Source organism: Indicator indicator, chromosome 25, assembly GCF_027791375.1.
Source record: "Indicator indicator isolate 239-I01 chromosome 25, UM_Iind_1.1, whole genome shotgun sequence".
In the NCBI taxonomy this organism is placed as follows: domain Eukaryota; kingdom Metazoa; phylum Chordata; class Aves; order Piciformes; family Indicatoridae; genus Indicator; species Indicator indicator.
The window spans coordinates 15,536,507-15,812,646 of record NC_072034.1 but is presented as its reverse complement, the minus strand read 5'-3'; the positions used below and the strand labels follow the sequence as shown (position 1 = coordinate 15,812,646).

General features: G+C 53.0%; 8 protein-coding genes across 30 annotated transcripts; 5 read left to right on the top strand and 3 right to left on the bottom strand.

Annotated features, from left to right (window-relative positions):
• Window positions 1–34,706: 34,706 nt before the first annotated feature.
• On the bottom strand, window positions 34,707–47,818 carry COPS4 (COP9 signalosome subunit 4). Its single transcript, XM_054392264.1, has 10 exons — window positions 47,745–47,818; window positions 45,968–46,047; window positions 44,559–44,710; window positions 42,665–42,768; window positions 41,746–41,899; window positions 40,781–40,931; window positions 39,095–39,265; window positions 37,170–37,285; window positions 36,663–36,747; window positions 34,707–35,270 (listed from the first exon to the last, which is right to left on the bottom strand). The coding sequence occupies exons 1-10, from the start codon at window positions 47,816–47,818 to the stop codon at window positions 35,137–35,139; spliced, it is 1,221 nt and encodes a 406-aa protein (XP_054248239.1). The 3' UTR covers window positions 34,707–35,136.
• A 542-nt stretch (window positions 47,819–48,360) lies between these two features.
• On the top strand, window positions 48,361–108,466 carry LIN54 (lin-54 DREAM MuvB core complex component). Its single transcript, XM_054392160.1, has 13 exons — window positions 48,361–48,408; window positions 72,962–73,659; window positions 83,547–83,667; window positions 87,237–87,382; window positions 92,808–93,024; window positions 94,403–94,476; window positions 97,178–97,375; window positions 99,431–99,522; window positions 100,946–101,017; window positions 101,913–102,015; window positions 102,765–102,902; window positions 103,903–104,105; window positions 107,487–108,466. The coding sequence occupies exons 2-13, from the start codon at window positions 72,988–72,990 to the stop codon at window positions 107,686–107,688; spliced, it is 2,238 nt and encodes a 745-aa protein (XP_054248135.1). The 5' UTR covers window positions 48,361–48,408; window positions 72,962–72,987; the 3' UTR covers window positions 107,689–108,466.
• Window positions 108,467–110,392: 1,926 nt separating this feature from the next.
• Window positions 110,393–117,985, bottom strand: THAP9 (THAP domain containing 9). Its single transcript, XM_054392246.1, has 6 exons — window positions 117,906–117,985; window positions 117,626–117,824; window positions 117,240–117,537; window positions 115,661–115,811; window positions 112,154–114,057; window positions 110,393–110,487 (listed from the first exon to the last, which is right to left on the bottom strand). The coding sequence occupies exons 1-6, from the start codon at window positions 117,983–117,985 to the stop codon at window positions 110,393–110,395; spliced, it is 2,727 nt and encodes a 908-aa protein (XP_054248221.1).
• Window positions 117,986–121,037: 3,052 nt separating this feature from the next.
• Window positions 121,038–179,552, top strand: SEC31A (SEC31 homolog A, COPII coat complex component). Of its 21 annotated transcripts, XM_054392171.1 has the most exons (27): window positions 121,038–121,116; window positions 121,620–121,743; window positions 125,725–125,923; window positions 130,304–130,399; window positions 131,469–131,609; window positions 133,153–133,295; window positions 134,473–134,572; window positions 136,392–136,553; window positions 137,649–137,801; window positions 144,506–144,742; window positions 145,268–145,348; window positions 146,101–146,151; window positions 147,131–147,208; window positions 147,975–148,050; window positions 148,822–149,000; window positions 151,853–151,979; window positions 153,925–154,070; window positions 155,954–156,127; window positions 157,200–157,373; window positions 160,225–160,317; window positions 160,978–161,107; window positions 162,557–162,913; window positions 170,700–170,755; window positions 173,830–174,099; window positions 174,704–174,823; window positions 176,018–176,089; window positions 178,867–179,552. In XM_054392171.1, the coding sequence occupies exons 1-27, from the start codon at window positions 121,038–121,040 to the stop codon at window positions 179,044–179,046; spliced, it is 3,798 nt and encodes a 1,265-aa protein (XP_054248146.1). In that variant the 3' UTR covers window positions 179,047–179,552. The 21 variants fall into 21 exon arrangements, with proteins under 21 accessions (XP_054248146.1, XP_054248151.1, XP_054248150.1 ...); XM_054392176.1 differs by lacking the exons at window positions 146,101–146,151; window positions 147,131–147,208 and adding an exon at window positions 169,014–169,052 and having other exon boundaries at window positions 145,268–145,342; XM_054392175.1 differs by lacking the exons at window positions 146,101–146,151; window positions 160,225–160,317 and adding an exon at window positions 169,014–169,052 and having other exon boundaries at window positions 145,268–145,342.
• Window positions 179,553–186,550: 6,998 nt separating this feature from the next.
• On the top strand, window positions 186,551–225,668 carry SCD5 (stearoyl-CoA desaturase 5). Its single transcript, XM_054392244.1, has 5 exons — window positions 186,551–186,689; window positions 213,940–214,070; window positions 220,579–220,784; window positions 223,365–223,597; window positions 225,478–225,668. The coding sequence occupies exons 1-5, from the start codon at window positions 186,551–186,553 to the stop codon at window positions 225,666–225,668; spliced, it is 900 nt and encodes a 299-aa protein (XP_054248219.1).
• Window positions 225,669–237,809: 12,141 nt separating this feature from the next.
• Window positions 237,810–254,893, top strand: TMEM150C (transmembrane protein 150C). Its single transcript, XM_054392313.1, has 8 exons — window positions 237,810–237,833; window positions 246,163–246,244; window positions 247,216–247,269; window positions 248,477–248,509; window positions 248,613–248,680; window positions 251,308–251,435; window positions 253,021–253,198; window positions 254,654–254,893. The coding sequence occupies exons 2-8, from the start codon at window positions 246,165–246,167 to the stop codon at window positions 254,860–254,862; spliced, it is 750 nt and encodes a 249-aa protein (XP_054248288.1). The 5' UTR covers window positions 237,810–237,833; window positions 246,163–246,164; the 3' UTR covers window positions 254,863–254,893.
• Window positions 254,894–260,546: 5,653 nt separating this feature from the next.
• On the bottom strand, window positions 260,547–270,397 carry ENOPH1 (enolase-phosphatase 1). Its single transcript, XM_054392294.1, has 6 exons — window positions 270,314–270,397; window positions 265,811–265,912; window positions 264,026–264,228; window positions 263,408–263,540; window positions 263,083–263,206; window positions 260,547–260,894 (listed from the first exon to the last, which is right to left on the bottom strand). Exons 1-6 carry the CDS (start codon window positions 270,395–270,397, stop codon window positions 260,755–260,757), a joined length of 786 nt encoding a protein of 261 aa, XP_054248269.1. The 3' UTR covers window positions 260,547–260,754.
• A 621-nt stretch (window positions 270,398–271,018) lies between these two features.
• Window positions 271,019–275,757, top strand: HNRNPDL (heterogeneous nuclear ribonucleoprotein D like). Of its 3 annotated transcripts, XR_008489356.1 has the most exons (9): window positions 271,019–271,174; window positions 271,725–271,893; window positions 271,980–272,141; window positions 272,395–272,526; window positions 272,656–272,770; window positions 273,570–273,737; window positions 274,124–274,221; window positions 274,672–274,775; window positions 275,538–275,757. XR_008489356.1 is itself a non-coding variant. In XM_054392164.1 (8 exons), the coding sequence occupies exons 1-7, from the start codon at window positions 271,086–271,088 to the stop codon at window positions 274,192–274,194; spliced, it is 906 nt and encodes a 301-aa protein (XP_054248139.1). In that variant the 5' UTR covers window positions 271,019–271,085; the 3' UTR covers window positions 274,195–274,221; window positions 275,538–275,757. The 3 variants fall into 3 exon arrangements, 2 of the variants coding, with proteins under 2 accessions (XP_054248139.1, XP_054248138.1); XM_054392164.1 differs by lacking the exon at window positions 274,672–274,775; XM_054392163.1 differs by lacking the exon at window positions 275,538–275,757 and having other exon boundaries at window positions 274,124–275,386.
• Window positions 275,758–276,140: the final 383 nt, after the last annotated feature.

The window sequence follows — 276,140 nt, the reverse complement described above, 5'->3', positions numbered from 1 at the left end:
CTAGAAATGGGGAGATTGAGACTGGATGTTAGGAAGAAACTCTTCTCTATGAAGGTGGTGAGAGCCTGGCAGAGGTTGCCCAGGGAGGTGGTGGAAGCCTCATCCCTGGAGGTTTTTGCAGCCAGGCTGGATCTGGCTGTGAGCAACCTGCTGTGGTGTGAGGTGTCCCTGCCCATGGCAGAGGGGTTGGAACTGCCTGATCCTTGAGGTCCCTTCCAACCCTAACAGTTCTATGATTCTATGATACTGCCTGCATCCTATGTTCTGGGCATTGTTTGATGTTAGGAGTCTCCATTTTTTTTCCTCTTCCACTTCAGGCTTCGTTTAATTAAAAAATTACAGCTAATTTTCCCACCAGCCTCAAGTCCCTTATGAAAAAAGTAAAGATCCTTCTCCCGTGCCCTTTCTCACTGGCAAGCATCACACAAAAGTTTTGTCTCTGTTTTCACAGGTATTAGCAAAACAACAACTCAGGTTGTGACCTCACCTTCCAGATAGTGAGAAACTGAGGCTTTGCTTTCTTGGACATGCAATGTAGCCTGGTACACCATTTATCTGCTAATTGAATTAAACTCATGGATACATTCCCTTCAGCACAGCAGTTGTGGGTCATTTGTTGGAGAGCTCTCCTAGCTGTGTTTGCAGCTACTCCTGGTGATAAATGACTTTTCATCTCAGAAAGCATACACAGACAAATATCTGCAAGATCAGCTTCCAGGCCTTTTGTTTTCAGCAGCAGCAGTATCTCAACAAAATTATTTAGCACTACTCAGCCTCACACAGGGCCTTTGTAGGAGCTAAATTTCCCTACTGTAGGTTTTATGATCTACTACTACAAGGAGAAAGCCTCCCTCCATCACCACGACCACCCAGAGCACCTCCAGAACTCAATTTTTAAGAGCTGCTGCTGATGCCTGGTGCCTCAGCTGAGTATGAAGGTGATGCTGCTACTCATCTGCTTCACAGTCATAACAGAATCAATCAGCAGCTTCAGCCCAGAAGGCAGATGTGTCCTGGGCTGCACCAAAAGAAATGTGACCAGCAGAACCAGGGAGGGGATTCTGTCCCTCTCCTCTGCTGAGACCCCACCTGCAGTGTTTTGTCCAGTTCTGGTGCCCCCAGCACAAGACAGACTGAGAACTGCTGGAGAGAATCCAGAGGAGGCCACAAAGATGATGAGAGAGCTGGAAAACCTCCCTTGTGGGGACAGGCTGAGAGAGTTGGGGCTGTTCAGCCTGGAGAAGGCTTCAGGGAGACCCTAGAGAACTGCACTCTGCTACTTCTGCTTCTGTTCAGAGGCAATTATTGAGTCAAACACTCAGCTAGAAACCAGAATAATTTAGGGTAAGCCATATAACCCTGCTGCTCTGATCACTTCCAAAGATGTATGGCAGGGGGCAGTGGAACCAGATGATCCTTGTGGTCCCTTCCAACCCTGACTGATTCTATGATAAGAAAGGTGGTGAAGGGTCCTTAGAAGAGGGCTGGGGAGGAGCAGCTGAGGGAGCTGGGGTTGTTTAGCCTGGAGAAGAGGAGGCTGGGAGGAGACATCATTGCTCTCTGCAGCTCTCTCAGAGGAGGCTGGAGTGAGGTGGAGGGGTTGGTCTCTTCTCCCGAGTATCAGGTAATAGGAGAGGAGGAAATGGCCTGAAATTGTGCCAGGGGAGGGTTAGGCTGGAGACAAAGAAAAATTTCTTTGCTGCAAGAGTGGACAGGGATTGGAAAAGGCTGCCCAGCAAGGTAGTGGAGTCCCCATCCCTGGAGGTGTTCAAGAAAGATGTGGCCATGGCAGCTGGGGAGATGGTTTAGTGGCCATGGTGGTGTTAGGATAATGGTTGGACTGGATGATCTGAGAGGGCTTTTCCAACCCAAACAATTCTATGATTCTGCATCTACAGCAGTGACAACTACACCCACTTTGGCATGTTGGTGTTGTTTCAGTTCCACAGATGGGGCTCTACGCTACATGCACAAAGTGTACCAAAGATACTCTTTCCCACTTCACTGTTGGAAAAACTGCTGTTTGGTTCCTCTTCCTTCTAATGTCTGTCAGCAAGTCCAAACCCAGAAACTGGGAAGCCCACACCTTGGTTCAGGTTTGTCACCAAATTTCTTGAAACATTTTGACAGGAACAACCTCATGTTGATTGCCTTCTGAGTTAGCACAGAGTAGTTACAGCAACATAGCACCACATGCCTTGAGAACCTGATCTGTGAGAATTTCGGTTCGTGCAGAACCATAAACAGGTACATCTTTGGCACAGAGAAAACAGAGGCTTCACCAGTGAGGTCCTGCTCATGCCCTACCCTGCTGCTCAGCCAGGTTCTCACAAGAGACTAATCTTGGCCTTCTGCATTTACTTGCCTGTCCTGATGCGACCATCACAGAATCACAGAACAGTTAAGGTTGGAAGGGAGCTCAAGGCTCAGCCAGTCCCAACCCCCTGCCATGGGCAGGGACACCTCACACCACAGCAGGTTGCTCACAGCCACATCCAGCCTGGCTGAAAAACCTCCAGGGATGAGGCTTCCACCACCTCCCTGGGAAACCTCTGCCAGTGTCTTACCACCCTCATGGGGAAGAACTTCTTCCTCACATCCAATCTCAAGCTCCCCATTTCTAGTTTTGTTCCATACCCCCCAGTCCTATCACTCCCTCACACCCTCCAAAGTCCCTTCCCAGCTTTCTTGGAGCCCCCTTCAGATGCTGCAAGGCCACCAGAAGGTCTCCTGGCAGCCTTCTCCTCTCCAGCCTGCACAACCCCAACTCTCTCAGGCTGTCCTCAGAGCAGAGCAGCTCCAGCCCTCTGCTCATCCTCAGGGCCCTTCTCTGGACACCTTCCAGCCCCTCCAGAGCCTTCCTGCAACAGAGGCTCCAGACCTGGCCCCAGAGCTGCAGGTGGGGTCTGAGCAGAGTGGAGCAGAGGGGGAGAATCCCCTCCCTGGCCCTGCTGGCCACACTTCTCTTGCTGCAGCCCAGGCTCTGCTTGGCTCTCTGGGCTGCAAGTGCTCCCTGCTGGCTCCTGCTCAGCTTCTCATCCAACACCACCCCCAAGGCCTTTTCTCCAGGGCTGCTCTCAAGCCACTCCCTGCCCAGCCTGTATCAGTGTGCTTGGGATTGCCCCAACCCAGATGCATGTCTGGTTGAACCTCATGCAGCTGGCTTGGGCACAGGTCTTGAACAGAAGATTGCCCTCCCACATGTCCACCCACAGGAACTGCAAGCACATTATAAATGAGCATAGCTGAACCAGTGTGGTCACTTCACTGGAGTGTTTGAGCAGACATGAGACTGCTCTCTAGCAGGATGATTACAAAACCTCCAGGGCAACAGTAACTCAACTACGATAGCCAGAACACCACTGGAATTACAGTAGTATTTCATCTCTGAAAAGAGCTGTTCATTATTTTGTACAATGATCTCATCTCAGGATCCATCATTTGCTTGTTCAGTTGTTTTTCTTTTTTCCTGCAGTATCTGGAGCTCAGATCAGGAGCTGTCATAGAAAGGGCAGTCTTGGCTTAGCCAAACTGATGAGGTGGATGAGTAAGATGCAAAAGTTAACTGCAGTTCAATGAGAGCTGCTTCAGTTTATCAGGGTGAGAAGGCAGCACAAAAAGACTGCAGAGCAGGCTCTTCCTGGCTTCTTGTACTCACAAATGTGTGGCAGATGACCTAACTCTGGCACAAACTGAAGCAGCCTCTCTTTAACCCCTTTCTCAGCTAAACTCTTGTACATACCTGCCTTTCAGACATGAAACATCTGCACCAAGCAAGACATCCAAGTAAGCACAGACAGAGCCCTCTCCAGGTGCAAGAACAGAAAGAGCAGTCACAAGGCAGGTTGGCAACAGCCACCTAGCTGGCATTTCTACTTCTAAATAACTTCTCCTGCACCTCCTCAACTTGATCTCAGAGGTCCTTTCCTCATCAATCCACCCTCAGGTGCTGAAGCATCCAGCTTAGGAATGTTCTCTGGGTATGCCAAGCTGGAACAATATTCACGCTCTACTTAATCCTTCAACCAGATTATGCTTGGATACTGATTTATAACCTTCTCAGTCTCTGAAACAATTCAGAAGGGTATCAAGTGCTCTAAACTCCATTATTTCGAACAGATATAGATTTATAGAATGGTTTGGATTGGAAGGGACCTTGAAGATAATCTAGTTCCAACCTCCTTGTCATGGCCAGGGACACATTCCACTAGACCAGCTTGCTCAAGGACACATCCAACCCTCATCCAACTCCCCAACACCTCCAGGGAGGAGGCATCCACAAGCTCCCTGGGCAACCTGGTTTAGTGTCTCACTACCCTCACTGTAAAGAATTTCTTCCTAATCTCCAGTCTCAATCTGCCCTCCTCAGGCTTAAAGCTGTTCCCTCTCATCCTATCAGTACAAGCTCTTTTCAAAATGCAGACTTCACAAGTATACATCACTGGCATTAAACAGTGCTGAGTTTTAAATATTTAAATTGTACATTTAGACTCATCACAAACAAGGTAGAATATTTATTTGCTGTTCTCCAGTTACTTGAGTCCCTTTGTCTTTACCAAGGAATTTTATCAAGTTGTTGTTTTGGTTTGGTCTGTTGTTTTTGGTTTTTTCCTTAGCCTTTTAATCTAGTAATTTCACCTGTGCAAATAGAACTGAAGAAAATGTAGGCAAGGCCTGGCATAACACCTCAGATGTGAAAGTCCTTTTAAAAATGCAAAGTAGCAATTTGCATCTTAACTACCATTTTTTAGATTTTAAAATTGCACATTATAGAATCCGAGAAAGGTTTGGGTTGGAAAGGACCTCCAAAGCTCATCCAGTCCAAGCTCCCTGCACTCAGCAGGGACATCCTCCACTAGATCAGGTTGCCCACAGCCCTCTCTAGCATGACCTTGAACAGCTCCAGGGATGTGGCTTCCACTACCTCCCTGGGCAACCTGCTGCAGTGTTCCACCACCCTCATGGTGCAGAACTTGTTCCTCACATCCAATCTAAATCTGCTCTTCTCTAATGTCAAACCATTGCTCCTATCCTGCCCCTGCAAGCCTTTGGAAAGAGTCCCTCTGCAGCCTTCTTGTAGCCCCTTCAGCTACTGGAGGGCTACTCTAGGGTCTCCCTGGAGCCTTCTCTTCTCCAGGCTGAACAAAATTATACTTTCCAGTGTAAGCACAATGCTGGTGAGGTTATGCAACCTATCTGGAATCCCACTTAAACCTCAACAGGCTAAATTCCAGCAATGTTCAACACAGGAGAATTAATTCTGCCGCAGCAGTGTAATCTCTGTGTCAGGGGAACTGAATAGGTTTGTTTATAAACTGCAGGCAACCACTTTGTCCTTTACTGAAGAAAATATTTAACCCTACTTCAATTGCATGGATGCTTGGATGCCAGGGAAACTATCACATCAAATACCTTTAAATTTAATTCTAAATACTGACCAATCTTTTATTAAACATTGCATATGTTACTACTTAAAATTACCTGAAACCTAAGCATCAGATGATGCTGTGTAGAGTTAAAAGTACCCATGGGCAGCTACAAATGTTGGAACATTTTGTTAGAACTCCTGTTAAAGGCTAATGTTAGACATTTTCAATAGAATCATAGAACGGTCTGAGTTGGAAGGGACCTCCAAAGCTCATGCAGTCCAACCCTCTCTACAGTCAGCAGGGGCATTCTCAGCTAGATCAGGTTGCACAGAGCTCTTTTGAGCCTCACCTTGAATGTCTCCAGGGATGGGGCCCCAACCACCTCGATGGACAACCTGTCCCAGTGCTCCACTACCCTCATGGTAAAGAACTTGTTCCTAACATCCGATAGAACAGAATCACAGAACTGTTGATTTAGGAAAAGACCTTTGAGACCATGAAGTCTAACCTAAGCCTAAGGCTCACAATCCCACCACTAGCATCAAACAATGTCCCCAGGTACCACATCCACCCATGTTTTAAATATCTCCAGGGATGGTGACTCCACCACCTCCCTGGGCACCCTGTTACAGAGCTTGAGAACTCTTTCTGGAAAGAAATTTTTCTTAGTATCCATGAAGATACTAAGTATACTGAACCTTCCCTGGCACAATTTGAGGCTATTTCCTCTTACACCACTGAACAAAGCCTGGTGCCATCCTACTGACACCCACCCTTGAAGTACTGATCAGCATCAATGAGATGTCCCCTCAGGCTGCTCTTTTCCAGACCAAAAATCCCAAATTCTCCCAGCCTTTCCTCATAAGAAGAGAGATGTTTTGGTCCCCTCAGCATCTTTGTAGCCCTAATATTAAGATTGTTGCTATGGGGAACACTTTGTTGATCTCCTGGTGATGTGGCCCATGCTAGCCCTTTAGCTGAGGGCAGGTCACAGTTTTTGATACACAAGATTAAAGGAAATGATCAAAAGAGAGTAAGTAGTTTAGGTGTTACTAAACAGGCTTTATTCCAATAATACTTCAGAGATGAAGCACTGTGCTAGGTGCAAACAGACTATTGAAAAGGAACTAGCAAAGAATTTGCAATAAACTGAGCAGAAAAAGTGACCTGACTGCCTTCTGAGACACTTCTAGACACAGTACTTGAGCTGTTTACTGAGCAGTCCACAAGCCACCTACTCAGATATTTGATCTTATCAGAGCAGGCCACCCACATCTGACTCCATGAAAGTGCCTATGTGCAAGAAAAGTCCTCACACAACAGTGTAAACTTGTCATCTAATCTGGCCTTTAGCCCCCCCCCTCAGGTTGCTCTTTTCCAGGCTGACAAGCCCCAATTCTCTCAGTCTTTCCTCACAAGACAGATGTTGAGTCCCCTCAGCATCTTAGTAGCCCTTAGCTGTCCTACTCTTACCTACCCTAAAAAGTTGTCAGTACCTGAAGGACACTGTCCATCTCTTCATTTTCTTAGTTTCAGAGTTGGTATCAGTACCTGAAGGACAATGTACATCATATAATTTTTCAAAGTTTCACAGTTTGTGTCACTTCCAAGTAACCAAATCTGGAACTCCAGGCAAAAAACCAGGTCCCAGGACCTGTGCACAGCAGCTATCAATACACAATGTACGGCGGGCAAACAATTTTCCATCAGCAGAGCCAAATAAAGCTCTGAGCTTTCAAGCCCTCCCTTGATGTTTGATGTGTTGGTCTTGAAAGGGGAAGGTGAAGGCTGGAAGATGCGAGGTGAGCAGCAAACAGCAGCTGGCAGCCACCTCCAGTCCACCAGCTCTTCACCTGTCTGAAGTCCTATAAAGCATCTCCCGTGGGGTTTGCAGAGGTAACTTCTGACTTGTGACTCATTTTTTGTGTCCAGACAGAGGTCATCTCTACAGTGGCTGTCTCATGCAGCCTTCCAGAAAGTTGGAAAAACTGAGACTACACCATTCAGTACTCAGCCTCCTGACACATCCTTGACCATTTCCATTCACTGGCCTGACAGCTCATGTAAGGCCAGTGTCCTTTTGCCTCCTCTGTTCTCCTCTTCTGTTCTCTCCTAGCAAGTGTCATTAATAATCTCTCTCTGGATTTGACCTGGCCTGACCTCTGTGTAGAGGGGGAGACTACAGTAAATCACCCTGAAGCAGCAGGAGAAAGCCTAGGTGTTACTCCAACACCAGCTATGCCTGCATGGGAAGGGCACATGAGAAGGTCTGTGGGAACATTTACAACAGTGGGCTCTTTGAAAGCAGTTTCTTAGCAGCCAGCTGCTACACTGAAGGGAATAATCCTTGCAAACCCAGTTTAGCAGAGGGCAGAATTGGATTTCAGCAGGCTCATCACCAGGGTGTCAGCTGAAACCAGTACAAAATGTTCTGCCCCACAAAAATCTCCAGTCTTAACGAACCCCTGCCAGTTGCCAGGGAGCCAGCTTCCCTGTGCTCTGGGAAAGCAAACACAGAGTGGATCTGCCAGCAGTCTCATATTGCACTGGAAAACAAACAGCTGAAAGGGTTAAAGGCAGTGGAAGACAGATGTGCTGCCCTTTCCCCTCAGCCCTCCAGATCCTGTGTCAAGCCTGCTTGAGATGATGTTGAAAGCTGACTGAGAGCCAAGGCTGCCCACGAGGTTCCTGCACAGCACAGCATTGAAAACATTTGTCCTTCCCATCACAGCTGCCACTTCAGGGAGTTTTCCAGAGATGTTTGGGATAGAAACAGTTTGGAATACAGAAGCAACTGAACAATGAAAACCTAACACCCGTAAAGACTTTCTTTCCCCACTGCTATTTTAATTAAGGATGGATGATGCCAGCCTTGCACACACTATGCACTCAGGAATAAGGGGTAGTAATGAATAACTTTTCAATGGCCCTGTAGCCCCTAATTCCTCTGGCTGTCAGAGGAAGAGAGAATTTCCCTTCTCAGAGGTAATGACTCAACAAACAAGTTTCCCCAACAGGAAGGCCTCTGAAGAACAGATGCTAGAGAGGACAGCTTGGCTACTCTTGAGAGAAATGAAAAATAAAACCTGCTGACACACACAAAAAAGGACCTTCCAGCTGAAACACTGCAACTGTGCTTTAGTTTCATACCTCAGTCCTTTGATGCCCTCTTCTTCATAATTTATCATTAGCTTCCTCCTTGGTTCAAACTAACAGTCCTAAACCACAAGTAAAGTGGTCTAAGGGCAACCCAGCAGCAAGTGACTCATGTCCCCTGTCCGGGAAAATCTGTCTAAATCCCAAGTCCTGTTGGTCAGATGAATCACTTCAAACATGTCACAAGTGCTGCAATGAAAAAAAAGTGTCCCTAATCCTCCTTTAGGATGAAAGGAAAAAGACTGTAATCTGTGCAACAATACCAAGCAGGCATTTCTCTCTTGCTCCTAACGTTAACAGTCCTCTCCACTCCCTCCAGATCCACCACCCCCTTCAGATCCGCCGCCCCCTTCAGATCCGCCGCCCCCTTCAGATCCGCCGCCCCCTTCAGATCCGCCGCCCCCTTCAGATCCATCGCCCCCTTCAGATCCACCGCCCCCTTCAGATGCACCGCCCCCTTCAGATCCATCGCCCCCTTCAGATCCATCGCCCCCTTCAGATGCATCACCCCCTTCAGATCTACCGCCCCCTTCAGATGCATCGCCCCCTTCAGATGCATCGCCCCCTTCAGATCCATCGCCCCCTTCAGATCCATCGCCCCCTTCAGATCCGCCGCCCCCTTCAGATCCACCGCCCCCTTCAGATGCATCGCCCCCTTCAGATGCATCGCCCCCTTCAGATGCATCACCCCCTTCAGATCCACCGCCCCCTTCAGATGCATCGCCCCCTTCAGATCCACCGCCCCCTTCAGATGCATCGCCCCCTTCAGATCCATCGCCCCCTTCAGATCCATCGCCCCCTTCAGATCCGCCGCCCCCTTCAGATCCGCCGCCCCCTTCAGATCCGCCGCCCCCTTCAGATGCATCACCCCCTTCAGATCCGCCGCCCCCTTCAGATGCATCACCCCCTTCAGATCCATCGCCCCCTTCAGATCCATCGCCCCCTTCAGATCCATCGCCCCCTTCAGATCCATCACCCCCTTCAGATCCATCACCCCCTTCAGATGCATCGCCCCCTTCAGATCCATCGCCCCCTTCAGATCCATCGCCCCCTTCAGATCCATCGCCCCCTTCAGATGCATCACCCCCTTCAGATGCATCACCCCCTTCAGATCCATCGCCCCCTTCAGATCCATCGCCCCCTTCAGATCCGCCGCCCCCTTCAGATCCGCCGCCCCCTTCAGATCCGCCGCCCCCTTCAGATCCATCACCCCCTTCAGATCCATCACCCCCTTCAGATCCATCGCCCCCTTCAGATCCGCCGCCCCCTTCAGATCCGCCGCCCCCTTCAGATCCGCCGCCCCCTTCAGATCCATCACCCCCTTCAGATCCACCACCCCCTTCAGATGCATCACCCCCTTCAGATGCATCACCCCCTTCAGATGCATCACCCCCTTCAGATGCATCGCCCCCTTCAGATCCATCGCCCCCTTCAGATCCACCGCCCCCTTCAGATCCGCCGCCCCCTTCAGATGCATCGCCCCCTTCAGATCCATCGCCCCCTTCAGATCCATCACCCCCTTCAGATCCGCCGCCCCCTTCAGATGCATCGCCCCCTTCAGATCCATCACCCCCTTCAGATCCACCGCCCCCTTCAGATCCATCGCCCCCTTCAGATCCATCGCCCCCTTCAGATCCATCACCCCCTTCAGATTCACCGCCCCCTTCAGATCCATCGCCCCCTTCAGATCCATCGCCCCCTTCAGATCCATCACCCCCTTCAGATTCACCACCCCCTTCAGATGCTTCACCCCCTTCAGATGCATCACCCCCTTCAGATCCATCGCCCCCTTCAGATCCATCGCCCCCTTCAGATCCACCGCCCCCTTCAGATGCATCACCCCCTTCAGATGCATCACCCCCTTCAGATCCACCGCCCCCTTCAGATGCATCACCCCCTTCAGATCCATCGCCCCCTTCAGATCCATCGCCCCCTTCAGATCCACCGCCCCCTTCAGATCCATCACCCCCTTCAGATCCATCGCCCCCTTCAGATCCATCGCCCCCTTCAGATCCATCGCCCCCTTCAGATCCATCACCCCCTTCAGATCCATCGCCCCCTTCAGATCCATCACCCCCTTCAGATCCATCGCCCCCTTCAGATCCATCGCCCCCTTCAGATGCATCACCCCCTTCAGATCCATCGCCCCCTTCAGATCCACCGCCCCCTTCAGATCCATCACCCCCTTCAGATCCATCCCCCCTTCAGATCCATCGCCCCCTTCAGATCCATCGCCCCCTTCAGATCCATCGCCCCCTTCAGATCTCACCCCCTTCAGATCCATCACCCCCTTCAGATCCATCGCCCCCTTCAGATCCATCGCCCCCTTCAGATGCATCACCCCCTTCAGATCCACCGCCCCCTTCAGATCCACCGCCCCCTTCAGATCCACCGCCCCCTTCAGATGCTTCACCCCCTTCAGATCCATCGCCCCCTTCAGATCCATCGCCCCCTTCAGATCCACCGCCCCCTTCAGATCACCACCCCCTTCAGATCCACCACCCCCTTCAGATCCATCGCCCCCTTCAGATGCATCGCCCCCTTCAGATCCATCGCCCCCTTCAGATCCATCACCCCCTTCAGATCCACCGCCCCCTTCAGATCCACCGCCCCCTTCAGATGCATCACCCCCTTCAGATCCGCCACCCCCTTCAGATCCCTCACCCCTTACACCATGATTTCTAGAGCACCTGCATGTGTTTGGTTTGTAAACACAAGCCCTGTTTTATCTTCTCTCACTCAAAGCAGGCAGCTGCCCACATGCTCTACACCAGTGAACCCTAGCTCACTGTTTTCTTAATTGTCTCACTTTAACTCCAAAAGAGGGCTGATGTGCATGATACCAACCCTGTCTTCTAAAGGAAGGCATTCAAAATCCAGATGAGTTCCCTATCAGCAGTTTGGAAAGAATCCCTTGACAGAAGGAGCAAAGGACCTTCTTTCTTTGTTACCTGCTCCATCAGACAAGCTCTGGTTATATTACCCAGAAGAGGCTGAAAGACCTCTTCAACATCCTCACCTGTGTCTGGCACAAGCTGAGATCAAACAAATCATCAGAAGAGATTATGAAAATGTCTCTCAGGTGTTACTGACCTAAAGAGGACCTGAATAATACCAGATCTAAAAAGGTCTGCCAAGTTTTCTTTCCATCTTTGCATCATTCTGTGTTTTACCTGGTGAGGAGATGTCATGGTATGTATCACCTATGTGATTATATGGACTAAGAAAACCAGGTGGCCAGGAAGGCCACCAGCATCCTGGCCTGGATCAGCAATGGTGTGGGAAGCAGGACAAGAGCAGTGACCATGCCCCTAAACTCAGCACTAGTGATACCACACCTTGAGTGCTGGGGTCAGTTTTGGGCCCCTCACTCCAAGAAGGACATTGAGGGGCTGGAACAGGTCCAGAGAAAGGAAACAAAGATGGGGAAGGGGCTGGAGAACAGGGCTGGAGAGAAGCAGCTGAACACCTGGGCGTGTTTAGTGTGGAGAAGAGGAGGCTGAGGGGAGACCTCATTGCTCTATACAGTACCTGAAAGGAGGTTGCAGTGAGGCAGGGGTTGGGCTCTTCTCCTTAGTCTCTGGTGATAGAATGAGAGGCAGTGTCCTGAAATTGTGCCAGGGGAGGTTTGGGCTGGAGATGAGGAAAAATGTCTTTGCTGCAAAAGTGGTCAGTAATCAGAACGAGCTGCCCAGTGAGGCAGTGGGGTCACCATTCCTGAAGATGTCCCAGGATGGCCCCCAACCATCACATCTCCCCCACCAGCTGTCCTCTGCTCACAAACAGCAAGTCCAACAAAGCCTTCCCTAATAGGCTCCATGACCAACTGTGTCAGGAAGTTCTCCTCCAGGACTGCTCCTTCTCCACTGTGTTGTATTTCCAATGGACATCAGGGAAGCTGAAGTCCCCCATGAGAACAAGGCCCAGAGATCACAAGACTTCTGCCAGGTGCCTAAAGAGTATTTCATCTGTCTCTTCATCCTGGTTGGGTGGTCTAGAACAGACTCCCACCAGGCTATCTGCCTTGTTGGCCTTCCCCCTGATTCTTACCCATAAGCACTCAACTCTACCATCACTATCTCTAACTACTCCATACAACTGAAACACTCCCTGACACACAGGGCCACACCACCAGCTCTGCTTCCTTGCTTGTCCCTTCTGAAGAATTTGTAGCACTCCAGTAATGTGAGACATCCCACCACATTTCTGTGATGGCCACTCTGTCATAGTTTTTCCGATAGGCAAAGGCTTTCAGCTCCTCCTGTTTGCTTCCCATGCTGCATGCATTAGTGTAGATGCACTTCAGCTGGTCTGAAGGTTTTACCACCTTTTTGTGGGGACAAGTCCTAATTCCTGCCTGGCTGCTGTCAGGTGCTCCTGTGATTGCTAGGTGTCTGCTGTTTGGAGGAAAGCCAAGTCTCAGACTTCAGTGCCTCTCAAATGCAGGATATGAAATCCCAGACCGAGTCACCTTTTAGCCTTCCAGCCCATACCAAACCAGCACGCCAGAGATCCAAGGTGAAACAATCACCTACCCTTGGCTGTCTACAACTACCTGCAGGGAGGTTGTAGCCAGGAGGGGTTTGGTCTCTTCTCCCAGGCAACCAGCAGCAGAACAAGAGGACACAGTCTCAAGCTGTGTCAGGGGAGGTTTAGGCTGGAGGTGAGGAGAAAGTTCTTCACAGAGAGAGTGGTTGGCCATTGGAATGGGCTGCCCAGGGAGGTGGTGGAGTCACCATCCCTGGAGGTGTTCAAGAGGGGATTGGACGTGGCACTTGGTGCCATGGTTTAGATAGTCATGAGGTGTAGGGTGACAGGTTGGACTCGATGATCCTTGAGGTCTCTTCCAGCCTTCTTGATTCTTGATTCTTGAAATGCAGTTTGCCCTTAACAGCTCTGTTACAAATGGTAAGATGTTATTCAAAGGTTTATAGAAAGCCACCTTCCTACAGCCAGGACTCCCACTTAGAGTGCATTTTCTTTTCCTTCTGCCTAATACATTCAATAGGTCTGACAACCATGTGATCACACATGGCATTAAACTGACAAACTCTGTCAGACTAAAATCAGAGCTGGAGAACTGCAGACAGATGACATCTGCAATTCATCTGTCAGTGCCCTGCACTCCAGCATGAGCAGCAGTGCTCTGCACTCCAACAATCACCACACTGCTGAGCACCTTGCAAGCCACTTTCCTCCCATCAGCCACTACCATTAGGAGACCTGTATTCAAATTTTAGGTGCATAAAATCATTTTAAACCGCTCCTTTGCCAGAGCCTTAACTGTACAGTTGACTTCCGCAGCTTCACAACCAAGTTCTTGTACTCTGGTCTAGCTGAGAGCTCAGTTCTCTATGAGTTTCATTCATTGCACAGGATGAGCTAGAGAGCATCTGAAGTGGTCTGTCACTTTGCCCTGGGGGCAACCACTCACTACAGGAGTCCAAGCAGCCATGTTCTGTGTCTAAGGACCACATAAACAAGCTCAGCTAGGTTAGTAGAAAATTTAGCATCATCACACTTGCTTATGAATCATAGAATTGTTTGGGTTGGAAAAGGCCTCTGAGATCACCCAGTCCAACCATCAACCCAACACCACAATGGCCATCAAACCATGGCCCCAACTGCCATGGCCACATCTTTCTTGAACACCTCCAGGGATGGGGACTCCACCATCGCCCTGGGCAGCTTGTTCCAATCCCTGACTACTCTTGCAGGAAAAAAATTTTTCCTCATCTCCAGCCTAAACTTCTCCTAGCACAATTCCAGGCATTTCCTCTCATTCCCTGATATTAGGGAGAAGAGACTGACTTCCACCTCACTCCAACCTTCTGTTAAGTAGTTGTCTCCCCTCAGCCTCCTCCAGACTCTTTCTCCTGTTCCTCTTCTTGAAGGTGTCTATCCCCTTGGTGCAAGATGGTGACATAAATCCCACATAAATGGGACAACAAGACTGCATTCCTCAAGCTCTGTCAGACAGTGTCATGCAATTGCAGAGCTCTACTATTGTCCTAAATGCATGTGATGGTGCCATCATTCAGCCAGCTCACCACAAAGAAATGGCAAGCATTCAATCACACTGCCACCAGGATCTTGGTGAAAAGATAACCCCCCAGCAGCATCTCTTCCTTCCTCTAGTTTTCCAAACCTCTGCCATCCTTCTCAACCCTCTTTCTCTCTTGAGGAATTTTTCAATCAAGACTCTTATTCCACTCTCCCCATTTTTTCTACCTGATAGGACGAGAGAAGGAAGGTTTGGGTTGAAGATTAGAAGAAACTTCTTCATTGACAGGGTTCTCAAAGACTGGAGCATGCTGCTCAGGGAGGTGGTTAAATGCCCATCCCTGGAGCTGTTGCAAAGAGGCAGAGATGTGGTGCTGAGGGCCATGGTTTAGCCCCAGCAGAGGTAGAGAATGGTTGGACTGGATGACCTTAAAGGGCTTTTCCAACCAAAATGATTCTATTACTGCAAGCAAAATCAACCAAAGCACTCTTTCCAAGGTGACACAGTGCTCACTCACCTACACTGAGAAATTACTGTGTAAGTTTCAAACCCCATGGATGGCAGGGAGCCTAAAAAGCAGCCACTTGAAAAGCAGGGATGTACTCATTTAGTCCAGGACCCTCTTCAACCTCATCCTGTCCCACCCACTCCCTCAGAAACCTGTTTGGTCAGGTTGCAGTGAGGAGGTCGCTCCACTCTGGCCAGCAACACAGAGGTTGTGCTGTAGCACAGTAGGGGCACAGGTACCAGTTCAGATTTGGGATCTATCAGGCTCTGAATATTTCCTGTGAAGTCTGTTTTCCTTCTAGCAAGAAATGAAACAACTGCAAGGCTGGGATCCACCACTGGAGGTCACATCTTTTTAAATCCTGAGTAAGTTAAACAGCTTTCTCTTAGTTGTAAAGCTAGAGTAATCTCTCAAAGACTCAACAAGAGGCAGCAGATGAGAGGAAACTTGTCTGTATTCTTTAGCAAGTCAAAAAAAAAAAAAATGCTTGAACTGGTTTGAGCTTCGTATTGGCACTGAGAGGCAAGAAGCATTTCTGCAGATTCCAAAACTCGCACGTCCTGAGGAGCTTGGCACAAGTCCTTTTCAAACAAGCCCTGCTCACCAGTTGCCACCTTCAAGAGGGGACAGGCTCACTGCACCCTCACTTTGCTGGAGGTGCAGCAGCGAGCTGAGACTGGGCAAAACCTGGCTACAGCAAGTTTGCAGAGGAAACAGATTAAAGCAAATGCTGATCTATAGACCGTGAACTGTGAGGAGCATCTGATGAGCAGGCCTCATCACAGGCTTGTTCCAAAACAAGTAAACTCCACCACCACCAGTTAGCCCTGAGTGGATCCCAGCCAATTCATACAGGAAAAGAAATCTAAATCCTTCCCAAGAGCTGAACAAGCCACCCAAGACAAAGAGGCAGAGGCTACAGCCAGTGAGTGCAGCCAGAGGTAACGTGAAAGGCTGCATTCAAGACAGAAGTCTACTGAAGCATCTCAAAGTGCCATTGCTCCAGAGATTGTAGAAACCATTCCTTTTATTCCTTCATTATTTCTTGAGTCAAAGCCAGGTGCTCCTTGAACAGATCTCCAGTTTATGAACTGCTTCCCTTAGATGAATTAACAGATACAAGGGCCACGAGGATGAGCAGCAGGCTGGAGCACTTCTCCTATGAGGACAGACTGAGAGAGTTGGGGCTGTTCAGTCTGGAGAAGAGAAGGCTCCAAGGGGACCTTATTGTGGCCTTCCAGTATCTGAAGGGGGCTACAAGAAAGCTGGGGAGGGACTTTTTAGGCTATCAGGGAGTGACATAATTCGGGGGAATGGACCACAGCTGGAAGTGGGGAGATTCAAACTGGATGTGAGGAAGAAGTTCTTTCCCATGAGAGTGGTGAGAGCCTGGAATGGGTTGCCCAGGGAGGTGGTTGAGGCTCCATCCCTGGAGGTGTTTGCAGCCAGGCTGGATGAGGCTCTGGCCAGCCTGATCTAGTGTGAGGTGTCCCTGCCCATGGCAGGGGGGTTGGAACTGGATGATCCTTGTGGTGCCTTCCAACCCCTACCATTGTGTGACTGTGACACACACAGAGGTTCCCTGGGAACATACACACAAGGCACGCTCTCCTGCCACTCTTCCTGTTGGCTAGAAGCATGCCTCTCAGATGACCTGTTCCAGACTGAATGAAATCCCTTATGAACAATGAAGCCCTTGAAGAGTATTCCAGGAAACAACAAGTCCCTCCAAGCAGAAGAATAGCCAAACAGCTGAATAGCCAACTTTCTAAAATACTAAGCCTTCCAGCAGAGATCTGAGTGAGTAACAAAAGTCAAAGTTCATTTCACTCCTAGGTCATTTCCTGCTTGGAAAGATTCACAAAGATTTTCCTTTATCAGAATCAGTTTTAGAAGACAGAACATCTGAGGAAAAACACCTTGGGCAAATACCCTTAGGTGTCAACATCTTTACCTGCCTGCTTTCCCTGCCCTCTTAAGAAATTACTTCTATTCACAATAGAAACTTGTCCTAGCAGGAACGTGTACTGTGTGATTGTTCCCTTCTCAAACATATTACTTTCCTCCTCTGTTCTCTTTGCAAATACCTGGAATTAGCAAAATCATCTGACCCACCTTCCAGCAGGGAGCAAGGCACAAGCCCTTGCCATACAATTCCTCATTTTGCAAGCTGCTCTGACTGTGGATCTGCTCAGGCACCAGCACAGGATCCACGGATTCTGCAGGAGAAATCATGCTTGTCACAGTTTCACAGATTGCACTGGGTTGCAAGGGACCCTCAAAAGTCATCTTGCCCAGCCCCTCTGCAGTCAGCAGGGACACCTCCAACTAGAGCAGGCTGCCCAGGGCCACATCAAACCTGACCTTGAATGTCTCTGGGGGTGGAAACTATTCCAGTATTTCACCAGCCTCATTGTGTAGAGCTTCCTCCTGATGCCCAATCTAAATCTCCCCTGCTCCGGTTTCAAACCATTGCCCCTCATCCTATCACCACAAGTCCTTCTAAATAATCCCTCCCCAGCCTTCCTGCATGTCCTGTTGTCCCTGGACAGTGCTCATTCCAGGAACAGCTTTAGCACTCATTTCTTTCACCACCCTCTCAAACTCAGTGCTTGCATTCAGCACAACCAATACCACTTCCAAGCAAAGGCAAAGGTGAGCACACAAATCTGACTTTCACAGCCTTGCGATTTGGTCAGGGACTGAGACAAATGCCTTGGTTTTGCAAATCTGCTTTGGGGTCAGGGTCTCAGATCACTGCTCCACACATGGACAGACTGGTGTAAGGTTTTTCTTCACTGTATCTCACATTTACAACAGCTTCAAACTCTGGCTTTAAAAGCAGCACAGATATTATCTGAACCATTCTGAAAGCAAGACTTAACAGAAAATGTGCCAATGAGCCACGTGGCACTTCCCACAATCCAGCTCCTGCAAGTTACCTGCACACAGGCAGGGCTGACCAGAAGGATACCTCACAGCTGTGTTTTCACAACCAGTTTAGGACTGCACTGAAGTAAAAGAGATGGTCCCACCTTCAAATTTTAGCTGCTCCCCACCCCAGCTCATCTGCACAGGGGCAACTGTTCATTGAAGTGGTGGATCCAACCTAAGAACTCTTGTACTTTTCCATTTTTTTTCCATTTCTTCACCATCCACCACCACCAGCTTCTCCCTGTGAAGTTCACTGGTGCAGTTTCCTTTTTGGCTGGGACACCTCACTGCTGCCAGATGTGAGGAAAGGAAAGCTAAGCATCTATCTGCCACACCTGAAGGCAAACAGTGGTTTCCCTTGGGAAAATTCCTGGAAGGTGGATTGAGGGCATTTTACAGAAAACTCAAGTTTCATCTTCATTTGTGAAGCAGTTGCTACTGTCCAGAAACCAACAGCTTTTTCTAATTGGCATTTCAGATCAGGAAGGTTGAAAAGCAGCAATGGCAGGATCTTGCCCTTCATCCTGGAGGACGCTTGCCCTCTCCCTCTCTTCATTTTGCACTCATTCTTGGGGCTAGGGCACTAAACTTTGCTCTAATAGTAGAACCTTGTGCTGTCTCTCTGTACCATTGCCACACTGCCCAGTCAGCCTCAGTCCAGTTCCACCAATGCACTACCCAGGTCACTCTACTGCTACCTTGTCTGGGGCACCAACAAGTCAACAGAAGGCACTGTTTAGGAGCACTACTTTGGTTCTTTTATGCTACCTTGGGAGCCATTAACTTTTTTCAGGCCTCTGATTCTTGACTGTGTCCAGAGAAGGGCAACAAAGCTGGGGAAGGGGCTGGAGAAGAGGGCTGGGGAAGAGCAGCTGAGGGACCTGGGGGTGTTTAGTTTGGAGAAGGCTGAGAGGAGACCTTGTGATCTCTACAGCTCTCTGAAAGGAGGTTGCAGTGAGATGGGGGTTGGTCTCTTCTCTCACTCCTTTCAGGTGACAGAACAAGAGGAAGTGTCCTGAAAGTGTGCCAGAGGTTTAGATTGGAGATTAGGAACAATTTTTTTCCTGCAAGAGTGGTCAGGCATTGGAAAAGGCTGTCCAGGGAGGTGGTAGAGTCCCCATGACTGGAGGTATTCAAGAAAGCTGTGGCCAGGGCACTTGGGGCCATGGTAGTGTTGGGTTGAAGGCTGGACTCAATGATCTTAAAGGTCTCTTCCAAACAAAACAATTCAATGACTCTGTGATTCTGTGATTGAGGTCAAGCACTTGTTTCAGCTCACTAGTCCTGGAGAACACATGGAAAGCATTTAAAGGTGAGAGTACTTGGACACCAAACAGATAAAGCAGCAGTAAACAAAATCCTAGCTCCCTCCCAGATTTAGCACGGAACAGTTTCAATTCACTCTCCTCTGTGCATATACACCCCTCATTAAAAATCTCCCAAGTCCTGTGAAGGATCCAAAGCACAATTGGGATCAAAGTGGTTGAAGAGGGGTGAAGCAGTTAACTGCTGACAACACTGACAGAGTTTAAAGTTCATTCACCACAGCAGTCAGCCAGACTTTTTCATCTGGCACAAGCACTGGCCCATGATCATACTACAAAATGAAGTCTGAGCTGAGTTTTGTACAAATGACTGAGCAATTTCCATGGCTGAGGACTTGAACAGTCCAGTCACTGAAGAGGCACTGATGGAATTACAGTCTGCTGTGTCCTTGGTGACATCCCATAATCCTTGCTTTCCTGCACTAGGACTGCACATTGGCGGCAATGACCTAGCAGGCAAGTTTTTCCTCCCTAGATGGAATCTGACAGGAGAGAGGGAGGACCCCAGTTACCACCACACCACAGACCTCCTCCGTTGCCAAGCCCAGCTGTGGCACCTCCAGTGCCTGAAGTCACAGAGACCACCCCTGAGGGGCTGGAAGTGAAAACCCCAATTCTGAGAGGAGGAGTGCAGGTGAGGAGCTCATCCTGCAAGGCAATTAGCAGAATGCAAAATGTTGGATGGATTGCAGTGAAGGAGGAGATGAAATGCCTGTGTTTTAAGAGTGCAACCATGCAGAAGGGTCACCTGAGTGCAACAGGTGCCAGCATTCAAACCTCTCTGTGCTTAACACACCCAGGGCACCCCACCAGCACGTAGGGCAATGGCTGTCACATGCCAGCAGCAGATCAAAGTGCTGAGCCCCTCTCTACACTTACATTGGCTGCACTAAGCCTGCATGAATCAAGTGGAGCTCAAAGATATGCACTGATGAAATCTTGCTAACAGGATGAAACTTGGCACAGATTTAACCCTCTGCCTGCACTCCAGCTGCTTGCCCTCGAGTGACAAGGTTTTGGTGCAATCACATTTGTTCAAGCATCATTTCTACTTATTCAATCATTAGGTTAAAGACATGAGCCTGGAATTGGTTAAGTTTCCCAGCTTTCTCCTGGGATTGGGAAAATAAAGATAACCTTGCTTCAGCCTGCATTATCTGCCATTAACAGCCAAGGTTGAGCTTTGGGCACAGATCACAGCATGGTTTGGGTTGGGAAGGAGAGAATCACAGAATGCCAGGTTGGAAGGGACCCCAAGGATTATCTGATGCAATCTTTCGAGGTCACAGTAGAACTGAAATGAGCTGGCCCAGCACCCTGTCAACCTGAGTCTTAAAACTGTCCAGAGTAGGGGACTCCACTGCTTCCCTTGGGAGACAATTCCAATGCCTGACTGTTCTCATGGAGAAGCATTTTCTTCTGGAGTCCTTAAAGACCATCTCCTTCCAAGCTCCTGCCATAGGCAGGGACACCTCCTACTAGTCCAGCTTGCTTAAGGCCCCATCAACCTGGCTTTCAACATTTCCAGACTTGGAGCCTCCACAGCTTCTCTGGGCAACCTGTGCCAGTGCCTTACCACTTTCACGGGGAGGAATTTCTTCTTCATGTCTTATCTAAATCCAGCTTCTTCTAGTTTGAAGCCTCTGGCATTCCTGTAGTGGCTGGCCCAGCCCTGACCCTTGGCAGGAACCTATAGCTACTGCTCCATATCTCATAGCCAAAGCTGCATTAGCACTGCAGATGCCATGAGATCTGTTTGCTACACTACAGCATGCCACAGGAAACCACCACTAGAAAGGCTGTTCACAGCTTCTTCTCATGTGGGAAGACCATGACTGTGCTTTGGACATCTTGGAGGTCTCTTCCAACCAGATGTACTCTGCGATACTAATCCACATAAGAGTTAATCTTGTAAGCAAAAGATGAAAGAAAGCCCTAGCAAAAAAAGCTATGTAGTAGCTTGTTAAAAGTGAAATACTTGGTCTACTGTTTGCCCTCTAAGTCATTCAGGAGTGACAAGGGGAAATGTGCCAGTGTTTGGGCCTCCAGATAACCTGCCTAGTAAATCAAAGCAGAACAGCAGGTAATTAAAGACTGCTCTGGTGCAGATTACAGAACAGACCATTTATTTTCACAACTAAGAGGACAAACCCCATAACTCACTTGACATTTCACCACTGCTTTGAAATATAGTCTTTCCACTGGTGAAAATAAATTGCCTAGCAGCTGTGTTATATATTTTCCCTAAATATATATTTAGATCCATCATGTGCACAGGCTGGCAGATTCGTGGCAGTTTTAAGGGGCAAAGACAGCCCCTACACAGCTTCACAGAATCACTGAATTATTGAGGCTGGAAAAGACCTCTGAGATCATCAAGTCAGCCTATGACCTAACACAGGCAAATTGAGAAGATATGACAGTCACCAGCATATGGGTAGAAAGAATGATAGAATGGCTTAGATAGGAAGGGACCTCACAGATCCTGCCATAGGCAGGGATGCATCTCAGCGAGACTTGGTTGCCCAAGAACTCATCCAGCCTGGCACAAAACATCTCCAGGAAGGAGGCATCCACAACCACTCTGGGCAACCTGCTCCAGAGTCTCACCATCTTTGTGCTGAAGAACTTCTTCCTCAGCTCCACTCCAAACCTACTCTCCCTCAGCTTCAAACCATTCCCCCTTGTCCTTTCACCAGACACCCTCATGAAAAGTCCCTCTGCAGCCTTCCTGTAGGCCTTCAGGTATTGGAAGGCAGCTCTAAGGTTCCCCCAGAGTCTTCTCCAGGCTGCACACCCCCAGCTCCCTCAGCCTGTCCCCATAGCAGAGCTGCTCCAGCCCTTGGACCATCTTTGTGGCCTCCTCTGGCCTCACCCTACAGCTCTGTGTCCTTCTGTTTGGGACACCAGAACTGGAGGCAGGATTGGTGGTGGGGTCTCGACAGAGCAGAGTCAAGGGGCAGAGTCCCCTCTCTTGCTCTGCTGCCCAGACTGCTCTGGATGCAGCCCAGCACACAGCTGAAGAAGAGCAGTAGAGACCAGCAGGACCCTTCATTAGTACCAATTCATTAAGAAACAGCCTTCATCTTGTTACAATTCCTCCATTACACCTGTGGCTGCAAGACCTCTGTACTCAGGATCGTATGGGATTAGCAGAGCAAGTTCCATGGTTAGCATCCAAATCAGAATCACAGAATGGTCTGGGCCAGAAGGGACCTCCAAAGGTCATCCAGTCCACCCCCCTGCACCCAGAAGGGACATCCCCAACTAGATCAGGCTGCCCAGGGCCTCATCAAGCCTCATCTTGAGTATCTCCAGGGAAGGCACCTCAACCACCTCGCTGGGCAACCTGTTCCAGTGTTCCACCACCCTCATAGTAAAGAAATTGTTCCTAACATCCAATCTAAATCTGCTCTGCTCTAGTTTGAAGCCATTGCCCCTGGTCCTGTCCCTGTAGGCCTTTGCAAACAATCTCTCTTCATCATTCTTGTACTCCTTCAGGTACTGGCAGGCTGCTATCAGGTCTCCCTAGAGCCTCCTCTTCTCCAGGCTGAACACCCCCAACTCCCTCAGCCTGTCCCCATAGCAGAGCTGCTCCAATCCCCTGAGCATTTTCATGGCCTCCTCTGGACCTGCTCCATCAGGTCCAGGTCCTTCCTATATTGAGTACTCCACACCTGTACACAGTACTCCAGGTGAGGTCTCACCAGAGTCAAGTGGCAGAATCACCTCTCTGGATCTCTGGCAACACTTCTTTGGATGCAGCCCAGGCTGCCATTGGCCTTGTGTGCTGCAAGCTCACACTGCCTGCTCCTGGCCAGCTTCTCTCCCATCAGCACCCCCAAATCCTTCTCCTCAGGGCTGCTTTCTATCACCTCCTCCCCCAGCCTGTACTGACAGTGAGGATTGCTCCAGGCCAGGTGCAGGACCCTGGACTCACTCTTGTTAAGCTTCATGAGATTCACCTGAGCACACCTCTCCAGCTCAACATCCCTGACCCATGGAAGCACAGTGTTTGTACAGGCTGGGATTATCAAACACATCAGTGAAGCTGCTGATCTGTGTCTCAAGCACATCCATGTGCCCCACCAACACAAATTCTTCCCTCCATCTCACAGCACTTCAGACATGTCACTCATTTTATCTGGTGTGCTTTCCACTCCCCTATGAGTTTGTTTTGCTGCTCCACCCATCCCATGCAGACAGAGTAAGGGCTGAAAGCACAATGACTCATTCCTACAGCCCCACCACAAGCAGTGCCAATTCCATCCATTGGCCTACAGCCACACAACTGAGCCTTTGCACTTGACGGAAGGAGCAACAGAAGAGGGAATAGCCTCTGAAAGCCTTCATCTCTTTCTTCTTTTGGGTTGCCACACCAACAGAACAACTCTGTTCTGCCTTCCTCACTCATAATTATAGACCACAGAATTGTTTCAGTTGGAAAAACCCTTTAAGATCATTGAGTCCAACCATCAACCCAAAACCACCATGGCCACTAAACCATGGTCCCAAGTGCCATGGCCACACACCTCTTGAACACCTCCAGGGATAGGGACTCCACCACCTCCCTGGGAAGCCTCTGCCAATGCCTGACCACGCTTGCACCAAAGAAATTGTTCCTCATCTCCAACCTAAACCTCCCTGGCACAATTTCAAGCCATTTCCTCTCCTTCTGTCACCTGATATAGGGAGAAGAGACCAACCCCCACCTCACTCCAATCTCCTCTCAGGGAGCTGTAGAGAGCAATGAGGTCTCCCCTCAGCCTTCTCTTCTCCACACTGAACAACCCCAGTTCACTCAGCTGCTCCTCCCCAGCCTTGTTCTCCAGACCCCTACCAGGGAAACTCAGACTCAGCAGATTAAAATCCTTTTCTCAAGCCCCCACAGTGGAGCTGAAACCCCCCTTTATGGGGGATGCAAACCAAAGCTGCCAAACGCCTTCCTTGGGGGATGGAAGCCAAAACTGCTGAACCCCAGTCCGTGGGCCTTCAAATAAGAGTCTCCTTCAAGGAGACTCTCTTCCCTCTCCTCAGGTATCACTTTTCCCAGAAAAAAACTCAGAGGCCCATTCTGAACAGAGGCTTTTGCTCTATCAAGTCCTGTCCATGATGCCATTCCTGGACCTGGTTATCCTGTACCAGCCCTGGGCAGCAGGGGAGGTCGTGCTAAGAGTCAAATAATTCCCTTGGAGGAAATAAAGGCAAACAGACACCAAACAGCTGATGAACTGGGTGTATCAGTCAGGACCAGAGCAAAGGGAAAATGGGAAGGAAAAGGAAAGGGAAAAGTAGAGAGAAGAAGAGAGAGAAGGAGAGCTGGAGAGCAAAGGAGATCTCCCCTTTCGCTGACTTCAACTGGCAGAATTATCACAGGAACAGTCCCGAGCTCTTGGTGGCTGGCACACGCTTCGAAAAGGGGGCCCTCCATGGTGGAAACGGAACGGCATGGGCAGACGGGCCCATCAGGGCCGCGTAGGCAGTGCAGAGCGGAGCAGGAGCCACGGGCGCACAGAGTGGAGCGCGACAGAGCGCACAGAGCGGCGCAGCCATCGAGCGTACGGCTCACACCTTCCCGCCCGAGAGCCGCCGTCCCTCCATTACTGCCTGCGCGGCAGGGGCCGTGTCGAGCGTACGGCTCACACCTTCCCGCCCGAGAGCCGCCGTCCCTCCATTACTGCCTGCGCGGCAGGGGCCGTGTCGAGCGTACGGCTCACACCTTCCCGCCCCAAGAGCCGCCGTCCCTCCATCACTGCCTGCGCGGCAGGGGCCGTGTCGAGCGTACGGTTCACACCTTCCCGCCCGAGAGCCGCCGTCCCTCCATCACTCCCTGCGCGGCAGGGGCCGTGTCGAGCGTACGGCTCACACCTTCCCGCCCCAAGAGCCGCCGTCCCTCCATCACTGCCTGCGCGGCAGGGGCCGTGTCGAGCGTACGACTCACACCTTCCCGCCGAGAGCCGCCGTCCTTCCATCACTCCCTGCGCGGCAGGGCTGTGCCTGCGGAGCTGCGCAGGGTGCGGTGCGCGCACTGGCCATGCGGTGGCGCTGTCGCCAGGCCATATCAGCCTCTGTGTGAGACAAGCAGCTGGGGCCTTACAACCTCTCAGCAGTGTGGTTGGAACAGGCTGCCGAGGGAGGTGCTGGAGTCACCGTCCCTGGAGGCATTCAAAACAAGATTGAATGTGGCACTTCAAGACATAGAGTCAAAGAATGGTCCAGGTCTGCAGGGGCATCCAAAGCTCATCCAGTCCAACCTCCCCACAGTCAGCAGGGACATCCTCAACTAGATCAGGCTGCGCAGGGCCTCATGGAGCCTCACCCAGGATATTCCAGGGAAAGGGAACTCAACCACCTTCCTGGGCACTGTTCCAGTGTTCCACGCGGTCTGGTGGTCATGGAGACATTGGGTAGAAGGTGGAAACTGATGATCTTAGAGGGCTTTTACAGCCTTAATGATTCTGTGATTCAATCCCAGATTGAAAACCAGCATTTTCAAGGTGGTTGTTTGCATGTCTGTAGGGTTAGGATGGCATATACAGAGAAGGTTCCACTGCTGTACTCTTAGGAGACTGATAGCACCCAACAATATCAGTAATGACCAGCTACTCACTGGACGCTGGAGGGAAGGGATCCATCCAGAGGGACCTGCACAGGCTGCAGAGCTGGGCCCAGGACAACCTCAGGAGGTTCAACAAGACCAAGGGCAAGGTCCTGCAGCTGGGGCAGGGCAATGCCAAGCACAAATCCAGGCTGGGCAGGGACTGGCTGGAGAGCAGCCCTGAAGAAAAGGCCTTGGGGGTGCTGGGGAATGAAAAGCTCAGCAGGAGCCAGCAGGGAGCACTTGCAGCCCAGAGAGCCAAGCAGAGCCTGGGCTGCAGCAAGAGAAGTGTGGGCAGCAGGGCCAGGGAGGGGATTCTCCCCCTCTGCTCCACTCTGCTCAGACCCCAGCTGCAGGTCTGGGGCCAGGTCTGGAGCCTCTGTTCCAGGAAGGCTCTGGAGGGGCTGGAAGGTGTCCAGAGAAGGGCCCTGAGGATGAGCAGAGGGCTGGAGCTGCTCTGCTCTGAGGACAGCCTGAGAGAGTTGGGGTTGTGCAGGCTGGAGAGGAGAAGGCTGCCAGGAGACCTTCTGGTGGCCTTGCAGCATCTGAAGAGGGCTCCAAGAAAGCTGGGGAGGGACTTTGGAGGGGGTGAGGGAGTGATAGGAGTGGGGGGATGGAGCAAAACTAGAAATGGGGAGATTCGGATTGAATGTTAGGAAGAAATTCTTGATCAGGAGCATGGTGAGACACCGAAAGAGGTTGCCCAGGGAGGTGGTGGAAGCCTCATCCCTGGAGGTTTTTGCAGCCAGGCTGGATGTGGCTGTGAGCAACCTGCTGTGGTGTGAGGTGTCCCTGCCCATGGCAGGGGGTTGGGACTGGCTGAGCCTTGAGCTCCCTTCCAACCCTGACAATTCTGTGATTCTATGCTTCTTTACTGATCTCATTGCAGTCTAGGAAGGAGGGTTGCTCCCAAAGCTGGACATCTGAAGTCAGAAGATAAAAAAACCCCAGTGACTAATTGGCTGGAGTGCATTTATTCCAGTAGGTCAGCTGGGCTGTGGCAGATGAAGTGGCAGCTTTCCATCCATCCAAAGGCAAGCCTGGGTAACAAGGGAAGCATTGTGGAGGGAGCTGTTATTGCTCAGGAGTTACAGGAATGGCCAGGACAGCCCCAGGGAACCCCACACAGAAAGGCACAGCTCTGTGCCCTGTGGTGACATGTACAAGTAGCTGTCTGAAGTGACAATGCTAATGCACTATCACACAGAATGGGTTGGGTTGGACTTCCAAAGGTCATTCAGTCCAACCCCCCTGCAGTCAGCATGGACATCCTCCACTAGATCAGGGTGCTCAGAGCCTTCACTAACTAACATGTTAGTTAGCAGCCTTCCAGCATTGGAAGGGGGCCACAGAAGAACTGGAGAGGGACTTGTTACCAAGGCATGGAGTGACAACAGGAGGGGTAACAGCTTCAAGCTGGAAGAAGCTGGATTGAAATGAGACATGAGGAAGCAATTCTTCCCCATGAGGGTGATGAGACACTGGAACAGATTGCCCAGAGAAGTTGTGGAGGCTCCAAGCCTTGAAGTGCTCAAGGTCAGGTTGGATGAAGCCTTGAGCAAGCTGGGCTAGTGGAAGGTGTTCTTGCCCATGGTAAGCAGATTGGAACTGGGTGATCTTTAAGGTCTCTTCCAACCCAAGCCAGTCTGTGATTCTCTCATCATCACCAGAAGCATGTTCTCCCTTCCTGTGAGCACACCAATCCCTACAGAAAAGGTTAACCAGTTGGGGTGATCTGAATACAATTCTCAGAGCAATGCCTGACCCCTGGCATCATGCAGCTGAACAGCGACGGCAACAGGGAGGCTGCTTTGAACCCACTGGTCCCACCCCAGGAATGCTGCCTAAGGCTGGTGTCAGCACTTTAACATCCAACAAGGCATGTTGGCTCCCTCCAAAGGAAAGCAGAAAAAACTGCATTGTTGGGCATGAGATGTCCCCCATGTCCTAAAAGGTGAACCACTCTCCTCTGGTGCCTCTCAACCACAGGGGACTAGAGGATTAGTCACAGTGCCACAGGTAGTGCTGCGTGAGGAGTGTCCGTAACTCGCAGGCACAGATTGCATTGGGTTGGAAGGGACCCTCCAAGGTCATCTTGTCCAACCCCCAATCAGTCAGCAGGGACATCTCCAACTAGATCATGCTGTCTGGGGCCATATCAAATCTGCCTTTCAATGTCTGCAGGGATGAGGCCTCCATCCCATCCCTGAACAACCTGTTCTGATTTTCCCCACTCTCACTGTGCAGAACTGCCTCCTGATGTCCAGCCTAAATCTGCCCTGCTCCAGTTTCAAACCACTGCTCCCTGTCCTGTCACCACAGGCCCCTGTAAACAGCCCTCCCCAGCCTTCCTGTAGGTCCCCTTCAGCTATTGAAATGTAGTTCTAAGGTCTCCCCAGAGCCTTCTCTTCTTAGGCTGAACACCTCACAGGCCACACTGAGATGGTTTGGGACAACATGCTTGGGTACTCTGGTACTTGGAAACCCCAGTTCAGATGGGTATCAGCTCATTCCTAAAGTAAAGGCACAGGACAGGCATCCATGTCCTCCTTTCTATGACTCACTGCCATTAAGGGGGTTTGGGATGGGGTTTGCATTTTCCCTCACAGAAAATGGACACACAAAAGGCTTTGTGTGACCTCCCATCACAAATTCAGGCTACTCCCATCCAGGATTCCTCTTCAAACCTAGTGAGCCTGAAAAGATTCGAGTGCCCCAGGGATCCTAATCCTTGATGTAACTCTTGGCTGGTTTTGTAATTTGCCTTGTCAAAAGAGATCTTACAAAACGCACTGCTGCTGCTTCCTTCCTAAAGGGGGACCAGTGAAGAGCAAAGATGCATTCCTGCCTCCAAATCCACTCACACCTTGCCTTCTCTCAAGCTTTCCTCTGAGGAATTTTAAACCCAGAGGGTGACACCAGAGACCAGCACAATTCAACAGTTCACCCTCCCATGCTGAAGAAATCCCTGGAGGCAGTGCTGCAGGTGGGGTCTGAGCAGAGCAGAGCAGAGGGCAGAATCCCCTCCCTGTGCTGCTGCTCTCCCTGCTCTGGATGCAGCTCAGCACACAGCTGCCTGCTGGGCTGCCAGGGACCATTGCTGGCTCCTGGGGAGTCTGTCACCAACTGACACCCCCAAGGCCTTCTCCTCCAGACTGCTCTCAAGATGGAAATCCACATTCAGCCACCTGACTCTCACAAAGCAAAACCTAAATAAAGTGCCTTACAATGAGGGCTGGCACCAGTTCCTCTCTTGTTCTGCTCACAGGTCCCACGGGAGCCACTGTCTAACAAGCAGAATAAGGTGCAAGAGCAGCTTGCTATGTCCTGCTGACAGAGCCTTTCTCCTCACAGTGGAAACTTCCACTGTGGGGCTTCAGCTGCTCATTAAGGAAAACCACCCAGGTATTTCACCCTCCAAGGTGTGGAGGTGCTGTGCAGACCTGAACTGGCTGTGGGGTCACCATTCAGAGCTGCCACTTCCCGGGAAGAGAAAGGCAGCAGCATGGAAAACATGAATAAAACATGTGCTGTGCACAGCATGGGAGAGCAGTCTTTATCACCAGCTCAAACAATACCTCCCAGGATTTGCTGCTTGAAGACATGCCCCAAAACAACTGGTTTAAAGAGTAACTTCTTTATGGGGTGCTGATAAGAGAATATTTTGAGTACTAAAACTAAGGCCACTCCACAGCAGCCATTTGTCTGCACCACTGACAGGGTACTCCTGCTTGTTGTCTTGACCAGCTTCTGCTGCACACACCACACAGAATGTTAGGGGCTGGAAGGAACCTCAAAACCTTATCCAGTCCAACCCCCCTGCCTGAACAGACCACACAGGAACACATCCAGCTGGGTTTTAAATATCTCCAGAGAGGGAGACTCCACAACCCCCCTGGGCAGCCTGTTTCAGTGTTGTCACCCTTGTGATCTGTTTCCTTCAGAGATGAGTGCTCACAAGGCAGCTGTGTGCTGGGCTGCATCCAGAGCAGTCTGGGCAGCAGAGCAAGAGAGGGGACTCTGCCCCTTGACTCTGCTCTGTCGAGACCCCACCACCAATCCTGCCTCCAGTTCTGGTGTCCCAAACAGAAGGACACAGAGCTGTAGGGTGAGGCCAGAGGAGGCCACAAAGATGATCCAAGGGCTGGAGCAGCTCTGCTATGGGGACAGGCTGAGGGAGCTGGGGGTGTGCAGCCTGGAGAAGACTCTGGGGGGAACCTTAGAGCTGCCTTCCAATACCTGAAGGCCTACAGGAAGGCTGCAGAGGGACTTTTCATGAGGGTGTCTGGTGACAGGACAAGGGGGAATGGTTTGAAGCTGAGGGAGAGCAAGGTCAGACTGGAGCTGAGAAAGAAGTTCTTCACCACAAAGGTGGGGAGACTCTGGAATAGGCTGCCCAGGGAAGTCATGGATGCCTCCTCTCTGGGGGTGTTCAAGGCCAGGCTGGATGAGTACTTGGGCAACCAAGTCTCATTGAGAGGTATCCCTGCCAATGGCTGGGGGTTGGCGTAAATAATCTCTGAGGTCCCTTCCACCTTGAGCCATCCTAGGATTCTATGATTCAGCAACTCCTCATTTTCAAACACCCTTTTACTGCCTTTTCCACTCTGTACCCCACAAACCCTCTGAACCAGGTGACTCTTATTTATCAGCATGCAGCCTGTTCCCATGTCCTAGGTAAATATTCAACTTTGCTTCTCAGTTGATGTATTCTGGGCTTTACAATAGCTTCCTGGAGATTGTTAAGATCTGAAATAACAAAAAAGCAGTCCCAGCTGGCAATGGAATTCTAGGCTATTTGAGTCATGGTAGGGTTTTTATCAGCCCAACACTACACTTACAAACAGATTATTCATAGAATGGTTTGGGTTGGAGGGGACTGTAATGGGTTAACACAGAAATGAAGGAAAGTAACACAAAAAGCCTCTGGGTTGACATCAAGAGTTGAGATCAGGAGTTTTAATTGAGAAAAATGAGATAAGCCAAAGCACACTGACCTCAGCCTACCTGCAGAAAAAGCAGCAGCAAGCAGAAGCAAACAAGCTAGAAAAGTCCAGCACCCCAAACCCAAAACCTGAAAGCAAAAACTGGCACAGGAAGCCTCTCATCTTACCACCTGAATTTCAAGCCCCAGGATCCTCTGCTCCAGCCAGCACTTTCATTTTGAAGCTGACATGACACCACCATGGCATTGAGTATCAGCAGCAGATTCAACACAACCCCTAACAGGGACCTCAAAACCCATCCAGTTCCAACCCCTGCCATGGGCAGGGACACCTCCCACCAGCACAGCTTGCTCAGGGCCTCATCCAGCCTGGCCTTGAACATCTCCAGGGAAGGGGCATTCACAACCTCCCTGGGCAACCTGTGCCAGTCTCTCCCCACCCTCACTCTCAACAATTTCTTCCTCATCTCCACTCTCACTCTCCCCTCTCCCAGCCCAAAGCCATTGCCCCTTGTCCTGGCACTCTCAGCCCTTGTCCAAAGTCCCTCCCCTGCTCTCCTGTAGAGCCTTCAGATACTGCAAAGCTGCTCTAAGGTCTCCCCAGAGCTTTCTCTCCTCCAGGCTGAACAGCCCCAACTCTCCTAGCGTGTCCCCACAGGGGAGGTTCTCCATCCCTCTGATCATGTTGTAACTTCCCCTGGACACACTCCACCAGCTCCATGTCCCTCTTCCACTGGGGCCCTAGAATTGGAGGCAGTGCTACAGGAGGGGTCTTGTTTTCAACCAGTCTGCAAGCCCAATGGTCACGTTTGCTGCCTTAGTCTGAGTTCAGTCCTGTTCTTGCCATTTTCTCCTCGGGCTGAGAAACCTTTCTGGTACCAAGTGGCCCATTAATTGAAGTATAGAAGCATAACCCCTGTCCTTGTGGGAAGCAAGCTTTAAGGCTCAGAACTCCAAAAAGCCCAGAGGCTGATTAATTTGTTTTGCTGTGCTTGCTACGCATGAACAGTTTAATCACAAAGTAAAGCTGGGAATGTGCTGGCAGCCTGCCCCAGGAGCTGAAGCCTCTGCACCAGTTGTGTGTGTGTGCAGCTCTCCACCTAGTGGGGAGCTGCTGGTTTTGGCCTCAGCAGCAGGGCAAGCCCCAGCTGAAGCAGAAAGGATAAACCTGGACCAGCAGCAGCGTGTGGGCACTGTCCTGTCCACATCATCTGGTGGCTCATCATGAAAAATCATCTTGGTTTGGAAGCTAGAGCAAGCCACTTGGGTTCCTCCTCTCAGATCTGCTTCTTGCTTTCCAGAAGTCACTCCTGGCTCACAGGGAGAAGAGCTACTCCACAAAGCAGCTGTGAACATACTGTGAGGACTTTTTAGCACTGTCTTCTCCCTTAAGTATCAGAGTGAAGCAGCAAATGATGGGAGGCATGACTGGGATAGGCACAGGATGGAATAGCTAAATCTACAACCAGCATGCTCCCAAGAGAAGGGCTGTGCACAGAAGCCAGTGACCTGCTTTTCAGCACCAAAAAAATCTGTCAGGCAAGTAAGAAAACCACCACGTTCCAGACTGATGGTGACTATGTCCACAGCTCTCTTGAAGGTAGAGAAAATTCTCAGCCACTACCTCTTGGAACAAGTTGCAAGTAATTGCACTTGGAAAATACAAGGTCAAATACCCTGCAGCCTGCAAAAGGAACAGCATTTGTGTCACCACTTTCTTTGTTGATGCTGTTAAGACCAACATGCCAGAAGAGTGAAGGGTAACATGATAACTAGGGCTAAACTCACCCACTCACTACTCAGAGCAGTAGTGGCAAAGTGTCTTGAAACCACTGTCATTGAGTTACCAGAGTGTGTCCACAGAAGGGCAACAAAGCTGGGGAAGGGTCTGGAGAAGAGGGCTGGGGAGGAGCAGCTGAGGGAGCTGGGGGTGTTTGGTGTTGAGAAGAGGAGGCTGAGCTCAGGGAGACCTCATTGCTCTCTGCAGCTCCCTGAGAGGAGGTTGGAGCCAGGTGGGCGTTGGTCTCTTCTCCCCAGTAACAAGTGAAAGGATGACAGGAAATGGCCTCAAGTTGCCCCAGGGGAGGCTTAGGCTGGACATGTTACAATGGCTCCCAGTTGGTAGCATCCTTTGGTTTCTCTGGGTGGGGGAGTGGTGACAGAGCAGCTGTGGGAGGGAGCTGCTCACCTCTGGACAACTTTAATGCAAAATTGGAGAGATTAAATATTTCCAAATCCTTGTTACAAGCAGAGAGGTTGGGTAGCTGCTGTCCTTTACTGCAGGCTGACATATTCCAGTGTGAGGGTCTCTGGCACTCTGGATGCCCACCTCTAATAACCCCCAGAGCATCTGTATTACCAAGGAGCTGCCTGCATCACCCCCTGACAGCAGAGAGAAATAATTGATTGGCTACAGGAAAGGTCATTGACCCATGGAATTGGGTTGGAAAAGCCCTGCAAGCTCATCCAGTCCAACCATTCCCTAACTCTCCCAAGGCTGGGGCTAAACCATGGACCTCAGCACCACATCTCTGCCTCTTTGAAACAGCTCCAGGGATGGGCATTCAACCACCTCCCTGGGCAGCCTGTGTCAGTTCGTCCCCACCCTCACTCTCAACAATTTCTTCCTCATCTCCACTCTCACTCTCCCCTCTCCCAGCTCAAAGCCATTGTCCCTCAACCTCTCACTCCCAGACCTTGTCCAAAGTCCCTCCCCAGCTCTCCTGGAGCCCCCTTCAGGTACTGGAAGGCTACTTCAAGGTCTCCCCAGAGCCTTCTCTTCCCCAGGCTGAACAGCCCCAACTCTCTCAGCCTGCCCAAGTCCCTCTGGATACCATCTCCTCCCTCCAGCATATCAACCACACCACAGTTCAGTGTCATCTGCAAACTTGCTGAGGGTGCCTCTATTCCACTGTCCAATGTCACTAACAAAGATGTTTAACAAGTTCTGGATTTAGAGAATCCACAAGTTGTGGATTAGGCCAAAACCTTTGATTGGAAAAGACTTTAGCATTCCCCAGATGTTGAGACAAAAAGAGACCAGGATGAACACAGAGTGAGGAGGCATCAGCAGCCTGACATGACTCAAATTATAAAAGGAGCTAAGGTCATTCACTTCATAGCTGGAATTTCAACCTGAATGAGATCACCTCAAACTAAAACACAAGCACTGGACAGGAACAGCTCTTGCTGAAAACCTGCCTTGGCTCTCCATCACCAGAAGAGCTCCTTGTGAAAACCTCCCCTACACAAATCACACCCCCAGACTCTTCTGTCTGGCAGGCCACAAGGATGGGTGAAGAGTGCCCACCTCCAGACTGAGGAACACCCCAAGGGCCACTCTGACACTCTGCTGCTGTGCATAAGCATTTCAAGGCAGCCCTGCCTATCTCAGGACACCTTCACCTGGTCACTCATCTGATTAAAGTCTGTCCTCCAGCCACTCCAGTTTCACAAGGTGCAGAATCCCTACAGGTGCTCTCCTGTTACACCTCCAGTTCCAAAACCTCACTAAGGATACCTTTGTAAATTAGCAATTCATGGTGACCTAAAAATACAACAAAGAGCATGCTTGGCTTACCTCACTTGGCACCTGCTGTGTTCTCATCACTGCCACAAGCTCTCCTGGGACACTGCTCTTTCCCTTACCTCTCAGCACTGTACCTTGCTGCACCAACACAGCAGAAGGGTCAGCATTTCCTTCAGCTAATATTCCAGACTTGTGTTTTACAAAGAGAGAAGGAAAAAAAGCTGAGTTTTATTTAACATTTTCAGGGCCTGAAGCTGACAATTCCAAAACTTTAACTTATTTTAAGCTACTACTTAAGAAAGAAAAAAAAAAAGAAAACAAGCAAGTCCCTTAAACACTTGAACTAAGTGGCTCATTCCAGCCTTTATTAGAATAATTACAACTAAAAGAAAGATGGCACTGACATTTTCACAGCAGGCCAAGCCTCACAGGAAGTGATGGGCTAGCAAAGCTATAGCAATGCAGGGGGGGGAAATTAAATAATCCAAACCCAAAGCTTGCTGCAGACTTTACAGCTTCTGTGTGGAAAGCACAGCCCTCAGGACAGCAGAGCACAATGCAGAGGCAGCAACAGCACCATCCTATGCTGGGAGAACTGGAGGACTGCCATGGCCAACGGGGGATCACCCAACTGTGCCCTAAGCCAGGGTGAAAGCAGAAGGTGGGGAAATGGAAGTGGGTGATTTGTTTGCTTCACAGTCCTGCTCAGTTCCCCTCTTCCAGCTCAGCAGGCAGTTGGTTGCCTCCATTCAGACAGTGGCTGCAGAGTCACTGAGCCATCTGGGCCTCCATTGCCTGTGCTGTCCATTCTGGGACTGTCTGACTGATCTTCTCCAGCAGGTTGTTGACCTGGAAACACAGGGACTGAATCTGCTTGTCCCAGGTTGGCAAAGCTTCACGAGCTGCAAAAAAGGCAAAACCACAAATGTCCCAATACACACAAAACAAAGCAAGTCTCAGCAATCCCCTTGCCTTTTCAACTGCCATCTTCTCCTCTGCCAATGCCCTTACCCATCTCACACAGACTTCCTTGCCACTACATCACAGAATGGCTTGGGTTGGAAGGGATCTTAAAGATCATCTAGTTCCAATCCCTCTATCACAGCAGGAACACCTCCTGCTAGATTAGTTTGCTCAAGGGCCAACCTGGCATTCAACACTTCCAGGCTTAGGACCTCCACAACTTGTTCCAGTGCCTCACCACTCTCATGGGGAAGAATTTCTTCCTCATGTCCAATTTAAATCCACCTTCTTCCAGTTTGAAGCCATTACCCCTCACCTTGTCACTACATGCTCATTTCTGTAATTCAAAAGCTGCAATGATTTTTCTGTTACAAGCCTAACTCCTGCATCACAAAATAAAAGGGAAACTTCCTGAAGAACCTGTCCCTCTAAGGAAATTCACACTTTTCTGTGGGTAAGAGAATGCACAGTAGGGAGGGTGGGTGAAATGTAGTCCTTTAAGCACAGATATAGGCTGGGAGAGGAATGGCTGGAGAGCAATCTGCAGGACAAGGCCTTGGGGGTATCAGGTGGTGACAAACTGCCCAGGAGGCAGCAGTGGTCCCTGGCAGCCCAGAGCCAGCTGTGTGCTGAGCTGCATCCAGAGCAGGGAGAGCAGCAGCACAGGGAGGGGATTCTGCCCTCTGCTCTGCTCTGACCCCACCTGCAGCACTGCCTCCAGCTCTGGTGCCCCCCAGGCACCTGAGAGGAGGCCACAAAGATGATCAGAGGGCTGCAGAACCTCCCCTGTGGGGACAGGCTGAGAGAGTTGTGGCTGTTCAGCCTGGAGAAAAGAAGGCTCCGGGGACAGCTTAGAGCAGCCTTCCAGTACCTGAAGGGGCTCCAGGAGAGCTGGGGAGGGACATTTGACAAGGGCTGGGAGTGCCAGGATGAGGGACAATGGCTTTGAGCTGGGAGAGGGGAGATTGAGAGTGGAGATGAAGAAGAAATTCTTGAAAGTGAGGGTGGGGAGAGACTGGCACAGGTTGCCCAGGGAGGCTGTGGCTGCCTCCTGCCTGGAGGTGTTCAAGGCCAGGCTGGATGAGGCCTTGAGCAACTTGGTCCAGTGGAAAGTGTCCCTGCCCAGGGCAGAGGGTTGGAACTGGATATCTTGAAGATCCCTTCCAACCCAAACCATTCCACAATCCTTTTAGTCAAACTCTGCCACCTCCTGGCAACAGCAAGGCACAGCAAGCTCACTTCAGGTGGAGGAGCCCAAGCTCCTGAGTGGCACCAACTCCCCAAGCTCCCTGGCTGATGCTGAAGCAGTGCCTCAGTGTGGCCAGACTCACTCTCAAAATGCACAATGCCATCGATCTGGTCGATGAAGCCGTTCATGCGCCCCTCAGTGATCATCTGAGAAGCTATCTTCTCTGCCTGAGAGAACAAAGAGAAAGCTGTCAGACATCTCTTCTGCAAGAGGTTCAAAATCATTAAGCCTTAACAGTCCTTATGGGGTTGTCAGCATCTCCACACGCTGGGGCCAAGGCTCATTCTAAAACGCTCACCCATACCATCAATTCCACTCCACACCTCGTACCTTTATCCCTCCCCTGCCGTGCTGGATATTGAACATCCCTCATAATATGGCAGCTTTCATTATTTCTTAATAATTAACTAATGTCTCCTTCTCTGGAGGCATTCAGAAACCTGCCTGGCTGTGTTTCTGGCAGGAGGGTTGGACTCGATGATCTTTCAAGGTCCCTCCCATCCTCCACCACTCTGTGTGATTTTGGAATTTTCCTCAGATTCCCCACAGCTCCCTATTTGTACAAAGGAAGGCAGGCAAAGACTGATACCTTGGCTGCAGGGATCTCCAGTAATGCTCCAAGCTCTTCAAAAGTGATGTTGTTGTAAAGCTTGCTTGCTGACAGCAAGTTGTGTTCAATAACAGCTCTGTCCAGGATACTGGAACCTTAGGGGTTAGATGACAAAACAATCCATCACTCCAAGGTGGAACTGCTTGGTTGACACTGTAAACAGATGGCAAAAGCTGCTCTTCCCCAGGGCTGGTGTGCAGAAGGTCCTGATGCATCTGCCTTCTATCAAGGTTATGCTACACAGACCAAAGTGAACAGAGGGCTGCACCGTGGCTGGTTTGGGGACAGGCAACTTAAAGCTTTTCATTTAATTCCTACAATAATCCCCTGGACCCGTTGGGTTTGCTACAAGACCCAAGACTGGATAGATCCTAGATTGCCAAATGGAAAGACCATTGCCTTCTTTTGATCCATTACAGCTTTTAAGGGTATGATTAACCTCTCCCTTACTGTGTTTGTTCAGTATTCAGACCTCATCTGATTTCTCTCTTCTCAGTTGAACAATTTAACTCATTTGCCCCTTAACCTCTAGCTGAAGATGAGCAGACTATTAAACACCAACTAAGCTGCACTCTTTGACTGGCAAGGAGTACAGTTTATAAAACAATAAACTGACCAAAGGAAAGCACTGCAGCTATTCCTTCCCCTCTACTCTGCCCTGCTGAGGCCACATCTGGAATATTGTGCCCAGTTCTGGGCCCCTCAGTTCAAGAAGGACCTCAGGGAACTGTTTGAGAGAGTCCAGCACAGAGCCACAGAGCTCCTGCAGGCAGTGGAACATCTCCCTATGAGGACAGGCTGAGGGAGCTGGGGCTTGGAGCCTGGAGGAGACTAAGGGGTGACCTCATTCATGCTGATAAAGATGTGCAGGGCAGTGTGGGGAGGACAAAGCCAGGCTCTGCTCAGGGATGTCCAAGGACAGCACAAGGGGCACTGGGGGCAAGCTGGAACAGAGGAGGTACCACAGGAACAGAAGGGAAAAGTTTGTCACTGTGAGGATGACAGAGCTGCAGGCTGCCCAGAGAGGTTGTGGAGTCTCCTGCTCTGGAGACTTTCAAAACCCACCTGGATGTGTTCCCGTTTGAGACCTGCCCTGGGTGACCCTGCTCTGGCAGGGGGGTTGGACTCCATCTCCACAGATTCCTTACAGCCCCTAGCATTCTGTGATTCTTGGCAACAGTTACTTATTTGTCCTTTATCAACTAGCACTGCTCACTAGGAAAGTTTTCCTAGTGAGGTGTTTCATGCTCATGTACTTTCTGCTTCTATCTCCTTCCAATTCAGGAAGCTGAGACCAGTGTGTTTAGGATTCCAGTCAAGTCATTACTTGACATTATTTCTCCTGGCTTAGAGCCTCCAGCAAGCACAGAACTAGTAAGATTTCAGTGAGATGGATCAAAAAACAATGTGAAGTTCAATTCATTCCCTCATTATCTCTCTTCTTCTGTCAAGTCAGGAAGCAGCTCAAATAAATTTATTATCCACAAAGACCATTTGAGGCCTACACACATCACATGTTTCTAGGTATCCTACCTGTAACAGTGTCTTAGAACTGGAGAAGCTGAAAAGGATGAAGACTCCAAGTAAGGTTAGAAATAGTTAGAAAGCAAGCAAGTTAGAAAGCAAGCAAGCAAGGTTAGAAATAGTGAGAGGCTGTCAGTGAAGAGGGCTGTACATGGATTTTTACAAGTTATCCTCTAGAAGAATATTTCAAAACCTTAAGAGCCCATCAGAAAGATGAACTCTGGCTAAGAAGCTTTACTGCTAAACTCTACTCAGGAGAGTAACATGCTAGGAGGCCATTTAAAGATAATCCTTTTCCACCATCCTTCTTGTCTGCACTGGGCAAGTCTAACTCCCGTGGCTGAACACCTAGTACTAGGAGGCTGTAGAGAAACACCCACCGTCAGCTGTGGTTGCTTTCTGGTGAGGCATCAGCATAGCTGCAAACTCCTGCAGTTGATTTCCACGGATAATTCTGTCAAGGTACATCTTCTCCAAGATCCCATAGGCTGCAAGCTGCTGGCATCTCTCGTCCTTGAAGAGTGTAGCAAGCATACGAGACCGCTGCTGGCCTAGGAGAGTGGAGAAGAACCCCCATCAACAGCCAGCAGAGCACTGAGCATTTAGAGGTGAACCACAGAAAGTCAGCATCTTCTTTCTGCAATATATGCAGCTAACCAACCAAGGAAACTACTCACAGAATCACAGAATCACCCAGGTTGGAAAAGATCTCAGACATCGTCAAGCCCAACCTCTTACCTAATCCTTAACCCCTCCTGACAGCTACCCCATGGCTCCAAGTGCCACATCCAAGCTTGTTTGGAACACCTCCAGGGATGGGGACTCCACCACCTCCCTGGGCAGCACATCCCAAGGGCAAATTACTCTTGCTGGGAAGAACTTTCTCCTCACCTCCAGCCTAAACCTCCCCTGGCACAGCTTGAGACTGTGTCCTCTTGTTCTGGTGCTGCTTGCCTGGGAGCAGAGCCCAACCCCCACCTGGCTACAACCTCCCTGCAGGTAGTTGTAGAGAGCAATGAGGTCTGCCCTGAGCCTCCTCTTCTCCAGGCTGAACAACACCCCCAGCTCCCTCAGCCTCTCCTCACAGGGCTGTGCTCCAGACCCCTCCCCAGCCTCGTTGCCCTTCTCTGGACATGTTCAAGCATCAAAATGTCCTTCTTAAACTGAGGAGCCCAGAACTGGACACAGTACTCAAGGTGTGGCCTAACCAGTGCTGAGCACAGGGCAGAATGACTTCCCAGCTCCTGCTGGCCTCAATTCAGTTAAAAATAGGACAGTGCATGAAGGTCAATGGCATCCTTGGCTGCATCAAAAGAAGTGTGGCCAGTAGGACAGGGAGGGGATTCTTCCCCTCTGCTCTGCTCTCACGAGACCCCACCTGCAGCACTGCCTCTAGATCTGGGACCCCCAGCACAAGATCATGAAACTGTTAGAGCTGGTCCAGAGAAGGACATGAAGATGGATCAGAGGGCTGAAGAGCCTCCCCTATGGGAACAGACTGGGAGAGCTGGGCCTGGAGAAAAAATGTTCTAGGGAGACCTTAGAGCAACCTTCCAGCATCTGAAGGGGGCTACAAGAAAGCTGGAGAAGGACTGTTTTCAGGGGCATATAGCAACAGGACAAGGGACAATGGTTTTAAACTACAGCAGGGAAGATTTAGATTAGAAATTAGGAAGAAGTTCTTTACTATGAGGGTAGAGGAACACTTGAACAGTTTGCCCAGGGAGGTGGTGAAGGCTCCATCCCTGGAGATATTCAAGGTCAGGCTTGATGGGGCTCTGAGCAACCTGATCTAGTTGGGGTTGTCCCTGGTCACTGCAGGATGCTTGGACTGGATGATCTTTGGAGATCCTTTCCAACCCAGTGCATTCTATGATTCTATGATCTTATGTATCTTTAACCAAGACACAACCTCATCAGTTGCAAGGACACCAGCTCTGCCTTAGCCAGATGCCAACAAGTAATTCTGACACTGTGCTCTCCGTTCTGCATCCCTCCTGAGCTGACCTGCTCCGGGAGATATGAAATACCTGTGCTGGGTCTTCTTATACCAAGGTGTATTTTACCTGCTGATGCCAAAATGGTGCAGTGCAAAGCATGCTTGAGTGCCTCCAGCCGCTCGGTTTCATGGACGATGCTCTTGTAGGAGAGCTCATTGTACCTTTGGGCAGCCTCAATGAACTTCCTTCTGTAATCCAGGACTCGAGCATAGCAAACCTGGAAGGAAAATCTGCTGTTGAATTATCACGGTGGGGGTTAGCTTCTGTTTTCACTCATCTCAGAGGTGATTTTTTTTTTTCCCCTCTTAGATTTACAGCCCATGGTGCAGGCAGTATTCTCAGTAACACTGCAGATGGTTTGAAGCCTACGTTTTATTTTCAGTAAGTAAAGCTGAACCTTTAGAGACTTATCTCCAAATCATAAGGAGATACTTTGATTATTGAGTCTAGAAGGGCCTTACAAGGAGCTGCTGAGGGAACTGGGGTTGTTTAGTGTGGAGAAGAGGAGGCTGAGGGAAGACTCCATTTTTCTCTATAGCTCCCTGAAAGGAGTTCACAGTGAGGTGGAGGTTGGTCTCTTCTCCATAGTCTCAGGTAATAGCAGGAGAGGAAATGGCCTGAAATTGTGCCAGGGGAGGGTTAGGTTGGAAATGAGAAAAACTTTCTTTGCTGCAAGAGTGGTCAGGGATTGGCAGAGGCTGCCCAGGGAGGTGGTAGAGTCCCCATGCCTGGAGGTGTTCCAGAAAGGTGTGGCCATGGCACTTGGGGACATGGTTTAGTGACCTGGTGGTGTTTGTACTCAATGATATTACAGTTCTCTTGCAACTGAAACAATTCTCTGATTGTTTAATTAAACAGTTATAGTTTAGTTATTGCCAAGATGTGGCTCTCAAGTTCCCAAAACCATTAAGAAGTTTCCCCCTTTGTCTCTTTTCTCATTATGAAAATTTTAGTGGCACTGCATAAAAATCTTCCCTATGTGGAATCACCTCCCCTTCAGAAAGAGAAAGCAATAAAGCAAGTTGGACAACCTTGTAATGGATTTGCAGCTGTTCATTAGTTGATTCATTCTGCAGCAGGGAAGCTCTATTAATGTAAGCTTCAGCCTGAACTGGGTCATCATCCTCCAGATACAGCCTGGCAATCTTCAGGTAGGTCTCCAGCTTATAATCTACGTTGTACTGTCTGCAGAGAAACAGAAGAGCAAGTGCTGAGAACTGCTCCACAACTACCCTTGCTCTTAGCTGTTCTAAACATATAGCACCTGACAAGGCTTGCTCTACCAACACCAAAATTAGTGCTCTCTGCTAAGGAAGTTTGAGATGCTTGCCAACAGAGAACTGGCTCCTACAAACACCAAGAGAAGTAACACTGTCCACCAAGACACAAAAGTATGTTTAAAATCATCTTATTTTAGTGGACTGAAGTTTGCCTGCAGTAGTGAGCCCCTGCAAATTTGCAGTGGAACAAATGGGTGTTGAATAGGCAAAACCCACAACAATTCCTTCCACAGGCATACAGAGAAAAGGGACAAGGTCAGGCAGAGAAAAGTAGCAGCAAGGGTTCTAAATCTAAACAAACCAAACCAAACAAGACCCCACCAAAACCTCAACTGTATTTGTTAATTTCCAACTCCAAACCACACCTTCATTTTGAAGTCTAAAGGCAAACCCATGGAAGAACCTTTCATGAACATTTCATGAACCATAAAAGAACTTTTGTAAAATACTATCCAAAAGGCTGTTCATCAGCAAGTGCAGAACTTCTGGTGCCCTATTTTTGAGTCCCTGAATTATTTACTGCAATATACTTTTGCCATGTGGCAGTAGTTCTGGAATCAACTCTTGAAACCCTGGGAAAACACACAACCCCCAAATCCTCCCTTCTTGGCTTGCACATACAATGCCCAAGGACACAACCATGCAGAGCTGTGCCCTGCACAGTACCTACTTTTGCCCTGTTTCCAGAGGGATGCCCACCAACACTTGTGCTGCATTTCTCCAGTCTTCTTCTTTCTCATAGATTGATGCAAGATGTTGCCTTATTGAAGCAACCTAACAACAGCAAAACAATAGCAAACACCACAAGAGGCAAAAGGTTAGGTATCAACTCCCACACTTCTTGTCCCTCAATCCCCTCCACTGACAGCCCAGAGCTGCACACATGCAGCTCCTTCCACACACACAAAAAAAACAAAGTCCTGTGTGGGTCTCCTGGATCAAGCTTTAATCCCAAGCCTTTTAAACACAAGTGCTGATTTGAAGCACTCCCACTTCAGCTTGTGGCAAGATAAAAGGAGCCTATCTTCAGGAAGCCATAAGCAGTAACCTTTCCTAAAGCTTTTAAAAAGATGAAACAAGGCTTTCAAGAACTGGAGCACCAAGATTCACAGGGTTCCTGCAGTTCTATTTCCCATCATGCCTGTGTGAGATATGAATGAGCTATGGAAGCAGATTTTATCTTTTTCCTATGGGAGAACTCATTTACCATGAAAAAAAAAGGCATCTTAGGCTTGTTCTAAATATGTCACAAATTATTGTCAGCCCACTGAACTGTGTCCGGTTCTGGGACCCTTAACACAAGGGCATGGACCTGCTGGAGTGGAGCCAGAGAAGGGACACAAAAATGATCAGAGGGCTGGAACACCTTCCTATGAAGACAGGCTGAAGGAGTTGGGGCTGTTCAGCCTGCAGACCTCATAGTGGCCTTCCAGTATCTGAAGGGAGCCTACAAGACAGCTATGGAGGGACCTTTTACAAGGGCTTGTAGCAACAGGACAAGGGACAAAGGTTTTAAACTAGAGCAGGGTAGACTTAGGTTGGACATCAGATCCATTGAATCTTTACTGTGAGGGTGGTGGAACAGTGGAACAGGTTGCCCAGGAAGGTGGTGAAGGCTCCATTCCTGGAGACATTCAAGGTCAAGGCTCTGAGCAACCTGCTCTAGTTGGGGATGTCCCTGCTTACTGCAGGGGGGGTGGTCTAGATGACCTTTAAAGGTCCCTTCCCAGCCAATTCTATGACTCTATGCTGTATGATTACATCTTAACACAGAAACTTCTGCTTTGTAGAGCAGCTGTCAGCAGGTAAAACAGCAGTGCTTAGACAGTGGTGTTGATATAGAACTGGGTGCAGAAGTGTGGTTAAAAAAAAAAACCAAGGGATGTTCTGATGCCTTGGATTTGATTTATGCATAACCATGATGACATATAGGCAAGCATGTCTAGTTAAGACTTCAAGCTGCTTAAAAAGACAAAAAGAAGCAAATACACATCATGCCCAACTGCCTTGCTTTTCCTTCTCAGATACAAGATCCTGAAGGTCTTTATGTAAAGATCTGTAAGGTGAGGAACACCCACCCAACAAACCCAAGAACTGCATGGAAAAAGAACTGCAGAACAATCAGGAGTCAGCTAGAACTGGGATTCCAAGGGCACAGCTTTTCCTGGTGAAATGATTATGGCTAAAATGCACACACAGAGAGACAAAAGCTGCTTGTCAAGGTGCTTGTCTCTTTGCATCACCTGTTCCATGGGTTGGGTAAAATGCAATACCATGAGCACCAGTCTGTTTCTCAATACCACCTCCAGCAGCTGAAGTATTTTTTCATTTTAAGAAGCCAGTTTCTGGTAGGGGGGGAATTACATGCCCAGCACCTCGATAAGGAGCCAAAGTTTGCAATCCTTTCACAGTCTTAAATACTCTCTGCAGGTTTGCACATACAGGAGCACAAACCTAGACTCTAAGCAGAGATAGCTGTTTTGAACAGCTTTGGTAGACTTAATATAGATAGCAGAGAAGGAGAAATAAAACAAAGCCAAGCCCACAGACCACTGATCTCTCACCTGCTCTTCAAATGAAATCACTCTGGGCTGTATCTTTTCCAAAGTGAAGTGGTAAATTTCTTTAGCTGTGCTGTCAGGAAGACTTGGCAGATGGGTGCAGAAATCTGTCAGGAGCTGACGTGAGATCACCAGACTGACATTTTCATTCACCACTGGTTCAGAGGGGCATGGAAGAAACACAGAAGATGGATGCAATGCTCATCAGTGCCTTCACTGAAAGTGATCATTTGCATTCTATCAAATTTGAGTATTTCATTTTTTTTTCAATGTGTATCCAAATGAAGATGAAGCTGGCTTGGTTTTTTATTTGGTTTGTTTTTAAAAGGAGATTTATTTTTTCTCTGAGAAAGCTTATTTGCACTAAAGGACAGCAGAGTTCTAACCCCTGACAGATAACAAAGAACTGTAACTTTGGTTTATAGTTTAGAGAGATGACTCACTCTGCATCACTATTCTCAACTGCTGAAACAGCTTGGCCAAAGAAAAACTTTAAGCTAAATTTTACTAAGTTTATTTTTTCACTAAGTTTTCTTAAGGGCCATAAAGATGATCCTTGGAACACCTCTTCTATGCAGACAGGCTGAGAGAGTTGGGGGTGTTCAGCCTGGAGAAGGCTTCAGGGAAACCTTAGAGCAGCCTTCCAGTATCTGAAGGGGGCTACAGGAAAGCTGGAGAGGTACTTGTTACCAAGGCATGGAGTGACAGAACAAGGGGTAATGGCTTCAAACTGGAAGAAGGTGGGTTTAGATCAGACATGAGGAAGAAATTCTTCCCCATAACTGGTGAGGCACTGGAACAGGTTGCCCAAAGAAGCTGTGGAGGCTGCAAGCCTGAAGTGTTGAAAGCCAGGTTGGATGGGGCCCTGAGCAAGCTGAGCTAGCAGGAGGTGTCCCTGCCCATGGCAGAGGAGTAGGAAGCAGATGACCTTTAAGGTCCCTTCCAACCCAAACCATTCTGTGATTCTATCCATTGTATTGCCAACTTTAGAAAATTCTACCAGGTATAATTTATAGAGGTATTCAATCAGACAAACACACAATACAACGGAAAAAAAAATCCCAAACCATTTCTGCTTGGTTTTCAAACTAAGCTGAGGTAGGGAAAGAAAGGATTTGTTAGTTTAAATGATGCTTGGCATCTAGGGTCCACTTTAGCACTCAGCAATGACTACTGTTGCACCTTCTGACAGTGATAACCAGACAGGTTGGAAAGTCATAACTTCCAAATCTCAGAAGTCATTCTGCCTTAACTTCTGAAAGTGACAATGATGGTTCCTCTTCTAATTGTGTTTTAGTTCCCACAGGAACTCAAAGTGTTCAGGTAGCCTCACGCAGAGCTAACAAATATGCAAGCCCACAGACCTCTGGCCTTTGCTCACATGTACAATCCATGATGCCAGCTGCACTTACTTGCTTCCACAAAAGCTTTCAAAGCTTCCAGCTGCTCTGCACCTGACAGCTGAATGGCCTTCTCCAGGATTTGACGATACCTGTCCACAGAGCAGAAAAAAAGTAATGACAAAGTTGCTCCCAGGGCACATTTATTTATCACTAAGTTCCATTCCTTTGCCTATTTTCCATCAGAGCCTTACTACTGCTTGAATTTTCTGTTCCTTTGAGGGGGCAATTATCCAAAATGCTCAAATGTCAAGAACATTAACCTGGAAATTGGTACCTGGCTCTTGTTACATCCCAGGAGTAGATTCACAGTCTCACACTACATTAGAGGTTGGAAGGGACCTCCAGAGATCAGCCAGTCCAATCCCCCTGCCAGAGCAGGATCACCCAGGGGAGTCTGCACAGGAATGCATCCAGGTGGGTTTTGAATGTGTCCAGAGAAGGAGATGCTACAACCTCTCTGAGCAGCCTGCTCCAGGGCTCTGTCACCCTCACTGGAAGGAAGTTTCTCCTCATCTTGAGGTGAAACCTTCTATGTTCAAGCTTGTACCTCACGTTCCTTATTACTGTGCACCACCCAAAAGAGATTGGCCTCTTCCACTCTCCCCCCACCCCTCAGCTATTGATAGACATTGATCAGATCCCTCTCAGTCTTCTCCTCTCCACACTAAACAGCCTCAGGGCTCTCAGATTCTCTTCACAGGGGAGATGCTCAAGTCATCCTCCGGCTCTCCCTTGGACTCTCTCCAGCAGGTCTCTGTCTCTCTTCAACTGGGGAGCCTCAGACTGGACATAGTCTCATCAGGGCAGACCAGAGGGAAAGAGGAACCTCCCTAAACTTGTCAGACTGTCAGATAACACAGCTGACCAGTTTGTTGTCTGCAAATACCTGTGCAATTTTGAAGGTCAACAAATAAACAGGTCCACAGGACAGTGCACAGGTAAAGTAATGAAAACTCATGGCTAAAGATTAATAGTAAAATTTTCAAAAAGCCCTATTCAAGGAGAAACAGTGTTGTTGAGTGGGGGATAAATGGTATATTCTGGCCACTTGCCTTGAGCACAGGCACAGAAGATGCATTCTTATGCGTAGAATGCTGCAAAAATCGCAGCTCCAGTTTTCATGCTTCATAAAGCTCATTAAAGTGTGCCTGGGCTCAGTGTGTGCCATGCTGATGAAGCATTGAGGCCACACTTTGAAGGGAATCTTTCCAAGTTTTCACATGAAACACTTAAAAGGGAAGCAAATCTTCCAGTAAATAAGCAATTGGACTGGAACTGGAAGAATTTCTGTTGACTGATCGACATCTGATTAAACCCTTGCGGGAGAAGACGGCATCTCTGTGACATATTGCACCCCAAGGTTTGCCATCCAAAATACCCACCTAATCAAAGCAACAACACAAATAATAATGATAATAAGGGAGTTTCATATCTAGAGCCCGTTCCCAGACTGAACAATTTCGCGCAGCCGACCTGAGGGGAGGCAGCGGACACGAGGGAGCTACGGCGAAGGGCTACAGGCCCTGACTGGAGCCTGCCCTGGGACAGCAGCAGCACAGAGCCAGCAGTCGTTAGAACAGACAAACAAACGCATGGCAGAGGCTTGAGGTGAAACCGTTCAGTCCTTCTTTTTAATTTAAAAAGCGCGAGCGCTGGGCTAGAGTCGCCTCGCCCGCCCAGGCCCCAGCCTCACCGCCAGCTTCCCCCGGCCTCCTTCAACGGCCGAATCCCTTGCGACCGCTCACCCGCCCGGACCCGCCACGGGGAGGCCAGCGCCGGCACTCACTTGCCCGCCAAGTCCTTGTGAGAGCCGCTGGAGTTCATCAGCTGTACCAGGTCCTGCCTCACCACGGCCGCCATCTTCCCCGGCTCGCCGCTGCCCTCCCCTCTACCATAGAGCAGCGCCACCGGCGGGACAGAGCGGCGGCCGCGCGCCGGCGTCACGTGGCGGAGAGCGCCCGCGCGGGCAGAGCCGGGCCGCGCCGGGGAATAACGCCGGGGAGCACCCCACCTGCACCGGGGGCCGCGGGCCGGCACGGGCACGGTACAGAGGCACGGACACGGAGAAAGACAGACAGAGAGAGACTGTGCGAGAAGCTCCCGCAGCCCGGCCGGCACCGGAAGCGAGCGGCCTGGCGCGGGCGGGGCGGGCCCGGAAGCGCGGGGCGGGGCGGGCGCGCGCCGGCGGTTGCCAGGGCGGCGCGGCGCAGTATTATGGGATGCGGCGGGGGAATGGCGCGGGGCGCGTGATTTTGAACAAACACGGCGGCTTCGTCGCTGCTGCTGCCGCCGCCGCGGCCGCCGGGACACGGAGCGCAGCGGAGGGAAGCGGCGGCGGGGCGAGGCGCGGAGGACGTGAAGGGGTAGACGACAGCAAAGAGAGGTAGTGGTGGCGGAGAAGAAGAAGAAGAAGGAGGAGGAGGAGGAGGAGGAAGAAGAGTGCACGCCCGGTGAGTGCGAGGGGCGGGAAAGCGGCGGCGGGAGGATGAAGAAGGGGGATGCGGGCACGGCCCCGCTGGTGGGGAGGGAGCGGCGGAGTGCTGACAGCTGCCCCCCGCCGGGAAGGCGCAGGCCCGGCCCCACTGAGCGCGCTCCCCGCGGCGGGGTGGGCTACCGCGCGGCCCTGCCGACCTCTTCGGGCAGCCGTCCCGGTTGCCCCTGCGCCGTGGGAGATGCCTGCTCGGCGTCTCTCATCGCTGTTCGCTGACATCAGCGGTGCCCGAAGGCGGCAGCGGAGCGGTGGGGCTAGAACGGACCAAAGGAGCCGTAGGAGGCCGGCGGCGAGGCTTCCTCCCTGGATCGGGGGTCCGTGTGGGACCCGCCGCCGCCCAGTTCCCTGCCGGTCCGGAAGCAGTTTGGGTTTGGCGGCAGGGCGGCTCGGGGAAGCGGGGGGAGCCCAGCGGGCGGCGGCGGGGCGGGGCGCCCGGGCGGCGCAGCGGGGGCAGGTGCGGCGGGGGCGGGCCGCGGGGGACGGTGGTGACGGGGTGAAAATGGCGGATCTTTCGAAATACGGCGGCGGCTGTTGCTGGCGGAGCCCGGCCGTTCCCGGCCGCCCCCGCGCCGCCCACCGCTGAGGTGAGGCCCCGAGGGGTGCGTGAGGCCGGCGGAGGGCGGCCGTTGCCGGTGTCGCGCAAGTGCCAACGGCGGCGGCCGCGGCTCGCGTCGCTGGGCCCGGGACCGGCGGGGCCCGGCCGCCTTGGCCTCACGGGACACCACGTCAGGCGATGCGGAGCCCTCGGGGGCGGGCGGTCCCGGGCCGCTGGCCGTGGCGGCGGCGGGACGCGGCGGCAGCTGAGCTGATTTAGGCCCGGGAACGCGCTCCTGGCCAAACTTGCCGGCTTGGGGACCGGGCCGCCCCTTAAGGATCTGCCGGGCCGCGCCGGGCTCGGCCGCGGGGGCAGGCGTCCCCGCCTTTGTCTGCGGGGATGCTGGCTCGGGCCCTGTCCTGCGGGGAGGCCCGGTGCGAACGGCGTGCGGTGCTTTCCCCGGCTCAGCCCGCTGCGAGGCCGCACTCCTGCCTGCAGCCTGCGCGGCCCAGCGCGGCCCCGAGGCCCGGGGGGGGACGGATTTCGTCTTTTGGGATAGTCCCGGCTTCTCTTTTCGTTGCTTCTACTGGGGATGAGATGTATTCGTGGTCCGAATGTGTTGTTAATTATTTGTGGCCTTGAGTTTGAAGCACGTCGTGTACTAATTATGTAACAGCGTTTGGTGTGGAGGTTTTTCGGTTCTGGAAAGCACGGAGAGCAGCACTGGGAGCCTGTGAAACAGTCTGCTGGAATGGACTCTGAGCCAGGAGGAAAGCCCTCAGCCTTCAAGGGAAGAGAGAGCAGATATTTGAGCAGCCTTTTGTTAGGATCAGCCTTCTGAACAATTGCTTGAAATCTGTTAGCTGTTGTAGAAAATGTTGAATATGGACAAATAATTCCATATATTCTTTGCAATCCTTATATAAAGCTGACACTGACAGGTAATGCCTTGTGTGTGTGGTTAGCTTATTTCCAGTAGCCTCAGATTTCACCAAGGGAGGTTTAGCTTGGACATTAGAAGAAACCCGTTCACTGGAGGGGTTCATGAAGGTTGGAACAGGCTCTCCAGGCAGGTGGTTGAATACCCATCCCAAAGAGGCAGGGATGTGGTGCTGAGGGATATGGGTTAGCACCAGCCTTGGTACACTTAGATAATGGCTGGATTCAATGACCTTAAAGGCTTTTTCCAAGCACAACAATTCTATGCTTCTATGTCTTTAGGCTTGTTGGAGGCACTAAGGATAGGAGATTATCAGCTGAATATTTCATATGTCAGGGCATTCCTTTTGTGATATAAAATGGACTGCATTTGTCTTTTTTTACTCCCTGAGACATGCAGTTTACATGTCAGCAAGTGATAGATGTTGGTTCCATGCCTTCTACATACTCATGTCAGCCTACAGAGATGCTTGGCTCAACTGCTCTGTAGGGCAGGCACTCAAAGGCTGGCTTGGAGAGGGTTAGAAAGCACAGCCCAGCTTCTCTAAGGAGCTGAAAAGGTGCTTCATGCCTTTGGTAGTGCTGTCAGTTTCAAAAGCTTGTTGTACATTGTTGATAGCAGTTGATACACAATCTGAGCAATCTGCTGTTGCTCGGCTTGCTTACACATTACTGTGCTGTCTGAGCTCACACAGTTGGTTACTAAATGCTCTGAAGGGGTTCAGCCAGAAGTCTAAAAAAGCTTTAACAAGTTTCAGGTTGAGTATCTGCTAAGCATAGGTATATTTGAAGCATGGAGAGATGAAGAGATCTCCTACATTGGGATTCTTTTCATCTCAGTTTTTCAGAAGCAGTCAAAGCTCCTCAGATTCTTTTCCCTTACTGTTGTTTGAAAAACATTTTGTGGGGCAAAAGAGGTTGAGGGAGATTGGGGATGGATATTTTGATTTCTGCTTCAGCAGCAATCTGTGCTTTCTTACTTGTCAGACTTGCTTGTGCTTCTGTTTCCTTTCTGTGCTGCAGAGGTTGTGCTTTCTTACTTCACATGCTGGTGTTAAAAGCACATCTTACTGTCCTACAGAGTTCCTATACTGCAGTGGTGGATTTCATAGTACTTGGGAGACAAACTCATGGTTCTTTGATTATTTTTTTTTCCTACTTTTTTATTTATTCTAAGCTGCAGGAGTACGCAATAAGTTTCACACTTCATAGAATGGTTTGGGTTGGAAGGGATCTTAAAGATCATCTAGTTTCAACCCCTCTACCATGGGTAGAGACATCTTTCACTGGAGAGGGTGCTTCAAAGCCCCATCCAACCTGACCTTGAACACCTCCAGGCAGGAGGCAGCCACAGCCTCCCTGGGCAACCTGTGCCAGTCTCTCCCCACCCTCACTTGAAACAATTCCTTCCTCATCTCCACTCTCAATCTCCCCTCTTCCAGCTCAAAGCCATTGCTCCTCATCCTGTCACTACAAGCCCATGTCAAAAGTCCCTCCCTGGTTTTCTTATAGGCCCCTTCAGCTACTGGAAGGCTGCTCTAAGGTCTGCCTGGAGCCTTCTCTTCTGCAGGCTGAACAGCCCCAACTCTCAGCCTGTCCCCAGAACTGAGCTCTTGACTCAAAGGTCTGTATTTTGACAGCCCTTACTCTGAGGAGCTTGGTTTCCTCAGTTGCTTATCACACCAGTGAGCAGCACATGGCTTTCAGAACAGCCTGTGATTAACTTGTTCACCTGACAACATTAGAAACTAGAGTGAGACTGCTGGAATAATCCCTTGATCCATGATGGGGGCACAGAGCTGTGTCACGTGAGAGACTCAGGTTTCTGGAGTGCCAGATCTGGGTGTAGGTTAGTGGCTCCTTAACTCTTCCAGCTTGTGTGTTGATCCCCTTCCCAAGCCATATTTCTGCAACTGAGTGTGTTGCTACTCATGTGAGAGTTCTGTCCTTGTTTGGAGCTCTTCATCCTCCTACCTACTCCTCATCAATATGCTTGGGCTGTTATTTTTCCTTCCTTTGCAGTAGCAACAATTTCTGCTATGGACTCAAACTTATCTGAAGAATATTGTAGAAACTTCTTTAGGGGAATCTGTTGCTCCTGTGAAAAGTGTTTTTGGGTCTTCTGGGGTTTTAATATCACTTTTATCAGGAAGCTCCCAGTGATGTCAGGCCTGCCTGCATAACTTCATCTGCCTTCCTCTGCCAAATATTGGAATGAAATAGGAGGTATAATCTGCAAACAAGGCTTTCTGGTTTCAAATGTAATTAATATTGTAGTGTCTGGGCAGAGCTTTCCTGATAACCTTTTGTAGTTTTGTACTTTCTTTCAGTGTTTTTTTTCAAGTGTTGCTCTGCCATGGCATTGGGAGAAGATGTGACTATGCACTGCTACAGTCCCAGGAGTTTTCTTGGTGTTTGCCTGGTGAGGAAGATCATAGAATCATAGAATTGTCAGGGTTGGAAGGGACCTCAAGGATCAGCCAGTTCCAACCCCCCTGCCATGGCCAAGGACACCTCACACTAGATCAGGTTGCTCAGAGCCACATCCAGCCTGACCTTAAAAACCTCCAGGGATGAGGCTTCTACCACCTCCCTGGATTCTTCCCTGACAGTTTCTTCCTCTTCCTGCTTTCCCCTTCTCTTGTGCTTTGTAAGCTCTCAAGCAGCTACATGTAGACCACAATTAAAGGCTTCTTGTGGAGTAGTTTTCTCCCTGGGTTGACCACCAACATCAGCAGTGTTGGCAAAAGCAGGACTGTGATACTCCCCACTTTGGTTTGGGTGGCTTACTGCAGCCCACCAGGGTTCCCTCCTCTGGGCTGCCCTTGCAGTAGGAGGAGGAATGTTTGGAGAAGACCAGGGAGATTCCAGAGGAGGACAAGAGAGCTTTAGCAGTAGTGCTGGCTTAACACACGTGGGGAGTGGAGTGTGAGGGAAGCAATGTTGCTGATGGTGTGGTCAGAGCAGCTAAGGATGCTGTTTGAGATGAGTGCAATAAAGATAGTGCTGGTACAGTGCTCACAGTAAATCCTAAAATATGGGTCAGGGTGCTTGTGCCAACAGTGTGTAAGCAGCACTTTGACAGATAAGGCTTTCCAGCTGTTAGTCTTCCTTGGAAAATGATAATGGAAGCTTAAATTACCCAGAACTTTCCAAGGGAAGAAGGATCTCCCCCTAACTGCTATGTGGGCAAGTGGTTGGTTTGTGTTTCTTGTTTGTTTGTTTCTTTAACTCCAGCCATTCTTAAAATGGCTTAGCACCTCTAGTAAAACATGGAAATGGTGGCATGAGCTTCAACTTTCTTCCAATGGGGAAAAAAACCCCAAAACACAGCAACCCAGACCCTTACCTGTGCAGTATAAAACTCCCACCTCCATTGCTAACCATTACTTTTGACACAGGCTCACAGGATGTTAGGGGTTGGAAGGGACCTCCAGAGATCATCAAGTCCAACCCCCCTGAAGAGCAGGACCAGAGAATCCAGCATAGGAACACATCCAGATGGGTCTTGACAGTCTGCAGAGAAGGAGCTGCTGCTTTGTGCATCTTGCCAGTTGCTCTGTTGTGCTGCACACAGCTGGGTGGTGTCACAGGGGGACCCTTGAGAGCAGAGCATGGGAAGGGTGTGGGATGTGTTGGTTGAGTGAACCATGGCTGCCTTAGGAACTATTATTATGAATTTTGTGCCTATAGGCAGTTAAACTTGTGGTGAAGACCACCTGATACTTTCTCAGTAGTGCTTGCAACCAATGAGAAAAGGCTGGATGCTTAAACTAGTGATGGATTCAGCCCTTGATAAGGAGTAAGGTTGGAGTTCTTTCCTTGCTATAGTTTGGCCTTGGTGTTGTATTTGGTAAATCTAGAGCCGTGCTCTCTGGGAAGTACATAAGCTGCCTCCATATATTGTCTTCTGTATGGGAAAGAGATGGAAATTATTTTGTCTGTGTTCCACAGGCACATTTTGTTACTGTGTTGAAGTGATTTGCTTTCTCTCTGCTGTTATATATGCCAGCATGGTCAGTTTGCAGTCCTAGGTTTGATTAATTGATTAATTTTTCCACTTACCTTTGTTAATTGTAGCTTTCTTAGGGATTAATCTTTTTTGGTTTTGTGTCATGTCTTCTTTTTTTTTTAAGGCAAGCTCTAGCTCAGTAAGCTTAAACAAAAGACTCTCTGTTGAAAAACTGCAGTGCTGAGTGGTTTTGTAATTCTTTGCTCCACAACAAAACAAACCTTTCCATTTTAGAGACGAAAAGCAGAGTGTCAGAAGGAAAATGGGGAATGCAGACAATGCATGGCCCTGTATTCCCCATCACTGAACTGGTAGCAAAAGGGCAGTGACAGAACAGGTGTAGCACAGCAAGAGCACCTGTGTGCAGTTGTGGGCTTTGATTTGATAACATGCCAGCAGCATGGAATGAAATCTTGGGTATCCACTTATCACAGAGCTGTCAGGGTTGGAAGGGAGCTCAAGGCTCAGCCAGTCCCAACCCCCTGCCATGGCAGGGACACCTCACACCACAGCAGGTTGCTCACAGCCACATCCAGCCTGGCTGCAAAAACCTCCAGGGATGAGGCTTCCACCACCTCCCTGGGCAACCTCTGCCAGGCTCTCACCACCCTCCTGGGGAAGAACTTCTTCCTAACATCCAATCTGAATCTCCCTACTTCCAGTTTTGCTCCATTCCCCCCACTCCTATCACTCCCTCACACCCTCAGAAGTGCCTCCCCAGCTTTCTTGGAGCTTCCTTCAGATCCTGGAAGGCCACCAGAAGGTCTTCTGGGAGCCTTCTCCTCTCCAGCCTGCACAACCCCAACTCTGTGTCTGTCTCCACAGGAGATGTGCTTCTGTGAAGGGGTTCCTAGCAAACCAGAGCACTCACACTCAGTGTTGAGACTCTCTAACTAACTGCATTTGTTATCTTCTTGTGCCTTTGATCTTTGTGAATTGCAGCTGCCTGGGATAGTTGATGTGTGCTTGGCACAAAGGGATGGGAGAACACAGCAGACAAGGAAACCTGAATCCTAGTCTGGGACATCTGCAACTAGAGCAGGTTGCTCTGACCCCCAGCCAACCTGACCTGCAATGGTTCCAGGGATGGGGCATCTCCCACCTCTCTGGACTACCTGAGTCAGGGTCTCACCACCCCCAGTGTCAAGTTCCTTCTCTCCAGTCTGAATCTCCCTCTTTGTTTCAAACCACCATCCCTTGTCCTGTCACAATAGGCCCTGCTCAAAAATCTGTCCCCAGCTTTCTCTGAGTTTTGAAAGGCCCCCAGAAAGTCTCTCTGGAGTCCTCTCCAGGCTTAACAACCCCAACATCCCTAGCTTGTCCCCCCAACAGGTGTGCTTCAGCCCTAGGATCAGGTTTTGTGACTAATCCAGGCTATTTTGCCCATCACCCTGGTGGGACCCTAACCAGTTGCAACATTTCTCACACATCTCAAACAGGAGCTGCAGGTAGGCAAGAAGAAAACCACCAACAAAAATCTGGGAAGAAATGTGGTGGAAGAAAAAAAGAAACCAACTCAGCTAGCATGTTCACAGAATGAACCAGGTTGGAAGAGACCTTTGAGATCATCCAGTCCAACCTATCACCCAACACCATCTAATCAACTAAGCCATGGACTGAGTGCCTCATCCAGGCTGGTTTTGAACACCTCCAGGGATGATGACTCCACCACCTCCCTGGGCAGCACATCCCAAGGGCAATCTCTGTCTGTGAAGAATTTCTTCCTCACCTCCAGCCCAAACCTCCCCTGGCACAACTTGAGACTATGTCCCCTCCTTCTGTCACTGCTTGCCTGGGAGCAGAGCCCAACCCCCACCTGACTACAACCTCCTTTCAGGCAGTTGTAGAGGGCAGTGAAGCCTCCCCTGAGCCTGCTCTTCTCCAGGCTAAACACCCCCAGGTCTTTGGTCATAGAATGACCCCCTAGAAGTATTTCTTTCTCTGAGATGTACTTTGTTTCCTTTGAAATGAAGGTAGGCAAACAAGTAACTTCTGCTTTAACAGTACCTTGTGTCTGCTCCCTACAGGTCTTGTGTTCTGTGCCACCTGCTCTAGCAAGCTGCCAGGAATCTGTGGGAACTGAGCCTTGTGTCTTTATGTAATCAGTGCTTTTATTGAAGTGGGTTTCTGCTGTTTGTTCATGTCTGGGATGTTAACTGAAGACTTTTTTTTCCCCCCCTTACTAAGAACTGTTACGGTGCCAGAGCTGTGAGCTGGCCACAGCACAGGGACCAATGAGGCTGTAGTCAACTTAGCATCTGCAATGATAGCAACCAAGGTTGTTGCTTCTGTTTCCTGTGAAGAAAAACAAAATTATCAGTTGGATATGAGCTGTGGATTCTCACCCAGAAGAGAAGTAGAAGAGATGGAAGAAGGAGGCTACTTGTGAACTTTTACCATTGCTACTGGAGCAACTGGCAAAAGTAATGCATCCAAAGCAGCACTGCCAGCAGATCCAGAGAGGTGATTCTGCCACTTCTCTCTTCTCCAGGCTGCACACCCCCAGCTCCCTCAGCCTGTTCCCATAGCAGAGCTGCACCAACCCCCTGAGCATTTTCATAGCCTCCTCTGGACCATCTCCATCAGGTCCAGGTCCTTCCTATATTGAGGGCTCCAGACCTGCACACAGTACTCCAGGTGAGGTCTGAGCAGAACCAAGTGGCAGAATCACCTCTCTGGATCTGCTGGCAATGCTGCTTTCGATGCAGTCCAGGATGTGATTTGCCTTCTGGGCTGCAAGCTCACACTTGTCTGCTCCTGTCCAGCTTCTCATCCATCAGCACCCCCAAGTCCTTTTCCTCAGGGCTGCTTTCTATCACCTCCTCCCCAGTCTGTATTGGTAGTGAGGATTGTTCCAGCCCAGGTGCAGAACCCTGCACTTGCTCCTGTTGAACCTCATGAGGTTCCCTTGTTCCCACCTCTCGAGCTTGTCCAGGTCCCCCTGGATGCCATCCTGTCCCTCTGGTGTATCAACAGCACCACTCAGCTTGGTGTCATCTCCACACTTGCTGATGGTGCCTGGATCCCACTGTCTATAGCACTGATAAAAATATTGAACAGCACAGGTCCCAGTATGGACCCCTGAGGGACACCACTGTCACTGCTCTCCACCTGGACTGTAAGTCCTTGAGCACATTGAGCTTTTTTTCTGACCAATCACCACAGTAGAACTGTTTGAGCTCTATTTGGCTCAAAAGTGAAGCCAACATATTTCTAGGGTGTTTCAAAAACATTAACACCTTTCACTGCTGCCCAACTCTTGACAGCACTGCAGTGTGTGGTCTTTGATTTCTATCTGCTTTCCACCTTTGTGTTCTTCTGACTTTGAAAAGAATCATGAATGCATCACATGCTGAAGGACTTCAGCTTTCAGGACAGAATGCTGTTCTGTGCCATCTGAGTGTGTCTTGGGAAATTAAACCCTCCCCACTGATTTCAGTGTTGCAAGGGGTGAGTGATGTGGTTAGAGGGAACTTCATGTGCTGCACCTTCTGCCTGGGCAGCACTGCTGGGCTGTAGGTGTAAGGCACCACATAACCTTTGTGCTGCTCAACTTGCAAAGCCTCAACAGAACTCCCAGGTGCCAGTTCTGTCCTGCTGAACCTTTGCTCATAGATGCAGTGCTGAAATGCACTCTTGTTGCATGGCTGGCAGCAAGCCCACTCTTGCAAGGTGCCCAATATGATAACAGCAGTTACAAGTCTGTGAGGGGCTCAGTATCAAGCCTCTGATGGTGGTGTTTGTGCTGCTTGTTTTTAAGAGCATTCCTGGGGTGGCATCTCCTCTGCTCTGAATTCATTCAACAGGTGTCTGCAATTTGGATAGCCAAATATTTCTTTCAGGCTGTATTTCAAAGACCAAAACCTGTGTTTCTTGGGCCTGGTGTTAGGTACCTTTCACATTTGTTAAGTTTGGGGTTTTTTTCAGTTAATCCTATAATGGTTTAGGTTGGAAGGGACCTCCAAAGCTCATCCAGTCCAAACCCCCCTGCAGTCAGCAGGGACATCCTCCATTAGAGCAGGTTGCTCTGAGCTTTGTCCAGCCTGACCATGAATATCTCCAGGGATGGGGCCTCAAACACCTCCCTGGGCAACCTGTTGCAGTGTTTCAGCACCCTCATGGTGCAGAATTTGTTCCTAACATCCAATCTAAGTCTGCTCTAACCCCAATTTCAAACCATTGCCCCTCATCCTATCACTGCAGGATAGGAACAGTCCCTCTCCCCTATATTCTCTCCAAGCTCTCATTTTAACTTCAGATTCTTAGTGCTTTAATTTTGGCTTCCTGAACACAGCAGAGAACAAAACAGTTTGAAGTTATTTTAGGAGTTTTGTTTGGTCTCACCACAAACCTTGCACAGAACATAAGGTTAGAAATGCTTCCTTAAATGTGTAAAGGCATCTACAATCCCAAATATTGGGCTGTTCATGGCAGTGAACACTACCAGGATGTTTCATGCTCATAAGCACACCTGTGCAGTTTTGCTTGGCAGCTTTTGTGCTATTTGCTGTTGTAAAAATGACTAAAGGGTGAAAGGAAATATTCCAATTTTTTTTTTTGTTTGTTTGTTTCTATTTCATTTTTAGTCTGCATGAAACTCTGCTTGGCAGTAGAACATTGTGCAGGAATAATAAACTGCAGCAGTACAGGTTAGGAGGCAATCTGCTAGAGAACAGCCCTGTGGAGAAGGACCTGGAGAAGGACCACAAGTTCTGTATGGGACAGTAATGTGCCCCTGTGGCCAAGAGAGCCCATGGGATCCTGGGGTGCATTAAGAGGTGTGTCCAGCAGATCCAGGGAGGTTCTCCTCCTCCTCCTCTACTCTGTCCTGGTGAGACCTCACCTGGAATATTGCATCCAGTGCTGGGCTCCCCAGTTCGGGAGGGACAGGGATCTGCTGGAGAGAGGCCAAGTGAGGGCTGTGAGGATGTGGAGCACTGCCCTGTGAGGAGAAACTGAGAGCCCTGGGGCTGGTTAGTCTGGAGAGGAGAAGGCTGAGAGGGGATTTAATAAATGTTTATAAATATCTGAGGGCTGGGGGTCAAGAGGGAGGGAACAGGCTCTGCTCAGGTGCACCTTGTGGTAGGACAAGGGGTAATGGATGGAAACTGCAGCACAGGAGGTTCCAGCTCAGCAGGAGGAGGAACTTCTTCACTGGGAGGCTCACAGAGCCCTGGAGCAGGCTGCCCAGGGAGGTTGTGGAGTCTCCTTCTTTGGAGACTTTCAATACCCATCTGGATGCATTCCTGTGTGACCTGTGCTGGATTCTATGGCCCTGCTCTGGCAGGGGGGTTGGACTCAAAGACTTCTCTAGAGGTCCCTCCCAACCCCTAACATCCTGTGAGCCTGTGTTTCCAGTTACAGAAAGCAAACCAAACTGCTTTGAAGTGCCCTGCTGCAGTGAATGTTGTTTCCAGCTCTTTCCTGGAAAGCTGCTGTGACTTAAGGTGTGTGCTGAACGAGACTTGAACCTTACCCTGACAAAGTGACCTGAAACACCCTTTGTGAAAGGGGAAGGAGGATACACAGATGTGGGTGGAATCTTTCTGAGGTCATCAGAATGCATTTGTTGGTAATCAGAATGTAAACAGCTATCCTAATCACTTCTGTTTCTGCCCTTCTTTAGCCTGGACATGCTAGTCATTGGGAAAACAACAAAAATCCATCCTGGGCTAGTGGAAGGTGTCCCTGCCACTTGGAAGTTTCCTTCCAACCCAAACCCTTCTGTGCTTCTATGAATCTTCTTTCACTTGTGCAGAACACTGCGCTGTTGGGGCTGCAGGCAGCATCTGCTTAGTGATAATGCCTCAGCTCTTCAGTGCACTCTGGAGTTTGCTTAGCACCAGTGAGGATTAGACCCTGAAAGGGGTACTAAGTAATTGTTGAGAAGCAGATTTATCCCGGATCCTTGTCCATCTTCACAGCAATGTGGAAGTTTTAGGTTTTTGTCTTGCTGTGAGGCACAAATAGCAAGCACTGAGGGTGTTGCCTGATGACTAGGACATAGATATGCAAATCTGAAGTGTAGACATGGCTTGAAATGCAGGCTAGTGCTGGTAAAATTGTATGGGTTTGCTCCCTGGACATTTAACTAGCATGTGAGAGCTGGGTAACAGCTGTGAGCCATGCTTGGAAAGTAATTTGACCTTTAAGTGGTTTAGTTTTCTAGATACTAATGGTTCTGGGTGAGTGCTTGGAGCTCTGCTGGATGTGTTTTCAGTAATACTGCTCAATACCTCCCAATAGCTAGAATGTTCTGCCTTCCTGAGCTTCTCTTGTAATTAATGGTACATTTGGGCAATGTAATACTTTTCTTGTGGTGAAGAAGGAGTTGTCCAGTCTGGAGTTAGATATCTGAGTGGCTTCAAGCTCTGATTTTCTAGCAAGCAATGCCCTTGTGTGCTGTAATTCTACCATTTGCAATCTGTATGACCTGCTGCTTCCAACAAAAAGCTTTGGTGTGGTGCTTTTCTTGGTTGTATGACATCCTGAGACCATCAAAAACTTCTTTTGGCACTTTTCCTATTTTTCTGTAGCTTCTGTTTTGCCTGGGTGGCTGTCTCTGATGAGGATTCTTAGTTATGCTCTGTCTGTGGTCTTCACAGAATCACAGGCATCTTGCAAGGTCATCCAGTCCACCCCCCCTGCCAGAGCAGGGTCACCCAGGCACCCAGGGCAGGTCACACAAACACATCCAGCTGGGTTTTGAAGGTCTCTGAAGAAGGAGACTCCACAACCTCTCTGGCAGCCTGCTCCAGGGCTCTGTCACCCTCACAGGGACAAACTTTTCCCTTCTGTTCCCCTGGCACCTCCCCTGCTCCAGCTTGCCCCCAGTGCCCCTTGTGCTGTCCTTGGCCATCCCTGAGCAGAGCCTGGCTCCAGCCCTGCACAGCTTTATCCCCAGCAATGAGGGCAGCCCTCAGGCTGCTCTGCTCCCAGCTCCAAGCCCTCAGCCTGGCCTCACAGGAGATGTTCCACTGCCTGCAGCAGCTCTGTGCCTCTGGGATGGACTCTCTCAAGCAGTTCCCTAAGGTCCTTTTGGAACTGGTGGGCCCAGAGCTGGACATAATATTCCAGATGTGGCCTCAGCAGGGCAGAGTAGAAGGGCAGGAGGACCTGTCATTGGTCGCAAAAATGCTTTTGTCCTTGGTGTGTGCAAATCTAAATCCTGTGGTGGCACGCTGGGACTCCTTGTATGTGAGAATGAATTCTGCTGTGAAGCAAACAGCTACAGGTCACAGGATAGCTGAGTCCTAAAGTATCTGTAACACCTGATGTGGTTGTGTGTGTGCAAGGCTTCTGTAAGCCTGGGGTAGGAAGATTTTGTGGTGAAGGCAGTGTATTCCTTGTCAATATGTTGCTAAAAGGTCTCTGCTTTGAAGACAACAGGACAGGAATTTTGAAATCCTAGGGAAATAATAATGTTTTTATTTTAAGACATGTTTGCAAAGAGCATCCTGTGTTTGTTCCTCTGTGGTTTGGGGCTTGTGCTTTAACTGTCCTTGTCAGTCTCTTGTGCTGGCATGTCAGGGATAGCAGCATGGAGAGTGCAGTAACTGCTCCACACTTGAGTAACTGCAAGATGCTGCTTGCTCTTTTTTTAACTCCATCCCAAGAGCTGGAAGATTAGGAAAGAGAATGGGAGCACTGCAGTGTTCCCCTGAATCATGCTTGGATCTCTATTTTGTGACTCCTTCCAGCTACTCAAGACCTGGTAACCTTGAACTGCTTCATCTTTCAAGTACTAAGACCAAAAAATTGGGGAGTTCTTTTTTTTTATTCCTAGCTCAGCAGCCTTCTGGAGTCCCCCCCCCCCCAGGGCCCTTGGAGTGTGTGTGTGTGTGTGTGTGTGTGTGTGTGTGTGTGTGTGTGTGTGTGTGTGTGTGTCCCAGGGCCCTTGGAGTGTGTGTGTGTGTCCCCCCCCCAGGGCCCTTGGAGTGTGTGTGTGTGTGTGTGTGTGTGTGTGTGTGTGTGTGTGTGTGTGTGTGTGTCCCCAGGGCCCTTGGAGTGTGTGTGTGTGTGTGTGTCCCCCCTCCCAGGGCCCTTGGAGTGTGTGTGTGTGTGTGTCCCCTCCCAGGGCCCTTGGAGTGTGTGTGTGTGTGTGTGTGTCCCCCCTCCCAGGGCCCTTGGAGTGTGTGTGTGTGTGTGTGTGTGTGTGTGTGTGTGTGTGTGTGTCCCCAGGGCCCTTGGAGTGTGTGTGTGTGTGTGTGTGTCCCCCCTCCCCCCAGGGCCCTTGGAGTGTGTGTGTGTGTGTCCCCCCTCCCCCCAGGGCCCTTGGAGTGTGTGTGTGTGTGTCCCCCCCCTCCCAGGGCCCTTGGAGTGTGTGTGTGTGTGTGTCCCCCCCTCCCAGGGCCCTTGGAGTGTGTGTGTGTCCCCCCTCCCCCGAGCCTTGGTGTGTGTGTGTGTCCCCCCCCTCCCCAGAGCCCTTGGAGTGTGTGTGTGTGTGTGTGTGTGTGTGTCCCCCCCCCAGGGCCCTTGGAGTGTGTGTGTGTGTGTGTGTCCCCCCCCTCCCCCCAGGGCCCTTGGAGTGTGTGTGTGTGTCCCCCCCCTCCCCCCAGAGCCCTTGGAGTGTGTGTGTGTGTCCCCCCCTCCCCCCAGGGCCCTTGGAGTGTGTGTGTGTGTGTGTCCCCCCCAGGCCCTTGGAGTGTGTGTGTGTGTCCCCCCCCCCCCCAGAGCCCTTGGAGTGTGTGTGTGTGTGTCGTGTCCCCCCCCCCAGAGCCCTTGGAGTGTGTGTGTGTGTGTGTCCCCCCCCCCCCCACAGCCCTTGGAGTGTGTGTGTGTGTCCCCCCCCCTCCCCCCAGAGCCCTTGGAGTGTGTGTGTGTGTCCCCCCCTCCCCCCAGGGCCCTTGGAGTGTGTGTGTGTGTGTGTGTGTGTCCCCCCCCCAGAGCCCTTGGAGTGTGTGGTGTGTGTGTGTGTGTGTGTGTGTCCCCCCCCCAGAGCCCTTGGAGTGTGTGTGTGTGTGTGTGTGTGTCCCCCTCCCAGGGCCCTTGGAGTGTGTGTGTGTGTGTGTGTCCCCCCCCCTCCCCCCAGAGCCCTTGGAGTGTGTGTGTGTGTCCCCCCCCCTCCCCCCAGAGCCCTTGGAGTGTGTGTGTGTGTCCCCCCCTCCCCCCAGGGCCCTTGGAGTGTGTGTGTGTGTGTGTGTCCCCCCCAGAGCCCTTGGAGTGTGTGTGTGTCCCCCCCCCCCCAGAGCCCTTGGAGTGTGTGTGTGTGTGTCGTGTCCCCCCCCAGAGCCCTTGGAGTGTGTGTGTGTGTGTGTGTCCCCCCCCCCCCAGAGCCCTTGGAGTGTGTGTGTGTGTCCCCCCCCCTCCCCCAGAGCCCTTGGAGTGTGTGTGTGTGTGTCCCCCCTCCCCCAGGGCCCTTGGAGTGTGTGTGTGTGTGTGTGTGTGTCCCCCCCCCAGAGCCCTTGGAGTGTGTGTGTGTGTGTCCCCCCCCCCCCCCAGAGCCCTTGGAGTGTGTGTGTGTGTGTGTGTCCCCCCAGGGCCCTTGGAGTGTGTGTGTGTGTGTCCCCCCCCCCCCAGAGCCCTTGGAGTGTGTGTGTCGTGTCCCCCCCCCAGAGCCCTTGGAGTGTGTGTGTGTGTGTCCCCCCCCCCCCCAGAGCCCTTGGAGTGTGTGTGTGTGTGTGTGTCCCCCTCCAGGGCCCTTGGAGTGTGTGTGTGTGTGTGTCCCCCCCCCCCCAGAGCCCTTGGAGAGTGTGTGTGTGTGTGTGTGTGTGTGTGTGTGTGTGTGTGTGTCCCCCAGGGCCCTTGGAGTGTGTGTGTGTGTGTGCCCCCCCCCCCAGAGCCCTTGGAGAGTGTGTGTGTGTGTGTGTCCCCCAGGGCCCTTGGAGTGTGTGTGTGTGTGTGTCCCCCCCCCCAGAGCCCTTGGAGAGTGTGTGTGTGTGTGTGTGTGTGTCCCAGGGCCCTTGGAGTGTGTGTGTGTGTGTGTGTGTGTCCCCCCCCCCCAGAGCCCTTGGAGAGTGTGTGTGTGTGTGTGTGTGTGTGTGTGTGTGTCCCCAGAGCCCTTGGAGTGTGTGTGTGTGTGTGTGTGTGTCCCCCAGGGCCCTTGGAGTGTGTGTGTGTGTGTCCCCCCCCCCCAGAGCCCTTGGAGAGTGTGTGTGTGTGTGTGTGTGTGTGTGTGTGTCCCCAGGGCCCTTGGAGTGTGTGTGTGTGTGTCCCCCCCCCCCCAGAGCCCTTGGAGAGTGTGTGTGTGTGTGTGTGTGTGTGTGTGTCCCCCAGAGCCCTTGGAGTGTGTGTGTGTGTGTGTGTGTGTCCCCAGAGCCCTTGGAGTGTGTGTGTGTGTGTGTGTGTGTGTGTGTCCCCCAGGGCCCTTGGAGTGTGTGTGTGTGTGTGTCCCCCCCCCAGAGCCCTTGGAGTGTGTGTGTGTGTGTGTGTGTGTGTTACCCCCCCAGGGCCCTTGGAGTGTGTGTGTGTGTCCCCGTGTGTGTGTGTGTGTGTGTGTGTGTCCCCCCCAGGGCCCTTGGAGTTCCCCCCCATGCCAGATGCATGTGGCTGGCAGCATCTCCTGCTTCTCAGCTCAAGGATCCATTCCTTACTTCCCCTGTTCTCTCCTGCTGATGCCTTTGTGCTGAAGAATGGATTTAGGAATGGGATGAATGTTTTCAAACCTTCACTACTTAGAGGAACTTGCTGGGTTTCTTAATGTAACTTCATAGGAACGTTGTGGGAGTTTGGAGTTCAAATCCTCAGACCTGAGCCACAGCCTGCTGGCAGCCCCCTGCCCTGCTTTTGGTCGGGAGGATGGATGAGGGGGGTTCACGTGTTTGTCTCAGCCTACACAGATCACACCAGTGGGAAGCAGCTCCAAAGACAAAGGCCTAGTGGACAATAAGTTCTCCATGGGACAGCAATGTGCCCTTGTGGCCAGGAAGGCAGATGGGATCCTGGGGTGCATGAAGAAGAGTGTGGCCAGCAGGTCCAGGGAGGTTCTCCTTCCCCTCTAGTCTGCCCTGGTGAGACTGTATCTGGAGTGTTGTGTCCAGTGCTGGGCTTCCCAGTTCAAGGGGGCAGGGATATACTGGAGTGAGTAGAACTGGTAAGGGGACTGCTGATGGTCCCAAAGGGTGATGAATGCCTTGGTCCACTGCTTTGTTGTGACCACCTCACTCATGTGCAGCACCATGCCAGGCCATCCTTGAAGCTGCTCTCAGCAGATGTGTTTCTGAGCAATCTGAACTTCTGGGCAGTATTCCTATAGTTTGTAGCCTTGCTGAGGATTCTGTGACATCCTCCTGCAAGTGCTGTGGTTTCAGACTGGATGATGGCTGTGCTTGGTGAGATGAGGACATTTCTGGAGATGTCCTAAGATGCAGCTGCTCACTGTAAAGTGCAGGCACTGTCACCTCTTGCATCCTGTTTGCTAATTTGCAGCTCAGTGTGCTTGGTTCTCTTGTTTCTTTTGATTTGCCTGGGCAGTGTGTCTGCTTTGCATGTTCCACCAGCACAGGCATTGATACACTTGACCTCAGCTTGATAACAGTGTTGGTTTCTTCAGGGTTCTACACTCCCATGTCTTACTAGTGACAGAGAAGGGAAAGCCAGATCACACTTCACAAGTACCTGCCAGGCACTGGTTTGTGGTTTTGCCAATGGAGATGACATTCCTTAGCAGAGGTGACAGAAAGCATTGGTTTGGAAAGGACCCTCAAAGGTCATCTTGTCCAACCCCCCTGCAGGCAGCAGGGACATCCCCAACTAGGTCAGGCTGCCCAGGGCCACATCAAGTCTGATCTTGAATGTCTCCAGTGATGGGGCACCCACCACTTCCCTGGCCAACCTGTTCCAGTATTTTGCCACTCTTGTGGCCTGTCCCCATAGCAGAGGTGCTCCAGCACTCTGATCATCTTTGCAGCCCTTTTCTGGACCCTCTCCAGCAGGTTCATGTATCTCTTGTACTGCAGGTGAGGTCTCCCCAGAGCAGAGCAGAGGGGCAGGATCCTCTCTCTCCAGCTCTGGCCACACTGCTTTGGATGCAGCCCAGGCTGCCCTTGGCCTTCTGTGCTGCCAGTGCCCATTGCTGGCTCCTGTCCAGCTTCTCCCCCACCCAGCACCCCCAAGTCCTTCTCTGCAGGGATGCTCTCAATCTCAGCACACCCCAGTCTGGATTGATATCAACGATTTGCATGATCTAGGTGCAGGACCTTGTCTGCTTGCTTATAACTCCCCTCAGGGACATTCTTTGTCTGTAGATACCCTTTGAGAGTGCCAAGCACAGAGATTTGTGCTGGGGGTGAGATGATCCCAGGTGCTTCACTCAGGCTGAGCTTTTTTCCCCTGTGCTTCTGCCAACAACACTCAGCGTGTTCCAGGGTTGTTCCAAGACAGCAGACAAGGTTTTGTCCCTCTTTTGGTATGCATTAGGCTGCCTGGGGGTCCTGAGCCCTGCTGGGGCAGGCTGCCTGGGGGTCCTGAGCTCTGCTGGCGCAGGCTTTTTTCTAAACAAAAGCTTCTTGATGTGAATTTCATCCTTGGAACTTTTAATTTGCTTTTAGGGTCATAGGTTAAAATGATCTATTTTATAATCTGTCTGAGGGGGTTTTGTGGAGTTTCTTGGTCTCATAGTTTGCTTGTTGACTTCCTTGCTTCAGATTGGTGGGTTTTTTTTCCTTCAACCTTTGAGCTAAATCAGTGTAAACACTTAGTGGTGCAAATTCTGGGGGGTTGTAGGTACAGCTTTTGCATTACCAAATGATTCAAAGCATTGTTGTTGAAGTAAAGGGGAGATTGACACTGGAGATGAGGAAGGAGTTCTTTACAGTGAGGATGAGGAGACCCTGGAACAGGTTGCCCAGGGATGTTATGGATGCCCCCTCCCTGGAGGTGTTCAAGGCCAGGCTGGATGAGGCCTTGGCAATCCTGGTCTAGTGGAAGGTGTCCCTGACCATCTAATTGGAACTAAATAATCTTCAAGGGACTTCCAACCCCAACCATTCTGTGATTCTATGACTGTATGCAAAGTGAATGAAACCTTCAAGTCTTTTTAGCTATTATTTAACTATTTAAGTGGGGGTGTGTGTGTGTTTAAGTTAATATTCTAATAATATAATGTATCTACCCTGTCTTGAAGAACTCAAAGCTGTTAGAATCATAAAAGAGTTTGGCACTCTCTTACTGTTGGAAATCATTTCAGTAGAGGAGCTGGCAGAATGGAAACTGTTGGGTATGAAAGCATTAGGGAAAAAAACAAACTGCTGAACTGTTGAATGGTTTCACAGCAAGAAGGACCTTGAGGAGCTGGAGCAGGTCCAGAGAAGGGCAAGAAAGGTGGGGAAGGGTGTGGAGAAGAGGGCTGGGGAGGAGCAGCTGAGGGAGCTGGGGGTGTTTGGTGTGGAGAAGAGGAGGCTGAGCTCAGGGAGACCTCATTGCTCTCTGCAGCTCCCTGAGAGGAGGTTGGAGCCAAATGGGGATTCTCTTCACCTTAGTAATAACTGACAGGACAAAAAGAAACAGCCTCAAGTTGAACCAGGGGAGGCTTAGGTTGGACATCAGGAAAAACTTCTTCACTTTTCAAACCCTGGCAGAGGCTGCCCAGGGAAATGGTGGAGTCACCATCCCTAGAGGCATTTAAAAGATGCAGAGATGTGGTGCTGAGGGGCACAGTTCAGCACCAGCCTTGGTAGTCTTGGGTTAATGTTTTGACTCCATCTTAAAGGTCTTTCCCAGCTTGAACAATTCTGTGTTTCTATGATTTTGTTAAATTCTATGAATTTGTTAAATCTGCTGGGGTGTGGAAGCCACCTTTGAGGATAGCAGCTGGGATGAGACTTTGATTGTTGCCTTCCTTGTGTCTATTTCAGTCACATCCAACAAGCCAGGAAGGAACAGAGTGGTTTGTGTTGTGGTTCTGTTCTTGCAGTTGTTGATGGGACTGGCCTGAGTTGTTAGTGACAGCTGCCTGTAGAACGGTGAGACCTAATGTCTGCAGAGTCTGGCAGTGTGATGGCCAGAGGATGCTCAGCCCCTAACCATGCCTCATGTTTCTTATGTCTTGTCACTTGCTGGGCTCAAGGCTTGATGTGATCATGGAGTCACAGAACTGTTTTGGTTGGAGAAGACCTTTAAGATCACTGAATCCAACCATTAGTGTGTTTCTTTTCCTTCTGCATTCTGACCTGCAGGTGATATGTTTAAAGGCAGAACAATATTTAATCCCTGACTCTGCATTTAAATAGAAACCAACCAGCTATAGGTATTTAATAACCATTTACTGCTGTGACAAGGCCAGATGGTAAGAATGAAGAAGATAAGGAACTGTTGAGCTATGGAACTATTTCAATATCTGGACATACTTTGCATAGAATCATAGAATTGTCAGGGCTGGAAGGGAGCTCAAGGCTCAGCCAGTCCCAACCCCCTGCCATGGCAGGGACACCTCACACCACAGCAGGTTGCTCACAGCCACATCCAGCCTGGCTGCAAAAACCTCCAGGGATGAGGCTTCCACCACCTCCCTGGGCAACCTCTGCCAGGCTCTCACCACCCTCCTGGGGAAGAATTTCTTCTTAAGATCCAATCTGAATCTTCCCATTTTTAGTTTTGTTCCATTCCCCCCAGTCCTATCGTTACCTGACACCCTCAAAAGTCCCTCCCCAGCATGATTTGGGGACTTGAGCATGTCCCCTATGAAGAGACACTGAGAGCCCTGGGGGCTGTTCAGTCTTGAGAAGAGAGAAGGCTGAGAGGGGATCTGATCAATGTCTATCAATATCTGAGGGGTTGGTGTCAAGTGGAGGAGGCCAATCTCTTTTGGGTGGTTCCCAGTGATAAGCCAAGGAACGATGGATACAAACTTGACCATAGCAGATTTCAGCTCAAGATGAGGAGAAACTTCTTTACAGTGAGGGTGACAGAGCACTGGAGCAGGCTGCCCAGGGGGGTTGTGGAGTCTCCTTCTCTGGAGCCTTTCCAACCCCACCTGGATGCATTCCTGTGCAGACTCCCCTGGGTGATCCTGCTCTGGCAGGGGGATTGGACTGGCTGATCTCTTGAGGTCCCTTCCAACCTCTAATGTAGTGTGAGACTGTGAATCTACTCCTGGGATGTAACAAGAGCCAGGTACCAATTTCCAGGTTAATGTTCTTGACATTTGAGCATTTTGGATAATTGCCCCCTCAAAGAAACAGAAAATTCAAGCAGTAGTAAGGCTCTGATGGAAAATAGGCAAAGGAATGGAACTTAGTGATAAATAAATGTGCCCTGGGAGCAACTTTGTCATAATTTTTTTTCTGCTCTGTGGACAGGTATCGTCAAATCCTGGAGAAGGCCATTCAGCTGTCAGGTGCAGAGCAGCTGGAAGCTTTGAAAGCTTTTGTGGTTGGACTGGATGATCTCTAGAGGTCCCTTCCAACCTCTAACATTCTATGATTCTGTCTTATCCCCCAAAGCTTGACTATACCAATGCAAACCAAAAGCTGAATCCTGCCAAATGCTTGGGCATTGCTGAATCTGGTCCCTTTCCCACTGTCTAATGCAGATGATTCCCCCCTTTTCCAACAGGGAGGCGGTTGTGTGGACTGCAGTTGCCCCTAGGAGTCATAACTTCTGGATCCAAGCCCCTTGTGCTTGTCACAATAGACCAGGAGGGTAAAGCAGCACCCTCAGGAGAGCCTGTGGCCTTCAGACAGGCTGCAGCAGTCTGCTTTTACTAGGCCTGCTTTGGTTTCATCTCCCCTGCAGGTAACCAGTCTGACTTCAAGACAGCAGTGCAGGGCTGCACTCGTGGCCTTGGGCACAGTCTGTGTTGTGCAGCAGCAGTTAGCAGGCCTGGCAGCCCTGCAGGCTGCAGTGGCATTACTTTGGGGGACAAGCTTTCCAAAGGAGGTATTATTGCTGGCAGTGGCATGGGATAACTTTGTGTCTTCAAATGCCTGCCAAGAAGTGAGCTCTGTGTGAGTCTGACCATAGGTCATCTCCACGACCTCTTTTACAGCTTGGGCTTCTTGAGTGTGGTGGCAGTTTGCTATGGCTTGTGCTCTGGAGGTGAGGGCAGTCACCCTGGCACCCTTCACACTCAGGAAAGCTGTGGACTGCTCCAGCATAGACTCCTGAGCTCAGCATGGAAGCCAGGGAGATGGTAACAGAGCTCTTTGCCCAGACTTCCACCTTGTGGGTGAAATGCAGCTGTGCTGGAGTTAGCTGCTATGCAACACAGGACCACCTTGACCCCAGAGGAGCCAGTGGCACCTTGGCGTGTGGTCAGTTGTTTTAGTGGCACAGTTCCTTAACTGCAGATGTCACTTTGGCTCTGCTTTTCTGAGCTAGCAGGAAACGGCATTTGCAAGGGTCCTGCCATCTCTAGCTTGTGATGAGTGCTGGGGTGGGTGGGCATACCCAGCCAGTGCCCAGGCATGCTGATGGGGTCAGCAACATGGCAAAAGGCCTCATTAAGCTCATCTGTTTTCAGCCTTCTCTGATGATAAAGTGGGAATGGTAGATTTGAGCATTTCCAGCATCGTCTTTAAGAGAAGTGTGGCCAGCAGGTCAAGGGAGGTGATTCTCCCCTTCTACTCTGCTCTGGTGAGACCCCACCTGCAGTACTGCATCCAGTTCTGGAGCCCCTATTACAAGAGGGATCTGGACATGCTGGAAGGTGTCCAGAGAAGGGCCACAAGGATGAGCAGAGGGCTGGAGCTGCTCTGCTATGAGGAGAGACTGAAAGAGTTGGAGCTGTTCAGTCTGGAGAAGAGAAGGCTCCGAGGTGACCTTCTGTGGCCTTCCAGGATCTGAAGAGGGCTCCAAGAAAGCTGGGGAGGGACTTTTTAGGCTATCAGGGAGTGACAGGACTAGGGGGAATGGAATGAAGCTGGAAGTGGGGAGATTCAGGCTGGACATAAGGAAGAAGTTCTTCCCCATGAGAGTGGTGAGAGCCTGGAATGGGTTGTCCAGGGAGGTGGTTGAAGCTCCATCCCTGGAGGTGTTTGCAGCCAGGCTGGATGAGGCTCTGGCCAGCCTGATCCAGTGTGAGGTGTCCCTGCCCATGGCAGGGGGGTTGGAACTAGATCCTTGTGGTCCCTTCCAACCCTGACTGACTCTAGGATTAGGGAGACCTAAAAACATCCTTCCAGTACTTGAAGGGTACCTATGAGAAGGCTGCAGAGGGACTGTTCCCAAAGGCCTGCAGTGATAGGACAAGGGGCAATGGTTTGAAATTAGAGCAGAGCAGATTTAGGTTGGATGTTAGGAACAAGTTCTGCATAATGAGAGTAGTGGAACACTGCAACAGGTTGCCCAGGAAAGTAGTTGAACTCCCAACCCTGGAGATACCCAAGGTTGACAAGGCTCTGAGCAACCTGGCTTAATGAAGGCTGTCCCTACTGACTGCAGGGGGGGTTGGACTAGATGGCTTTTGGAGGTCCTTTCCAACCCAAACCCTTCTATCATTCTGTTTCTCAAGTGGGAGGTGACCCTGGCTTTGAATCTCACTGTAGTTTATCAGCTGGTCACTCTCACTGGGCAGCTTCAATTCTGTTCTGTTCTTTTTTTTTTTTCCTTCAGATGGGGAGTTCTTTAGTTTGTGTTTGGAACATATTCCCAATTCATTGTGATTTGGGGGGGGCATTAGATTTTTTTCCTCTGAGTATTTAAGAGAAAAGTATTGAGCTGCTCTTCATGTCCAGTATGGAGGAATCATTGCTGCTTCTTGAAAGGGCAGGACTGGGGCTTGGTCCTGGGGTGGGTGATGAAGCTTGTGAGGTGTTTTGAAGCCTGTCACAAGGCAGCTGCTTGTTTTGCTGAGGTTTCCAGAATGAAGATTTGGCCAAGTGAACCTGTGTTACATCTGGCACAGATAACAATTCTCTGGAGGCAAGAGCTTGGCATGTCTGAGAGAAGCCATTATCAGCTGTTGGCTGCTTCTTGCATTCTACTTCAGTAAGCTTAAATGTCTGTGAGCAAGGTGCCCATGTCTGGGGGAGGAAAGAGCACCTCTCTGAGTGCTGTGTTGTCAAGAGTGGACTGGCAGTGCCTTGATTTGCCAGCAGTGGATGATGCTGAGGAGATTTGATACCAGTTCCTCCTGGGAGTCAGTTTCTCCCCATGTGTTCTGTTTTGATGACAATTTTTCATTGTATCTCTCCTGTGCATCCCCAATGCCTTCAGTCTGAAAAAGTCCTACTGCTGTATTTTCTTCTCAGGTAACAGGGCTTAGAGCTGGAGGAGGGGAGACTTAGACTGGAGATTAGGAAGAAATTCTTGAGGGTGGGGAGACACTGGAACAGGTTGCTCAGGGAGGTTGTTGATGCTCTCTCTCCCTGGAGGTGTTCAAGGCCAGGTTGGACAAGGCATCAAGAAAAGTGTGGCCAGCAGGTCTAGGGAGGTTCTTCTCCCTCTCTACTCTACCTTGCTGAGACCACACCTGGAATACTGTGTGCACTTTAGGGCTCCCCAGTTCAAGAGGGACAGAGACCTGCTGGAGGAAGGCCAAGGGAGAGCCTCAAGGACAATTTGGAGACTTGAGCATCTCCCCTATGAAGAGAGGCTGAGAGCCCTGAGGCTGTTTAGTGTGGAGAGGAGAAGGCTGAGAGGGATCTGATCAATGTCTATCAATAGCTGAGGGGTGGGGGGCAAGTGGAGGGGGCCAGGCTCTGCTGGGTAGTTCCCAGTGATAAGCCAAGGAACAATGGCTTCAAACTTGAACATAGAAGATTTCAGCTCAACATGAGGAGAAACTTCTCCTCATGAGGAGTGAGGGTGACAGCCCTGGAGCAGGCTGCCCAGGGGGGTTGTGGAGTCTCCTTCTCTGGAGCCTTTCCAACCCCACCTGGATGCATTCCTGTGCAGACTCCCCTGGGTGATCCTGCTCTGCAGGGGAGTCGGACTCAACCTCTGGAGGTCCCTTCCAACCTCTAGTGTTCCATGATTCTAACTTGGTCTGGTGGGAGGTGACCCTTGCCCATGGCAGGGGGGCTGGAACCAGATGATCTTCAAGGTGCCTTCCAACCCAAAGCATTCTATGAATCCCTGGATCTCATTGCTAGAGCTTTGCCAATGTCTATTTTCTGGAAGCCAATCATTTCTTTCATGTTCTTGCAGTACCTGCTCCAGCCGTCACTGCTGCCATGGAGGTGGTGTCAGCAGAAGTCAACAGCTTGCTCCCTGAGGAAATCATGGACACAGGCATAGCTCTGGTGGGGGATGACAGCATTGAGGCGGTCATCGTGTCCTCCCCCATGCCAGACTCCATTCCCATGGAAACAGAACTGGAAGAAATGGTGACCATGAGCTCCACCAGCGACTCCGCCACCGCAGCCACCGTCACCATCAAGACTGAGGACCCGGACGTGCCGGTGAGCACCGCAGCCCCCAAAGCCGACGTGGCCGCCGTGGTGAAGTCTGCTTTCCCCGGCGGCCTCCACAAGCTCGGTGCTCAGACCCCTGTCACCATCTCAGCCAACCAAATCATCCTCAACAAGGGTGGCGCCGACATCAAGATCGGCAACCAGAGCATTAAGCCGGACGGGCAGAAGCTGATCGTAACGACCCTGGGCAAGACCGGGCAGCCGATCGTGCTGGCACTGCCACACAGCCAGCTCCCCCCGGCCCAGAAGGCCACGGCCCAGGCCCAGGGTGGGGACTCCAAGGTCCAAGGGCAGCCGATCAAAGTGGTGCTGGGAGGGCGGTCGGAGGCCAAGCCGGTGGTTGGCGTCTCGGCTCTGTCGCAGGGAAGCCAGCTGATCAACGCCGTCACCCAGCCCCCCGTTCTGCAGAGCCAGCAGCTGAAAACAGTGCAGGTAACCTGAGTTCTGCTGCTGAGGCAGCTTGGGAACAGCGGGGGTGGTGGTGGTGTTGCAGCTGGAGTCCAGTTCCTTCACTGCCTGACACCTGGTTGCTCTCAGGCTCTGCAGGAGTTCCTCGTGCTAAGAAGCGTGTTGCTGCTCTTAGCCCACGCTGTCAGCTCTGCATGCATTTGCCATTCGATGCCCTTTTCCCTCTAGCTGCTGTCTAGAAGCTTAGGCTTTGCCTCAGAGAAAGTGGCCTCTTAAAATTCAGTAATTGGAAGACAATTCTCCCAGTCCTTTCATTTCAGAAAAATAAATTGTGTGCTCTCTGGAAAACTGAAGTGAACTCTCTCTGCCTGTTGTTCTCTGTTGCTGCTTTATTCCCCTAGCTTCTGTCTGGTTCATGTAATCTGTTGAAATAAACTCTCTGGAAAAAAAGCTTCCAGCATCTGAAAAAGAACAGAAAGGTAGAGCTGGTCTGCCTCAGGTCTGGTTGAGCTTGTTAATGGATATTGATAAACTGGAGGCTACCAATAAGCTGGACACTTAGAGGTCTTGTTCCCTGTCTCTGGCATGGATCTGGAGATCCTTGAAACCACAGAGGGGTCTGAAATAGTGTTCAAAAGCCTTGGGTTATGACCCAAAGGGTCTGATTTTCATCTGGTGTATGGCAGAAGTAAATGTGAGTGAGGGTTTTTTGTAGCTGAAAGTGTGGGCAGAAATAAGAGCTCATGAAAGGGAAGGAAAAGTAGGACTCGGTGCAAGGTTGTGATGGGAGGAAATTGTTTTACAGCCTAAATGAAATGAGAAATTCAGGTCTCTACTAAAAACTTTATTTGCTGCACATAAAAAATTGGTGAACTTTTAAGCAGTGTCATTACTTGAATGGCAAGTCCTTGACTCGTGGTTCATAGCAAGCAAGTGTGAGCAACTCTCAAGATGGTTTTAAAGGTGCAGGTGATCCCTGCACCAATTTCTGTGCTCTCCCTTTTACATTCCTACATCCTACCTGTGGAAAAGCTGTTGAGTAGTGGCTGTGTGAAGCACAGCCAACTTTCCTGAGTGACTTTTATTGTTGGACTTTGCTCATTGCTGTAAAGGTTGTCATTAGAGTTGTCAGAAAAGCCTCTGCTCTTGACTCAGCATAGGAATGTTTAAGAGTGGATCAGTGTCTCTTAACTTGGCTTCAGTTAGTCACTGCCAAGTGACAAGTGAGGAGAATGACTTAGCTGGGATGTGGTTTTGCTTGCATGAGCTTGCCTGTGCCATCAGGGACTGAAATGCAGTGACTTGGTGATTGTCCTCTGCTCTTTGACATCAGGAATCCTACAGGTTCCTTAGGAGAAGCTGTTACAAATAGACTTTGCATCCATTTCTAAATCCACTTAACTGCAGTTGGAGGAAACTGTCCTGTTGTGATCTCTTTGTCAAACCTTTGCTTCCATTTGCAAAGCAGATGGAATTGTGAACATCTGGTATGGTCACAGAATCATAGCATGCAGTGGTTTGGGATGGAAGGCATCCAGTTCCAACCCTCCTGCATGGGCAGGGGCACTTTCCACTAGCCAAGGTTGCTCAAGGCCTTATCTAGCCTGGCTTTGGAACAGTTCCACTCCATGACTCTCCTGGGCAGCCTAGGCCAGTGCCTCGCCACCCTCATGGGGAAGAATTTCTGCCTCATGAATCATGTGAATCCAGCTTCTTCCAGTTTGAAGCCATTCCCCCTTGTTCTGTCACTCCAGACCTTTGTAAAATGTCCCTTCCCAGCTTTCCTGTAGCTCCCTTCAGGTACTGGAAGGCTGCTATAAGGTCTCTATGGAGTCTTCTCCAGGCTGAACAGCCCCAGCTCTCTCAGCCTGTCCCATAGGGAGGTGCTTGTGCCCCTTGATAATCTCCATGGCCTCCTCTGGCTTTGAACTTCATGAGATTGGCATGGGCCCACTTCTTGATCCTGTCCAGGTCCCTCTGGATGGATCCCTTCCCTCCAGCATGTCAGCCACACACACAGCTTGGTGTCGCTGGCAGACTTGCCCAGGGTGCCTCAATCCCACTGTCAATGTTGCTGATGAAGACGTTAAACAGCACTGGTCCCAGTTCTGACCCCTGAGGAACACCACTCATCATTGGTCTCCATTTGCTCACCACAACTCTGAGCACAATCAAGCCAATTCACTGAGGTGTCCACCTTTGAAATCTGTGTCTTTCCCATACGGAGACAAGGATGTCATGGATGGTGTCAAACACTTTGCACAAGTCCAGATGCATTACATCAGTTGCTCCTTCCTTATTCACCAACACTAACCACATCCTAGAATTGGTTGGGTTGGAGAAGTCCTCCAAGGTCATCCAGCCCTCAACCCAACACCACCATGGCCACTAAACCATGGCCCCAAGTGCCATGGCCACAGGTTTTGTGAACACTTCCAGCCATGGGGACTCCACCACCTCCCTGGGCAGCCTCTTCCACCCCCTGACCACTCTTGCAGCAAAGAAGTTTTTCCTCATCTCCAACCTACACCCTCCCCTGGCACAGTTTCAGGCTTTTGCATCTCCTGTCATCTGAGACTAGGGAGCAGAGCCCAATCCCCACCTGGCTCCAGCCTCCTTTCAGGGAACTGTAGAGAGCTCCCTTCTCTTCTCAGCCTCCTCCTCTCCACACTGCACACCCCCAGCTCCCTCAGCTGCTTCTCCCAAGCCCTCTTCTCCAAAGCCTTCCTCAGCTTCATTGTCTTTCTCTGGACCTGCTCCAGCTCCTCAATGTCTTTCTTACAGTGAGGGGCCCAAAACTGGACCCAGTATTTGAGATGTGGCCTCCTCAGTGCTGCGTACAGGAGGATAATCACTTCCCTACTTCTGCTTTCTTGGCTACCTGGTACCCCCTGGCTCATCTCCAGCCAGCTCTCACCCAGCACCCCCAGGTCCTTTTCTGATGGGCAGCTTTCCAGGCACTCTGCCCCCAGCCTGGAGCCTTCCTGGGGTTGTTGTGACCCAAGCACTTGGCTCTGTTCAATCTCATACAAATGACCTCAGCTTATCCAGCCAGCCTGGCCAGATGCCTCTGCAGAGCCTTCCTGCCCTCAAGCAGATCAACACTTCCACCCAGTTTCGTGTCATCTGCAAACTTACTGAGGCCACCAAACTTGTCAGCCACCATCTGCCCTTAGTGAAGCTCTGCTGGCTTCCATTCTGTGTGCCCTAGCATGGTGTCCAGGAGGATCTGCTCCATCATCTTGCCAGGCACAGAGGTGACACTGCCTGGCCTGCACCTGCCTGTGTTTTTTCACTTTCTAAAAATGGGGGTCATGTTTCCCTTTTCTCCTCTGAGGACAGAAGAGCACAGGAGGGCAAAGTTCCATGGGTTCCAAGCACCTGGTACTGCAGGGAAGAGGATGGCATTGGCATTTCCCAGACACTGCCTTTCCCTGTGAGAAATTGCCAAAGTATTGGAGATATGAGAGTATTGAGGGAGTCATGGTCTGCCTTGTCATGGCTGAGGGGAGGTAGCCCTTGCTTTTAGTCCCTGGCTCATTTACCCCTTCATCCTCCACAAGCCTCTTAACCTTGCAGTGAGTGGCAAAGGAGGCTGTGAAGCCTCCCAGGAGCCTTGGGTGATGTAGCTGGCAATGGTCCCTGGCAGCCCAGCAGGCAGCTCTGTGCTGAGCTGCATCCAGAGCAGGGAGAGCAGCAGCACAGGGAGGGGATTCTGCCCTCTGCTCTGCTCAGACCCCACCTGCAGCACTGCCTCCAGCTCTGGGGCCCCCAAAACAAGGAGGACCTGGAGCTGCTGGAGAGGGTCCAGAGGGCTGGAGCACCTGCCCTATGGGAACAGGCTGGGAGAGTTGTGGCTGTTCAGCCTGGAGAAGAGAAGGCTCCAGGCAGACCTTAGAGCAGCCTTCCAGTACCTGAAGGGAGCTGCAGGAGAGCTGGGGAGGGACTTTGGAGTGCCAGGCTGAGGGACAATGGCTTTGAGCTGGGAGAGGGGAGAGTGAGAGTGGAGATGAGGAAGAAATTGTTTCAAGTGAGGGTGGGGAGAGACTGGCACAGGTTGCCCAGGGAGGCTGTGGCTGCCTCCTGCCTAGAGGTGTTGAGGGCCAGGCTGGATGAGGCCCTGAGCAAGCTGTGCTGGTGGGAGGTGTCCCTGCCCACGGCAGGGGGTTGGAACTGGATGATCTTTGAGTTCCCTTCCAACCTAAACCAATCTATGAATCTCTTGCAGCTTTGTCAATCAGCTGTTGCAGATGCAAGGCAGCACAGCAGCTCCACTGGCTGCTGAAAAGTTAATTGGTAGAAGAGTAGATGACAAAGAGCCCTCTTCAGTTCTCCTTCCATCCTCCCTGTTGTGCAGGCTTCACAGGTGATTAGAGAAACTCCTTTGGCCTTGCTGAGATCTCATTGTGACAGCTGAAATCTCAGCACTTGAGAAGAGGCACAACTGACAGGAGTTGAGCACAATGGTCCTTGGAGTCTCTTCCCTCTCTGATTCCAAGTACAGAGCTGTGAGGCCAGGAGGTGTCAAACATGGCAGGACCTTGGGCTTCATATACATCCAGAGGTTTTTTACTGTCCCTTGGCAGCTTGACCTGACTTAATTGAAACTCCTACCCTGGATGTGTAGACAAAAGTGGATGTGTAGAAAAAAGCTCTTCCCAGAAAGAGAGCCTGGCCCCGGGGATGTGCTGCCCAGGGAGGAGGTGGGGTCAGCATCCCTGGAGGTGTTTAAGAAAAGCCTGGATGAGGAACTTACTGCCATGGTCTGGTTGATTAGTTAGGATTGGCTGATAGGTTGGACTTGATGGTCTTGAAGGTCTCTTCCAAGCTGGTTGATGCTGTGTGACAAAACTAGAGAGCAAGTGGATTTACTTCCAGGCTGTGGCTGCTGGCTGAGTGCAGGCTCCCAAACAAGTCTGCTGCTGTGCTGCTTCAGCCCCAGTGTGTTCAGCAGGAGTCTGACCTTGCAGATGACTCTCAAGCCAGATGTCCAGACCCATCACTGTTGCTGTCACTGAGCTAGTCTAACTTGGACCTGCCTTGATGTGGTGAGTGGCTGTTGCAGGGGCACAGCAACTGCTCTGCCATCCTTATGGATTCACCTCCTCACAGACAAGCACCCTGGTGTGCTCCCTACCCTCAGAGCAAGCTCCCCTTCCTAGCTCAGCTTTTTCACCTTCTCAGGAGCAGACTCTCCTCTTCCTGCAGGCCCTGGCTGTACATGTCAATTCCCTAGGCTCTGGCTGCAGGGGCTGGCTCCCATGAGGTCATCTGGGGAGTGGATTTACAGTGTGGTAGCAGACTGTGGGTGGCAGTGTGAGCTCCAGGTGCCTTGGGACAGCTGGAAGCAAAGGCCACCCCTAGGCACTTGCTGCTTTGTCTTCTTTGGGGGGGGGGGCGGTGTTTGGCAGCTCCCACACTGACCCTCTCAATAAAGCTGCTTGCAGGTCAATCTCTTGCCTTCTGCAGGCAGAAGGCTGCTGTGTGCTTCTGAAGATCATTTTTTTAGATCCCACCTTGTTGCCCCAGGAAATACTTTGGCAGACTGATTCAGAGTAACTTGCAGAGAGTGTGCTTGGCTTGCATGGGCAGAGGGGTGACCTTCAGCTGCTTGTGGTTCCTGAGGGCAATGGCTGAGGTGACCTTCAGCTGCTTGTGGTTCCTGAGGGCAATGGCTGAGGTGACCTTCAGCTGCTTGTGGTTCCTGCAGGCAATGGCTGATGGCTCCAGGGAGCTTGCTCTTGCTGAAGCATCACAGGGAGCACTCTGTCACCTCAATTATCTCCTCTGGCCTCTCCTACAGTAGCAAGCTTCCCACCAATGCCTGGAAGGCTTTCACAGGTGGCTGGAGTTATCAGCTCCTCAGCAAGGCCCACTTGGCAGCAAGTAAGGGCAGAAGTATGCCAGAGGAGCAAGAGCTGTTCCTCACCTACAGCCAATGTTTGCCATGTTTCCTAAGCCAGGAGGGGGATTCACTCATTACAGAATCACAGAGATGTCAGGGTTGGAAGAGACCTCAGCCAGTCCCAACCCCCCTGCCATGGGCAGGGACACCTCACACCACAGCAGGTTGCTCACAGCCACATCCAGCCTGGCTGCAAAAACCTCCAGGGATGAGGCTTCCACCACCTCCCTGGGCAACCTTTGCCAGGCTCTCACCACCCTCATGGGGAAGAATTTCTTCCTCACATCCAATCTGAATCTCCCCACTTCTAGTTTTGCTCCATCCTCCCCAGTCCTATCACTCTCTGACACCCACAAAAGTCCCTCCCCACCTTTCTTGGAGCCCCCTTCAGGTCCTAGAAGGCCACAAGAAGGTCCCCTTGGAGCCTTCTCCTCTCCAGACTGAACAGCCCCAACTCTCCCAGTCTGTCTCCACAGGAGAGGTGCTCCAAGCCCATTTGTTCAACTCCCTTCATAAGCAAGCAGTTGACCCAAAAAGCAAGGGGAGGGTTTGTCTGAGAAGGACAGTGCAAGTCAAAGGGAAGCAGGGGGGGACTTGTGGTCAGCAGCTTTTGTCTGAGGATTTTGACTTTTTATTTCCTGCAGTACTTCATGTTAGCAGGCAGCTAGTGATGTACACATGGTCATGGAAGTCATGCAAGCACATTTATTGTGTTACTGGGAAACAACTGTACCTGCCCAGAGCTGGCTGGGCCTGGGGGGTGCTAATTGCCTTCTGAGCCAGACTTTGCCCTCACTTCAGACAGGGAAAGCTGCAGCAGCTGAGTTCCACTAACACCTTATGGCAGGGTAAGGTTGCCTGCAGCAGCAGAAATCACAAATCAAGCAGATGAAAGGTGGGGGATTCATCAGGAATTAAAATTTATCAGGAATTAACATTTACCCCAAAATGTCCTGATAAAATGTTTGCTCATCTGTCCCCTGTGTGTGTGCTGAGAGAGCTGAATCCTTCGGATGCTCAAGTGGCTGTGAGTTGGATTTGTCAGGCTGGGAACGAAGCTTCCTTCTTCAAACTCTTTGTTTCCAACTCTCAGGGAATGTGCCTTCAGAAAGATGAGAATTTTGGCTTCTCTGTTTCCTTTTAAGCCTTTCCCATGGTGTGCCACATAGAAAGCAGCTCACCTGGCCTGAACACAGCATCTTTGGGCAAGTGGTGTTCACCTCTCAGTGCTCTGAGGTGGGGGTTTCAGAGATGCATAGAATAGGTTGGATTCAAGGGACCTTAAAGGTCATCCAGTTCCAACCCCCTACCATGGGCAGGGACACCTCCCACCAGCACAGCTCAGGTCTCATCCAGCCTGGCCTTGAGCACCTCCAGGGAGGGAGCATCTACAACCAGTGTCTCCCTACCCTCACTCTCAACAATTTCTTCCTCATCTCCACTCTCACTCTCCCCTCTCCCAGCTCAAAGCCATTGTCCCTCATCCTGGCACTCCCAGCCCTTGTCCAAAGTCCCTCCCCAGCTCTCCTGGAGCCCCTTCAGGTACTGCAAGGCTGCTCTAAGGTCTCCCTGGAGCCTTCTCTTCTCCAGGCTCAACAGCCCCAACTCTCCCAGTCTTTCCCCACAGCAGAGGGGCAGAATCCCCTCCTTGTTCTGCTGGTCCTTTCTGGCACTGCCTGGTGTCAGAGCTGCTTATCATTGCCTCCCTTGGCTGGGCACAGCTCAGACACACAGAGCAGGCATCTGCTTTCTATGGGAGGCTGGAGGATGTCCAGCGGGATCAGGTGGGATCTCCATCCTCCCTGGCCCTGCTGTGGCTGCACTGCTGGCAGCTCCACAGCTTCACATGTGTCCTTTGCAGGGCAGCTGGGAAATTCATTTTGTGCTACTGAATGCTTGGAATGTTTTGGTGTAACTCTGCTGTAAAGGAGATGTTTTCAGTCAGCAAATTCTATAAGTAGGGCTTTGTGTAGGACAGCCCAAAGTCCAGCCCCTTCAGTGGCTTCCTCTAAGCACTGACAGCTTGCTCAGGTTCTTCAAAGTAGCTGTCAGCTCTGGAGCTTTGCACCCCAGTGAGGGTTCTCCAGCTACTTGAGTCACAAAGGTAGTTCTGCACCTTTGAGAGGTGTTTACCCACATGGATGCCTCTCTGATACTGCTGGAGTGGAAGCTGATACCTGTGGGATGCAGCTGGTGTGTGTGGTGGAGAGGCCTGAGCTGTAGGGTGTGGAGGTGTCAGGGCTTCAGCAGTGCCTTCCAGTGTGCTCACCTGGACTCAGGGGAGACCCCAGTGATCTGCAGGCAGCACATTAAAGCAGCCTTTGAAAGTCTCCCTCTCAGTTGAACTCTTCACCAGGTGGATATAGAAAATCTTAGGTTGTAGAATTGTTTGGGTTGGAAAAGCCCTCTTAAGATCATCCAGTCCAAACATCCACCCAACCCCACCATGGCCATCAAACCATGACCCCCAGGTGCCATGGCCACGCTTTCCTGGAACACCTCCAGGGATGGGGACTCCACCACCTCCCTGGGCAGCCTCTTCCAATCCTTGACCACTCTTGCAGTAAAGAAATTCTTCCTCATCTCCAACCTCTCCCTCCCCTGGCACAAATTCAGGCCTCTTCTTTTATCGCTTGTTACTTGGTTTAAGAGTCCAACCACCAGCTCACTGCAGCCTCCCTTCAGGGAGCTGCAGAGAGCAATGAGGTCTCCTTGAGCTCAGCCTCCTCTTCTCCACACCAAACACCCCCAGCTCCCTCAGCTGCTCCTCCCCAGCCCTCTTCTCCAGACCCTTCCCCAGCTTCATTGCCCTTTTCTGGACCTGTTCCAGCTCCTCAAGGTCCTTCTTGGTGTGAGAGCTATAGACACTGTCAGGATAAAGGCCTTGGGCAGCTTCTGTCAGTGTGGAAAAGGGGAGCAACTCTTGTTTCAGCCTTTTGAGGCTGTATCTCCTGCTTAGAAAAGTTTCAAGGGCTCTCTCTCAATGAACTGCACATTCATGTCATTCCTGCTCCAGTTGTGCTTCAGGAGACTGCATCCAGGCAGGAAGAAAAAGACCCCCTTCTACCTGGATGTAGCCAACTGATTCATTCTTGCCTGCTCGGTACCCAAAACTCTCCAGGTCCCTGCTTTTGAGAAGGGTTGCAGAGGGTGTTTCCCACATGCAGGATCCAGGCATGCTGCTGTGTCAGAGTAGATCAGAGTCATCATATTTCAATCAGTCAAAGGGGAAGTTTTGTCCTGGCTAGCAAAAAAAAAAAAAAAAAGGAGTAACATTTTTTAAAGCTTCAGATATTGAGAGTTGTGCACTTAAATTTAACTTCTTTTGTGTGGATCACACAAAAGAGAAGGGCCACCAGGATGAGCAGAGGGCTGGAGCACCTCTCCTACGAGGACAGGCTGAGAGAGTTGGGGCTGTTCAGTTTGGAGAAGAGAAGGCTCCAAAGGTGACCTTCTTGTGGCCTTCCAGGATCTGAAGGGGGCTCCAAGAAAGCTGGGGAGGGACGTTTTAGGCTATCAGGGAGAGACAGGACTGGGGGGAATGGAATAAAGCTGGAAGTGGGGAGATTCAGGCTGGACATGAGGAAGAAGTTCTTCCCCATGAGAGTGGTGAGAGCCTGGAATGGGTTGTCCAGGGAGGTGGTTGAGGCTCCATCCCTGGAGGTGTTTGCAGCCAGGCTGGATGAGGCTCTGGCCAGCCTGATCTAGTGTGAGGTGTCCCTGCCCATGGCAGGGGGGTTGGAACTGGCTGAGCCTTGTGGTCCCTTCCAGCCCTGACTGATTCTGTGGTTCTATGATCCCGCTTTGGTGGCTGGTTCTTGAAAGTGCAGTGGGTCATATCCTGACCTCTCCAGGATGAGCAAGAGGGGTGCAGTGTGAGATGAACAAGGATTGCCCATGGCAAGTGTTGCCCTTTTTACTTCCTGATGTTCTGAACAATACAGTAATAACTCAGCTCCAGAATGCTCCAAGTTACTTTAGAATCTTTTTTTCCTCCATCTTTCAGATCGCAAAGAAGACTCGAACCCCAACTTCTGGCCCAGTGATCACCAAGCTGATCTTTGCAAAACCAATCAATAGCAAAGCTGTGACAGGGCAGACCACTCAAGTGTCACCAGTCATTGCAGGTTGTACTACTTTGACTTGGTTTGCTTTACCATTTTTTTTTAAAGGCTGTTCAAAGAGATGCTGGTTGTAGACATGTTCCTGTGTCTGTGATTTGATGGTAGTTTTTCTTGGAAGTGCCTCAAGCAACTGGAAAAAAGAACCCAGAAAACAGCAGAGTTTTGTTGGTAGAAGCAGGTGAATGCTGTTGTTGGTACCTTTACACATAGCTCATTTGGAGTTACCTTTGGGATTGCAGAATTTGATCTTTTTTTGCTTTTACTCCAGGATGATTTTACTATCTGGAGCTTGGGGAGGAGGGAAAAAACCCCACCTCACAAACAGAGAAAAAGCTGCTTGAGAAGCAGAAAGCATTTGCCAGTCCATTGCATGAACACTCAGGGGGGAACAAGGAGACACCTGCTCTTGTATTACTTGTACCTCTTTATAGCTGGACTTCAATGCAAATGACAGCAGAAATGTTGGAGTGAAGAGAGTAAAGCTCTGCTCTTTCTGTTAAGCTGCTCACCTACTTCAAATAGAATCTCAGAATGCTAAGGGTTGGAAGGGATCTCCAAAGAATGAGTTCAAGCCCTCTGCCACAGCAGGGTCACCTAGAGCAGGTCACACAGGAGCACATCCAGGTGGGGTTTGAAAGTCTCCCCAGCAGGAGACTCCACAACCTCTCTGGGCAGCCTGCTCCAGGGCTCTATCATACTCACCACAAAGTTGTTTCTCTTCATGTTGAGCTGGAACCTCCTGGGTTCCAATTTTTTCCTCATGCTCCTTGTCCTGTCACTGGGCACCACTGAAAATAGCCTGGCACCTTCATCCTGACACCCACCCCTCAGATAGACATCAGTAAGATCCCCTCTCAGCCTTCTCCAGACTAACCACCTCCAAGTCTCTCAGTCTTTCTTCATAGGAGAGATGTTCAAGTCCCCCAGTCACTCTTGTAGCTTTCTATTAGACTCTATCCAGTAGATTCCCTGTCTCTTGAACTGGAGGAGCCCAAAACTGGACACAGTATTCCTGGTGTGGTCTCACCAGGGCAGAGAAGCAGCACCCACAGAAGTGTCTAAGGAGGTAGTTCAAGCAAATAATGAAAGGTTTATCTCTTTGGGGAAACAAATCTGTGTTTGTGTCCTTTCAAAAGAAGCAAAAATAGATTAACCACCACCCCAGTAGTTGGTTATAGCAGTAGGCCTGCTGTGTCCCTTGGTAAATGCATCATTATCTCAAAAGGACAAATGTAGGAAGCCAGAGTCCTCTTCAGACCTTTGAAAGATGTCTTTAACTGCTTCTAGAGTGACCAACCCAAGTAAGCCTAAAATCTTTTGCAGAGAATTAACAATTTGTTAAGACTTTACAGAACTGGGAGTCAAGGTGGTTTTAAACTTCTGTCTCCTGCATTCAGAATTTTGCTAGGCACAAGTGAGTGGCACAGAACTGAAGGAATTATTTCATTGAGCTGTCAGGTTGCCTGCACCCTGAAGCCCAATTTGTGTTTCAGGTGCAAGAGGGATTCTTCATTCTACTCCCTAGTTTTTACCCTTTCTCAAATAACAAAACCAAAACCCAACCCAAAACCATTAAAAAGCCCCAAATGAGTCACCTGGAGCTGGGTCACGTTTTCACAACTTGGGTTGGAAGGGACCCTCCAAGGGCATCTTGTCCAACCCCCCTGCAGGTAGCAGGGACACCTCCAACTAGATCAGGCTGCCCAGGTCACATCCAGTCTGATCTTGAATGTCTGCAGGGATGGGGCCCCAACCACATCCCTGGGCAACCTGTTCCAGTGTTTCCCCACTCTGACTGCAGAACTTCTTCCTGATGTCCAACCTAAATCTGTCCTGCTCTGATTTCAAACCCTTGCCCCTCGTCCTCTCCCCACAGGCCCTTCTGAACAGTCCCTCCCCAGCCTGCCTGGAGGTTCCCTTCAGCAATTTGAAATGCAGCTCTAAGCTCTCCCCAGAGCCTTCTCTTCTCCAGGCTGTGCATCCCCAACTCTTTCATCTGGCAGTACCTGAATAGTGGTAAACAATAAGGAAACACACCAGAAATAGCATGGTTGGAAGTTTGCTGCCTCCAGAAGGAAGGGTCCAAATCCACTCTTACCTACATCACATTTCCAAGCAGCTATGTTACCAAGTACAGAAATGCCCAGCTTTTAACTCATTGTGTTGGAAACTCCTCAGTGCCTGTCCCTGAGCCTGTGGGAGAAGCATCACTGGGAGGTGTTGATGCTCCTCTGCTGAAGAAGGAACTCTTTTCAAACATCTGCCTTTCCTCTTGCCAGCTTGGAGAGGCTGGCATCATTCTGGGCAGGGTGGAAGGCTTGTGTTGTGTTTTGGGTTGCTGCACATGTTTCTGTGAATCTCACCAATGTTTCTAACTGCCTGAGAATTTCTGCAAGCTGCACATTTGAAAGGTTTGGCAGTGTGAGCAAGGAGATTCTCCTTGGGAAGCTGATGCCAAGGGGTGCAGAGGGGATGTAGTGAGAAAGGGAGAGGTGCCACCAGGAGAAAACAGTCTCAGAGCATTCACTAGAGTGGGTGGTGCAATTCCCCCAGACTGACATTATTCAGGTTGCAGGTGGCTTTAGCAGCTGCTGGTGACACTCTGCACTGTTCTTAGGTTATTTTAGAGCAACACAGCCCTCAACTGAAGGCAGCTTTCCACATGGATGATGCTTTTTCTGGTCAGTTCTAGTTGACTTAATTGTCACACCACTAGTCTGGGATGGAAGAGTTGTGCTACTGTGTGTTTGTTTCTTGTTTTGATAAGTGCAGTCCAAGAGAGTGGATAACAGAGAAGCTGTGACAGAAGTGAGTCTGAGCCAGTGCACAGCAGAGGAAAGCTCAGTGGTCAAGCACTCTTTGGAAAGAAAGTTAGAAACATTGGGGTGGAGGGGGAACAAAACACAAAACTGATTTCCAGTCTGGGACGTTTGTGGTATTCCCAAGACTGATGTCAGCATCTGGAGCTGCTGGGTTTTTTGCAGGTAAAAGCAGATAGTTTGAAGATGAGGTTTGTTTGCAGAGAGAGGGATCCTAAGTACCCCACCATCCCTATTTTCATGAGGATCATCATATTGTTAGGCAGTGAAAAGAAAACTCACCAAACACCACAACACAGAGAAGAAACAAAAACCTTAGAGTGTAGACAGAGCAAACAGCTTCATCTTGGTCACTGCCACATTGGTTCAGTTCTGATGGGCTGAGGATTTAGGAGATGTTCAGGTTCTTTGTCCATTGGCAGCAGCCCAGGGAGTTCCTAGGAGACCCCAGCTGGGTGTTGGTGCACACGGCAGGTGTTGCACACCTCAGGATGTTGTCCTGGCTGTAAGGAGTTTTCAGCTGAATGGCTCAGAAAGCCAAACGTGCATTGGGTGGGTTTTGAGCACAAGTAAACTGTTTGTTTATTTGCAAGAATGCCAATGATGAAGAAAGGTAAAGGATGCCCATGTCCTTCCTAGCTGGGCACACTCTCAGCAGCAGGGATCAGGTGTTCTATGTGCAGAGAAAACTTTGCTTGAGAAGTGGATGTGACCAGGGCTGACTTGAGCTGATGGTGTCTTCATTGTTTATAGGTAGGGTTCTTTCACAGTCTGCTCCAGGAACACCACCAAAGACAATAACCATCTCTGAGAGCGGAGTCATTGGATCATCCCTGAGCACACCACCACAACAGACACCAAATAAAATAGCTATCTCACCACTCAAATCCCCTAATAAGGTAAGGACCTGATTCTGGCTGCAGCCTCCCATCCTTCCTGCACAGTGGGCTGCCTGGAGCTCCCTGTGTCTTCACTCCAAGCTCTTTAGGATCTCCCTGCTCCAGAGCTTCCACCACACTTTGTGATGCTCTGCAGCAATGGCCTAAGATAGATTTCTCTGCAACTGGTTCCCTTTTTGTGGTTTCAACAAACATGCATTCCTGCATTAGCTTCCCATCCCTGCCATTCCTTCAGCACCCATTCCCAGAGCAGCTGTTCCCTCTCAGCCAGGTGCTCAAACCTTTGAATGCCCTCCTGAAACATCACCAGGCTGTTTAAGAGGAGACCTCAATAACATGAATAGGTCAGCACCCATCACCTGCAGCTGCAGAAATAACTTGGTCTTCTCTAAGCACATCTGAAGTCAATTTGCAATGGTCCTTGACAAGTGGTGAGCTGGAGACTGGCACAGATGGACAGGAGACCATCAGCCATCCTGAGCTGTGTTACAGATGAGTGTCATGGTGACACTTGTACTTGAGACTTGATACAGTTGTCTTGGGAAGAGGAATATTGCTGGAGAAAGGAAGGGTCTGGAGGGGAGCATGGTACTATTTTGCAGAATTACAGAATCACAGAATGGGTTGGGGTGGAAGGGACCTCCAAAGGTCAATCCAGTTCAACCCTCCTGCAGTCAGCAGGGGCATCCTCCACTAGATCAGGCTCCCCTGAGCTCTGTCCAGCCTCAGCTTGAGTGTCTCCAGGGATGGGGCCTCAACTGGGCCTGGGCAACCTGTTGCAGTGTTCCACCACCCTCATGGTAAAGAGCATAAACATCACCAGCCTAAGATGAAATCATTCCTGAGTTTGCCTGTGCTGTATCTATGGAATGTTACAGAAATGGAGTGCAGGGCTTATGCTGGAGAACTGTTAGTGAGGGGAGCAAACTGAAGGAGTGAAAAACAACATCTGGAATCAAAATTAACAACGAGCTGGGGTGAACAGACTTCTTGGGGTTACATCCTGAATTTAGAATCATAGAATTGTCAGGGTTGGAAGGGACCTCAAGGCTCAGCCAGTCCCAACCCCCTGCCATGGGCAGGGACACCTCACACCACAGCAGGTTGCTCACAGCCACATCCAGCCTGGCTGCAAAAACCTCCAGGGATGAGGCTTCCACCACCTCCCTGGGCAACCTCTGCCAGGCTCTCACCACCCTCATGGGGAAGAATTTCTTCCTCACATCCAATCTCAATCTCCCCACTTCTACTTTTACTCCATCTCCCCCAGTCCTATCACTCCCTGACACCTTAAAAAGTCCCTCCCCAGCTTTCTTGGAGCCCCCTTCAGATCCTGGAAGGCCACTTGAAGGTCTCCTGGGAGCCTTCTCTTCTCCAGACTGAACAGCCCCAACTCTCTCAGTCTGTCCTCATAGGAGAAGAGCTCCAGCTGTAGAGAAGGCCTAAGTATTTTCTGAAAGCAAATGGTTTCAAAAATTGGGAGTTTCCTTTAAGTATAAAGCAAAAATTGTGGAACTCAGAGTATAAAACCAACCTTGAAAGGGTTGTGGCTACACAGCCTAGTACTCAGACACTGTGCTCTGCAGCAGGGCTGTCAGAAGGTTCTGTAGGAATCTGGGAAGTAGATTGGAAAATACAGATGTACATTTCCTTCAGCTGAAATCAGTAGTGTGAGGGGAGAATTTTATTACTGTCCCACAGCTCTTCTTTTAAATTGTCCTTTTGTGGTGAAATAGTTGTGATGCCACCTGTGAGGCTGGGGTTAGAAAATCCATCCTGACAGTGGTCAGGCTTCAGTGGGCTGCTTTCCTTGCAACAAAAAAACCCAACCAAAGAAACCAACTGAAACCCAAGCAAGCAAGCAAGAGAAGCTGTGCTAGCTTTCTGCAGCACTTTTGCTGCTGGGAGCCAGCAGTGCCTTGAAGCTTCTCCCATGCCTATGAGCTGTTGTCGCACGGTCAGGCCTGTGTGAGCTGTCATCTTCTTCACAGAAAGGACTCCTTTGTCCTGGTGGGGAGCTGTGCTTCCACGAGGAGGGGGAAGTGTATGTACAGAGTCTGGTATCCTGTGCAGAGATTTAAACTGCTTCTTTGTTTTGCCAAGCAGCTAACAGTGGTGTCAGTGGCCTCCCAGCCTCCCAGCTCCCCCCAGAAGACGGTGGGCGTCCCATTGAATGTAGCGTTAGGACAGCAGATCCTGACAGTGCAGCAGTCAGCACCCTCCTCCCCTGGGAAGGCTGTAGTCAACCACACAACCACCCAGGTACAGACTGATTTCTCCTCTGTCTTTTAGCTTGCCTCTGTCTCATCATTTGTGCAAAGCTGGAGCGCTGGACCCTGCCTGGGTCAGGCCCAAGGGGTTCCTGTAACGGGGAGCTGGCAGAAGCACTGCCCTGAGGAGCTCAGGCTGCTTCAGCCAGGGCTGCAAAGCACTGCAGCAAGCAGCTTTCCAACCTGGAAAGCTCCACTTGCTGCAACTTCCCATTTCCCACGTCATCTGGAAGGCTTCCTATGACACAAGGAAGAGTTCTTGAGATGGTTCTGTCTCTTGTACCAGTGTTTCTATGCCACTGACCAGAGCTGCTTTGCAGGTGTTTCTGAGGTTTCACAGAATCACAAAATGCATCAGGTTGGAAGAGACCCTCAGAGATCATCTTGCCCAACCCCTTTGCAGTTAGCAGAGACTCCTCCAACTAGAGCACGTTGCTCAGGGCCTTATCAAGTTTGACCTTGAATGTCTTCAGGGATGAGGCCTCAACCACATCCCTGGGCAACCTGTTCCAGTATTTCACCCTTTTTGTTGTGCAGATCTTCTTCTTGATGTCCAACCTAAATCTGCCCTGCAGCTGCAATGGTGGAGTTCAGATCCTTGTGGCAGAGGTCTGCACAAGCATGACACTGTGGTCTGCAAATTAGAAAGGATTTTTTTTCCTGTGCCTCCTTCCTAGGACAATAGCAAGAGTTTCCATAAGGGCTTTGATAAATGAACCACAAGACAAAAGTGACCTTTCTTACAAACTACTCTTCTTGCATTTTACCTCTTCGGTAATCTTAGACGAGATTTTTATTTTGTCTTAATGCCTGCAGTCTTGTTTTGGTACCCATGAAGGCATGTGTCTGACTGTGACCAACCAGGGTGGCTGTAGCAGGGAGTGGACACAGCTGTATGGACAGCACAAGACCAGAGACTCAGATTTTGCCTGGCTTGCCTTAGTGATACAGGTGACAACTGGAATGCTGGAGGTGGACACCAGCATGATTTGAAATTGTGAGGGTTTTTTCAGAGTAAAACTAGCACAACTGGCATTTTGAAACAGTTATTCAAAGGTGAGGTCACTCTGGCTCAAGCCAGATAGAGATGATTGAGCAGCAGACACACTGAGTCCTGATCCAAAGCTGTCTGCCACAACACAAGGGTTTCAGCTGTGTCTTCACTGCCCTCAAGAGCTTGTCCTTAGAGGGAAGTGCCACTTGAATCATACAATTTACCTGGGTGACCTTGGATGGCAGCTACCAATTTGTGTGCTAGAGGGAACTTTGGCCTTGCTGCTCTCACTGAGGCTGGCACCCTGCTTGTTTTGAATTGCTTTCAGTAGATCAAAAATCCTCTTCTTTTAGAAGACCTGGCTTGTACTGTCAGTGAAAGATGTGCAAACTGAGATTTCCTTTGTGTTGCTGAAAGCTGGGGAGCTGGGGAAATCATAAAATCATAGAATTGTTAGAGCTGGAAGGGACCTCAAGGCTCAGCCAGTCCCAACCCACCTGCCATGGGCAGGGACACCTCACACCACAGCAGGTTGCTCACAGCCACATCCAGCCTGGCTGCAAAAACCTCCAGGGATGAGGCTTCCACCACCTCCCTGGCCAACCTCTGCCAGGCTCTCACCACCCTCAATCATGAAGAATTTCTTCCTAACATCCAATCTGAATCTCCCCACTTCTACTTTTGCTCCATTCCTCCCACTCCTATTATTCCATGAGACCTTAAAAAGTCCTTCCCCAGCTTTCTTGGAGCCCCCTTCAGATGCTGCAAGGCCACCAGAAGGTCTCCTGGGAGCCTTCTCCTCTCCAGACTGCACAACCCCAACTCTCTGTCTGTCCTCAGAGCAGCTCCAGCCCTCTGCTTATCCTCAGGGCCCTTCCCTGGACACCTTCCAGCCCCTCCAGATCCTTCCTGCAATCCCTCTGTTTGAATTGAAGTCACATCATACTAATCCACCCAATTTTAGTATTAAATCTTAATGCCAAGGACAGTGATAGGTTTTATATCTGTATTAAAAGATACTGGGACTAAAAAGCTAAGTTCCAAAGGAAGCTAGATGGAAGGAGAAAAGGGAAGAATAAGCCAAGGTCTGAGGTTGTCAGCAGTGCTGTTATCAAGCTGGCAGGTTTATGAGTGTGTGTGAATTGAATCAATAACTGCTTGTTGGCAGTTTGAGAGCAGTTGGAAAGATGAAGGCTTGCAAAGTCCAGGTGTGTTTATTATTCCAGCTGTGGGGTAGCACAACTGCCCAACAGACTTCCTTTCCCCTTTTTGCTTTTTGATTTGCTCCTCTTCATTGTTCTTGCTTCTTCTGTTTCTCAGGTTGTGCTTTTCTTGGTGTCCCAGCTCTCAGTTATGGGCTCTGTTGCACTTCCCTCTCAGGCACTGCACAGCCTTTTCTCTGTGTTAATCTATGCTGTCTGAACAGGACAGATCTACACTTAGAGATGAATCATGCCAGAGTCCAGCACCAACAGTTCTGTAAGCTCTCCCCAGGTGTTTTCTTAGGAGGGATACTTCTAGCTTTGGTCACTGCTTGGTTTCCAGTACACACTGAGCAGTGCTCTCTGTAGTCACCTGGAGTGGGTTTGGCAGGCAGTGCAGCTGTGAAAGTGGAGAGTGTCTGTGGTGGAGAGCAGTGAAAATGGAGCTGAGTTTGCTCTGAGGCAGTTAATCTCTTTACATCTGTTTTTACTTTGGAAAGCAGAAATGGGGATAACTGACTGACTTCTCAGAGATACTAATGGATTGAAGAGTTGTTCACCAGCAGATTGGGGAATGAACCTACTGATCACAGAGTCATAGCATGGTTTAGGTTGGAAGGGTCCTTAAAGATACCTGGCTGCAACCCCCCTGCCATGGACAGGGACACCTTCCCTTAGATCACCTTGCTCAAGGCCTCATCCAACCTGACCTTGGCCTCATCCAACCTGACCTTGAACACCTCCAGGGAGGGGAGCATCCACAGCCTCCCTGGACAACCTGTTCCAGTCTCTCCCCACCCTCACTCTCAAGAATTCCTTCCTCATCTCCACTCTCAGTCTCCCCTCTCCCAGCTCCAAGTCACTGCCCCTTGTCCTGGCACTCCCAGCCCTCGTAGCAAAGCTGATGTTATTTCTGCTTTAGTGCAAGTAACTCTGTGCTCTCTGTGTTGGGTTAACAGGCTGTGAAATCAGCAGTGCAGACCCTTACTGTAGGAGGAGTGAGTACATCTCAGTTTAAGACAATTATTCCCTTGGCAACTGCACCCAATGTTCAGCAGATCCAGGTCCCTGGAAGCAAGTTCCACTACGTCAGACTGGTTACTGCCACCACAGCCAACAGTTCAACCCAGTCAGCCAGCCAGAATCCCAGCACCAACACGCAGCCTCTGCAGCAGGGTAAGTCCTGGTGCCAATGTTTTGTCTGAAGGAAGTTTTTATTGGGTTTTTTTTTCCTCCCTGTCTGTTTTGTAAGGATTACAATAGGTACCTCAGAGAGATCTCTCAGGACTGCCAGATGCACTTGGGTTTGTGGGGGACTCCTATGAATTTCACCTGCTGCTCTTCCCTTTGGTTTGTGTGTGGGAATACTCCTCTGGGTCAGGTTGTTCTCTAGTTGGGCCTGGATGCTTAGAGCATTTTAGGTTGTTTTTCCCTGCTTTAGCAGCTTTGTGGGTGAGTCATGGCAAGTCCCAGATCCTCTGTATGAATAGTGTGAAGCCAGGACAGCTCACAAACATGCTCCCAAAACTCCTGCAACAGGAGGATCATTCCATTTAACATGCTTTAGAAGGGCCAGATATTTGTGCTGCTTCCTGGCCAGCCTTTCCAGAGCTGTGATGGAATAAGATGGCAGAGGTTGGAAGGGACCTCTGGAGATCAGCAAGTCCAAGCTCCCTGACAAGGGAGGTTCACTTAGGGCAGGTCACACAGGAACACATCCAGGCAGGTTTTGAAAGTCTCCAGGGAAGGAGACTTCACAACCTCTCTGGGAAGCTTCTTCCAGGGCTCCAGCACCCTCACAGCAAAGAAGTTTCTCCTAATGTTGAAGTGGAACTTCCTGGGTTCCAGTTTGTGTCCATTTCCCTTGTCCTGTCACACAGACCACTGAAAATAGCCTGGCCCCTGCTTCTTGCCCCTCACTCTTCAGATATCTATAACATCCATAAGCTCTCCTCTCAGGCTGCCCTTCTCCAGGCTAACCAGCCCCAGGGCTCTCAGGCTTTCCTCATCAGACATGTTCCAGGCCTCCATTGGACTCTCTCCAGTATTTCCCTATCCCTCTTGAACTGAGGAGCCCAGAACTGGACACAGGACTCCAGAGGTGGTCTCACCAGGGCAGAGCAGAGGGAGACAAGAACCTCCCTTGACCTGCTCGCCATGCTGCTCTTAATGCACCTCAGGAGACCATTTGGCCTTCCTGGCCACAGGGGCACACTGATGTCCCATGGATAACTTATTGTCTACCAGCACTCCAAGGTCTTTCTCCATGGAGCTGCTTTCCAGCAGGTCAACCTCTAATCTGATCAAGCTGTGATGTTTGTATTCCCTCTTGCCAAGGGAAGTGCAGTGTCCAGAGGAGCTCTGCAGCCAGGCTGGTGTCTAAGGCATTGCTGGACACACAATCCTGTCCCCAGAGCTGCTTCCAGGAGTGTTCCTTAGCTCAGTGGGTGGCTCTCAGCACAGGGCTGCAGGGTGAGATACCTTTGTGCCACATTCTGCTGGGATCTCTTGAGTCAAGGCTGTCTGGTAACCTGCTGTTGTTTTTTGATCCTAGCAAAGCCAGTAGTGGTGAATGCCACCCCAGTGAGGATGTCTGTACCCATCGTGCCAGCACAGGCTGTGAAGCAGGTGAGCACACAGGGACAGGGCTGGCTCTGTCTGACAGCACAGACTGAAGCAGGTGAGCACACAGGGACAGGCCTGGCTCTGTCTGACAGCACAGACTGAAGCAGGTGAGCACACAGGGACAGGGCTGGCTCTGTCTGACAGCACAGACTGAAGCAGGTGAGCACACAGGGACAGGCCTGGCTCTGTCTGACAGCACAGACTGAAGCAGGTGAGCACACAGGGACAGGGCTGGCTCTGTCTGACAGCACAGACTGAAGCAGGTGAGCACACAGGGACAGGCCTGGCTCTGTCTGACAGCACAGACTGAAGCAGGTGAGCACACAGGGACAGGCCTGGCTCTGTCTGACAGCACAGACTGAAGCAGGTGAGCACACAGGGACAGGCCTGGCTCTGTCTGACAGCACAGACTGAAGCAGGTGAGCACACAGGGACAGGGCTGGCTCTGTCTGACAGCACAGACTGAAGCAGGTGAGCACACAGGGACAGGCCTGGCTCTGTCTGACAGCACAGACTGAAGCAGGTGAGCACACAGGGACAGGCCTGGCTCTGTCTGACAGCACAGACTGAAGCAGGTGAGCACACAGGGACAGGCCTGGCTCTGTCTGACAGCACAGACTGAAGCAGGTGAGCACACAGGGACAGGCCTGGCTCTGTCTGACAGCACAGACTGAAGCAGGTGAGCACACAGGGACAGGGCTGGCTCTGTCTGACAGCACAGACTGAAGCAGGTGAGCACACAGGGACAGGCCTGGCTCTGTCTGACAGCACAGACTGAAGCAGGTGAGCACACAGGGACAGGCCTGGCTCTGTCTGACAGCACAGACTGAAGCAGGTGAGCACACAGGGACAGGCCTGGCTCTGTCTGACAGCACAGACTGAAGCAGGTGAGCACACAGGCACAGGCCTGGCTCTGTCTGACCAGGTGAGCACACAGGGACAGGCCTGGCTCTGTCTGACCAGGTGAGCACACAGGGACAGGCCTGGCTCTGTCTGACCAGGTGAGCACACAGGGACAGGCCTGGCTCTGTCTGAGCAGGTGAGCACACAGGCACAGGCCTGGCTCTGTCTGAGCAGGTGAGCACACAGGCACAGGCCTGGCTCTATCTGACCAGGTGAGCACACAGGCACAGGCCTGGCTCTGTCTGACCAGGTGAGCACACAGGCACAGGCCTGGCTCTGTCTGACCAGGTGAGCACACAGGCACAGGCCTGGCTCTGTCTGACCAGGTGAGCACACAGGCACAGGCCTGGCTCTGTCTGACCAGGTGAGCACACAGGCACAGGCCTGGCTCTGTCTGACCAGGTGAGCACACAGGCACAGGCCTGGCTCTGTCTGACCAGGTGAGCACACAGGCACAGGCCTGGCTCTGTCTGACCAGGTGAGCACACAGGCACAGGCCTGGCTCTCTCTGACCAGGTGAGCACACAGGCACAGGCCTGGCTCTGTCTGACCAGGTGAGCACACAGGCACAGGCCTGGCTCTGTCTGACCAGGTGAGCACACAGGCACAGGCCTGGCTCTGTCTGAGCAGGTGAGCACACAGGCACAGGCCTGGCTCTGTCTGACCAGGTGAGCACACAGGCACAGGCCTGGCTCTGTCTGACCAGGTGAGCACACAGGCACAGGCCTGGCTCTGTCTGACCAGGTGAGCACACAGGCACAGGCCTGGCTCTGTCTGACCAGGTGAGCACACAGGCACAGGCCTGGCTCTGTCTGACCAGGTGAGCACACAGGCACAGGCCTGGCTCTGTCTGACCAGGTGAGCACACAGGCACAGGCCTGGCTCTGTCTGACCAGGTGAGCACACAGGCACAGGCCTGGCTCTGTCTGACCAGGTGAGCACACAGGGACAGGCCTGGCTCTGTCTGACCAGGTGAGCACACAGGGACAGGCCTGGCTCTGTCTGACCAGGTGAGCACACAGGGACAGGCCTGGCTCTGTCTGACCAGGTGAGCACACAGGGACAGGCCTGGCTCTGTCTGACCAGGTGAGCACACAGGGACAGGCCTGGCTCTGTCTGAGCAGGTGAGCACACAGGGACAGGCCTGGCTCTGTCTGAGCAGGTGAGCACACAGGCACAGGCCTGGCTCTGTCTGACCAGGTGAGCACACAGGCACAGGCCTGGCTCTGTCTGAGCAGGTGAGCACACAGGCACAGGCCTGGCTCTGTCTGACCAGGTGAGCACACAGGCACAGGCCTGGCTCTGTCTGACCAGGTGAGCACACAGGGACAGGCCTGGCTCTGTCTGAGCAGGTGAGCACACAGGGACAGGCCTGGCTCTGTCTGAGCAGGTGAGCACACAGGCACAGGCCTGGCTCTGTCTGACCAGGTGAGCACACAGGCACAGGCCTGGCTCTGTCTGACCAGGTGAGCACACAGGCACAGGCCTGGCTCTGTCTGACCAGGTGAGCACACAGGCACAGGCCTGGCTCTGTCTGACCAGGTGAGCACACAGGCACAGGCCTGGCTCTGTCTGACCAGGTGAGCACACAGGCACAGGCCTGGTTATGTCTGACCAGGTGAGCACACAGGCACAGGCCTGGCTCTGTCTGACCAGGTGAGCACACAGGCACAGGCCTGGCTGGCTCTCCCTGGCAAGCAGACTCATCTAGCTGCAGCCCTGCAGTGAAATGTTCTGTTCCTGAGAGCTGCTTTCTGAAGCCATCCAACAGTGATCTCATCAAGACCTCTCTCCTCTCCAGGTGGTGCCCAAGCCAATGAACCCAACTTCCCAGATAGTCACTACTAGCCAGCCCCAGCAGAGACTCATCATGCCAGCCACTCCACTGCCTCAGATCCAGCCCAACCTCACCAACCTCCCACCAGGCACTGTGCTGGCACCAGCCCCTGGCACGGGGAACGTTGGCTATGCAGTGCTTCCAGCTCAGTATGTCACACAGGTATGGTGTCACCCTAGAGAGAGGGAAGGAAGCAGTGCAGCTGTGGAGCACACTGCCCTCCTCTGAGAGGTTCTTCCTGCCCAGTTGTCACCTGGCACTGAGGGACAGTTCCTTCCAGGGGTCTTTGGCAGAATGCTGACAGCACTGAATCAGAAGTTACAGTTCAAAGCTTTACTTCCTTAACAGGGTTGGGTTTTTTTTATTTAGTACAGCATAACATTGATCATCAGAACACCACAAGATTTTTGTCAGCAGGAGCAGTGTGCTACAGTTTTATAAGCAGCATGGTACAGAATTTATAATAGAACTTAAGATTTCCTGGTCACCCAGGCTCACTGCAGGGCAGGCTCTCCCTGTCCCTAGACACCCAGAATCTTGCCCTCCCCAGATCAGGTCAGACCTTAATACATGGTTTGGTTTATCAGTGTAACAACCCTAATGCAGACCTGAAAACCATGTAAGATACAAAGAGAGAAAAAAATATAGACGAGCCTGAGCCACTCAGTCCTTGGCAGCAGCAGATTATAGAATCACAGAATGGTTTAGGTTGGAAAGGGCCTTAAAGATCATCCAGTTCCAAGCCCCCTGCTGTGGGCAGGGACACTCTTCCACTATAGACCTGCTCAAGGTCCTGTCCAGCCTGGCTTTGAACACCTCCAAGCTTGGAGCCTCCACTATTTCTCAGGGCATCCTGTGCCAGTGCCTCACTACCCTCATGGAGGAGAACTGAGAGTGGAGATGATGGTGGAGGTGTCCCAGCCCATGGCAGGCTCACATGTCTCATTGCCCAGCAGCAGTTCTGGTCCCAGTTCCTGGCTTAGGCCTGGTAACCAAATGATTTTACTGACAGCACTCTGAATGCTGCTGTGCTTCCCTGTTCTGTGACAGGGTCACCACCTCCTGCTTGTCTGAGTGACTGACACCTTCATGGCCCCTAAGGAAGGGACCAGTCAGCCTGGTGCCTAGGAGCCTTGAGGCCAGTACGGAATGAAGGCCATGAAGGGAAGAAGAAATGTGTTTGTGTTGTGTTGTTGGTTCACAGGACCTTCAGGGCCTGGTCGTGAAGGGACCAAGCCTGAGAAGGGTTGGGTCACAGAATGGTTCTGTGTGTTCTAAAGTGGGGGTAGTGATGTAACCACATGGCCAGGGCTCAGGAGCAGGCAGTACTGGGGTCACACCAACCCAGATCTAGGGATTAGCTCTTTGCCAAGGTCTGCCCAACACTCAGAATGCAAAGGAGAATCCCTGAAACGTTCTGCTGAGGGCCAAGGAGCCAATCTGTACAGACAAGGGCTCTGCCAGCTCCTGGCTTGACTGCCACCAGCCTCATTGCTGCTTCCCTTCTGGTTTGACCCTGAAGAGTTTTACTTTCCTTTCAGCCCACTTCCACCAATCTACACCAAATAACACTGTTGGACCTCTCCTCAGAGGTTCTGGACACAATCTGTGTCCTCTTTGGGCTGTTCCTAGTAGCTCCCAAACCTTGTAAGGTGCCAGTCTGTCTGTAGAACCTGTCCCAGCAGCAGGAAATGGCTGCACTTTAGCAACACAAAAGAAGGCAGTTTGGTTCTTAGGGGGGGGTTGAGGTTTTTCAATGTGCAAACCAAACTGTGGCTGCAGGTGTGCAGAGCAGTTGGGATGTAAAAGATTTCACTTGTTGGCATTGAATTCTGCAGTAAGTGGCTCGTATAGTAAGGAGGCTACTAGAGTAATCAGTGCAGAGTTATCATGCTCTGTTAGGGACAGGGATGCTTAGCAAAAGAAGAGGGAAAAGGAGCATGATTTTAGGAGCTGGAACTGTTTGTGGTCTGAAGATTGCTATGTGTGATCTGTATGGCTGTGAACACTGTGACAGAGAACAAAACCAGCATCTAAAATCAGGTTTTCGTGCCAGGTGTAGAGGCAGCAGGTTGCTGCCTGGGGTACAGAGGTCTAAACCTGTGCTTGCAAGATGTCACTTGCACAGCAGTATGTGGGGAGCTAATCAGAAGATGAGCCACATGTCCTCTTGTGCACCACTCAACCTGTTAAGCATTAATGGCTTTGTTTTGTTAGCTCCAGCAATCCTCCTACGTGTCCATAGCGAGCAGCACAGGCCTCACAGGCAGCTCCAGCATCCAGTCCCAGGCACGGCTGCCCTTCAACGGGTGAGTGCTGACAGCCTGCAAGGGGCCTCCCAGGTCAGCCCCTCCCAACCCCCTGCCCTGCCCTGCCCAGGGACACCTCCCACCAGCACACGGTGCTCCAGGCCTCATCCAGCCTGGCCTTCAACACCTCCGGGGAGGGGGCAGCCACAGCCTCCCTGGGCAACCTGTGCCAGTCTCTCCCCACCCTCACTTGAAACAATTTCTTCTCATTTCCAGTCTGTCTTCCCTCTCTCAGCTCAAAGCCTCTTGCTTCAATTGGAAAGCAGTTCCAAGGGCTCTCCCTGTCCCTAAGCACCCAGATTCTTGCTGTTCCCAGCAGCTCCCAGGGCTCTCCTGTCCCTAAGCATCCAGAATCCAGCCTTCCCCAGCAGCTCCCAAGGCTCTCCCTCTCCCTAGACACCCAGAATCTTGCTGTCCCCAGCAGCTCCCAGGGTTCTCCTGTCCCTAAGCATCCAAAATCCAGCCTTCCCCAATAGCTCCCAGAGCTTTCCCTGTCCCTAGGCACCCAGAATTCTGCCCTCCCCAGCAGCTCCCAAGACTCTCCCTGTCCCTAGGCACCCAGAATCCTGCCTTCCCCAGCAGCTCCCAGAGCTCTCCCTGTCCCTAGACACCCAAAATCCTGTCCTCCCCAGCAGCTCCCAAGGCTCTCCCTTTCCCTAGCAGCTCTGTGTCATTTTTCCTTTCAGGATGACAAGAACAGCTCCTGTGTGGTAACTTCCCTTTGCCAACCCAGCAGGCTTTGTTGTGTTATTGTTTGCTGGAAACTGTCAGTGCCAAGGTGCTGCTTGTTGTTTTTGCAAGCTCAGATGATGCAAACTAATCCCAAATCCAGATGCAGCTCTTCAGCTGAATGGGTTTGATTTAATCTCCCTGCTGTTGTGTGCAGAAATTGCTGGACAGGGATGGAACCAATCTCATCACAAGCAATTAGTGACACAAAATCCCAGTTTTAAGAGCAGTTAAAGGCTCTGGCTGCTGCAAAATCAACTCCCTAGCACGTTTGGGTTTGCCTTCCCATTATCCCCCAGCTGCTTTTGGGGTTTCTTTTCATCCCAACCAGAACAAAAGGATAGCTACAATCATGCAGTGTGAACCTTGGCTGCATGTAGAGGGATTCTGGGTGGGTTGTTTTGGTTTTTTTTCCCCCATTCCAGTTTTCAGTTGCAGTGCCTCTTTAGCTCTTAGCCTCATCCCTGCTTCAGGCACACAGCCAGATTTGCAGCAAATAACTCAGCTCCTTCTGGGTTGGAAAGGCTCTGTTAGCTAATGGTTACTTAAACAGGCAGAAATTGAATGCAAGAGGAATGGAAAGGAGGTTTTTTTTTTTTAGACTTCTTGTGATGAGCTCCCTGCTGGAATTTAGCCTGGGTGGGTAGAAATGCATTTTTGGTTTGTTTTTTTTTTTCCCCTCTTCCCTCCACAGAATAATTCCTTCAGAATCTGCAAACCGCCCCAGGAAGCCTTGCAACTGTACTAAGTCTCTGTGCTTGAAATTGTAAGTACAGCTTGGGGTTGGCTTCTTGAAGCCTCCTTTTTCACATCCCACATGTATGCCAAGGGACTCAGAAATGTTGTGTCTAGGTGCTGAGTTAGGGCTGCTGCTGGTGGTGGTGTTCCAGTGCCTGTGTAAACTTTGCAGCCCCTGGGAGCTGTCTGGATCCCAGCTGTGTATGGATTTCACATATTCACAGACTGCATCAGGTTGGAAGGGACCCTCAAAGGTCATCCTGTCCACCCCCCTGCAGGCAGCAGGGACACCTCCAACTAAAGCAGGCTGCCCAAGGCCACATTGAGTCTGACCTTGAATGTCTCCAGGGATGGGACCTCCACCTCCTCTCTGGGCAACCTGTTCCAGTGTCTCACTGCTCTCACTGTGCAGAACTTCCCCCTGATGTCCAACCTAACTCTGCCCTGCTCCAGTCCCAAACCATTGCCCCTTGTCCTGTCCCCACAGCCCTTCTGAACACTCCCTCCCCAGCCTGCCTGGAGGTCCCTTTCAGCTATTGAAATGCAGCTCCAAGGTCTCCCTGGAGCCAGTTGCTAGCCTCTTATTCTGGCTGTCTGGGAGCTCCTGGAGCCTGACCTGCACTGGCTGTGAGGTGGCTGCAGTAGGACAGGCCTCAACCTGTGGGTTAGCCACCTTGGAGATGCCCTAGAGAGAGAAAAGCCTCATTAGCTTCTCTTGGGAGGGGCCCTTGAGCTGGGTGAGCATCATCTCAGACAGCCACACTGGAGCTGCCCTTCAGACAGCAGCCAGGTTTGTGGAGTGGAGCTCAGGGTGACCCTGACCAGCACTGGAGCACACGTTTGTGCCAGACCCCAAGCTGCCATCAGTCCTCACAGCAGTGTCACAGCTGCCACACAAATGCCTCCTGCACCTTCTCATCCAGGTACTGTGACTGCTTTGCCAATGGTGAGTTCTGCAATAACTGCAACTGCACAAATTGTTACAACAACCTGGACCACGAAAACGACCGACAAAAAGCAATAAAGGTGAGGGGCTGGGAGCTGCTTCATGTGGAATCCCAGCATGAAAGATCATCCCGTGCCAACCCCCTGCCATGGCCAGGGACACCTCCCACTAGCTCAGGCTGCTCAAGGCCTCATCCAGCCTGGCCTTGGACACCTCCAGGGAGGGGGCAGCCACAGCCTTCCTGGGCAACCTGTGCCAGTCTCTCCCCACCCTCTCTGCCAACAATTTCCTCCTCATCTCCACTCTCACTCTCCCCTCTCCCAGCTCAAAGCCATTGTCCCTCATCCTGTCCCTCCCAGCCCTTCTCCAAAGTCCCTCCCCAGGTCTCCTGGAGCCCCTTCAGGTACTGCAAGGCTGCTCTAACATCTGCCTGCAGCCTTCTCTTCTCCAGGCTGAACAGCCCCAACTTTCTCAGCCTGTCCCCACAGGGGAGGTTCTGCAGCCCTCTGATCATCTTGGTGGCCTCCTCTGGAGCCTCTCCAGCAGCTCCAGGTCCTTCTTGTGCTGGGGGCCCCAGAGCTGGAGGCAGTGCTGCAGGTGGGGTCAGAGCAGAGCAGAGGGCAGAATCCCCTCCCTGTGCTGCTGCTCTCCCTGCTCTGGATGCAGCTCAGCACACATCAGCTTGTCCCTTAGAAGCTATGGTGTGGGGCATGAGGAGTCCACACTGCCCTGATCTCCTCCCACATATGCCAGGCTTAATTGCTGCTCTTGCACCTCTAAATTCTGCTCCCCACATGCAGTGACTGACCCTTTGGGTCTGCATTGACAGGCCTGCCTGGACAGAAACCCTGAAGCCTTCAAGCCCAAAATAGGGAAGGGGAAGGAAGGAGAGTCAGACCGGAGGCACAGCAAGGGCTGCAACTGCAAACGCTCAGGCTGCCTGAAAAACTACTGCGAGTGTTACGAGGTAGGGAGCACCACCTCACCCCCCACACAGCCTCCTTCCCTTCACTGCTGGGCCCTCTCATCTGCTTTGTCTCCCCTCTCTCCTGCTGTGATGTTTTCCACTGCTGTAACATTATCCTCCAGCATTTTGCATGTAGAAAGCCAAACGGCTGGCAGAGCTGATCGCTTCCCTTGGGTGAGTGGGATTGTTGGTTTTTGAATCATGTAGCAGTGTTGGACTCAGGCTTGGATTTGGCCTTGGAAGAGCCAAGTTTGAAGAGCAGTGTGCCCTAAAGAAAGCTCCATCAAGGAGGTGTTGGAGCAGCATCCCACAGATGCTCTGGGCTAGAATGTGTCTGTTGAAGACAAAAGCCAAAGTTGGTCTGCATCAGTCTGCTGTAGAGAGAGCTACTGAGATCTGTGTCATAGAATCATAGAATTGATGGGGTTGGAAAGGGACCTCAAGGATCATGCAGTTCCAACCCCTCTGCCATGGGCAGGGAGGACACCTCACACTGGATCAGGTTGCCCAGAGCCACATCCAACCTGGCCTTAATAATCTCCAGGGATGAGGCTTCCACCACCTCTCTGTGCAACCTGTGCCAGTGTCTCACCACCCTCACGGGGAAGAATTTCTTCCTAACATCCAATCTGAATCTCCCCATTTCTAGTTGTTTTTCTATTTTTATATGCGTTTCTATTTTTTTTTCTATTTTCACATGCACATAGCAGATGTAGAGGCAGTGGCAGGCTGACCTCTCATGGCTCAACTGCCTTAACTCCACCAGAAACAGTATGCTGGGGAAGAAAGGGATGAGTGGGAAGCCCCTGATTTGCATTTGATTCAAGTATACATCCTGGGAAGGCTTCTCACTTTGAGAATTTAGAGGGAGCTGCTACCTGGGGGTTCCTCCTGGTGGCTAATTGATAAGAGATTTAAAAGCAGATCTTTTCCTTGTGACTTGGCATAAAGGGAGTGAAGGCTGCAGCAGGTTCCCTCACCTTTGGTTTGTTTCTTTCAGGCAAAGATCATGTGTTCTTCCATCTGCAAATGCATTGGCTGTAAGAACTTTGAGGAGAGCCCGGAGAGAAAGACGTTGATGCACTTAGCAGATGCTGCAGAGGTCAGAGTCCAGCAGCAGACTGCTGCAAAGACCAAGCTATCTTCCCAGATCTCAGACCTGCTGACAAGGCCAGCACCAGCACTCAGCAGTGGTGGTGGGAAGTAAGTCAATGCAGTGCCCCTGCTTCAGTTGCTTTAAGGTCTTTTTGTCTGCTGTGTGTGGCAGAGTGTCTGTCACAGAGCCACAGAATAGGAGGGCTTGGAAGGGACCTCCAGAGATCATCAGGTCCAACCCCCTTGCCAAAGCAGGGTCACCCAGGGCAGGCCACACAGGAGCACATCCAGGTTGGCCTTTAAAGTCTCCAGAGGAGGAGACTCTACCACCTCTCTGGGCAGCTTGCTCCAGGGCTCCATCACCCTCACAGTAAAGAAGTTTCTCCTTGTATCAGTGTGAGAGCTGAAATCCTACCCGCTGACAATAACCAGGCTAGCTCAGTCTGGAAGGCAAATGCAAGCTGTATTTACAAGCAAATCTACAATCTGGGATGAAGTGCAATGAATGTGTACAAAGAGACACAATTCACCACATTTACAAATAGGTACAATCAAACAGAAAAGCACAACCAAGCTCCCTTTGCTTCCCCCCAGAGGGGCCACTCTCCCAGGGGCCTCCTCCCCCCAGGCCCCCCTGGCAGAAAGCAGAGAGTTAAGAAGCAGAGAGGCTGTTAACTTAGCCCACCAAGGTCAGTGTGTTATCTTCAGCCAGAAAAGAAGAAGCAGCAGCAGCCAGACAGCCCAGCAAGGAAGCTGAGAGCTCAGACCCCAACTGCCCCACTTTGTTTTGAGTCATGGTTGTTAAACATTTCTATCTATCCAATGGAAATGTTTAGAGCAATCATTATTTTGCTTTCTTACACCCAATAGTGACTTATTTACATTCTTTAGCTTTCTCTGCTTGAACTTTGTAAAGAAAAATTAAAAAGACAGTTTTAAATCATCACACTCCTCATGTTGAGGTGGAACCTTCTGGGTTCTAGCTCATATCCATTATTCTTTGCCCTATTAGTGGGTGCCACTGAACAGAGCCTGGCCACTTCCTCTTGCCCCCCAGCCCTCAGCTATTGAGAGACATTGATCAGATCCCTCTCAGCCTTCTCTTCTGCAGACTAAACAGCCCCAGGGCTCTCAGTCTCTCTTCACAGGGGAGATGCTCAAGTCCCTTAATCATCCTTGTGGCTCTCCCTTGGACTCTCTCCAGCAGTTCTCTGTCTTCCTTGAACTGGGGAGCCCAAAACTGCACACAGTATTGCAGCTGTGGTCTCACCAGGGCAGACTAGAGGAGAAGGAGAACCTCCCTGGACCTGCTGGCCACACTCTTCTTCATGCACCCCAGGATCCCATCTGCCTTCCTGGCCACAAGGGCACATTGCTGTCCCATGGAGAACTTACTGTCCACTAGGCCTCCAAGGTCTTTGTCTTTGGAGCTGTTCCCCGCTGGTGTGATCTGGTGGAGGCTGAAGCAGCAGGGGCACACAGGTGGATGGAGCAGCCAGCCATGCCCTCTGGAACCTGGGCTATTAACTGGGTTAATAACTGGACTCAGGGATTTTAAATGTCCTTTCCAACCAAAAGGATTCAACAGCTCTGTGTAACTACAAGTTGTCTCCCCATGGTTGCCCGTGTGCTCACAGAAAGCACCAAGTGCCCCTTCATTGCGAGGATGAGATCCTTGAGCTGCCCTTGCAGCAAAACCTGGAGCTCTCTGTACCTGGGCATTACAAAGTCTCTTTCCAAATGCACATTACTGGAGGCAGGCAGTGCCCTTCCAGTTTGTTTGATCCTAGCTGTGTTCACTGCCTGTTGGTTGTCTCAAGGCTCTTGGAATCATAGAATTGCTTCAGTTGGAAAAGCTTCAAGCCAGCACCACCATGGCCACTAAACCATGGCCCCAAGTGCCATGGCCACATCTTTCATGAACACCTCCTGGGATGGGGACTCCACCACCTCCCTGGGCAGACTCTTCCAATCCCTCACCTCACCACTCTTTCAGCAAAGAAATTGTTCCTCCTCTCCAAGCTAACCCTCCCCTGGCACAATTTCAGGCCATTGCCTCTCCTTCTGTCAGCTGAGACTAGGAAGCAGAGCCCAACCCCCATGGCTGCAGCCTGCTCTCAAGAGGTGTAGAGAGCAATGAGGTCTCCCTGAGCTCAGCCTCCTCTTCTCCACACCAAACACCCCCAGCTCCCTCAGCTGCTCCTCCCCAGCCCTCTTCTCCACACCCTTCCCCACCTTTCTTGCCCTTCTCTGGACCTGTTCCAGCTCCTCAAGGTCCTTCTTGGAGTGAGGAGGCCAAAACTGAACCCAGCACTCAAGGTATGGCCACACCAGTGCCCAGTACTTGGGGACAATCCCTTCCCTGCTCCTGCTGGCTACACCATTGCTGCTCCAGGCCAGGCTGCTGGTGGCCTTCTTGGCTACCTGAGCACACAGTGCCTCGTCTTCAGCCAACTGTTACCCAACACCCCCAGGTCCTTTTCTGCTGACTGGTTTCCAGCCACTCTGCCCCAAGCCTGGAGGGCTCATGGGACAGGCCTTGCATGAAAGCCTTGCCCAGCCCTGCAGCTGGGAGCAGTGGGTGTCTGTGCCAAGGGTGAGTGGCTCTCTGTCCATTTGAGGGCTCTGCAGAGGGACCTTGCCAGGCTGGACAGATGGGCAGAGTCTACCATGATGGCATTCTACAAGGCCAAGTGCCAGGGCCACTTTGGCCACAATAACCCCATGCAGTGCTCCAGGCTGGGGACAGAGTGGCTGAGAGCAGCCAGGCAGAGAGGGACCTGGGGGTGCTGGTTGGCAGCAGCTGAACAGGAGCCAGCAGTGTGCCCAGCTGGCCAAGAAGGCCAATGGCATCCTGGCCTGGATCAGGAACAGTGTGGCCAGCAGGAGCAGGGAACTCATCCTGCCCTGTGCTCAGCACTGCTCAGGCCACACCTGGAGTGCTGTGTCCAGTTCTGGGCTCCTCAGGTTAAGAAAGATGTTGAGATGCCGGAAGGTGTCCAGAGAAGGGCAACAAGGCTGGGGAGGGGTCTGGGGCACAAGGCTGGGGAGGGGTCTGGGGCACAGCCCTGTGAGGAGAGGCTGAGGGAGCTGGGGGTGTTCAGCCTGGAGAAGAGGAGGCTCAGGGCAGACCTCATTGCTCTCTACAACTACCTGCAGGGAGGTTGTAGCCAGGTGGGGGTTGGGCTCTGCTCCCAGGCAAGCAGCACCAGAAGGAGAGGACACAGTCTCAAGGTGCCCCAGGGGAAGTTTAGGCTGGAGGTGAGGAGAAAGTTCTTCCCAGCAAGAGTAATTGGCCCTTGGGGTGTGCTGCCCAGGGAGGTGGTGGAGTCCCCATCCCTGGAGGTGTTCAAACCAAGCTTGGCTGTGGCCCTTGGAGCCATGGGGTAGCTGTCAGGAGGGGTTAGGTATTAGGTAATAGGTTGGGCTTGATGATCTCTGAGGTCTTTTCCAGCCTGGGTGATGGATTCTGTGATGCTGTGATTTCAGGCTGCCCTTCACGTTCGTCACCAAGGAGGTGGCGGAGGCGACCTGTGAGTGCCTGCTGGCGCAGGCGGAGCAGGCAGAGAAGTTGGGCAAGTCCAAGGCTGCCGCCGAGAGGATGATCCTGGAGGAGTTTGGGCGCTGCTTGATGAGAGTCATCAACTCGGCAGGGAAGTCCAAAAGTGATCCTTGTGCCATGAACTGCTGACTCGGCACAGGAGCCACCCCCCAGGACTGAGCGGAACACTTAAGGCACAGGGACACTTCAGTTTGGCACAGAGGAGTTCATGAGATTTGTTCATGTGGTGCTTTGCTGTACCTCGACCTGCCCGAGACTGAGAGAAGGACAACCTTTTCTAAACCAGGTGTAGAGCCTTTTAAACCTTAGCTAAAACCCTCTTCTCCTTAAGGCAAGGCCTCAAGCTCATTCTTCTTCCTAATGTACAGCTTTTTACCTTCAAAATTAGTGGTGGGTTTCTTAAAACTTGGCTGTGTTCTCCCCTTTCTCCCCTCCCTCCCCCCAGAACCACTGCCTGAAAGGCAGCTATAAATTATTCTAATATATATTATTGACAGTCTGTGGAGCATGCAGGGGAACACAGCTGATGCCAGCAGCCAGGTGATGCTTTTGGGTGCCAGGCCTGAGATGAGAAGGTGTCAGTGCTGAAAGGAAGTATGTGACAAGGAGCATCTGAAGGGAAGGTGGCAGCTGACACATTGCTTGGAGCACAGAGCACTGTGCAGGCAAGACCAGAGGGGCTGCTTGCAGGTCTAGGGGTGGAGAACCCCCTGGAGCAGAGCCAAAGGAGTTTAAAGGAATGAACTGGAAACTTTTGATAAGAATGTGGCTGAGCTCAGATGGCTCTGAGGCTGGAACCTGAAGGTGAAGACAGTGAGTGGCCTGTCCTCAGAAGTGAGGAAGAGCAAGCAGGCCACAGTGTAGTGTTACCTGAGTGGGTGCTGTTGTGGAGGTGAAGTCTGGTTTCTCAGAGGCTCTGCAGCAGCCTGATCCCTCACTGGAGGCAGGGCTCTGCAGTCCCTTGGTTTCCAGGATCAAGCTGTAACCCTGCAAGTGTTTTAAGTCTGAGGTGATGGCAGATGGTGGAACCACAGCTGCCTTAGTGAGGACTGGAGACAATCTGCATTCAAATGGCCTTGCAAACTCAGGTGAGGATCATGTTCAGCCTGGGTTTTGGTCTGCAGGATGTTCCTTCTCTGCGTGCTGGCAATTTACTTGGCCTAAGGCCTTTTAGGTGTTGAGAGTGACCCAGAGGCATGGTCAGAGAGGATGCAGGTGCAGAACCAGGAGTGGCCACCAGACAGACATCTGGATCCTTTGGCACAGAGCTGGGCACAGCTGTGTGTGCACCAGGGCAGGGAGTTTGTCAGTATTGTTTACAGACAACCTCAGTTCACACTTCTCATAGTGGAGCACATCTGCACCACTCACCTGGCAGGTGACTGCCCTGCCATGCACACCAGGAAGGATGTTTTATGACAGGCAGTGCTGCTGGGTGTCTCCCTTCAGCCTGGCCAGATTCCTCCCAAAGGGATTTTCGCGTTTCTGGTGCCAGGCTCTAAATACAGAGAAATGCAGCAGACCTCAACCTCCAGGGGAAAAGCAGGGACCAGGCAGACCAGCAGCAGAGCCAAGTTGATGGTGACAAGATGGGAGAATGCCTCCCCTCCTGCCTGCACCCTACAGTCCTGTGCACTGAGCCCTCCCTCCCTTGCCCCTTCTCTGCTGCCTCCTCCAAACGCTTCAGGGCATGCCAGGCCTGGGAGGCAGCTACTGGCTGCCTTCGCAGACATCTGCCCTGCAGCCACCTTCTGCTATCCACATCTCCCTGAGCACAGGCAGCAAGTGCACCTGTGCACACCTCCAAGAAGGGAATCCACTTCTCCTGTCAGTAAGTGCTCCTCAGGAGGAGGAGGAGGAAGAGGAGGAGGGCCTGGCTTTGGCCAGCAGGCAGCGTAGATAGCACAGGTGTTTGCTGGACTCCTGGGCACCTGTACAGTTTGTACAAATGTAAAGTAGTGTAAGTGAATAAAGTCAGAGCTGCTTAGGGGTATTTTTCAGACTGCAATCTGCCTTCTGGGGTTTGTTTTTTTTGGTCTAGACTCCATGTTTATTTTGTATATAGCCCCCTCCCCCAGACACCCCCTGCTTCCTCTCAGCTGCACCTTTCGTGATGTGTATTTATATCTGGTGTGCAAAAGCAGCCCCTGGGATTTAGCTGCCAGCTGTAATTATGTATGATGGATATTGTTGGAGAATATTTTGCTTGTAAAGACTCTGAAGGTGCAATCAAATGCTCTTAGTTCTTCTCTCTTTGGTTTTGACCAAGCTTTCTCAGATAGGAAGCTTGGGGGTTCCTCCCTCCCTCTCTCTCTCTCTCTCTCTCTCTCTCCCCCTGGTGTGTAGAGTGTGTGAAGTGAGTTTTGTACTTCCTTAGCCATTTGCATCAAACTGCTGGACAAGACTGACTGAAGTCAGAGTTCATCCAGGTCCATACCAATAAATTGGGAACGGGGCAAGGGTTCATTTTTCTAGTTCTGTTTACATCTGAAAGTAGACAAATGAAATTTATATTTACTAGACCTTATTCAGAGACTACACTTTTCTATATTGTACAAATAAAACAGTCAGGTAAATCACAAAGGAAAAAAAATAAACCTTTATACTATTCTGTAACTGTGATTTTAGTTTTGGTTTTGCACTCCTTTCCTTCAGCACTGACAGAAGATTTTCATCTGAAATACCAAATGCTTAGCACTGGGCCACTTCTGAGGCAAATCTTGGCTTGGGTTGCCAGGATAAGAACAAGTCCTGACAGAGACCCCCCTGGTGTCCTGTCTTGCACAGCAACTTCTGGTACATCCCAGTCCAGTGGTGGATAACTTGGCAGGAGTTACAGCCCCTCGCGTTCCAGCTGGTGCTGGCTGCGCCTGAGTTTGACTCCTGCTTGGCGCTCAGTTGGACCTTTCGTGTGACTGTCTTTACATTCTCGGGAACAGAATTCAGACTCAAACGCAGTCAAGTGCCTGCAAGGGTTGATTTGGCTGACTGCAAATAGATACCGGCGGGGGTCGAGCGCTGATGACGCACGAAGGGGGCGGAGCGGGGCCAGGCGGGACCGCAACTCTATCCTTCTCTGCGGCAGCTTTGCTCTCTGGGCCAGGCGCACGGCAGGGCAGGGAGGCAGGGACAGGCAATAACCGCCCCTTCTCCCAGCAGACAGCTCTCAAGCAGCTCCTTAAGCAGCCTCTTAGTCTCCCAAGCAGCCGCCAGGCACTGTCCCAAGCCGTTCCCGAAGCAGCCTTTTATCGTTCCACACCTGGCCGCCAAGCAGCTGCTACTTCCCGCATTGGCCAGCAGAGGGCGCACCTAAAGCCATCCCCAGGGTTCCAAAGCCTGCCCCTGTCTCCAGGTGTTTCTGCCGCCTTCGCCGCCAGGGAGTCCCCAGGGTCCTAAGTCCCGCCAGGGGGGGGGTACCGAATTGAAAGCCCTTTAACTGACCTCAGGAGGCCATGTGCCAAACTCCTGTATCCAAACGATTATCCCAAATGATTCTCGCAACGAGGCTGAGCCACAGATCTACTTCTGGCCCCTTACACAGCTGCCTTCCCCCTCTGTGGTACAGCTGCTGTTCTGCACGGCCAAGGGGAGCCACTGAGCAGCAGCTCTGCCATGCTTGGCTCCTCAAGCTCAGCTCTTGATGCCAGGGCAGCTTCCTCACTACTGAAAGGACCTGACTGAGGGAGCCTCTCTCATTTGGTGGCATTGAGTCTACAATTCATCAGTGGAAACATCTGAGAGCCTGCCTGATGCCCTGGGCTGCAGGCAGCTGGGAGGATGAGGCCATGTGGCACAACTGAGTGGTGACCTGATGGGGCCACCTGATGGTACCTGAAACGCTCACCCTGCTGCAGCACACCCGTGGGAGGCTTCTGCCCACAGAGGAGGGTGTCAGTGCCTCAAGTGCTGCTGGCCCAGCAGCCTCAGCACCACTCTCAGCTTCATGGCCAGCAGCCTCATGCTGGGCATGCAGCTCCTCACTTGGGAACCGCAAGTGAGGCTTTAAGGGCTGCACTTTGCTACTGCTGTGCCCCCTCCTCAACAGCTTCTTGATCTGCTTGAAGAGAGACATGCAGGAGTGGAGGTGAGAAGTTGTGGACAACCTGAGTGCCATTTTAATTTTGTAGCTTTATTCTGCAAGTCAAAGCTTTGCAAGCTTGCTTTCCTTCAGCTCTTTGAAAGCAGGTCTGCTTTGGTAAGGTCAAATTGCCAGCACACATGATCCCCACAACAACCATGCAAGATACATCCATTTTCTTCTGCCAAGAGCACTCACAGCCCTCAGCCAATCAACGCCTCCAGGCATCCCCTACCACTTCCCCAGGCACCCTGGGCTCATCCTGACCTGCTACACAAGTCTCATGAAGTCTGTGCCTGCTTTGCAGGATTCTAGATCAGCACAGGGTTTGCTTTGCTCAGATGGTTTGCAGGGGTCCAGCACATCACTGCTCCTTACCACCAGTTTTGCAAGCTAAATGATGGCAGGCCATTACCTTGTGTCCTCACTGTGTTGCCTAGAGGTGGCCATCAGCATACCTGGGACCAGCAGTGAACATTCAGGACCCTGCATGGGTCTGGCTTGACTGACAGCTACCTGGTGGTGTTCCCTTCGGTCTCTTCCACTTGTTCATCCCACACTGGTAGTTCAGGCTGGGGTGCCTGGTGGGGTCTGTTCTGATGTCCAAGTACCGGCGCGTTATCTGCTTCACTAAGGTGGTGTAGTGATTGTCAACACACAGCTCCCCATCGAGGAAATGGTCTGTGAGGGCGGAGAAGAGAGGCCTTCCTCCCAGGAGCTCCTGGAGGACCTTCTGTTCTAGAGACAAACGCTGTAGCTTGGTGGCTTTGCTGCCATCTCCTCCTTTGCTGTGCCACTTCAGGACTCGTTCCGAGACACCTGCGATGCGGTACAGGCTGAACGAGGGCAGAGCCACTCCAGCTGCCTTTCTGATGTAGAGCACTGCCCCACGCCCTCGCCTGATCTCAACCAGCTGGAAGAGGGAGGCCAGGCAGACCTGGCAGCCCAGCCCCTCGGCCAGCTGCTCCGCGACGCGGCCTGCAGTGCTGGCGAGGCTCCGTGCCTGCAGGGACAGGTCTGTCAGTGCCTCGCTCAGCATCGAGCTGCCCATGGAGGCTGCACAGCAGGGCTGCTCTGCTGCCAGCGGCCCCCTGCCAGCCGGGGCACACTGAGCACGAATGCTGCCCAGGGTCAGATCCCTGCTGCCTGATGGGGACAGGCCCAGGTAGCTGGCGTGGCCTAAGCCACCGCTGTGCGCTGAGCCCGGGGCCAGGCTGCAGTCCCCCAGCAGTTTGTGGTAGGCAGCCTGGAACATGGCACAGGTGGGGCTCCTGCTGCCGCAGGCTTCCAGCAGGGCCCTGACAAACTGCTCCAGTGGGGCGAGGCTGAAGGCAGAGGCGAGGAGGTGGTGGGAAGGAGCATCTTCTGAACACATGTAATTGGTGTAAAGCCACCTGAGGCTTTTGGTGTTGAGCAAGAAGCTCAGGAAGCCCAGTTTACGTTTGCCCTTCATGATGAGTCTGCCCCTGGAGTCCCTGAGGGTGGTGAAGCAGCTTCTGATCTCCTTGGAGAGGTGGCTGATTTGGGTGTGATGGCCAGTCACCATAGGCCCCTTCAGCTTCCTTCTGTAGGCACCTCTGCCATCAAACAGGGCACACAGCCTGCTCATCAGGTCCAAGAACTTGGCAGTACCACTGCAGTTCTGGAAGGAGGCCAGGCCCAGCTTCTGCAGGTGTTCCAGAGCGTCAGCAGCACCGTCACTGAACACCAGGGTGGCAAGGTTGACCTTAAGGTAGGAATTCTTACTCCCAGGCCTGCCTGACTTGGGTCTGCCTGCTTTTGGTGCCCTCTGATCCTGCAGACCTGCCAGGTCCACCACATGCTGCCACTGCACAGCAGTGTCACGTTGCCACTCTATCCTCTGTAAATCCTGCAGGGCATTGCTCACCAGCTGCTGAGCGTGGCAGATGTCATACAGGTAGGTGATGCTGTGTGCAGAGCCGGGGGGGTGCCGGAAGGTGCACTGCACCCTCTCGGGGTCTATCCTGATCCCCAGAGCGGCGGCAGTGGCGGCGCCATGGGCGGTGGCACGGGAGGTCACAGCCAGCACCGTGATGCCAATGTTGTTCAGCTTGCTGATGGTATGACGAAGCAGCTGGGCAAGCAAGGGACCGCTGGCACTGCTCACCAAGAAGTATCCAAGTGGGGCTGCCCAGTGGCTGGAGATGCCCACTGCCATCAGCAGGATGGCCTCTGAGGCCAGCGGAGCCTCGTCAGCGTCCAGGGCACCTGTGCCCAAGTCCATGAAGCCTGCCCGGCGCCGGCCCTGCAGGTCCCACTCCTGCTGCCTCTGCAGGGGCACGTCCTGTACCATCAGGACACAGTAGCAGTAGGCCTTCTCTCCTCTCTCCACCTTCTCCTGAAGGCGTGTGAAGATGCTGCTGCTGAAGCCTGCAGCAGCCTTGCTGGTGGACAGCCAGCTGGATAAAAGAAGGAGGACACAGTTAGGAGGTGGGCTTCTGAGAAACCCGCAGCAACAACCAGCACCTCGTACCACTCGTGGGCAGCCATGCCCAGAGCTGCAGAGCAGGGCACACAGAGCAAGCAGCCCAGCCTTCCTCAGTGCATACTCTCAGCTTCTTTTCCCCTAGTGATGGGGAGCCAAGCCTGGGTGGAAGTAACCTTCCTGCCTCTCCAACATCAGGAGATCAGGAGAGAGAAAAATAAACCAAACACAGAAGTGCGAGTCAGGCCAATGTCAGCAACACCAGGCTGCTGTCCTTCCCCACTGCCTTTCTCCACACTGCAAATCCAGTTTGGAAGAGGTGAAAGCCTCAGCAGCCTATAAGGAATGCTCCTGGCACCCCTTCCAAGCAGGTTCTCTGAGGGACTCTGTCTGAAACTCCCCCCCCTCCAAAACTGGCATGGACAATATGTATCTGTTGGGCATCCTCCAACTGCACCTCAGGAGTCTGCAGGGGCAGAATTCTTTCAGCTTTTTCTGGTGTGCTATTAGATCTTCACTTCTCTTTAACAGGTCTCATAGCAGCTCAGGTTGTAAATGCTGAGCCTACACCACCACCTGGAATGGGTGATGCAGCTGAGTTATGGGACAGAGACATCTCCCTGTGCTGGTTTTCAAACAGACACTTGTCAAGATCCACTTGTCGACCTCCCAGAGACCTTGTGAGCCCTCCTCGCATTGCTGTATGCAATCCTTCACTTTCTTATGTTCCCCTCTTAACTTCTCCTTCCCCCAGAAAAGCCTTCTAAACTTTTCCATGTTTTCAGATGACGCTACTGGTATTCGCCCCTGCACCCACTACCTGGCTGGTCCCTCCCCTCTCTCAACATTACAGAGCAGGAGCATGTGCCAGTGTGACAGAGCCCCTCTGCTGCTTGTGCTCCTCTTTGCTCCCCAAGGAACAGACACACACACAGCGACCCTCCAACAGTCCTCACATGGGGCTTTTCTCACACATCTGGGAACACCTGGCACTCTGAAACTGGTGCTGTGAGGAACAGGCAACTCCCATTATGTGGCCAAGAGCAACATTTCATCTCTCTGAGATGAGAGCTATCAATAGTTCTGGAAGTTTGTCTCCCACTTTGCTTCCCCTCAAAGGGGACCTTTCCCAGGGCCCTTCCCCTAGGCCCCCCTGGCAGAAAGCAGAGTTAGCTAAAGCAGAAAGTTGTTAACTTAGCTCGCCAAGGTCAGTGTGTTATCTTCAGCCAGAGGAGAAGAAGAAACAGCAGCCAGACAGCCCAGCAAGTTGCCTCAACTGCAGACTGCAGAGTGCCCCACTTTGTTTTGAATAGTAGTTCTTAAACATTTCTATCTATCCAATGGAAGTGTTTAGAACAATCAGTATTTTGCTTTCTTATACCCGATAGTGAATTTTTTACACTCTTTCACTTTCTCTGCTTGAACTTTGCAAAGAAAAAATTAAAGAGACAGTTTCAAACCATCACACTAAACCAGAGAAAAATGTTCCTGCTGGATACTTTCAGGACAGATGCATTAGACTCTTTCCACACAGGAAAGAATGGAGATACTTTCTGAAAGAATGAGTAAAAACTTGCTTTGTCAGGCTGTAAGGATGAGGGAGGGGAATCATCTTCCGCAGACAATCGTAGGCCTTTCTGTGGTAGAGCTGGAGAGCACAGGCAAACTGCCTCATCTCCAGTGAGTACTCTGCCATCTTCCTCCACCTCTGCTGCTCACAAGGTAGATCTGCTCAGAATAAAACAAACCAGGTCAGCTTTAGAGAAGCAAAGTAATACCTCAGAACTTCATCGAAATCAGCAGGGGACACGATACACAACATGGCAAGAAATCCAGGCTGGGTGAGGAGTGGCTGGAGAGCAGTCTGGAGGAGAAGGCCTTGGGGGTGTCAGGTGGTGACAAACTTCCCCAGAAGCCAGCAATGGTCCCTGCCAGCTCAGCAGGCAGCTGTGTGCTGAGCTGCATCCAGAGCAGGGAGAGCAGCAGCACAGGGAGGGGATTCTGCCCTCTGCTCTGCTCTGCTCAGACCCCACCTGCAGCACTGCCTCCAGCTCTGGGGCCCTCAGCACAAGAAGGACAGAGAGCTGCTGGAGTGGGTCCAGAAGGGGCCACAATGATCATCAAGAGGGCAGGAGAACCTCCCCTGTGGGGACAGGCTGAGAAAGTTGGGGCTGTTCAGCCTGGAGAAGAGAAGGCTCCAGGCAGACCTTAGAGCACCTTTCCCATACCTGAAGTGGATCCAGGAGAGCTGGGAAGGGACTTTGGACAAGGGCTTGTAGTGCCAGGATGAGGGGCAATGGCTTTGAGCTGGAAGAGGGTAGATTGAGACTGGAGATGAGGAAGAAATTCTTGACAGTGAGGGTGGAGAGACACTGGAACAGGTTACCCAAGGAAGTTGGGGATGCCTACTCCCCAAAGGTGTTCAAGGCCAGGCTGGATGAGGTCTTGCACAACCTGGCCTAGTTTTCTAGAAGCTGTCCCTGCACATGGCAGGGGGATTTGTAACTGGATGTTCTTTAAGGTCCCTTCCAACCATTCTATGAACAGGGTGGCCGCTGAACCACACAGTCCTGTAGGCTAAGGTCACAGCACAGCAGTGGCACCTCTGTGCCTCACCCCTCTGATGGCCACACAGTGGCCCAGCAGCACAGGCCCCACCACACTGTCTGAGGCCTCTTCCTACCCAGTGTCACACCATGCCTGAGGGAAGGTGTGTCCTACATGTGGCTGCTACTTAAAAACTTGCTGGACAGGAGAGAAGCCACAGATTTAAGGCTGACTGTGCAATCTGAAATGGCTTCTTCAGGGTGTACTCAATAGAGCTGGCTCCTGGGGAGCACAAACAACAAGGTGTTCTCAGTTAAATGTACCCCATTCTGGAGTCACTGGTCAGCTGAACAGTAGCATGGTTTGATCTGGCAGCCTTGGCCACAGGACTTGGCCTCAGCACTGCAGCCAGCCTCCAATAACTGCGTTTTCCAGGGAGATTTAATCCCTTTCATCACTTGGCTGCTGCAGTCCTGACCTACATGTCACAAAGCTTCAGTGCTACAGCCCCGAGGCATCGGAGCCCAACACTACTCAGGGATTGCAAACCTCACAAAACTCAACCAAGCTCACACAGCTGGGGGTGAGGGAGCAGCTCCCCAGCAGTACCTGAGAACTGGGCCTGCAGCAAGCTCATGGTTTCCTCAGGCAGGTGCTGCTTCTCTGCCAGCTCCCGGAGGATGGTCCCCACTGTTCTGGACTGGTGTGCGGGAACGCAGTCCTCGGCCACAGGCTGCTGCTGCCGCGGGGTCTGCGGCGGCGGCGGCGGCGGCGGCGGGGCGGCTCCCTCCTGCTGTCCCTTCAGGCTGTAGTTGTGGTCGCCGGCCGCGACCTCCGCGGCGGGGCTGGGCACAGGCTGCTTCAGCGCTCGGATGGAGGGCTTGTGCCACCAGCCGATGCCCACCGGCTCCTAGGGGGGAAGGCAGAGGGGGAAGGGGGGGTCACCCTAGGGCGACGCGGCCCCGCGGAAGCAGAGCCCCGTTACCCGCACGCACCAGAAAGGGGAAGAAGCGGGAGGGCACGGCCCCCCGCCGCAGCTTCCGCCGCATGCCGTAGCGCTCGAAGTCGTCCTTGGTAAAGTGCCTCGAGCAGAGAATGGCTCCCGGGCCGGGCCGCCAGGCCTGGCGGCTCCGCGGGTCCATACGGTTCACGGCGCGGATCCATTTGCGGCGCTGCGCGGCGTCCACGGGGAACCTGCGCGAGAGGGAGGTGAGGGGAGGGGAGGGAAGGAACGGCGCAGGGGGAGATCCCCTCCGCGTCCCGGCCCGCACTCACTGATGGAAGGAGATGCCGCGCTCCCGGGAGCGCCCAGTGTCGCGGGCGGTGCAGCCCAGCGCCGAGCAGCTCCGCGTCATGGCTGCCTCCAGCACCGCCGCGGCCGCCGGCAGCTCCGTCCCCGAGCGCGGCCTCCTATTGGCTGCCGCCGCCCGCCCTCACGGCCTGCCTCACACAACCGCAGCAGCCCAGAGTCACGGCACGGGCTGGAAGGGAGCTCCGAAGGTCAGCCAGCCCAACCTCCTCTGCAGTCAGTAGCTCCATCCTCCAGTTGATCAGGTTGCCCAGGGCCTCGTCGAGCCCCACTTTGAGTATCTCCAGGGATGGGGTCCCAACCACCTCCCTGGGCAATCTGTTCCAGTGTTCCACCACCTTCATAGTAAATAATGTGTTCCCAATATCCAATCTGAGTCTCCTCTACTCTGAAGCCATTGCCCCTCATCCTGTCACTGCAGGCCTTTGTAAAACAGCCTCTCTCAAGCCTTCTTTTAGCCCCCTTAAGGGGCTGGCAGGCTGCTATTAGGTCTCCCCAGAGCCTTCTCCAGGCTGAACACCCCCAGCTCCCTCAGCCTGCCCTTGTAGCAGAGGTTCTCCAGCTCCCTGATCATCTTTGTGTCCCTCTGGACCATCAGGTCCATGTCTCTCCTTATATTGAGGGTTCCAGACCTGCACACAGTACTCCAGGTGAGGTCTCCCCAGAGCAGAGCCAAGTGGCAGAATCACCTCTCTGGATCTGCTGGCAATGCATCTTTCAATGCGGTCCAGGATGTGATTTGCCTTCTGGGCTGCAAGCTCACACTTGTCTGCTCCTGTCCAGCTTCTCATTCATCAGCACCCCCAAGTCCTTTTCCTCAGGGCTGCTTTCTATCACCTCCTCCCCAGTCTGTATTGGTAGTGAGGATTGTTCCAGCCCAGGTGCAGAACCCTGCACTTGCTCCTGTTGAACCTCATGAGGTTCCCCAGAGCCACCTCTCCAGCTTATTCAGGCTCCTCTGGATGCCATCCTGTCCCTCTGGTGTATCAACAGCACCACTCAGCTTGGTGTCATCTCCACACTTGCTGATGGTGCCTGGATCCCACTGTCTATAGTATTAATAAAAATATTGAACAGCACAGGTCCCAGTATGGACCCCTGAGGGACACCACTGTCACTGCTCTCCATCTGGACTTCAAGCCATTGAGCACTGCCCTCTGGATGCAACCATCCAGCCAACTCTTTATCCACTGAACAGTCCACCCAGCAAATCCACAGGCTTCCAACTTGGCGAGTAGGACACTGTGGAAGTCCGTGTCAAAGGCCTTGCAGAATTCCAGATAGATCACATCCACAGGTCATCCCTCATCTACTGACACAGTCACCTTATTGTAGAAAGCCACTAGGTTGGCCAGGCAGGATTTGCCCCTTGTTAGCTGTTTGGAATCACCTCCGTGTGCCTCAGCATGGCATCCAGGAGGTTCCACGATCCTCCCAGGAACGGAGGTGATGCTGACAGGACGCCACGTCCTCCTTTCTGCCCTTTCAAACATGGCTCCTATTGGCTCCTCAGCCACCATTCCGGACCCTTCCCGCCGGAAGGAGCTCCTGCCCTATTGGGCGTGGCGGTGGCTGACGCACTTCCGTCTCGGTTTGACGACAGTGGAGAAGCTAGGCGGCGGGAACCGAGCCAACCAATGGCAGCAGTAGAAGGAGGCCCAGCCAATGGCAAGCAGCGATCCTCGCAACCAATGGGAACTGCGCTTCTACTCCCTATATATGGCGGGCCCGAGAGCGCGCGTTTCCTCTCCCGGCGCGGTCCCCACTACCGGAGGCGCCCGGCCGAGAGATGCTCGGCAGCGTGTGCGCTGGCTGCATCTGCTCGGCTGCACAGCGCGGGGAGCCGCAGCCGGGCCATGGGGCCGAGGCAGCGCCCGCCCCGGCCACAGTATCTGTCCGCTAGGCGACGGCGGGACCCGGCGGCAGGAGGCAGCAGCAGGGCTGCTCTCCGGCTGTTGTGAGAGGTGGGTCGGGGGCCGTGTCCAGAGGCGCCCCAAGCCACGCCCGCACCCTACCCCTGCCTGGGTGCGGCGGCTGGGTGGTTAACTCAGACTTGCTGGTGCTGCTCCCCCGCGCCGAGGGGCGGAGGGAGCCCCGCTCTAGTGTCTCGCCCCGCTCCGATGATGAGCCTCACTGCTGTTCACATCATGACACTGCCATGATTACTGCTGTTGAGCTGAGGACAGGCGGCACCGGAGCTCCCGAGCTTCGGGCGCCTTCCCACGGCTCCTCTAAGCCTCCTCGGGGCTGCCCCTTAACGCCTGTCTCCCTCTTCCCCAGGGCCGACCGCCGCTACTGCCCCGAGAAACCCAGAGAGACCCCCCCCCCGCGAAAGGAGGAGGTGGCAGCACCCCCCCAACCCCCCAACACGCTCTTCCTGCTGGGGCGGCAGGCAGAGCCCCGGTCCTGGCCGCCCGGAAGCGGCGGGGCGCGCCCGGAAGCTGCGGCGAGCGGGAGGCGGTGCCACCGCTGCCACGTTGGAGCGGGCCGGGGACGTGTGAGCGCCGGGGACGCGGAGGTGAGGGGGGGGAAAGCCCTTCGTTTCCATTTTTTTTTTTTCTCCTTTAGTTTCTGTCGGAAACGGGCCGCAAGATGCCGGTGGAGGGGCGGCCCCCGCGCACGGTGTGTCCGCAGCTCGAGGAGCCCTGGGGCGTGGGAAAAGGACCCGAAAATGGGGCGGTGGATGGGGTTTAAATCGCTTTTCGTCCTCCGATCCGGCTGGCTCGCTGAGGGGACTCGAGCGAGGGGCAAGAGGCGGTTTTTAGAGGGGGCTTGGTTCCATGGGTTGCAGCAGGAGGCTGCTGTAGGCTTCTTGGTGTGTGTCCTGGTGCCACTGGAAGAGGGGTTTCAGGGCAATTGAGGCTCTGCTCAGCAGCCATCAGCCCCCCTTATGTGTCGGTGTTACTCTGCCGAGGGAGAATCCTTCCTCTCCTTCTCCGGGTATGCTCTGCAGAGGATGGCCTGGCTGGCTTTGCGGTGGCTTTGGTCTCACTCTGGCTGCTTCTACCACGTCTCAGTACTGCTGCCGAACCCCTGGCAGTGCAGTCTCCCCACGCTCCCTTTAAGCATCACCTCTCATGGTTTTATTTCTTAGCGAGATGAAGCTGAAAGAGATTGACCGAACTGCCATGCAGGCATGGAGCCCTGCCCAACAGTACCCCATTTACCTGGCCACAGGTGAGTTTCTGGGGAGTGTGTACCAGCAGCCCTGGAGCTGTGTGTGCTGGCTGCTATGAAGTGCAAGCTTCAAGTCCTGAAGCCTGGAACAGGATATATGCTGTGGTGCCCTCAGTGGAGTTCTCCAGTTGTGCTATGTATGGAATAGTGTTTTGCATTCTGCAGGTGACAGCAAGCATTCTCTGCTTTCTGCCAGGGTATAGTGCCAGCCTAACTGCTTGTTCACTGCCCCTCACTGCTCATTTGCAACTTTAGTCCTTTTCTGAGTCTTGTCAGGGAGAGAGATGGACATAGCCAAAGCTTTTCATACTGGTTGAGAAACTCCCAAAGGGAGAAGAGCTATGAGGAGAGTTATGTGGAGCTACACTGAAACAGCAGAAACCTGACTCCATCTGAGGGTCGTTTTTGCAAAGATGATGTTTTTGTGCCCCTCCTTGTGCTGCTTTTGCAGTTGCCTTTCTGTGCATCATGACTTTCTCACTGCCAAGCACGCTTCTGCACAGGTACATCAGCTCAGCAGCTGGATGCAACCTTCAGTACCAGTGCTTCTCTAGAAATATTTGAGTTGGACTTAGCAGACCCTTCGCTGGACATGAAGTCCTGTGCCACTTTCTCATCTTCTCACAGGTAAGCAGTGGGGTTATAAGGGAGAAGTAATGGCTGTGCAGCTGTTTTGTGTGGTGGGGTGTGGAAAGAGCACTTCAGGAGGTTTAGCTACAGTAGCTGAGGAGTTCAGCAGTGGAAGGTGAAGGCATGTGAGTGCCATTGGTGTTGTGGGACACTGAGGTGGCATTGTGAAGGCAGTGAGCTTGGACTTGGAGAGTTGCAAGGGGTCTTGCTCTGACATTGGCTGGTGTCTTATAATGTGTATTCTGAATGGTTATCTCAGGAGCTCCTGGGACTCTCCAGGGACAGAAAGAAATGTCAGGCTATGAAAATGCAGTGACAGCTTTTCCCATTTCCCCATTGTGTTTGCATTGAGGTGTTTCAGGAAGACTCCTGTAGCAGAACTAAATTGGGCTGTGTTCTGTGTGTATCATACTTCACCCTGCAGCTGGGAAGCCACCTTCCTGGCTCTGCAGCTCCCTTTAGCTCTTAGTTTCTTACTGTGTGCTTGTCCAGAGAAATGTTATTCACATCAGAGCATTCAGTTTTCCATCCCAGCAGTGCCTTGTAGCTGCTCTCTGGTGGCTGGTCCAGTACTGCTCTTTGTTGTCAGAACATAGATGGAAGTGCAGGATGCTTCTGTGGGTGGAGGAGATGGAAATGTTCATTGCCATTGGACTGGATCTGTGACTTCTCTGCACCAACCACAGTGTCAGTGTGGTCACTCTTCCCCTTGGTGGCCCAAAATGACATGTCAAGGTGCAGGCAATTATTTTACTGTATGTTCAAGTGAGAATTTGACCCTTTTAGAAGGGCTACTGCTGTCTCTTACATCTGGCACAAGTAGAAATTGATTAGATTGGAGTCTTCATTATCTCTTCTAAAACTGGAACTTCAAGACCTAAGGACCTACAGCTCTTGCCTGAAGTTCTTGACCACCTGCAGTTTGGGCTCCTAGAGGTTGTGTTGAGAGGGGTTGAGTTTGTGTGCAGTTGAAGGCAGTAAGGTTGTGACCTGCTTTGGGTGAACAGTGGCTGTGGTATCTTCTGCAGCAGGAAGCACAAGCTGTGAGGTGCTGGTTTTGTGCTGTGTCAGTTCTGTGGCAGCCATTCCTGGGTCTGGCAGAGCAGTGGTGCTGGCAGGCAGCTCACAGCCTCTGCCCTGCAGTTGTTGGTGGTTTAGTGCACAGAGCTTAGGAGAAACAGCCACAGTCTCCACTGAGTGCCCTGCAAGGTGGGCAGAGGTGGTGTTACCACATCTCTGGAGCTGCTGAGGGCAGGAGGTGGTGGCTGATCTTTTACAATTTGCTTGTTCTGTCTTGTGATACCTGGGACTGAAGTGACATTTCCTTATGCATTGCCCAAACCACTCCTTACAGGCCCAGGGTACAGTGCTCTCTTGAAAGCACTTCCCTTGATGAGCACCGCAGGCAGTTGACTTTGCCCCAGAAAATGCATTGCAGAGGAGCTTGGATTCATTTACTGATTTACTTTTAGTTAAAGATAAGGAGAAGTGCCCCAACTGGCAATAAATCAGGCTTTGTTTTGGTTTGCAGCACAGGCAAATGGCCAGGGGATTAACCCCCCAAAGGTAAACCCTGCAACGAGCTTCTGTTAGTTTATCCTTCAGGGAAAGTTTTGCACTGGTTTTCTAGAGCTATGCTTTAGGTTGGAAGGAGCAAAGGACAAGTGGAAGCTAATTGCTCACTTCCCTCTGGTTGTTGTTCCTCACTCTTTCATAGCTTCACTTTGCATTAAGTCATAGAATGGGCTGGGTTGGAAGGGATCTCCAAAGCTCATCCAGTCCAACCCCCCTGCACTCAGCAGGGACATCCTCCACTAGAGCAGGTTGCTCAGAGCCCTGTCCAGCCTCACCTTGAATACCTTGAGGGATGGGGCCTCAACCACCTCCCTGGGCAACTTGTTCCAGTGTTGCACCACCCTCATGGTAGAGAACTTGTTCCTAACATCCAATTTAATTTGCTCTTCCCTAATTTAAACCACTGCGTCTCAGGCTATCACTGCAGGCCTTTGCAAACAGTCCCTCTGCAGCCTTCTTGTAGCCCCCTTCAGGTACTGGAAGGTTCCTATTAGGTCTCCCTGGAGCCTTCTCTTCTCCAGGCTGAACAGTCCCAACTCCCTCAGCCTGTCCCCATAGCAGAGGTACTCCAGCCTCTTGATCACTTCTGTAGCCTCCTGGACCCTCTCCATCAGGTTCATGTCCTTCCTGTGTTGAGAGCTCCAGAGCTAGACACAGCACTCTGGTGGTGTAACAGTAATGCCTCTGCAACCTCAGGCCCTCCATTTCTCATAACCTTGCATAGTGAGGTGCAGAAGTATGAAAATCTACCTAAGGAAAGGATCTGCCTGATGTCCCAGACCAGTTTCTTTTGTTCTTTGTTTAAATCCCCATTGAACACTGCCCTAGCAAAGCAAGGGCTGGGTTGTTGCAGGGTTTTTCACCCAACTTATGCTCTCACTTTTCTGCAGTTGTGTATTTTATCATGCTGAAGTTGCTGTGGTTTGAAGAAATCACTTGGAGGTTGCTCAGAGATAACAAGATTCATAATAGAGTGAATGCCAAAGAACAACTTGCCACCTTCTGGCCAGTGTGGGTTTGCTCTCTGCTTGCCTAGGAGCTGGTCTGTGAGAGCTGTCACTTTGTGTAGGTCATGCTTTGCTTTGTAGGTCGTGTACTCATGGCTGAGTACACAGGAATGGTGGTTTGCTTGTGCAACAGCTTCATTGAGGTGGAGGGTGTTTGGTTTTGGGTGTGGGAAGCACTTCATTTCTGACAGGCTGGTTAATTCAGCTTGACTTAGCCTGTGAAATGGACAGGAGGCAGCAATGGGCACTGGCAGCACAGAAGGCCAAGGGCAGCCTGGGCTGCATCCAAAGCAGTGTGGCCAGAGCTGGAGAGAGAGGATCCTGCCCCTCTGCTCTGCTCTGGGGAGACCTCACCTGCAGGGCTGGGGCCAGAGCTGGAGCCCTCAGCACAGGAGGGACCTGGACCTGATGGAGAGGCTCCAGAGGAGGCCACAAAGGTGATCAGAGGGCTGGAGAACCTCTCCTGTGGTGACAGACTGAGGGAGCTGGGAGTGTTAGCTTGGAGAGGAGAAGGCTCCAGGGAGACCTAATAGCAGCCTTGACAGTTCCTGAAGGGGCTACAAGAAAGCTGCAGAGGAATTGTTTCCAAAGGCCTGCAGGGACAGGATGAGGGGCAATGGTTTGACATTATACAAGAGGAGATTTAGATTGGATGTGAGGAGCAAGTTCTGCACCATGAGGGTGGTGAAACGTTGGAACAGGTTGCCCAGGGACATAGCTGAGGCCCTATCCCTGGAGATACTCAAGGCCAGGCTCTACAAGGCTCTGAGCACCCTGATCTAGTGGAGGGTGTCCCTGCTGAGTGCAGGGGGGGGTGGACTGGATGAGCTTTGGAGGTCCCTTCCAACCCAAACCATTCTAGATGCTATGAAAACAGATGGTGGTCCAGGAGATGTCTGTGATGTGAATAAAGCACTTGCTGATCCTGCAGCACAGCAGGTGGGTGTTGCACATCCAGAAGCAGAGATATGGAAAAGAAATTGGAGCTCTTCCTGTTTCCACTCTTTTCTTCCCCCCTCTTTCCTGAATATTTGCACACAGAGAAGAGGTTTCCTTCCTGTCCTGCAGTGGATGGGCTCTCAGCCCTTCCTTTAATTTACTCCCCTGGCTTTCGCAATGGTGAGCTCAGAATCACCTGAGGGCTGGGAGCACTTAGCTGGGTTTGCAAGCAGAGATCTTAGCAGGTTATTGGTTGCACATGTGGTGACCTTGTGTCTTGAGAACAAGCAGAACTGGGCCACCTCTTTCTGGCAAGGGTCAGGACTTCTCAGCTTCAGGGAGAATGCAGGCAGTGCTTTGGTGGCTCTGCTCTGAGAGCAGCAGAGTGGGGCACACCAGTGTGGATGGAGCTGCTGGTGGATGGCTCTAGACTGTGGCAGACCTCTGTGCCTTACAGGTACCACAAGCTGATCTGGGGGCCACACAGCATGACCTCAGATGGGAGAGTCTCTGGAGTCCTGATTGCTGGGGGGGAGAATGGAAATGTCATCCTGTATGACCCAGCCAAAATCCTTGCTGGAGACAAGGAAGTCATCATAGCCCAAAAGGACAAGCACACAGGACCAGTGAGAGCCCTTGATGTCAACATGTTCCAGGTGGGTTGTCTGCTCCTCTTCATCACACACTGGCACTGAGGAGTGACCTGTCTTGGCAGCTTTCCATCCTCCTCTCCCTTTCTCATCCCCTAAAAGCCTTGAACTAAGCTTGGTGTTTGAGTGTCTGCTGGGAGTGGGCCAAACTTGCCATGTTACTTGCATTTCAGGATGGGGAATGGAAGCTTAAAGTGTCTGGTCCAGACTCCTTCCTCCTCAGCTGATGTTGTTGCTTCAGTGGGTCTTTGGAGTTCCCTTACCTGGAAAATAGAGGTGGTCCTCAGGTGGTGTGGTAGTTTTAGGCTGTACCTTTGAAATTTTTCCCCAGCTCTTGAGCAGAAGGTGGCAGAATGTAAATAAACCACTATTGGGTATAAAAAAGGAAAACAATGATAAGTTCTAAAGGATCACATTGGAGAGGTATCTACCCTAAAAATTCAGATCCTGGAGTTTGTTTGCATGATTGATTTGCCTGCATGACTGAAAGAGTTAGGGCACTTCAGAATGGAGAGGAGAAGGCTCTGAGGTGACCTTCTTGTGGCCTTCCACTATCTGAAGGGGGCCTACAAAAAAGCTGGGGAGGGACTTTTTAGGCTATCAGGGAGTGACAGGACTGGGGGGAATGGACCAAAGCTGGAAGTGGGGAGATTCAGACTGGACATGAGGAAGAAGTTCTTCCCCATGAGTGTGGTGAGAGCCTGGAATGGGTTGTGCAGGGAGGTGGTTGAGGCTCCATCCCTGGAGGTGTTTGCAGCCAGGCTGGATGAGGCTCTGGCCAGCCTGATCTAGTGTGAGGTGTCCCTGGCCATGGCAGGGGGGTTGGAACTAGATCCTTGTGGTCCCTTCCAGCCCTGACTGATTCTGTGATTCTTGCTGCCCACCCCTCCCCTGCTGCCTTCTGACTTCAGTAAAGCTTTTGATACTGTCTCCCATGACATCCTCATAGGAAAGCTCAGCAGATGTGGCATAGATGGTTGGTCAGGGAGGGGGGTTGCAAACTGGCTGCACAATGGAGTTCAGAGGGTTGTCATCAGTGGCACAGAGTCACCTTGGAGGCCTGTGGCCAGTGGTGTCCCCCAGGGGTCAGGACTGGGTCCAGTTTTGTTCAATATCTTTATCAACGACCTGGCTGAGGGCATTGAGAGGACCCTCAGCAAGTTCTGATGATACAAAACTGGGGGGGTTTGGCTGACACCCCTCAGGCTGTGCTGCCATCCAGTGTGACCTGGACAGGCTGAGAGCTGGGTGCAGGCAAAGCTCAGGAAGTTTAATAAGGACAAGTGCAAGGTCCTGCATCTGGGGAGAAATAACAACAGGCAGCAGGACAGGTTAGAGGCTGCCCTGCTGGAGAGCAGCTCCACAGAGAAAGCCCTTGGAGTGCTGGTGGGCAGCAAGTTCTGCATGGGCCAGCAAAGTGCTCTGGGGCAGCAATGGGGTCCTGGGATGCTTCAAGAAAGGTGTCCAGCAGGGCTAGGGAAGTTCTTCTACCTCTCTACTCTGCCCTGCTGAGAGCACAGCTGCAATCCTGTGTCCAGCTCTGGGCTCCCCAGCTCCAGAGAGACAGAGACCTGCTGGAGAGAGGCCAAGGGAGAGCCACGAGGAGGAGTTGGGGACTTGAGCATCTCCCCTGGGAAGAGAGCCTGAGAGCCCTGGGGCTGTTGAGTCCTGAGATGAGAAGAGGGTTCTGATCATCAGAGAGGGATCTGATCAATGTCTATCAATAGCTGAGGGGTGGGGGGCAAGTGGAGGGGGCCAGGCTCTGCTGGGTGGTTCCCAGTGATAGGACAAAGAACAATGGATACAAACATAGAAGATTTCAGCTCAACACAAGGAGAACTGAGTGAGGGTGACAGAGTCCTGGAGCAGGCTGCCCAGGGGGGTTGTGGAGTCTCCTTCTCTGGAGCCTTTCCAACCCCACCTGGATGCATTCCTGTGCAGACTCCCCTAAGTGATCCTGCTCTGGCAGCGGGGTTGGACCTGATGATCTCTGGAGGTCCCTTCCAGCCTCTGATATACTGTGATAAGAATTAGATCTGTAAACTCTATCTCTCTTCTGGCTTCCTTGCTCTGGGAGATACTAATTTGTGCCCTGCTGGCTTCTGCTTGACCTTGGCTGCATTGTTTTGGCTAAGTTCTAACAATTCTCTGCTCCTTCTCTTGTCCCTTTGTGTCCAGGGAGGTAAAGAGGGGGGCAGGGAGTGGGGAGCTGTTATTAGCTCCCCTGGTTTTTGGCCTGGGGGTGTTCTTGTGCTGTTTATGCATTGTAAATCCCTGTAATTGTTGTGAATCCTGTGTATTTTGTACACATTCCTTGTGTTCCATTGCAGATTGTAGTTTTGTTTGTAAATACATTTACTTCATTTGCTTCCAACTGGCAATTTCAATGTTGGGGGGGTGGAATTTTCAACCTGCCAAGTCTCCTTTGCTGGCCCTGGCATTCTTTGCCCATCTTCTCACCACACATGGAGTATTTTCCTGCTCCCATTCCTGTTTCTGGTGACATCAGATACTTGGCATCCCCTTGGGTGTTGGCTTTCATGACCTCTGAGTATTGTTGCTTGGAAGGAGGAGGCAGCAGAGGAAAGGTGGTGACATGGCCTCTAGCAGAAGAGCTCTCAAACCCAACAAGCTTCCCTCCCCTGCCTCACTCCAAGTGTTTACTTCATTCTAGACACAGAGGGTTGTGTTTGCCTTGTCCCCACCAGCTGTGCCTTGGGTTTGTTTCCTAAATAGCCCTTCTGTCCCTGCACACTTGCTTCCAGCCAGGCCACCCTGTGTTCAGTGTCCTCTGAAGTGCTTCCTTTCACTTTCTGCTTGGGATGAAGTCCAGACTTGCTTGTCACCAGCCCCAGGGTGTGATCAAAGAGCACTGCCTGCCCTCAACTCCTGTTTTCCTGCCTGGACACCTGCATCCCAGAGACAGGACTGCTCTGGATGCTTGCCCTGCCTCGGGGCAGGGTGCTGGAGTCACAAACACCAGTTCTTCCAGCTGCCCAGATCAAAGCCCTGGAGCACCCTCACCCTGATTCCTCCTCGCCCCGATTCCTCCTCGCCCCGATTCCTCCCCGCCCCGATTCCTCCCCGCCCCGATTCCTCCCCGCCCCGATTCCTCCCCGCCCCCGATTCCTCCCCGCCCCGATTCCTCCCCGCCCCGATTCCTCCCCGCCCCGATTCCTCCCCGCCCCGATTCCTCCCCGCCCCGATTCCTCCCCGCCCCGATTCCTCCCCGCCCCGATTCCTCCCCGCCCCGATTCCTCCCCGCCCCGATTCCTCCCCGCCCCGATTCCTCCCCGCCCCGATTCCTCCCCGCCCCGATTCCTCCCCGCCCCCCCCCCTCCCAGCAGTGTCCCTGCTCTCTCCACTGACTTGCCTGTGGCTGCAGCCCCTCCATGGGTGTTTGCTGTGCAGTGGAGGAGCCCCTCAGCAGAAGGGGAGTTCTGGGCTTGGCATGCTAGTCTGGTGCAGGGGATGGATTTGTGATTGACTCAGCCTTACCTTGCCCTGTCAAAAACCCAAAGGCTGTATCCTGAGCTGGTAGGAGAAACTGGCAGAGTCATGTAGCTGCTGATACTGTGGAAGCTCCTGCTGAAAATCATGGAATCACAGAATGGGCTTGGGTTGGCAGGGACCTCAAAGATCATCCAGTTCCAACCTCCCTGCCATGGGCAGGGTCACCTCTCTACCACATCCAGGGTAGGGGTTTCAACTAAGTCAGGACAGGCTGCCAAGGGACAATAAAAAACCTCTGGATGTACACAGCTCTGTACTTGAAATCAGAGAGGGAAGAGACTCCAAGGACCATTGTGCTCAACTCCTGTCAGTTGTGCCTCTTCTCAAGTGCTGAGATTTCAGCTGTCACAATGAGATCTCAGCAAGGCCAAAGGAATTTCTCTAATCACCTGTGAAGCCTGCACAACAGGGAGGATGGAAGGAGAACTGAAGAGGGCTCTTTGTCATCTACTCTTCTACCAATTAACTTTTCAGCAGCCAGTGGAGCTGCTGTGCTGCCTTGCATCTGCAATAGCTGATTGACAAAGCTGCAAGAGATTCATAGATTGGTTTAGGTTGGAAGGGAACTCAAAGATCATCCAGTTCCAACCCTGGCAGCGACACCTCCCACCAGCACAGCTTGCTCAGGGCCTCATCCAGCCTGGCCCTCAACACCTCCAGGCAGGAGGCAGCCACAGCCTCCCTGGGCAACCTGTGCCAGTCTCTCCCCACCCTCACTCTCAACAGTTTTTTCCTCATCTCCCCTCTTCCAGCTCAAATCCATTGCTCCTCATCCTGTCACTCTAATCCCTTGTCCAAAGTCCCTCTCCAGCTTTCCTGTAGCCCCTTTGAGGAATTGGCAATACTCTTAACATCTGTTCCTGTGTCTTACAGACCAATCTGGTGGCCTCTGGTGCTAATGAGTCTGAAATCTACATCTGGGACTTGAACAACTTTGCCACACCAATGACACCAGGAGTGAAGACTCAGGTACCAGATCTGTACTTGTTACATGCTGCAGAGCAGACTGATGGACAGTGTGGGTGTCACTGAAGTTGAGAGCAAACTGAAAGCTGCAGTTCTAAAGCTGTGTCAGAACGGGGGGAGGATGGGGGGACTCTTTTTGAAGTGCAATGTGGGCAGCAGTTAAGGATAGTCAGCCATGGGCTGCATTTCTGGTGATGTCAGATACAGGCCTTAAGGGGTGGTACAGCAGAGCTCTCACTTCATAGAATGGTCTGGGTTTGGAAGGGATCTCCAAAGCTCATCCAGTCCAACCCCCTGTAGTCAGCAGGGACATCCTCCATTGGAGCAGGTTACTCAGAGCCTTGTCCAGCCTCACCTTGAATATATCCAGGGATGGGGCCTTAACCACCCCCCGGGCAACCTGTTCCAGTGTTCTACCACCCTTGTGGTGCAGAACCTGTTCTAAACATCCAATCTTTTAGAACCACAGAACTGTCAGGGTTGGGAGGGACTTCAAGGCTCATCAAGTTCCAACCCCCCTGCCATGGGCAGGGACACCTCACACCACAGCAGGTTGCTCACAGCCACATCCAGCCTGGCTGCAAACACCTCCAGGGATGAGGCTTCCACCACCTCCCTGGGCAACCTCTGCCAGGCTCTCACCACCCTCAAGGGGAAGAAATTCTTCCTCACATCCAATCTGAATCTACCCATTTCTAGGTGTTTTCTTTTTTTTTTTTTTTCCACTCCCCCTACTCCTATCCCTCTCTGACACCATCCAAAGTCCCTCCCCAGCTTTCTTGGAGCCTCCCCAAGATGCTGCAAGGCCACCAGAAGGTCTCCTGGGAGCCTTCTCCTCTCCAGCCTGCACAACCCCAACTCTCTCAGGCTGTCCTCAGAGCAGAGCAGCTCTAGCCCTCTGCTCATCCTCGAGGGCCTTCTCTGGACACCTCCAGTTCCTTCTTGTGATAGGGGCTCTGGAACTGGGTGCAGTACTCCAGGTTGGACCTGGGGTGAGTCATCCTGTGGGCTGTAGGTTGTGTGAGGCTGTGCTTTGGCCAGGTTGTGACAGGCTGCTGTGTGTGTGCCCCAGCCTCTGGAGGACATCAGCTGCATCGCCTGGAACAGGCAGGTGCAGCACATCCTGGCGTCTGCCAGCCCCAGCGGCAGAGCTACCGTGTGGGACCTCAGGAAGAATGAACCCATCATCAAAGTCAGTGACCACAACAACAGGGTGAGTCAGCCCTGCCTGGCATGGCCAGCTGCTCCTGCTGCTGCTGCACGGGGCTGGGGTGCCTCTGGGGACACCTCAGAGCTTCTCACGTGACAGGAGACCCGTGCCTGGCTGGTTTGTGTCATGTGGTACCTCTTGGGTTGGAAGGGACACAATCACGCAAACATCCAGGTGGGAAAAGATCCTGAGGATCCCCAAGTCCAACCACTGACCCTGCTCTGCAAGGCTCACCCCTAAACCATAGCCCCAAGCACCACAGCCAAACCACCTGCAAACACATCCAGGGTTGGGGACTCCACCACCTCCCTGGGCAGCACATTCCAGTGCCTGACCACTCTGTCCATTAGAAAATATTTCCCAATGTCCAGTCTAAACCTACCCAGTGGCAGCTTGAGGCCATTCCCTCTTATTCTATCACTAATTACCTGTGAGGAGAGACCAGCACCAACCTCTCCACAAGGTCCTTTCAGGTAGTTGTAGACAGCAATGAGGTCTCCCTCAGCCTCCTCTGTTTCAACCTAACCATCCCCAGCTCCTTCAGTCTCTCCTCACCACATTTATTCTCCAGACCCTTCCCAGCTTCCTTGCCCTCCTCTGCCCTGGCTCCAGCACCTCCACATCTCTCTGGCATTGAGGTGCCCAAAGCTGAAGGCAGCACTCCAGGTGTGACCTCCCCAGAGCTGAGTGCCAGGGGACAATCCCCTCCCTGCTCCTGCTGGACACAGCATTGCTGATCCCAGCCAGGAGGCCTTTGGCTTTCTTGGCCACCTGGGCACTGCTGGCTCCTCTCCAGCTGCTTGTCCATCAACACCCCCAGGTCCCTTGCTGCCAGCAGCTTTGTAAAAGGCCTTAAAGCTCATCCAGTTCCAACCCCCAGCCATGGGCAGGGACACCTCCCACCAGCGCAGGTTGCTCAAGGCCTCATCCAACCTGGCCTTGAACACCTCCAGGGAGGGGGCATCTCACAACCTCCCTGGGCAATCTGTTCCAGTGTCTCCCCACCCTCACTCTTAAGAATTTCTTCCTAAGGCATTGGAATGTGCTGTCCAGGGAAGTGGTGGAGTCACTGTGCCTAGGGCAAGTGTTTAAAAGAAGCCTGGATGTGGCACTTAGATGGTATTGAGTGATAGGTGGGACTTTTCCAACCTGTTTAGTTCTGTGATTCTGTGATCTGCAATCTCAATCTCCCCTCTTCCAGCTCAAGGCCATTGCCCTCATCCAGGGGGCATTCAGCTAGTCAGAAATGAGCTGTTGTGCCTGCTGGAGAGATGAGGCTGCAGCTGGTGTGCTCTGGGTGACCACATTTATTCTCACAGAGATGATGTCCAGGCTTAGTTCTTGGGCAGTGAGCAGCCCTGGGGTGTGCCAGTGTGAGGGAGGGCAGTGAGCAGCCCTGGGGTGTGCCAGTGTGAATGCAGTCAGCAGTCACACCTAGAGCTCAGCTGCAAATTCCCTCCCATGCACACAGACATATTTGGGCTGGTTCTGTGTTGTCCTTCGGTGCTGCTTGGTTCTTACACTGTGGTGCAATGTTGTCCTTCAGATGCACTGCTCAGGCCTGGCATGGCACCCTGATGTGGCTACCCAGATGGTTTTGGCCTCAGAGGATGACAGGTTGCCTGTGATCCAGATGTGGGACCTAAGATTTGCCTCCTCACCTCTCCGTGTTCTAGAAAGCCACACAAGGTAGGGATCTTGCAGAGCCTGCTGCTTCCTGCTGCTGGCACTGCTGCTGGCTCTGTACCACTCTGTCCATGCCCTTTCTGCTGCTCCCTGCTGCTGGCACTGCTGTTGGCTCTCTACCACTCTGTCCATGCCCTTTCTGCTGCTCCCTGCTGCTGGCACTGCTGCTGGCTCTGTACGACTCTGTCCATGCCCTTTCTGCTGCTTCCTGCTGCTGGCACTGCTGCTGGCTCTGTACCACTCTGTCCATGCCCTTTCTGCTGCTCCCTGCTGCTGGCACTGCTGCTGGCTCTGTACCACTCTGTCCATCCCCTTTCTGCTGCTCTCTGCCTCTGGTCACCACATCTCTCTTCCTGCTCACTTCCCTCTGAGGTCTCACTTGGTTGGAGGCAGTACTCCAGCAGCAGGCAGTGTGATGTGCTGGCTTGCTGACTTGCCAGCCCTGTGTCCTGAGGGGCTTGAATTGTTGGGGCCTGCTGGTTTGAAGGGAAGAAGCCCCAAAATAAATTCCCTAGCATCCTGCTGAGACACTGAAGCTGTTAGTTTGCTGCTGCCTTTTTCAAGAAGAGGGAGCTGAAGTGCGAAGAACAGTGAAGGATTTTGCTAGGCACATCCTTACATGTGGGCAGACATAGTTTCTCTGCCCCTCAGTTCCCTAAATGCCTTAAATTTGGGTTCAGGAAAAGATTTGAATTCTTGCCTCTCCTCATTTGTCAGTGAAAGCTTCTCTGCTGCCCAAACCAGCACCTGATACAAGGACAGAGAGAGTAGCAACTGCTCAGTGTTGGGGCTGCTGCCACAACTGCTGCCAGTGGTCCTGCTGAGTGGAACCTCCTGCTGGCAGAGCTCCTGGTCTCTGATTGTAGCCCCATGTTTGCACACTGCAGGGTAATGATACTGCAGGCAAACAATCCAGTTTGTCACCTTGGTTCTTCCACATGGCTCTTGCATTTAATTTTCCAGCACACCTGCTGCACCTTTATACCTCTGGAAGCAGAAAACAGGAAGCATCTCTTTCACTAAATGAAGTGCTGATAACACTGAGAAATTTGTCCTCCTGTAAGAGGAAGGAGTGGGGAGGTGGAATGCTCAGCTAAGGTAGAAACTCAGCCCGTGGATGTGCTTTGTTTGTAAATGTTCTGTGCTGACATGAACCTCCTGCCTCTGGCTTTTCCCACAGGGGTATATTGGCCATTGCTTGGAGTATGGCAGATTCAGAGCTGCTGCTGAGCTGTGGGAAGGATGCAAAGATCCTCTGCTCCAACCCCAACACAGGAGAGGTATGGCACACACCCCACTTCTTCAAAACATCTCCCTTCAGAGGTGGGATGTGCTGGTGCTGAAGGATTCCTTCCTTATATTGCTGACCTACAGCTTTCTCCTCACTGCTGCTCTCCTCAGCGAGGTCCCTGCTCAGTACAGGGCTTGGGGATGGCTCCACTCTGAGTATCTGCTTCCTGCTCTTTTGGTGGATGCTGTGGCTGGGCTACTGCTTGCAGCTGCCTTTTGCCATCTGCAAGTGGAACTTCAATCCAGCCCAGAGGAATTTGGAGGTTACGGTAGGCAGATCAGTGAGGGGCTCTTGAGTGTGTTCCCACCCTGCCCTTTTGGGCCTGGAGAATCATGGAATGGTTTGGGTTGGAAGAAACCTTAAAAACCATCTAATTCCAACCCCCCTGTCACAGACAGGGACACCTCCAGGTTGCATCCAACCTGGGAACACCTCCAGGGAGGGGGCTTCCACAGCCTCTCTGGGCAACCTGTGCCAGTGTCTCCCCACCCTCACTTGAAAGAATTGCTTCCTCCAGTCTCAATCTCCTCCCTTCCAGCTCAAAGCCATTGCCTTTCATTCTGTCACTCCAAGCCCTTCTCAAAAGTCCCTTTCCAGCTCTTCTGCAGCCCTATAGGTACTGAGAGGCTTCTCTGAAGTCTCCCTGGTGCCTTCTCCAGGCTGAACAGCCCCAACTTTCTCAGCCTGTCCCCACAGAGGAGGTTCTGCAGCCCTCTGATCATCTTGGTGGCCTCCTCTGGAGCCTCTCCAGCAGCTCCAGGTCCTTCTTGTGCTGGGGGCCCCAGAGCTGGAGGCAGTGCTGCAGGTGGGGTCAGAGCAGAGCAGAGGGCAGAATCCCCTCCCTGTGCTGCTGCTCTCCTGCTCTGGATGCAGCTCAGCACACAGCTGGCTCTGGGCTGCCAGGGACCATTGCTGGCTCCTGGGCACTTTGTCACCACCTGACACCCCCAAGGCCTTCTCCTCCAGGCTGCTCTGCAGCCACCCCTCACCCAGCCTGGGTGTGTGCTTGGAGATAACCTTCCAAAGGAGATGCAGCTCCTTTCTTCAGACAACTTGAGTGTTTGCCACTAGACCATGAGGAGAGGTCTTCAGGCACACTGCATCTGGCAATTAGTAGTAGAGGACAGAGTGAGAAGAGTTTGTAAAACTCAGACACTGGCCCAAAAAGTGCAGCAGCAGTGGGGTGGTGGTGAGTTCTCTGGGCTGGACCCTGCAGTGTTAGGAGGTTTCACTTGTGGAGGAGTTATGCTGTATGTGTTCATTAAAAGTAAAAAGCAGTTTGCTGGGAGGCAGTGAGGCAGAGGCAGCTTTTGCTCTTTGGGGGTCTCCCAGTGTGTGATTCTGTATGGTTCAGTGTCTGCTGCAGTGGTGGCCTTGTCTCTTCCAGGGCAGGAGAAGGCTGTCTTCCCAGGGTGCAGCTTTGAACTTTCTCTTTTCCTTTCCTTTACTGTGGAGCCTGGATGTGTCTCCATGCAGTGTGTAGAGACCCCCAGGTGACCTCGGAATGAGCCAGCACAAATAGCAGCAGCTCACAGCTTGCAGTGTGAAGCACAGAATTAAGTCTCCTTCTTCCAAGTGGGACAGCACAGATGTGCTCCACCTGCACCATTTGCCCTCTGTGGCTTCCACAGAAGATGCAGTGGGAGGAGAAGGAAGCTAAGCAGTGCTGTGGGGTAATCTCCACAGTGTGAGTGGTGGTGTGGGGGCTGCAGTGGAGCAAGAAGAGCAGACCAGTCTCAGGGCAGACAGGAGGACTGTTGCTGTTAGATGTGCTGCCCTGATCTGTGGGACTTGTTTTTGCTGCCCAGGTGCTGTATGAGCTGCCCACAAACACCCAGTGGTGCTTTGATATCCAGTGGTGTCCCAGGAACCCCTCAGTCCTGTCTGCAGCCTCGTTCGACGGCCGGATCAGCATTTACTCCATCATGGGAGGCAGCATGGATGGCCTGAGGCAGAAGCAAGTTGACCAGGTACTGAGAAACACCTGGGCTGATGGCAAGCCTTCAGTGGCTATCTGCAGCCCTGCCTGCAGGGCTGCCAGTCCAGGACAACTAAATCACAGAGTGGTTTTGGTTGGAAAAGCTCTTTAAATCATTGAGTCCAACCACTCTCTAAGTCTAACCACTCTAACCCCAGCCAAGGCTGGGGCTAAACCATGGCCCCCAGCACCACAGCTCTGCCTCATGGCAACACCCCCAGGGATGGGCATTCAGCCACCTCCCTGGGCAGCCTGTGCCAGGCTTAGAGAACCTTTTCAGTCAAGAAGTTCCTTCTAATGCCCAACCTAAACTTCCTCTGGGGCAACCAGAGGCCATTTCCTCTTGTCCTACCCACCTGGCTCTTCTCAGGGAGTTGTGGAAAGCAATGAGGTCTCCCCTTGGCCTTCCCTTCTCCAGACTAAACAACCCCAGCTCCCTCAGCTGCTCCTCCCCAGCCCTCTTCTCCAGACCCTTCCCCAGCTCTGTTGCCCTTCTCTGGACCTGTTCCAGCTCCTCAATGTCCTTCTGGGAGTGAGGGGCCCAGCTCAGTACTCAAGGGGTGTCCTCCCCAGTGCTGAGTCCAGGGGATGTGATCCCTTCCCTGCTCCTGCTGGCTACACCATTGCTGCTCCAGGCCAGGCTGCTGGTGGCCTTCTTGGCCACCTGAGCACCCCCTGGCTCATCTTCAGCCAGCTGTTGACCAGCACCCTCAGGTCTTTCTCTACTGGGCAGTTTCCAGGCACTCTGCCCCAAGCCTGGAGCCTTCATGGGGTGGTTGTGACCCAAGTACAGAACCCAGCCCTTGGCCTCATTGAACCTCATCCCATTGGCCTTGGCCCAGCCAGCCAGGCCAGGTCCTTCTGCAGAGCCTTCCTACCCTGAAGCAGATCACCACTGCCACCCATTTTAGTGCCATCTGCAAGCTTACTGAGGGTGCCCTCAATGCCTTTGTGTCCCCATTGCTGATAAAGATACTCAAGAGAGCTGTCCCCAGGGCTCAGTGCTGGGGAACAAATGGTTTCATCTATTGGAGATATGACACGCTTGTGGTTTTTTTTTTTTTTTTTCCCCCTTTTATTGCTGAAGCTTTCATCATCTTTTGGGAACCTTGATCCATTTGGTACAGGCCAGCCCCTGCCACCCCTGCAGCTTCCCCAGCAGGCTGCCCCCCAGAGCATTGTTCTGCCCCTCAAGAAACCTCCCAAGTGGATCCGGCGCCCTGTGGGAGCATCGTTCTCGGTAAGCAGCAGACAGGCCTGGGTATGGCTGGCCAGGCAGGGAGGGAGAGGGGGGTGGCACCTGCAGAACACTTCAGGATGAGGGGAGCTCAGTGGTTGTGCTCCACCTGGGGAGAGCTTCTCCTGCTTGCCATCATAATGGAAGGTCAATCGTTGCAGCAGCTGCCAGGCTGGGCACTTGTGGGCTGCAGGCCAGCAAAAGGGTGGCAAAACTGCTTGGGAAGAAGAAGGAAGGAGGAGGAGGAGGTGTGTTGGCAACAGGCACCTGCTTCTCTCTTTGGGGGTTAGGGCTTTGCTTTTATTTGAGAAGTGTTTGCTTTGAAGTAAACAAATAGACACTGGGAGAGGGATCGAGCTGGGCAAGTATCTGAGACCTTGGGAGAGGAGGGACCAAGCTGGGCAAGTGTCTGAGACCTTGGGAGAGGAGGGACCAAGCTGGGCAAGTGTCTGAGACCTTGGGAGAGGAGGGACCAAGCTGGGCAAGTGTCTGAGACCTTGGGAGAGGAGGGACCAAGCTGGGCAAGTGTCTGAGACCTTGGGAGAGGAGGGACCAAGCTGGGCAAGTGTCTGAGACCTTGGGAGAGGAGGGACCAAGCTGGGCAAGTGTCTGAGACCTTGGGAGAGGAGGGACCAAGCTGGGCAAGTGTCTGAGACCTTGGGAGAGGAGGGACCAAGCTGGGCAAGTGTCTGAGACCTTGGGAGAGGAGGGACCAAGCTGGGCAAGTGTCTGAGACCTTGGGAGAGGAGGGACCAAGCTGGGCAAGTGTCTGAGACCTTGGGAGAGGAGGGACCAAGCTGGGCAAGTGTCTGAGACCTTGGGAGAGGAGGGACCAAGCTGGGCAAGTGTCTGAGACCTTGGGAGAGGAGGGACCAAGCTGGGCAAGTGTCTGAGACCTTGGGAGAGGAGGGACCAAGCTGGGCAAGTGTCTGAGACCTTGGGAGAGGAGGGACCAAGCTGGGCAAGTGTCTGAGACCTTGGGAGAGGAGGGACCAAGCTGGGCAAGTGTCTGAGACCTTGGGAGAGGAGGGACCAAGCTGGGCAAGTGTCTGAGACCTTGGGAGAGGAGGGACCAAGCTGGGCAAGTGTCTGAGACCTTGGGAGAGGAGGGACCAAGCTGGGCAAGTGTCTGAGACCTTGGGAGAGGAGGGACCAAGCTGGGCAAGTGTCTGAGACCTTGGGAGAGGAGGGACCAAGCTGGGCAAGTGTCTGAGACCTTGGGAGAGGAGGGACCAAGCTGGGCAAGTGTCTGAGACCTTGGGAGAGGAGGGACCAAGCTGGGCAAGTGTCTGAGACCTTGGGAGAGGAGGGACCAAGCTGGGCAAGTGTCTGAGACCTTGGGAGAGGAGGGACCAAGCTGGGCAAGTGTCTGAGACCTTGGGAGAGGAGGGACCAAGCTGGGCAAGTGTCTGAGACACTGGGAGAGGAGGGACCAAGCTGGGCAAGTGTCTGAGACCTTGGGAGAGGAGGGACCAAGCTGGGCAAGTGTCTGAGACCTTGGGAGAGGAGGGACCAAGCTGGGCAAGTGTCTGAGACACTGGGAGAGGAGGGACCAAGCTGGGCAAGTGTCTGAGACCTTGGGAGAGGAGGGACCAAGCTGGGCAAGTGTCTGAGACCTTGGGAGAGGAGGGACCAAGCTGGGCAAGTGTCTGAGACCTGGGAGAGGAGGGACCAAGCTGGGCAAGTGTCTGAGACCTTGGGAGAGGAGGGACCAAGCTGGGCAAGTGTCTGAGACCTTGGGAGAGGAGGGACCAAGCTGGGCAAGTGTCTGAGACCTTGGGAGAGGAGGGACCAAGCTGGGCAAGTGTCTGAGACCTGGGAGAGGAGGGACCAAGCTGGGCAAGTGTCTGAGACACTGGGAGAGGAGGGACCAAGCTGGGCAAGTGTCTGAGACCTTGGGAGAGGAGGGACCAAGCTGGGCAAGTGTCTGAGACCTTGGGAGAGGAGGGACCAAGCTGGGCAAGTGTCTGAGACACTGGGAGAGGAGGGACCAAGCTGGGCAAGTGTCTGAGACCTGGGAGAGGAGGGACCAAGCTGGGCAAGTGTCTGAGACCTTGGGAGAGGAGGGACCAAGCTGGGCAAGTGTCTGAGACCTTGGGAGAGGAGGGACCAAGCTGGGCAAGTGTCTGAGACCTTGGGAGAGGAGGGACCAAGCTGGGCAAGTGTCTGAGACCTTGGGAGAGGAGGGACCAAGCTGGGCAAGTGTCTGAGACACTGGGAGAGGAGGGACCAAGCTGGGCAAGTGTCTGAGACCTTGGGAGAGGAGGGACCAAGCTGGGCAAGTGTCTGAGACCTTGGGAGAGGAGGGACCAAGCTGGGCAAGTGTCTGAGACCTTGGGAGAGGAGGGACCAAGCTGGGCAAGTGTCTGAGACCTTGGGAGAGGAGGGACCAAGCTGGGCAAGTGTCTGAGACCTTGGGAGAGGAGGGACCAAGCTGGGCAAGTGTCTGAGACCTTGGGAGAGGAGGGACCAAGCTGGGCAAGTGTCTGAGACCTTGGGAGAGGAGGGACCAAGCTGGGCAAGTGTCTGAGACCTTGGGAGAGGAGGGACCAAGCTGGGCAAGTGTCTGAGACCTTGGGAGAGGAGGGACCAAGCTGGGCAAGTGTCTGAGACCTTGGGAGAGGAGGGACCAAGCTGGGCAAGTGTCTGAGACACTGGGAGAGGAGGGACCAAGCTGGGCAAGTGTCTGAGACCTTGGGAGAGGAGGGACCAAGCTGGGCAAGTGTCTGAGACCTTGGGAGAGGAGGGACCAAGCTGGGCAAGTGTCTGAGACCTTGGGAGAGGAGGGACCAAGCTGGGCAAGTGTCTGAGACCTTGGGAGAGGAGGGACCAAGCTGGGCAAGTGTCTGAGACCTTGGGAGAGGAGGGACCAAGCTGGGCAAGTGTCTGAGACCTTGGGAGAGGAGGGACCAAGCTGGGCAAGTGTCTGAGACCTTGGGAGAGGAGGGACCAAGCTGGGCAAGTGTCTGAGACCTTGGGAGAGGAGGGACCAAGCTGGGCAAGTGTCTGAGACCTTGGGAGAGGAGGGACCAAGCTGGGCAAGTGTCTGAGACCTTGGGAGAGGAGGGACCAAGCTGGGCAAGTGTCTGAGACCTTGGGAGAGGAGGGACCAAGCTGGGCAAGTGTCTGAGACCTGGGAGAGGAGGGACCAAGCTGGGCAAGTGTCTGAGACCTTGGGAGAGGAGGGACCAAGCTGGGCAAGTGTCTGAGACACTTGGGAGAGGAGGGACCAAGCTGGGCAAGTGTCTGAGACCTTGGGAGAGGAGGGACCAAGCTGGGCAAGTGTCTGAGACCTTGGGAGAGGAGGGACCAAGCTGGGCAAGTGTCTGAGACCTTGGGAGAGGAGGGACCAAGCTGGGCAAGTGTCTGAGACCTTGGGAGAGGAGGGACCAAGCTGGGCAAGTGTCTGAGACCTTGGGAGAGGAGGGACCAAGCTGGGCAAGTGTCTGAGACCTTGGGAGAGGAGGGACCAAGCTGGGCAAGTGTCTGAGACCTTGGGAGAGGAGGGACCAAGCTGGGCAAGTGTCTGAGACCTTGGGAGAGGAGGGACCAAGCTGGGCAAGTGTCTGAGACCTTGGGAGAGGAGGGACCAAGCTGGGCAAGTGTCTGAGACCTTGGGAGAGGAGGGACCAAGCTGGGCAAGTGTCTGAGACCTGGGAGAGGAGGGACCAAGCTGGGCAAGTGTCTGAGACACTGGGAGAGGAGGGACCAAGCTGGGCAAGTGTCTGAGACCTTGGGAGAGGAGGGACCAAGCTGGGCAAGTGTCTGAGACCTTGGGAGAGGAGGGACCAAGCTGGGCAAGTGTCTGAGACACTGGGAGAGGAGGGACCAAGCTGGGCAAGTGTCTGAGACCTTGGGAGAGGAGGGACCAAGCTGGGCAAGTGTCTGAGACACTGGGAGAGGAGGGACCAAGCTGGGCAAGTGTCTGAGACCTTGGGAGAGGAGGGACCAAGCTGGGCAAGTGTCTGAGACCTTGGGAGAGGAGGGACCAAGCTGGGCAAGTGTCTGAGACCTTGGGAGAGGAGGGACCAAGCTGGGCAAGTGTCTGAGACCTTGGGAGAGGAGGGACCAAGCTGGGCAAGTGTCTGAGACCTTGGGAGAGGAGGGACCAAGCTGGGCAAGTGTCTGAGACCTTGGGAGAGGAGGGACCAAGCTGGGCAAGTGTCTGAGACCTGGGAGAGGAGGGACCAAGCTGGGCAAGTGTCTGAGACACTGGGAGAGGAGGGACCAAGCTGGGCAAGTGTCTGAGACACTGGGAGAGGAGGGACCACGCTGGGCAAGTGTCTGAGACCTTGGGAGAGGAGGGACCAAGCTGGGCAAGTGTCTGAGACCTTGGGAGAGGAGGGACCAAGCTGGGCAAGTGTCTGAGACCTTGGGAGAGGAGGGACCAAGCTGGGCAAGTGTCTGAGACCTTGGGAGAGGAGGGACCAAGCTGGGCAAGTGTCTGAGACCTTGGGAGAGGAGGGACCAAGCTGGGCAAGTGTCTGAGACCTTGGGAGAGGAGGGACCAAGCTGGGCAAGTGTCTGAGACCTTGGGAGAGGAGGGACCAAGCTGGGCAAGTGTCTGAGACCTTGGGAGAGGAGGGACCAAGCTGGGCAAGTGTCTGAGACCTTGGGAGAGGAGGGACCAAGCTGGGCAAGTGTCTGAGACCTTGGGAGAGGAGGGACCAAGCTGGGCAAGTGTCTGAGACCTTGGGAGAGGAGGGACCAAGCTGGGCAAGTGTCTGAGACCTTGGGAGAGGAGGGACCAAGCTGGGCAAGTGTCTGAGACCTTGGGAGAGGAGGGACCAAGCTGGGCAAGTGTCTGAGACACTGGGAGAGGAGGGACCAAGCTGGGCAAGTGTCTGAGACCTTGGGAGAGGAGGGACCAAGCTGGGCAAGTGTCTGAGACCTTGGGAGAGGAGGGACCAAGCTGGGCAAGTGTCTGAGACCTTGGGAGAGGAGGGACCAAGCTGGGCAAGTGTCTGAGACCTGGGAGAGGAGGGACCAAGCTGGGCAAGTGTCTGAGACCTTGGGAGAGGAGGGACCAAGCTGGGCAAGTGTCTGAGACCTTGGGAGAGGAGGGACCAAGCTGGGCAAGTGTCTGAGACCTTGGGAGAGGAGGGACCAAGCTGGGCAAGTGTCTGAGACCTTGGGAGAGGAGGGACCAAGCTGGGCAAGTGTCTGAGACCTTGGGAGAGGAGGGACCAAGCTGGGCAAGTGTCTGAGACCTTGGGAGAGGAGGGACCAAGCTGGGCAAGTGTCTGAGACCTTGGGAGAGGAGGGACCAAGCTGGGCAAGTGTCTGAGACCTTGGGAGAGGAGGGACCAAGCTGGGCAAGTGTCTGAGACCTTGGGAGAGGAGGGACCAAGCTGGGCAAGTGTCTGAGACCTTGGGAGAGGAGGGACCAAGCTGGGCAAGTGTCTGAGACCTTGGGAGAGGAGGGACCAAGCTGGGCAAGTGTCTGAGACCTTGGGAGAGGAGGGACCAAGCTGGGCAAGTGTCTGAGACCTTGGGAGAGGAGGGACCAAGCTGGGCAAGTGTCTGAGACACTGGGAGAGGAGGGACCAAGCTGGGCAAGTGTCTGAGACCTTGGGAGAGGAGGGACCAAGCTGGGCAAGTGTCTGAGACCTTGGGAGAGGAGGGACCAAGCTGGGCAAGTGTCTGAGACCTTGGGAGAGGAGGGACCAAGCTGGGCAAGTGTCTGAGACCTTGGGAGAGGAGGGACCAAGCTGGGCAAGTGTCTGAGACCTTGGGAGAGGAGGGACCAAGCTGGGCAAGTGTCTGAGACCTTGGGAGAGGAGGGACCAAGCTGGGCAAGTGTCTGAGACACTGGGAGAGGAGGGACCAAGCTGGGCAAGTGTCTGAGACCTTGGGAGAGGAGGGACCAAGCTGGGCAAGTGTCTGAGACCTTGGGAGAGGAGGGACCAAGCTGGGCAAGTGTCTGAGACCTTGGGAGAGGAGGGACCAAGCTGGGCAAGTGTCTGAGACACTGGGAGAGGAGGGACCAAGCTGGGCAAGTGTCTGAGACACTGGGAGAGGAGGGACCAAGCTGGGCAAGTGTCTGAGACCTTGGGAGAGGAGGGACCAAGCTGGGCAAGTGTCTGAGACCTTGGGAGAGGAGGGACCAAGCTGGGCAAGTGTCTGAGACCTTGGGAGAGGAGGGACCAAGCTGGGCAAGTGTCTGAGACCTTGGGAGAGGAGGGACCAAGCTGGGCAAGTGTCTGAGACACTGGGAGAGGAGGGACCAAGCTGGGCAAGTGTCTGAGACACTGGGAGAGGAGGGACCAAGCTGGGCAAGTGTCTGAGACACTGGGAGCGGAGGGACCAAGCTGGGCAAGTGTCTGAGACACTGGGAGCGGAGGGACCAAGCTGGGCAAGTGTCTGAGACCTTGGGAGAGGAGGGACCAAGCTGGGCAAGTGTCTGAGACACTGGGAGAGGAGGGACCAAGCTGGGCAAGTGTCTGAGACACTGGGAGAGGAGGGACCAAGCTGGGCAAGTGTCTGAGACACTGGGAGCGGAGGGACCATCAGCATATTGGCTGAGGGAGCAACTCTGTCCCTTTGTCCATATCACTGATGAATGTGTGGAGTAGGGCTGGAGGCTGTAGCCAGGCTCAGTGAGTCAATGTCAGGAATGTTTGCTCCTTGGGCAGCAGAAGCTGCATCCCTGTGTGTGCACTGTCACACTCCAGTCACACCTGTGCCTTCCTCTGCCTTGATTCCAGTTTGGAGGCAAGCTGGTGACCTTTGAGAACCCCAAGGCTCAGCAGCAGCCAGGCATGGAGCAGCAGCAGCAGTGTCACCATGTCTACGTCAGCCAGGTGGTCACAGAGAAGGAGTTCCTGGCCCGCTCAAACCAGCTGCAGGAGGCTGTGCAGTCTGAAGGCTTTGTCAGCTACTGCCAGGAGAAGGTTGACATGGCCCAGAGTGACTTTGAGAAGAACGTGTGGGCCTTCCTGAAGGTAACAGCAGCTTGGGAGCTTCCCACTCACTTGGAAAGCCAGGGCAGAAATGTGCCCATGATGGTGTTTTAGCAGAAGAGGTGCTGGGAAGCAGATGTGGAACTGTGCCCGTGAGCCCTGTCTTTGGAGGTGGCTCACCAGGGAAGGGGGAGTCCTCAGGGTCTGGGCTCTCTCATGAGAAATCAGGGCAGAGGCCAAGACTTCTGTGGGTCTCAACATCCTCCATCACTACATCTTTGTAGAGGAAGCTGGTGAGAAGGGATGAAGCTTTGGGATAGTTCTAGATACACTTTTCACTGCTCACTGTGAGCACTTGGAATCCTCAGACTGTTCACCTGCAGTCCCCAGAGTGAAGTCCTGCCTGCCTGCTCAGGTGCCCAACTCACTGAAGACCTTTTCAGGTCTTTCCCAACACTCAGTCCCTACAGTCCCCAGCTCTCTCTGGTAATCTGTGCCAGTGAGGGAGAAATTGAAGCTTTGTGAATTGCAGTGTGTTTAACTTTTGGGTTTTTTGTCGTTTTCCAGGTGAACTTTGAAGAAGATTCACGTGGTAAATACCTTGAGCTCTTGGGATACAGGAAAGATGATCTGAAGAAGAAGGTGAATGTGCCTGGAAAGCTCTGCTTGTGTTAAATGCTTGAGTGATCAAAAATGCTGACCCATGGCAGGGATGGCTGCAGTGCTCTGTGGCACTGGAAGAGCAAACCCCAGTGTCCACAGTCTGCTCAGGACAGCAGGTCTCTTACACACCACTGCTGTCAGGGTGGTTCCCAGCAGATGCTGTTTGTCAGGGCTGCAGCTCTCCTTCTGCCCATGGTGCCAGAGCCTCAGACTTCTGACCAGCTGTTGGAGGAGGGATTCCTTGGTTTCAAAGGACACTGGAAATCTTCCACTGCTTTTTAATGGTCCCTAGGCTGGGAAAGTGCTTGAGTTCCCTGGTAGCTATTCTGAAAGCAACACATCAGCCAAGGGTGCCAGAAAGAAAGCTGGGGAGGGACTTCTTAGGATGTCAGGTGGTGATAGGACTGGGGGGAATGGAAGAAAAGTAGATGTGGGGAGATTCAGATTAGATTTTAGGAAGAAGTTGTTGGCCAGGAGGGTGGTGAGAGCCTGGCAGAGGTTGCCCAGGGAGGTGGTGGAAGCCTCATCCCTGGAGGTTTTTGCAGCCAGGCTGGATGTGGCTGTGAGCAACCTGCTGTGGTGTGAGGTGTCCCTGCCATGGCAGGGGGTTGGGACTGGCTGAGCCTTGAGCTCCCTTCCAACCCTGACAATTCTATGATTCTGCAGTCCAAGAAGGGAGTGAGAGCTCTGCCTCTTTGAAGTAGGAGGCACTTACTGAAGCCTTGGTTGTTTTCTAGATTTCATCCACTCTGAACAAAGACATTCTGGCAGATGGTGACTTGGGAGAGGTAAGCAAACACCTGGGCACTGCTCTGCTTTGTAATGCCCAAGTCAGAATAATTTTTCTTTCTGCTTGGTAGCTGTGCCCAAGTCAGTCAGAGCCCAGCATGTGCCAAGTCCCTGTGTTCAGTTAGATGAAGGCATTTCAAATAACAACCACTTTGTTCCACTGCTTTTCCAGCCCAGGGCTCTGGCAGTTCAGGGTCTAAGTCAGGTCTCTACTTTTTGCTGCCTGTGTCTTGCCCACTGGGACACGTTGTGCTGCCTGTGAGACAGGACAGAGCCTTGCTGCCTGGCAGATGGTTTCAACATGAGGAAAAACTTCTTTGGTGTGCGGGTGCTGGAGCCCTGGAGCAGGCTGCCCAGAGAGGCTGTGGAGTCTCCTCCTCATGGAGACTTTCAAGACTCCTCTGGATGTGTTCCTGTGTGACCTGCCCTGGCAGGGGGTTGGGCTTGACCTCCAGAGGTGCCTTCCAACCCTTCCCATTCTGTGATTCAAGAGCAGCACTTTGCCCAGGCTTTACAAAAAAGCAGGATTGAGAGTGTGGTCCTGCAACACTTCCCTGCAAGGATGAGAAATAACACTGCAGGCATGGCCTGGGGTAGTTGCAGTGGCCTCAGTCTGCACCAAGGGGACTGCATTGATTTTTGTGCCACAGGCTTTTTGGATGCCATCTGCAGGTTTTAAAATGGGGAAGAGAAGTTTTGCTGCATGTTCTCAGGCAGCTGAGATGAAAACAGCACAAGGTACTGTGCAGTGACACAGAGCAAGGACATGGAGGGCCTCTGCCATGCTTGTTGTGCTCAGGCATTTCTTGCCAGTGCCTTTTTCTGATGTTCAAGCTGGTTGTGGCTGCTGCTGGTGGTGGGAAGGTGGCTGTGCTCTGCCGGGCAAAGGATTGCTTCCCTTTTTCCTGGCTTTTTGGGTTTGTTATGTTTGGTTGTTGGTTTTTTTTTTTTTTTAATGGCATCTTCTCTCTGCTGAAGGCTCCTGCAGAATCTGATGAAGCTGTGCTGAACGAGGGGCACAAAGGCCTGGCTACAGAGGAGCAATTCTTGGGAGAGGTATCTCTTGCCTACCAGACTGGGGGGCCCAGGGTGCTGTGGGTGCCTGCCCTGGGGAGTCCAGGGTGCTGTGGGTGCCTGCCCTGGGGAGTCCAGGGTGCTGTGGGTGCCTGCCCTGGGGAGTCCAGGGTGCTGTGGGTGCCTGCCCTGGGGAGTCCAGGGTGCTGTGGGTGCCTGCCCTGGGGAGTCCAGGGTGCTGTGGGTGCCTGCCCTGGGGAGTCCAGGGTGCTGTGGGTGCCTGCCCTGGGGAGTCCAGGGTGCTGTGGGTGCCTGCCCTGGGGAGTCCAGGGTGCTGTGGGTGCCTGCCCTGGGGATCAGTACCCAGAAGCCAGGGATCTCATTGCTGGTGTTGGTGCTCTCTCTTTGTCCACATGGTGCTTGCAGAAGCCTTCCCTGGTGGTTAGAAATCTGGGCCTTCCAGCCTTTTTTTTTTTTTTTTTTTTCCCCTTGACATCATCTTTCAAATGCTCCTCTCTTACCTCCCAGAGCAATGATGTAACAAAGCTGTGGTGACTGGCACTGGAGGTCCTTTGGGCCCAGGCCTTCTTCAGTGTGCTTAGGAGGAGGTTTTGTGCTGGCACCATGGGCAGTTACTTATCCTGTACTCTGATAAAGGTCAGGGACACACTTCCCTTCTGAGTTAATGATCTCTTAGGAGTCTGGAGGGCTGCCCTTAACTTGGAATGTATGAGCCAGGTGTGTCTCATGGGCATGCTTATTCCAAGGGTTTACATCATCCCAACAGTGATGTTTTCCTTTTTCTTAGATGGTGAAGGACCGTAAAAAGGAAACTGAAGATTTGGGACCTGCAAAGAAGACCTTTAATATCTCTGTTGGTGGAGGTAAAAAAAGAAAATCCACTTTGATTCTGATGTGGGTTGTGTGTGGTGGTACTGGGGTAGCAGAATGACAGCAATTTCTGCACAGAATGTGGAGGATTATCTTAAGCTGGGTGAGGAGTGGCTGGAGAGCAGTCTGCAGGACAAAGCCTTGGGGATGTCAGTTGATGACAAACTGCCCAGGAGGCAGTAATGGTCCCTGGCAGCCCAGCAGGCAGATGTGTGCTGAGGTGCATCCAGAGCAGGGAGAGCAGCAGCACAGGGAGGGGATTCTGCCCTCTGCTCTGCTCAGACCCCACCTGCAGCACTGCCTCCAGCTCTGGGGCCCCCACAGGACAAAGAGGACCTGGAGCTGCTGGAGAGGGTCCTGTGGAGACCATAGAGGGCTGGAGAACCTCCCCTGTGGGGACAGGCTGAGAGAGTTGGGGCTGTTCAGGCTGAAGAAGGCTCCAGCAAGACCTTAGAGCAGCCTTCCAGTACCTGAAGGGTACTGAAGGAGAGCTGGGGAGGGACTTTGGACAAGGGCTGTTGAGTGTCAGGCTGTGGTGGGTTGAAAGTTCCCCCCACACAAGCTGAGGGGTGGCCATGACCACAATTCATTTGAGCCATGAGAAGAACTTGAGCAGCTCTGTCAGAAGCTGCCTGGAGCAGGGCCGAGCGCTTCGCTGGATCCAACGAGGAGCTGCTGCTGCTTCTGCTGCTGCTTCTGCTGCTGCTTCCTGCACAGCTGGGTGGCTGTGTGCCCTCAGCTGGGAGGCTCCTGTGTGCTTGCAGATGTGGATGGTTTGCTGAGCCAGGCGCTGCTGAGCGGGGACTTCGAGAGCGCGGTGGAGCTGTGCCTGTACGACAACCGCATGGCCGACGCCATCATCCTGGCCATCGCCGGCGGCCACGACCTGCTCGCCAGGACACAGCACAAGTACTTTGCCAAGATGCAGAGCAAAATCACCAGGGTACTTCTGCCTTGCTTTTAGTTTCTTTGTTCTTTTTTTTTTTTTTTCCCTCCAGCTCCCTGTTTTGTTTTTTTTTTTTCACTTGAAAAGTTACGGTGGTGTTTTTTTTTTTTCTTGCTACGTCGTAGCTGCGCCAGGGGAGGTTTTAGGCTGGGGATGAGGAGAAAGTTCTTCCCAGAAAGAGTAATTGGCCACTTGCACCCCAGAAAGCTAATCATATCCTGAGCTTACAGCAAGAGAAGCATAGGCAGCAGGTTGAGGGAGGTGATTCTCCCCCTCTGCTCAGACCCCACCTGCAGCTCTGGGTCCAGTTCTGGAGCCTCTGTTCCAGGAAGGATCTGGAGAGGCTGGAAGGTGTCCAGAGAAGGGCCCTGAGGATGAGCAGAGGGCTGGAGCTGCTCTGCTCTGAGGACAGCCTGAGAGAGTTGGGGTTGTGCAGGCTGGAGAGGAGAAGGCTGCCAGGAGACCTTCTGGTGGCCTTGCAGCATCTGAAGGGGGCTCCAAGAAAGCTGGGGAGGGACTTTGGAGGGTGTGAGGGAGGGATAGGAGTGGGGGGGATGGAGCAAAACTAGAAGTGGGGAGCTTGAGATTGGATGTGAGGAAGAAGTTGTTGTCCAGGAGGGTGGTGAGAGCCTGGCAGAGGTTGCCCAGGGAGGTGGTGGAAGCCTCATCCCTGGAGGTTTTTGCAGCCAGGCTGGATGTGGCTGTGAGCAACCTGCTGTGGTGTGAGGTGTCCCTGCCCATGGCAGGGGGTTGGGACTGGCTGAGCCTTTGGCTCCCTTCCAGCCCTGACAGTTCTGTGATTCTATGAATGGGCTGTCCAGGGAGATGGAATCACCATCCCTGGAAGTGTTCAAAACAAGCTTAGATGTGGCACTTGGAGCCACACCTTTCAGGGAGGAGTACCTTCAGGGCCACACCTTTCAGTCTATTCTCTTTTCAGATGTACCCAGAGCTGCTCATTTCTGCCTGTGATGACTCTTAGCAGACCTTGCCAGGGCTTGGTTTCACTGCATGCCCAGCAGAGAACTAAGCATGCCAGGGTAGATCAGGCATCCTTTGTCCAGCAGCCAGCCTGTTCACAGCCAGCTGCTTGTTATTCTTTTCAGCTTTTTGCAGTGCTAGCAGTTGCTGATGCTGCTGATTCAGATCTTTTGTTCTTCACTACCACCATGAGAAAGTAGCAGCAGCAGCAGCAGGGTTGAAACAGAAGCAGCCTTCAAAGTGCACAGGACAATGGGTTTGGCACATGTGGCTGCTTTTAGAGGAGGGGAGGGAGTTGCTCATGGTCACCTTCTAGCAGTCCACTGTCCAAGAAGGGCATTTTAGAGAGTAGCAGGAGGCAGCCTGTGAAGTGGGCATGTGCTCAGGTGCTTTCCTGGAGCAGGGCTGAAGGCCACAAAGCTTCTGTGGCTTGGGGAGTCAGGGCACACAGCACCACATGCTGGGGGCTGTAAGTGGCATTTTGCTGATCACCTGGAATCCAGCTTCAGATAGGAATCATTTGCATTTTGTCATGGGAGTGTTGATCAACAGCTGGCTGAAGGTGAGCCAGCAAGTGTCCAGGTGAGCCAGCAGGAGCAGGGCAGGGATTGTGTCCCTTGTCCTCAGCACTGGGGAGGCCACACCTTGGGTATTGGGTTCAGTTTTGGGGCCCTCATTCCAAGAAGGACATTGAGGTGCTGGAGCAGGTCCAGAGAAGGGCAAGTAAGGTGGGGAAGGGTCTGGAGAAGAGGGCTGGAGAGGAGCAGCTGAGGGAACGGGGAGTGTTTAGAGGAGGCACAGGGGAGACCTCATTGCTCTCTGCAGCTCCCTGAGAGGAGGCTGCAGTCAGGTGGGGCTTGGGCTCTGCTCCCTAGGAACAAGTGATAGGAAGAAAGAAAATGGCCTGAAGTTGCACCAGGGAAAGTTTAGGTTGGACATGAGAGGCAACTTCTTGACTGAAAGGGTTCTCAGACTGGAACAGAATGCTCAGGGAGGTGGTTGAATGCCCATCCCTGGAGGTGTTGCCAAGAGGCAGAGATGTGCTGAGGGCCATGGTTTGGCACCAGCCTTGGCAGAGGTAGAGTTGGTTGGACTGGATGAGCTTTAAACCAGTGATGACCTCGTAGTTAGGACCTGGCATCTGTTCTTCAGGTGTGTTTTGTTCTTGCTTGGTCCCAAAATGCACACTTGACTGCTTGTTCAGCTGTTCCTGGGCTTGAATTTTTGGCATGACAAGGGCTTTGTTCACTGAACAGCAGCAGAGCTGCCAAGTCTGGGCTTTATCTGAAGCAAAATAACTGGAAGAAGAGCTTGAGGTAGAGGAAACTGCAATCTTCTGAGGGTTTGTGAACAGGCAGACTGCATGCATAGGTGCAGGGTTAGGGGTGCTGCAGCCAGCTTGGGTTGATCCTGCTGCCAGTTTGCCTCTTAAAAGCAGCCCTTTCCAACTGCCTGTCACTGCTCAGCCTGAGGCCAAGAGGTTAAAAGCCAACTGAAAACAGTTTGACAAACAAAACTGATGCCCCTTGCTGGGCATGGTGTGGAAAGCTTCCTGCTAAGTACTTGGAGTTGTTCTCTCTGTCTGCAAAAGGAGTGCTGGGAGGCACTGCAGCAGTCCCAGCTTGCAGAGATCTGTGCATTCCTGTCCTGTGCATTGGCATGGCATGGCTGCCTGTCTAATCTTGAGCTTGGTTTGGGGCCTCACTGAAGTGGTTTGGAAGCCTCTTGTGCAGCTGCTGAAAACTGCAGTGCAGTGACCTGGTGCAGTGGGGAGGAGCATGCTTGAGTAGGTTCAGATTATCCTCCAAGCCCAAAGGAGCCTTCCTCCCCAAGTGATCTTACTCTCTGTGGTCTCTCTCCTGCTGTAGCTCATCACTGCAGTGGTAATGAAGAACTGGAAAGAGATTGTGCAGTCTTGTGACCTGCAGAACTGGAGAGAGGCTTTGGCTGCTGTGCTCACCTACGCCAGGCCAGACGAGTTTGCAGCCCTTTGTGGTAAGGTTGCTTTGTGGGCTGGGTGCCATTTGTTCCACTTGGAGCAAAACTGTACCTTGCCAGGGCTGTTTTCCTCCTAGCAGACTGCTGTAATGTCTTGCTAGCTGCTTTGGTGGGTGATGTACTGCTTTGGTCCTGTTGCAGAGCTGGAGAGGAACCTCCAGCGTGCTGTGTTCTCAGTGTGTTCCCTGATTGCCTGGGCACCGAAAGCCCCAGACCTTTGTGAGCAGCAGGGTCCTGGCATCCCCTGTGTCCTGCACAGCTGCTGGGCTCTTCCCATTTCCAGATGGGTGATGGTGGTGCTGATGTGGCAGGTGTCTCAGCCAAGGGACCAGTGTCTTGGTGTGTGGGACACAGGGAAATCACAGAAACGTTCAGGTTGGAAAAGCCTCTCAGGGTCACAACCCTTAACCCTGCTCCACAAGAGTCACCCCTGAGCCATATCCCCAAGCCCCACATCCAAACCACCTTTGAACAGCAGGGCTGGTGACTTAGCCACCTCCCTGAGCAGCACATTCCAATGCTTGACCACTCTTGATGTGAAAAAATGTTTCCTAATGTCCAGTCTAAACCTCCCCAGTGGCAGCTTGAGGCCATTCCCTCTTGTTCTGTCACTAATTACCTGGAGAAGAGACCAGGGAAGCTTTTTGCTCTTCTTTTTTAAGAGCAATTTTGGCTTCCTGGAAGGAGTCCTCATTCCCAAGCAGTGGGCATGCCTGCCTTGTGTGCTGCCTGGGTTTAACCCACAGGGCAGTTACTGCCCACAGCTGTGTGCCTGGCACCCTGTGCACCCCAGCCATGGTGTCTGGGGAGCTGCCTGACTCCTGTCAGCATGGCTCTCCTGCTCACTGCTCCTTGGCTGCTTCTAGGCTCAAGTGGTGCTCCAGAAGTCAGGGACAAGAAAGCTGGAGAGGGACTTCATAGGGTGTCAGGGGGGAATGGAAAAAAAAATAGGAATGGGTAGGTTCAGATTGGATGTTAAGAAGAAGTTTTTCACCATGAGGTTAGTGAGAGCCTGGCAGAGGTTGCCCAGGGAGGTGGTGGAAGCCTCATCCCTGGAGGTGTTTAAGACCAGGCTGGATGTGGCTGTGAGCAACCTGCTGTGGTGTGAGGTGTCCCTGCCCATGGCAGGGGGTTGGGACTGGCTGAGCCTTGAGGTCCCTTCCAGCCCTGACAATTCTATGTTTCTGTGACAGCAAGGCTGGGGAGGGGTCTGGGGCACAAGGCTGGGGAGGGGTCTGGAGCACAGCCCTGTGAGGAGAGGCTGAGGGAGCTGGGGGTGTTCAGCCTGGAGAAGAGGAGGCTCAGGGTAGACCTCATTGCTCTCTACAACTACCTGCAGGGAGGTTGTAGCCAGGTGGGGGTTGGGCTCTGCTCCCAGGCAAGCAGCACCAGAACAAGAGGACACAGTCTCAAGCTGTGCCAGGGGAGGTTTAGGCTGGAGGTGAGGAGAAAGTTCTTCACAGAAAGAGTAATTGGCCCTTGGAATGTGCTGCCCAGGGAGGTGGTGGAGTCACTATCCCTGGAAGTGTTCAAAACAAGCTTGGATGTGGCACTTGCAGCCATGGTTGAGTTGTCAGGAGGTGTTATGTGTTAGGTAATAGGTTGGGCTTGATGATCTCTGAGGTGTTTTCCTACCTGGGTGATTCTGTGAGAATACTGAACCCTGGCCTCCTGCCATGTGTGCAGAGGGACTGTCCCCTCTGACCTGTTCTGGCTTTGCAGGCATTTCACAAGTCCTTCTTCTGAAGTGCCCTGGGCTCCCATCAGACAGTCTGCTGGACACCAGAGCATGTCCTTAACTCATGGAGCCCAGGGACAATATCCCCTGTGCACTGTGCTGAGCAGAGGCTGAGCAGGTGGTGCAGATTTCCCCATCCTCAGCAGTGCTTTAGGGATCACCCAAGTAATTCATCAGCATCTCCTCTGCCCCTGCTCTTCCTAGATCTGCTGGGGAGCAGGCTGGAGAGCGAGGGGGACAGCCTGCTGCAGACACAGGCCTGCCTCTGCTACATTTGTGCTGGCAACGTGGAAAAACTTGTGGCTTGTTGGACCAAAGCTCAGGATGGAAACAGCCCCCTGGCCCTTCAGGTTGGTAAAGCACTTCAGGAAGGACTGGAAGGGAACACAGTACAGCCACCTGGCACTTCAGTGATCCACTGCACAGCTTTGATGCTGCCTGAGACCTGCCTGCACTTCAGGCTGCAAGCCTTTTTCTCCTGGAGTTGGGTGGCTTTTGGGATGCCTTTTCCCTCTGGAGTTGGGTGCCTTTTTGGGATGCCTTTTCCCTCTGGAGTTGGGTGCCTTTTTGGGATGCCTTTTCCCTCTGGAGTTGGGTGCCTTTTTGGGATGCCTTTTCCCTCTGGAGTTGGGTGCCTTTTTGGGATGCCTTTTCCCTCTGGAGTTGGGTGCCTTTTTGGGATGCCTTTTCCCTCTGGAGTTGGGTGCCTTTTTGGGATGCCTTTTCCCTCTGGAGTTGGGTGCCTTTTTGGGATGCCTTTTCCCTCTGGAGTTGGGTGCCTTTTTGGGATGCCTTTTCCCTCTGGAGTTGGGTGCCTTTTTGGGATGCCTTTTCCCTCTGGAGTTGGGTGCCTTTGGGGGTGCCTTTTCCCTCTGGAGTTGGGTGCCTTTGGGGGTACCTTTTCCCTCTGGAGTTGGGTGCCTTTGGGGGTACCTTTTCCCTCTGGAGTTGGGTGCCTTTGGGGGTGCCTTTTCCCTCTGGAGTTGGGTGGATTTTGGGATGCTCCTCTTGGGGGTGCTCCCTTCCAAGGGATTTGTTAGATCCTTTTGATCAAGGTGGTTAAAAACTGCCTCACTGAAATGCTGCCAGTCAGTGTGCAGCCCCCCAGCCAGCATTAACAGTGGTGATGAGGCTGATGTTTTCTCTCTGCTGGCTCTCACCAGCTCTTTTCCTGGCAGCTCACTCTTTTGGTGGCCATGCTCTAGTGCTTGGTAGGGCCCTGAGATCCTGTTTGATACAAGCACTTCTTCTGGCTTTGAACTGTGGCTTTGTTGGAAGCCACTTGGTGCAGAGTTGCTGTTGTGTTGTCTCCCATGCTAGGAAATCCCTGTCTGCAGCACAGCTCTATCTGTCCAGGATGCCTGCCCTGCATCTGGGCTTCCCATGCAGTGAGAGGGCTTCTGCAGGGCTACCCTGAGGAGCAGCCTTCCATTTCAAAAAACAACCACTTTTTTTCCAGTCAGATGTTCCCCCTCCCTTTTCCAGCCCAGGGCTCTGGCACAGCTTTTAGTTCAGGGTCTCAGTCAGGTCTCTACTTTTTGCTGCCTGTGTCTTGCCCACTGGGACACGTTGTGCTGCCTGTGAGACAGGACAGAGCCTTGCTGCCTGGCAGATGGCATGAGGAAAAACTTCTTTGGTGTGCGGGTGCTGGAGCCCTGGAGCAGGCTGCCCAGAGAGGCTGTGGAGTCTCCTCCTCATGGAGACTTTCAAGCTCCCTCTGGATGTGTTCCTGTGTGACCTGCCCTGGGTGATCCTGCCCTGCCAGAGGGGCTGGATTTGACCTCCAGAGGTCCCTTCCAACCCTTCCCATTCTGTGATTCAAGAGCAGCACTTTGCTCAGGGTTTAAAAAAAGCAGGATTGGTCCTGCAACACTTCTCTGCAAGAGTGAAAAATACACTGCAAGGCATGGCCTAGGGTAGTTGCAGTGGCCTCAGCCTGCACCAAGGGGACTGCATTGCTTTTGTGCCATAGACATTTTGGATGCCATCTGCAGGTTTTAACAGGGAAGGGAAGTCTCCTTCTCTGGAGACTTTCAAGCTCCCTCTGGATGTGTTCTTGTGTGACCTGCCCTGGGTAATCCTGCTGTGGCTGCAGGGGTTGGACTCTGTCTGCAGTGTTCTCTTCCATCCCCCTCCCATTCTGTGACTCTGTGCCAGCTGCCCTACTTCCCCCTGCTGTTCTCATTTGTAATTTCATTTATGATTGATGACTTTTCCCCCCCGATCTCTCCAGGATTTGATAGAGAAGGTGGTAATCCTGCGCAGAGCCGTGCAGCTCACCCAGGCTGTGGACCCCAATGCTGTGGGGGCCCTCTTGGCTGAGAAGATGAGCCAGTATGCCAACCTGCTAGCTGCCCAGGGCAGCATTGCTGCAGCTTTGACCTTCCTGCCTGCCAACACCAACCAGGTACAGGCCCTTACGGGCTTTTCTCTCCCTTGTGTCTGTGTGAACAGATGCACTCTGCCTGGTGAAATGTTGTGCCTCAGGGTGTGGGGCAGGCTGCTTCCCCTCTGCCTGCCCTGACCTTGCTGAGCTGCCAGAAGGACATGGCCTTGTTGTCCTCCTCCTTTGTTTCACACTCCTTGTCCTTGCAGCCAGAGGCTGCCAAAAGGGGCAGCTGCCCCCTCCTGCAAGCCAGACCCAGCCAAGCAGGTTCCTTGGCACTTGGTTGCTTGCCTGCTTTTGGTTTCTCCTCTTACATGAGCAGCTCATGGTTCAGGTCTCCTCGTTGGCTAGCTCGGGAGCCGTGGGGCGGTCAGCTCGGGAGCCCTTGGGGGTCAGCTCGGGAGCCCTTGGGGGTCAGCTCGGGAGCCGTGGGGCGGTCAGCTCGGGAGCCGTGGGGCGGTCAGCTCGGGAGCCGTGGGGCGGTCAGCTCAGGAGCCCTTGGGGGTCAGCTCGGGAGCCGTGGGGCAGTCAGCTCAGGAGCCCTTGGGGGTCAGCTCGGGAGCCGTGGGGCAGTCAGCTCAGGAGCCATTGGGGGTCAGCTCGGGAGCCGTGGGGCAGTCAGCTCAGGAGCCATTGGGGGTCAGCTCGGGAGCTGTGGGGCGGTCAGCTCAGGAGCCCTTGGGGGTCAGCTCGGGAGCCGTGGGGCGGTCAGCTCAGGAGCCATTGGGGGTCAGCTCGGGAGCTGTGGGGCGGTCAGCTCAGGAGCCATTGGGGGTCAGCTCGGGAGCCGTGGGGCAGTCAGCTCGGGAGCCATTGGGGGTCAGCTCGGGAGCCGTGGGGCGGTCAGCTCGGGAGCCGTGGTCGGGTCAGCTCGGGAGCCATTGGGGGTCAGCTTGGGAGCTGTGGGGCGGTCAGCTCAGGAGCCATTGGGGGTCAGCTCGGGAGCCGTGGTCGGGTCAGCTCGGGAGCCATGGGCGGTTAGTTAGTTGCCTCTTGCTGTGGGGGAAATATTCAAGGCCCAGCCTGAACCTCCCCACCCCAGTCTGTCTCTTGCTGGCCATTGACCTCGCTTGCTGTCCTCCTCTGCTTGCAGCCCAACATCGTGCTGCTGCGGGATCGGCTTTGCAGAGCCCAGGAGGAGCTCCCCAGGACTCAGCAGCCCCTCAAGGCACCCTGTGAGAGGCAGCCTATGCCCAAAGGACCAGCTGGCCCTGGGGCTGGCCAGCTGCAGGGTCCCCAGGCTCCAGCCCAGCAGTATTACCAACAGGTATGGGGGCTTTCAGTTATGGGGGAGGCATTATACCTGGGGATGGAGGAATTGGTTTCCTTCCTTTTGATCTGAGACAGGGCTCAGATCTCTGCTGGGAGCTACTTGGTGCCCTTAGAGTAGCTCTCATTAGGTCTTTACTCAGATCTGAGATCTCTGTGGACCTCCTGTGTAGCCCAGGGAGGTGGTGGAAGCCTCATCCCTGGAGGTTTTTGCAGCCAGGCTGGATGTGGCTCTGGGCAACCAATGTGAGGTGTCCCTGTCATGGCAGGGGGGTTGGGACTGGCTGAGCCTTGAGCTCCCTTCCAACCCTAACAATTCTGTGATTCTGCAATTCTGAGAGCCCTGTGGTGCTGCTTTTCAGTCAGTACAGGCACAGCCTTTACTCCTCTTCTGGAAACATTCCTCACTCACCTTGTCAAGGAGCCTGCTTCTGAGGCTTAGGTGTTTGGAACTGTGCTTCAGTGCCAGGAATGGCAATGTGGGAGAGCACAGTGGGATTGTTCTGTGCTTTGCTGTCACAGTCCCTGATGTCCTCCCTTCCCTGCAGGCCTTGTGCTGCTCACCAGGCTCTTCTGGGCCTGATTATTTCCACCCCCAGCTCTGCTGTTGGCTGCAGAAGCTGCTGAGTGGTGGCAGTAACAAACAGTTCAGCAGCTGTGGATGCAGTCTGCAATGAGGACATCTCCCTGGCCTGGTGTAAGGGGGCACAGGCAGGGGTGAGAGCAGTGTGGCAGGGCAGGCCTGGGCTGACAGTCTGCTGTGCCAGAAAAAAGGTGAGGGAGGAAGCTGGGGGCTGTGCAGGGAGGAAAAGAAATGCGAGAGGGCAGCTGCCCTGGTTTTATCTTTATCCTGAGGATATCAGACCATGTTTGGCTATCCCTGGAGGGTGGTGTGGGGGCAGCCCTGACTGTGGGCATGCTTAAAGAGCATGGCCACATCCCTCAGCACAGAGCTGGGGCTCCTCTGGCCCTGCTCTGCACGGCAGCTTTGGGCTGGGCTGTGCTGAGAGCAGAGCTGTGTCAGTGCTGCAGCTGCTCTCCTGCAGAGCAGACTGGCACAAGCTGAGGCACGGCTCTGTCAGTGCTGCCCTTCAGGCACTGCTTGCCAGAAAAATGGGGCCAGGAAGGAAGGGCTTGAAAGGTTGTGGGGGGAGGGAGCAGTTGGGCTTTGTCCTTTCTCCCTTGGTGTCATCCACCCTGTGTGTTCCTTTCCCTTCTCTCCAGGGTGTTAACAAGGTAGACCTCAGAGGGACAAAGCCTTCATCCTGCTCCTCCAGGGTCACCTTGCTAACACCACTGCAGCTGATTTGAACTGCATCAGTGTCAATCATTAACTCTCTGCTCTTCTTTCCTGTGCCTTTGGCCTTCCTCCCTGTAGGCAGTGACCTGCCTGACCAAGCTGTGCTGCCATTTCCCACGGGGCTGTGGCAAGCAGCAGCTGCCTAGATGGTGTGGTCTTAGCAAGGCTTTTTAAAGCAGAGTTTCCCCTTTTCTCCTCAAGCAAGCCCTCCTCATTAATAAAAGGCTGGGGGGCCTCACAAGCTCACTGGGAGTGAGTTCATTCTGTGTTCAGGAAGAAGCTTGGAGGGCAGAAGGGGGCTAGAAAGGTGCCCAGCAGTATGCTGATGAATGAGAATGGGGGAAAAAATCACCTGTTTGAGTCTTGGGAGATCTCTTTTGTGCTTTTAAGAAAGCATGTGAGCTTGTTCAAGCTTGAGGCAGCCCTTGTTGAGCTGCTGCCCCAAATAGGAACATCTCCTTAAGACTTGATAGCCTTTCAGCCCAGGTTTTTGAACCCTCTTTTTCAGTACAAGAAGGACCTGGAGCTGCTGGACAGGGTCCAGAGGAGGCCACAAAGATGATGAGAGGGCTGCAGAACCTCCTCTGTAGGGACAGGCTGGGAGAGTTGGGGCTGTTCAGTCTGGAGAAGAGAAGGCTGCAGGGAGACCTCAGAGCAGCCTTGCAGTACCTGAAGGGGCTCCAGGAGAGCTGGGGAGGGACTTTGGAGAAGGGCTGGGAGTGCCAGGCTGAGGGACAATGGCTTTGAGCTGGGAGAGGGGAGAGTGAGAGTGGAGATGAGGAAGAAATTGTTTCAAGTGAGGGTGGGGAGAGACTGGCACAGGTTGCCCAGGGAGGCTGTGGCTGCCTCCTGCCTGGAGGTGTTGAAGGCCAGGCTGGATGAGGCCCTGAGCAAGCTGTGCTGGTGGGAGGTGTCCCTGCACATGGCAGGGGGGTTGCAACTTAGATGATCTTGAAGGTCCCTTGCCACCCAAACCCATCTATGAGGAAGGAAGGAAGGAAGGGGAGAGGAGCAGTGGGAGGCTGGCTGGGAGGCCGTTAGCATCGAGCTGTGTGGTTGTGCATGTGCAGGAGCTGAATGGCAGCTTTTTAACCTTTTAAAACTCATCCTGAGCTTGATGTAAACCAAGGCTGCTTTTTGTGTGAGGCTGTTGGAGGTTTAACATGGAAGCTGGGCCTTCCAGCTGTGGTTAGTGGTGCTTGGTGTCATGCAGTAGCCTGGGGTCGGGGGGAGCTTCTACTACAGACAAATGTGACCGAGGAGGAGGCAGACCTGGCTCCACAGCCTCCTGTAGATGCATCTCCACTGTGCTTCATCTTCACTCTGCACTTCACTTCAGCTCCAGGGCAGTGATTTTTTTGTTTTTCCTTTTGTCTGTCTTGAATGCACTTCCCCTTCCTCCTCCTAAGATGATTTTTTTGTCCTGGCTGTGTGACGAGTGCCAGCATGCCAAAACCCTTCTCTGTGCAGCTCGTGTTGTGTGAAACCCTGCAGGTTCTCCTTCTCATTGTTTTGTTTTCCATGATTGGTGTTTCTTTGTTCAATTCAGGTTAGAATTGCCCCTACTGTCACTACCTGGAGTAACAAAACTCCTACTGCCCTTCCCAGCCATCCTTCTGCAGGCTGTCCCTCTGACACACAGGTATAACCTTCATTATTCCTCCCCAATAAGTCCCTCCCCTCCTGGCATAGTCTGGTGCAGAGAGATGGAAGGAGCAGCTTCCAGATGTGCTCTGGTTTGCTCCTCTGCATCTCATGGTTTTTGGGTTTTTGGTGTTTTTTGCTGTTTGGGGTTTTTTTTTTTTGATGAGTGGCTCTGGAAAGCCTGAAGTGTGGGAGCTCAGTGAACCTCTCTCACCCCTGGCTCCACACTGGAATATTTGAAGTGAGATGATACATATTTTTTTTTTTCCTTTCCCATGGAAATCAGAAGCTTCAGAGTGAAGGTTCCAGGTGTTTAGCTGAAAGCTGTGGAAGGCAGGGAGCTCTTGGGCTGCCTGACTAACAGGTAGTACTGGCAGGGACCTCCTCCTGGTGCAGGAAGGTTTGTGCTGCTCTGCTGCTGGGATCACTGCGCACACAGGCTATGCTTCCAGGGTTAGGCTGGGGCACCAGGAGGCCCTGGCAGGGTTGGAGGCTCTCACCCCTGTGCTGGTGACCCTTGCAGGGAGCCTGCTTTCAGGCCTCCACACATCTGAACTGCTCCTTTTGTGTTACAGTTTGGCTTCTTCAGTGCTGCCTCCCCACTGCAGACTAAACCCCACCTACGCCCTCCCCTTTCTTCTGCCATCTCTTTCCACAGGGAGACAACCCTCCTCCTGCAGGGTTCATCGTGCCAGGTGCCCTCAGCCCTGCCCTGCCAGCACAGCAGGCCCCAGCCTCCAGCTACAGCCTCTACTCGCAGGCAGGCGCCCGCCCAGCGTACCCTCCGAGTGAGTAGCAGCAGCCCCCCTGGCCCCACAGCCACCTGGTGAGGCCACCCTTGCCTGGGGATAGCCACTCACCCTCCTGGGGGCTGGCAGGGTTCAGACCAAACCAGTCTCACCTTTGCATCTGGGGCAGGGCAATCCCAAGCACTGATACAGGCTGGGCAGGCACTTGGCTGGAGAGCAGCCCTGAAGAAAAGGCCTTGGGGGTGCTGGGGGAGGAGAAGCTGAGCAGGAGCCAGCAGGGAGCACTTGCAGCCCAGAGAGCCAAGCAGAGCCTGGGCTGCAGCAGAAGTGTGGCCAGCAGGGCCAGGGAGGGGATTCTCCCCCTCTGCTCCACTCTGCTCAGACCCCACCTGCAGCTCTGGGGCCAGCTCTGGAGCCTCTGTTACAAGAGGGATCTGGACATGCTGGAAGGTGTCCAGAGAAGGGCCCTGAGGATGAGCAGAGGGCTGGAGCTGCTCTGCTCTGAGGACAGCCTGAGAGAGTTGGGGTTGTGCAGGCTGGAGAGGAGAAGGCTGCCAGGAGACCTTCTGGTGGCCTTGCAGCATCTGAAGGGGGCTCCAAGAAAGCTGGGGAGGGACTTTGGAGGGCGTCAGGGAGTGATAGGAGTGGGGGGGATGGAGCAAAACTAGAAATGGGGAGATTCAGATCAGATGTTAGGAGGGTGGTGAGAGCCTGGAATGGGTTGTCCAGGGAGGTGGTGGAAGCCTCATCCCTGGAGGTTTTTGCAGCCAGGCTGGATGTGGCTGTGAGCAACCTGCTGTGGTGTGAGGTGTCACTCCTCAACTGGCCCTTCCCAAGGGTGTGCTGGGGTCAGAACCCTCCTCAGGTGTGAGTCCTGGAGATGCAGCATGGGCCTGGCAAGGAGGAGCCCAACTCTCTGTGTGGGGCTGGGCCATCCACTTCTCTTGGGCCTCCATGAAGGTGCAAAAGGGGGTGAGGAGCTAAGGGCAGGAGTAGAGGTGAGTGAGGAGGGGGGCACAGCCCTGGCACCAGGCAGGACACAGTGGTGGGTACAGGTGGGCAGAGAAGAGGCAGTGATACTAAGCTGCAGTGGGAGGCTGTGAGCTTGCATTCACCTCAGAGACTTGCTCACCCCTTGGCATAGGCTATCCCTTTGTGCAAACCTGGGGCTGGGTCTCCCTTCCCTGAGGGGCATGCGGAGTGTTACAGTGGTCTGGAAAACAGGCAGAGCAGCAGTGCCCACATGCCTCAGCCCCACCCCGAGCAGCAGGAGAGTCTGGAGGGCAGAATGGGAGCCCTTACAGCTCTGGCATCCTGCCCCCAGAGGTCTTGAGCAGTCCTTCAAGTGCAGGCAGAGTTGTGGGAGCCAGGGGTGTCAGGCAGGGAGGGGGGAAGGGTCAGGAAGAGAGGAGAAGGAAGCAGAGGCAGCTGGAACCTGCTGCTCCGTTATCAGCTCACTGACTGACTGTCTTCTCTCCCTGTTTGTAGTGTATCAGGCCACACAGCAGTACTCTTGTGGAACAGGGGGACCAGCACTCTATCAGCTTCAGCAGCCTCTCACTGCCCCTGCTTCAGCCTCTTACCCTAACCCTGCTCCCAACACCACCCCTCCCTACCTCTCCTCTGCCCCTGCCCACTCCGTGCCCTCCCCGCTGTACCCCGGGCAGCCTCAACCCTCCTCGACCAGCCTGAACCCAGTCTCCTCCTTCCCTCTTCCTCCTTCTGGCACCTCCTTTCAGCATGGCAGGCCAGGACCACCAGCAACCTCTGTGGCTTATGCATTACCTCCTGGACCAACAGGTACTCTGCCTGCAGCCAGTGACCTTCCTGCATCCCAGAGAACAGGTCTGCGCTTGGACAGCAGGGCAGGCAGGGAGGGGGGAGGGTGCTTTACTTCCTCACCCAGTGAAACCTGCCCCTTGGCCTTGGGAATGCTCTGCTTTTGCTTAAAGGGTCAGCTGGAAGCATTTCTAAACCATGTCCCACCCCCTCCCTTCCCCACACAGCTGGTGGTGATACAGCTGTGCTGCTGTGCAGCAGTGTGAGCAGATGAGGCAGACCTTGCCACCAGCACAGCTTTTGGCCCAGGGCAGCACTGGGTGGATGGTGGCAGAGTTTGAACCTTGTGAGGCTGGCCTCAGAACCTGCTATGTGGTGGAGAGCAGAATACAGAAGTGAGCAAGCTTTCCCCACTGCTGCACAGGAGGTGATCCCAGTCCTGACAGAGCAAGTCTGCAGATGGAAGGTGTTCCTGCAGCCCTGCTGGGGGAGCAGCAGCAGCTGTCCTTCAAACAGCATTTGCTGTGGCATCAGCTTGCTCCCATTATTGCTCTCCCTAAACACTCAGTGCAATAAGTGGAAGTGTTGAAGGCCAGGCTGAATGAGACCTTGAGCAAGCTGATCTAGAGGGAGGTGTCCCTGCTCATGGCAGGGGGTTGGCACTGGATGATCTTTAAGGTTCCTTCCAACCCAACCCATAGAACTGTCAGGGCTGGAAGGGAGCTCAAGGCTCAGCCAGTCCCAACCCCCTGCCATGGGCAGGGACACCTCACACCACAGCAGGTTGCTCACAGCCACATCCAGCCTGGCTGCAAAAACCTCCAGGGATGAGGCTTCCACCACCTCCCTGGGCAACCTCTGCCAGGCTCTCACCACCCTCCTGGCCAACAACTTCTTCCTAAAATCTAATCTCAATCTCCCCACTTCTAGTTTTGCTCCATTCCCCCCAGTCCTGTCACTCCCTGACACCCTCCAAAGTCCCTCCCCAGCTTTTCTGCAGCCCCCTTCTGATACTAGAAGGCCACAAGAAGGTCTCCTGGGAGCCTTCTCTTCTCCAGACTGAATAGTCCCACCCTGGGGATATGATTCAGTGGAGCTGTGAATGCCTTCCAAGATAAGCAGAAGTGATTTAGAAATGCTTTTGCATGGCCTTTGCTGAGTGTCCATGTGTGTTGCTGAGCTGTTAAGAGCATGTTGGAGTGTGCATGGGGGGAGAGCATGAGCTGAGCTGGGGCTCAATGTCTTCTTGGGACTGCCTGGACATGACTGTGTGCTGTGGGACAGTGACCTCACCTGTGATAACAAACCTGTCTCTTCAGTCAGCAGCCTGGGGATCAGCTTTGCTCATGTCAGACTGTGCAGGAACTGGTCACAGTATCACCCAGATTGGAAAAGATCTCAGAGATCATCAAGCCCAACCTATTACCTGACATCTAAACACCTCCTGACAACCAAACCATGGCTCCAAGGGCCACAGCCAAGCTTGTTTTGAACACCTCCAGGGATGGTGACTCCACCACCTCCATGGGCAGCACATTCCATGGCCAATTACTTTTTTTCCTCACCTCCAGCCTGAACATCCCCCTGCACAGCTTGAGACTCTGTCCTCTTGTTCTGGTGCTGCTTGCCTGGGAGCAGAGCCCAACCCCCACCTGGCTACAACCTCCCTGCAGGTAGTTGTAGAGAGCAATGAGGTCTGCCCTGAGCCTCCTCTTCTCCAGGCTGAACACCCCCAGCTCCCTCAGCCTCTCCTCATAGGAGGTGTTGAGGGATCCTGCTCGAATCCCAGCCATCAACCCACTTCACAGCCAGGTGGAGAGATGAGGATCAGATCTGCAAAGCAGGGAGCAGAGGGAATGTCAGGCAGGATTTGAGGGATGCTCCAGGGATGCTTACTCTGCTGAGGACCACACTGTGCTTCCCCCTCCTGTTTTCAAAGCCAGCTGGGCTAATGCAGTGCAGTCAAAGCATTTTGCCTTTGCCTTGGCTGCAGCCCTCCTGGGAGCCTACACCTCTCCTGGCACTGCCTTCACACACACACACACACATCATGTGTCAGGGAGAAAGGCTCTTTTGCTCTCTGAAAAATCAGAGAGGACTGCTGTTGGGCAGCCAGCAGGGCTGCAAGGGAAGAAGAGGCCTTTTCCTTCCACCCTGCAGCCAGCTTCAGAGTCCTGTCTGTTGCAGGTGCTGCAGCTTGCCCTCCCCTGAGCTCACATTACAGGGCATGCCAGCCTTGTATCCTTCAGGCAGAGGGATTAGCAAACTGGACAGAGGCAGAGGTGCTGGACAGGATTCCAGGCTGGGCTGCAGAGCAGCACATTATAATGGAGACAGCACAGCTCCTGCACCTCCAGAGAAATGCAAGCAACAAGCAGATGGTTTTTTCTTCCTGCCCTGCTTGCATCCCTAGTAGGCACTGAATCTGAATCAGGTGTCAGGGAATAATAGGACTGGGGGGAATGGAACAAACCTAGAAATGGGGAGAGTCAGATTGGATGTCAGGAAGAAATTCTTCCCCAGGAGGGTGGTGAGAGCCTGGCAGAGGTTGCCCAGGGAGGTGATGGAAGCCTCATCCCTGGAGGTTTTTGCAGCCAGGCTGGATGTGGCTGTGAGCAACCTGCTGTGGTGTGAGGTGTCCCTGCCCATGACAGGGGGTTGGGACTGGCTGAGCCTTGAGGCCCCTTCCAGCCCTGACAATTCTATAAATCTAAGCTCTCTGTGTTAGCAGTAAAGTGACCCAGTCAGGGTGGCTTGCTCAGAGCAGGAGAAGCTCTGGACTGTAGGAATGAGGGACATCAATGACCAATGCATCCTCCCTGTGTCATTTTCATGTCAAGGGAATGGAAGCCTTAGACATTGTCATTGCTGGAGAGCAGCTCTGAGGAACAGGACCTGGGAGTGCTGGGGGACAGCAGGATGGCAGTGAGCCAGCAATGTGCCCTTGTGGCTAAGAAGGCCAAGGGACTCCTGGGGTGTATCAAGAAGAGTGTGGCCAGCAGGCAGAGGGAGGTTCACCTTCCCTTCTCTTCTGCCCTGGTGAGGGCTCACCTGGAGCACTGTGTCCAGTTCTGGGCTCCCCAGCTCAAGAAGGACAAAGAGCTACTGGAGAGAGACCAGCAGAGAGCCACGGAGATGCTGAGGGGTCTGGAACTGCTCTCATATGAGGAGAGGCTGAGCCCTGGGGTTGGTTGGGCTGCAGAAGAGGAGGCTGAGGGGGATCTGATCAATGCTCACAAATATCTAAGGGTTGGTGTCAGGAGGATGGGGCCTGACTCTTCTCAGTGGTCCCCAGTGACAGGACAAGAGGCAGGGGGCACAAACCTGACCATAGGAAGTTCCATCTAAGCATGAGGAGGAACTTCTCTGCTGGGAGGGTAACAGAGCCCTGGAGCAGGCTGCCCAGAGAGGTTGTGGAGTCTCCTTCTCTGGAGCCTTTCCAGCCCTGTCTGGATGTGTTCCTGTGCTTTAGGTGACCCTGCCCTGGCAGGGGGATTGATGATCTCCAGAGGTCCCTTCCAGTCCCTACAGTTGTATGATTGTCCACATTGCCAAATTTCCTTTCAGAATTAGAAGTTGTGCATTCCAGGCTTGGTATAAAGCTTCCTGAGAAACATCAGTGCTGCCTGTGTTTTCCCTAGCAGCTGTGGGGAGAAGGCAGCCAGTACAGAATGTCAAACCTTCAGGAACCCAAACTTGGGCAGAGGTGGACTCCAGGGCACAGTGAGAGGCCAAGGCCAGGTGGCTCGTGTGTGTGGGCTGCTGGCACACAGCTCCTGCCTGCATCTGGACAGCTATGGGAAAAAGAGAAGAGCTGTCTGAAGAGCACACTCAGTCCTCCAGCTTTTAGATGACTCCATTAGAGCTCCATATAAACAAGAAGGAAAGAACCCTAACAGCCTGTGATCCTGTGATCCCTTGCCATGGAAGTGCAGAGATGTGTGGACATGCTTCCTGTCCTGAACCACCAGAGCAGCTGCAGTGGTTAGTGAAGGACACCTTAGTGTGGGATCCCACAGGAACCTGCAGCCAGAAGCAGACCTCACCTGGAACCCTGAAGGTTCCAGTGCAGAACATCCAGTGGTGCTGAGCCTGCCCTGGGTGGTGAGCTGACCTGGGAGCATCATGATCCACTTTGCAGATGGGATTCATTTAAAGGCAGGGCTAAGGGAGGAATCACAGAGTCATTTTGGTTGGAATAGACCTTTAAGATCATTGAATCCAACCATTCTCTAACTCTGCCCAGGCTGGGGCTGAGCCATGGCCCTCAGCACCACAGCTCTGCCTCTTGGAAACACCTTCAGGGATGGGCATTCAGCCACCTCCCTGGGCAGCCTGTTCCACTCTTGGAGAACCCTTTCAGTCAAGAAGTTCCTTCTAATATCTAACCTAAATCTCCCCTGGGGCAACTGGAGGCCATCTCCTTTCATCCTGTCCCTTGGTATTAGGGAGAAGAGCCCAACCCCCACCTCACTGCAACCTCCTTTCAGGGAGTTGTAGGGACCAAAGTCTTCCCTCAGCCTCCTTTTCACCAGAGGAAGGGAAAAAAAAAATCTCTCTGAACTGCCTTGGACTTAGAGTTGTATAAACACCTCCTGTTGCCAGCAGTTGCACATCACATCAGTGTGCTGGGCTGTGCTTGGAGCTGCAGTAAGCAAAGCCAACATTTCACTGCATCTTCAACCTCACTCCCTTTGGTTTGGGGTAGAGCTTTGAACCTACCTGTCAAGGGACTCGTAGTTTTCAAGAGTCTTCAATCTTGTTTGAAATTGTGATAGAGCAATTCTGAGCTAAGGGAAGGGTTTGCACTAGAACTGGAAGTGCATCAGAGCAGGCCCAGGGACAGGATTTATCACCCCTGATTTATCCCCTCTTTGAAATGGGGAAGGCTTCATTGGCTGTGATTTTGCCTTTTGGAGTTGTGCTCAGTCCGGGCAGCCAAAGTGTCCTTCACAAGGGTGTGAAGCTGCTCTGTGAATATGCTTTTTGGTTTGGGATTTTGGGGTTTTTTTTGCTGGGTTGGGTGCAGTTGAGAGCAAGCCTTGATTTGATGGCATCAAGTGCTTTAAGCACCTCCTGAAAAGCTTTCTGGAAAGGTACAAGAGGGGTTAGGAGGTTTGTTGTTAAGAGTAATGTTGTTAATTCTGCTGCCCAGAAGGCCAAGGGCAGCCTGGGCTGCATCCAAAGCAGTGTGGCCAGAGCTGGAGAGAGAGGATCCTGCCCCTCTGCTCTGCTCTGGGGAGACCTCACCTGCAGGGCTGGGGCCAGAGCTGGAGCCCTCAGCACAGGAGGGACCTGGACCTGATGGAGAGGCTCCAGAGGAGGGACACAAAGATGATCAGGGAGCTGGAGAAGCTCTGCTACAGGGATAGAGTGAGGGATCTGGGGGTGTGCAGCCTGGAGAAGAGAAGGCTGCAGGCAGAGCTCAGAGCAGCCTTGCAGTAGCTGAAGGGGCTCCAAGAAGGCTGCAGAGGGACTGTTGCCAAAGGCCTGCAGGGACAGCCCCAGGGGCAATGGTTTGAAATGAGAGCAGAGCAGATTGAGCTTGGATGTGAGGAACAAGTTCTGCCCCAGGAGGCTGCTGCAACACTGCAAGAGGTTGCCCAGGGAGGTGGTTGAGGCTCCATGGCTGGAGATCTTCCAGGTGAGGCTGGAGAGGGCTGTGGGCAACCTGATCTAGTGGAGGATGTCCCTGCTGAGTGCAGGGGGTTGGCCTGGATGAGCTTTGGAGCTCCCTTCCAGCCCAAACCATTCAAAGATCCTGTGGGCTGCCCTGGCTGCTCATAATAGAAGAGGAGAACATCAGAGGAGCTAAAGTGGGCCAGGGCTGTGCAGCACTTGTCAGAACCATCTAGAAAGGTGGATAGGATGGGAAGAGCAGCAGGCTTGCTGTCAGGGAGGGCAGGCAGAAGCAGTTCTGCAGGGTGGTTGGACAGGTGACTTGTGTCTGAAGCAGCACTGACATCAGGGCAGGTGATTATTTTGTTCCTCTGACTCCTCTTGCTTGATGGAAGCTGAATTGCCAATCCAAAATTACAGACCAGTTGTTCTCATTCTTTCCAAAGAAAATGTTGGGGTTTTTTTTTTGGTTTGGGTTTTTTTTTTTTTTTTTTTTTTTTTTTTTTGTTTTTGGTTTTTTTAGTTCTCTTTGCATTTTTATCTGCAGATAACTTCCCAACTCAAGACCAGGCCTCTCTCATCACAGGTGACCTAGGTACCACCTAAGCTGACCATAATCACAGCCACTCCACCCAACCAATCAAGCCATCAGCAGTGCACATTCAGTGCCATGCTGCTTGCCAATCCAACTTGAATCAAATCCCATGTTGTTAATTCCTTACTTGTAAACCCAATAACAAGGCATCTGGAATTTTTAACCACAGGCACAAATGCTGGGGGAAGGGTTTTAAAGTAAATGATCCAGGGAATTAACAGCTGGGAAAAATCCTGCAGGTGTTGCCACTGCCATTAGGAATCCTCTGGGATTTTGTGGGTAGGGAGGAATCAGAGGAGCCCCCAGGGGTGTGTGGCTGTCAGGAGATGGCACTGCTTTGGGTTCAAGGGAAGGCAGGAAAGGAATTTAGCAGTGTTTTCACTTAGCCCTTTGACCTGCTCTGGATGTGGAACTTGCTCAACAAAAGCTCAGAGGCAAATGGAGCAAATTCTGCAGTGGTGTTTAAGCTCTGAATTCATCTGCTAGGTGAAAAGAAAAAAAAAAAAAAAAAAAAACTGGGTGAAAAGTCCACTGGGCAGGGCCTGGGTTTTGTTGGGCATCTGTGGCTTTGTGCAGTGAATCCTGATTGCTCTGCAGGGCTGTGGCAATGCTGGTGACAATCACAAGCTCTCTGATGGCACTGGGGAGCAGGTCTCATGCACTGATGTGGGCTTGGGTGCACAAATCTTGCAGCTGCACACAGAGTGCTCCCTTGGAAGAGCAGCAGAACAGCCTAGGCTGAGCAAATTGGCTCAGACATCCTCTGTTGTGCTTCTAGCCTCCAAGAAATTGCCCTGGGTGTGCAAAGCTACGTTTTTGCCACCTTGCTCCAGCAGCTCTGCTTTTGGGACACTAAGCAGCCAGAAAGATGTTGTTGGCTGGCAGGGAAAACCTGCATTTATGACTCTGCTGTGTCACCAGGGATGGCTGCATGAAGCTGACCTGAAATATTTAAAGCTCTTCTTGCCTCTTATGCCTCTTTTTTCCTTATGCCTTGAGTCTCATGTAGGCACTTGGCTGTGTCTGAGCTGTCCTGTGTACATCACAGCCATGCAGTCACAGCAAGCAGCAACTGGGAAGTGGATGCAGCTTCGTGATGTCCTTATTTGCCTCTGATTTTTGATAGCTGTGCTGCTGATTAATGTTTATAATAATGTTACATTAATCAAGGAAAGCAAAACAAACCAAAAAAAGGGTCCAAACCAGTTCTGATTTCTCCTGTGATACCAATTCACTGGTAACTGAAGTGGTTTTCAGGTACCCAGGCTGTGTAGCAGAGCTGTTGGGGGCAGGGTAGGCAATGTCTGCTTTTTCCAAGCATGTCTGCTCAAAAAGATTTTTTTTTTTCCTGCAAGAGAAAAGAATTAAATTAATTATTATAATTAAAAAAAAAATCAGCTTCTCTCAAACTCAAGAGCAAGTTGGCCCAGCTGCCAGCCCTGTGCCAGTGGGTGCAGAGCCCAAAGCTCTAGTGGGGTGTTGGGAGGCTCTGGTTGGCACAGGAGCTGTTCTGGCCCCCAGTGAAGGGCAGAAGCCTCTGCCAGTAGAGCCATGGTGGGGAGCTGGCACTGCTGAGCTCCAGAAGGCATCACTGCCCTCCTCTGAGGTACTTAGAGTTTCTCCTTTCTTCCTATCCAGGACCTCAGAATGGATGGAATGATCCTCCTGCCCTGAACAGAGCTGCCAAGAAGAAGGTACCCTTAGAAAATACTATCTTGACACAGTGGGGTGCTGGCCACTTGAAAAGCAGTAACTGAAGTTGCTCCTGGGAAGCCTATTGGCAGGGGAAGGAAAAAGAAGAGTTAGCAGCACACAAAAGCTGAAGTGGCCTTCAATGCCTCTCCAGTGTGCATTATCTCTTTCAAAACAGTTAAACCCCTGAAGAGCTGGAGGATTTTTCCTCCAGTTGTGGTTGTTAATGGCAGCATTGATCCTGGCTTGAGGGAAGAAAATACCTGGGTCTGTTTCCATCTGCAGCCAGGAGTTGTGCAAGGGATGAGCCTTGGGCAAAACCAATGAGGCCCTGTAAATTGTCATCAGTTACAGGCTTGGCTGGAGCTGAAAGCAGCTGATGTCAGTTAAGGGTCTGACCCTGAGACATCTGCTGAGAGGGAGACACCTTTTGGGATGGAGACAATGTGGGTTTGGCAAACAAATGAAGACTGCAGCAGGAGAGAATAACTGGGGGGGACCCTGGAGAGCCTTTCCATCCCCTGGGGTGCACCATGCAGTCAGCACCAGCCACTGCTCTCTGAGCATGCTGCATTTAGGGGGCAAGAGGGGAAAACATGGGGAGGAAAGAAAGGTAGTTGGACCAGGCAAGGTAAGGTCTGTGTGAAGGTGATGGCAGAAGTGGCCCTCAGCTTTGGGTCTCTAGGTCAGGAGGATGGGTAGGGGATGCTGGGTGGTGTGCTCCTTACTTGCCCCACTGCTGGGACCTCTGCTGCACAGCAGCCAGCAGAGAATCATAGAAGTGGACCTCAAGGCTCAGCCAGTCCCAACCCCCTGCCATGGGCAGGGACACCTCACACCACAGCAGGTTGCTCACAGCCACATCCAGCCTGGCTGCAAAAACCTCCAGGGATGAGGCTTCCACCACCTTTCTTCCTTGTGCAGCTTCAGGCTCTAAAGTAGGAAGAGAAGGAGGAGGAAAGCTGTCTGAGAGTAGCTGCTGGCCCTCAGAACACAAACAGCAGCCTTCTCCAAAGAGTTGTTGCTGCTGTGTGTGTGCCACAGGCAGGATGTCTGCCAGAGCCAGGGCTTGAGGGCTGCCTCCCTTTAGCTGTGTTTGTTGTGGCTCCTTGCTGGGGGTTTAACAAAGCCCTGGCAGAAATGTTTCTGTATTTGTTTCCCTGATGCCCACTGCAGGAGGGGGATGGTTCAGGATGCTGTCAGTGACTCACCACAAGGGCTGTTGGAAACTAGAACCATCTGGCATTTTCTAAACCACAGCAGCTTTTGCAACTGTTTCCTACCTCACTAAGGCTGTACCCACCCCCTCCACAGTGCAGGGCTGTGATTCTCTGCTTTTACAGCTGCCTTTGCTGCTGGCTTGGCTGTGCTTTTTCCTGCTGGCCCAAACCCCCAGCTGGATCCTGGCACCACTAATTCACACTTGGCATTCAGGGTTCTGGAATCTTTCTCTCCACGTAGGACAGGGTCAGGGTCCTGCAGCTGGGGAGGGATCACAGCAGGCAGCAGGACAGGTTAGAGGCTGCCCTGCTGGAAAGCAGCTCCATGGAGAAAGACCTTGGAGTGCTGGTGGGCAGCAAGTTCTGCATGGGCCAACAAAGTGCCTTGGTGGCCAAGAGAGCCAAGGGGATCCTGGGAGACAGCAGGAAGAGTGTGGGCAGCAGGGCTGGGGAGGTTCTGCTCCCCCTCTGCTCTGCCCTGCTGAGAGCACAGCTGCAATCCTGTGTCCAGCTCTGGGCTCCCCAGCTCCAGAGAGACAGAGACCTGCTGGAGAGAATCCAAGGGAGAGGCAGGAGGAGGAGTTGGGGACTTGAGCATCTCCCCTGGGAAGAGAGCCTGAGAGCCCTGGGGGTGGTTAGTGTGGAGAGGAGAAGGCTGAGAGGCATCTGATCAATGTCTATCAATAGCTGAGGGGTGGGGGGCAAGGGGAGGGGGCCAGGCTCTGCTGGGTGGTGCACATAATAAGACAAGAAGCAATAGGTACAAGCTTGAACACAGATCTCACCTCAAGATGAGGAGAAACTTCTTTACAGTGAGGGTGACAGAGCCCTGGCGCAGGCTGCTCAGAGAGGTTGTAGTCTTCTCTGGAGATTTTCCAGACCCTCCTGGATGGACTACCCTGGTGGGGGATCCTGCTCTGGCAGGGGGCTTGGACTGGATGATCTCTGGAGGTCCCTTGCAATCTCTAATGTCCTGTGAGACTGTGAGGTATGCCCTAAGACATGTGTCCATGCCCAGGGGACCTCTTTCTTCTGTTTGGATTCCTGATGGAGGCCTGTGGCTCATTTTGTTGTTTCCTCCCTCCAGCAAAATGTTTCCTGAAGACCTCAGTGCAGAGGCAGATGCTCAGGGGTGGCTCTGAAACGTGCTCCTAATCTGCCTTAGCACAAACCTGCTTGCCAGAAGCTTCAGAGCCTCCCAGGAGCTTTGTGTGTGTGTTGCTAGCTGTGACCTACTGCACAAACCAAACCCTATCTGTGACTGGGAGACACAGATCTAAAGATGATAGCCCAGAAGTAAGCACGGAGGGGAGGTGTGGGTTAGCTTTCATCAGTGCAGCTCTCAAACCTCTGCTTTGTGCCCTTAGAGGGAGAGTGGCTCTGCTTTGAGGTGGCTCTTGTGGCCAGGGGCAGGCTGGGCAGGGTGGCTGTGATTTGAGGGGGCTCTTGTGCCAGGGGCAACAGGTCAGGGTGGCTCTGATTGATTTGAGGTGGGCCAACAGGTCAGGGTGGCTCTGATTTGAGGTGGGTCTTGTGCCCAGGACAGGAGGTCAGGGTGACTCTGATTCAGGTGGCTCTGATTTGAGATGGCTCTTGTGCCAGGGGCAGGCTGGGCAGAGCAGACAGGAGTGGGGGCTCTTGCTGCCCCAGGGCACTTCTCCCTGTGCAGTGCAGCCAGGGGCAGGGTTGGTGTGGGCAGGGTGCAGTCCTGTGCCACCTGCCCCTGGCATTTCTGTGTCCTGGGGACTCTGCAGAGCAGAGCTCTCAGCTGTTGGGGGTGGGGGGGTGTCTGTAGAAGCTGGGTGCTGTGCTGTGCCCCCAGCAGCACCAATGCCATGTCTGCTTTTGTTCCCCAGGTCCCTGATAACTTCCTGCCCCCTGTGCCCATCACCTCGCCCATCATGAACCCGCTGGCGGATGCGCAGTGCCCGCTGCAGCAGCCCCCAGCTCCAGCCCCCCTGGTGGGCACGCCTGGCTTCCAGCCTCCACAGCTGCTGGCAGGGCCCCCAGGGCAGGGGGGCTTCTCCCCTGCCTCCCAGCCCCCAGGGCCCTGCATCCTGCCACCTGCTGCCTCCAAGCCCAGCACGGAGGGGGCTCCCGGGGCCCCCATCGGCAATGCCATCCAGGTAAGGCAGCCCCAGCGGGCAGGGCTGTGGGTTGTGCATCAGGGGAGCCTTGCCTGTGGGACCCTCTTGTGCTCCCAAAGGGCTCTGCTGAGCCTTTGGGCACCAGTTCTGCACCACACTGGTGCTTTGCTGCTGCCATTGCTGCCATCTCCACCCAGACACTGCTGCTTTGCAGTTAATTGGATGTAAACTGCAGCACAGGAGGTTCCACCTCAACAGGAGGAGGAACTTCTGCACTGGGAGGCTCACAGAGCCCTGGAGCAGGCTGCCCAGAGAGGTTGTGGAGTCTCCTTCTCTGGAGACTTTCAAGCCCCATCTGGGTGTGTTGTGATCCTGCTCCGGCAGGAGGGTTGGACTGTGGAAGATCTCTGGAGGTCCCTTCCAACCCCTAACATCCTGTGATCTTCTGGAGCAGCAAGCTGCTTCCTTCTGCAACTTCACAGCCCTCCAGAGGGGGTGAGAGCAGCTGCTGACAATGTCACCTCCCCGCAGGGAAGAAGCTGGGGTTGTGTTCAGCTGCCTAGCAATGCCACTTGGTTTAGCTGAAAACAGCACCAGGTCAGAGTTCCCTGGAACAGCCTCACCTGCTCCCTTGTGTTCTCAGCAGGTGCAGGCACTGCCAACAGAGAAGATTACCAAGAAACCCATCCCTGAGGAGCACCTTATTCTGAAGACCACCTTTGAAGCTCTCATCCAGAGGTGTCTGCTGTCTGCCTCTGACCCGGTAGGTCTCTGGGGTGTGTCCAGAGGGTTTGGGTGAAGGCACAGCTCACCACCACCACAGCCTCTCCTCAGGCACCTTCCTTCTTCCTGCTGCTTGGAGCAGCCACAGCCAATGTGTAGCAAAGCCTTGTGCTCAGTCTGGGGCCAGAGCACAGCTTCCATTGTGTGGAAGGTGGACATGTGGCAAGAAGACCCTGAGCTGTTCAGGTCACTTCTTGAGGACAGTTTCACCAGGGGTGAGCAGGAGTCCACCTGTTGGAAAGAAAGCCTCCCAGTGCTGTGCTCAAGCTGTGAACTCTGGCAAGTGTTCAGTTCTAGCTCTCTTGTTTTTCTGGGGCAGAGCAGCAGGCTGGTTTGGGTGGGAGTTATCTTTAGGTGCAGGCAGAGGAAGGAACTGGCTGTGGGCCTAGGCCACTTGGCTCTGGTGAGACCTCACCTGGAGTACTGTGTATAGGTCTGGAGTCCTCAGTATAGGACAGGACATGGACCTGATGGAGAGGGTCCAGAGGAGGCCATGAAAAGTATCAGGGGTTTGGAGCACCTCTAGGAGGACAGGCTGAGGGAGCTGGGGGTGTTCAGCCTGGAGAAGAGAAGGCTTCAGGGAGACCTTAGAGCAGCCTTCCAGTTCCTGAAGGGGGCTACAGGAAGGATGGAGAGAGACTGTTTGCCAAGGCCTGCAGGGACAGGACAAGGGGCAATGGCTTCAAACTAGAGGAGAGCAGATTGAGATTGGATGTTAGGAAGAAGTTCTTTACCATGAGGGTGGTGGAACACTGCAACAGGTTGCCCAGGGAGGTGGATGAGGCTCCTTCCCTGGAGATGCTCAAGGTGAAGATGGGCAACCTGATCTAGTTGGGGATGTTCCTGGATGAGCTTTGGAGGTCCCTTCCAGCCCAGCCCATTCTATCATCTGGTCTCACAGACTTCACACACCTTGAGGCACCTGAAGGACCTTTCTCTGGGTAACTCCACCTGCAGACCCACAGGAGGAGCAAACACAGGCAGCAGCCAGCTCTGTTCTACCACAAAGGAGCCAGCACCTGATTTACTGCTTCCAGTAGATTGCCTTTTTGTTTTCCCCCCCTGAGTAATTTGGGTGGGGGCTGGGTTGATGGTTGGACTGGCTGATCTGAAAGGTCTCCTTCAGCTCAGCTGGCTGTGTGATTCTCTGCTGATGAGTTCCTTTCTCTTTCAGCAAACCAAGAGGAAGCTTGACGACGCGAACAAGCGCCTGGAGTTCCTGTATGACAAGCTCAGGGAGCAGACAGTAAGTCCTGCTTTGCTTCCCCCTCTAGCAAGTGTTGCAGGGATGGCCAAGAGCCTCAGCAGTGGTGTGGACTCCTCTGCAGCCTGTAGCAGGTGCTTGTTCCTTCTCTGGAGTCCCTCTCCCAAGACGTAGATTGCATCAGGTTGGAAGGGAATCCTCAAAGGTCCTCTTGCCCAAATCCCCCTGCAGTCAGCAGGGGCACCTCCAACTAGAGCAGGTTGCTCAGCCTGACCTTGAATATCTTCAAGGACTAGGGCCTCAACCACCTCCCTGGGTGACCTGTTTCAGCATTTCACCACTCTCATTGTGCAGAACTTCCTCCTAATGTCCAACCTAAATCTGCCCTGCTCTAGGTTCCATCCATTGCCCCTCATCCTGTCACCACAGACCCTTCTGAACAGTCCTTGCCCAGCTCTTCTGTAGTCCCCTTCAGGCACTGGAAGGCTGCTCTAAGGTCTCTCTGGAGCCTTCTCTTCTCCAGGCTGAAAATTCTCTCTCATCCTGTCCCCATTGCAGAGGTTCTCCAGCCCTCTGATGCATCTTTGTGGCCTTCTCTGGACCCTCTCCAGCAGGTCCATGTCTGTCTTATCATAGAATCCTAGAATCAGTCAGGGTTGGAAGGGACCACAAGGATCATCCAGTTCCAACCCCCCTGCCATGGGCAGGGACACCTCACACTACATCAGGCTGGCCAGAGCCTCATCCAGCCTGGCTGCAAACACCTCCAGGGATGGGCCTCAACCACCTCCCTGGCAACCCATTCCAGGCTCTCACCACTCTCATAGGGAAGAACTTCTTCCTCATATCCAGTCTGAATCTCCCCACTTCCAGCTTTGTTCCATTCCCCCCAGTCCTGTCACTACCTGATAGCCTAAAAAGTCCCTCCCCAGCTTTCTTGGAGCCCCCTTCAGATCTTGGAAGGCCACAAGAAGGTCACCTCAGAGCCTTTTCTTCTCCAGACTGAACAGCCCCAACTCTTTCAGTCTGTCCTCATAGCAGAGCAGCTCCAGCCCTCTGCTCATCCTCATGGCCCTTCTCTGGACACCTTCCAGCATGTCCATATCCCTCTTGTGCTGGGATTCCCAAGTCAGTTTCCTCTGTGTGTCCATGCAGTTCCCCAAAAGCACTACTAAGTCAAGTGCATGGCCCTAAGTGCCTGCAGAGACCTTGCAGTGCTCTGGAGTCATGCCATGAGTTTGATGGTGCTGTGCAGGGGCTGCAGCAAGCACTGGATGAGTGCATCAGGGAAGCCCATCCCCAGCTGCTGGCAGAGTGAGCCAGCAGAGCTGCTGCCAGCAGGAAGTGACAGACACACAGCCTGGGGGCAAGAACAACCCCAGGAGATGGCATGTTGAGGGCTGGCTGACTTCCCTGGAAGGCAGCTCCACCAGCACTGCTGAAGAGGTGGGGATTTTTCCAAAGCCTCCAGGAGGTCTGTAGCAGAATAAGGGACTGGCCTTGGGTCTCTTGGTGCCTTAGGATTACAGTGGTCTGATCCTGTTGTGGAAGCAGTTTGCTTTACCCCAGAACCATAAAAGCTCAGCAGGTTTTTCATGTGCCACAGTTGGTCACAGCAGGCTTCCTTCCTCAGGGAACTGCATCCAGGGGCAGGCTGTGGAGGCTTGCACAGGTTTGCAGTACTGCAGAGATGGCTCCTCCTGGCTGAAGGCTGCTTCCCAGTGACTGTTCCCAGCGTGTTGCAGCCCTGAAGATGGCTGTCCTCAAAGGAAGGAACTCATCTGCTGCATCAGCCCAGAAACCAGCTGTGTCCTGGGCTGATCCCCTGCAGCTGGAGGGAGGGATTTTGTCCCTCTGCTCTGTTCTGATGAGGTCCCACCTGCAGTGCTGGGGCCAGTTCTGGACCCCCCAACACAAGAAGGACATGGAACTGATGATCAGAGGGCTGCAGCACCTCTGCTGTGAGGACAGGCTGAGAGAGTTGGGGTTGTTCAGCCTGGAGAAGAGAAGGCTTCAGGCAGACCTTAGAGCAGCCTTGCAGTACCTGAAAGTACAGCAGAGCTAGGGAGGGACTTTTGACAAGGGCTGGGAATGACAGGAAGAGGAACAATGGCTTTGAGCTGGAAGAAGCTGGATTGAGATTAGACATGAGGAGGAAATTCTTCCTCATGAGGCTGGTGAGGCACTGCAACAGGTTGCCCAGAGAAGTTGTGGGGACTCCAGGCTTCAGAGTGTTGAAAGCCAGGTTGGATGGGGCCTTAAGCAAGCTGGGCTGGTGGGAGGTGTCCCTGCCCATGGCAGGGGTTTGGAGCTGGATGAACTTTAAGGCCCCTTCCAACCCGAACCATTCTGTGATTCTTGAGGGCCAAACACTAACCCTGAGGCTTTCTGTTCACACAATCAATGAATCACTAAGGTTGGGCAAGGGCTCTAAGATCATCACAAACTTCTGTCCAACATCTCCATGACGATCAGGCCATGTCCTTAAGCACTACATCTGTTCCTTTATAGTATCATTAGGGTTGGACAAGACCTCTAAGATATCACAAACTTCTGTCCAACATCTTTATGACCACCAGGCCATGTCCTGAAGCACCACATCTCCTGCTTTATAGAATCATTAAGGTTGGACAAGACCTCTGAGATCGCTTAAGTCCAACCTCCTACCCAACACCTCCATGACCACTGAGCCATGTCCTTAAGCACCACATCTACTCCTTTATAGAATCCTTAGGGTTGGGCAAGGCCTCTCAGCCCTCCTAGCAGTGGTGTGTGCAGTGCTGGCTGTGTGCTGACTGCCTTGCCTGGCTCCCTTGCAGCTCTCCCCTGCCATCCTGAGTGGCCTGCACAGCATGGTGAAGAGCATCGAAAGCCGCAACTACGCTGAGGGGCTGAACGTCCACACGCACATCGTCAGCACCAGCAACTTCAGCGAGACCTCTGCTTTCATGCCTGTTCTGAAGGTTGTCCTGACCCAGGCCAACAAGCTGGGTGTCTGAAGGGGGCCTGCTCTGGCCAGGCCTTTGAGGGTTGCTTTTCCAAAGAAGTTCATTTCCACAGCCTCCATCGCGGAATCCGGACCAGGAGCTGCTCCTGGCGGCAGAGCGCAGGCAAGCGGCAATTCCACTCTCCCTTCTAGGAGGGCCCTGGGGCCCTGGTGCTTTCCTTATTTTGATCCTTCTCCCACCCCCCCAGACCTCCAGGTAGCCTGTTTAATGGATGGTGCCCATCCTGGCAGTTTTTAGATGCATGTTCTCCTGCTACCCTGTGGCTTTTAATAACGGATCTGTGTTAAGGATGCCACCAAAGGCTGTACGCCAGACCCCAAACCAGATGATTCCCTTCACCCCACTCTCCCCTTCTCCACCAGATTAAAAAGACTCTGATCCCTCTTATCAAGTGTAGTTGGTCTTTCATTTTATGGAGCTGCTTTGGCACTTCTCCACTTTCCCATGGTCAAATAGCTTCCTTTTGCACTGGGCCAAAAGAGCTAAATAAAGGCTGATGTGATATTTTCAATAAAGGTTAATTTATAACAACCTGTCTCTTCTGAAGTGCAACTTGGAGGGGTTGGAACCCACAGACCTCTTCTCTTGTGCTGGGTATCATCACTGAAAGCTCTGTTTAATGGCTGCTCAGGGATGTCCATTTCAAGGAGAGCTTTAGCAATGATTCTGGAACAGGTTGCCCAAGGAAGTGTTGGAGGCCAGCTTGGATGAGGCCTTGAGCAACCTGCTCTAGTGGAAGGTGTCCCTGCCCAGGGCAGGGGCTTGGAACACCTTAAAGATGATCTTTAAGGTCCCTTCAATCAGAACTATTCTATGAGTCCTCTTCTGTGAGGACAGACTGAAAGAGTTGGAGTTGTTCAGTCTGGAGAGGAGAAGGCTCCCAGGAGACCTTCTGGTGGCCTTCCAGGATCTGAAGGGGGCTTCAAGAAATCTGGGGAGGGACTTTGGAGGGTGTCAGGGAGGGACAGGACTGGGGGGGATGGAGCAAAAGTAGAAGTGGGGAGATTCAGACTGGATGTTAGGAAGAAGTTCTTCCCCAAGGGGATGGTGAGAGCCTGGCAGAGGTTGTCCAGGGAGGTGGTGGAAGCCTCATCCCTGGAGGTTTTTGCAGCCAGGCTGGATGTGGCTCTGAGCAACCTGCTGTGGTGTGAGGTGTCCCTGCCCATGGCAGGGGGGTTGGGACTGGCTGAGCCTTGAGGTCCCTTCCAGCCCTAACAATTCTGTGATTCTATGACACATCCCTGTGTATTTTTAAGAGCTAAGAATGGAACTAATGCAGTGTTTTACCCACCCAGACAGAGACTGATGGCAGTGGCTTCTTGCAACCCCCTGAAGCTGGAGCTGCTGCTCTGCTGGCTGCTGTGGGCATCTGCTGGCAGTGAGCAGCCTGGGCTGGGAGAGTTTCCCAAGTATGTTTCCTAGGGCACAGCTGGAGCTGGCTTGGAGTTGTCCAGATCTGAAATGGTGTGCCAGGAATAGCAAGGGTGCCAAGGAAGGAAAGTAGTTGGAAGGCAGCCCCAGGATTAAAAAAAACCTAAAGCAGCTTTGCCTGAAAACCACCCAAAATATCAGTGCCTGTGGGCTGCAGACTTGGCAGCACATCCTGTGGAAATATTATCAGTAACAGAGCTTATCAGCCTGGAGCTGAGAAGGCTGCTTGAAGCAGCCTTGAAGCAGCCTTCCAGGATTTGAAGGGAGCTACAGGAAAGCTGGAGAGGGACTTGTTACAAAGGCCTGGCATGACAGGGTGAGGGGCAATGGCTTCAAACTGGAAGAAGCTGGATTTAGATCAGACATCAGGAGGAACTTCTTCCCCATGAGGGTGGTGAGGCTCTGGAGCAGGTTGCCTAGAGGAGTTGTGGAGACTCCAAGCTTCAAAGTGTTGTGAGCCACATGGGACAGGGCCTTGAGTAAGCTGGCTTCGTAGGAGCTGTCCCTGCCCATGGCAGGTGGTTGGAACTAGATGATCTTTAAGGTCCTCTCCAGCTCATTAGTTGGGAATAAGAGGAGCAGCAGGACCTGAAAGGATGATCTAGGAGCATCTTCTCTGTATGATGTGGCTTTGTAAAACCCAGGAAGGTTTTGTGGCATTGCAGAAGCCTCTGTGAGACTTCCATCCATCTAAAAGAGGATGCCAGGTGAGGAGGGACCCAGCAAGGCATGCAGATGTTGGGGACTGAAGAGTTTGTTGAGTAGGAGGAGCCTTAAACACACTGGTTCACCCAGGGAAGAGCAGGAGGGAAGCAGGTTGAGTGGAACTGAAGAGCAGCGTTAAGCACGAGAACAAATGTGACCTCAGCTGGCCACAGGTAAGCTGGGTTGGGAAACTGAAGTGCTCAAAAGTGAGACCACCAGAGCAGAGAGGAACACTGAGGGGTTTGAGATGATGGCATCTTGGGGTGCTGTGGTGTTGCAGCACCAGCCTGGACACTGCCCCAGCCTGGACACTGCACCACCTCTCCTCACTGAAAGCAAAGCTGTCCTCAGCCTCAGCTCTCCCCAGATGTTCAGGCCCAGAGTGCTGCCCTGCCCAAGCACTTCACAGCAGTGGGGGCAAAAATCTGTGCCTCTCCTGAGAGCAGCTGAGATGAATAAGGACAGTTCATCAGCTCTGCTGCCATCTGGTCAGGTCTTCAAGGAGTGCCAAGCAATTAGCCCCCCCCCAGGTGATGGTACAAATGCAAATGCCCATCTCCATTTACAGAAGGCAAGGGAAGCTCTGCCAGTTTATACTAGAAAAAGAATTTGATCCAAAATAACCTGATTTTGATCTCCATGAGTGGGAAGAGGCTGACACCATGGCATCACTGCTAAGCTACTCCTCTTGGTGGCCCCTCAAGGCTGCAGATTTATCAGGCAAAGGGATGGAAGGGAGCTCAATGATGTGCTGTGTGGCAGCTGGGGTGCTGCCCAAGGGCAGCTGACACCAGGAGGTATCTTTCTGCCTCAGGTGTCACCATCCAGGCAGAAGAGTCTGTGAGGAAGGGCAATGTTACTGCAGCTCTCTGCTGCTGAGGAGAAGAGGTGGGATACAGCAGGGCCAGCACTGCAGGGCTGACCATGGGCTGACGATGGGACCATCTCCATGTGTCCAGTGAAAAGCTCTTCCTGCCTGTGGAGCTCTGTGCCTTGGTTTTGATGGCAGAAGCCCCAGGTCAGCACTAGACAGGGCTGCTGGAGGTGGTGTTTCAGTCTCTGCAGCACTGCCAGCCTGTGTGGTGTGCAGCAGCCTTGCCCTGTGTCGTGCCTTTCATGGGGCTGCTGCTCACAGGATGTTAGGGGTTGGAAGGGACCTTGGAAGATCTTCCAGTCCAACCACCCCTGCCAGAGCAGCACCATAGAATCCAGCACAGGCCACACAGGAACACATCCAGATGGGGCTTGAAAGGCTCCAGAGAAGGAGACTCCACAACCTCTCTGGGCAGCCTGTTCAGTAGCTGTGTTTGCTCTGCCCAGAAGGCAGCAGGTGTTAGCCTGACTGGGCTAGTGAGATAAAGGAGGGGGCATCTTGCTGCCAGAGCCCCCCAAACCCATGGAGGGGAGGGGGCATGCCTGGCAGAGGCAGCATGCAGAGAGCAATGGCTTCACTCCCTAGAGCCCTCCTCTCAGCTTCATCCTCACCCTCACCACCACACTGGTCCTTTTCTCCAGCAGCACAAACCCCACTGGGCTCTTAGCAGGGCTGGAGGCTCTGTTAGGCCTGAAAGGGGTAAAGGAGTCTCTGGGTCAGGTATTTCCCTCCCCTGTCTCCCCTCACCACATCTAGAGCCCCATGTGGCTCCAGAGCTAGAAGGGTTTGCTGTTCTGAGCCACGTTAAGCACCCACTGCAAAGCCAGGGCAGCACATCTGGAGCCAGGCACAGCTCAGAGCTGCCCTGACTGATTCTGCCTCCCTGGCCAGGGGTGCTGAGCAGCACCAAGCAGAGTCACTCAGCCTTGAGTGAGAGCCAAGGGCACTGCCAGAGTACACTGAGGGAGGCTGATAAATGAGGCACTGACACCAGGAAGGGCCTCAACACATCCAGCCTTCAATGGGCACCTTCAGGATCATCTCCCAGCCTTGACTCACTGCACCCTGAGCTGGTGGCTCACGTTTCCCCATCCCCTTAAACCCTGTGGGTCAGACAGACACAACAGCAAAGCCAGGGAGGAGCTATGGATGCAGTTCAGGGCACCCCTCACCCACAAGAGGCCAAAGCAGTGACAATTCCTACAAGCTCCACAGCTGCAGGTTAGCCAGAAGAGGATTTACTAAGGAGCACCTTCAAAGGGCAACTGCAGCTGACCTCACCTCTAAGTCTGTGCCTGCCTGGACAGCACGAGGGAGACTTCTTGGGAGCTTGGTGCTCAGCTGCTTTGCCAGGTACATGAGGAATACTTCAAGACATGAACACTTAGCACATGTCTTGTTCCTCTGATGTTTGATTCATAGAATGGTTTGGGTTGGAAGGGACCTTCCTGGGCAACCTCTTCCAGTGTCTCCCCACCCTCACTGTCAAGAATTTCTTCCTCATCTCCACTCTCAGTCTCCCCTCTCCCAGCTCAAAGCCATTGTCCCTCAGCCTGGCACTCCAGCCCTTCTCCAAAGTCCCTCCCCAGCTCTCATGGGGCCCCTTCAGGTACTGGAAAGCTGCTCTAAAGTCTTCCTGGAGCCTTCTCTTCTCCAGGCTGAACAGCCCCAACTCTCCCAGCCTGTCTCCAGCTCTCTGATCATCTTTTTGGCCTCCCCTGGACCCTCTCCAGCAGCTCCATGTCCCTCTTATGCTGGGGGCACCAGAACTGGACACAGTGCTCCAGGTGGGGGTCTCACAAGAGCAGAGCAGGCTTCATTTCCTTCTTTACCACTTAAAGCCTTTATCTGAACAAAGCTTTGGGGTCATTGCTTTATTTTTCATGGCAAGATGGAAGGAAAAAAAGAAAAAAAAAAAGGACACTCCTGCTTTTGAAGAGCTCTGTGCTGGAATGTGGAGGTAGCAGGGGCATTAGAATGATCCTCACTCTGCTCTGCTGTGAAGCACTTGCTACCTTCCGGCACCTTTGTCCTCTTTCTTCCTTCCACGTGGAGAATTCTAGAGGGATGTTTAACATCTATCCAAGCCAGTCTTGGGTTTCATTATATGCTCTCTGCTGACTCACTTGCCCCAGGAGGGGTAATTAGTAGTTAATTAGCACAGCAGACTAATGTGCTTTATACCAGAGCTTTGTACCCTTATCACCCCTCCTAAAACCACTCTCCCCCAGGCCCAGCTCCTTGTCCCTAGCAACTGCCCATCAGCAGTGGAGGTCAGTGCTGCCTTTCTGAAAGCCAAAAGGGAAAATGCTTTGAAGTCATAGAATCACAGAAGTGTGTCTAAAGGAAAAGTTCTTTAAGCTCCTCCAGTCCAACCATTCTCTACCTCTGCCAAGGCTGGGGCTAAACCATGACCCTCAGCACCACAGCTCTGCCTCTTTCAAACACCTCCAGGGATGGGCATTCAACCACCTCCCTGGGCAGCCTCTTCCAGTGTTTGAGAACCCTTTTAGGGAAGAACTTTTGTCTGATGTCCAACCTAAACCTCCCCTGGGGCAAGTTGAGGCTATCTTCTCTTGTCCTTTCACTTGTTACTAGGGGGAAGAGACCAACCCCAACCTGGCTGCAGCCTCCTCTCAGGGAGCTGCAGAGAGCAATGAGGTCTCCCTGAGCTCAGCCTCCTCTTCTCCACACTGCACGCCTCCAGCTCCCTCAGCTGCTCCTCCCCAGCCCTCTTCTCCACACCCTTCCCCACCTTTCTTGCCCTTCTCTGGACCTGCTCCAGCCCCTCAATGTCTTTCTTGGAGTGAGGGCCCCAAACTGAACCTGGTATTCAAGGTGTGGCCTCCCCAGTGCTGAATACTGGGGGAGAACAAATAAAACTAAAGAAGGACAAATTCTGGAGCTGTGCAAAGTTAGAATTCAGTTTTTTGCTATTTCTTAAACCTTTGTCATTAAAGAAAAATAGCAGAAGTCTGTCTAAGACATTGCAAACAAAGCCTTCTGATCCCCTTTGCAGCCTCAGCTTGAGAACTGCCCCAGCCTAAGTGACGCAGGGTCCCACAGCAGCTTGGCAGGAAGCTATGGCGTCATGGGCGGCACAGCATCCCTAGGGAACCACATCTGGGTGCTGGAACACTCCTTCAGCTGCAGTGGGCAGGGTGAAAAAGAAGTGTGGCACACACTGAGACAGCTTATTAACGTTTATAAATGTCTGAAGAGTCAAGAAGCAGGGGCCAGGCTCTTTCCAGGAGTGTCTTGTGATAGGATAAGGGGCAGTGGACACACACTGGAACCCAGGAAGTTCCACCTCAATGTGAGGAAAAACTTCTTTGCTGTGACAGTGCTCAAGCCCTGCAGCAGGCTGCCCAGAGAGGTTGTGGAGTCTCCTTCTCTGGAGACTTTCCAGACCCCTCTGGATGTGTTCCTGTGTGACCTGCCCTGGGTGACCCTGCTCTGGCAGGAGGGTTGGACTCAATGATCTCCAGAGGTCCCTTCCAACCCCTCTCATTCTATGACTGTGTTTCTCCATTCAGGTAGGCACTGCTGGTGCCATGCTTGCTGTGTTTGTGTGTCTTCAGTGCTCACCTGGTTCCTCTCAGCCGAAGTCAGTTAGATAACCTTTGAATGCCTACCCACATTTCAGATTCACAGATTGGATCGGGTTGAGAGGGACCCTCAAAGGTCATCTTGTCCAAGCCCTTCTGCAGTCAGATCCAACTAGATCATGGCCACAGTAAGTCTGATCTTGAATGTCTCCAGGAATTCAACCACATCTCTGGGCAACGTGTTCCACTATTCTCACTGTGAAGAGCTTCCTCATAACATCCAACCTAAATCTCCCCTGCTGCTCCAGTTCCAAACCATTGCCCCTCGCTCTATCCCCACAGCCCCTTCTGAACAGTCCCTCCCCAGCCTTCCTGGAGGTCCCCTTCAGATAGTGAAAGGCAACTCTAAGGTCTCTGCTCTTGTCCAGGCTGAACAGCCCCAATTCTTTCTTTCATCCTGTCTTCGCAGGAGAGGCTTCAGAACCCAAAACGTCTTTGAAACCCTCTCCCGGGGGCTGTCGGCGCCGGTGCTTCTCCTCAAGGCTGCCGCCCGAGCGGTCGCAGGTGGCGAGGGCGGAGACCTCGAACCTCTCGGCCGCCGCCCGCCAGCAGCCTCCCCGCGGCAGGGTAAGGACAGGGCAGATGCCGGCGCCCCGCGAGCAGCGCGGGGCGGAGCGGGGCGGGGCGAGCAGGGAGTGCGCGGCCGCCATTGGCTGTCGCTATGCAGGGCTGGCTGCCGCCTCCCCGCCCGGCCCCCGCCGCGCTGCGGGGCGCAGCCGGCGGCGCGGGAGCTCCATGGAGGTGGCAGCGGTGGCGGCAGCAGCAGCAGCGGCGACAGCAGCAGCAACAGATGCGACGGCGCGGCCCTGCCTCCCTTAGCCGCCGCCGCTCTCCGGCCGCACTGCGCGGGGGCTGCCGCTAGCGCCCCGCTGGCGAGATGGCGGCGCCCCGGCCGGCGGCGGGCGGCGGGCAGGCCATCGTCTGGCGCAACGTGGTGCTGATGGGGCTGCTGCACCTGAGCGCCGTCTACGCGCTCAGCCTGGTGCCCCGGGCCCAGCTCCTCACCCTTCTTTGGGGTGAGTGCGGGGGCGCGCCACAGGTGGGGAGGGGACCGAAGGGAGGCTGAGGGGATGGGGGCGTCCTGGGCTCCTCCCGTGTGCTCGCCCCGGCGGGTCCGTGCGGCACTGGGGCCGCCGGGCGCGGTGCTGAGGCCGGGGACAGCGGGCACCCCCCTCCCGCTTCTTTGTGCCCCTTCCCTCTCGGGGTGCTATTGCCAGCGCCGCGCCGGGCCCGCGGTTGCTGTAGAAACAGGAGGCAGTTTCCCTCAGATTCCACTTATCCGTGGGTTTTTTGGTTTGTGGTTTTTTGGGGTTTTGTGGGTTTTTTTGAGTTAAAACAGCCAAGCGGCTGCTCTTCCGTCTTTAAAAGCCTGCTGGAGGAGGCGTTTGTCTGCCCTTTGCTGCTTTCTCTCGTTACTTCGGGAGCAGCCGCGTCTGTGCTCCGGCAAGGAGCGGGGAGCAGCGTGTCCTTTGTCTCTTGGGGAAGCTGCTAGATCTCTTCCTAGGCAAGATTTACAAGCTGTGAGACGCTGGCGAGGAGAAAATAATCCCAGCCATGCTTTCGGAAGTGAGGCGACCTGCTGCGTCTGCCTTCTTGCTAGCCCTGAGGAGCCCAGGACTCGGTTTGGGAAGGAGAACATGAAATGCGGGGTGTTTACTTCCATCCTACAGCTTGAGATCCTCATTTCTCCACAAAAGAGCTGTGCTGGGGGGATAAGAGCTCCACAGAAGCACTGCAGCATCCTGCAAGGCTTCTTCAGGGTTTGTGAGGCTAAGAGCTGGTGGGGATGTCAGAATTACCCTTCAATGGGAGAATTGTGTCTGGAAGCCCTGGAAATGGGGGAGTGGGCAAGAGGATGAAAACTTAAATGCTGCTTAGAGCTGGTGCAATTGCTTGGGTGAAAGAGCTGCTTTGTGGGGGAGGCTTTTTGAGTGAAGGGAGAATGTACTGGCCAGGGACTCACCCAGATAGAGAAAAGAAGGGTCTGTGCTGCAGGGAACTCAGGGTGGGGAGCTGGGGTTGATAGGCTGCCACCAGCAGTGCTGAGGTGACCCCGAAAAAGCCCAGGCCAAATGCTGTAGACATCAGGTTTATTTCTGCTGCATCTGTTTTTCAGTGGCCCAGCTTTTGATTTCTGTCTTAAAAGCCTTAGCAATAGCCACTGTTTGCAGTTGGGAAATGAACCCTTCTGTCAATTATTGTCCTGTGATAAGTGCTTAATTGGGAAACTGTTCCTGGGTCCCTCGTGGGGACCTGGCATTTGCCTGGCTGCTGGGTTTGCACAAACCATTATGTGGCTCACTTGCAACCAGAAAAGGTTTAGGGGGTGGTTGTGTTTTGCTTAGTTTGCCTTCTGTGAGAGCTACTCCTCTTCCCTCCCTATTCCTGGTGGTGGTCAGGCTGATTTCATTGTTTACCTTGGTCCTGGCTTGATGGCTGGGGAGAGCAGGACAGGCTGCAGGAGCTGCGTGCCCAGAGCACAGAGCCTGTGGTCTGCTTTTCAACCCTTTTGGGTCCTGCAGGGTGCAGGAAGGTGGGCTTGCTTTTTATCCCTTTAGACAAGTTGAAATATCTCTGATTTTGCTGTGCCACCTAGGAAGGGGCTGCTGAAGGCCAGCTGCCTGCTCAGTGCAGGGCTGCTTTCTAGCAGGCATCTGTTGGCATTGGTCTGGCTGTACACAATGGACAATGGGGCACAGCTGCCAAGCACAGACTGGCTGGTTGTGCACTGGGGATTATCTGTGCCCATTGCCTCCTGCCCTGGCACCTGGAGGCCCAGCAGTGAGTGGAAAGCTGTAGGGTGTGCCTTGAGGTGTTAGTGTGGGAGGGGGTGGGCAGAGGTGGGCACACGTTCTGAGTGGTGCAGGCACCTCACCCGGAGCACTGGGAGCTGAGTTCTCTTTGCAGCATGTGGAGATAAACTGGTTAAAACAGGCTTTCAGGGCCATCCCAGGGACAGCCTCTGTGGAATTTGGTTTCAGTCCAAGCTGAGCAAAACAATAAAATTGCTCATTTCAAAATTTTCCATCAGCTGGGAGCTGCCTTGACCTGAGAGGCAGCAGATGATACGCACAAGGCATCAAGCAGCTCTCTAGCTGTGTCCTGGCAGATGCCTTTGAAACCTCCTCCACTCTGCCAGCCTGACTGTGCTCTCTGGGAGCCCTCTCACCTTGCTCTTGCCCAACATGACTTTTTGTGTCAAGAAGACCCTGGTGCCCTCCCAGTTCCCTCCTGATCTAGATCAGGCATCTCATGATACAGGGTCCCTCCTTCCTCTTGGTGCTTGGCTGTCTGTCTGTCTGTGCTGTTTCATAGCTAACAACTGATTTGGGGCATGCCTGCACTTGGGGTTCCCCGCCTTGGAAGGTGATGGGAATTGTTGAGGAAGTGTTCATGAGTCTTGGCTGCCCTCAGCTCCACCAATAGGCTTGCTGGGCACAGCCAGCAGGTTGGACAGGGTTCAGCATCCATCCTGCAAAGCCCTGACCATGGTGTAGCCTGGAACCCAAGGAGCTGCCACATGGACCTTCTCCTTCAGCTCTCCCTTTATCCATCTGCTTTTGCAGGGATTTGGGCTCCTTGTTCTTAGCACTTCCTGTGGAGGTTTGAGAGAGAGGAAGGAGGGTAGGGAGCACCAGGCTGTTGGTGAGGCCAGAAACCCAGAGCAGTGTGATGGCTCCTGTGGCTAGACCAGGTGTGGGGAGGTGAATCACCCCTCTGCTCTGCTCTGCTCTGCTCTTCTCTTCTCTGCTCTGCTCTGCTCAGACCCCACCTGCAGCTCTGGGGCCAGGTCTGGAGCCTCTGTTGCAGGAAGGCTGTGGAGGGGCTGGAAGGTGTCCAGAGAAGGGCCCTGAGGATGAGCAGAGGGCTGGAGCTGCTCTGCTATGGAGACAGCCTGAGAGAGTTGGGGTTGTGCAGGCTGGAGAGGAGAAGGCTGCCAGGAGACCTTCTGGTGGCCTTGCAGCATCTGAAGGGGGCTCCAAGAAAGCTGGGGAGGGACTTTGGAGGGTGTGAGGGAGGGATAGGAGTGGGGGGGATGGAGCAAAAGTAGAAATGGGGAGACTGAGATTGGATGTGAGGAAGAAGTTGTTGTCCAGGAGGGTGGTGAGAGCCTGGCAGAGGTTGCCCAGGGAGGTGGTGGAAGCCTCATCCCTGGAGGTTTTTGCAGCCAGGCTGGATGTGGCTGTGAGCAACCTGCTGTGGTGTGAGGTGTCCCTGCCCATGGCAGGGGGTTGGGACTGGCTGAGCCTTGAGCTCCCTTCCAACATGATTCCTCAGGAATGAGCTCTTGCAAAGGTGTCCCTGTGGCCAGCTGTGGCTATGGATGTGGCCTCTGTTGGGTCAGACATGTTCCACCTCCTTCCACAGGCTGCTTGGTAGGAAACTCTGTGTGTGCCTCATCTCCTAAGTTCATCACAGGTCATCAAATGATATTTCTCAGCCAGGAACCTCTTTGCTGAGGCCAGCTTTGTCCTGCTGCAGTCCCAGCAAGGTTGTATCTGTCAGTGTCAGGGTAGCAAAGCAAAAAGCTCTGAAATGCCTGCACAAGGAACATTCCCAGCATGTGTCCCTGCAGGGACCACTGATTCTGCTGCTGGCAGCTATGTTTGATGGGTTCATGATAGCTTCTCTTCTTTGAGGACTCCATTCATCACAAGATGTGCAAGTGCCTCTTTGGAAAAAAGGTGCATTGAGCTGCTTGCCTTCTTCAAAACCTTTTCTTTAAGGCTGCTGAGCATGACCAGTGCTGACCATTTTAAAACCTGGCACAGGCAGGGCCACCCAGGTACCCTGTGTCATCTGGATCCATTGCTCAGCACTGCCTGGCAGCCAGCTCATGCTGAGGGCCTTGCCAAGGCCTGGGATCAGGGAGGAGGATGTGTGGTGGGTTGAAATTTCCCTTCCCTCCCCCAACATAAAATTGCCAGACCAGCTCAATTGGAAAGCAAATAAAGCTGGATTTACAAGCACAATCACAATCTGAAACATGGAATGCAAGGAATGTGTACAAAATAGACAATATTGATAATATTTACAATTTATAAAGAGCACAAGAACCCCCCTGGACAAAACCAGGGAGCTACCAACAGCTTCCTCCCCCCCATACACAGGAGAAGGAAGGAAGGCAGGCAGAGAGCTGTGGGTTAATACTTAGTCACAACAAAGCAATGCAGCCAAGGTCACCAAAGCCAAGGGAAGCCAGCATCTAGTAGCTGCTAGAGGGAAGGAGTCAAAAAGAGAGGAACTTAGTGCACAGAACTACTTTTATGTCAGATACCTGCCAGACAGGAGAGTTCTCTAGAGCAGAGCATCTGAGAGTGGGCTCTGGAGCAGAGCCAGGAGAGTCCTCTAGAGCAGAGCATCTGAGAATGGGCTCTGGAGCAGAGCCAGGAGAGTCCTCTAGAGCAGAGCATCTGAGAATGGGCTCTGGAGCAGAGCCAGGAGTGTCCTCTAGAGCAGAGCATCTGAGAATGGGCTCTGGAGCAGAGCCAGGAGAGTCCTCTAGAGCAGAGCATCTGAGAGTGGGCTCTGGAGCAGAGCCAGGAGAGTCCTCTAGAGCAGAGCATCTGAGAATGGGCTCTGGAGCAGAGCCAGGAGAGTCCTCTAGAGCAGAGCATCTGAGAATGGGCTCTGGAGCAGAGCCAGGAGAGTCCTCTAGAGCAGAGCATCTGAGAATGGGCTCTGGAGCAGAGCCAGGAGAGTCCTCTAGAGCAGAGCATCTGAGAATGGGCTCTGGAGCAGAGCCAGGAGAGTCCTCTAGAGCAGAGCATCTGAGAATGGGCTCTGGAGCAGAGCCAGGAGAGTCCTCTAGAGCAGAGCATCTGAGAGTGGGCTCTGGAGCAGAGCCAGGAGAGTCCTCTAGAGCAGAGCATCTGAGAATGGGCTCTGGAGCAGAGCCAGGAGTGTCCTCTAGAGCAGAGCATCTGAGAGTGGGCTCTGGAGCAGAGCCAGGAGAGTCCTCTAGAGCAGAGCATCTGAGAGTGGGCTCTGGAGCAGAGCCAGGAGAGTCCTCTAGAGCAGAGCATCTGAGAATGGGCTCTGGAGCAGAGCCAGGAGAGTCCTCTAGAGCAGAGCATCTGAGAGTGGGCTCTGGAGCAGAGCCAGGAGAGTCCTCTAGAGCAGAGCATCTGAGAATGGGCTCTGGAGCAGAGCCAGGAGAGTCCTCTAGAGCAGAGCATCTGAGAATGGGCTCTGGAGCAGAGCCAGGAGTGTCCTCTAGAGCAGAGCATCTGAGAATGGGCTCTGGAGCAGAGCCAGGAGAGTCCTCTAGAGCAGAGCATCTGAGAGTGGGCTCTGGAGCAGAGCCAGGAGAGTCCTCTAGAGCAGAGCATCTGAGAATGGGCTCTGGAGCAGAGCCAGGAGTGTCCTCTAGAGCAGAGCATCTGAGAGTGGGCTCTGGAGCAGAGCCAGGAGAGTCCTCTAGAGCAGAGCATCTGAGAATGGGCTCTGGAGCAGAGCCAGGAGAGTCCTCTAGAGCAGAGCATCTGAGAATGGGCTCTGGAGCAGAGCCAGGAGTGTCCTCTAGAGCAGAGCATCTGAGAATGGGCTCTGGAGCAGAGCCAGGAGAGTCCTCTAGAGCAGAGCATCTGAGAGTGGGCTCTGGAGCAGAGCCAGGAGTGCACAAAACTGGACAAACCAGAGGGCTGCTAATACCTTCCCTCTCCCTGCTCCCTTCCCTTCCCCTTGTACACAGGACAGGAGAAAAAGCAGAGAGCTGCTGTTAGTTACTTAGCCACAAGAAGAACACATCCAAAGTCAGCAAAGCCAGCACAAGCCTGAAGTTGGTATCTGCCAGAGCCAGGAAGCCAAAGAGAGGAGTGAGTTAGTGCACAAAACTAACTTTATGGTAGGTAACTGCCCAAAGGGATTATTTAGAACTTTCCTTTCTTACATCCAGTAGTGATTGATTTCCATTCTACTGCTCTCTGCTCAAGATCTGTGGAAAATTTTCAAGGCACAGCCTGAAACTGCCAGAGGGATGACCTTGCTCTCATGGTGCTCAGAGAAGAGGGGAGGCTTGTTGCTGTTGCTTCATTAGGAGATGTGCTGGTGCAGAGCCTGCAGAGCACAGGCTGCTCCCAGGCATGGCTCTGCATCCAAATCCTGCTGCCTGGGTCCTTTCCATAAGGAGAGATCCAAGCCACTGTGGTGCCAGCAGCCTGGGCTGCTGTGGTGGGTGGCTGGAGGGTGTCAGGCAGGTGCCTGGCTCTCCAGGCTCATGTTGCTGTTGTGCACTGCAGGGGTGAGTGTTGACAGCCCTGAACACTGCACATTCTTCAGTGCCATCTGCTGGCTTCTGGGTTGAGAGCTGCCTTCAGACCTGAACTGTTTCTGGGCAGGAAAGGTGGTCAAGAAAGGTGTGGAGGTGGCACTTCAGGGCATGGTCTGAGGTTGAAGGTTGGAGTCCATGATCTGAGAGGGCTTTTCCAACCCAAACAATTCTGTGATTCCAGGATAGATGGCTATAAACAAAAACACCTAGCTCCAAGGAAGTTCCATTTGGTACCTCTGAGACCTCTGCAGACAAAGAGGAGTGGAAATGTTGTCTGTGATCCACAGATGTCAAACAGAGACACTTGATTGAAGTGCCTCTTACTTGTCCTCTAGCCTGGGCACCCTTGGGTCCTGCTAAGTGCTTATGGCACTTTTTTGTTGGTGGTGGTTTTGTTGTTTTGGTTTTTGTTAGAGTTGGAAGGGAGCTCAAGGCTCAGCCAGTTCCAACCCCCTGCCATGGGCAGGGACACCTCACACCACAGCAGGTTGCTCACAGCCACATCCAGCCTGGCTGCAAAAACCTCCAGGGATGAGGCTTCCACCACCTCCCTGGGCAACCTCTGCCAGGCTCTCACCACCCTCCTGCCCAACAACTTCTTCCTCACATCCAATCTGAATCTCCTCACTTCTAGTTTTGCTCCATTCCCCCCACTCCTTTTACTCCCTCACCCCCTCCAAAGTCCCTCCCCAGCTTTCTTGGAGCCCCCTTCAGATGCTGCAAGGCCACCAGAAGGTCTCCTGGGAGCCTTCTCCTCTCCAGCCTGCACAACCCCAACTCTCTCAGGCTGTCCTCAGAGCAGAGCAGCTCCAGCCCTCTGCTCATCCTCAGGGCCCTTCTCTGGACACCTTCCAGCACTTCCACTTGTGGCACTTATGGCTTGTGATTTCTGTGGACAAAGTTTCAGGTCAGGAGCCAGGTAGCAAATGATTTCCTCTGTGGATACCTCTGTGGAGGTGTCTGTGGCCTCCTTGGTGGGAGCAGGAGCTTGATGAACCAAAGGCCCTTTCCCTACCTCACCCCCAGCAAAGATCTCCTGTCTGCCAACACACAGAATGCTCCTGGCCGTGAGCAGTGAGCAGCTCTGGGAGGTTTCTTGTTGATGGAGAAGATCCTTGCTGTCCATCAGCCCCTAGCTCCACTGTGCTTTCATCAGCCCAAGCAGGCATGGGTCCATCAGATGAGGACCTTCAGAACAGGACTTGGAGCTGTGAGGTGCACAGCAGCTCTGGACTGGGGTTTCCTCTTCTGCCCCCTTTGGTAATGTGGGTTTGCAGATGGCTCAGTAGTCAAGTTCTTGGCTTGTTTCTTCCCTCCCTAGCTTTAGGAGCTGATCTCCTCTTGCCTCTGATGGGAACAGAGGCTCTTCTCAAGCAGTACTACTCTCCCTGCAAATGGCAGGAGCCTGGAGCTGGGGGTGGCTGTAACCTGCTGTTCCCTGACCTGTTCACACCTGGGAACAGTCTGAGCTCTTGGCCACTGTGGAGCTGCAAATGTGCCCTGCATCTGGGAGTACACAGACCTGGCTCTGCTCCAGAGCCCACTCTCAGATGCTCTGCTCTAGAGAACTCTCCTGTCTGGCAGGTATCTGACATAAAAGTAGTTTTGTGCACTAAGTTCCTCTCTTTTTGACTCCTTCCCTCTAGCAGCTACTAGATGCTGGCTTCCCTTGGCTTTGGTGACCTTGGCTGCATTGCTTTGTTGTGACTAAGTATTAACCCACAGCTCTCTGCTTTCCTCCTTTCATCTCCTCTCCTGTGTACAGGGTGGGGGGAAGGCAGCAGCAATTTTCAACCCACCACATTACACAGGCTGTGCTCCAAGTAAAAGGAACATGTTGGTCAGAGTTGTGTCAGCATCAGGGGGAGTTCCAAGAACTGGGAACTGATCAGTTGCCTCTTCTCCAGGAGATGCCAGCATGCAGGGCAGTGAGAGCTGTGCAGCCCTGCTTGTCTGGGGCTGCTGGCAGGGCAGGGCAGTGCTGGGGAAGGCTGGCTCACCCAGCAGAATTCAGTATGCATCCTCACCACCTCCACTGCACCTTCCTTGCCTGCAATTACAGCTGCACTTGTAATTAACACTGGTGGCAGGGTTGCAGCCAGGCAATTTCTGGCAGTCAGATTCTATTTTTGCCATGCAGGCTGACAGTGAAATGTGCTGCCCTGTCAGAGAGCTGAAATGTGACCAACTGCTGTGCAGAGCAGGGCTGCTGTGAGAGGGGAAGGCAGGGCTGTGTGTCAGGAATCCTGCATGCCAGCCTTCTTGTGCAGGGACCTCAGCACCAGGAGGATGGGCAGTGCTGGAGGCACACTGAAAGGAGGACCTTTTGGGGCCCATTTTTGGCCACTGGCTTCTCAAGTGGTGTTCTGAGAGGCTCAGGATCAAATAACCTGTTCTGGACTGAGCTCTGTCTGGCTCCTTGGCTCCGTTCTTTGGCTGACTTTGTGTTTTTGAGGGTTTCACATCCTCCTCATCCCAGCCTCTCTGTAATCACTCCTGTGCCCATAGGATGATGCTGGGTCAATAGGAAAGGGTTGTAGTGGCTGCTCCCCCCCTGCCCTCTGCAGCTGGAGTAGTTCAGAGGGTGTCTCCTAACATGGTCACACAGCTGGATCTGTGAAGAGACTTCTGCCCAGGCCCAGTTGGCATTTCAGAAGCAAGGGAGAGGGTACCTGGAAGGAGTTTGTGTTCTTCTAATCATCAGTTGCTGCAGTCCAGGGCTGGAAGGGACATAAAAGTCCTCAGAGCCCTGCTGGACACCCAGGAGCCTGGGGAGAAGCTGTGTTAAGGTGTTTCTGAGGCTTATTTCATGTTCTTCACAAATGGATGAGAAGGAGCTGCAGAAGTTCTGCAGCTGAGGCAGGGGAGTGCTTGGGCAGAGCAGCAAAACACAGGTCCTGAGGGAAACAACTGGAAAGAGGTTCTCTGAGCCCTGGCAGCACATGGGGTGGAGGGAGAGCAGTCCTGGGCTCCCACTTGGTGCCTGTTGCTGTCTCTGGGTGATCCTTCACATAGGTCACTTCACAGATCCCTCACCAGGGCACTGGAGAAGGGAAATGCAGGGCTGCTGGGTTAGAAATTTGCACCTTGTCATATGGAAAAGTCAGAACGCTGTAACTTATAAGGGATTGAGAGCATAAAATATTTTTTTTGGCCAGCACCATGAGGTTCTAACTGCTTTCCAGAATGCTTTTGGCTGTAGATGTGGAAACCAGGACCTTCAAAGGCAGCTGAAGACTACCTTGTGATGGTGGTGGCAGATGCTTAGTTTTCATTCTGAGCTGCTCCTTCCCTGCTGCAGTCAGCTGGGCTGAGGTGCAGTGAGGCAGGCATGTGTCCAGTTCTGGAATCTCTGTTCCAGGAAGGATCTGGAGGTGCTGGGAGGTGTCCAGAGAAGGGCCCTGAGGATGAGCAGAGGGCTGGAGCTGCTCTGCTCTGAGGACAGCCTGAGAGAGTTGGGGTTGTGCAGGCTGGAGAGGAGAAGGCTCCCAGGAGACCTTCTGATGGCCTTGCAGCATCTGAAGGGGGCTCCAAGAAAGCTGGGGAGGGACTTTGGAGGGGGTGAGGGAGGGATAGGAGTGGGGGGGATGGAGCAAAAGTAGAAGTGGGGAGCTTGAGATTGGCTGTGAGGAAGAAGTTGTTGGGCAGGAGGGTGGTGAGAGCCTGGCAGAGGTTGCCCAGGGAGGTGGTGGAAGCCTCATCCCTGGAGGTTTTTGCAGCCAGGCTGGATGTGGCTGTGAGCAACCTGCTGTGGTGTGAGGTGTCCCTGCCCATGGCAGGGGGTTGGGACTGGCTGAGCCTTGGGATCCCTTCCAGCCCTGACAATTCCATGACTCTGTGCCAGTGTCCCCTCCCTCCTCACAGGAGCCACAGCCAGGCTCTCCTTGCTGCCTTGGGCTCCTCCTTGTGCTGCAGAGGGCTGGCTTTGTGTGCTCCACTCGGCCAAGCGCTGCCCAGCTCCTGCTCAGCAGAGAGGTGAAAGCTGGGCTCCTTCTGCAGTGCAGGGGGGAAATATGAAACCCACCTTGCTGGGGGGGCAGAGAAACCCAGCGTGGGGCCTTCTGCCTGTGCCAGAGCTGGAGACAAAGAGGCCTTTCTGTGCCCTGCCACCAGCCTCTGCCCGACGGCTCTGGGTAACTGAGCTGCCTGCTCGGCTGGCTGCAAGAGGCTTGTGCCTTCTGATTTTAATGAGGCTCTGAGGATCAAGCTGCCAGCGGGTTTAGGTTGGATGTTAGGAAGCACTTCCTCACAGGAAGGCTGATTAGGCACTCTCTGGATTGCCCAGGGACGTGGTGGAGTCACCGTCACTGGAGGTCTTTAAGAAAAGCTTGGATGTGGCACTTGGTTTAGGGGGTGTTGGGTCATAGGCTGGGCTTGATGATCTCAGAGGTCTTTTCCAGCCTCAATGTGTGGCTCTGTGTGAGGAAACAAAACTAGGAGAGGCCATTTTCCTGCAACAGGTTTTCTGGGAGCTCTGTTTGGTTTCACTAAGGAGAGGAAATGGTGCAGGAGCTGACGGCATAGCAGTGATGCAGGCACAAAGCATCTGGGGATGCTGAGGGCCATGGGTGGTACACAGCCAGGAGGGTGCTGGAACACTGCAGCAGGCTGCCCAGGGAGGGAGTTGAGGCCTCATCCCCAGAGATATTCAAGGTCAGGCTTGACAGGGCTCTGAGCAACCTGATCTAGTGGAGGATGTCCCTGCTGACTGCAGAGGGGTTGGAGTGGATGAGCTTTGGAGGTCCCTTCCAGCCCAGGCTATTCTGTGATTCAATGGCAGCAGCATCAGCCAGAATCTGGCCAGAACAGGGCCATGAGGATGAGCAGAGGGCTGGAGCACCTCTCCTATGAGGACAGACAGAGAGTTGGGGCTGTTCAGTCTGGAGAAGAGAAGGCTCCAAAGGTGACCTTCTTGTGGTCTTCCAGTATCTAAAGGGGACTCCAAGAAAGCTGGGGAGGGACTTTTTAGGCTATCAGGTAGTGACAGGACTAGGGGGAATGGAATAAAGCTGGAAGTGGGGAGATTCAGACTGGACATGAGGAAGAAGTTCTTCCCCATGAGAGTGGTGAGAGCCTGGAATGGGTTGTGCAGGGAGGTGGTTGAGGCTCCATCCCTGGAGGTGTTTGCAGCCAGGCTGGATGAGGCTCTGGGCAGCCTGATCCAGTGTGAGGTGTCCCTGCCCATGGCAGGGGGGTTGGAACTGGCTGAGCCTTGTGGTCCCTTCCAACCCTGACTGATTCTGTGAATCTGAAGTTCTGAGAAGTCAAAACCATCAGAGCTTTGCTGTGACAGCTGCCACTGTGGCAGGGAGGGCACTGGATCATAGCAGCATCTGTCCTGTGCAAATAGATCTCATTCATCTGGGACAAAGGTGCTGCTGCCTCCCCCAGGAATCATGCTTGGAGGCCCAGCAGTTCAGCAGGGGGCTGCTCCCTGCTGAGCCCTGCTCCTTTGGGGTGCCCCATGCCTAGAGATTGTGGAAACTGTCAGTTTGCCCAAGGCACAGCCCACAGCCTCATTTCTAACAGCCAAGCAGCTGCTGTCCCCCAGCTCTCTGCTTTGGGTGGTCTCAGGGGTGTGCACAGTGTGAGCAGCAGGATGAGGCCATTGCCCTCCCAGCTGTGTGGGACAGGTTTTGGGGAGTGCTGGGCAGGGCTCAGCACTACCTAAGCCTTCTTCCTGGAGGCAGAGCTGAATGCAGGGCTCTGGAGTGCTGTGCTAATGGCTTAACCACAGGACTTCTTTGTTCTGTCCTTGAGAAATAAAAAAGAGGCAGGATTGGCATTAATTCATTCTTGGCATTTATAGAGTACTTAAAGCCCAGGAGAGCCCTAGCCCTGTGTGTGGCTTAGTGAGGTCACAGGGAGAGAGGTGAAAATCTGCCTGTGGTTTTGTGGTGAAGCAGGATTTGGCTGAGCTGAAAGGCTACACATAAGCATCAAATGTTTCAGAGAAACCAGAGCAACTTCCAGCCTTCTCTTTTGATCTAAAAATACCTCTAAGCCCTTCAGCATCTTAAGGCTGGTGAGATCAGGGAATCTGTGTTTGCTTCCTAGGAGAATTTTATCTCTCTCTGGAATATTTGCTGCCAGCCATTGCTCTCTCTGGGCTTCGTTTCTGTCACTCTGGCTGCAGTTGTCAGTGTGAACCTGTCTGCTCTTCCAGCTGAAAGGAAGGCTTTTGTACTGCCAGTCCAAAGGGGGATGCTCCTGAGAGTGCCACACAGCCATGTGCAGCCACACAGGGGCAGCCTGGATGGTGATGGAAGGGGCCAAGAGGATGTGGCAGATGGCTTCCACTGGAGCTCTCCCACCCTGGTACATGAGGAGAAAGGCCTCATCTGAACTCCTTTCTCTGCAGTCCTGCAACTCCACTTCCCCTTTGCCTTTTGCATGCCTCCTCTTACCTCTGGCTCTTTTGGTTCCCTTTAGAGTAGCTCAGGGGATGTGTCTTTAGGTGAACTCACCTCTGGCCTGAGATTTCCCACCTCTGGTGTCCCCAGGGCTCCCCATAAGAGCTGGCATGCCCTGGGCAGTGGGCAGCTCAGGGCACTGGTGCTGCTGCTGCTGTGTGCCCATGCTTTTCATTTTTGGTTGGTGGCTTGAATCCAGCCCAAGGTGCTTTTGCTGCCAGCCTTTTGCTAGTTAGCAGGGCTTGGTGAGCAGGGGCTTGGCCAGCTGACTCTGCCTGCTAGCAGAGAAATGCTTCCTTCCCAGAGACCCCAGGCTCAGAGCATTCCAGGTTCAGCATGCCTTCTTGGCAGCAGTTTAGGGACTGGGGTGAAAACTTCCTTCCTCTTTTGTTTGCAGAGTCACAGAATGCCAGGTTGGGAGGGACCGAGGGTCATCCGTTCCAGCCTTTGATTAAGGTTAATTGGTTGAGTTAATGTAGTTTCAGGGATTTGGGTAGGAAGGTTTGGGTTAAGTGCTGTGGTGTTGCTCCTCCTGGCTCTCCACCATGGAGGAAGAGATCTCAGAGTTGCTCTGGAGGGTTACAGAAGCAGAGATGTGTACAGGAGACTTGCTCTCTGATTGAGCTTGGGAGAGGTTCTCCTCTCCCTCTGCTCTGCCTTGGTGAGGTCACATCTGGAATATTGTGTCCAGTTCTGGGCCCCTCAGTTCAAGAAGGACCTCAGGGAACTGCTTGAGAGAGTCCAGCACTGAGCCTCAGAGCTGCTGCAGGCAGTGGAACATCTCCTGTGAGGACAGGCTGAAGGAGCTGGGGCTTGGAGCTTGGAGCAGAGGAGCCTGAGGGTGACCTCATTGCTGGTGATAAAGCTGTGCAGGGCTGGAGCCAGGCTCTGCTCAGGGATGCCCAAGGACAGCACAAGGGGCACTGGGGGCAAGCTGGAGCAGGGGAGTTGCCACAGGAGCAGAAGGGAAAAGTTTGTCCCTGGGAGGGTGCAGAGCCCTGGAGCAGGCTGCCCAGAGAGGTTGTGGAGTCTCCTCCTCTGCAGACTTTCAAAACCTTTCTGGATGTGTTCCTGAGTGACCTGCCCTGGGTGACCCTGCTCTGGCAGGGGGGGTTGGACTGGATGATCTGCAGAGGTCCCTTCTGACCCTTGACATTCTGTGAGTCTGTGAAGCTGTGGCCATCCCTTTATATAAAAGGCTGAACCCCAGAAAAAGGCCTCTGGTGAGATGGTGACAGGCTCCATGTGTCACCACCCCATGGGGGGGATGGCTGTGGGACACAGTCCTGTGGTTTAAAGCTGTTCTGTCTATTGACAGCAGCTCCACAGGCAGCGTGCAGTCGATTCCCTTTCACCTCCCCTGGTTTTATGTCTGAGGCTTTGCCCTTCAGAGCTAATGGGGATCTGCTCCATCTAACTGGGTCATGTTTGACATGGCAGGGTTGGGATGGTGGCTGTCTGGCTCAGTGTCACCTTGTCATCTGTGCCTAAGAAGGATGTGGACATCACAGAATCACAGTCTCACAGTAGATCAGAGGTTGGAAGGGACCTCCAGAGATCATCAGGTCCAAGCCCCCTGCCAGAACAGGATCACTTAGGGGAGTCTGCACAGGAATGCATCCAGGTGGGGTTGGAAAGGCTCCAGAGAAGGAGACTCCACAACCCCCTGGGCAGCCTGCTCCAGGGCTCTGTCACCCTCACTGTAAAGAAGTTTCTCCTCCTGTTGAGCTGAAATCTTCTATGGTCAAGTTTGAAGCCATTGTTCCTTGGCTTATCACTGGGAACCACCCAGCAGAGCCTGGCCCCCTCCCCTTGCCCCCCACCCCTCAGCTATTGATAGACATTGATCAGATCCCTCTCAGTCTTCTCCACACTAAACAGCCCCAGGGCTCTCAGTCTCTCTTCCCAGGGGAGATGCTCAAGTCCCCAACTCCTCCTCATGGCTCTCCCTTGGATTCTCTCCAGCAGGTCTCTGTCTCTCTTGAACTGGGGAGCCCAGAGCTGGACACAGGATTGCAGCTGTGCTCTCAGCAGGGCAGAGCAGAGAGGTAGAAGAACTTCCCCAGCCCTGCTGGACACCTTTCTTGCTGCACCCCAGGATCCCATTGGCTCTCTTGGCCACCAGAGCACTTTGCTGTCCCATGCAGAACTTGCTGCCCACCAGCACTCCAAGGGCTTTCTCTGTGGAGCTGCTCTCCAGCAGGGCAGCCTCTAAGCTGTACCTCATCTGATCTCTTTGCAGGGGGCAGCATTGCCTCTTCAGATCAGCAGGGTGAACCCAGTGCTTGCTGGGCTCCTTGTTCTGGTTGGTTTGTCGTTTTTTTCTTAGAACCAGATAAAAGTCAAAACCCATCTGGATTGGCAAACAGTGAATGCTTATCATGGACTCTGGGATAGGCTGCCCAGGGAGGCTGTGGATACCTCCCTGCTGGGGGTGCTCAAGGCCAGGCTGGATGAGACCTCGAGCAGCTGAGTCTAGTTGAGAGGTGTCCTTGCCCATGGCAGGGAAGTTGGAGTAGATGATCTCTGAGGTCCCTTCCAACCTGAGCCATTCTGTCATTCTGTGATGATTCTATGTTGTTAATCACAGAATGGTTTGGGTTGGGAGAGACCTCCAAGATCATTGAGTCCAACCATCAATCACTAAACCATGTCCCCAGCTGCCATGGCCACAGGTTTCCTGAACACCTCCAGGGATGGGGACTCCACCACCTCCCTGGGCAGCCTCTGCCAATCCCTCACCAGTCTTGCAGCAAAGAAATGTTTCCTGTGTCCAACCTAACCCTCCCCTGGCACAACTTCAGGCCCTTTACTCTCTTTCAGGCCATTTCTTCTCCTTCCTTAGGTAGCCTGTCCTGAAAGGACATTGTGGAGATGCTGGTCTCTTTCTCCCAGGTAATTAGTGATAGAACAAGAGGGAATGGCCTCAAGCTGTCACTGGGTAGGTTTAGACTGGACAGTAGGAAACATTTTTTCAGGCATGGGAATGAGCTGCCAAGGGGGGTGGTGGAGTCACCAACCCTGGATGTCATTTGGATATGGTGCTTGGGGATACGGTCTAGGAGTGAACTTTTTAGGCCTCTGGGCTGGACTTGGTGATCGAGAAGGGCTTGTCCAACCTGAATGTTTCTGTGATTCTCTCACCTGAGACTAAGGAAAAGGCCCAACCCCCACCTCACTGCAACCTCCTTTCAGGGAGCTGTAGAGAGCAATGAGGTCTCCCCTCAGCCTCCTCCAGCCTCATGAGGTCCCAGGTTTCAGAAACAGTTCTAATTTTGGTATTGAGCATAATATTCAGTTCAAATTTTTGTGGGGAGAGATCTGCCCCAGTTTAAGCAACCACTTAAAGCAGGGTATGATTTCCTGCTACAGACTGTGGCAGTGTCCCCCCATAGCTTCACAAGAGGTCAGCCTCTTGGATGCTCAGGTTTTCAGACAAGCACAGGGCACAGAAAAGGTTTGCTGGAAATCCAGCCCCAGGACAATGAGCTGTTGTGAAGAAGATGGCTCAGCTGGTTTTATGCTGTTGATCTCCCCTTCCCTTCCATTTTTAAACACTTTGCCTGGGATAGTTTTCCTTGCTCCTGTGTTTCAGTGAGGTGACAGGACTGTGCCTGCTGTTCAAAATCACACTGATGTCTTCCTGCCTGATCATGTTGCACGCTCAGAATATCTCATGAGCTGGTGGTGCTCCTCCTTGCAGGCTCCTGCTTGCCCAGGCACCTCATCCTTGTTGCAGAGCCCTGCCTGCAGTCACTGCCCCCTGAGCTGCATTATTTTGCTCTTTCCATCCAGGCAGAGCTTTATTTTGAGCCCTTCTCCTCCACCCCCTGTTGCTGCATGGATCCTTTCAGTGTTTCTTAGCTCGCTCGCTGCTGCTGCTCCCAATTTAGCCTCATCTGCAGCTGTAATTAATATGCTGTTTACCTTTGTTTCAGGTCATTAATAAGAATGTTGACTAAAAATCTTCTGCCTATTGATTCTGGCATGTTCCCATAAATAGCATCTGTGCACAGGCAGAGTGTTTGGAAGCCTAGCAACCTGCCAGCTCCATCTTTGCAGGGCTGTTTAACCCCCTGTATCTCATCTCTCTTGCATCATCCCCCTGTTCCCCTGCTCTGCTACTCTCTTATGTCCTTACTCCTTGTTTTCTCTTCTCTCTCTTCCTAATTGTTCCCTCTTTTCACTGCTTCTCCCACTGCTCCAGAAGCATTTTCCTTATGCTGTGCTCTGTCACTGAAGTCGTGGTTGGAAATGTTCCATCAGACCTTAATGCTTCTGCAGGGCTCCAGCAAGCAGGGTGTGCTGCCTGCCCAGGGGAAGGATGCTCTGCTCCCCAGGGTGGGTATTTTACACCAGTTTAGTCCAGTAATGTGTGGTTTATGAGTTCCACAGCGTGCAGGGAGAGTGTTGGAGTCAACAGAGAAAAGGATGTAAAAATCCTTTGTTTGAAAGTAATTCTGCCTTGAAGTCTGGAGAAGGATTAGGGAGATGCAAGGAGCCCACTTTAAAACCTCTGCTGTCCTGGATTTAATCCTCCTCCTTTGAAGGAGGATGAAGCAGACCCTGCTTTACCCTCCAGGCAAGAGCAGCTCTCAGGGCTTGGTGTGTGAGCTGTGTGGAGCTCACAGCTCTTGGCACAGGCTCTGCCATTTCAGGCCCTTGCACATAGGTCTCAGACTTCTCATGGACCTGCAGCAAGCCCTAAACCTCCCTGCAGAGTTGTGGGTCCCAGTTGGGATGGCAGCCAGAGCTGGGGACATTTGTTTTGTAGTTCTTGAGGGTGGCAGAGGGCTCTGGTTGGTGCTGCAGCCTGGCTGCTGTGATCAAAGATCCAGCTGGTGAGGTGATGAGATCAGAGCCACCTCCTGGGACTTCAGTACAGCTGTGGGCACCCTCCTGGCTGCCATGGGCACCTGGTTGAGCACAGCTGTGGGCATGACAGTGACTTGCTGTAAAAGGAAGTCCAGAGGCTGTGTTCCTAGGGAATTGTCCTTTATGTTCAGATAAGAAAAGGGGACTTGACGAAAGCTAAAGCTGCTGTGATCATTGCTTTGAGCAGTGATTCAAAGCCAACCACAGCCAGCTGAAATCCTCCAAAGCTGTGTAAACCTGGAGCTAGCCCTGGTGCCCTCCCTAACATTAACTTTGCCAGCCCAGCTCAGCTGGCAGCAAATGGAAGCTGCATTTACAAGCAAAACTGCAACCCACAATGGAATGCACTGAATGTGTACAAAATACACAATATTGACAATATTCACAGGGCTTTACAATGGATAAACAGCATAAGGACCCCCCTGGCCAAAGACCAGGGGAAGCTAAGAGCTTCTCCCTCCCCCCTTGTACACAAAAGGGACAAGAGAAAGATATTTTGTTAAGACTTAGACAAAACAATGCAGCCAAGGTCAAGCAGAAGCAAATTACTATCTCCCAGCCTGAGGAAGTGAGAAGAGAGAGAAATTATTTACCCAACTAATTCTTATGGTAGATCTCTCTCCAATGGCACTGTTTAGAACTCTCATTATTTTTCCTTTTTTTCACCCAATAGTGATTTATTTACATTTTACCACTTCCTGTTTGAGGTCTGTGAAGAAAATTGTGAAGGCATAGCCTAAAGCCACCACAGTGACAGAGGCCATTCCACAGTGTCCTAGGGGGTAAAGAAGAGAATTCATCTCTTGATCTGAGGGATCCTTCCCCTTCCCTTCCCCTTCCCTTCCCCTTCCCTTCCCCTTCCCTTCCCCTTCCCTTCCCCTTCCCTTCCCCTTCCCTTCCCCTTCCCTTCCCCTTCCCTTCCCCTTCCCTTCCCCTTCCCTTCCCCTTCCCCTTCCCTTCCCCTTCCTTTCCCCTTCCCTTCCCCTTCCCTTCCCCTTCCCTTCCCCTTCCCTTCCCCTTCCCTTCCCCTTCCCTTCCCCTTCCCTTCCCCTCCCCTGGACATGAGCTGCCACAGTATGCAGAAGGTGCAGAGGTGTGTGGGGGATGACAGGTGCCTGATGACATAGATGTCTCCATTAACAAGAGTAGATGTGAGCATGGGCACCAGAGCTGAGGCTGAGGAGCTGCTCTGGGGTCTGTGTGTGGCAGAAGAGCCCTGCTGCAGGCCTGAGATGTCCTGCAGAGCCATGGAGTCAGCACTGGGATGTGTTCCCAGCCCAGTGGCACACTTAGCTCCATGCCAGGCAGGTGGCTCCCTGCCAGCAGCTCACTGAAGCAGACATTCCACACTGCCTTCAGCCCATCAGTGAGGCAAAACTGAGTCCACAGGCAGATAATAGCTTGACAGGCTCTGCCTCTTCTCCCTCTGGCTTCGGTGTGAAACTGGGATGGCACAGCTCTGGCTTGCTGTGAGCAGCACCAGCAGTGCCAGCCTTAAACCTGGACTCACTGCCTGCTCTGTGGCCTCTCCCAGCTCAGGTCTCTCTAGGCAGCTTTTGCTGCTGCCTTAGCTCTTGACTGGTCGTTTTTTAAAACTCCTGAAGTCCTCATTCTGCTCGTTCTTTCTTTCTTTCTTTCTTTCTCTCTTTCTCTCTTTTTCTCTTTCTCTCTCTTTCTTCTTCTTTCTTTCTCTCTTTCTCTTCTTTCTTTCTCTTTCTTTCTTTCTTCTTTCTTTCTTTCTCTCTTTCTTTCTTTCTTTCTTTCTCTCTTTCTTTCTCTCTGTCTCTCTCTCTTTCTCTCTCTCTTTCTCTCTCTCTTTCTCTCTCTCTTTCTCTCTCTCTTTCTCTCTCTCTTTCTCTCTCTCTTTCTCTCTCTCTTTCTCTCTCTCTTTCTCTCTCTCTTCTCTCTCTCTTTCTCTCTCTCTTTCTCTCTCTCTTTCTCTCTCTCTCCCTTCTCTCTTCTCTTTCTCTCTTTCTCTCTCTCTTTCTCTCTCTCTTTCTCTCTCTTCTCTTCTCTCTTCTTCTCTCTTTCTCTCTCTCTTTCTCTCTTTCTTCTCTCTCTTCTCTTTCTCTCTCTCTTCTCTCCTCTCCTCTTCTCTCTCCTCTTTCTCTTCTCCTCTTCTCTTCTCTCTCCTCTTCTCTCCTCTTCTCTTCTCTTCTCTTCTCCTTTCTCTTCTTCTCTCTCTTCTCTCTCCTCTTCTCTCTCTCTTTCTCTCCTCTCTCTTCTCCTCTTTCCTCTCCTCTTTCTCTCTCCTTCTTCTTCCTCTCTTCTCTCTTTCTTCTCCTCTTCTCTTCTCTCCTCTTTCTCTCCTCTCTTCTCTCTCTTTCTCTCCTCTTCTCTCTCTTCTCCTTCTCTTCTCTCTCTCTTCTCTCTCTCCTCTTTCTCTCTCCTTCTCTCTTCTCCTCTCTCTTCTCCTCTCCTCTTTCTTCTCCTCTCTTCTCTCTCTTCTCTCCTCTTTCTCTTCCTCTTTCTCTCCTCTCTTCTCCTCTCTCTTTCTCTCCTCTTCTCTCTTCTCCTCTCTTCTCTCTTCTCTTCCTCTCTCTTCTTCCTCTCTCTTCTCTCTCTCTTCTCTTCTCTCTTCCTCTTCTCTTCCTCTTCTCTTCTCTCTTCCTCTCTTCTCTTCTCTTTCTCTCCTTCTCTTTCTCTCTCTCTCTCTTCTCTCCTCTCTTCTCTCTCCTTCTCTTCTCTCTCTCTTCTCTCTCCTTTCTCTTCTCTCCTTTCTCTCTCTCTTCTCTCTCTCTTTCTCTCCTTCTCTTCCTCTCTCTCTTCTTTCTCTCTTCTCTTCTCCTTTCTCTTCCTCTTCTCTCTTTCTCTCTTCTCTTTCTCTCTCTCTTCTCTCTCCTCTTCTCTCTCCTCTCTCTTCTCTCTTCTCTTCTCTCCTCTCTCTCTTCTCTCTCTTTCTCCTCTTCTCTCCTCTCTTCTCTCTTTCTCTCTCTCTTCTCTTCTCTCCTTCTTTCTCTCCTCTCTTTCCTCTCTCTTCTCTCCTCTTCTTCTCCTCTCTTCTCTTCTCTCTCTTCTTCCTCTCTCTCTTCTCTCTCTCTCTTTCTCTCTCTCTTTCTCTCTCTTCTTTCTCTCTCTTCTTTCTCTCTTCTCTTTCTCTCTCTTCTTTCTCTCTCTCTCTTTCTCTCTTCTCTTCTCTCTCTCTTCTCTTTCTCTCTCCTCTTTCTCTCTCTCTTCTCTTCTCTCTTTCTCTCTTCTCTCTTCTCTCTCTTTCTCTCTCTCTTTCTTCTCTCTTTCTCTTCTCTTTCTCTCTCTCTTTCTCTCTTTCTCTTCTCTCTTTCTCTCTCTCTCTTTCTCTCTCTCTCTTTCTTCTCTCTTTCTCTTCTCTCTTCTCTCTCTTTCTCTTCTCTCTTTCTCTCTCTCTTTCTCTCTTTCCTCTCTCTCTCTTTTCTCTTCTCTCTTTCTCTCTTCCTCTTCTCTTTCTCTCTCTCTCTTTCTCTCTCTCTCTTTCTCTCTTCTCTCTTTCTTCCTCTCTTTCTCCTCTCCTTCTCTTCTCTCTCTTTCTCTCTCTTCTCTTTCTCTCTCTCTTTCTCTCTCTCTTTTTCTCTCTCTTTTTCTCTCTCTCTTTTCTCTCTCTCTCTTTCTCTCTCTCTTTCTCTCTCTCTCTTTCTCTCTCTCTCTTTCTCTCTCTCTCTTTCTCTCTCTCTCTTTCTCTCTCTCTCTTTCTCTCTCTCTCTTTCTCTCTCTCTCTTTCTCTCTCTTTCTTTCTCTCTTTCTTTCTTTCTTTCTTTCCCCTGTCCCTCTTTCTTTCCCCTTTCCCCCTTTCCTTCTTTTCTTTTACCTTGGCATGACACAGCCTTTTGTCAAGTGGCTTCAGAGCTCCTGCTCAGGCTGCTGTTCTGGCAGAATTCCCCTGCTCAGGCTCTCCTTTCAGCAGCTGGCCCTGCCTGCACAGCAGCTCTGTGTGCTCTGTCTCCAGGCTTGTGACTTGTGAGTCCTCCCCCAGCCCTTTTCTAGCTCCATCTTCCTTACCCCTCCAGCACCTCTCATGTGCCAAGCAGCCCTCTCTGTGCAGGCAGCACTGTGCCCAGTTTGGCTTCTGGTGAGGACAGCACCATGGGAATGCTTCTTGACTACAGCAGAGGAGGTTCCACCTCAACATGAGGAGGAACTTCTTCACTGGGAGGCTCACAGAAGAGGCTGGCCAGGGAGGTTGTGGAGTCTCCTTCTCTGGAGCCTTTCAAGCCCCATCTGGATGTGTTCCTGTGTGACCTGTGCTGGATTCTATGGTGCTGCTCTGGTAGGAGAGTTGGACTTGATGACCTTCAGAGGTCCCTTCCAACCTTTAACATCCTGTGAGCCTGTGACCTCCTAGCTGGGCAACTTGGGGAGGTGGGGATGCTGCCAGCTTGCTGTTCTTCCTTCCCACCTATCATCAATGGCTGCTGACAACCTCCTCTGCCACCCTCCAGCACAGCCCTCTCCCAAGGTGTGCTCCTGCCAGCCTTGCAGCACTGCCTGAAGGCAGGAGAAGCTCCATATTATTTCTCCTCAAGGAGCTGCTCCTCACCTGTGCTCTGAATTGAGAGCCTCTGCCACTTGTGGTGGCCTGGGGTGGTGTGTGAAGCCAGCATGGCCAGCACAGCTCACTGGAGTTTGCAGTGCTGCAGTTCCCTTGGGAGTGTGATTTCTCCTTTGATAAGTCAGCCCAGGGGCAGAGCTCACAAAGCAGGCAGGAGACTGAGCTGACTGTTTTAGCAGCTTCTTTGTACAGCAAGTCCCTCACTGCACTAAAAGGAGCCTTACCATTAACTCTTTGGGTTCCAGGTTGGTTTGTCTTGTGGCTTTTCTGTTTTCCTTTTCTCTGCACTGACTATGCTGCTTCCTCTTTCATGGAATCACAGAATCAGTCAGGTTGGAAAAGACCCTTGAGGTCATCAGGCCCAACCATTAACCCTGAGATCATCATCAGGTCCAACCATTAACCCTGAGATCATCATCAGGCCCAACCATTAACCCTGAGATCATCATCAGGCCCAACCATTAACCCTGAGATCATCATCAGGCCCAACCATTAACCCTGAGATCATCATCAGGTCCAACCATTAACCCTGAGATCATCATCAGGTCCAACCATCAACCCTACTCTACCAAGTTCACCACTAAGCCATATCACTAAGTGCCACATCTAAATGACCTTTAAACACCTCCAGGGATGGTGACTCAACCACCTCCCTGTGCAGCCTGTTGCAATGCTTGGGCAATGCCAAGCACTGATACAGGCTGGGCAAGGATTGTCTTGAGAGCAGCCCTGAAGAAAAGGCCTTGGGGGTGCTGGGGGAGGAGAAGCTGAGCAGGAGCCAGCAGGGAGCACTTGCAGCCCAGAGAGCCAAGCAGAGCCTGGGCTGCAGCAGGAGAAGTGTGGCCAGCAGGGCCAGGGAGGGGATTCTCCCCCTCTGCTCCACTCTGCTCAGACCCCACCTGCAGCTCTGGGGCCAGGTCTGGAGCCTCTGTTGCAGGAAGGCTCTGGAGGGGCTGGAAGGTGTCCAGAGAAGGGCCCTGAGGATGAGCAGAGGGCTGGAGCTGCTCTGCTCTGAGGACAGCCTGAGAGAGTTGGGGTTGTGCAGGCTGGAGAGGAGAAGGCTCCCAGGAGACCTTCTGGTGGCCTTGCAGCATCTGAAGGGGGCTCCAAGAAAGCTGGGGAGGGACTTTGGAGGGTGTGAGGGAGTGATAGGAGTGGGGGGGATGGAGCAAAAGTAGAAGTGGGGAGCTTGAGATTGGATGTGAGGAAGAAGTTGTTGGGCAGGAGGGTGGTGAGAGACTGGCAGAGGTTGGGTGGATGGATGGATGGGTGGGTGGATGGATGGGACTTGTAGGACAATTTATGATATAGGAGACCTGTTCAGTGAAGTCCTAAGAGGGGTTTTATTTTCGGTGTAGGGGGAGACTCTTGGTAGCTGAGCTGCTTTGTTCCTTTTGTGTTTCATGGAGGTGTTCACACCCCACCCCCCACCCCCAGATCTCACCCCCCGAACTGAGCCAGGTGGTTCAGTGGTGTCTCCCTTGTCTGTAGCTGTGTATAATCAGTCTAAAATCAGGTGGGTTAGAGTCTGATTTTTGGTGTGAGCTCGTGAAGGGAAAGCTTCAGACCTGTCTTTCCCCAGCAGCTGTTTGTCATCTTGTTTCTAGGCTGGAGGAGGAGCAGCAGAGGAATATTTTCAGGCATCCTCATTCCCATCAGAACCCCAGCACTGGAATGTCCCTGGAGAGTGCATTGGTTTGACAGGATTTGCTTCTGCTCTGCTCACCAAGCTCCCCAGTAATTGTGTGTGTTGGGCTCTGGGGATGTTGCAGCCCTCAGGTTTTATATCAGGAGCAATCCTGCTGTTCTGATGCCTCCTCTGCAAAGCCAAAAATAGGCCTGGGGTGTGGGTGCAGGACCCAGCCCCTTCCAGTTCCATGGCTGCAGTTATGGCTGGGACTGGCACTGGAGAGGGCAGGAGGATGGAGCTTGTGCTTGTAGCCCAGGGAGGTCCTGGAAAGCCTCATTTGATGTTTCTGGGAGGCTCTGAGGTTGTTTGCTCAGTGTGGTGCTCATTCCTGATCAGCTCCTCTGCCTCTCCCCTTGCCAGCTGCACATCTGAGAGCCAGCTTGTTCCTCACCATGAGCCACACCTGGACTTCTGGGTTCAGTTTCACTCCAAGAAGGACATTGAGGAGCTGGAGCAGGTCCAGAGAAGGGCAACAGAGCTGGGGAAGGGTCTGGAGAAGAGGGCTGGGGAGAAGCAGCTGGGAGAGCTGGAGGTGTGCAGTGTGGAGAGTGGGAGGCTGAGGGAGACCTCATTGCTCTCTACAGCTCCCTGAGAGGAAGAAGTTCTTCCCCATGAGAGTGGTGAGAGCCTGGAATGGGTTGTCCAGGGAGGTGGTTGAGGCTCCATCCCTGGAGGTGTTTGCAGCCAGGCTGGATGAGGCTCTGGCCAGCCTGATCTGGTGTGAGGTGTCCCTGCCCATGGCAGGGGGGTTGGAACTGGCTGAGCCTTGTGGTCCCTTCCAACCCTGACTGATTCTATGGTTCTAAGTGGGAGAAAATCCTCTTTGTGCTTTAAGGAAGCAAAGAGACTACTGAAAACAGGAGATTTCAGCCTCCCTGACTAGCATGAGGTTAACCAAGTCATAAAGCCCCCAGACAATATGTTCAGGACTATAACCTTAGGATTTTTATGTTAGCTGGATAATGTCAGTGTTCTGTGTGGCCCAGATACATTTCCACACTTACAGCCACTTGAGGAACTTGGAAAAACTTTTTTTAGTGATTTTTCTGCACAGTTCAACATCCCATAAGGAAAATCTTGGGGTAGGTTTTCTCTGATTTCACAGGAGGCAACGTCCTTGGTGCTGGCAAGAGATGTGCAAGAAGTGCCAAGACTGCAACAGAAACTGGAGTGTGAGTTCTTGGGGTTGGTGGCATTTTTATTGCTCTGAGGGGAAGTTCAGCAACATCTGCAACCAAGGTGCAGGGAGGAAGCAGGATTGAGAGTTCACTTTTGTGAACTGCCTCCAGGAGGCAGGCAGAATTTGGCAGTAGGCTGCAGCAGAGTGGCCATCACTGCCTCTTCTGGGAGAAGCCTGGCCACTGCATCCTGCTGACAAGTAAAAATGAAAATTGCCTCTTTGGTGATGATGTCCAAAGCAGGTTTTAGAGGTGCTCTGAAGTGTTGATTGCTGAGCCAGCTCCCCAGGAGCCAGCAGTGCCCTCCTGCAAGCCAGCAGGCAGCTGTGTGCTGGGCTGCAGCCAGGGCAGTGTGGGCAGCAGGGCAGCAGAGGGGATTCTGCCCCTTGGCTCTGCTCTGCTCAGACCTCACCTCCAATCCTGCCTCCAGTTCTGGTGTCCCCAGCAGAAGGACACAGAGCTGCTGGAGAGAGTCCAGAGGAGGCCACAAAGATGATCCAAGGGCTGGAGCAGCTCTGCCATGGGGACAGGTTGAGGGAGCTGGGGGTGTGCAGCCTGGAGAGGAGAAGGCTCCAGGGGGACCTGAGAGCTGCCTGCCAGGACCTGAAGGGATCCTGCAGGAAGGCTGCAGAGAGACTTTTCCTGAGGGTGTCTGAGACAGACCAAGGAGAATGGTTTGAAGCTGAAGGAGAACAGAGTTAGTCTGGAGCTGAGGAAGAAGCTCTTCAGCAGGAGGGTGGTGAGGCTCTGGCACAGGCTGCCCAGGGAGGCTGTGGCTGCCTCCTGCCTGGAGGTGCTCAAGGCCAGGCTGGATGAGTCCAGCCTGGGCTAGTTGGAGCAGATGATCTCTGAGCTCCCTTCCAACCTGAGCCATTCTGTGATGCTATGCCTCATCCTTCTTAGGACCTTTCTGCCTCTTGTTTGTCTGTTGCATTTTGTGAGAAGGGCTTTGGTTTACTGGGCAGGGGATGAGAGGAGTTTGGGCCAGGTCCACAATGTGAAGCAGTTTGAGTAAAGCTGATTGGGCTGGCTCCACCATGGCAGTGCATAAGGTCCAGGTACTCCCTCAGTCTGCAGCAGAGACAATCAACATGAGATGTGGCTGCTGTTACTTTACCAAGTGAATTTCTACTCTATTCTCTCTCCTGTCCTTCTTAGGATCTTGATGTCCTTCTGTTCTTTCTCTGTGATTTCAAGTGGTGTGAGCTAGAAGCTGATGGCAGGACCCAGCAGACACTCAGCCTACACACACTGATGTTTGCTTGCTTGTTTGCAGAGATGCTTCACAGGACCTCCTGGGGAAAGCTGGTTGTGAATTCCTTCCTAACACTGCCTGGGGAGGGGTGGGAAGTGGAATGATCATAGAATCCTAGAATCAGTCAGGGTTGGAAGGGACCACAAGGCTCAGCCAGTTCCAACCCCCCTGCCATGGGCAGGGACACCTCACACTGGATCAGGCTGGCAGAGCCTCATCCAGCCTGGCTGCAAACACCTCCAGGGATGGGGCCTCAACCACCTCCCTGCACAACCCATTCCAGGCTCTCACCACTCTCATGGGGAAGAACTTCCTCCTCACATCCAGCCTGAATCTCCCCACTTCCAGCTTTGTTCCATTCCCCCCAGTCCTGTCACTCCCTGATAGCCTAAAAAGTCCCTCCCCAGCTTTCTTGTAGCCCCCTTCAGATCCTGGAAGGCCACAAGAAGGTCTCCTGGGAGCCTTCTCCTCTCCAGCCTGCACAACCCCAACTCTCTCAGTCTCTCCTCAGAGCAGAGCAGCTCCAGCCCTCTGCTCATCCTCAGGGCCCTTCTCTGGACACCTTCCAGCATGTCCATATCCCTCTTGTGATAGGGGCTCCAGAACTGGATGCAGTGCTCCAGGTGTGGCTGCTGTTATTTTACCAAGTGTATTTCTACTCTATTCTCTCTCCTGTCCCTCTTAGGATCTTGATGTCCTTCTGTTCTTTTTCTGTGATTTCAAGTAGTGTGAGCTGTGGAAGCTGACCCAGCAGGTCCCAGCGGACACTCAGCCTACACAAACTGATGTTTCCTTGCTTGTTTGCAAAGAGAGATGCTTCACAGGACCTCCTGGGAAAAGCTGGTTGTGAATTCCCTCCTGACACTACCTGGGGAGGGGTGGGAAGTGGAATGATGTAGCCCCACGGATCAGAGCTGGGCCGAGAACCTCCTGTGTCTGCCCAGCCTCATCCTCTGAGCCACCCTGCGGGCACTGGCAGGATGGGACAGGAATAACCTTTACATCAAAGCAAGCAGTTGGCCCCTGGCACACTTTGTGTTCTGTTTTTTCTGTCTTGCAGCCTATTTCTGCTTCCTGATGACAGCCCTGGGGGTGACAGCTGGTGCCCATCGCCTGTGGAGCCACCGCTCCTACAAAGCCAAGCTGCCTTTGAGGATCTTCCTGGCTGCAGCTAACTCCATGGCTTTCCAGGTGGGCTTGGGGTTCCCTCTCCTGATTCTTGGCCTCCAGGCAGCTTTCTGTCTCGTGCAGGGATCCCCTCAGCTTTTAGAGAGAGGAAAAAAGAAACAAAGCCAAGCTGGCAAGCAGCCCTTGGGTGCCAGCACTCTGCTGGCTCAGGGCAGGCAGAGTTCCTCTCGCTGCCCATCCAGCAGCAGGCATTAGACAGTCCAGAAGCAATCATTAATTAAGGACCAAGCTGAATGTGCCTTGGTCAGCAGCCTGTCTGTGGCACAGATCAAGCCTCACACTTCACAGGACAAGGTGGAAATCATAGAATCCTAGAATCAGTCAGGGTTGGAAGGGACCTCAAGGCTCAGCCAGTCCCAACCCCCTGCCATGGGCAGGGACACCTCACACCAGATCAGGCTGGCCAGAGCCTCATCCAGCCTGGCTGCAAACACCTCCAGGGATGGAGCCTCAACCACCTCCCTGCACAACCCATTCCAGGCTCTCACCACTCTCATGGGGAAGAACTTCTTCCTCATGTCCAGTCTGAATCTCCCCACTTCCAGCTTTGTTCCATTCCCCCTAGTCCTATCACTCCCTGATAGCCTAAAAAGTCCCTCCCCAGCTTTCTTGGAGCCCCCTTCAGATCCTGCAAGGCCACAAGAAGGTCACATTTGGAGCCTTCTCTTCTCCAGACTGAACAGCCCCAACTCTTTCAGGCTGTCCTCAGAGCAGAGCAGCTCCAGCCCTCTGCTCATCCTCAGGGCCCTTCTCTGGACACCTTCCAGCCCCTCCAGATCCTTCCTGCAACAGAGGCTCCAGCCCTGGCCTCAGAGCTGCAGCTGGGGTCTGAGCAGAGTGGAGCAGAGGGGCAGAATCCCCTCCCTGGCCCTGCTGGCCACACTTCTCCTGCTGCAGCCCAGGCTCTGCTTGGCTCTCTGGGCTGCAAGTGCTCCCTGCTGGCTCCTGCTCAGCTTCTCCTCCCCCAGCACCCCCAAGTCCCTCTCCTCAGGGCTGCTCTCCAGACAGTCCCTGCCCAGCCTGGATTTGTGCTTGGCATTGCCCTGCCCCAGCTGCAGGACCTTGCCCTTGGTCTTGTTGAACCTCCTGAGGTTGTCCTGGGCCCAGCTCTGCAGCCTGTGCAGGTCCCTCTGGATGGATCCCTTCCCTCCAGCCTGTCAGCAGCACCTCACAGCTTGGTGCCAGCAGCAAACCTGCTGAGGGAGCCTCAATGCCACTGCCCATGGCACCAACAAAGATGCTGAACAAGCCTGGTCCCAGCACTGATCCCTGAGGGACTCCACTTGTCCCTGGCCTCCCCTGGGACATGGACCATTGACAGCCACTCTTTGGGTGCAGCCTTCCAGCCAGTTCTTTATCCTTCTGGTGGTCCACCCATCAAACCCATGTGTCACCAGCTTGGAGCCCAGGCTGTGGTGTGGGACAGTGTGGGAGGCTTTGCTCAGGGCCAGGTCAGTGACATCAGCTGCTCTCCCCTCATCTATTAGTGCTGTGACCTGTTCATAGAAAGCCACCAGATTTGTCAGGCAGGAATGTCTGTCAGGGCCCCACTGGGTGCAGAGATGCCTGCAGTCAGGTGTCACTGCCCCCCCAGGCAGCTGCAGATTTGGATGTGCCCAGACAGGAGAGCAGGCATCTTCTCACAGTCCCACTTTGGCCCTGCTCTGCCTCTCATTTGTCACCAGGAAATGTGTCTGCAAAGCAGGCTGTTACTAGCTCTGTGCTTACTGATAGTCAGTCTTAGACCTCAGAGATGTTTGTGTAACACCCAGCTGGGTGGTAGGAGTTAGCCCAGAACCAGCATCTTCTTGGTGTGAATTTAGTTCCTCCTTTGGCTGCTCAGAAGAGTGATAGGAACCTGTGGTGAAACTGAACTTGCTGAGCTGGGCTGCTGGCATCCCTGCTGGCACCCACTGCTGTGTCTGTGTGGTGCCTTCAGCTTCCAGCTTGTACCCTTCAGGCTCCTTGGTTCATGCACCTTGACAGAGGATGAAAAGAGGCCCTTCAGCCACCTCTCTACTCTTCATTTATCATCTTGGATTTATGGGTTTGGGTTGTTGGTGGGGTTTGGGTTTGTTTTTTTTTTTTTTGTTTAAGACAGAAAGAATGAATCTTCTTAACCCCTTGAACTGTGTCCAGTTCTGGGCTCCTCAGTTTAAGAAGGACATTGAGATACTTGAATGTGTCCAGAGAAAGGCAACAAGGCTGGAGAGGGGTCTGGAGCACAAACCCTATGAGGAGAGGCTGAGGGAGCTGGAGGTGTTCAGCCTGGAGAAGAGGAGGCTCAGGGCAGACCTCATTGTTCTCTACAACTACCTGCAGGGAGGTTGTAGCCAGGTGGGGGTTGGGCTCTGCTCCCAGGCAAGCAGCACCAGAACAAGAGGACAGAGTCTCAAGCTGTGCCAGGGAGGTTTAGGCTGGAGGTGAGGAGAAAGTTCTTCCCAGAAAGAGTAATTGGCCATGGGATGTGCTGGCCAGGGAGGTGGTGGAGTCCCCATCCCTGGAGGTGTTCAAAAAAGGATTGGGCATGGCACTTGGAGCCAGGGTTTAGTTAGTCATGAGGTGCTGGGTGCTAGGTTGAATTTGATGATCTCTGAGGTCTTTTCCAACCTTGTTGATTCTATGATACTATGATTCATGAGGGTGGCATCTCTCCAGCCTGTCCAAGTCCCTCTGGATGCCATCCCTTCCCTCCAGAGTGCCAACCACACCACCCAGCTTGGTGTCAGTCTGCAGACTTGCTCAGGGTGCCTTAGTCCCACTCTCCATGTCAGCAGCAAAGAAGTCCCAGCAGTGACCCCTAAGGGACACCACTCCTCAGTGGTCTCCATTTGGACACTGAGCCATTGACCACAACTCTCTGAGTTGCAGCCAATTCCTTGTCCAGCCACTGGCTCACCCCCCAAGTCCATGATTTTCCAGTTTGGTGACCAGGTTGTCATGGGGACAGCATCAAAAGCTTCCCACAAGTCCAGTCAGATGCTGACAGTTGCTTTTCCCTTACCCACTGATGCTGCAACTCCATCACAGAAAGCCACCAGGAAGGATTTGCCCTTGGTGGAGCCATGTGGGTAGCCTCCAACCACCTCCTCATTTTCCATGTGCCCTATCAGAGTCTTTAGGAGCATCTGCTGTTATCTTGAGAGGCACTGAGGTGACACTTGACTGGCCTGTAGTTCCCCAGGGCTTCCTTTTCATTCCCTGTTTGGAAGTGAGGTTTATGTTTCCCCTTTTCCAGTCAGCTCCAGGGATTCACCAGATTGCCATCACTTCTCAAATAGGATGGGAAGTGGCTTTGCAGCTTTGTTTGCTAGTTCCCTCAGGACTTGTGGATGGATGTCCTCAGGTCCTGTGGACTTGTGCACCTTCAGGTTCATTAATGGCCTCCAACCTGGCCTTACAGAATCGTAGAATGGTTTGGGCTGGAAGGGAGCTCCAAAGCTCATCCAGTCCAACCCCCTGCAGTCAGCAGGGACATCCTCCACTAGAGCAGGGTGCTCAGAGCCTTCTCTGACCTGACCTTGAGTAGCTGCAGGAATGGGGCCTCAACCACCTCTCTGGGCAACCTGCTGCAGTGTTCCACTACCCCCATGCTGAAGAATTTGTGCCTAACATCCAGACTAAATCTCCTCTCCTTTCCTTTCAAACCGTTGTTTCTCATCCTGTCCCTGCAGGCCTTTGCAAACAGCTCTCTGCAGCCTTCTTCTTCTGCCTCAGGTACTGGCAGGCTGCAATAAGTTCTCCCCAGAGTCTTCTCTTCTCCAGACTGAACACCCCCAGCTCCCTCAGCCTGTCCCTATAGCAGAGGTTCTCCAGCCTCCTGATCATCTTTGTGGCCCTCCTCTGGTGCCTCTCCATCAGGTCCAGGTCCCTCCTGTGCTGAGGGCTCCAGCTCTGGCCCCAGCCCTGCAGGTGAGGTCTCCCCAGAGCAGAGCAGAGGGGCAGGATCCTCTCTCTCCAGCTCTGGCCACACTGCTTAGGATGCAGCCCAGGCTGCCCTTGGCCTTCTGTGCTGCCAGTGCCCATTGCTGGCTCCTGCCCAAGTCCTTCTCTGCAGGGCTGCTCTCAGCCTCACCTGGGTTGATATCTGGGATTGCCCCATTGCAGGTGCAGGACCTTGCACTCTGCCTAAGTGAACTTCATGAGATTCTCCTCAGCCCATCCCCTGCAGCCTGCCCAGCTCCCAGCTCTCTGCTTAGGAAGGGATTTCACTCCTGTGTTTACCTCAATCTTGACCAAGTGATGTGTTGCTGAAAAGTGATTGCAGCATGTTTGGACCTGCTCTGCTCCAGCTTTTTGATGCATTCCTTGCCAGCAGTTCTGGCCTTTAGTCCTTCTTAGCCTTTGTGGGCTTCTGTTAGATGCAATTCCCTTGTTTCACAGCTTCCTAAGCTTTTCCTCTGGGGGGAGTCCTGGCTTTTGGCAGCCCTGCAGGTGATGCTGTGGTATGGAAAGTTCCTTTCTCACAGTGTCATTGCTTTGGCTGTCCCACAAATAATTTTATCAAGTGCTCTCCTGACAAACTCCTCAGTAGGCTGACTTGGAAAGTGAATTTCTGGTTCAGGAAGAGAACCTTTCCTAGGTGTGCTTCTCCCAGAACCCTGCTTTATGTTGAAATGACTGAACCTTGAGCCATACAGTCTTAGAATGGTTTGGGTTGGAAGAGACCTTCAAGATCATCTAGTTCCAACCCCCTGCCATGGGCAGGGACACCTCCCACCAGCACAGCTTGCTCAAGGCCTCATCCAGCCTGGCCCTCAACACCTCCAGGCAGGAGGCAGCCACAGCCTCCCTGGGCAACCTGTGCCAGTCTCTCCCCACCCTCACTTGAAACAATTTCTTCCTCATCTCCACTCTCAATCTCCCCTCTCTGAACTCAAAGCCATTGTCCCTCAGCCTGCCACTCCCAGCCCTTCTCCAAAGTCCCTCCCCAGCTCTCCTGGAGCCCCTTCAGGTACTGCAAGGCTGCTCTAAAATCTGCCTGTAGTCTTCTCTTCTCCAGGCTGAACAGCCCCAACTCTCCCAGCCTGTCCCCACAGGGGAGGTTCTCCAGCCCTCTGATCATCTTGGTGGCCTCCTCTGGAGCCTCTCCAGCAGCTCCAGGTCCTTCTTGTGCTGGGGCCCCAGAGCTGGAGGCAGTGCTGCAGGTGGGGTCTGAGCAGAGCAGAGCAGAGGGCAGAATCCCCTCCCTGTGCTGCTGCTCTCCCTGCTCTGGATGCAGCTCAGCACACAGCTGGCTCTGGGCTGCCAGGGACCATTGCTGGCTCCTGGGCACTTTGTCACCACCTGACACCCCCAAGGCCTTCTCCTGCAGGCTGCTCTGCAGCCACTCCTCACCTAGCCTGGATCTGTGCTTGGGATTGCCCTGACCCAGGTGCAGGACCTTGCTCTTGGCCTCATTGAATTTCCTGAGGGACTTTTTCGGCTGTCAGGTAGTGATAAGACTGGGGGGGATGGAGCAAAAGTAGAAGTGGGGAGATTCAGATTGGATGTTAGGAAGAAGTTGTTGGGCAGGAGGGTGGTGAGAGCCTGGCAGAGGTTGCCCAGGAAGGTGGTGGAAGCCTCATCCCTGGAGGTTTTTGCAGCCAGGCTGGATGTGGCTGTGAGCAACCTGCTGTGGTGTGAGGTGTCCCTGCCCATGGCAGGGCGGTTGGGACTGGCTGAGCCTCGAGGTCCCTTCCAACCTTGACAATTCCATGATTCTAAGTTGATGGAGGGACTGCCTCCCATGGGAGGGACCCCACACTGGAGCAGGGAAAGAGTGTGAGGAATCCTCCCCCTGAGGAGGAAGGAGCAGCAGAAAGAATGGGTGAGGAAGTGCCTGCAGCCCCCATGTGCTGCTGTGGGGAGGAGGGAGAGAAGTGGAGAGCAGAGCTGGGCCTGGGGAGAAGGGCAGGGGTGGGGCAGACAGCATTTTAAGGTCTCATTGTGCTGCTCTGGATTGGTAACCAATTCAACTGAGGGCTTGGAACTAGATGATCCTTGAGGCCTCTTCCAACTATCCTGTGATTTTTCCTCCCAAGCTGAGTCTGTTTTGTCCATGACCGTAACTGCTGAGTGATGCCTCCCTGGCCAGTCTGGTCCACAGGAGCTTTCTTGATCTGTTTTCTGCTGCCCATCCCACCCAGGGTGGGGAGTGAGCAAGGAGCTGTGTGGTGCTTTGCTGCCAACTGGACCCAGACTCCACCAGGTGGAAGAGATGGGCACTGGTGAGGTCACACCTCCAATACTGGGTTGAGTTTTTGGTCCCTCACTGCAAGAAGGACATTGAGGAGCTGGAGCAGGTGCAGAGAAGGGCAAGAAAGGTGGGGAAGGGTCTGGAGAAGAGGGCTGGGGAGGAGCAGCTGAGGGAGCTGGGGGTGTGCAGTGTGGACTCCGGACGGGAGGTTGTTGTGAGGTGGGTGGTAGGTCTCTTCTTCCAACTTAGTCTCTTCTGAGTGGGGCAGGGAGCTGAAAACAGGGTCAGGCCCTTCCTCTCACCCTACCTTTGCCTTTTGGGGGGGGTTTGCAGAACGATATCTACGAGTGGAGCCGGGACCACCGGGTGCACCACAAGTACTCGGAGACGGACGCCGACCCCCACAACGCCCGGCGCGGGTTCTTCTTCGCCCACGTGGGGTGGCTCTTCGTGCGTAAGCACCGCGAGGTCATCGAGAAGGGCAGCAAGCTGGACTTCTCTGACCTGCTGGAGGACCCTGTGGTCAGGTTCCAGAGGAAGTAAGTGGCTGGAAGGGAGCCCTGGAGGGGAGGAGAGGTGTCAAAGGGAGCCTCCGGAACGCGTCCGGAGGGTCGCGGAAAACGAGCAGGGGGTTGGAGCAGCTCTGCTGGGGGCTTGGAGGGGAGGAAGCTCCAGGGAGAGCCAAGAGCAGCCTGCCAGTAACTGAAGGGGCTACAAGAAGGAGGGAGAGAGCTGTTTGCAGAGGTCTGCAGTGATAGGACGAGGGGAAATGGCTTCAGACTAGAAGAGCAGATGTAGATTGGATGTTAGCAACAAGTTCTTCACTATGAGGGTGGTGGAACACTGGAACAGAATCAGTTCAGTAAGGCAAAGTGCAAGATTCTGCACCTGCAATGGGGCAGTCCTAGATATCAATCCAGGCTGGTGGCTGAGGAGATTGAGAGCAGCCCTGCAGAGAAGGACTTGGGGGTGCTGGTGGGGGAGAAGCTGGACAGGAGGCAGCAGTGGGCACTGGCAGCACAGAAGGCCAAGGGCAGCCTGGGCTGCATCCAAAGCAGTGTGGCAGGGGATTTTGGAACTGGCTGATCCTTGAGGTCCCTTCCTACCCTGACAACTCTGTGATTCAGTGATGTCCCTTGAGAATTAGAACAGGCCCAGCTCAGTGTGCTCCACACTCTGTGAGAGTGGGGACTGAGCACCATGCTTTGTGCTCTCTGAGTAGCTGTGTTCTATGCACAAGCCTGTCTCTGCCTGCAGGCATTTGGCAAGCCACAGCAGCTGATTTCTGAGTGTTCCATGGGTGAGGGGAGCTGTCAGCTGGGCCCAGAAATCAATTTGTTTGATGCATTAGAGAAATCTGTGTGCCAGCAGACCTGCCCCTGCATCAGGAGAGGACCAGGAGTGAGGAGTTCCCTGCCCTCCAGGTGCTGTTGCTTTCACTGGCAGTGTTTTCTTGCAGGAGCTCCCTGACAGTTTGCTGCAGCTCCTCTTTGCTGTCTTACTGCCTGTGCCAGCAGCATCCCATGAGGGGCAGGCTCTGCTGCTCTGCTTGCACTGCAGATGCTGTGGAGTGAAGAGGTCTGTTTTCTGCAGGGAAGTTCTGTCTTACAGAATCACAGAAATGTTTGGGTTGGAAAACACCTCCAGGATCATCAAATTCAACCACTGACCTAAGACCACCATGGCTACTAAACCATGGCCCCAGGTACCATAGCCACACCTTTCTTGAACACCTCCAAGGATGGGGACTCCACCACCTCCCTGGGCAGCCTCTTCCAATCCCAGACCACTCTTGCAGCAAAGAAATTTTTCCTCCTCTCCAGCCTAACCCTCCCCTGGCGCAATTTCAGGCCATTTCCTCTCCTTCTATCACCTGGTACTAGGGAGCAGAGCCCAACCCTCACCTCACTGCAGCCTCCTCTCAGGGAGCTGTAGAGAGCAATGAGGTCTCCCCTCAGCCTCCTCTTCTCCAGGCTAAACACCCCCAGCCCCTTCAGCTGCTCCTCACCAGACCTAACCTAAAGCCCTGCCAGTGAGCCCAGCCAGCTGCCATGATCAAACCCTTGTCCCCTTTTGGATGAGGTGTCCCCCATCAGTTGCCAGCAGGCCTGGCACTGTGGAAATCACCTATCTGTCATTGTCATTGTCCTGTTGTGCCCTGTGGGGGGGTTGAAAATTCCCAGAGAAATCCCAGTCTCAACTCCTGCTCAATCTGATAGGGTTGTGGTGGGTCGAAAATTTTCCCCCCAATGATAACTTGCCAGACCAGCTCAGTTGGAAGCAAATGAAGGTGGTTGTAGGGCAAACCTACAACCTGCAATGGCATGCAATAAATATGTACAAAATAGACAAATATTGACAACATTTACAGGGATTTACAATTTCAAAACAGCACAAGACCCTTCCCCCAACTGGAGAAACCAGGGGGAGGGCTGCAGATAGCTTCCACTTCCTTGCTCCCTTCCCTCTACCCTCCCCTGTACACAAGGGACCAAGAGGAAGAGCAGGGAGTTGTTTGGTAGTACTTAGCCACAACAAAGAACACAGCCAAGGTCAACACAGCCAAGCAGAAGCCAGAGCTAATATCTGCTAGAGTGAGGAAGGCAAAAAGAAAGCTAATTTACCTCCCTATCAGATATCTGTCCAATGGGATCATTTAGAGCTGATCATTATTGTCCTTTTTACACCCAGTAATGATTTACTTGCATTCTACTGCTTTCTGTCCCAAGATCTGGCCCAAAAGCAGGGCAGCTGCTAATAGCTTCCCACGCCCTCCTCCCCTCCTTACCCCTCTGGATACAAAGGGACAAGAGAAAAAGAGCAGAGAATTGTTTTGTTAGGCTACTCAGCCACAACAAAGAAGGCAGCCAAGGTCAGCCAAGCCAGCCAGAAGCAAATTAGTGTCTCCCAGAGTGAGGAAGCTGAAAAGAGAGGGAGAGAAAGTTGACAGCTCTTAAGTTTTATGTCTGTTGTCTGTCCAACAGTTTAGAACTTACCATTATTTTCCTTGGTAACACCCAGTGGTGCCTTCTGTACATTCTACCCTCTTCTGGCCAAGATCTGTGAGCAAATACTGCCAAGGTGCAGCCTTAAAACTCCCCCCTGCCCCCTGCCTGCAGGTATTACAAGAGCTCGGTGGTGCTGATGTGCTTCGTGGTCCCTACCGTCGTGCCCTGGTACCTGTGGGGCGAGAGCCTGTGGAATTCCTACTTCCTGGCCTCCATCCTGAGGTACACCATCTCCCTCAATGTCACCTGGCTGGTCAACAGTGCTGCCCACATGTATGGCACCCGCCCCTACGACAGGCACATCAACCCCAGGCAGAACACCTTCGTCACCCTGGGAGCCATTGGTAAGTGCCGCAGCCCCCGGCCGAGCGTGGCGAGCCCGGGAGCAATCACCCAGGCTGGGAAGGGCCTCAGAGCTCAGCAAGCCCAAACAAAGCTGGGGAGGGACTTTTGAGGCTATCAGGGGGTGACAGGACTGGGGGGAATGGGACAGAGCTGGAAGTGGGGAGATTCAGGCTGGACATGAGGAGGAAGTTCTTCCCCATGAGAGTGGTGAGAGCCTGGAATGGGTTGTGCAGGGAGGTGGTTGAGGCTCCATCCCTGGAGGTGTTTGCAGCCAGGCTGGATGAGGCTCTGGCCAGCCTGATCTAGTGTGAGGTGTCCCTGCCCATGGCAGGGGGGTTGGAACTGGCTGATCCTTGTGGTCCCTTCCAGCCCTGACTGATTCTGTGATTCTATTACCTAACACCTCCTGACAACTACCCCATGGCTCCAAGTGCCACATCCAAACTTGTTTTGAACACCTCCACCACCTCCCTGGGCAGCACATCCCAATGGCCAATTACTCTTTCTGGGAAGAACTTTCTCCTCACCTCCAGCCTAAAGAGGGTCTTCCCATCCTGTTTCAATTTTATGTTTTCCCAACAGAGAATTGCCAGACCAGCTCAGCTGGAAGGCAACTGAAGCTGTATTTACAAGCACAACCTCAAGCTAAAATATGGAATGCAATGAATATGTACAAAATATGTACAAAGTGACTTTTGAGGGTCCCCTTCCAACCCAGTGCAAGCTGTGGAGCTGTGAATAAAAGGGAAAAAAAGGACACTTCATGTATGATTTTCGTCTAGACAACATGAAGAAAGGATTTTGAACTCAGTCGCTTGCCTGCTTTGTCTAGCTCTGCAAGTCAGGCTGTCAGAAGATAGAATCACAGAATTGTCAGGGTTGGAAGGGACCTCAAGGACCACCCAGTTCCATCCCTCTTCCATGGGCAGGGACACCTCACACCACAGCAGGTTGCTCACAGCCACATCCAGCCTGGCTGCAAAAACCTCCAGGGATGAGGCTTCCACCACCTCCCTGGGCAACCTCTGCCAGGCTCTCACCACCTGGGGAGAGACTGGGGAAGAACTTCTTCCTAAGATCCAATCTGAATCTTCCCACTTCTAATTTTGCTCCATTCCCCCCAGTCCTATCACTCCCTGACACCCTCCAAAGTCCCTCCCCAGCTTTCTTGTAGCCCCCTTCAGATCCTGGAAGGCCACCAGAAGGTCTCCCTGGAGCCTTCTCTACTCCTGGTTTGTCCAGGGCAGTTCTTGTGCTGTTTATAAATTGTAAATATTGTCTCTGGTGAGACCCCACCTGCAGCACTGCCTTCAGTTCAGGGGCCCCCAGCACAAGAAGGACCTGGAGCTGCTGGAGAGGCTCCAGAGGAGGCCACCAAGATGATCAGAGGGATGGAGAACCTCACCTGTGGGGACAGGCTGGAAGAGTTGTGGCTGTTCAGCCTGGAGAAGAGAAGGCTGCAGGCAGACCTCAGAGCAGCCTTCCAGTACCTGAAGGGTTCCAGGAGAGCTGAGGAGGGACTTTGGACAAGGGCTGGGAGTGCCAGGACAAGGGGCAATGGCTTTGAGCTGGGAGAGGGGAGATTGAGAGTGGAGATGAGGAAGAAATTGTTTCAAGTGAGGGTGGGGAGAGACTGGCACAGGTTGCCCAGGGAGGCTGTGGCTGCCCCCTCCCTGGGGGTGTTGAAGGCCAGGCTGGATGAGGCCTTGAGCAAGCTGTGCTGGTGGGAGGTGTCCCTGCCCATGGCAGGGGGCTGGCACTGGATGATCTTGAAGGTCCTTTCCAACCCAGCCCATTCCATCGCTCTGTGTCCCTCCCGTCAGTGTTCCTACGAGGCATGCTGGCCCTGTGGTCTTTAATCTCCCTCTCTGTTTTTCAGGTGAAGGTTTCCACAACTACCACCACACCTTCCCATTTGACTACTCAGGCAGCGAGCTGGGCATGGCATTCAACCCCACCACCTGGTTCATTGACTTCATGTTTTGGTTGGGGTTGGTCACTGACCGCAAGCAGGCTCCGAAGGAGATGATCCAAGCCCGCAAGGAAAGGACTGGGGATGGCAGTGCTTGAAGAGCTCCAGCAGTGCCCTGGGTGGCTGTGCTGCACCCTTCTGCCTGTGCTGGCTTCCTTCTCCTCTGGGTAAAAATCACTTTGTTCAGATCAGTTGGGCTTGAATGAGTTCCCCTCCTCCACCCCTAGGAACAAATTCAGCCCCAGCTTTTTTTTGTCTTGTTTTGGTTTGTTTGGTTTTGTCCGTCTTGTCCAAACTTCAGCCTATTCAGTGTGCAAATGTTCTCTATGATTTAATATTCTAGTGAAACAGGAGGGAGGTTTGAGTTTAGTCCCTGTAGTTCATGTCTGGAATACTTTGTGAGTTGCTTGTTGATGGCAAACACTGGTGGCTTGCAGGAGCCAGCCAGGAGAGGTTCAGTTCTGCTGTTGAATCAAATCAGCTTTGGAGATGCATCTCGGGGAGGGGACTGGGGCAGGGCCCAAGGTGCTGGTTCAGCTCCAGACAGGAAGGACAGGAGCAGCACTGATGGAACCCAGGATATCCAAGGGGAAGAAGGAGCCTCAACTGAGTGAGATGTCAGCCTGAAAACCCTTCTTTCCTCTTCCTCTTCCCCTGCCAGCCAGCCAGCCCACGGCGCCACTCTCTGTGCTAGGTGTGAAACCCCCTGGTTGCTGAGCAGGCTTTGTGTCGAGGGTCAGGCTCTATCCAGGCCCAAACTCCAGCTGATGCCATGCTGAGATGATTCCCTTCTTGCATACACATTGTGATTTGTCAAGGTCTAGAGCTCAGCCACGTCTTCAAGCCAAATGAAGCTTTGGTTTTGCTGTTTGGAAGCCTGAGTTATATTCCAGTCACTCATGGCCATTGCTGCATGCATATTTCAGCTCCTTTTGCACAAGAGGCCTCTTCATTTCTTTTTCTGCCTTGAACTTAGTAACAACAACAACAAAAAAATTAAAATTAAATAAAAAAACAAACAAAAAGAAAAAAACAAACAAAAAAAGACTTTTATTTCAGTGAGAGTCTCTACTAATATTTCAGCTGCATGCAACATCCATTGGTTTCCGAGCAAAAATAGAAAAAGGCAGTTCTGTAGGTTATGGATTTTAACAGTTGCCTTGCTTAAAAAAATAAGAAAAAAGGGGGGAAAAAAGGGGAAAAAAGAAAAAATAAAGAAAAAAGAAAAAGAAAAGAAATAAAGGGGGGAAATGGGAAAAAAAGAAAAAAAGGGGGGGAAGAAAAAAGAAGGAAAGAAAAAAGGAAAGAAAGGAAAAAAAGGAAAGAAAAAAGGAAATAAGAAAAAAGGAAAGAAAAAGGAAAAAAAAGGGGGGGAAAAAAGAAAAAATAAATAAAGAAAAAAGAAAGAAAAAAGAAAATAAGGGGAAAATGGGAAAAAAAGAAAAAAGGGGGGGGGAAGAAAAAAAGGGGGGGGGGGGAAGAAGGAAAGGAAAAGAAAGAAAGGAAAGGAAAAAAATTAAAAAAGAAAGGCATTATGTGGAATGAATGGGATGGGATGTGGAAAGCCTTTAGATGTTTGCCAGTGCAGGAGGGAGGCTTTGTACTGTCAGCACTGGAGCACTTTGGCAGGTGGAGGGCTTGGGTTTCACTTCTAAAGAAGGTCACTGCCTTGCCCCTTGCAGACGGAGTGCCCAGGCCCTGCTGGGTGAGACAGGGATCTGCAGGTAACTTAGAGTAAGGTCCTGGGGGGGAGGGGTTCAGGAAAGATGTAGAACTGGAAGGAAAAAACCAACCAACCAACCAACTAAAAATGACAATGGTTTCTCTTTTCTGTTCCGTTTGTTTCTCCTCTTTGAAATGATGCCATATAACCTAAAGGAGTTGTCTTTGTTCTGTATTTCATCCAGCAGGTGTTTGGACAGTGTTCCTTTGCCATGACTGATGTGTAAACTCTTGGAGTGATTTCCAATAAACAGTTACCAGTTAGACTTGCCGTTGGGTTTTGTTTGGGAAGGTCAGCCCCCAGAGCACAGGGTTCTGTGCTTCACCCAGCTGGTGCTGCCAAACCACCCTCCCTTCAGCACCTCTGGGCTCCTCCTCAAGGTAAGGGAAGCATTGCCAAACAGAAGGGCACCAGGAGGGGTCATTACTTTGGACTCAATGGCCAAGATAATAGAGGAGGAAAAGAACATATCCTGGAGGGGAGGGATGGCATCCAAAGGGACTCAGACAGGCTGGGGAACTGGGACCAAGCCAACCTCATGGAGTCCAACAAGGTGTGTGACCTGGCATGGGTGATCCTGCTTTGGCAGGGGGGTTGGACTGGAAGATCTCTCAAGGTCCCTTCCAGCCCCTGACATTCTGTGATTCTGTCAGTGCAAGGTCCTGCACCTGGGTCAGGGCAATCCCAAGCACAGATCCAGGCTGGGTGAGGAGAGGCTGCAGAGCAGTCTGGAGGAGAAGGCCTTGGGGTGTCAGGTGGTGACAAAGTGCCCAGGAGCCAGCAATGGTCCCTGGCAGCCCAGAGCCAGCTGTGTGCTGAGCTGCATCCAGAGCAGGGAGAGCAGCAGCACAGGGAGGGGATTCTGCCCTCTGCTCTGCTCTGCTCTGACCCCACCTGCAGCACTGCCTCCAGCTCTGGGGCCCCCAGCACAAGAAGGACCTGGAGCTGCTGGAGAGGCTCCAGAGGAGGCCACCAAGATGATCAGAGGGCTGCAGAACCTCCCCTGTGGGGACAGGCTGGGAGAGTTGTGGCTGTTCAGCCTGGAGAAGAGAAGGCTGCAGGCAGACCTTAGAGCAGCCTTGCAGTACCTGAAGGGGACACAGGAGAGCTGGGGAGGGACTTTGGAGAAGGGCTGGGAGTGCCAGGATGAGGGACAATGGCTTTGAGCTGGGAGAGGGGAGAGTGAGAGTGGAGATGAGGAAGAAATTGTTTCAAGTGAGGGTGGGGAGAGACTGGCACAGGTTGCCCAGGGAGGCTGTGGCTGCCTCCTGCCTGGAGGTGTTGAGGGCCAGGCTGGATGAGGCCCTGAGCAAGCTGTGCTGGTGGGAGGTGTCCCTGTCTGTGGCAAGGGGCTGGAAGTGGATGATCATTGATGATCATTAATGTTCCTTCCAAGCCAAACCCTTCTGTGCTTCTGTGAATCCTTTATTCTGTGTCTCACCACCACCCCCTGCAGTGCCTGCAGGAAGGCTTTGGAAGCCGTCTCAGAGAGCTGGGAGGTTCCTTCCTTGCTGATGAGGCAGCTAGCACTGGCTCCCCTCCTTCAGGCTGCTGAGAGGCAGCTGCAGAGTGGCTGGAGAAGGTGTAGTGAGGTGGGGATTGGGCTCTGCTCCCTAGTAGCAGGTTGTAGAAGAAGAGGCAATGGTCTGAAATTGTGCCAGGGGAGGGTTAGGTTGGAGAGTAGGAAAAATTTCTTTGCTGCAAGGGTGATGAGGGATTGGAAGAGGCTGCCCAGGGAGGTGGTGGAGTCCCCATGCCTGGAGGTGTTCCAGCAAGGTGTGGCCATGGCACTTGGGGCCATGGCTTAGTGGCCATGGTGGTGGTGGGTTGCTGGTTGGATGATCTTAGAGGGCTTTTTTCAACAGAAACAGTTCTGTGATTCCATAAACATCCTTGGGATCCTGTCTGCAGAATGATCCCAGGCTCACAGGATGTTAGGGGTTGGAAGGGACCTCTGGAGATCTTCCAGTCCAAGCCCCTGCCAGAGCAGGACCGGAGAATGCAGCACAGGGCACACAGGAACACATCCAGACAGGGCTGCAAAGGCTCCAGAGAAGGAGACTCCACAACCTCTCTGGGCAGCCTGCTCCAGGGCTCTGTGACCCTCACTGTGAAGAAATTCCTGCTCCTGTTGAGGTAGAAGCTCCTGTGCTGGAACTTCCATCCACTGCCCCTTGATGGAGGCAGTGGCGTTGGACTTGGTGTTAGAATGCAGGAGCAAAGCTGGGGAGCTGCAGAAATTGTCAGCTCTTGCTGGCTGCCATCCTTCTGTGCAGCTTCCTGACTGAGTCCCTGTGTTCCTGCAGGGATTGTGCTCCACAGGCACTTAGCCACACATCTGCCTCTTGATCTTGATCACACTGCAGATCCTTTTGGTTTCGTTTTCCCTTTTGTCCTGTTGTGGCTTGGACTTCCCCTGAGCTGGTTGCTGTGGAGCACATGGTGTGAGGGGAGCAAGTGTCCCTGCACAGAGGTGCTTGCTGTCCTCAGCCTCTCTCTGAGGAGGTGACATGGCACCAGCAGATCCAATGGGATTCAGAGGTCCCAGACTCTGAAACCCCTGGAAATTTTCCCATGGTTGTGAAAAACTGGAAGTGAAGAAACCACATTCCTCAAGCTGCTCCAGGGCAGAGTTAGGTTGGAGAGGAGGAACAATTTCTTTGGCTGCAAGAGTGGTGAGGGATTGGAAGAGGCTGCCCAGGGAGGTGGTGGAGTCCCCATGGCTGGAGGTGCTCTAAAAGTGACTCTTTGGGACATGGCCCTAATGCTCCTGGAGGTGTTGGGTAGAAGGTAGGGCTTGATCTTGGAGGTCTTTTCCAACCTTTAGGATTCTGTGAGTGTAACCCTGGGAGATGTCTGCATCCCTATCTCCCTCTGCAGATGCAGGGTGGCTGCAGGTCCTCTGGCTGGCATTGATAAGTTTTCAGGCCCAGAACCTGGCAGCCAGGACACAGCTTTCTGGAAATAAGGCCAGGAGGTGGGAGATAACTGCATGGCTTCAGGGACCTCATCGAGCTGTTGGGGTGGAGGCTCCCAGGAGAGGGAAAAAAAACACCAAACCAACAAACAAACAAAAAGAAGGCTTCTAAAAAGTCTCCTGGGAGTCCATGCCAGGCTAGGAGTTTGGTGGCAGACCTAAGGGCTCTGGTCAGCTGGTGTTTGAGGGTTTGCAGCTGGAAGGACTCTCAGCTTAGAGGGGTTGATGTTGTCAGCTCCAGAGGCATGGCCAGGCTGGACTCATCACCTCCATGGTTTTGCTCCTGGACTCTTTTGTAGCTGTGCCCTTATGCAGGAGGAGCCTCACAGGGAGTTAGAGGGGCTCCTGTCCACCACTTTCTGGGGCACTTGTGGGAATCAAGGTAGAATTTCCTTGGAGATGACAGCATCACAGAATGTCAGGGCTTGGAAGGGACCTCCAGAGATCATAAGTCCAACCCCCCTGCCAAAGCAGGATCACCCAGGGCAGGCCACACAGGAACACATCCAGGGTGGCTTTGAAAATCAAAGAGAAAAAGCCCAAAGTGGAGCTCATCTCAAAAGAGACATTTCCTGCCACGTGGCCACGTGTTCAGCTCTGGCTTACCGGTGCCCAGCCTGGGAGCTGAACCCTCTGGCACCCAGCAGGCCTGTCCAGCTGCCCTGCAGCCTTGGCTGCCACCATAGGATGGGTTGGGAAGGACCTTAAAGATCATCTGGATCCAACAGCCCTGCCATGGGCAGGGACACCTCCCACCAGCCCAGGTTGTTCAAGGCTGCATCCAGCCTCACCCTGAACACCTCCAGGGATGGGGGCAGCCACAACCTCCCTGGGCAACCTGTCTTAAGAGAACTGCATGGAGAATTAAAGCCACTAAAAGCATCCCATGCTGCTGGCTTTGGCACAGCCAGAGTGAGTTCCATGGAGGTGAACAGTCTGCAGCCTCACACCAGGAGCTGTGCCACTGCCCCCCAGTTCCTGCACCAACCATACCAGGGTTAAAGCCACAAGGGCAAGGAGCAGAGGTATGGCCCAGGAGCACCTAGAGGTTGGGTCCTGCCCCCCACCAGCTGCGTCCATAAAGATAAAGTCATTGCCAAAGAAAAGGACACAGTCTCAAGCTGTGCAGGGGGAGGTTTAGGCTTGGTCTTAGCAAGAAGTTCTTCCCAGACAGAGAGATTGCCCTTGGGATGTGCTGCCCAGGGAGGGGGTGGGGTCAGCATCCCTGGAGGTGTTTAAGAAAAGCCTGGAGGAGGCACTCAGTGCCATGGTCTGGTTGATGTCAGGACAGCCTGAGAGAGTTGGGGTTGTGCAGGCTGGAGAGGAGAAGGCTCCCAGGAGACCTTCTGGTGGCCTTGCAGCATCTGAAGGGGGCTCCAAGAAAGCTGGGGAGGGACTTTGGAGGGTGTCAGGGAGTGATAGGAGTGGGGGAATGGAAAAAACCTAGAAGTGGGGAGATTCAGATGGGATGTTAGACAGAAGTTGTTGGGCAGGAGGGTGGTGAGAGCCTGGCAGAGGTTGCCCAGGGAGGTGGTGGAAGCCTCATCCCTGGAGGTTTTTGCAGCCAGGCTGGATGTGGCTGTGAGCAACCTGCTGTGGTGTGAGGTGTCCCTGCCCATGGCAGGGGGTTGGGACTGGCTGAGCCTTGAGCTCCCTTCCAGCCCTGACAGTTCTATGAGTTCACCCTTCAGGTAGTTGTAGAGAGCAATGAGGTCTGCCCTGAGCCTCCTCTTCTCCAGGCTGAACACCCCCAGCTCCCTCAGCCTCTCCTCACAGGGCTGTGCTCCAGACCCCTCCCCAGCCTTGTGCCCCAGACCCCTCCCCAGCCTTGTTGCCCTTCTCTGGACACCTTCCAGCATCTCAACATCTCTCTTGAACTGAGGAGCCCAGAACTGGACACAGCACTCCAGGTGTGGCCTGACCAGTGCTGAGCACAGGGCAGGATGAGTTCCCTGCTCCTGCTGGCCACACTCTTGCTGATGCAGGCCAGGATGCCATTGGCCTTCTTGGCCAGCTGGGCACACTGCTGGCTCCTGTTCAGCTGCTGTTGCTGCCAAGCTGAGGCCACGTCTGCTGTGCTGCTGTCTGTTCAGCAGGGAGGCACTTGGAGAAGCAAAGTCTGTCACAATATTGACAGAGCTGGCTCAAGGAGCAGATGGCTTTGAGCAGAGAGGATGTGGCTGATGAGGTGGGGGTTAGCCCTTGCAGCAGTGCTTGCTCAGGCTCTGCATTAGCCCAGGTGTCAGGCTGTGGAGCCATCCTTGGCCCTCCTTGCTGCTCCCATGTCTGGGTGGGTGCTGTTACTTGCCAGGCCTGGCTTTGGAGCAGAGAGGAGCAAGCCAGGTCAACCAGGTGGTGAATCCATGTTCAGAAGACACTCATTTCCCAGGAACAAAAGCAAGCTCCAAGTAATTCCTTTTTTTTTTTTTTTTCCATTTTCCTGCCTCTCTGTACCATTCCCCCCTCCAAACCAACCCAGCCCAGTAAAACCATCTTCAGGCTTCAGTGGTGACATCAGCCTGGGAAGGGAACAAGGTTGCTTTGCTTCTCCCTGAGCTGTGAGTGAGCTCTGCAAGGACAGGGCTTGGCTCTTTCACATGAAAAATACCTCCAGGGCCTGATCCTGCTGCCTGATGGAAGGGCACAGGAGCTCAGCCCTTCCCATGTGTCTGTCACTGGAAGATATGGATGTGGAGATGGTTGCAGTGTGGACCTGTGAAGAGCACTGGCATGGTGACGTTTGGCCAGGAGCAGGAAGGCATGGGAGGGAGGAACTCTCAGCTGGCTGGCAGCACTGTGAGCATTGGTGTGCACTGGAGCAGGTCACCACTCTGAGCCAGAAGAATTGCCTCAGCAGCCCAGCAGCAGCACTGCAACAGAGTCTTCAAAGGCATGAGCTGGGCAGGGGGGGACAGCAGTATCAGACTCCAGCAGAGCCCCCCTGGGAATGCCAAGGGTAACCCCAAAGCAGATGGAAAGAGGTGCTTGTGGCTACTCTTCTTTGCCAAGGTGGAGACGTGGGAGGAAAGGCTTTGGGATGTGCAGTGTGACTGCAAGGCAGGCAGGGGAGGTGGTGGTGTGGGGTGCAGTTCCAAAGCCAGGTGCCCACATGCCCTCCCTGCCTCCCTTTGCACACCCTTGGCAGGGGGATGCTGTGTTCACCTCTGGAACCCTCACTGCAAGAGGGACATTGAGGGTCTGGAGTGTGATCAGGGAAGGGCAATGAGGCTGGAGAAGGGCCTGGAGCACCTGGGCTAGAGGAGGGGCTGAGGGAGCTGGGGGTGTGCAGGCTGGAGAAGAAGAGGCTGAGGGAGACCTCAGTGCTCTCTCCAGCTCCCTGAAGGGAGGTTGCAGTAAGGTCTCTTGTCCCCAGTAACAAGTGACAGGAGGAGAGGAAATGGCCTCAGGTTGCCCCAGGGGAGGTTTAGGTTGGACATCAGAATAAACTTCTTCCCTGAAAGAGTTCTCAAACACTGGAAGAGGCTGCCCAGGGAGGTGGTTGAATGCCCATCAATGTCCAAGAGGCAGCCTCTCTCCAGCTCCCTGAAGGGAGGTTGCAGTAAGGAGGGGACAGCCTCTGGTCCTTGGGGGCAAGCCACAGGGCCAGAGGAAATGGTTCCAAGCTGCACCATGGGAGGTTCAGGTTGGATCTCAGGAAATACTTCTTCACAGAGAGGATTCTCAAACATTGGAACAGGCTGCCCAGGGCAGTGCTGGAGTCACATCCCTGGGGGTGTTCCAGCAGTGTGTGGAGCTGGTGCTTAGGGACATGGTTTAGTGCTGAGCCTGCAGTGCTGGGTGGAGGGTTGGACTGGAGGAGCTTGGAGGTCTCTTCCAGCAGGACGTGTTCTGTGATTCTGTGAGCTTCACAGGAGGGGGACTGCTGCTCCCACAGCACTGGTGTCCCACGAAGGAGGTGTAGGAGATACCCCTGTGCCCACATAACACCATCCCTCGTGGGCTGGTGCTTCCCTGCACCTCTTTTACACCCTGCACTGGATGGGCTCCAGCACACTGTTGCTGTCCCCAGGCTCTGCCCTTCCCTTTATTTATTTTTTCCATCATTTTTGTTTTTTTATTTTGATTTGTGAGAGGTCTTTGGTGGGGCTGTCACCACCATGCAGGGTGTGCTTTCCAGCACTCAGAGGGACACCATCTGCTCGGGAGAGAGCTGTGAACAAAACGTCTCAGACGCTGCTGAGAGTTTACCAAAACTGAAATTGCTTTCCAGTCCCATATGCTGCTTTGTTTTCCTTCCAGCTTTGCCTGGTGGCAGGGGTGAAGTGACTAAGAGGTTTTTCTGATCAGCTTGCTGCAGTTTAATTTTCCTGGCCAAAAAAAATCGCTGGGGTTGAGAGCTGTCACTTCTCACCTCCTTAATAGGAGCTTTTCTTCATTCTTGGCTGCTGAAGGCCAGAGGTTGCTGAACTCAAAGGCCTCCCCTCTGTGACATTTAAAGTGAGCTTGCTTGGCTTCTGCTTTTCCTATGGCAGGGAGCCCAGGAGCCAAGGAGGTGGTTAATGCTGCTACTTCAAGCCTGCTTTTTCCCAGGCACCTGATGGGGAGGGGTCTGTCTAGGTGAGGTGGGAGCCACAGCACCTCCTTGCCCAAGGAAAAAGCCATGGCCAGTAGTGACCTTCAGCTCCTCAGTGTGTCCCTGCCATGGGGCAGCACTGGGTGCACATGGTGGGAAACTTGGCTGAGATCTCTGGCAGGGTCTTGACCATGCCCAATGACAGCACAAGGGGCAGTGGTGGAAGCTGAGGCATAGGAAGCTCCATGGAAACAGGAGGAAGAATTAGTTCACTGTGAGGGTGAGCCTGGAACAGGCTGCCCAGGGGGGTTGTGGAGTCTCCCTCTCTGGAGATATTCAAACCTCACCTGGCTGTGTTCCTGTGTGACCTGCTCTAGGTGCTCCTGCTCTGGCAGGGGGGTTGGACTGGATGAGCTTTCGAGGTCCCTTCCATCCCCTAACATTCTGTGATTATTCTGTGCTTATTCTGTGATTTTGTGGGGCTGCAAAAAGCAAATGCTGCGAGGAGACATTTATTAGCTGGGGATAAGAGAGGATTTGAAATACCAGAGCAGGAAGAACGTTATTCCAGCCCTAAAAATAGCTGCCTCAGCCTTTCAAACACCGAGAAGGGAACAGGGTGGCTGCCTTCCTGCAGTGCCACCACCACAGAGAAGCAGCCACTTCGGGGCCCAGGGGACCTGCTATTGCCTTGCTGGCTCTGAGGACCTCTGCTCTGAGGGATGTGTAACCCTTGGAGGGGGAGTCAAAGAGAGGAAAGCTTGTCAAGGGGTGTTCTGAGGGCCACAGCTGCAGGATGAAGGAGTCTTGCTTGGCCTCAAAAGACAATCTGTAAAACACTGACCAACTGACCTCAGCTCCCTGCATTCAGGCAGGTGGCACAAGGGCAAAGCTTGAAGAGGAGGCTTCAGGGAGACCTTAGAGCAGCCTTCTAGCAGCTGAAGGGGGCTACAGGAAAGCTGGGGAGGGACTTTGGACAAGGGCTGGGAGTGCCAGGCTGAGGGACAATGGCTTTGAGCTGGGAGAGGGGAGATTGAGAGTGGAGATGAGGAAGAAATTGTTTCAAGTGAGGATGGGGAGAGACTGGCACAGGTTGCCCAGGGAGGCTGTGGCTGCCTCCTGCCTGGAGATGTTGAAGGTCAGGTTGGACGAGGCCCTGAGCAAGCTGTGGTGGTGGGAGGTGTCCCTGTCTGTGGCAGGGAAATTTGAACTAGATGATCTTGAAGGTCCCTTCCAACCCAACCCATTCTGTGATTCTGTGAAAACTTTGAGTGAGTGCCACCTCATTTTGGTTCTAGGAGAACAAGCAAGGTGGTCAGTAACTACCACCAGTCATGGAGCATCCTGGCAGAGAGAGAGTAGACAGAGGGGAGACCAAAATTGGTACTGCTCCCGTTGACTGGATCCCACAAAGACCAGACAGCAAACAGATCCCTTTGCCCCAGGGAATGTTCCCAAATGATTATCACTGAGATGTTTTGCTGGAAAAGTTCTCTCAAAATTCCAGCCACAGGGATGCTTTATGGGGTAATCCCACCAGCCAGTAGAAAAGGGAAAGGAGGTCAAAGAGGGCATCCCAGCCTAGGCTGTTTCTGGGCTCTTCTGCTGCTGGGTGGTTGCTTCTTCCAGGTTTTCCAAAATGCTTAGCAAATGGGCACCACTTCCGAGGAGGACTGCAAAGGTGTCCCTGCAGGGATTGGGTGCTGAGCCCTCCTTAGTGCCTGAGGCACCTGGGGAACAGAAGGCATCCAGAGCCACAGGCTGGGAGCATGCTGCTGGGGAGAGGAGGGAAGGGGCAGAGGGGGGAACCAGTTTCCAGCCAGTCTGAGCCCATCTGATGGCTGTGCCAGGCACAGCTCCATGGCATCCCACACGGTGCTGGGCTGGAGCATGGAGTGTGCTTTTGGTGAAGATGGAGCTGCCAAACCCCAGCCATGCCAGAGGGATGCTCTGGGGTGCCAGGAGGGGCTCCTCGCTCCAAGAAAGGCATTGAGGGGCTGGAGCATGACTGAAGAAGAGCAATGAAGCTGGGGAAGGGTCTGGAACAGAACTGGGGAGGAGCAGCTGAGGGAGCTGGGGGTGTTTAGCGTGGAGAAGAGGAGGCTGAGGGGAGACCTCATTGCTCTCTGCAGCTCCCTGAGAGGAGGGTGGAGTGAGGTTGGGGTTGGGCTCTGCTCCCTAGTCTCAGGTGATAGAAGGAGAGGAAATGGCCTGAAATTGTACCAGGGGAGGGTTAGGCTGGAGATGAGGAACAATTTCTTTGCTGCAAGAGTGGTGAGGGATTGGAAGAGGCTGCCCAGGGAGGAGGTGGAGTCCCCATGCCTGGAGGTGTTCCAGCAAGGTGTGGCACTTGGGGCCATGGTTTGATGGCTGCGGTGGGGCTGGGCTGGGTTGGGTGACCTTAGTGAGCTTTTCCAAGCCAAACAATTCTCCGGTTCCCTGATTTGGTCACGCCCCAGCACTCGCCAAACGGCTCCGCGGGGCCGCCCCCATCCGCCGAGCCGCGGCCGCAGTCCCGCCCGTCGGGGGCGGGGCGGGGACGACGCTGGGAGCTTCCCCGGCCCCGGCCCCGGCCCCGGCCCCGCTCCGTCCTTCTCGGCTCAGCGCCCTGCCCCTGCCCGCCCGCCCGCTCGCCGCCGCGGCCAGAGCCGCCCCCGGAGCCGCCCGCAGGTAGGAGCCGCCCCCGGGAAGCGGCCTGGGGTGTTCCCCGCTCCCTCTGCCCTTTCGCCGCTGTGTGGCACCGCCCCACCGACCGGCACTGCCCTGCCCTGCCCCGTCGGCCCGACTGCCGCAGCGGGAGGGTGGCGGCGGGGAGCGGGGAGCTGCGGAGGGAGGAGGCGGTAGGAGCACTGCCCGCCCAGGGGCTGGCCCCGGCGGGGGAACGCGGAGCTGCTGCTGCAGCGCTCGGCGGGAGCCGGAGCCCGAGCCCCGGAGCCGCGTGGCCTGAGCCTGCCGGGTCAAGGCCGGTGGAACGTCGCGGATGAGACGCCCGGAGCCGCCTGACCGAGCGCCTGCAGGAGCCGGCTACGGTGAGGTCTCGGTGGGGAGCTCGGTGTCCCCTTTGCCCCGCAGCCCCCTGCGGCATCCCTGCGGGTCTGAGGGGTGCCGTGCTGGTGGAGCCAGGCACGGCCAGCTGCCGGAACCTTTCCGTGCCCAGCTCTGTGCACAAACCCTCCTGGGCTGAGGCTGTGGGGTGGGACAGGTCCTGCCTTCCGCGGATCCAGTCGGGATTCCTGGGCTGGGTCCCGTTGGATTCCTGGGAGGGGAGGAGGTTTGGGGGAAAGCAGTTGAGCTGTGCTGTGGTCCCTCAGGGAAGGAAAAGCGAGATTCTGCCTCCCAGTGACAGCAAGAGACAAGGCAAGGCTGGGTGCTGATGTCCCAGGGAGATGCTGGGGCCACACGGGATCTCAGCCTCAGCTTTCCTTCCACCAGCAGGCTTGTGCCAGAGCTCGGATGCACAGCCCTCAGGCTGCAAAGATTGGAGGAATTCTGAGCACTCTTCCCTTCTGCCTCTTTTTTTTTTTTTCTTTCTTTCTTTTTAAACAAAGCTTCTTGGCAGCATGACCTTAGGGGCTGTCTGAGCAGCATTCCCAGAGCCCTCACACCGTAGCAAGGTCCAGGGGCCATGGTTAGCTGTGAACAGCATGGAGCAGGGGATGTGTGGAAGCTGTATCCCAACACTGCCTGCCCCTTGAGTCCTGCTCAGGTGGACAAAGCTGCCTGCCACAAGGGGACTTGACTCTTGCTGACTTCCTGCCTTGGTGAAGCAGGGTAAAGAACAGGGATTCACATTTCCCTGGCAAACCTCTGCCTCCTGTTTCCACTGTTGTACTGCTGAAGAGTCAAACGATTTCCTTGTGCTGCTCTTGGTGCCCAGCTGTCAGCATTCTCTGGGCCTGAGTAGCAGAAGCAAACACAGTTGTTTCATTTCCCCTTTAAGGATTCTTGGTGCTGCAAGTGTCTGCTTTTGAGATGCAGAGCCAGGGCTGTGTGCTCCTGTGACATTTGCAATTGTTTTTCCTTGGGTTCACAATTTCCTGCCCTCCCCCAGCCTTTTCCGTGCAGCCTGAGAGTGCAAGATTGTGGTTTGGCTCAGCACAGGCACTTTAAGCTCCCAGTCCTACAGTCCAGGCTGAAGGAATGATTGCAAAATAAGTGGGAGGGAAGAAACAAGGGAAGGTCTATGGGGGTATGGGACAGATGATGCTAAGAAAGGTACTGGGAGGAATAAACCATGCTGGAGATGATGAGATTGAGAGCAGCCCTGCAGAGAAGGACTTGGGGGTGCTGGTGGGTGAGAAGCTGGACAGGAGGCAGCAATGGGCACTGGCAGCACAGAAGGCCAAGGGCAGCCTGGGCTGCATCCAAAACAGCATGGCCAGAGCTGGAGAGAGAGGATCCTGCCCCTCTGCTCTGCTCTGGGGAGACCTCACCTGTAGGGCTGTGTCCAGCTCTGGAGCCCCCAACACAGGAAGGACATGGACCTGATGGAGCAGGTCCAGAGGAGGGACACAAAGATGATCAGAGGGCTGGAGAACCTCTGCTATGAGGACAGGCTGAGGGAGCTGGGATTGTTCAGTCTGGAGAAGAGAAGGCTCCAGGTAGACCTTAGAGCTGCATTTCAGTATCTGCAGAGGACCTACAGGAAGGCTGGAGAGGGACTGTTTAGAAGGACCTGTGGGGATAGGACAAGGGGCAAGGGTTTGAAACTGGAGCAGGATAGGTTTAAGTTGGCCATCAGGAGAACATTTTCCATCGAGATAGTGGTGAAGTACTGGAACAGGTTGCCCAGGGATGTGGTTGAGGCACTATCCCTGCAGACGTTCAAGATCAGACTTGATGTGGCCCTGGGCAGCCTGATCCAGTTGGAGGTGTCCCTGCTGCCTGCAGGCCGGTTGGACAAGATGCCCTTGAAGGGTCCCTTCTGACCCGATGCAAGCTGTGAATCTGTGAAGGCTGACAGTTGGGCAGTGAAAGGAAAGCACTGGGAACAGGTGGAGAGAGAAGAGTAGAGTGAATGGGAGGAAGGAGAGAGAAAGAAGGCTAATGAAGCTTCAAAAGCCATGGAAGAAACTTACAGCAGCTGAAGATCACCTTGCATGGGGTTAGTGCATGTTTTGTTCTAGAGAACAAGTCTTACAAGGAGTGGCTGAGGGAGCTGGGAGTGTTCAGTGTGGAGAAGAGGAGGCTGAAGGGAGACTTCATTGCTCTCTACAGCTCCCTGAGAGGAGGCTGCAGTGAGGTGGGGGCTGGGCTCTGCTCCCTAATCCCAGGTGATAGAAGGAAAGGAAACAGCCTGAAATTGTGGAGGGGTTAGGTTGGAGGGGAGGAAAAATTTCTTTGCTGCAAGAGAGGTGAGGGATTGGAAGAGGCTGCCCAGGGAGGTGGTAGAGTCCTCATCCCTGGAGATGCTCAAGAAACTTGGGGTCATGGCACTTGGGGGATATGGTTTAGTGGCCAAGGTGGGGTTGGGTTGCTGGTGGGATGATCTTAGAGGGCATTTCCAGCTGAAGCACTTCTGTGATTCTATGACTCTGATGCTGAGGATGATTCTGGATGGCTGTGTCTGGAAGGGAGAGGTGCCTGCCAGAGCAGCAGTCTCTGTAGGAGTGCTGTTTGCTCCATTAGGAAGTGTTTGCTTTGTCGGGCTGCAGGCCAGGGGAGGGTTGGTCCTGTGTTTGAGGCAGGAGGGAAGGACACTCTCCACCCTCCTGCTGCCTGCTCCTCAGCACCCAGGAGCTGCTGAGCTGTGCTGCCCTGTGAATCTTTGGTAAGTCTGGTGGGACAGGAGGTGCTCCCTGGTGCCCTCAGGAGAGATCTGAGCTGCCTGCCCCTCGGGGAGCAGCAGGTAGGGAGGCAAAACCTGGTCACTTGGGCCAGTCTGCAGCTATGGTGGGGGAGTGCTTAGCTTCCTCCTCTTCATTTCCTGAGCTGGGGCAGTTGGGGAGAGAACTTCTGCCCTCCCTGTCTTTATTTCCTGCTCCCTGTGAGGAACCACTGCAGTGGTGTCTGGCTGAACCAGCTGCCCATCAGTTTTGGCACCACAGGAGTGGAGTTTGCCTGGGCAAGCCACAGGAGGTGTCCCCAGCTTCGTCAGGGAGAGCCTCCCCAGTGTGGTCTTGGCCCAGCTGGGTGCTCTTAGAGGTGGTGTAATGTAGTCTCTTGCCTACAGGAAGGTCTGCCTGAGGATGTTTCAAGGCCAACAGATGTTGGAAGCTCTCTGGATGGGATGGAGAGGCTGCTGGCAGCAGGCTTGAAGGCTTGGCCTCTGTGGAACAGGTGGAGGCTGTTCCCTGGTCTTCTCTGGCCATTACACAGGGTGTCATGGGTGGCACTGTCCTCCTGGAACTCCTGCAGCAGCAGTTTATGGTTGCAGCAGGCTGGGGGGCTGCTTGCCACCTAACTAACTCCTGCAAACTCTCATGCTGGTGAGGCAGAGCTGAGCAGCACAGAAATGCCTCTGTGTGGTCCTTGCTCACCTTGAGCTTGTCTCAGGGCAGGTGATTTCCACAGCCCTAACTGGGACCAGACGAGTGCTGTGGTGATTGGTACCCTTGCTGGAGAGGGCTGGCTCAGAGTAATGACAAAAGCCAAGTCCTGGGGACTGCATTTCCATTCCTTCTAGCTCACCCTCCCACCCATCATCTCATTGCTGCTTCTCTGGGGCTTTGGTGGTTAATAGAAGGGAAAGAGGACCTCAGTTTGCCATGTGAGTAGTGGAGGAGGCATGGAGTCCTCAGGCTGAAGAGGCTGAAGGGAGAGCTGTCCTGAGAAAGCTCAGTGTGCTGTGCCACATTCCATGCAAGCTCACAGGCTTGGAATGTTTTCTCCAAGGCTGAGAGGTGCAAACTGCTTGGTGTGTACCATGGAGCAGCACATTGAGCAGGATGGAGGCTCCCTTTGGACAAGGAGCTCCATGGCAAAGCCAAGGGGGGATGGGGACAAGGTACTGCTGGGGACATTCCCATTGGGCTCCAGAGGAAAATGTTTCCCCATGAGCACAGTCAGACACTGGAATCATCTCCCAAGGGCAGCAGTGGAGTCCCCTCCATGGCACAGTTTGAGCCTCATCCTGCCAGGGTGCTGAGCCAGCTGATTGCAGCTGCACTGGGACCTAGGGGGGTTGGAGCAGAGGGTCCTTGGGGTCCCTTCCAAGCTGGCACTCTGTGATTCTGTGAGTGGTCTTCTGCTGGTGGTGCCCACTGGTGTGAGCTAAGGAAATGCTGCTTTGGGGCCATTGCACAGTGGATAAAAGAGGGGTAGAAGGAACAGGAGAGATGAAACCCAAGGTGAACAGGTGGGAGAATTTCCATCATCCTCCTGGAGAAACTGGCTGCTCAGGGCTTGGATGGGCATACACTGTGCTGGGTTGAAACCAGGCTAGGTGGCTGGGCCCAGAGAGTGGTGGGGAATGGAGCTGAATCCAGCTGGTGGCCAGGCACAAGTGGTGTTCCCCAGGGCTCAGTGCTGGGGCCGCTTCTCTTTGATGTCTTTATCAGTGATCTGGATTGAGGCATCCTCACTAAGTCTGCAGATGGCACCAAACTGGGTGGAAGTGTTGATGTGCTTAAGGGTAGGAGGGCTCTGCAGAGGGATCTGGCCAGGCTGGATCCATGGGCTGAGACCAGCTGTGTGACTTTCAGTAAGGCCAAATTCTACCCTAAAGGCTTGGAGAGGAGTGGCTTGAGAGCTGCTCAGCAGAGAAGAACCAGTTGAAGATGAGCCAGTGTGTGTGCCAAGGTGGCCAAGAAGACCACCAGCATCCTGGCCTGGATCAGCAGCAGTGTGACCAGCAGGACCAGGGTGGTGATCTTTCCCCTGCTCTTGGCACTGGTGAGGCCACACCTTGAGTCCTGGTTTCAGTTTTGGGGCTCCACTATGAGAAGCACATTGAGAGCAGGTCCAGAGAAGGACAAGAAAGGTGGGGAAGGGTGTGGAGAAGAGGGCTGGGGAGGAGCAGCTGAGGGAGCTGGGGGTGTTTGGTGTGGAGAAGAGGAGGCTGAGCTCAGGGAGACCTCATTGCTCTCTACAGCTCCCTGAGAGGAGGCTGCAGCCAGGTGGGGGTAGGTAGTGCCCTGGAACAGGCTGCCCAGGGCTGGCATCCCCATGCTGGAGGTACTGAAGAGAGTTGTGTAGATGCAGTGCTTAGGGCTGTGGTTTAGTCAAGGACTTGCCAGCATGAGGTTGGTAGTTTGTCTTGATGATCTTCAGGTGTTTTCCATCCAGGCCATTCTGTGGCAAGCCCTCTTATACTGTGTGGGAAGTACCTTGAGTGTCCCTGTGGTGTTTGCTGGGGAGAAAAACAAACAGTGACAGGGTAACAAGGGAAGGGAAACCTGGAATTGTTCTGGCCTTGTGTGCTGGGTTGAAAATTCCCTCCCAACATTAACTTTGGCAGAGCAGCTCAGTTGGAAGCAAAAAGCTGTATTTACAAGCAAACCTACAACCCACAATGAAATGCAATGAATATGTACAAAATATTGACAATATTTACAGGGATTTACAATTCATAAACAGCACAAGGACCCCCTCTGGCCAAAGACCAGGGGAGCTGCAACAGCTTCTCCCTTCACTGCCTCCTCCCCTACCCTCCTGTACACAAGGGACAAGAGACAGAGCAGAGAAGTTGATGCCAGACAAAACAATGCAGCCAAGGTCAAGCAGAAGCACAGAGTTAATATCTCCCAGCCCAAGGAAGCAAGAAGAGAGGAGAGATTGTTTTGGGAACCAAGTCTTCTGGTGGATATCTCTCCAATGGGGATTGTTTAGAATTGTCTTCATTTCCCTTTTATACCCAAGAGTGATTTATTTACATTCTACTGCTTTGTGTTCAAAAGCTGTGAAACATTTTAAAGGCAGAGCCTAAAACTACCACAAGACCTTAAACTACAGGAGAAAGAGACAACATACCCAAGAAAAACTGCTGGGCTTCATCATCTCCTTCCTTAGCCTCAAAGCTGCTGGGCTCCATCATCTCTTTCCTTAGCCTCAAAGCTGCTGGGCTCCATCATCTCTTTCCTTAGCTTCCAAGCTCCCTGCAAGCTGCCATGACAGATCTTCCTCTTTCTTTGCCAGGTTTCACCTCCACCTTTTGGTGGCTGTTCTTTGCCATTCCCAGCACTGACATTGTTTTCCTGCTAACAGGACAATCCTTCTGGGCAGGCTTCCTGCCCCTTTCCTTTTCCCTGTGTCTTGGCTGTGCTTCCTCCTGCACCGTTGTGGTGGTTTTAAGGCTGTACCTTTTAAATTTCCCACAGATCTTGATCAGAAAGTGGTAGAATGTGAAGAAATCACTCTTGGGTGTAAAAAAAAAAAAAAAAAAAAAGGAAAATAATGGTAAGTTCTAAATTCCATTGGACAGGAAAACTTAGGTCTGTAAACTTTCTCTCTCTGTCTCTTTTGGCTTTCTCACTCTGGGACATACTAAAACTTTTCTGGTTGACCTTGGCTGCCTTCTTTGTTGTGGCTGAGTAGCCTAAAAAAATAACTTTCTGCTCTTTTTCTCTTGTCCCTTTGTGCCCAGAGGGGTCAGGAGGGGAGCAGGGTGTGGAAGCTATTAGCAGCTCCCCTGGTTTTTGACCGGGGGGGTTCTTGTGTGTGGTGGTTTTAAGCTTCTTTTGCTTCTGAACTGAGCTAGTCTGGAGTTGTTAATGTGGGAGGGGAATTTCAGCCCAGCACACCACAACATTGTGCTGTTTATAAATCCCTGCAAAGACTTGTAAATCCTGTGTTATTTTGTACATCTTCCTTGCATTCCATGGCAGGTTGTAGTTTTTGCTTGTAAATACAGCTTCCTTTGCTTCCAGCTGGGCTGCTCTGGCAGTTTCATGGTGGGGGAGGGAAATTTTCAACCCACCACAACAGTGGAAACATTTCACAGAATCACAGAAATCAATCAACCAGGTTGGAAAAGACCTCAGAGATCATCAAGCCCAACCTATTACCTGATACCTAACCCCTCCTGACAGCTACCCCATGGCTCCAAGGGCCACAGCCAAGCTTGGTTTGAACACCTCCAGAGATGGTGACTCCACCACCTCCCTGGGCAACACACCCCAAGGGCAAATTACTCTTGCTGGGAAGAACTTTCTCCTCACCCTGAACCTAAACCTCCCCTGCACAGCTTGAGACTGTGTCCTCTTGTTCTGGTGCTGGTTGCCTGGGAGCAGAGCCCAACCCCCACCTGGCTACAACCTCCCTGCAGGTAGTTGTAGAGAGCAATGAGGTCTGCCCTGAGCCTCCTGCAAGAGAGCTGAGTGCTCCTGGGTGGAGTGGAAGTTGGTGCAAGGCTAGGTGCTGCAGTGTGAGTGCATGGTGGTGTGTAGGGTGAGCTCCATGTGCTGGGACCTTCACCATGTGCTCTTCTCCAGGCTAAACACCCCCAGCTCCCTCAACCCCTCCCCAGCCTTGTGCCCCAGACCCCTCCCCAGCCTTGTTGCCCTTCTCTGGACACCTTCCAGCATCTCAATATCCTCCTTAAATTGAGGAGCCCAGAACTGGATGCAGCACTCCAGATGTGGCCTGAGCAGTGCTGAGCACAGGGCAGGATGAGTTCCCTGCTCCTGTTGGCCACACTCTTGCTGATGCAGGCCAGGATGCCATTGGCCTTCTTGGCCACCTGGGCACCCTGCTGGCTGAAGGAGCCAATAAACCTCCTCCTCAGGCCTCTATCAATAAGCCATCAACCTTCTGGGAGGACAAACTCACATTCCACTTGTTGCTGGTCAGGCAGCAGCCATTAGATTGGGGTGGTGAAGGTGGAGGATCAGTGTCACAGAATGCTAGGGGGCTGGAAAGGACCTCCAGAGATCACTGAGTCCAACCCCCCCTGCCAAAGGATCACCCAGGGCAGGTCACCCAGGAACACATCTCCAGAGAAGGAGACTCCACATCCTCTCTGGGCAGCCTGCTCCAGGGCTCCAGCAGCCTCAGAGTAAAGAAGTTTCTCCTCATGTTGAGAGGGAGTCTCATGTGAGTGAGTTTGTGTCCATTGCCTCTCATCCTATCACTGAGTATCAAGGAAGAGAGGCAAGGGCTTGCAGGGCTAGGATGAGGGACAATGGCTTTGAAACCATTCAGTGGAAACCACTCAGATTCTGGAGGTGTGTCCCAAGAGCCCAGCTCCAGGCTCTGTGCCTTGGGTTTTTTTCATGCCCAGTGTGGATGGTGCTGCCTTGGTGCAGCAGCTTAACCTCTTGTGCTGACCATGGCAGGGTGAAAGGTTTGCTGCTGCCTTGCCATCAGGATGCTGGGATGCTGTAGGGATGCTCTCCCTGCTTCCAAAGGGAGGGGAGCTGAGGCAGGTTGGTAGCTCTGCCTTCTTCCTTTGGTCTTTACCTTCTCCTTTCTTTCTAGCAGGCATGGATGGGAAGAAATGCAGCGTGTGGATGTTCTTACCTCTTGTGTTCACCCTCTTTACCTCAGCTGGATTATGGATAGTGTGAGTTTTACCTCCTGCTGCTGGTTTGGGAGAGCAAGTGAGGCTGGGGCAGTTGGAATTACCACTGAGGTGTGGGCTGCATCTCATACCTCAGTCTTTGGGCATGCTGTCCTTGAGGGCATGTGGCTGGGCCAGTTCATGGCTTTGGAGGGTCCCATTTTTATTGCTGGGTTTCTGTGCTCCCCAGGTCAAGTTTCTGACCCTGCCTTCTTCCAGGCACCTGCCACTGGGAGAGACAGCCAAAAAAAAAAAAAAACACAAAAGGCAAAAGTTCTCTTTCACCACATTTGCTTTGAATGGCTTGGGAGAGCTCTTGGAGATGCTCTTGGAGGTCCCTTCTTTGGGCTGCAAACTCAAACAGCAGCCAGCACCATGCTGACAGCTGGCAGAGCTGACTGCTGGCACCTCCCTCCCTCCCTCCCTGACACTTTCAGCAGCATGCACAAGGCATGCACCTCCCTGAGCTGGGCTCTCTTCAAGCATGCAGCCCAACCACTGCAGCACCAGTCTGGGAGCAGTCAGTGTGCAGAGAGCAGCCATGGATCAGTTCCTTTTTCAGGGCATGGCTCTGGCTCTGCTCTGTGGATGTTTTTCAGCAGCAGGGGCAGCTTAAGCCATTTTCCTGACCCCTATTGCTTGTTGTTCTTCTTGTCCCATCCCCTCTGTTTGTATTAAAGCAGCTTGTGGGGCAAAACCAGATGAACCACAGCTGGTTAAAATGAAGCCCCCCTGGATGGTTATTTTTAAGGCAGCTCAGCTTGGTGACCCTCTTTGTCCACCAGGCCATGCAAAACAGATGCAGCACAAAGGCAGGCACAGAGATTGAGCTGGGGAGTGAGCAAAAGTGCCTGCTTGAGCAGGGAGGAACAGGGGCTGGCTCCAGGAGATCCTGCCAGGGGGCTTTGAGACAGCTCATCTGAGTGATATTTGGAATTGTTGTTTGGTTTTGGGGTTTTTTTGTTTTTCCACAGGTACTTCATAGCAGTGGAAGACAATAAAATCATCCCTCTGAGTGTGCCAGACAGGTAAGAGCTGCCTGGGGGCTTTCCAATCAATCACAGAATTGTCAGGGTTGGAAGAGAGCTCAAGGCTCAGCCAGTCCCAACCCCCTGCCATGGGCAGGGACACCTCACACCACAGCAGGTTGCTCACAGCCACATCCAGCCTGGCTGCAAAAACCTCCAGGGATGAGGCTTCCACCACCTCCCTGGGCAACCTCTGCCAGGCTCTCACCAGCCTCAAGGGGAAGAACTTCTTCCTGACATCCAATCACTTGTTCATTAAAACAATAAAGCAAGGAAGGCTGAATGGGAGGCTGGGCAAAGAGCAGACTGAGGAGGGATCTTATTGATAGCTTATCAATATCAATACCCCCAGAGGATGGGGCTGGGCACCTTTCAGTGGTGCCCAGTGATAGGGCAAGGGCCAGCTGGGTGCAAACTTGAACCCAGGAGGTTTCACTTAAACATAAGGAAAAAAACTTCTTCAGTTTGAGGGTGTCAGAGCCTTGGAGCAGGCTGGCCAGAGAGGCTGGGGAGTCTCCTTCTCTGAAGGGATGTCAAAAACCTACCTGGACACTGCAGCCCTTGGCAGGCTGCTGGGGGTGACCCTGCTTTAGCAGGGGGGTTGCAGTGGGTGATCCCCAGAGGTTCCTTCCAATCCCCAAGGAAGTTGGAGTGCATAATTCCCAGAGGTTCTTTCCAGTCCCCAGGGGTTTGGAGTGGATTATTCCCAGAGGTCCCTCCCAGTCCCCAGAGGGTTTGGAGTGGATCATCCCCAGAGGTCCTTTCCTCTCCCCAGGGGTTTGGAGTGGATCATCCCCAGAGGTCCTTTCCTCTCCCCAGGGGTTTGGAGTGGATCATCCCCAGAGGTCCTTTCCTCTCCCCAGAGGGTTTGGAGTGGATCATCCCCAGAGGTCCTTTCCTCTCCCCAGGGGTTTGGAGTGGATCATCCCCAGAGGTCCTTTCCTCTCCCCAGGGGTTTGGAGTGGATCATCCCCAGAGGTCCTTTCCTCTCCCCAGAGGGTTTGGAGTGGATCATCCCCAGAGGTCCTTTCCTCTCCCCAGGGGTTTGGAGTGGGTGATCCCCAGAGGTCTCTTCCAATCCCCAGATGTCCCTTCCAGTCCCCAGGGGGTTTGGAGTGGATCATCCCCAGAAGTCCCTTCCAATCCCCACCCAACCCTGTTGGGATTGTGTGAAACCAACTCTGGAAGTCTTCCTTCTGCCTTTCAGGAAACCTGGCTCCAAGAGACCACCTTACATAAGGTAAGGTGAAGGCTTTCCTGCCCCTGGCTGTCGTGCTTGGTGGTTGTTGCTTGTGTCCTTGCCCCTTCTCAGGGCCCCACTGATGCCCTCTGTGCTCTCTCAGCATTGCAGGGGACACCCCTCCAGCCAGCTGTGTCTTCAGCCAGGTGATGAACATGGCTGCATTCCTAGGTAGGAGCCACCACAGCAGCCTTTCTGATGGGACTTCTCCAGCAGGGGGGGAGTGAGAAGGAAACACCACAAGGAAAAGAGAAAATGCCTGGGAAGTACTTTAAAAGAAAAGATGTCTGTGTGGTTTTGTGTCTTAAGTCTGTTTCTCTGCACCTCTGTGTGTTTCCAGCAGTGGAGGAGGTCCCTGCTGCCTGTTGGTCAGGGAGGGGGGTTGCAAACTGGCTGCACAATGGAGTTCAGAGGGTTGTCATCAGTGGCACAGAGTCACCTTGGAGGCCTGTGGCCAGTGGTGTCCCCCAGGGGTCAGGACTGGGTCCAGTTTTGTTCAATATCTTTATCAACGACCTGGCTGAGGGCATTGAGAGGACCCTCAGCAAGTTCTGATGATACAAAACTGGGGGGGTTTGGCTGACACCCCTCAGGCTGTGCTGCCATCCAGTGTGACCTGGACAGGCTGAGAGCTGGGGGAAGGCAAAGCTCAGGAAGGTCAATCAGGACAGGGTCAGGGTCCTGCAGCTGGGGAGGGATCACAGCAGGCAGCAGGACAGGTTAGAGGCTGCCCTGCTGGAGAGCAGCTCCACAGAGAAAGCCCTTGGAGTGCTGGTGGGCAGCAAGTTCTGCATGGGCCAGCCAAGTGCCCTGGTGGCCAAGAGAGCCAAGGGGGTCCTGGGGGGCAGCAGGAAGAGTGTGGGCAGCAGGGCTGGGGAGGTTCTGCTCCCCCTCTGCTCTGCCCTGCTGAGAGCACAGCTGCAATCCTGTGTCCAGCTCTGGGCTCCCCAGCTCCAGAGAGACAGAGACCTGCTGGAGAGAGGCCAAGGGAGAGGCAGGAGGAGGAGTTGGGGACTTGAGCATCTCCCCTGGGAAGAGAGCCTGAGAGCCCTGGGGGTGGTTAGTGTGGAGAGGAGAAGGCTGAGAGGGATCTGATCAATGTCTATCAATAGCTGAGGGGTGGGGGGCAAGGGGAGGGGGCCAGGCTCTGCTGGGTGGTTCCCAGTGATAAGCCAAGGAACAATGGCTTCAAACTTGACCATAGAAGATTTCAGCTCAACAGGAGGAGAAACTTCTTTCCAGTGAGGGTGACAGAGCCCTGGAGCAGGCTGCCCAGGGGGGTTGTGGAATCTTCTCTGGAGCCTTTCCAACCCCACCTGGATGCATTCCTGTGCAGACTCCTGTGGGTGATCCTGCTCTGGCAGGGGGCTTGGACTGGATGATCTCTGGAGGTCCCTTCCAACCCAGACCATTCTATTGATTCTAAATTATCCCAAATTTCAATGGCAACCAATTCTTTCTTTCACTTGGGTTTGCTCTTTTTTTTTCCCTCTTTTTTTTTTTTTTCTTCACCAGTAGTGCTTACATTTATTTTTTTTTTCCTCTCTGGGGATGTTTTCTTGTGCTTGCAATTTTGCTCTGAGCTGTTCTCTCCAAGTGTAGGTTCCAGGCCAAGGTGAACTTGGTAGAGTAGGGTTGATGGTTGGACTTGATGATGATCTGAGGGTTAATGGTTGGACCTGATGATGATCTCGGGGTTAATGGTTGGGCCTGATGATGATCTCAGGGTTAATGGTTGGACCTGATGATGATCTCAGGGTTAATGGTTGGACCTGATGATGATCTCAGGGTTAATGGTTGGACCTGATGATGATCTCAGGGTTAATGGTTGGACCTGATGATGATCTCGGGGTTAATGGTTGGGCCTGATGATGATCTTGGGGTTAATGGTTGGGCCTGATGATGATCTCAGGGTTAATGGTTGGGCCTGATGATCTTGAGGGTCTTTTCCAACCTGAATGATTTCTCTGCAGCCTTCCCTAGGGAGGGCAAGCATTTCCAATGTGAGTATCTCCTGGGGCTGTGCCCTGTGTCACATATCATATGCCAGAGTGCTTTGGCTCATTGTGAGCTCTTCCAGCCTTGGTTGAGATTCAGTTGAAGGACAGCCCAGAACCTGAGCCTAAACCTCCCCTGGTGCAGCTTGAGACTGTGTCCTCTTGTTCTGGTGCTGCTTGCCTGGGAGCAGAGCCCAACCCCCTCCTGGCTACAACCTCCCTGCAGGTAGTTGTAGAGAGCAATGAGGTCTGCCCTGAGCCTCCTGCAAGAGAGCTGAGTGCTCCTGGGTGGAGTGGAAGTTGGTGCAAGGCTAGGTGCTGCATGGTGGTGTGTAGGGGGAGCTCCATGTGCTGGGACCTTCACAGCCAAACATGAAGGTGCTCTGCTTTCCCCTAGCTCCCAGACAAAGCATCTTGAGAGGAGGAGGTGTGGGAGCTCAGGGAATGGTTTGGGTTGGAAGGGACCTTAAAGATCCCCTGCCATGGGCAGGGACACCTCCCACCAGCCCAGGTTGCTCAGAGTCTCATCCAGCCTGGCCTTGAACCTCTCCAGGGAGGAGGCAAGCATCAGGTTTCAGAGAAGTTCACAGCCAGCCTAACTCCTCTTTTTTTCTCGTGCATCCTGAGCTCAGTGTGGTCAGGGACTGAGCGGGGTTGGGCTGTGCAGGAGCAGCGAGGCAGGCAGCCTGCAGCAAGCTCTCTCTTCTCCATGGGAAGAGTGTGGTGGTGGCGTGGGGACGTCCCTGAGCCCCCAGGCAGGTGGTGTCTGATGCTGTGCCTTGCATTGTGTTTGTTCCCCAGCCCTGGTGATGGCTGTGCTGCGCTTCATCCAGCTGAAGCCCAAGGTGCTGAACCCCTGGCTGAACGTCAGTGGCCTGGTGGCCTTGTGCTTGGCCTCCTTTGGCATGACCCTGCTTGGAAACTTCCAGGTACTGCACTCCAGGCTTCACCCTCTGCCTCTCAGCTGGGAGCTTTCCTGCCTTGCCAGCAGATCTGCTGAAGGTCTGTGACCTACCTCAGGAGCCTGGCTGTGCCCCAGCCCTCCCTCTAGCTGCTCAGCCAGCTCTGTTCTGCCACTTGGGTAGTTCCAGTGGCACGCTGAGGTGAAGGGCCACAAGCATGTTCCACATATTGGCATAGAATCCTAGAATCAGTCAAGGTTGGGAAGGGACCACAAGGATCATCCAGTTCCAACCCCCCCTGCCATGGGCAGGGACACCTCACACTGGATCAGGCTGGCCAGAGCCTCATCCAGCCTGGCCTTAAACACCTCCAGGGATGGAGCCTCAACCACCTCCCTGGACAACCCATTCCAGGCTCTCACCACTCTCATGGGGAAGAACTTCTTCCTCATGTCCAGTCTGAATCTCCCCACTTCCAGCTTTATTCCATTCCCCCCAGTCCTGTCACTCCCTGATAGCCTCAAAAGTCCCTCCCCAGCTTTCTTGGAGCCCCCTTCAGATCCTGCAAGGCCACCAGAAGGTCTCCTGGGAGCCTTCTCCTCTCCAGCCTGCACAACCCCAACTCTCTCAGGCTGTCCTCAGAGCAGAGCAGCTCCAGCCCTCTGATCATCCTGGTGGCCCTTCTCTGGACACCTTCCAGCCCCTCCAGATCCTTCCTGCAACAGAAGCTCCCGAACTGGACACAGAGCTCCTGAGGTGGGGTGTCAGCAGAGTGGAATAGAGGGGGAGAATCACCTCCCTTGGCCTGTTGACTGTGCTTCTCTTGATGCAGCCCAGGATGTGTTTGGTTTTCTGGGCTGCAAGTACTCACTGCTGGCTCCTGCTGAGCTTCTCATTCCCCAGCACCCCCAAGTTCCTTTCTTCCCCAGGAGGGTGGTGAGAGCCTGGCAGAGGTTGCCCAGGGAGGTGGTGGAAGCCTCATCCCTGGAGGGTTTTGCAGCCAGGCTGGATGTGGCTGTGAGCAACCTGCTGTGGTGTGAGGTGTCCCTGCCCATGGCAGGGGGGTTGGGACTGGCTGAGCCTTGAGCTCCCTTCCAGCCCTGACAATTCTGTGATTCTTACTTTCTCCCTTCTTGAATACATCAGCACAGAGGTGCTGCTACTGCTGCTGCTTGGCTGACCTTGGCTGCAGGCAGGTCCAGCTTGGAGCCAGGGAAGCTTCTAGCAGCTTCTCCCAGGAGCCAGGCCTGTAGTCCATCCATCATCCGTCCCTCATCCCTCCGTCATCCGTCCCTCATCCCTCCGTCATCCGTCCCTCATCCCTCCGTCATCCGTCCCTCATCCCTCCGTCATCCGTCCCTCATCCCTCCGTCATCCGTCCCTCATCCCTCCGTCATCCCTCCGTCATTTATCTTCCATCCGTCATCCCTCCATCCGTCATCCCTCCCTCCCTCCCTCCCTCCCTCCCTCCCTTCTTCCCTCCCGCCCTTCCTCCCTCTCCCACTCTGTGCCACACAGCCCTCCCCCACCCCCAGCCCTGCAGCATCTCTCCAAGGTGCCCAGCCGGTAACTCCGGCGGCATCCAACCAGTCACCGCTTGGCTGCTCCCCAGCTCTCCAACGATGAGGAGATCCACAACGTGGGCACCTCACTGACCTTTGGCTTTGGCACCCTGGCATGCTGGATCCAGTCTGCCCTCACCCTCAAGATCAACCTGAAGAATGAGGGGCGGAAGGTTGGGATCCCGCGAGTGGCACTGTCGGCCAGCATCACCCTCTGCGTGGTGCTCTGTATCCTTTGGCCTTGCTCCCTGGGAAGCCTCAGAGCCCTGGGGCTGTTTAGTCTGGAGAGGAGAAGGCTGAGAGGGATCTGATCAATGTCTGTCAATGTCTTGAGGGGTGGAGGGGACCAGGCTCTTTTGGGTGGTGTGCAGTGATAAGCCAAGGAACAAGAGGTACAAGCTTGAGCAGAGAAGGTTTCACCTCAACGTGAGGAGAAACTTCTTTCCAGTGAGGGTGACAGAGCCCTGGAGCAGGCTGCCCAGGGGGGTTGTGGAGTCTCCTTCTCTGGAGCCTTTCCAACCCCACCTGGATGCATTCCTGTGCAGACTCCCCTGGCTGATCCTGCTCTGGCAGGGGGCTTGGACTCAACCTCTGGAGGTCCCTCCCAGCCTCTAATATTCTGTGAGTCTGTACTGTGAAGCCAGGTGTCATGTGTCCTGCACTCTCTGCAGCAGGGAATGGAGGCTCTTAGAGAACTGTTTGGATTGGAAAAGTCCTCTGAGATCATTGAATCCAACTGTTGACCTAACACCACCATGGCCACCAAATCATGGCCCCAAGTGCCATGGCCACATCTCCAGGGATGGAGTCTCCACCACCTCCCTGGGAAGCCTGTGCCAATCCCTCACCACTCTTGCAGCAAAGAAATTGTTCCTCCTCTCCAACCTAACCCTCCCCTGGCACCATTTCAGGTCATTGCCTCTCCTTCTATCACCTGAGACTAGGGAGAGGAGCCCAATCCCCACCTCATTGCAACCTCCTCTCAGCGAGCTGTGAGAGCAATGAGGTCTCCCCTCAGCCTCCTCTTCTCCATGCTAATCAACCCCCAGTTGCCTCAGCTGCTCCTCAGCAGGGCTCTCCAGACCCTTCCCCATCTGTGTTGTCCTTGCAGCCCATGCTGCTATGGGTCCCTGGATGCTGCTGGGTTTCACAGGATGATTTTGCAGGGGATCTGAGGAGGATTACATACTGCATGGTGTGGTTTGGAAGGTGTCCCACTGCCTGCAGTGCAGAGGTCTGATCTGGTTCGCTCTGGGAGGCTCCTGGCAGGGAGGAACCCAGCTTGCTGGCTCTGTCACTGGCCAGCTGGGCATCCAAAGAAGTCATTGACCTCTCTTTGCCTGGGTCTCTCCCTCTGGAACTGTTGTATCAGCCTGGACTGGGGGCAGGCAGCCCTGCTCCTGTGTGCCATGGGCATTGTCAGACACCTGACATCCCTTCCATCTCTCACTGGTGGTGGTGGTGGCTGGCTGGGTTGGCTGTCACCAGGGTGACTTTGATGATGATGATGTTATTGTCTTGCAGTGATGGTTTGAAACTGTCTTTTTAATTTTTCTTCTCAACTTCTCTTCTTCTTGGTGTGGGGGGAATTTCAGCTCACACTGACACACTTGCCCCTGGGCTTTCTTTCCTCCTGGTCTGTGCCTCCGCTTCCATTAGCTCTCCTTGACTCCCCTCCTCCAGATTTCATCCTGATGGCACAGGGCATTCACATGCACGCCTCCAGGATCCAGTGGGGCCTGGTGATGTGCTTCTTGTGCTACTTTGGCACCTTTGCAGTGGAGTTCAGGCACTACAGGTTTGAGATTGTTTGCTCTGAGTACCAGGAGAACTTTCTGAGCTTCTCCGAGAGCTTGTCGGAAGCCTCCGAGTACCAGACAGACCAGGTGTAGGCTGTCCTCTGGCAGGGGGGGAGGGGGGCAAGTGTGGGCTCATGGGTTAAACATGACCTCATTTACACTTGGGGATGAGTTTGTTTTCATGTGCAATCATGGTGGCATTGCCAAAGGGCTCAGAGGGCCCAAGGAGAGCAGCTGTGTGCTGGGAGAGCAGCAGCTCCTCCTCGGCGTGAGCTGCCCAGGCTCTGTTGTGCTGCTCAGCAGCCAGCCCTGCAGGTGCCCTGCCAGGGACAGGCACTCCTCAGCCTGCCCTGCAGAGGAGGAGGTTGAAGGAAAAGGACTTCTCCAGGCACCAAAAATCTTCAGGAGTGGCTGGATCCTAGGGCAGCCAGACATCTGCATCTTTCACGTGTTTCTTGTGTTGTTTGCTTGGCTGCCAGCTGGTGTAAGATGGCAGGAGAGAAGGAGTGGCTGCTCCTTCTGCACTTGGAAGCAGGCAGTGGAAGACCCCAGTTGGTTGGCTTCTGTGGTGAGCAGGCAGGCATCTCCTCCAGCCTGGAAAGCAGCAGGTCTGGGAGAAACTCCTGGGATGCATCAAGAAAGGTGTCCAGCAGGGCTAGGGAAGTTCTTCTACCTGTCTGCTCTGCCTTGCTGAGAGCACAGCTGCAATCTTGTGTCCAGTTTTGGGCTCCCCAGTTCAAGAGAGACAGGGACCTGCTGGAGAGAGGCCAAGGGAGAGCCATGAGGAGGAGTTGGGAACTTGAGCATCTCCCCTGGGAAGAGAGACTGAGAGCCCTGGGGCTGTTTAGTGTGGAGAGGAGAAGGCTGAGAGGGATCTGATCAATGTCTGTCAATAGCTGAGGGCTGGGGGGCAAGGGGAGGGGGCCAGGCTCTGCTGGGTGGTTCCCAGTGATAAGCCAAGGAACAATGGCTTCAAACTTGAACATAGAAGATTTCAGCTCAAGATGAGGAGAAACTTCTTTATGGTGAGGGTGACAGAGCCCTGGAGCAGGCTGCCCAGGGGGGTTGTGGAGTCTCCTTCTCTGGAGCCTTTCCAACCCCACCTGGATGCATTCCTGTGCAGACTCCCCTGGGTGATCCTGCTCTGGCAGGGGGCTTGGACTGGATGATCTCTGGAGGTCCCTCCCAGCCTCTGCTGTGCTGTGATGCTGAGCTGTGATCAGGGCATGTGGTGGATTGCAGCTGGGCAGACAGCCCCAGGCCAGAGGAGCTGGCACAGCTGGGGCCCTGTGCTTGGCTGTGTGTGTGGGGCTCACCAGTGGGCACTGAGGGAAGGGAAGCACAGGGTGGAGGTGGGAGGGTCTGTGTGCTCAGGTCACCCAGAAAGGGCTGTTCCCTGCAATGCAGTGCTTCCATCATGTGTGGGTAGCATTCCAGAAGCTGTTTAATTTTTTTTTTGTTCATGGAAGGGGGAAATGTTGTGTTAGAGACACTGGGCTCCCCTGCAAGGAGAACACCCTTGCAGGTGGTTCTGGGCACAGAGTTTGGTTTTCTCCTTGTGCACCTAGGAGTCAAACTTCAGACATCCTGAGAGCAGACCCTCCAGGCCCCCAGTGTGGTCAGCTGTCCTGAGTGGAGTCTGCCACAGGTATAAGTGCGTGGCCAAGGTGCAGGGAGGCAGTTCTGAGGGGCAGGAGGGGAACAAAACAGCACTGGAAGGGCTTCTCCCTCCCTGAAGGGAGGCTTGCAAAGAGAAGCTCTGAGTTGTGTGGTTGGTTGAGTTTTTCTTTTTAAAGCAGGAGCCCAAAGGCTCTGTTTTGAACACCTGATTTTGGGGAGTGCTGGGAGCTGCTTCTCATGAGCATGGCTTCTGTTTCCCTCCAGTCAGGCTCAGCTGAGGCTTGCATCTTGTCTGAGCTGCAGGAAGACAGCATGGAAAACAAACAGGCATTTGGAGGGCTACTTGTACTGCAGTGTGGCATTGCTGACAGAGAGGAAAAAGGCACAAGGAGGTTTGGTCTTCTCCAAAGGCCTCTCCTGAAGGGAGAAACAGTTGAGAAAATCTTCTGTGCAAACCCTTTGTCTTCTGTGGGCCAAGAATTGTTCTCAGGCAGTTGTAAATCTAGAGCACCCCCCAGGCTTTTGTTGTTGGGCTGCTGAAGGCCTCCTCTTGAGCTGTGCCATTAGTGAGAAGCTTTGCTGGAAGACTGCTCTGAGGGTGGCCCAAGGGCACAGCAGCCCTGGCAGCAGCTGTGAGCTCCTGCTGGAAGCCCAGAACGGTGGAAAAGCACAAGGCAATATTGCTGATAAGCACATGGGGAGCAGAGCAGACACTCAGGCTGGGTGCAGGTCTGGTGGTCTGTGCTGCCACAGCAGCAGGGAGGAAGGAATGTGGAGCAGGGTGGAGGCCACAGAGTCTCCTCCTTCCACTTCCCCCCCCAGAATTGCTGCCAAGGTCAGCAAGTGCTGCTGCAGCTGAGGAGGGAACCATGGCTTGGCCACCTCCACACTGTAAAACCAGGTGTGAGTACTACCTCCAGCTCCTATCTGAGGGACCAGAGCTCAGCACCAAAGGGGTAGGGACAGATTGATGGCCTTGTCCTCCTCCCCCTCCCCCAGAAGGGGACACCTCTGGGTCAGATTTGTGACCACAGCTGCCACTTCCCCCTGAGGTGGGGTTTCTGACTGCAGTGGCAAGCTGAAGGACCTGTGCATGCTGCGTGCCAACAAACCCAGCTCTTGGTGCCCAGCCTGCTCTGCTGAGCTCAGCCAGGCTGCTCCTGCAGCTGCTGCCAGGCTGCTGGGCACAGCAACCACTGGCACAGCTGCTGGGAGATCAGTCCAGCCACCCCCAGCCCCTCTGACCCCTGAGGCCTGGCTACAACCCAAGGGGATTCATCTCTTAACCAAACTGACTGCAGCAGCTCCCCAGCAGCCCATCCAGGGAGCTCCTTCTGGGGCCAGGGCAGGAGGTGGAGAGCAGGGGAGGACAGCCTGGAGAAGCTGCAGGTGAAGCTGGACAGACTGAGAGCTGGGTGCAGGCAAACCTCATGAAGTTTAATAAGGACAAGTGCAAGGTCCTGCATCTGAGGAGAAATAACAACAGCACCAGGACAGGTTAGAGGCTGCCCTGCTGGAGAGCAGCTCCACAGAGAAAGCCCTTGGAGTGCTGGTGGGCAGCAAGTTCTGCATGGGCTAGCAAAGTGCTCTGGTGGCCAAGAGAGCCAAGGGGGTCCTGGGATGCTTCAAGAAAGGTGTCCAGCAGGGCTGGGGAAGTTCTTCTACCTCTCTACTCTGCCCTGCTGAGAGCACAGCTGCAATCCTGTGTCCAGCTCTGGGCTCCTCAGTTCAAGAGAGACAGAGACCTGCTGGAGAGAGGCCAAGGGAGAGCCATGAGGAGGAGTTGGGAACTTGAGCATCTCCCCTGGGAAGAGAGACTGAGAGCCCTGGGGCTGTTCAGTGTGGAGAAGACTGAGAGGGATCTGATCAATGTCTATCAATAGCTGAGGGGTGGGGGGCAAGGGGAGGGGGCCAGGCTCTGCTGGGTGGTTCCCAGTGATAAGCCAAGGAACAATGGCTTCAAACTTGACCATAGAAGGTTTCAGCTCACCAGGAGGAGAAACTTCTTTCCAGTGAGGGTGACAGCCCTGGAGCAGGCTGCCCAGGGGGGTTGTGGAGTCTCCTTCTCTGGAGCCTTTCCAACCCCACCTGGATGCATTCCTGTGCAGACTCCCCTGGGTGATCCTGCTCTGGCAGGGGGCTTGGACTGGCTGATCTCTGGAGGTCCCTTCCAGCCTCTGATACACTGTGATGCTGTGAAGGATCCTTTGCCAGGAGCAGGGACACTCACTGTACATGGAGCACAAAAGAGCTGCTTGTGGGGCTGGGGCTGGACTGTAAATAGGCCACTGTGACCTTTTTTTATTTTTTTTTTTTAAACAGACTCAATGACTACTTTCTGTTTTTTCCATTTTCCTATTTTGGATTTTATCCAGGGGAAAACAAAATTATGCTTGTGATGGTGATGATGATTTATTATGGTGATGATGATGATGATGATTTTCTTTCTCTCCTTTTTCCTATATGCAATCCAAACAGAACTTCAGGGTTTGTGGTTTTTTTTTCTGGCAACTGATGTACATTTCTTAAAACTCTTTCTAACTGCACATTTCAGTACAGTACTCAAGGACTGCTCTGCCCTGAACCATGACCACTAATTAAAGTGCTTTTATGGAGAAACTGAGGTTTATTTTAATTTTTTTTTTTCTTTTGGTTGTCCCCTACCCCATGCATCGCATGCTGGCAAATGCAAAACAAAAAGGTATTTCAAGTGTCATTATTAACAGGAAAGAAGCAAAGGACTCCTTAGCCATGCAGATACTCTTTAATTAGCAGGTTCTCCCCAGGAGGAAGCTCACAACTCTTTACACAAACCCAGAAAGGCAGCCAGAGTGGCTGCCTCAAGGCCTTACCTGCTCCCAGCAAAGGTTTTGGAAGGGCAGTGCTGCTGGCAGGATGTGTTTGCTTCCCCCACTGCCTGTCCCCTGCTTGTTCTCACCCAGCTGCAGGTGCAGAGCTCAGGAAGGCTATGCCCAGCTTGGGCTGCCAGCCCTGAGGGCAAGCTCAAGCACAGCTCATGCAGAAATGTGCATGTCACAAGTGCCACCAGCAGGGACTGGAGCTTCAGAGTGACAGGTTGGACTTTGATGATCCTTGAGGTCTTTTCCAACCTTACTGATTCTGTGTGCCCCTACTGTGACTGGGTATAACCTGGCTGTGTGCCCCTGCTGGAACCTGAAGATGGTTCCAGGGAGGTGAGAACAGCTCCCTGGGCAGGACAGGGCTGCCTGCCTTAAGGAAAGGACCAGGCAAGGCAGAACAAAGCACTGAGAGGTTTGAAGGAGCTGCCCTTGGAGTGCTGGGGACCACTGGTGGTAGACAGGAAGGCCAAATAGAGGGAGGGAGTGAACACAGCCAAAGCAAAGTGGTGGTTTTATTCACTACAGTAGGAAAAGTCCATCCAGTGATGATTTGATCTAAATGGACACCATTTAGGTTGGGAGAGGTGAAAGGTGAAGGGTTTCTGTGATTGAATGCAGGGAGCAGTTGCTTGGGGAGGTTTGCTCACAGCTGCCCAGTGCTAGGAACAGGTGACAGGGTGATGGTGGCTGCTGAGAAGGTGCTCCAAGGGCTGGTTAGTGCTGAGGGGGGATGCTTCAGAAAGGAGATCAAGGTGGCCTTGGTGTTCAGCCAGCTGGATCCCAGAGCCCAGCATGGTGACCCAGCAGTGAAGAGAGGCTCCAAAGGACATTTTTAAAGCTGTGTGTTTATATATATTCTTCACTGGGTAGCTCTAAGCAGCTTCAAGAGGCAAGTTGTGCTCATTTCTACCTAGCCCTGCTATGGGTATAGGCAGGACTGGAGCTGTTCCTGGCCTAAAGAGCTTGCCTGCAGCAAGGGCTGGCTTCTGCTGTGACAGTTCCAATCTACTGTGTGGCACACCTGTGGTATTTTCCTTTGGGGATTATTCCAGCCCCAGCCCCCCCAACTTTGAAAGCTTTTAGTCAGCAGCCCTGGCTGCAGAGGGAAGCTCATGTTCCATCCTGGGCCACCCCACAGGTCCCTCTGGGAGAAGGGGACACCCCCACCTTGTTTGCAGACTGTTTCTCCAACTGCCAGAGCTCTTGGGGGAGACCATTCAGCACCAGAGCCTGCAGGAAGCATCCCCTGAGCTAATTGCTAGCTGGGAAAGGGCAGGAAGAGCAGGACCCATGGGTGCTGCTTCTCACCCTGCTCCCAGCTCCAGCTGGCTGCTTCAGGCCTCTCTGCCTTTCTCCCCACCCCTCTCCCTGCCTGCACTACTCCTGGCTCCAAGACACGACGTGGGTTTGGCTTTGAAGTTCTGGCTATGGACAGAAATGACCTAAGGGAAACACAAGGACGGTGCAGGCGAGGCACAGGCTGCTGTGCACCCCCTGCTTTCCCCTAGGTGGAGGAAGGCAGGAACAGTTCAGAGAAGGAGGAGATGAGGCTGTAATAGGATTTCTCATCATCAGTCAGTCCTGCATTGCCTGGCCTGGTCACCACTGCCACGTGAGCCTCCGCCTCCTCCGCCGCGCTGGCTTCTGAAACACACCGGGGTGGGGAGAAGGGAGATGAGGGCTGCCTGCTGGCATCTCCACAGGAGGCTCTTCGAGGCTTGGAGGTGCCCCAGAACACTGACATGCCTTTTGAAGACATGCTTGTGGCCTGGCAGGGCTCTAGAGAGGGCCCAGCCCCCACCAGATCTGCCGGGGGGACTGGAGGGGCCACGGATCGTGGGCAGGCTGCAGCTGGCTGCTTCAGCTCCCCTCTCCCAGCTGATGGCTTGGACACCAGGCACCCTGCAGGCAGCACCCTGCTGGTGGCTGTGCAGGGGCACCCAGCAGATGGCTGCCCAAAGCACCCTGCAGGCAGCACCCTGCTGGTGGCTGTGCAGGGGCACCCAGCAAATGGCTGCCCAAAGCACCCTGCAGGCAGCACCCAGCTGATGGCTGTGCAGGGCACCTAACAGGCAGCACCCTGATGATGGCTGTCACAGAGTCACAGAATGCATCAGGTTGGAAGGGAGCCTCCAAGGTCATCTTGTCCCCTGCAGGCAGCAGGGACACCTCCAGCTAGATCAGGCTGCCCAGGGCCACATCAAATCTGATCTTCAATGTCTCCACAGCCAGGGCCTCAACCACATCTCTGGACAACCTGTTCCAGTGTTTCACTACCTTCATGTCCAACCTAAACCTGCCCCCACTCTAGTTTCAACCCATTGTCCCTCATTCTGGCACTCCCAGCCCTTGTCCAAAGTCCCTCCCCAGCTCTCCTGGAGCCCCTTCAGGTACTGCAAGGCTGCTCTAAGGTCTCCCTGGAGCCTTCTCTTCTCCAGGCTGAACAGCCACAACTCTCCCAGCCTGCCCCCATAGGGGAGGTGCTTCAGCCATCTTTGTGGCCTCCTCTGGACCCTCTCCAGCAGCTCCAGGTCCTTCTTGTGCTGGGGCCCCAAAGGTGGCCAAGGCACCCTGCAGGCAGCACACACTGGCAGCTCCATTTCTGTCACAGAGCTGTAGTTGGGCTTGCTAAGAAAGTCCAACAACCCCTGTTAAGATTTACTTCTCCCAAGTTTCCTTCACTCCCTAAGCACAGGAAGATGATCCAGGGAAAATGAGGCAACTGCAAGCTCCCACCAGCTCTGCTGCCAGGCCTGGGAAGGATGTAGGGGCTCCTGGGGACTAAGTTGGCCTAGACTTAGATCACAACCCAGTGCTGTTCCTACCAGAAAGATGTTTCCAGGAAATTAAATCAGCCTCCTGAGCCTGGCTTTCAGGGGTCAAGTCTTGGTGACAGAAGTGATGTCTGAACACAACCTGATGGTGAGCAGCACAAAGAACCAACCACCACAGAGCTGCACCAGCAGACACTGTCTGCTCCCCAATGGGGCATGCCAACTGCTTCAGCAAATGCTCCACTCCACTTTCACAGCCTCTCCTTGCTTGCTGGTTTTCTGCTTGACCTGCTTTCCCTCCCTGCAGTGCTGCTCATCACTGTCCTGCTGCTGTGTGACAGCCTGGAAGTGTGAGGAAGGAGCAGAGCAGCAGCCTGTGGGGGTGACACTGAAGCAGGGTGGTCTGCACCATCATCCCCTGGGATTCAGCTCTGGTGAGACCACACTTGGAGTATTGTGTCCAGCTTTGGGCACCTCAATGCCAGAGAGATGTTGGAGGTGCTGGAGCCAGGGCAGAGGAGGGCAAGGAAGCTGGGAAGGGCCTGGAGAATAAATCTGATGAAGAGAGACTGAAGGAGCTGGGGATGGTTAGCTTGAAATAGAGGAGGCTGAGGGAGACCTCATTGCTGTCTACAACTACCTGAAAGGAGGTTGTGGAGAGGTTGGTGCTGGTCTCTCCTCACAGGTAATTAGTGATAGAACAAGAGGGAATGGCCTCAAGCTGCAACTGGGGAGGTTTAGAGCAGGCATTAGGAAACATTTTCCCCAGCAAGAGTGGCCAGGGATTGGAATGTGCTCCTCAGGGAGGTGGTGAAGTCCCCAGCCCTGGAGGTGTTTGCAGGTGGTTTGGATGTGGTGCTTGGGGCTATGGTTTAGGGGTGACCCTTGTAGAGCAGGGTCAGTGGTTGGACTTGGGGATCCTGAGGGGCTGTTCCAACCTGAATGTTTCTGTGAGTCTGTGATTCCTGGGGTGCTTGTGGCAGTGAAGCAGCACATGTTCAAAGAGCATCTCCATGCCTTGCACAGACAGGAGGCAGCAGGGCTGGCAGGCCACCTACCTCGAGGGACATCAGTCAGGAAGAGGATATTGTTGGTGGCACACCCAATGCTGGTGGCAATCCTTCTGTAGCTCTCACTTTCTACCTTGGGGCCTATTTTGGTATCAAAGTGGCCATCAAAGAGCTGAAAGAGAGAGAAAAGCCAAGGCAGTTGCTGAGGTGCACCTGAAGAGCAGGACTCAGTGTCCCCTCTCATGCTTAATGCCCAGGGATCAAACCCAGTGCTCCAGACTCAAGTCACAGACTTCCAGCAGCAAGGGCAGCTGTTGGGAGGGAAGGGCTCTGCAGAGGGAAAAGCTGTAAGGAAGCTGATAAGGTTATCTACCTCTAGGATATCACCTTCTGTAGAGTATCCAAAGAGAAGCTTCTGGGCTTCGATGCTGCCCGAGGAGTAGATGTAGATCTTCATCCCTGCTTCCCGCCACTTCCGGATGGCTGGGACCACGTCCTCGAAGAGCCTGGAGCCAAACAGGGCAATCCTGTTGGACGTCCTATGAGGACAGGCTGAGAGAGTTGGGGTTGTGCAGGCTGCAGAGGAGAAGGCTCCCAGGAGCCTTGCAGTATCTGAAGGGGGCTCCAAGAAAGCTGGGAAGGGACTTTAGAGGGTGTGAGGGAGTGATAGGAGTGGGGGGGATGGAGCAAAAGTAGAAGTGGGGAGCTTGAGATTGGATGTGAGGAAGAAGTTGTTGGGCAGGAGGGTGGTGAGAGCCTGGCAGAGGTTGCCCAGGGAGGTGGTGGAAGCCTCATCCCTGGAGGTTTTTGCAGCCAGGCTGGATGTGGCTGTGAGCAACCTGCTGTGGTGTGAGGTGTCCCTGCCCATGGCAGGGGGTTGGGACTGGCTGAGCCTTGAGGTCCCTTCCAACCCTGACAATTCCATGATTCTATGCACCCCAAAGCTGCCCCAGGGAAAAAGGGGCACACAGCTACTCACACCGTTACTCACTCTCCTTTGATGTGCCCTGTGGCATAGGCTGCCCTCCACATGTGCCCCTGCAGCTGCTTCAGGGCTGTGGTTTTCCTGTCCAGAGCCATCTGCCAGTGCACATTGTCCACCACCGCCTGGATCAGCCGCTCCAGCTCCTCCTCCCCGCTGCCACCATCTGAAGGGATTGGCACCACCCCATCCAAGCTGGAGTCCTCCTGGGCCTGCAAACCATCCAGGACAGCAAGAGGTGAGTGGCCTGCAGAGCTCAGCTTAGGCAAGAGGTCTAACAGCTGCACCATCGAGGCACTTGTGGGCAGGACCCAGCCTGAGCTGCTCATGACGGGAAGCGTTAAGCCACCCTGTGAGAGCTTTTCTCCAGGCTTCAGCAGGTGCCTGGAAGCACCTGGAAGCACTTGGATTGTTCTTTCCCAACCCAACAGCTAGCACTGCTGCAGCTGCAACCTCAATACCCTGATGGGAGTGACCCTGAGGGATCTGATTACTGAAATGAAGGCAGAGTAGCAGAGGTGTGGCGGCCGCAGGCAGCCACAGGTTTCCAGTGGATGCAGGGGCAGGATCTGTTGCCCTGCGTGGGACGAGGGCTCTGCTGCAGGCAGTGGCTTCAGCAAGAGAAGGTGTGGTGGCTTCAGGCTGTACCTTGAAAATTTTCCACAGATCTTCAACAGGAAGTGGCAGAATGTCAATAAATCACCATTGGGTGTGAAAAGGAAAATAATGGTAAGTTCTAAGCAATCCCCACTGGACAGATAATAGACACAAAACTTAGAGCTGTGAACTTTCTCTCTCTCTTTTTGGCTTCCTCACTCTGGGAGACACTAATTTGCTTCTGGCTGGCTTGGTTGACCTTGGCTGTCTTCTTTGTTTTGGCTAAGTACTAAAACCCTCAATCCTCAGCTCTTTCTCTTGACCCTTTGTGTCCAGAAGGATAAGGAGGGGAGCAGGGAAGCTATGAGCAGCTCCCCTGGGTTTTGGCCAGTGGGGGTGGTTCTTGTGCTGTTTATAAATTGCAAATCCCTGTAAATGTTGTATATTTTGCACATATTCATTGCAGATTGTAGTTTCTGCTTGTAAATACAGCTTCATTTGCTTCCAAATGGGCTGGTCTGGCAATTTAATTCTGGGGGGAGGGGGGAATTTTCGACCCACCACAGAAGGACACAGTGCAGGCATGAAGCTGAAAAGTCATGGTTTGACACTTGCCTGGGGCCACCAGGACCAAGGCAAGCTGAGGGAAGCAGCTGAGGTGCACCAGCTCTTCCCCAAGCAAAGCCCCAGGCTCTGGGTGCAGGGGGAGTAAAAGCCAAGTGAGGCAAGCAGCCTCTGTGGGGGCCAAGGAGTGGCAAGGTCTAATGTGGGATGACTGAGGAGACCTTCTTGTGGCCTTCCAGGATCTGAAGGGAGCCTACAAGAAAGCTGGGGAGGGATTTCTGAGGGTGTCAGGGAGTGATAGGACTGGGTGGGGGGGGGCGATGGAGCAAAGCTAGAAATGGGGAGATTGAGATTGGATGTTAGGAAGAAGTTGTTGGGCAGGAGGGCAGTGAGAGCCTGGCAGAGGTTGCCCAGGGAGGTGGTGGAAGCCTCATCCCTGGAGGTTTTTGCAGCCAGGCTGGATGTGGCTGTGAGCAACCTGCTGTGGTGTGAGGTGTCCCTGCCCATGGCAGGGGGTTGGGACTGGCTGAGCCTTGAGCTCCCTTCCAACCCTGACAATTCTGTGATTCTATGACTGAGGGATTCAGTGACCTCCAGCCCCAGGGAGCCTGCAGGGTGTAGCTGGTACTTCACCTGTTTCCTCAGGAGCCTGATGTCCCTCTGGCACTCCTCCTCCTCCCAGTGGGCACGCAGGTACTCCTTCAGGTTGTCTCTGATGTAAGGGAACAAAGTCTCCTGGCAGCACACAAGAAAAGCAGGCAGCTCCTTTAGGCTGGCAGGCTGCTAAAGGAGTGCTGGCACAGCCTGCCCCATGGGGTCATTTCCATGAGCAAACAGCAAGACTAGTCCCAGAGCAGCTCATGGAGAAGGGCCTCAGAGTGCTGGTGGACAGTAAGTTATCCACGGACAGCAATGTGCCCTTGTGGCCAAATGGCCTCCTGGGATGCATGAAGAAGAGTGTGGCCAGCAGGTCATGGGAGGTTCTCCTCCTTTTCCTCCTCTACTCTGCCCTAGCTTGAGGCCACATCTGGAGTATTGTGTCCAGTTCTGGGCTCCCCAGTTCAAGAGGGACAGGGAAATAGTGGAGAGAGTGCAGTGGAGGCTATGAGGATGATGGAGGGACTGGAACATGTCTGGTGAGGACTGGCTGAGAGTGTTGGGGCTGATTAGTCTGGAGAGGAGAAGGCTGAGAGGAGATCTTATGAATGTTTACAAATACCTGAAGGGTTGGGAGCAAGAAGAAGGGGGCAGGCTCTCTTCCTGTGATAGGGCAAGGGGCAATGGACACAAACTGGAACCCACAAGTTCCACCACAACTTGAGGAGAAACCTCTTGGGTGTGAGGGTGCTGGAGCCCTGGAGCAGGCTGCCCAGAGAGAGTGTGGAGTCTCCTTCTCTGGAGACTTTCCAGACCCCTCTGGATGTGTTCCTGTGTGACCTGCCCTGGGTGACCCTGCTCTGGCAGGAGGGTTGGACTCAATGATCTCCAGAGGTCCCTTCCAACCCTCTACCATTCTCTGATTCCCTGCTAGAGCTTCCCCCACACTACTGGAGCCTGTGAAGCCTCCTGCCAAGGGCAGGGCCGGGCACAGGCCAGAGAGATGAGCAAAGATTAATGCAGGTGGATTGTTTGGCACAAATCTTTCTGCAGCTGCAGCTTTTAAATCCCAGGATGGAATGGTGGATGAAGAACTTTTCCTGGGCTTCCCAAGAACAGTCTCAAATGACAAACAGGCTCCCAAGCTGTCACCAGCTGAGGAGTAGAAGGCTGAGTGTGTATCAGATCTGAAGGGACTCTGTCTTTAATGGGGCACTAAGGAAGATTGTTCTGAAAACACATCTGTCCTGGCTTGACTGCAGCTGGCACCCAAGCACCACACAGCCACTCCCTCCCTCCCCTCCCCAGTGGGATGGGGGAGAGAATCAGAAGAGTCAAAGGCAGAAAGCCCAGGGGCTGAGATCAAGGCAGTTTAACAGGGAAAGCCAAAGCTGTGCAGAAGCAAAGCTGAACAAGGAATCCTTTCCCCACCTCCCATGGACAGGCAGGGTTCAGCCATCTCCAGGAGCAGGGCTCCATCACCTCCAGTGGCTACTTGGGAAGGCAAATGGCACAACTCTGAGTGTCCCCTCCTCTTCCCCCAGGCTCTGCATGCTGAGCATGATGTCCTATGGTCTGGGATGTCCCTTTGGTCAGCTGGGGTCAGTTGTGTCCCCTCCCAGCTTCTTGTGCACCCCCGCAGGCTGCTTGCTGGTGGGGTGAGGAGCAGAAGAGGCCTTGACTCTGTGTCAGCAGTGCCCAGCAGGATGGAGAATGTCTCTGTTACCAGCACAAATCCAAAACACAGCCCAGCCCAGCTACTATGGGGGACATTAACTCCATCCCAGCCACAACCAGCACCATATCTCCACTTCTGACCAGAGCCAGAGGACCTTTCTAAATAGAAAGGTCTAGTTCCATGACACTGAGCTTCATAGGACAGTCTTGCAAATGAAATGAAAGAGGGTTAGGGGAAAATGCCACAGGAGAATGACAAACCTTCCTAGAAACCCCCAAAGGGCAGCCAGAAATAATTAGGAGTTGCTCTCATGAGTGCTGTTTCAGAACTGGGAAGTCCCAAGCAGCTGCTATGGCAGGATTTCTGGGAGCAGGAAGAACCTCAGGACACAGGGAAAGGCAGGGAGCTGTCTCCTCAGCATGGGCAAACTGCCCAGCTTGCTGTGTGACAGCAATGCCACCTAGTTTAGTGCCCTTCAGGAGAGAGGTTGAGATGCTTGCAACCAAGAAATGCTTCTGCTACCTTGGAGGGTGCAGATTAGCTGAGCTGGCCTGCCAGTGGCTGAAGGAGGTGAAGAGAAGCTGGTCCTGCTTGGGCTAAAGCTGATGAGGCAAGGCTGACCCAAGAGAAGCAAGCAGCTTTGACACACATCTTGAAGGCTACAGTGCCTGAGTGAGGACCTTTGCCTAATTAGCTGCAATTTGAATATGAAAGTTGGCAGCCCTGGTAATAGACCAAACAAAGGCCATGCTCACCAGATACAACTGTGTTACTCAACCCCCCCCACCCAAACCATGCCAGATGTCACATCAGAGGCAGGGACAGCCAGGGCTAGGGTATAAAAAGCCACAAGGGAAACACCTCCCCTATGGGGACAGGCTGGGAGAGTTGTGGCTGTTCAGCCTGGAGAAGGCTCCAGGCAGACCTCAGAGCAGCCTTCCAGTACCTGAAGGGGCTCCAGGAGAGCTGAGGAGGGACTTTGGACAAGGGCTGGGGGATAATGGCTTTGAGCTGGGAGAGGGGAGATTCAGAGTGGAGATAAGGATGAAATTATTGAGAGTGAGGGTGGGGAGAGACTGGCAGAGGTTGCCCAGGGAGGCTGTGGCTGCCTCCTCCCTGGAGGTGTTCAAGGCCAGGCTGGATAAGGCTTTGAGCAAGCTGTGCTGGTGGGAGGTGTCCTTATCCATGGCAGAGGAGTTGATACTAGAAGGCCTTTAAGGTCCCTTTCAACCCAAACCACTCTGATTCTATGAATTGTGAAGAATAAAATGCCTGCACAGAACCAGCAGCAGATCCTTCCAGAGGCAAACAGACGTTATGGAGGTTAACTGAAAGTCCAAGTGAAAAGAACTTGTTTCAAGCATTTTCAGGATTCCCAGCAAACTGAGTTTTATTGGGAACCAGAAATCATTTGCCTCCCTGCAACAGAGTGACTTCAGGAAGGTAACCATCTTGGGAATGTTGGATGTTATTTGCACGACAGCAAAAGGATGCAACCAACCAAGTGGATGCAACCAACTTTGTTGCTCTCTTAGATGTTTAGTAAGAAATCTGAGCTGCTTCAAGTGAAAGATGCAGCTGCACTTCCATCTAGACCTGGAGTTTCTTCAAGAGCACTGTAAGCACACCGACAAGAAAGATGTAGGTCACGTTGTTCATCTGTGCCAGCAGAAACACCTGGAATTTCTGGAAAGAGCTTTTACCCTTCCATGCATCACGTACCAGCAAAAAAAATATCAACCAGAAGTCTACAGCATCTCAGAGAAATACAAATTAAGGGCAGAAGCAGGGATAATTCTGCTCCCTGACCTATTCTGTAGGGATAATTCTGCTCCCTGACCTATTCTGTAGGGATAATTCTGCTCCCTGACTTATTCTGTAGGGATAATTCTGCTCCCTGACCTATTCTGTAGGGATAATTCTGCTCCCTGACCTATTCTGTAGGGATAATTCTGCTCCATGCCTTATTCTGTAGGGATAATTATGCTGCTCCCTGCCTTATTCTGTAGGGATAATTATTCTGCTCCCTGCCCCAAATACAAGCAAACTGCTGTCTTGTGTGAAGGTAGGAGGCTGGTTATGGACCAAAGCCTCTCTATGTAAAAGGGACCCACAGTGGTGGGAGAACTGTGAATTTTAGTACTTCACAGCGTTTCTTCCAACAGCTCCTGCTGGCCTCCCAGTCTTCCCAGTCCCCTGGTTCTCGTACTTCGACATTTTCATATTCTCAAGCCTTCTCCTAGGCAAGGAAAGCCCCTCGCACGTCCCCCCTGTTCGTACAGCCCTCCCCACCCACACCTGATGTGCTGTCTGCGCTACCCTGCCCGCTGCTGGTGCTGTGCGTGCCGGAGGAAGGACATCAACCTTTGGCGACACCGCAGCGTGTTCCTGCAGGGAAAGGAGAGCAGCTCATCCCAGCTGCTCCCTCGGGCCCCTGCCAACGCGAGTGAGGTGCTGCAGCCGCAGCTCCACTCCAGTACCAGCAGCGACGCTCCAGCCCCAGCTGGCGATATCCACGGGCAACACCATTTGCTGAGCTGCCCTGGATCTACCAGCTCCCGGTTCTGCTGCCCACAGGAGAGCAGGCGGTGGGTGAGCACTGCCGGATTTCCTTGGGACCATTGTTCAGCAGAGCAGAGCAAACGCGGGAGGCTGCTGGAGGGAGCGGGGCCTGCCGCCCGCAGCCCCGGCACAGGCGCCGCGGAAGGGTCACGCAGACAGCGATCTGTAGGCACACACAGCCCACCCGCACGCCCCCGGGCCCGCCTGATGGGGATCAGGGCGATGCTACCGGAGCCCCCCAGCGATGCCGCCGGGGCTGCCGAGCTGCGCGGGCAGGCAGCCGCTCGGCCGGGCCTCACCTGGACGAAGGCGATGGGTGTGGTGGTGCCCTCGATGTCCAGCAGGATGGCGCGCACCTCCGCCGGCACCGGCAGCAAGCCCATGGCCGCGGCGGCACGTGGGGAGCCAGGCGCACCGGGAGACAGCGGCGGCGAGCGCTCCGCCCTGCGGCTGCGCGGGGGGCCAGGCCGGGCAGTGGCGCCGCGGAACGCGGAAGGTGACTGTGGCGACCGCGAAACGCCGGCAGCGTAGAGAGCTGCGCCGGCTGTGCCCGCCCCCAGCGCGCCCGCCCCGCCGCCTCCTCAACTGGCTTGAGCGTTACGCCCCTCCCCTCCCCCAACCCCGAAGCTCGCCTGCCCCGGCCTCCCGGTCCCCGTCCAAGGCACCGACCCCCACCTCGCCACAGGGCGCATGGCAGGAGGGGTGCGGGGAGCACCGTGCACGCGGAAGGACGAAGCAGGCGAAGATGGCGGGTTCCCGGTACACTCCGGGCTCCGCGGCAGAGCGCGGCTGTACCGGCGCCACACCCGCAGCAGTCGGGTTGAGGCCTGGGGCTTAGGGGTCGCTCATGGGCTACCGGACCCCGGTGGCAGGCGGGGGCCGCAGCTCCGCTGGGAGCCGCCAGGGGCGCTGCGGCGCCGGGCCAGAGGGCGGCGCTGATTGGCTGCCGGCGCGACTATATAAGGCTGGTGCAGGCGGTGCCCGGATCTCTTCCGCCGCCATTTTCTCTGCTGCGTAGGTCTCTGCTCTCTCTGCCGCTTGCCCGGGCAAACCCGCCGCCCTCGCCCCACCATGGAGGACGCAACCGAAATGAGCGGCGGCCAGGAGGAGTTTGCTGAGGGCTCCAAGATTAACGCGAGCAAGAACCAGCAAGACGACGGGTAGGGCCGGGGGGACGAAAGGGAGAGAGGGGTAGCGGTTCCCTCTCCCGCCCTCCTCAACCGCGCGGGGGAGGGCAGGGGGCCCAGGCGCGGGGGGGGGGAGGGGGGGAGAGGGTTGGGGGGAGGGCGGGAGCGGGGCGGGGCCTCTGCTCATCACGCCAATGGCCGCGCCCGCTTTTGTATCCTGTGCTGCTGACCCAGTTTCTTCCGCGGGCCGGCTGTCAATCACAGTGACGTCACCGGCAGGCCGTGGGGCCTGCGCGGGTGGCAAGCTCGGGGCGGGCGGGGAGCGCGCCGCGCCGGACTGAGCCTTGCGGCGTGCAACGGTGGCCGCGGCTGATGGGCCGCATTAAGGCCAGCCGGGTAGCGATGGTTTCCTGAGCGCCTTTGGCTTGCGGCGGCCGCAGCTGACGGGCTGCGTTAAGGCCAGCCGGGTAGCGATGGTTTCCTGAGCACCTTTGGCTTGCGGCGGCCGCAAGCGGCCTGCCTTCGTGCGTTTGCACCTGGGGGGTTTGTGCCCACCTATGTTTACGTGCCTGCTGTCTTTCAGGAAAATGTTTATCGGAGGCCTCAGCTGGGACACCAGCAAGAAAGACTTGACGGAGTATCTTTCTCGGTTTGGCGAGGTTGTGGATTGTACAATTAAAACAGACCCGGTGACTGGGAGGTCGAGGGGATTTGGGTTCGTGCTCTTCAAGGATGCTTCCAGCGTGGAGAAGGTGAGTGGATTTCTTGTAGATCGATGGCACAGAGCCTGCTTGTGTCATTAGTGATCTGAGAATTTTTTCCCTTGTGTGCTTCTTAGGTATTGGAACTGAAGGAACACAAACTGGACGGGAAGTTAATAGATCCTAAAAGGGCGAAAGCTCTAAAAGGAAAGGAGCCACCAAAAAAAGTGTTTGTTGGTGGGCTGAGCCCAGATACATCTGAAGAACAGATTAAGGAGTACTTTGGTGCTTTTGGCGAGGTACAGTATAATGCCTTATAAGAACAACTCTAGTTTTCAGGTGCAGTGTTGCCTCTGTTGTAAGACAGGAGAATTTGTGAGGAGAGGGCTGGCTCAGGCTTGCATGAAACTAGGGACTGTGGGAGCTATATGTGTTCATGATTTTATAATGGTATGGGATGATTTGTAGCTGTCAGAAGCAGTCACCACAGACACTGGTTCTGGCAGCATAAAAAGCTGGTTATGCATTATTGATAAGCACTTTCCATTTCAGATTGAGAACATTGAGCTTCCCATGGACACAAAGACAAATGAAAGGAGAGGGTTTTGTTTTATCACATACACAGACGAAGAGCCGGTAAAGAAGTTGCTAGAAAGCAGATACCATCAAATTGGTTCAGGCAAGGTATGGAAGTTATTCTTAGCAGGTGAAACAGGCTATCTCTGTAGGCTTCCCTGAAAGCAGCTCTCAGAGAATGGTCTGAAAATTCTTGGATGAGTTAAAGAAATATTTTTTTGTTTTTGGTCTTTCCAGTGTGAGATCAAAGTAGCACAGCCCAAAGAGGTATACAGGCAACAGCAGCAGCAGCAGAAAGGAGGAAAAAGCAATGCCTCTGGTGGACGAGGAGGTGGAAGGGGACGTGGCCGGGGTGAGTGTTTGGGATGTTGAAATCAATGTAAATGTTTAACTGTCCGAGCTGAAGGCTGAGGTGTTTGTAGGTTTTGGGCTGCATGCAGCTCTCAAGTTTAAACGTGGAAAGGAGCCTGTGAGGAAATGGCGTTATGATGCTTGTGGAAACTGAAGAACCTCTGCTTGTGTTTAGGTGGTGAAGTGGCAAGCTGGATGTAGCTTTTTGTGTGTTGACAATGTAGCTAAATGTGCAGTCACCCTTTCATGTGAAGGGATACTCTATTAGCTGGGTCATGGGCTGTTTGCTACTTTGCTGCACCTGGCAAGAACCTAAAGCAGCATTCAGCTGTTCCATTGCAGCTTAATGCACCTGAGTCTTGAAGTCTGAACCACCACATAAAGCTGTTCTGTGGCATACCTTGGTGTAGAAACAATTAGTGGTCCAAAATGGAAGTGAAAATATCATGACCTGCTGTAATGCATGCTTCAGGGGTGTGCTGCTGTGGTTTGGTTGAATGTTTTGTGAGCAGGACTGCCTCTCATGTTGTGGGTATGATCCATCTCTCATACCCAAATGAGCTGCCTCAATTCTTTTTAGAAAATTCTTTTTCTTGAGCTCTTGGGAAGGTAAGAGGATTCTTTCAGGGAATAGTTAGGTGAAGTAGTGTAGGAGAGGGTTGAACCTCTGCCTGCTGTTGATTCAGTAGTGTTGTGGTAGGCTGCATTTGAGTTGTCAGGAGCAGTCCGTCTACACACTGCACTGCTGGATGGTTGTGGTAGCATTAAAAGTTGTCACTTAATGGTCTGCTTGGTTTCAGGTCAGGGACAGAACTGGAATCAAGGATATAATAACTACTATGATCAAGGCTATGGGAACTACAACAGTGCCTACAGTGATCAAAGCTACAGTGGCTATGGGGGCTATGACTACTCTGGGTACAACTACCCCAACTATGGATATGGGCCGGGATACACAGATTACAGCGGTAAGTGGGGTTCATCTCCTTCCAGGTAACAGCATGTAACTTTAAACAGGGGCCTCTGCTAGTCATTTTCCTGTAACACTTCTTAATTCTAACACATGGCTCTGAAGAGTAGCCCTGGTGGTGCACAGTGCAGGGAACAGTCTTCTTCAAAGGGTGGGGGGAAACACTGGAACAGGTTGCATAGGGAGGCTGTGAATGCTCCCTCCATGGAGGTGTCCAAGGTCAGGTGGGATGAGGCTTTGAGCAATCTGGGCTAGTGGAAGACATCCCAGCCCAGGGGGTTGGAACTAGATGATCTTTAAGGTCCCTTCCAACCCAAACCATTCTGTGGAAGCGCGTTGATCTTGATGCTTCTGCGTCATCATTGTTTTCCCTCCTATCTGCAGGCCAACAAAGCACATACGGAAAGGCATCCCGTGGCGGTGGCAATCACCAAAACAACTACCAGCCCTACTAAAGCACTACCTAGCACTGGAGGAAACAGGTGTGTGCATGAGCACAAGGTCCACTCTGACTGTGCCTAATCTAATTTAAAGATCAATAGACAAATGAAGAGTTAAAAAAAAAACCAACACCAAACTTAACCGTAGCATGACTTTTTAATTAAGCTTTTGTTAACTTAAACGACCTTTTTTTTGTTGTTTTGCTTTGTTTTTTCTTAAAAAAACACAGCTTTGCCTACAGTGTCTATAGATCTTTAACTTTGGTAAAAAAAAACAACAACAAACGTTGACTTTATCCTCCTTTAGTACTTCAGAAAAACGTTTTAAAAGAGTTTTTCTGCTTTGCTGTTGCGTACCAGGCGGTCTAGAGGATTAATTAAAACTCTTTATTAGAAGTATTAACAGGTAAAGTACTGAAATGGGTACAACTTAAAGGAAAACAAGAATGTTGTCTTCTAACTCTGACATTATACCTTGTTTGTACCCGCCAGCGGGAACTTCATTGCAGGCCGTGTGTCACCCTGACCACGTCTATCTCTGGGGTCGCACGTTGCAGGCAGAGCGCAAGGCATACACCAGAAAACGCTGTCCTGTGGTATGGTCTCTTCCAACTTCATGTACCAGCGTAAAGATTAAAGTGGAAAACGTCAGACTTTGGCTTCTTTTTTTATTATTTTTAAAACTTTTTTTTTTAATTTAAAAAAACTTGGAGGTTTTAAGTGTCTTTTTTAACTTAAAATGGTTTTTTACAGGAATTTTAAAGTACATTAAAAAAAACTAAATGCCTTTACAGCTTAATCATTTGGTCTTCTGTTTAGTGTTGTATTTCAATTGTGGAACCTCATTTTAAGTGTTGCATTCTTTAAGATTTTAATGCTTGCTTTTTTTCTTTTTTATAGCTAATAGTGAAATCTGCAAACCAAAACGAACTTTTAAATCTTGGAAAATAATTAAAAAGATCATATGCACGTGGACTGCTTTGGAACTAAATTGACCCTGCCTTCTGTTTGCCACAGAAGCAAACAAATTGGAAACCCTTTTGGCAGTGTTTCCAGTGAGGGGAGTGTGGGGGGGAAATCATCCTGATCCAGAGCCTGATTGATAGTCTACATTTGGGTGTTTTGTTGTTCTGGAACAGCTTCCTGAATGGGCTTGACTTAGCTGTCTGAATTTGGGAAGATGTAAATTCCTGATGGGTAACAACAAAAAAAACCAACCCTCTTGTGCATATGATCTTTAACAGTGAAGCAAGGAATATGTAGAAGACTTAAAGCAGTTCATGAAAATGGACCTTTTAACGATGATTTGTAGTAACTTCCACCACAGGCCTGACATACATTTCTGTCTTCATTTTTAGGTGAGAAATAACTGCAACAAAAGCCATCTTTGCAGCACCTCCTGAGCGAGTTGAGTGGAAGGGTGGTCTCCGTGAAAGGAAATGACTCTTTTGTAAAAGACTTTTTAGTGTATGACACAACTGTGTCCAACTGTACATAGCAGCTCACTAGTTTTCGGTTCTGGTTTTTACTTTTTTTTTTTTTTGCCATCCATGTTTGTGACACAATGTGGACTTTTTTTTTTTTGTTTGTTTGTTTTGTTTATACAAACTTCATTTGTACAATTTCATGTTAAAGGATTCTCTAATAAATGCTTACTTCAGTGACTATATATACAGTCTTGCTGGTGGCTTTGTCAGCTTGCATTTGGTAGAACTGCATGTGTATAGAAGGTGAACCTGTGACAGCTACCTTTCTGAAGGTTATCAACAGCTCAAGAGATGGTTATTGTGTATACAGGGCAGTGCAACCCTCTCCCCTTTTCCTGTAGTGCTTTGAGTAGGCCTTGATGTGGAAGACAGCAGTTGTCTCCTGCCAGAGGAGGGGAGTGATTGAAACTTCAACATAGATTTCACCTCAACATGAGAAGAAACTTCTTTACAGGGAGGGTGATGAAGCACTGG

Coding starts and splice junctions, on each gene's coding strand:
- ENOPH1 (XM_054392294.1), bottom strand. CDS start 270,397: ATGGGCTTGCTGCCGGTGCCGGCGGAGGTGCGCGCCATCCTGCTGGAC. Junction 265,913..270,313: donor CACCCATCGCCTTCGTCCAG/GTGAGGCCCGGC, acceptor GTGTGCTGCCAG/GAGACTTTGTTCCCTTACAT. Junction 260,895..263,082: donor CCTGACTGATGTCCCTCGAG/GTAGGTGGCCTG, acceptor GGTGTGTTTCAG/AAGCCAGCGCGGCGGAGGAG.
- LIN54 (XM_054392160.1), top strand. CDS start 72,988: ATGGAGGTGGTGTCAGCAGAAGTCAACAGCTTGCTCCCTGAGGAAATC. Junction 93,025..94,402: donor CACGCAGCCTCTGCAGCAGG/GTAAGTCCTGGT, acceptor TTTTGATCCTAG/CAAAGCCAGTAGTGGTGAAT. Junction 102,903..103,902: donor ACTACTGCGAGTGTTACGAG/GTAGGGAGCACC, acceptor TGTTTCTTTCAG/GCAAAGATCATGTGTTCTTC.
- HNRNPDL (XM_054392164.1), top strand. CDS start 271,086: ATGGAGGACGCAACCGAAATGAGCGGCGGCCAGGAGGAGTTTGCTGAG. Junction 271,175..271,724: donor AAGAACCAGCAAGACGACGG/GTAGGGCCGGGG, acceptor GCTGTCTTTCAG/GAAAATGTTTATCGGAGGCC. Junction 273,738..274,123: donor GGGATACACAGATTACAGCG/GTAAGTGGGGTT, acceptor TCCTATCTGCAG/GCCAACAAAGCACATACGGA.
- SCD5 (XM_054392244.1), top strand. CDS start 186,551: ATGGCGGCGCCCCGGCCGGCGGCGGGCGGCGGGCAGGCCATCGTCTGG. Junction 186,690..213,939: donor GCTCCTCACCCTTCTTTGGG/GTGAGTGCGGGG, acceptor TCTGTCTTGCAG/CCTATTTCTGCTTCCTGATG. Junction 220,785..223,364: donor GTGGTCAGGTTCCAGAGGAA/GTAAGTGGCTGG, acceptor CCCTGCCTGCAG/GTATTACAAGAGCTCGGTGG.
- TMEM150C (XM_054392313.1), top strand. CDS start 246,165: ATGGATGGGAAGAAATGCAGCGTGTGGATGTTCTTACCTCTTGTGTTC. Junction 246,245..247,215: donor TCAGCTGGATTATGGATAGT/GTGAGTTTTACC, acceptor GTTTTTCCACAG/GTACTTCATAGCAGTGGAAG. Junction 247,270..248,476: donor CCTCTGAGTGTGCCAGACAG/GTAAGAGCTGCC, acceptor TCTGCCTTTCAG/GAAACCTGGCTCCAAGAGAC.
- THAP9 (XM_054392246.1), bottom strand. CDS start 117,985: ATGACGCGGAGCTGCTCGGCGCTGGGCTGCACCGCCCGCGACACTGGG. Junction 117,538..117,625: donor CCCGCTTCTTCCCCTTTCTG/GTGCGTGCGGGT, acceptor CCCCCCTAGGAG/CCGGTGGGCATCGGCTGGTG. Junction 115,812..117,239: donor GCTGCAGGCCCAGTTCTCAG/GTACTGCTGGGG, acceptor TATTCTGAGCAG/ATCTACCTTGTGAGCAGCAG.
- COPS4 (XM_054392264.1), bottom strand. CDS start 47,818: ATGGCGGCCGTGGTGAGGCAGGACCTGGTACAGCTGATGAACTCCAGC. Junction 39,266..40,780: donor CACCATTTTGGCATCAGCAG/GTAAAATACACC, acceptor CCACTCTCCTAG/GCCAGCAGCGGTCTCGTATG. Junction 37,286..39,094: donor GAAAGCAACCACAGCTGACG/GTGGGTGTTTCT, acceptor CTAACCCCTAAG/GTTCCAGTATCCTGGACAGA.
- SEC31A (XM_054392171.1), top strand. CDS start 121,038: ATGAAGCTGAAAGAGATTGACCGAACTGCCATGCAGGCATGGAGCCCT. Junction 147,209..147,974: donor AGGAGCAATTCTTGGGAGAG/GTATCTCTTGCC, acceptor CCTTTTTCTTAG/ATGGTGAAGGACCGTAAAAA. Junction 161,108..162,556: donor CCGCCCAGCGTACCCTCCGA/GTGAGTAGCAGC, acceptor CCCTGTTTGTAG/TGTATCAGGCCACACAGCAG.